This window comes from Gorilla gorilla, chromosome 5 (genome assembly GCF_029281585.2).
Source record: "Gorilla gorilla gorilla isolate KB3781 chromosome 5, NHGRI_mGorGor1-v2.1_pri, whole genome shotgun sequence".
NCBI classification, from domain to species: Eukaryota; Metazoa; Chordata; class Mammalia; order Primates; family Hominidae; genus Gorilla; species Gorilla gorilla.
In genome coordinates, this window is record NC_073229.2 from 65,226,140 (window position 1) to 65,455,966 (window position 229,827).

A 229,827-nucleotide genomic window follows, 5' to 3' on the forward strand; every position below is an offset into this window, starting at 1 on the left:
AGGAGTGGATCCCTTTCAAAGGCTAACAACCCTCCTGTGTTCCAAATTCCATTTCCTTCTTGCAGTCAAAATATCCTCCCCCAAATCTCCTGTTCTCCAGTGGAATATATTTTCCTATGTTTCCAAGAAATTTATCCTTGTGTAATCATTTCTACAAACATGTAGTTCATCTTAAAATGGGTGAAATACGGGGACATGTTTTTATTCCTCATCTGTAGTTACTTATTTGTTAAATCACTTTAGCTGCCTCTTTCAGAATAATTTTTTTAATTTTTTCTAAATATATTTATTTTCTATTCTTTTATTATTGTTATTGCTTTGCTCAGAAACTTCTAATTAATATGTAGAAATTCTATTTGGTATAACATGCTGTCAAGAGTGTTTCTGTCTACTTAACCCAACCTATGGGACTCTCGTGACACTTAAGGTGTATAGAACAGGACACTGATGAGGATAAAACCAACACTAGAGGATGGAATGCCCTTGAAGATCTTCATATTAAAAGGAGTTTCCTGGTTGGGCGCAGTGGCTCACACCTGTAATTCCAGCACTTTGAGAGGCTGAGGTGAGCAGATCACTTGAGGTCAGGAATTTGAGACCAGCCTGGCCAACACTGTGCAATCCCTTCTCTACCAAAAAATACAAAAACTAGCCAGGTGCAGTGGCACACACCTGTCGTCCCAGCTACATGGGAGGCTGAGGTGGGAGCATCACTTGAACCCGGGAAGCGGGGGTTGCAGCGAGCCGAGATTGCACCACTGCACTACAGCCTGGGCAGCAGAGTGAGACCCTGTCTCAAATTCAAAACAAGACAAAAAAACAAAAAGGAGTTTTCCTGTATGACCATGGGCACTTAAAGTACAGGGTCCAGGAGAAGTCAGTTAACACCAGATCATAACTGTAGCATTTGTTTTGTTTCTGAAAAACTCTTAGAGGTTGTGACTTTGCATGATAAGAGGAAGCTGCAAGAAGAAGTCTTGCGCTGGGGAAATAGACCACAAGAAATGCTCACTGTCTCAATTAGCGTCAGCTGTCCCAACGCTGACCTAAAAGGAGCCCAATACTAGTCTATTAGGAGACAGGCATGGGGCCGGCCCTCTCTGGCCAAGAATGGATACTATGAAATAAATGTCTGGAACCATTGCACTTCTCTTCTCCCAGACGTCACACCCGCTTCTTGGCAGTCAGGGCTTTGAGCTCATCACATTCGGGTCTGGTCTCATGTGGAAGATATAATAATACCTACGAAGGACTTTAGGCAAAACATTCTATTTTCAGAATAATAGAAAAGTTCTGATTTGAATGCTGTATGCTAGTTTCTAAATTAGGCATTTTGCACAAAGATATCTAAAAGTCAGCACTAGTCAATTGTGAGAGAGTAGGCTTCTGGAAAAATAGAGAAGCAACTTCACTTCTGAGTTGAAAACTTAATTTTTTTTTGCTCTCCCTCTCCCTCTCCCTCTCCCTCTCCCTCTCCCTCTCCCTCTCCCCCTCCCCTTTCCACGGGCTCCCTCTCCCTCTCCCCTTTCCACGGTCTCCCTCTCATGCCGAGCCAAAGCTGGACTGTGCTGCTGCCATCTCGGCTCACTGCAACCTCCCTGCCTGATTCTCCTGCCTCAGCCTGCCGAGTGCCTGCGATTGCAGGCGCACGCCGCCACGCCTGACTGGTTTTCGAATGTTTTTGGTGGAGATGGGGTTTCGCTGTGTTGGCCGGGCTGGTCTCCAGCTCCTAACCGCGAGTGATCCGCCAGCCTCGGCCTCCCAAGGTGCCGGGATTGCAGACGGAGTCTCGTTAACTCAGTGCTCAATGGCGCCCAGGCTGGAGTGCAGTGCAGTGCCCTGATCTCAGCTCGCTACAACCTCCACCTCCCAGCCGCCTGCCTTGGCCCCCCAAAGTGCGGAGATTGCAGCCTCTGCCCAGCTGCCACCCCGTCTGGGAAGTGAGGAGCGTCTCTGCCTGGCCGCCCATCGTCTGGGATGTGAGGAGCCCCTCTGCCCAGCCGCCCAGTCTGGAAAGTGAGGAGCGTCTCTGCCCTGCTGCCATCCCACCTGGGAAGTGAGGAGTGCCTCTTCCCGGCGGCCATCCCATCTAGGAAGCGAGGAGCGTCTCTGCCCCGCCGCCCATCGTCTGAGATGTGGGGAGCACCTCTGCCCGGCCGCCCCGTCTGAGAAGTGAGGAGCCCCTCCGCCTGGCAACCGCCCTGTCTGAGAAGTGAGGAGCCTCTCCGCCCGGCTGCCACCCCGTCTGGGAAGTGAAGAGCGTCTCTGCCCGGCAGCCACCCAGTCTGGGAGGCTGGTGGGGGTCAGCCACCGCCAGGCCAGCCGCCCCATCCGGGAGGGAGGTGGGGGGGTCAGCCCCCTGCCCGGCCAGCCTCCCCGTCCGGGAGGTGAGGGGCACCTCTGCCCGGCTGCCCCTACTGGGAAGTGAGGAGCCCCTCTGCCCGGCCAGCCGCCCCGTCCGGGAGGGAGGTGGGGGGTCAGCCCCCCGCCCGGCCAGCTGCCCCGTCCGGGAGGGAGGTGGGGGGGTCAGCCCCCTGCCTGGCCAGCCGCCCCATCCGGGAGGTGAGGGGCGCCTCTGCCCGGCCGCCCCCACTGGGAAGTGAGGAGCCCCTCTGCCCGGCCACCACCCCGTCTAGGAGGTGTACCCAACAGCTCATTGAGAACGGGCCATGATGACAATGGCGGTTTTGCGGAATAGAAAAGGGGGCAAGGTGGGGAAAAGATTGAGAAATCGGAAGGTTGCTGTGTCTGTGTAGAAAGAAGTAGATATGGGAGACTTTTCATTTTGTTCTGTACTAAGAAAAATTCTTCTGCCTTGGGATCCTGTTGATCTATGACCTTACCCCCAACCCTGTGCTCTCTGAAACATGTGCTGTGTCCACTCAGGGTTAAATGGATTAAGGGCGGTGCAAGATGTGCTTTGTTAAACAGATGCTTGAAGGCAGCATGCTCGTTAAGAGTCATCACCACTCCCTAATCTCAAGTACCCAGGGACACAAACACTCTGCCTAGGAAAACCAGAGACCTTTGTTCACTTGTTTGTCTGCTGACCTTCCCTCCACTACTGTCCTATGACCCTGCCAAATCCCCCTCTGCGAGAAACACCCAAGAATGATCAATAAAAAAAATAAAATAAAATAAAATAAAATAAAAAAAGAAAAATACATACATATTTATACAACAACTTTACCAATAAAGAGATTTCATTAGTTAAAAAAAAAAAATGAAAACTTAATTTTTTATATATAGGTATTCCTGCCCTACATGCCTAGTTTCCTTAAAAAGAAACACATTTCCACTTCATAGCTTCCTTTACCCAACTCTCTGCTTTTCCCTTCTTTAAAATAATGACAACACTATGTGAAATGTGATTTGTTGTCAAAAAGGTGGATGAACAGTTGATTCCTCAAAATATTCATTATACCCTTTACTATGCCCTAACTCTGTGCGGGACATTGACAAACACTGGGACTGCAATCTACAAGGATTCTGTAGGCCCTGCCCTTCTGAAGTTTAGTTCCCAGAATATTGTTTCTCTACTATTTTTTCATTATTGCCCCCTAAGAAACATTTTTAGACACTCCTTTCCTAACTGCTCCACCATGGAATTTTGATACCACAGATATCGTGTATATATTTGTGTACTGTGTCTATATCCATGCATTATACACAGAAATATCAATGGCTTTTTGCTCCCAAGAATCAACTTTCACTCCCTCAGGGGTAATGTTATCCCTGTTAAAAGTGTATATTCTATGGCAGGGCATGGTGGCTCATGCCTGTGACCCCAGCACTTTGGGAGGCCGAGGCGGGCAGATCACCTGAGGTCAGGAGTTCGAGACCAGCCTGGCCAACATGGTGAAAACCCGGCTCTACTAAAAGTACAAAAATTAGCCGGGCGTGTTGGTGCATGCCAGTAGTCCCAGCTACTCTGGAGGCTGAGGCACAAGAATTGCTTGAACCTGGGATGTGGAGGTTGCAGTGAACCGAGATCGCACCACTGCACTCCAGCCTGGGCAACAGAGTGAGACTCTGTCTCAAAAAAAAAAAAAAGAAAAGAAAAGAAAAGAAAAAAAAAGTGTATGTTCTAGGAGAAAGAAAGAGAATAGGCAAACACATAAGAAAAGTAACTGTGATGAATAAAATGTAGGAAATAAAAAGGGCTGAAAATTAGGGTATGGTTACTTTGGATAGGGATGTACAACTATACACCTGTAGGTAAGCTCCGGGAAGGATGCCCGTAGCTTCCTGGTCTCATTTTCCCTGGAGCCCAGTTAAAGTCCCCCACCTGAAATTTGAAAGGAAAAAAAAGACTAAATATAATTCACTAGAATACAAATAACTTCTGTCTTCCTGTTATTCAAACAAAGTCACATTAAGCCATGTTCCTCCTTTATACAAGCTCTACACCCTAAACAGCAGAGTTGCCAAAAGCTGGACACTCGAGGAATACAATTTTATTGGTCACGTGTTTCTGTGCAACTCTGAATGGGTCATTGTTTCTTAATAAGGATGTGAGGCTATCAAAGTTAAATTTAGCTCACCATGGTTGTGGTGGAACAAAGCCAATATATTCGCATAATGCTCTCCTACATAGGTGTGTTCCAGCAAAATAGTGAAGGCAGCATAATTGAATGCTGAAAGACTATAAAATGTTCTGGCTAAGAGCACTGGAGTCCAGACCACTGTCCACAAACAGGCAGGTCATTTAACTACTCTTTAAGGCTTAGTTTATCCATATGTAAAATGAGAATATAATACTATTATATTGTTTTTTCTTTTGTTTTTTGTTCTTTGTTTTGAGATGGAGTCTCCCTCTGTCATCCCGGCTGGAGTGCAGTGGCGCAATCTCAGCTCACTGCAACCTCCGCCTCTCAGGTTCCAGTGATTCTCCTGCCTCAGCCTCCCCAGTAGCTGAGATTACAGGCACATGCCACCATGCCCGGCTAATTTTTCATATTTTTAGTAGAGACAGGGTTTCACCATGTTGGCCAGGCTGGTCTCAAACTCCTGACCTCAGGTGATCTGCCCTCCTCGGGCCCCCAAAGTGCTGGGATTACAGGCGTGAACCACCGCACCCAGCCTATATTGGGTTGGGTTTTTGTTTTGGTAATACTTTCTAGTTGTGCTATTTTTTTTAGGGTAAAAAAGGTTAAAATTTGGTTAAATCAAAGCAGGATCTCTGGTATTTAATCATGAGTAATATTTTGCCTAATATGCCTTTTAATTACACCTGGCTTTCAATTACATTTGTTGATTTTTTTCTAAATTGATCTGTTATTTTATTTAACCCCTTTTGACTGCTAAGTTACATTTTATAAGTGTAGTTTGTACTACCCTTCATCCAGCACTATGAAATGGTGATTTTTTTTTTTTTTAGAATTAGTGAATTAATACTAATAGTTCTGCTAACTTTGGTCCTTCCAAAGACTTATACAATTTGAATCCCATAATGTTTCAGATCAAGCTCTCTGTCTCCCCAATTCCTCCCTGAATCTGTATCAGCTTTGAGACGCCTATCTTGGTTATTGGCATTGCCATCCTGATAATTTTTTTTTTTTTGAGACCAAGTCTCACTCTGTCGCCCAGGCTAGAGTGCAGTGGCGTGATCTCAGCTCACTGCAACCTCCGCCTCCCGGGTTCATGTGATTCCCATGCCTCAGCCTCCCGAGTAGTTGGGATTACAAGCACCTGCCACCATGCCCAGCTAATTTTTGTATTTTTAGTAGAGACGGGTGGGCAGGTGGGGCGCGGGTTTCACCATGTTGGCCAGACTGGCCTTGAACTCCTGACCTCATGGTCCACGGGCTTCAGCCTCCCAAAGTGCTGGGATTACAAGTGTAAGCCACTGTGCCCAGTCTTTTTTTTTTTTTTCTGAGATGGAGTCTTACTGTGTTGCCCAGGCTGGAGTACAATGGCATGATCTTGACTCACTGCAACCTCTGCCTCCTGGGTTCAAGTGATCCTCCTGCCTCAGCCTCTCAAGTAGCTGGGATTACAAACATGGACCACCAGGCCTACTAATTTTTGTATTTTTAGTAGAGATGGGGTTTCACCATCTTGGCCAGGCTGGTCTCAAACTCCTAGCCTCAAGAGATCCCCCGCCTTGGCCTCTCAAAGTGCCGAGATTATAGTCATGAGCCACCGCACCCAGCACCATCCTGATAATAATCTATGCTAACCCTCAGGGTCATCGTGTCTCATGCACAATCCAATTTCTCACCATGTGTACGCAATATTTCTGTCATGTGTTCCTGCCTCTCCATTCCCTTTCCAAAATCTTTCCAAGTATATTTTCTCAAGAGAGGTACTATTCCTAAATACCAAACATACACTCAAGCACAGTGTAAGGGATATTTGTCATGTCTGAGGCCACCTAGCATGTTTAAACACCCTTCCTATGTTTGGAGAATTCCGCATATGATGAGCCCTTTCTCAAGGCAGAAGCTAGGACTGGCTCTCTTACCCTATCTTAGTTAGGATATAGCGATCCAGCCAGGGGCAGATTCCAGTTTTGTAGGGGTTTGATCCTAATACAATTTTGGGGCCTTCTGTTTACAAAGCAACAAAATTACAAATTTAAAATTAGGTTTAAAAATTAACTTCTCAGTTTGAATGAGAAAAAAAAAAATCAAAACTACAAATTTTAGGAGATAACCAGTATCATGAACACCACAAATCCAGAGAAACAATGTAATTTTTAAATGAATAATTTGCCTAATGTACCTCTTTAATATTTTTCTTCATTATTTTAACTACATTATTTTAACTCTTTGATTACCAGTTCACATGACAATGATTTCATAATTTTTCATATTAAAATATTTTTGTAGAGAAGGGATCTCACTAGATTGCTCAGGCCAGTCTTGAACTGCTGGCCACAAGTGATCCTCACACTTTGGCCTCCTGACGTGTTCAGATTACAGGCATGAGCCACCACATCCAGCTCTGTGATTTTTTTTTATAAAAAGAAAAAAAAGTACTTTAGTCTCCTTTGTCCTATCTGGTCAATTGATTTTTTAATTGACAGTTTAGAAAAGTGTCTTTAAGCTTCACAACTGATGATTGATAATATTGTGTAAATTTAATGAGGGTGACAGAAGTCAGAATTGCAGGTACAATATTTCTTCTGCAAATTTTACAAAAACATAGGACAGACATTTATTCCTAGGGCTCTCCCAGGGCCTTGGAAAGGGTCTGCATAAGTACAGGGCCCTGAGGCTTAAGATTCATTAGCTTTGTGATACATCCATGTATTAGTCCATTTTCATGCTGCTTATAAAGACATACCTGAGACTGGGTAATTTATAAAGAAAAAAGGTGTAATTGACTCACAGTTCCACATGGCTGGGGAGGCCTCACAATCATGGCGGAAGAGCAAGGGACCATCTTACATGGCGGCAGGCAAGAAAAGAGCTTGTGCAGGGAAACTCGCCCTTATAAAACCATCAGATCTCATGAGACTTACTCACTATCATGAGAACAGCATGGGAAAGACGTACCCCCATGATTCAATTACTTCCCATTGGGTTCCTCCCATGACACATGGGAATTGTTGGAGCAACAATTCAGAGTGAGATTTGGGTGGGGACACAGCCAAACCATATCAATTCATCTCTGCATCCTCTTAGGCTTTGCCGATCAGACATGATCGTAAAGTTTTCACTTCAGAACTGAACAACCCTAGGAAGCAGGAGCCCTTGTCATCTACCATTTCATAAGAATGACAAGAGAAGCACCAGCTCTGCCAGGCACCGGTGGTGAAATTTCTGGTGTTGGGTCTCCAGAGTTATTGGTGGAGGCTGTGGTGTCTGTACCATGCAGCAGCTGTAGCACCCTTTCGCCTTGAGCAGCCCTCACAGTGTGACATGGGCATGGATCCTGGCAGCAGAGGCTCTGGACCTTACTCTCCAGCCCCCTTGCAGATTCAATGAGGTACCAAATATCCTTATTAAATTCACCTTATTTTTCTGCTTAAATTAGTTATTATAGAATAGTTTCTGCTTGCAACCATGAATCCTGACTGCTACATGTGGAAGTGTGTTCTACAGGACTAAGGCAGAGGCTGAGGCATCATCAGCCTACCTGAGATGATGGAATAATTCAAGGATCGGAAAGTGAATCGAAGCAGAATGCATGGGAGAAAACAGGTGACCAAATAGCAGAAAAGTAAGGATGAAAGTCAGATACATGGGCCCATTTAAAGGCAGAAGCCAGAGAGACAAGAATCTTGATTATTGAATGCAGATGAAGGCAGAGGAGGTTCAGAAAAGGCAAAGTGGTGTAGGTAAGACCCCATTTGGTAGGCCAGCAGTTGGGTGGTGTATATGAGGATTGAGTGGCCTTAAAAAGGAATAGAAGGCCAGGTGCAGGGGCCTCACACATGTAATCACTACACTTTGGGAGGCTGGGGCAGGAGGATCACATAAGCCCAGATATTTGAGACCAGTCTGGGCAACAAAGGGAGACCCCCATCTCTACAAAAAATTTAAACGTTAGCCAGGTGTTTTGATGCACGCTTGTAGTCCCATCTACTTGGGAGGCTGAGGTGGGAGGATCACTTGAGCCTATGAGGTGGAGGCTGCAGTAAGCCATGATCACACCACTGCACTTCAGCCTGGGTAACAGAGAGAAACCCTGTCTCTAAAAAACAATTAATTTAAATTTTAAAAAAGAGGAATAGAAGAAGGCTGGACAGTACTATAACCCAGACTGTCGTTAGCTCTCTCTTGGAACCATAAAAGTCTTCAACATTCTCCCACCTTATTCTCTGCCCTACAGTATGTTCTTTACACACAAAAAAAGCTATTTGGGGCCATGATCATTGCCCTACTTTTGAGATATCAATTGTGACTCCCCATTGCCTAGAGAACATCACAGAATTCATTAGCCTGGCATTTCTGACCCTCCCTCATCTAGGTCAATCCATTTATCCAACATATTCCTCATTAGCTTTCTCATACTGCATGCTAGAGCTGCACTAAGCTATTTGGTATTTCCTAGACATGCATTTCATTTTCCCACAAGCATGCTATTCTTTCTGCCTGGGATGCTCTCCCTGTCACATTTCAGCACATCCAAATCACTCTATTTTCCAAAGCCCAGCTTAAATGTCACATTTCTTCTTCAGCAGCAGTATTTCCTCCCAGAAGCACATTAATTCTCATGTTAATTTTGCTTTCCATATTGCATTACAGTTATTCAGGCACATATTTTTATTTCCTCTAAGAACCCAGAAACTCACTTTGAACAGAATCTTGGCACAGTGTCTTGTATATTATACCTGCCCAAAATAGCGTTGAACAAAGGGTTGAATGAAACAATTCTTGACACATAATTTCCTGTAGAACCTAAAGCAGGTGACAGTGACCTATGGTGTGGTAGGAAAAGTACAGGCTTTGATCTCAGACACGTGGGAGTTGGAGTCACAACTTGTGCTGGCTGATGAATCTTCTGACACGTTGCTTAATCACAAAGAGGCATTGGTAGTAAGAGATAATAATCCTTATAGCATATGATTATTTTGAGAATTAAGTAAGGTTCTAGAAGGTAACTTACAATTCCTGATACAAAAGAGATGTTAACTGAATGATTTTTTCTCCCTTAGTCTTCTCCTAGCCTTAATATCTCTAATTCCATCTATTGTTTCTTAGAGGACAGTTTTTTAGTCTGCTCATCAACATCATTTTATCCGCATTGTTCTTAAAAATCTGAATATTAAGACAACCCAAGTGTGACCTGACCAGTTCACAGAACACTGAGAATATTACTTGGTACAATCTCATCACAATACTTCTATTTTGCAATACAAGATAGCCATATTATACTTTGCTTATATTGTTTGTAACTATCTAAAATCTCCAAGTTTTTTAGAGCAATCTACTTCCAGATAACATGTCTATTTTATACATAAACCTAAATGCACATAATTCTTCTGATCTCTGTTAAGTTTCAACTAATTTATTTAAGCCCATAATTTTATCTTACCCAAATCCCTTTCAGTATTGATTTTAATAATCTTTAAAGAGGTGTAAGGGGGAGGATGATGGGAGGGACACTAAGTAATAACTTGAGACATTTGCCTTACTCTTACTTAATTGCAAAATAAACAGCTCCCATGGTGATCTGTAGTGCAGGCCAGCATTTGTGTCTATGTGGAGGAAAAAGGATGACTTTTGCACTTTGCCTCTGCCAATAATAGCCACATGAGTAATTAAACTTCAACAAACTTAGTAATTAAATAATAGAAATTTTTTTTAGAGATCACCTTGGGGAAAAGAAAATGAGAAAAATGATGTTTCTTTAATGTCTCAAAACAGAAACAATTATCTTATTTTTTAATCGAATATTGTACTATTCCACCAAAAACTCTGATTAGCAACCCTTGCTCTACTGCAAAAATCTAGTTTAAGTTTCTCAGATTGTATGCAGATAGAATTATATTTTTCTTAATAAACACGTGAAATAAGCAAAGCAATCTAAATTTAAAAATGTTCTGAGGGTCTTCTCAATAACTTTTCCATATGGTAGCCATGAGAGATGTTTTTCTTGTTAGAAATTTATGGGAAATATTCTTGGGAGCCTATTTTTCCTTATGAAATGGGCTGAATGTTTGTGTTCTCCCCAAATTTATATACTGAAACAGAGATCCTGATGTGCTTGAGGTGGGGCCTTTGAGAGGTAATTAGATCATAAAGGTAGAGTCCTTATAAATGGCATTAGTGCCCTTATAAGAAGAAACCAGAAAGTTAGTTACCTCTCTGTCTGCCATGTGAAGGCATAGCAAGAAGATGACCCTCTGTAAACCAGGAAAAGGGCCCTCACCAAGAACTCAACCACAATAGCACCCTGAACTCAGCCTCTACAACTGTGAGAAATTATTGTTTAAGCCACCCAATGTATGGTAATCTGTAGCAGTCTAAACTGACTAAGAAATATCAATGTAAAGCCTACAAATATCAAATATAAGTTTATTTTATTTATTTATTTATTTTTAATAAACTGTTTATAGAGACAGGGTCTCACTATGTTGCCCAGGCTAGTCTTGAACACCTGGCCTCAAGCAATCCTCCTGCCTCAGCCTCCCAAAGTGTTGGGATTACAGACATGAGCCACCATGCCCAGCCAAAATATAACTTTAAAGGGAGAGAGATGAAGTAATAAAGAGAAACTTTTGAAACACAAAATTTCTGTTAAAGTAAAATAATTGCTGGGCATGGTGGCTCACGACTGTAATCCCAACACTTTAGGAGGCTGAGGAGGGCGGATCACCTGAGGTTGGGAGTTCGAGACCAGTCTGACCAACATGGAGAAACCCTATCTCTGCTAAAAATACAAAATTAGCCAGGCATGGTGGCACATGCCTGTAATCCCAGCTATTCGGGAGGCTGAGGCAGGAGAATCGCTTGAACCCGGGAGGCGGAGGTTGCGGTGAGCCGAGATCGCACCATTGCACTCCAGCCTAGGCAACAAGAGTGAAACTCCATCTCAAAATAATAATAATAATTTTAGTAGAGTAAAGAAGAAAATTCTAATAAAAGGGTCTAATAAAAAATTGTGTTTCAGGCCCAGTACAGTGGCTTACACCTGTAATGCCAGTACTTTGGGAGGCCAAAGTGGGCAGATCGCTTGAGGTCAGGAGTTTGGGACCGGCCTGGCCAACATGGTGAAACCTCATCTCTACTAAAAATACAAAAATTAGCTGAGCATGGCAGCGCATGCTTGCAGTCCCAGCCACCCGGGAGGCTGGGGCAGGAGAATCACTTGAACCCTGGGGGCTGCAGTGAGCCAAGATTGTGCCACTGCACTCCAGCCTGGGTGACAGAGAGGGACTCCATCTCAAAAAAAAAAAAAAAAAAAAAAAAAAAATATATATATATATATATATATATATATATATATATATATATATATATATAAAATCTCTTCACATACTTGGGGGAAAGAACATGAGACTAAAGGCTAAATCAAATATAATATAATAAGAATATTATGGGATTCTTCTAGTCTGGTGCCAATTTTTCTTTTCCATTAAGGCCTATATAAGACTTTTAATTTATACCTAAAAATATTTTTTAAAAATTCTAACTTTAGGTCCAAACAAAACAAATGACCCATCAAATCAGTCTTGAGATTTCAGTGCCTATGCAGTTAGAAGCTAGAGAAGGTAGAGAGAGTGAAATTGGGAGACAAGTCATTTATCTACTATTCATGTAAAACTCAGAAAATCATATTTTCCCATCTATAGTTGGAAATTCAGTTACTTTCTACAAATAGGAAAGATGTTTAAGATAATTAAAACTAACAAATGTCACAATTTTTATTAGTTTGCTGAATGCTTTTATATTTATTATATATAGTCCTCAGACATAGACAACAGATCATGTAAAATATAATTAAGCTTTTTCTAAATCAGCCAAGACTGTCATTGTCATAATTTGGTATTGTATCATAAATAAACTCTATTGTAGCCATCAGGCTGAAACGGAATTTGAGTTCTGAGATATTTCCTTTTATAAACCTTTTATCTTTGCTGCTTTATTTTAGAATACATATCTTTAAAGCTTACTAAGAAGGGTCTTTACCAGGGTAAACCATGAATTTGCCAATATTTAATCATTTTAACCTATAAAATATGAATTCCTCCTGGTTTAACCTAACACAATCAAAGATTGAGTCAAAAGCTGAAGAACTTTTCCATCAACTGTCTTTGCCAATACCCTTTGACATTTACAGAACCCTTACTGTATTCGATGGTATGAAATGTAGGACATGCTGAACCATGTTTCTCCCTCCCTACATTCAGCCAAATGATTCCTTCTTTCCTTAATCCATACTTGCCTGGAGCTCATGCTCTTGTTTTCCACTACCACTATAAAGAGATAATGGAGCTATGCCTCTCATAGAATGTCATCCTTCTCCGCTGGCTTCTCTGGCAATATAACTTGTAAAATCCCCTATCTCTGATTTACTGTCATCAAAATTCCACCTGTTGCTTTGTTTTGAGTTAACATTTAGTACACTGTGAGAAAAAATAGTTGGAATTTTGAATCATTGCATTTTAGAGCTAGAAGTAATCTTAGCAATCGCTTAGGCCAGCCCTCCTATGGTGGTTGTTGCCAGCTGCTGATTCCCTCTGCCAGTCTCATTTTCACCCAGTCCTCCCTGATGCTGCCAATGTACTTTGGGGATGGACCTGACTTAGCAGTGGAGGTTATCTCATTGACTCAGAAACCCAAGTCTAAGTTAATTAGCACAGCCAGGTCTGTGTCATGAGGGTGGCTGTTATAGGCTGAATTGGGTCCTCCCAAAATTCATTTGTTAATGTCCTAACCCCTAGAATCTCAGAATGTGACCATATTTGGGGAGAGGGTCTTTAAATAGGTTTTTAGGTTAAAATGAGGTCATCTGGGTGGGTCCTATTCAAATATCACTGGTGTCCTTATGAGAAAAAGAGATTAGGACTCAGATAAACTCTGAGGGAAGACCATGTGAGGGCACAGGGAGGAGAAGACGGCAAGATGGCCGTTTACAAGTCAAGGAGAGAGGCCTCAGAAGAAACCGACCCTGTTCACACTTTGATATCCATCTTTTACCTTACAGCACTGTGGGAAAACAACCTTGTGTTGTTTAAGTCACCAATCTGTGGTACTTTATTATGACGGCAGCACTAGCAAACTAATACGATGGGACTGGGCATTGGAATAAGACCCATTTGGGCCATTATGTGATCCAATGAGTCTTCTGAGTTATTTAGGCCAGTTAGGGCCAAGTTTTCTGTTACTTACAGTCTCTGTTGTATGTGATGTTACCAACCTCTTCCTTTTACACAGAGAAGCTGAGGCTTCTTCAAATTTAAACATAGATTACAGAATTTGAAATAATTATCTTTCCTCAAAGATTGAGGGTATATGCATAATTGGTAGAAATAGTACAGTCATCTGTTGGTATCTGTGGGAGACTGGTTCTAGAACTCACCCTTCCACCGCACCCCACCCCAGAGGACACCAAAACTCAAGTCCTTTGTATTAAATGATGGAGTAATTACATACATCTATGCACATCCTCCTGTATAAATCATCTCTATTAAGTGTATTACCTAATACAATGCCTACACATCACTTCATTTATGTGGAGTCAACAGAGTCCTCAGAGCATGGCAAATTCAAGCTTTGCTTTTTGGAACTTTGCAGAATTATTTTTCCCTAATATTTTCTTTTCTTTTTTTTTTTTTGTTTTTCAGATGGAGTTTCGCTCTTGTTGCCCAGGCTTGAGTGCAATGGCGCAGTCTTGGCTCACTGCAATCTCTGCCTCCCAGGTTCAAGTGACTCTTCTGCCTCAGCCTCCTAAGTAGCTGGGATTACAGGCTCCTGCCACCATGTCCAGCTAATTTTTGTGTTTTTAGTAGAGGAAGGGTTTCACCATGTTGTCTAGGCTTGTCTCAAACTCCCGACCTCAGGTGATACACCCGCCTTGGCCTCCCAAAGTGCTGGGATTATAAGCGTGAGCCACGGTGCCCAGCCTTCCCTAATATTTTCAATTCACAGTTGGTTGAATCCACAGATGCAGAAGCCGCAGATACAGAGGACTGACCATCCAGGTAAACAGTTTCATGACTAGAATGAAGAAAACATTCACTCTTATCTCTGATCAATTCAGAGAGGCTAAAGTGAGGAGAATTCGAAGTATTGGGAAAGAGAAAAAATCTGAAAATTAGCTCCTTGTGTCAGTAAGTCAATACTAGTATCCCCTTTTCCAGTTTTATCTTTAGCCTCCTTAGCAGAGGCTTGCCCTATCCAGTATTTAGCCCTGCTATTTCTTTCATTACCTACTGCTTACAGGTCTCAAGACTTCTGTGCTGTTTCATACATTCTTGCACCTGGGAGTAGCCCATGTGCACTTCTGTCCAGATTTGAATGCCTCAGTTTTTATATTCATACTCTTCCATCACCAGTAATAGATAATTACACTTTCAAAGCAGCTTCCACATTTTAAGTGCTTAAGACATGTTTTTTGAGAACATAGACTGTGCTGCTCCTCTATATAGAAAATTCATATTCATCATTTGGTGAAGTGGGAATTTTACCATGGTTAGCCACTTTAAACTTCTTGACAGCTTCAAACCACTGTATCTCATCTATATTAACATTTTGTTCTAGAAAGTGGAAAAAGTTACATTGAGATATTCTCATTTCATACATTTTGAAGCATGCTTCGTGAATGAATTCTTTCTTCGAAATCTTGTCAAGCTAAATTATGAGTAGAGATTGTCAAATTTAAGTGTTGTTTTTAAAAAACATGCTATGAGAATAATGAGAGCAGAGAAATCTTCCCAGAGCCTCAAACAGTGCCTGGCATGTAATACATGACAAATAAATACTCACTGAGTAAATATTTATTGAATGAATGACTGAGATAGAATTTGTGATATATTTATGCATTGCAAGTTGCTGAATAATTTTATCTTAAAAGTTACCTCTTAGGCCCATTTAATGTTGAACCTTCAAAATTTCAAATTAATATATATGATAGCAAATGATAAGCTGTGCTGTCAAAGTTGGTGGTTTGTGTATGGGATGTTATCATTTGACTTACCAGTTAGTGACAGAGTTGGACAGATAGTAAGACTGCCCTCATTCTGGATATTATGCCATGGTGTTTTGGGATACCATGATGCAAGGAACCTATAGAAAGTATCATTTTCTTCCTGAGGGTGGGAGGAGCAATTAGTGCTACAGTTTATCTAAATTGCTACAGAAGTCTTCTTTCACATGGACACATCACTTTCTGGACACCCTTCCATATGTTGTGACTCAAATCAATAAAATCAATAGCAGTTTTACAGCTGGCTTGTAAAATGTCAAACCTGTGACTTCTGAAGTTTTCCAAGTTTTCTGTGGAGCCACACTGTTGAGTACTCTTTTTTTTTTTTTTGAGACAGGGTCTCGCTCTGTGGCCCAGGCTGGAGTACAGTGGCAGCATTACAGCTTGCTGCAGCCTTGACCTCCCAGGTCCAAGTGATCCTCCCACTTCAGCCTCCTGAGTAGCTGGGACTACAGAAGTGTGCTACCACACCCAGCTAATGCTTGTATTTTTTTCTAGAGATATGGTTTCACTATGTTGCCCAGGCTGGTCTTGAACTTCCGGGTTCAAGTAATCCCCCTGCCTCGGCCTCCCAAAGTGTTGGGATTACAGGCATGAGCCACTGCACCTAGCTGAATACATATTTAAGTGAAAGTGAAAAATCTGTATACTTCTGTGTTAGAAAAACCTTTAGAAGCTTTGAGGTGTTTTGTTTTTTTTTAATAAATTAAGCATAGTCAAAATCCTGGTACTATTTTTGTTTGGATTGCTTTTATTCTTCTCATGATTTAGGTTTGGTTTTATTGTTTGTTTGTTTGTTTGTTTGTTTGAGATAGGGTCTCACTCTATCGCCCAGGTTGGAGTGCAGTAGTACAATCTCGGCTCACTGCAACCTCCGCCTCCTGGGTTCAAGCTATTCTCCTGCCTCAGCCTCCCAAGTAGCAGGGATTACAGGCATAGGCCACCACACCCTCTGATTTTTGTATTTTTAGTAGAGATGGGGTTTTATTATGTCAGCCAGGCTGGTCTTGAACTCCTGGCCTCAATCGATCCACCTGCCTCGGACTCCCAAAGTGCTGGGATTACAGGCATGAGCCACCGAGTCCGGCCATGAGTTAGTTCTTTGTTGTCGTTGCTTGAATGGCTTTAAAACTTGAATCATTTCGGTGTTTAATTTGCTTACTACCTTAAAGATACAATTGGCATTACATCTAAATATATGGCCATTCCTTCATTATGGTCAAGACCTTGAAATCAGAAAATTATCATTTTATTTGCGTCAATTTACTTGATCATTCATACTTTTCTAGAAACCATAGTCTGTAACTGGATATGAATATTCTAGACACTGCAGTTCTGAATTTCTGAATTATGGGCTTAAAATTCTAAAAATTCAGCACCCCAACCTTCAAAGTTAGCCAAGAGTAGTCACTGGTGTATGGGTTGATTTTATATTTTAATAGTACTCAATGTCTTTTTATGCTAGAAACAAAAGAATTCTTTTGAAAAGGATTGACACCTTGATCAAAAACTGAAAATGAAAATGCATTCAAGTTTCATTCAACAACATCCGTGCTTCTTTGCCCCAGCCCAGTTTTCTTGACCTACTTGTGTGTATCCAGTGCCACTTTCGCACAAAGATTTAAAGACTGATTAAAAAGAACTCGTCCTCTTTTTAAAGTGTAACTAGCAAGGATTCAACAGTATGTCACAGATGGGCACAGTGGTTCATTCCTGTAATCCCAGTACTTTTGGAGGCTGTGTTGGGAGAATCACTTGAGGCCAGGAGTTCAAGATAAGTGTGGGCAACATAGCGAAAGAAAATATTCTTTCTACAAAAGAATATTTTTTAAAAAACTAGCCTGTTGTGGTGGTGCTCACCTATAGTCCTGAAGTGTATCATGTGGCAGCTGACCCATATTTTTCTCCTGCACCTCAGTGTTCACATAACAAAGTGAATTTATTCTCACAGCCAAGTTTTACTAACTGCAACTGTGAAAGGAAAGGTTCCTTTTTGATTTTCATGTTTTAAGAACTATAGTCATTGAACCATTTCCATATTAAATTGCGTGGGAAGCAAGGCATCTTCAGTCTTAGACCATGAAGAAGACGCTGACAAATTACTATGTATTTCCATTGTTTCCCTGGGGCAACAGTTTCTGATCCAACCACTACTGTCACTTGGGATCTCTGAGCTCTAAAAAGTTAAATGAGACTAGAACAGTGTCAGTGGGATTTTGATACAAACAAAAAGCCATCACATATTTCGGAAAGTGCACATAAACTTTCCCATAGATTCTGGGAAAGTTCCCTCCAGGATCATTAAAAAAAATTCATCTCCAAGATTTTTTAAAAATCTCTTCATTTGTTGTCTCCCTATCACTTACAGATTTGGGATTTAGTTGACATGCCAGAGGCAGCCTGCTAAATCTTGTGACTCAGACACATGACCCTTCTGCTGGGAGTACAGACAGGTGGATACAGACCTGACCTATTTGCTAACTTTGTTCTGGGATTTCAACTATAGCACCCATCTAGCTGTTGGAAAATGATGCCATTTGCATCTTTTACACAAATGTTTGTGGATTCAAGGTACCTTTGAAAAAGGAAAGAGAACAAACCTCAAATCAAATAAGCTGTGTGATGGCCAGTTGAAACTGAAAAATTTGCTTTAGGGGTGATCTGAGTCAGTGTTCTCCCCGCACTGTGCCTCAGAACCACCTGGAGGGCTCCTACAACATACAGGTACAGGAGCCCCATTCCTAAAGATTCTGAATCATGGACCCAAACATTTCCTTTCTAGGAGGGCAGCATAAGATATTTTACATTTCATCTGATGACTTTTTTATATATTGTTTTAATTGTTCATGTTTGTAAATTATCTTTTTTATAATTTGAAAAGCATTTGTCCTCAATGTGGTCTTTCCTAACCACACCATACTTGCCAGTAGTTACAGTTTTATTATGGATACCCAAAATGCCTGCCCACACCAAAACAAATCAATGTAGAGTTTTAAATATATTGAACTGGTATGATAAACTTGATAAAAATGAATTTGAAAGCCTTGCGCTGCTGTTGTAAAAATTTAGGCAAGTTCTGTAACCTCTCTGAGCCTCAGATTCAATTGTGAAATGGGGACTTTAAGAATGTACTTACTTTTTGAGATTGGGTGAAAATTAAATTATACGATCCATGTCAGTTTTATATAGTGGGTATTCAAAAATGGTTTTTTAGTCATCACCTACCCTAATCCCTCTTCCTGGACTAACAATGTGAGGTCATTTACAACATGTTGAATTCATTTACTTACATCATTTTCACGTAAATATGTGGGTTTCTTCATTACAAATGTAAAAAATATATGTACACTTTTTGAAGAGAGTATAGCAGTGTGAACCCTAAGGCAAATAGGAATTATATTACACAGGATTTTTTCTAGTTAACAAATGTTCTCTGATTTTTTTTCTGCTAGCTTTTCCTTATCACCTGCTGTTTCTATACCCATCTTTATTCACTGGTGTTTATTTACATATAACCACAGCTTTCACAGCTTCACAAAACTCAAATAACGTTTCAGTGGGTGGTGTGTTTAGAAAGGAGACAGATGGATTTGGGATAATCATGAGTCTTTGTTGTTGTTAATGATACCATTTCAGGCCTGCTAGAAACATATACAGTCCAGCGACAGAAACGAAACAAGGAAACAGATGTTAGACTAATAAAATATGTGCCATGGTTTTGGTACTTTATAATTTTCCTGTATACTGTGCCTCATTAAAAAAAGTTAACATTGTTACTTAGCATTCTCCCGACCATGCATGGTAGCTCATAGCTGTAATCCCAGCACTCTGAGAGGCCAAGGCAGGAGGATCACTTGAGACCAGGAGTTTGAGACCAGCCTCAGCAACATAGTGAGACCTTGTCTCTAGGAAAAAAAAAAAAAAAAAGTACATTTAGTACAATAAAATAAAAATTTTTAAAAAGCATTCTCCTGCCAGCTCTGGAGAGAGTCTTGGAGTTCCTTGGGGGTTGACCAGCAGCATCCAGCATCACCTGGAAACTTAGAGATCCAGAATCTCAGCTGCCTTCTCCCCAGCTGCCAAATCAAAATTTGCATTTAAAGAACATGCCTGGCCTAGCACCAAGGCTCACACCTGTAATCCTAGCACTTCCTTTAGGAGGCCAGGGTTGGACAGTCACTTGACACCAAGAGTTCGAGACCAGCCTGGGCAACACAGTGAGACCCCGTCTCTAAAATGTGTGTGTGTGTGTGTGTGTGTGTGTGTGTGTGTGTGTAAAATATTAACAGGTGGTTTGGATGAACTACACAGTTTGAGAAGCTCTGACCTAGGGAACAGTTAAGTCTTTGACTTACCATGTACAAAAGATGACTGACTCTCTTGAGATGTCTTTTAATTTAATTGTGGCTGTATTCAACCACAACACTTAGAATAAGTTTATACGACATCTTCTTGATGGTGTACAATGCTAGCTGCCTTTTTGTTGCCTTTGGAAACACTGCAATGCATTCATTGGAATGACAGTAGGCAGAAGTATTTTCTCTTTACCACACTTGTTTCAAGAAATTGAGGCTTTATTGCTCTGAAAACTTCTAAATTCTATGCAAAACTGTGAAATGTTTCTGAACCAGTAATACAGGAGAACAGATTGTTAAAGGATCTACTTCCATTTCTATTTATTTAAAAGTTAATAGGATTGTGGTTAATGGAACTCAGATGAGTTTATTCGTTACTCTGTCACTTGGTTTATCACTCAGCTAAGACCTACTAGCTGCTATAAGTTTTTGATCAATATACAGCTTTAGATCATTTTTAGTCATATATTGTTAAATTTATACTCATCATGGGTTGTTTGTTAAAAACCTAGAAACTAGAGAAACACTAATGGCAAAGAACAAGATATCAGTGAGAACCATTAATATGATACTTCTCTAAGCTGATTTCAGACTGATCCTCTCTATATCCATAAGATGCAGTTACCAAACCGAATTCTTAAAAAACAGATCCAAAGGTATTGATTGATTCAAAAATCAAAGTTAAACATAGAACTATCATGAGGATTATGGCCACCATGGCTATTCATACATTAGACACCTCTACTTACACAATGTGTCATTTGCAGGGAGGTGCTTACAACTTCTGCGATCACATCATTAATAAACAAAACACAAATTAAAACAGAACAGTTGATTTTCCCTTAGTGGAAAATGTAAAATTCCAAAAACCAATTTATGAAATCATTTATTAATTTTTTATTCTATAACAGTTAAATTTTATCTACATTTTCTCCTTAAATGCTTCTGAAAAATAAGCATGATATAGCTTCTAAAATTTGTTGATAAGCTTTCTTTCATAAATAAAGTAATCTAATAACGTATCTCTCATTAAATGAGAAAAGAGCAAAAATGTATTTATATGTGATGACCACAGTTAAGGTATACATAAGAGTTTTCTAATACAATATTAAATACTATGCCAACTTAAAATAAAACATTTTAACTTAAAACATCTTCTTTAGTATTTCATTTTTATTTTATCTACAGAGCTGTGGTTAACGGGTCTCAGATGTACCTCTTTATTATTCTGTCACTGGTTTACTTTGTCTCTGTCACTCAGCCGAGACCATCTTTTATCACATTGTGTCTGAGTAAAGCAAAAAACTACATGCTAGTGTCAGAGAAATGATAACTTCTGTGTAACTGCCTTAGTGTGTATAACATTTAAGGCAAAGACACCTATAGGTTTTATGAACCCTGATTCAAAAAGGGTTACTTCGCATACTTACAGGTACTTACTATGTGTCAGACATTGTCCTAAGACTTAAAAAAAATCAATATATTTGAATCTCAAAAGAATCCTATAAGATATGAGGTCATGTTATAAATGAGGAAACCAAGGCACAGAGAGGTCAAGTAACTTGACCAAGGTCACAGAGGCAATAAATGACATAAGTGCCACAGAAAGTGGCAATAAGTCACTCCTCATGATTACAGTATTCTACTGTATAGCTCTGCTAACCAAATCCAGTGCTCAAACCCCCTCCCAAGACATTTTAATATGTCTCCCTATGTCACCAGTGTCTCATGCTTCAAAAATAATTTTATTTTCCCTCTATTTCATTAACATTCTTTAGTGCATTTATTTCAGCCAGTTATTAGGGAAAAAAAGAAATCTAATTTAAACTAATTCATACCAAGAGGCATTAAATTGTGGATAGATTCTGGCTTGACGTAGTCATTGCACAGGTTTTCAACTTGAAAGGACAACAATTGCTATTTTAAAGGAATGAATCTCAATTGTAGTGGTTTTCAAAATTCAAGAGAGTCAACTTTCAGAGTCCAGCAGGAGGCTTCTAGATCCCCAAAATCCAGCCTCAAATACACAAAGTTCTGCTTTTCTATGTGATGGTTGTGCATAAAATTTCATTTGGGAAAATAAAAGGGACTCTGCTGCCTCAAATAACAGTAAATTGAACCACTCCTCTAATCCACTAGTCCAGTGAACTTTCTGGCTCTTCTTTCCCTCACCTCCATCAGACACATTTCATGCGCTCCCCCCACCCCCACCCTTGATAAAGAAGCACTTAGAGGCTCACAGAACACAGCAGAATATCTCTGGGTTCAAAGAACTTCAGGAGGGATCCAGAAAGTACTTTTGAGTAGATGCATTGAGCCTCTCAGTAATGTGAAAGCAGGCTGCAGAGATCACCATCCCAGCAACAGGATTATTCTGTTTGATATCTGTTGCCAACAGCCACATTTCGCAGCACCTTGGACGCAAAAGGGGGTTTACTGACAAAGCAAAGCTTTTACATTGGGCCTTACAGGCACGGGAAAATCACCAGCTACCTCAATGCACAGTCCCACGGTAGCATTCCTCCGGTCACTCTTAGAAAAGGCCCAAGTCATCTGGGGGCCTGGACTCACCCGCCCCAAGCAGGTGGCCCTTCTCCTGGTTCCCCTAGTTCTTCCTGGTAAATGGCGGAAATTGTGTCTGACACAATGTGCGCAACTTTGTCCTTTGCTGGATTCAGGTTTCTGGTCATGGGTCAGATCACTCAGTGCCTGAAGCAATTTCTTCCTCCACACCCAATGAATGCTTCAGGGAATCATGCAGGGATAGGTAGATTTCTTTAGGTACATATTTGTATTAATGAGAGCAGCTGGGAGCTGTCTTCCTGGTTCTAGTCAATGATTAACTTTTGAAGGCAGCCTCTTTGTGTGTGTGTGGTGTGTGTGTGTGAGAGAAAGGACTTGTTTTAAGTGTTCCCACACAGTTATACATCTGTTTTTCTAATCAATGAATGACCTAACTACAAAGAGTTGAAGCTACCATTGAGCCAATAGTAAAGAATAAAATCCTACCGGCTGGGCGCAGTGGCTCACGCCTGTAATCCCAGCACTTTGGGAGGCCGAGGCAGGTGGATCATCTGAGGTCAGGAGTTCAAGACCAGCCTGACCAACATGGTGAAACCCCCATCTCTACTAAAAATACAAAATTAGCCGGGCATGGTGATGCACACCTATAGTCCCAGCTACTGGGGAGGCTGAGGCAGGGGAATCCCTTGAACCCAGGAGGCAGAGTTTGCAGTGAGCTGAGATTGTGCCACTGCACTCCAGCCTGGGCATCAAGAGCGAAACTGTGTCTCAAACAAACAAACAAACAAACAAACAAAAAGAAAAAAATCCTACCCTCCCAGAAATCTCTTATTGCCATAGAAATCACCAGATGTTTACCAGGATGCTGCACTGTGGTCACCTAGGGGCTGAATACACTGTTTTCTACCTATTCCTTCAGCCTCTGGGAATCCACAGGCCAATTCAATGACATATGCTCAGAGGGGTCAATGATACAATTGCAGTTAGAGCCGTATTCACAATACATTTCTCAGAGAGAAAGCCTTAGTTCATTTCTACTCATTTCTTACTGAGAATTTTCACTTTATATTTCCATGAGAGAGACATTAGTATACATGTTGGCCTGTGGTAAGGCATATTTAGCTGTATATTTAATAAAGGTTCCAAATGTGTTTGGTGATTATTAAACACATGTGCTCAGCAGCATTGCTGCTCTCTTAAATTTCAGTTCCTCATTTCATCTGACTGCTCAGACTCTGCTATTTGAGAGACAATCTCCAACTTTTTTTTTTTTTTTTTTTTTTTTTATGATGGAGTCTCACTCTGTCACCCAGGCTGGAGTGCAGTGGCGCGATCTCAGTTCACCGAAAGCTCTGACTCCTGGGTTCACACCATTCTCCCGCCTCAGCCTCCCGAGTAGCTGGGACTTACAGGCACTTGCCACCACACCTGGCTGATTTTGTTTTTGTATTTTTAGTAGAGACAGGGTTTCACTGTGTTAGCCAGGATGGTCTCGATCTCCTGACCTTGTGATCCGCCCGCCTCAGCCTCCCAAAGTGCTGGGATTACAGGCGTGAGCCACCATGTCTAGCCAACTATTAACCCAAACTCTGCATAAATCAATTCAGTGTCTTCCCCAGACAAAACAGTACTTTCTCTGGATTCCCCATTTCTGTCCACATTTCTTTAAATAAATCCTTTTTCTAGGCTCTCAGAATTGCATTATATTTCATTTACTTCTAAAATATTTTCAGTGTAACAGGTTTGATTTTACAAGACTATCCTAGACAACTGTTCCCCTTTCGGCATCATGCCTGCATCCTTGCAAGTGTCAATGGTGGAACTGGGCTTCCTGGCTTCAGGAGTTCAGTCCAAGTGATTAGCCTTATATAAGTGATGGGTAATTGAACCTAAGAATTTATTGCAAAAGTCAGCCTTGTGTGTATCTATTAGTTAATTAGTCACACTAAACTATGAGTGAAAAAGTAGCAAATCAGGGCAAAATGCAGATAAAGAAAAAAATCCAAGTAACAATAGAGATTATTTTTTAACTGATAAATGATAACAATAAAATAAAACTGAATTTCAGTAATTATCAATTACTGATTCACCTAACTATGATCTTCCTCAAGTGGACCAAATAGAAAACACAGTTACTTCAACATGTAGCAATTGATGAGGTTACTAAACCCTGGTCTGTGGACCACCTGTATCAGAATCATTGGCGATCTTTCTATTTTAGTTTACTTGATTTTGTTTTGCCCTATATTATTTAAAAAATTACTCAGTTATGAATAACCAAAACATGTGCAAGTTACTGAAGAATGATCAGAGATTCAAAGTTGCTGGCTTTAAGGATAGAGAAAGGGATCGTGAGCCAAAACTCAGTGAACTATATTGAGAGTAAAAATTGAAAAAGAGTTTGGGAAGAATATTGTATCTTTTTTATGCCAATAAATGTTCATAAAGTTTCAAGTAATATGAGGATGAAAAATTGAGATTATATTCTCTGTAACTTGACTTTTTTGTAGAAGTACTAGAAATACTGACATCTGTTGCACTAAAGAAAGTAATGTTTATCAACTATATTTAAATTTTAGTTATCTCTTTCTAATTAAACAATTAATCTTTCTTTCTCTTTTTTTTTTTGAGACGGAGTTTCACTCTTGTTGCCCAGGCAGGAGTGCAGTGGTGCGATCTCAGCTCACTGCAAACTCCGCCTCCTGGGTTCAAGTGATTCTCATGCCTTAGCCTCCCAAGTAGCTGGGATTACAGGCATGTGCCACCATGCCTGGCTCATTTTTGTATTTTTATTGGGGATGGGGTTTCACAATGTTGGTCAGGCTGGTTTCAAACTCCTGACCTCAGGTGATCCACCCGCCTCAGCCTCTCAAAGTGCTGGGATTAAGGGCGTGAGCCACCGCGCCTGGCCAACAATTAGTCTTTCAAGAAAAAAATCATATTTGGGAATTATTTCTATTGTGTGATGATGTTAAAGGAGAGATGCCAATTCTACCATTTCTACATTTCTTGGGGGAAGAAATAGTTCAAAATCATTATAATAATATCCATGTGAAATTATCTTCATTAAGCCACAGTAAATAAATAAATAAATAATAGAAAATGAAAAAATAAGAAACGAGTGAGAAACACAATATTCTCTTTAATCGAACAACAAAAGACTTTAAAAGAATGCTCTGAGGAGACAATTCCATATATTTTTAAATCTGTGGAGACATTGCCCTAGTCGATTTCCTTTGGAAAAGGAGGGAAGCTTAAAAACTTCAATATTACAGGAAAAGATCAATATTACATCAGCACCCTATCCTGACAAGGCCAGTCTAAAAAAGTATCTTGCTAATTCTCTAACTTCTGTCACCACGTGCATATATTTAGCATTGCAAAATATGCATAAAATGACCAAGAAGCAGGCAAGAGTGCTAAGAAATTATTTTTTTCTGCTCTACAATGTCAAACTTAAAAATTCAAATTCTAAAATTTTATTTTATTTTATTTATTTTTCTGAGAAGTGGTCACACTCTGTCACTCAGGCTGGACTACAATGGCGAGATCATGGCTCACTGCAGCCTCAACTTCCCAGGCTCAAGTGATCTTCCCATCTCAGCCTCTGGAGTAGCTAAGACTACAGGTGCACACCACCATGCCCAGCTAATTTTCATACTTTTTGTAGGACAGGATCTTGCCATGTTGCCCAGGCTGATCTCAAACTCCTGGGCTCAAGCAATCCACCTGCCTTGGCCTCCCACAGTGCTGGAATTACAGGCATTAGCCACTGTGTCCAGTCCTAAAATTTTAAATAACTAAATTGAAACAATTTTTAATGAAAAATTCAGATTTATTCTTGTATGCCAGAATTTCAATCTATGACTATCCAGGTCTGACCATGAGTTCTGATGAATATTGGTTGTAATACTCTACCTGTTGGAATTTAGCCAAAATGTGTGTTTGATATGCTTTTAATGCTTAGCCAGGCTTGGGAACCACTCATTTACTGAATATTTACATGTGCCAAATCCTGGGTAGTCTGGCAATAGAAAGACAAACATCTGCACAAAGTTACCCAAGATAATTTATTAACTCCATTACCTGGCCTAGAGCTTGTTTTTGATATTGACTCACCCTTTCTTGCAAGGGCAAGGCCTTTTTGTAATTGTAAACATTTAAACCAGTTTATTTTTTGAAGATGAGTAATAAGGATGAGGAGGATGTTTAGCACAATTGCATATTAAAATATTAGGAAACAGTGAAATACAAACACAGGAATAGATAGATCAGAGTCCAGAAATTGATCAATTATATGAATTAAATGTATGATAAAGGCAGAATTTCAAATCCATAGGAGTAATATGGATTACTATTCTCAAACATTATGAATAGCTAGTCATTGAAGGGAAAACAAAAACAAACCTGAATTCCAATCTTACTCCATGCACACTCAAATAAAATCCATACATGTTACAACTTTAAATGTAAAAAATAAAATTACAATATGACTAGAAGTTTTACAGTTAGTGAAAATTCAGCAAGCTATACACTTAAGACTTATACTTGTGTGATTATACATTATCAGTAAAAAGTTTTAATTTTGATAAAATAATAGGTTATTTTTTAATTTTGGAGGAGAAAAGTCTTTTCAACTTTAATGAAAACTCAAAAAAAAACACAGAAAAATTGGTAAGTTTAAATTACATGCACGTTTAAACTTTCTAAATGACGTAAAAACACCATAAAACATAAAAAAAAACATCAAATTGGGAAAACATACTAGCAAAACTTTTGACAGACTATATCAGGCAGGGTCTAACCAGGAAATGAGAGATCACTCTAAACACCTGAAACAAAGATAATCTAATAAAGGAATTGTTCTCAGAGGTGATGGAAGAGAAAAGAAGCAAAAAAGGGGTTGATAAGCCCTTTAGAAGTTATCAACAGCAGGTAGCCTCTTTGCCCCTAAACTGGAAGGAAAAAAGGAGGATGTAGTGTTCCCAGTGCCCAGAGCCCTGCTGGAGCCAAAACCAGACAGCCCTCTCTGATGGCAGCAGAAGCCATAGGGAATATGCAGTGGATGTTAGAGATGCTGCTTGAAGTGGAGGATGGGGTGGAGTGCAAACGTCCCAGCTCTTTCCTCCCTCTTCACTTCTGTATTAGTTTCCTAATTGCTGCTATAACAAATTACTACATACTAGCTGACTTGGAGCAACACAAATTTATTTTTTTACAGTTCTAGAGATCAGAAATCTGAAATGCCTCTCACTGGGATAAAAACAAGATGTCAGAACTGCATTTCTTTCCAAGGCTTTAGGGAAGAATCTATTTTCCTTGGCTTTTCCAGTTTCTTGAGGCTACCTTTCCTAGCTCCTCTTTCCTCTATTTTCAAAGGCAGCTATGGCCAGTCAAATCCTTCTCATGCTATCACCTTTTAAGGTACCTTGTGATTATATCAGTACTACCTGGAAAACCTAGGGTAATCTCATTTTAAGGTCAGCTGATTTGCAAACATAATTCCATCTGTAACTCAATTCTCCTTTGCTATGTAATACGATGTGTTCACAGGTTTCGGGGATTGGGAAGTAGGCATCTTTGAGGGAGCTCTCCTTGTGCCTTCCATACCCTCCAGTCTCTCACCAGTGCCTCTCTTTGTCCAGATTCAACTGGAAGCCAACTGACTGGGAAAGGAGTCTGCAAGGGCCAGTGCTCCACACCCCAACTCTCGTCCCACACAAACCTAGGGGAAAGACAGGAATGGATCTAAGAGCAGATGGGTACCCGGAAAAATAACTAATATCCCTAGAATAAAGGGTTCTTAGAAATCACCGAGAAAATTATAACAAAAAAGACAAATGAGCCAAGGATATGTGCTGGTAGGCTGGCAATTTTTAGGCAAACATATGAAAATAGTATACATATGTAAAGGTTCTCAACCTCCTTAATCTAAATTGAAACAACGAGCTATAATTTTTTTGTATCCTATGGGCTAAACTCAAAAGATTGTTAATATCCAGTTTTGATGACAGTATAGACTATTGAAAACAGTAACTGGTGAAACATTTTTGGAAGGCAATTTGGCAAAATATAATCAAAATGTAAATGTTTTTGGCTTTTGATTTAGTAATTCCACTTTTTTTTTTTTTTTTTTTTTTTTTTTTAAAGATATGGAGCAAGGCTCTGTCACCCAGGCTGGAGTGCTGTGGCACTATCCTAGTTCATTGCGGATTTGAATTCCTGGGCTCAAGCAATCCTCCCACCTCAGCCTCCCAAGTAGATGGAATTACAAGCCACAGGTCACTGATTCTGGCCTGACTTAGAAATTCCACTTTTATGAAAAAAATCTCACACCCACAAGTGAGAAAAAGTTTATATAAAGATGTTCTTCGAGACAGTGTTTACGATACCAAAAAATAAAACAATCTGGATGTAATTCACATGTCCATTAATATAGGATTGGTTATGGTTCAGTGAAACAATAAAATGCACCTTTTGAAGGAATGACCTGATACGGAAATAGAATGCACTGCATGGAAATATGTCTATTGTTAGGTGGAAAAAATAAGTTGCAAGGCAGAATGCATAGAATAATTATAAACCATTTACATGTTAGGACATGAATAAAAGTTACGCTGAATATAAATCAACCTGTTAGTAATGGTTGAATAGTAAACAGACTTGATAGCAATAACTTAAGCATACTCTTAAAATGACGCCGCATGGCAGACACACCTGAATGTGTGTTCTGATCTGGGGAATCCAGGAGGGGCAAGCTGAGAGATTCATTCAGTGTATATAAGGAACATCTGAACCCCAGCTCATCCCGTAGAACATGGGCCATACAGGGGATCAAGGCCCCGAGTTTTGGATTGAGTGAAGATTCCCAGGTGGAGGTTGTTAGGGGAAAGTGCTAAGTAGCAATGCTATATAAACTGCATACTTTTTGCAAGCAATTGCAGTTCTTCTGCCCAGCCCACTGCCACTGGACTGTAGATAAAGTGGTTCTCCTTTCCAGTCTGCTACCACTGGACTCTCTTCCCTGTGTTTAAGACCCCAGTAAGACCCCACGTCTCATTTACCAGTTCTGCGTCTCTTCTTCAGCTTCTTCAACCTGGTGCCATCCCCATTGCAGTTGACAGGGGATTAGCACAAAAATGGTCATTCTGAGATGTGGGATTCGTGGGACTTTGACTTTTTATTTTACATATTTTTGTATTGTTTGAATTTTGCAAAACAAGCAATTTTTACATAAAATTTTATATCAGAAGAAGAGTATAAAATCGTGGACTGTGATTAATATATTTGTTTAAGAATTGGTCAAGCTTTTATTTACACTGGGTAAATTTGGTTTAAATTTATCTCTACATAAAAAAATTAACTCTGAGTCGTGGGTAAAACATTCTCCCCCTCAAGATGAATAAATGAATGAATGAATGAATTAGTAAATAAGAGATTTTTTTCTCTCAGGCCTCTTGTTGACTGATGAATTTCTCTCTCTTACTAAATGTGCTTAAATTAGAGAGTTCCTCTTTTTCAGGATTCTCTGCCAAAAATGAAACTTTGTCCCTTTGTACTTTCAATTCGTGTCTCTGCTAAGTATCCTGAAGTTCCTTTTCATTTTGGTTTACATAATATCCAAATAGATCCATTAACTAACACTTTCATTTGGGGAAGAGAGATCGGTAGGTAAAATGAATTTATATTAGAGATAGAAATTCCTCTACGGCTGTTTCTCTTGGATAACATCATTTCCCTGAGACTTGGAAAACTTCCAGTCTTTTTTTTTTTTTTTTGAGACAGAGTCTCGCTCTGTCGCCCAGGCTGGAGTGCAGTGGTGCGATCTTGGCTCACTGCCGTCTCTGCCTCCCAGCTTCATGCCATACTCCTGCCTCAGCCTCCCGAGTAGCTGGGACTACAGGCACCCGCCACCACGCCTGGCTAATTTTTTGTATTTTTAGTAGAGACGGGGTTTCACCGTGTTCGCCAGAATGGTCTGGATCTCCTGACCTCGTGATCCACCCGCCTTGGCCTCCCAAAGTGCTGGGATTACAGGAGTGAGCCACCGCACCGGGCCAACTTCCAGTCTTTTAACACCACTCCAATGCATAGTGATCACAATATCTTTACATTCTGTAAAAGTTTTTTTGTTATTTTGTTTTGTTTTTTTGAGACAGAGTCTTGCTTTGTCTCTCAGGCTGGAACACAGTAGCACAATCATGGTTCACTGCAGCTTCAACCTCCCAGGATCAAGCAATCCTCCCACCTGAGCCTCCTGAGTAGCTGGGACTACAGGTACATACCAACATACTTGTCTAATTTTTTTTTTTTTTTTTTTTGTAGAGACAGGGTCTTACTCTCTTGCTCAGGCTGGTCTTGAACACATGGACTCAAGCAGTCCTCCTGCCTCAGCCTCCCAAAGTGTTGGGATTACAGGCCTGACCCACCACACCAGCCTAAAGGTTTTAATTGTTTATTCAGGTTCTGAAACATTCAACGCATCTCTGAATCCTGGGTTATTGTTTCTTACATGATTTAAAGCACACGGATAGTGACTAGATTTATAACCAGCAGGTCATGACACCTTAATATGTTTTGAGCAACACCTCGTAGCATTGTTAACAGCCTGGCTTTCTTTACTCTTTGTTTCCTTTTTTAGGGGTGAGAGGTAAGATTATAAGAATAAGGTGATGATTTCATAGTGAAAAGAGATCATGCATATGAGTATAAGCACAGATATGTGTCTATGTGCAGAGAGGCCAGGCTGATGAAGCCCAGATTTCACTTGTCAGAAATGGCTGCTCAGATGTAGACTACTGGGTAGATAAGACTGTTCCGGCATTTCCTTCACACTATTGGCATTTATTTCACTACACCTTTCCACTCAACAATTCTTAGAAAAAAATGTGAACTTGTAATAGATAGCATATATTTATGTTGAATATACTTCCTCACGTTGTTTTTTGAGATGATATTTCTAAGAATAGTCAGATACATAAAAATTGTCAAGCTTATTACCTAATTGTGTAACAAGGGCTGTCTTCACTAAAAATGATAATGGGACACTAAGTTAAGCATACATTGTAATGTTATCTCGGCCAATTATCTCCAGCAAAAGTTTGTCACAGAGTGGAGTATCACTTATTTATAAGGCAGAAGAAAATTTTAATCTAATCACCATAGTAAGAATTCCTTGACTTGAAATCTTGAGGACACAGGGAAGCAATTTTGCTTTTTTTCTACTGTTGAATATAGCATATAATTATTGAAAGCCTCTTATATGCTAGTAGCTAGTATGAATGTAAAGATAAGTAGGATAGAGTCCCAGTGTCTTAGTCTATTTAGGGTTGCTAAAAAGAAATACCTGAGGCTGGGTAATTTATAATGAAAAGAGGTTTATTTGGCTGACAGTGCTGCAGGTGGTGTAAGAAGCATGGTGCCAGCATCTGCTTCCAGTGAGGGCTTCAGGCTGTTTCCACTCATGGCGGAAGGTGTAGGGGAGCCAGGATGTTCAGAGATCACATGGTGGGAGAGGAAGAAAGGGCAGCGGGTGCTCTTTTTAACAACCAGTTCACTCATTACCTCGAAGATGACACCAAGCCATCTTTGCCCCCGTGACACACACACCTCCCATTAGGCCCCTACCTCCCTCACTGGGATCAAATTTCAACATGAGCTTTGAGGGACAAACATGCAAATTATAGCACCCTGTTACATGTCACCCATGTAACAGGAAATGAAAGCTGCATGAAAGTAGCTATATTATAAAAGAAAATACTAGGAAGGGTATAAGAACGTGTTTTAAGAGGAAGGGCAGAACACATTCAAGAGAGCAGTCATGTAGGAGTGGGTATGTGAGAAGTAAAATAGATGATTAATGTTGTGTTCTCATGAAATTTGGCTTTCTCTCTTAGACCATAAGCTCCACGAGGATAAGAATCATGTCTCTTTTATCACCTCTCTCCAGCCATCTACACAAGTACCTAGCACAATACCTGGCACAATTAATGTGGTCATCAATGAATGAAGCAGGGAAAATACATTAGCATCAAGTGTCTAGTCTGTGCCAGGCCCTTTCCTGGTTGATCCATATACAAACCACTGAAGAAGGATTCCTTCAGCTCCTCCACTGACCTCTTTCTCTCTCTCCTCCTCCTCCTCCTTCCTTTTAAACAAAGGAAGAAATCACAGCTCAAGGAGTGAATTGACCTAAGATAGGCTGGAGCATCAGCTATGGAATTAGCCCTGAATTCTCACAGGCTCTGCCTCTTAATGGTTATGTGACCTTAGGCAAGTTAATTAACTAGTCTCAGCTTCCTGCTCTTTAAATAGGGTGATAATACTACCACTCGTAGCATTGTAATGAAGGTCATGTCAGATGAGGTGTATGAAGTGTCTAGGTCCATGCTTGAGACTTAAAATGGTCAGATGGTGTTAGCTGTTATTGACATTGTTGACATTGCTAACATTGTCAAACTAGAAATAGTATTACCTCCTTCACTAATTTGTCTTAAGGAGTACACTGAGATTGTGTACTGTGAGAAAGCTTTGTCACCTTACCATGGTCTCAGTAAGGCCCAACATTATTCTGTGAAAATACATTTGGCAGTGAGGGAGGTAATCAAAGAGGTTACCTTTGTAGCGTTTACAAAACCAGTTAAACTGGATTGACAATCTAAGGATGGTGTTAAAGAGTAAGGAAAGACATAGTGTAAGATAGAGAAAAAGGATAAGAAAGGACAAAGTGAAAAAAGGATGAAGATTACAGCCTAGGAAATGGAAAGGGAAAAATGTAGCCCAAGTGTAACATTGTTAAGTCCAAATCAGAGATATAACTATTGAGGGGGAAAAAGAGGGCATGGACCATTTCAAAGAAGCAATTCCACACAGAAGAAGGTTGGCAGAGTGTGCAGGGGACTATTTAGGATGCCTCAGTTCCCTGGTTATGAAGTGGAAGTATTGGTATAGGCCTCGGGGGTAAGGAGGTTCAAGTGCACTCTAATTTACTTGATATTTAAATAAATGTGAGACAAGGCAGATGATGGCTGGGGAAGTATGGGGAGACAGGGAGGTTGAGACTTGCTTATGAACCGCATATAGAATGTGATGCAGGTGGCCGGGCGCGGTGGCTCACCCCTGTAATCCCAGCACTTTGGGAGGCCGAGGCGCACGGATCACGAGGTCAGGAGATCCAGACCATCTTGGCTAACACGGTGAAACCCCGTCTCTACTAAAAATACAAAAAATTAGCCGGGCGCGGTGGCGGGCGCCTGTAATCCCAGCTACTCGGGAGGCTGAGGCAGGAGAATGGCATGAACCCGGGAGGCGGAGCTTGCAGTGAGCCGAGATAGCGCCACTGCAGTCCAGAGAATGCGATGCAGTTGTGGGAGTGTTGAGACCTGGCCTGGAAACCTAAGAACAAAATGTGAATAAGGAATAAGCAGAGAGAAACATCTCGGTGTATGAGACTCTTTTGCTTTGGCAGGCATTTAATTTTGGGCACCAAGATAATGTCAGAACACGTAGCTTAAAAGCTCCAGTACCAGATGGGATATAGCCCTTATTGTAATCTGTGCAGTTTAGGAAGTTAGACTGGGATATGAAATAAAATTTCCATTTATTGTTTTGGAAATAATGTATGGCTAGGGCCAGGAATAAGTCCTTACTTATCAATAATAACATTGAATGTAAATGGACTAAACTCTCTAATCAAAAGACATAGATAGTGGCTAAATGGATATAAAAAAACAAGACCCAGTGAACTATATCTACAAGAAACATAATTCATGTATAAAGACACACATAGACTGAAAATAAAGGGATGGAAAAAGATATTCCATCCCAAGGGAGCCAAAAAAGAGCAGGAAAGGCTATACTTATACTAGACAAAATAGATTTCAAGACAAAATCCACAAAAAGAGAAAAAAGATGGTCATGATATAATGATAAAAAAGGTGAATTCAGCAAGAGGATATAACAATTGTATATATATATGCACTCAACACTGCAGCATGCAGATATAGAAAGCAAATAATATTAGAGCTAAAGAGAGATAGACCCCAATACAATAATAGCTGGAGATTTCAACACCCAACTTTCAGCATTGGTGAGATCATCCAGACAGAAAATCAACAAAGAAACATTGAACTTAATCTGGACTATAGGCCAAATGAATCTAATAGATAGTTACAGAATATTTTATCCAACAGCTGAAGAATACACATTCTTCTCTTTAGCACATGGCTTATTCTCAAAAACAGACCATATGTTAAGCCACAAAACAAGTCTTAAAAAATTCAAAAAATTGAAATCATATCAAGTATCTTTTCTGACCACAGTGGAGCAAAACTAGAAATCAATAACAAAAGGAACTTTGGAAACTATACAATCACGTGGAAATTAAACAATATGCTCCTAAATAACCAGTGGGTCAATAAAAACTCTAAGAAGCAAATTAAAAACTGTCTTAAAACAAATGAAAATGGAAACAAGACATATCAAAATCTATGGGATACAGCAAAAGCAGTACTAAAAGGAACATTTTTACCAATAAGCGCCTACATCAAAAAAGTAGAAAAAATCAAATAAACGATCTAACAATGCATTTTTATAAACTAGAAAAGCAAGAGCAAACCAAACCCAAAATTAGTGAAGAAAAGAAACAATGAAGATCAGAGCGGAGATAAATGAAATTAAAATTTAAAAAAAATGAAAAAAGTTGTTTTCTAAAAAGATAAATTGAGAAACTCTTAGCCAGACTAAGAAAAAAGAGACAAGACCCTGATAAATAAATTCAGAGATGAAAAAGGATACATTACAACTGTTACTGCAGAAATTCAAAGGATCATTAGGGGCTACCATGGGCAACTATATGCCAATAAATTGGAAAACCTAGAAGACTTGGGCAAATTTCTAGACACCTACAACCTACTAAGATTGAAGCTTATGAAATTCAAAACCTGAGTAGGGCAATAACAAGTAACAAGATTGAAGCCATAATAAAGAATCTCCCAGCCAAGAAAGTCCAAGATCCAATGTCCTCACTGGTGAATTGCACCAAATATTTAAAGAAGAACTAATACCAATGCTTCTCAAACTATTCCAAAAAATAGAGAAGGAGGGAATACTTCCAAACTTATTCTATGAAACCAATACTATCCTGATACCAAAACCAGACAAGGACACATCAAGAAAAGAAAACTACAGGTCAATATTTCTGATGAATATTCAAGTGAAAATCCTCAATAAAATACTAGCAAACAGAATCCAACAACACATTAAAAACAGCATTCATCATGACCATGTGGGATTTATCCCAGATATGCAAAGATGGTTCAACATAAGTAAATAAATCAATGTGATTCATCATATAAGCAGAATGAAGGACAAAAACTATATGATAATTTTAACTGATGCCTAAAAACCATTTGATAAAATTCAACATTATGATAAAAACCCCCCAAAAAACTGGGTATAGAAGGAACATACCTCAACACCATAAAAGCCATGTATGACAGACTCACAGCTAGTATCATACTGAATGGGGAAAAACTGATGAGAGGAAAAAATGGCCTTTCCTGTAAGATCTGGAACAAGAAAAAGATGTCCACATTCACAACTGTTGTTCAACATGGTGCTGGAAGTTCTATCTACAGCAATCAGGCAAGAGAAGGGAATAAAGGGCACCCGAATTGGAAAGGAAGAAGTCAAATTATCTTTGCATGCAGAAGATATAATTTTATATTTGGAAAAACCTAAAGACGCCACCAAAAAACTATTAGAACTGATAATCAAATTCAGTAAAGTTGCAGGATACAAAATCAACATACAAAAATCAGTAGCATTTCTATATGCCAACAGCAAACAATCTAAAAAAGAAATCAAGAAAGTAATCCCATTTATAATAACTACATATAAAATAATATATTTGGGAATTAACCAAAGAAGTGGAAGTTCTCTACAATCAAAACCATAAAATACTGATGAAAGAAATTGAAGAAGACACACACATACACACACAAGCACACACACACACACACAAATAGAAAGATATTCCATGTTCATGGATTGGAAGAATCAATATTGTTAAAATGTCCACACCACCCAAAGTAATGTACAAATGTAATGCAATTCCTATCAAAACACCAATGACATTCTTCACAGAAATGGAGAAAACAATCATAAAATTAATATGGAACCACAAAAGACCCAGAATATCCAAAGCTATCCTGAGCAAAAAAGAACGAAACTGGAGGCATTACCTTATGCAACTTCAAATTATACTACAGAGCTGTGCTAACCAAAACAGCAGGGTACTGGCATAAAAGCAGACACATAGACCAGTGGAACAGAATAGAGAACATAGAAATTAATCCATACATCTACAGTGAACTCATTTTCAACAAAGGTGCCAAGAACATACTTTGGGGAAAGAATGGTTTCTTCAATAAATGGTGCTGGGAAAACTGGATACCCATATGTAGAAGAATGAAACTAGATCCCATCTGTTGTGATACACAAAAATCAAATCAAAATGGAGTAAAGATTTAAATTTCTAAGACCTGAACCTGTGAAACTACTAAAAGAAAATATTGGGGGAAACTCTTTAGGACATTGGACTGGGCAAAGATTTCTTGATTAGTACCCTCACAAGCACAGGAAACCAAAGCAAAAGTGGCAAATGGGATTACATCATGTTAAAGAGTGTCTGCACAGCAAAGGAAACAATCAACAAAGTGAAGAGGCAACCTACAGAATGGGAGAAAATATTTGCAAACTATCTGCCTGATAAGGGATAAATAACTACAGTATATAAAGAGCTTAAATAACTCTACAGGAGAAATTTAATAATTTGATTAAAAATGGGCAAAAGATCTGAATAGACATTTCTCAAAAGGAGATATAAAAATGGCAAACGGGAGGCCAGGTGCAGTGGCTCATGCCTGCAACCCCAGCACTTTGGGAGGCCAAGGCAGGCGGATCACCTGAGGTTGGGATTTCGAGACCAGCCTGACCAATGTGAAGAAACCCTGTTTCTACTAAAAATACAAAAACTAGCTGGGCATGGTGGCGCATGCCAGTAATCCCAGCTACTTGGGAGGATGAGGCAGGAAAATTGGTTGAACCTGGGAGGCGGAGGTTGTGGTGAGCCAAGATTATGCCATTGCACTCCAGCCTGGGCAACAAGAGCAAAACCTCGTCTCAAAAAAAAAAAAAATGGCAAACAGGTATATGAAAATATGCTCAACATCATTGATCATCAGAGAAATACAAATGAAAACTACAGTGAGATATCATCTCTCCCCAGTTAAAATGGCTTTTATCTAAAAGACGAGTAATAACAAATGCTGGTGAGAATATGGAGAAAAGAGAACCTTTGTACACTGTTGGTGGGAATGTAAATTAGTATAGCCACTACGGAGAACAGTTTTGGAGGTTCCTCATAAAACTAAAAATAGAACCACCATAATATGATCCAGCAATTCTACTGCTAAACGTATACCCAAAAGAAAGGAAATCTTATATCAAAGAGATATCTGTCCTCTCATGTTTATTGCAGCACTACTCACAATAGTCAATATTTGGAATCAACCTAAGTGTCCATCAACAGATGAATGGATAAAGAAAATGTGGTACATATACACAATGGAGTACTATTCATTCATAGAAAAGAATGGAATCCTGTCATCTGCAAAAACATGAATGGAACTGGAAGTCATCATGTTAAGTGAATTAAGCCAGGAACAGAAAGACAAACTTTGCATGTTCTCACTTATTTGTGGGAGGTAAAAAATTTAAAACAATTGAACTCACAGAGTGTAGAATGATGGTTAGAGGAGGCTGGGCAGGGGTGGGGGAGAATGGGAATGGTTAATGGGTGCAAAAATATAGTTAGATAGAATGAGTATGATTAAATAGAATAACAGGGAGAGCACAGTCAACAATAATTTATTACACATCTTAAGATAGCTAAAATAATATAATTGAATTGTTTGCAACACAAAGAATGGATAAATGCTTGAGGTGATGGATATCCCATTTACTCTGATGTGATTATTATGCATTGTATGGCTGTATAAAAATATCTCATGTACCCCATAAATCTATACACCTACTATGTACCCACAAAAATTAAAAATTAAAAATTTCTATAGCATAAAATTTTGCAGAGATTCAAATAAGAATACTACAAATTAATTATTAAATTGAAAATTTCCCCAGTTTATTTGTCTGTGCCATGTTGATTCTAAATGCAGGTTCTCCTCAATAAGGTACATTTTATTTAAATAAGTGCAAGTTAAAATAGTTAGGTATATCTCCGCCTTCTTAGCTGGAAATCACATTCCTTGAAGGCAGAGTTTGTGTTTGCTGCAATGAATCTTTCACAGTGTCCAGCATATGAAATCCCTTGTATCTTATATTAGTTTAAACATTTATTGTATTAGTAAAAAAACATATTTACTAATTATTTGAGGGTAGTGGGTGCTTAATCAATGCTTATTTAACCAAATTTTTTGTACCTAATTTTTTGTGACTTGTGTGCATTTTTTTTATGACCGTGGATGTAGCTGGAAAAGCAAATCAGTTGCCTACTTAAAATACTTCATTAATTGCCTCTTACTTCTAGGACAAGACGTCAAATTACTTCCCTGGCACACAGTGCTCTCCATATTTGAGTGTGGTCTCAGAGCCTGGCCCCTCAAAGACATCCTAGCCCTTTTTTTTTTTTTTTTTTTTTGAGATGGAGTCTTACTCTGCCACCCAGGCTGGAGTGCAGTGGCACGATCTTGGCTCACTGCAACCTCTGCTTCCCGGGTTCAAGTGATTCTCCTGCCTCAGCCTCCCAAGTAGCTGGGATTACAGGCACCCACCACCACGCCTGGCTAATTTTTGTATTTTTAGTAGAGATAGGGTTTCGCCATGTTGGCCAGGCTGGTCTTGAACTCCTGACCTCAGGTGATCTGCCTGCCTTGGCCTCCCAAAGTATTGGGATTACAGGCGTGAACTACCACACCCATCCTGGGCTTTGGATTGTATACCTGCCTATTGTCCTGGCTACCTGACTACCCTTCCTTGTCCTTACTGAGAATTCCAATGTACCCTCAACAGACTCCCCAATCCTTTCTCTTTTAAGGGCAAGGACTTTATTTCTATCTCTATATTTATCATCCAGAAGCTGCTCATTTGTAATGGGTGACCAGAAAAACATCTGTTGAGTTGAATAAATGTGTACTCATGACTGGAAATTATTTACATAATACCATGTGTATAATTTAACTGCCTGATATTTGAAAATGCAAATGTATTTGTTATTTGAGATTACTTAAAATATGTGACCCTTCAAAAGGAGCTAGCTTTAATATTTGGGAGGAGTAATGCTTCTTGAAAGAGATTCCCTTTAAAGGCCTATGAGTCTCCTATGACTTGCCTATCAAATGCCAGCTTTATGACACTAGCATCTGAATAAAGTGCAAATAACACCATTGAAAAGGTCCTTGCAGTTGGCAAGTGGTGATTCATTTAGATGGGTCATCATGTTTTTAATTAACTCTTTCTTAGTATGCAATAATGAAAAGTGCTTAGAGTGGTCATAGGCCTGAGGACATCCCCCAAGTTGCTAGCCGAGGAACAGTATTTTGTTGCAAGCTGAATGGGCCACCAGTTTGAGCAGGGGGATTTTTCAGCTTCAATGATCTCACAGTATAGGCATTCTGATTGAGGTTATTATTTCCTACAATTGTTTTCTAAAGAATGATTTTTAAAATGCAGATTATACATTGATGTAATTTGGGCTTAAGTTTACAGTAAATTAGCCAGGCCAAAACAAGGTAGCAGTAAGAAAACTTCCCCAGAAACCTAGTACTTTTGAATGAGAATAAAGAAACAAAAAATAATTAGTCACAAGATTTTAGCTAAATGAGTGCTTTAAAAATAATATAATTTAGTTAACACTTATTTTTCTTTAGCATAATCTTCTTGGTTATAATAGTTTTTACCAAAAGGAAAGAAGGCAGATGCTTTTTTAAAATATAGATATCTTCAGATAAATTCCTAAGAAAACTTCAGGAAGAAATCATGGCAGTTTAGCATGAATTACGTTGGTCTGAAATTGTGTCATTCACACAGAACTGTCATGCTCTCCTTGATGTCAGATCAACATGTTTAGTACTTGGCAGAAAAAAAGAAAGTGAATGATTAGAGTGGTGTTAGTCCATTTGTACTGGAATACAAAGAAGAGTAAGGACAGACGGACAGAAACAAACCTAATCCAGTATAAAGGTAACAATAAAATAAAGGGAAAAGTAAAAGATAATTTGTTTTTAGATTAAGGGAATTTAAATTTAATATATGTGGTAAGTAGAAATTATCTTCTCACCATATTTTCTCTCATTCAACTAATAATTATTGCCAGGGAACGCAATGTTTTGAGCTGCAGACGGTGGTAGCCATATAAAAACGTATAAAACATACTGCCATACCTTGAAGGCCTCTTATAGCTGAGAAGGTAAGATTTAAAGGATGAAAAGAGCTTAAAGGAATAATTAATAACTAATATTTGCATAGCATTCAAAAGTTTAGAAGGTATTTTTACATACCATTTTGTAAGTTTAAAAGTAAATTGCTAGATTTCATTCTTCTGTTAGAATTTCCTTTGGCTTTGTCTTTGGAAAACAACATTAAATTTGGGATTGTGATTACTTCTTAGATTTACTTCAGTTTTCTCAACCATTCTTAGGGGTTCTATTCCCTGATCCTTCCAATTTCTATGATTCGTCATCTCATCATTACCTCAATGGATAATGCCTCTGAATTTGCAAAGTGAATTTAACTTTTAAACTTGTAAAATACGTACGTTAATTATGGCAATAACTGATGCTAGAATTTTTTTTTTTTTTTTTTTTGAGACAGGGTCTCACTCTGTCATCCAGGCTGGGTGGAGTGCAGTGGCAGGATCACAGTTCGCTGCAGCCTCGACGGCCCTGGACTCAGGTGATCCTCTCACTTCCGCCTCCCAAGTAGTTGAGACCGCAGGCCTGTGCCACTATACCTGGGCTAATTTTTGTATTTTTTTTTTTTTTTTTGTAGAGATGGAGTCTTGCTATGTTGCCCAGGCTGGTCTCAAACTCCTGGGTTCAAGTGCTCCTCCTCCCTTGGCCTCCCAAATTGCTGGGATTACAAGTGTGAAGATCCTGGAATTTCTAGGACAGAAATGATTGTAAATGTTTTATCTTGTTGTCAGATCATGTGACCTGACTTCTCAGAAAATATCTACCTTATCTGTGGCCTCCACTTCCTTATCATTCAATTGATGAAACCTTTAATCTGAATTTTCTATTATATATATATATTCTGAATATGTAGTTATATATTATATATTCTATTATATATATTCTGAAATTATATTTTCAAAGATGCCCTTATTATCAAATCTGATAGTCTTTATTCCCCCTTCTGTTTTACTTAACTTCTTTTCCATTCTATTCATTGGCCTTTCTTCTTTAAATATTAAGGATTCTAGAGACCTAGAAATTTAGTCTCTAGAAACTTAAGGGCTCTGGGCCTTGAATTTACTACCTATGTATATGCTTCCAATAGCTTATATTTTTGTCTCCTTTCATGAATCCTTCTTAGCCCATCACCAGCCTCATTCTTCCAAATCGTAAATGGCCTTCCTTATGGGCTGCTTGAGCCACACACATTTCTTAAAGGCTCAGAAATACTCTGTTTGCATATCTATTTCCATTCCTCAGTTCTAGGACTCCTCCAGACTGAATTATTGCCTTCCCCAAGCTTTCGTTCAACTCATACCTTCTCTTTACAGCTTGCTTTGCCCACAGTAATTTATTTTCCTTTAAATTCTCAAGCATTTGACCCTCACTACCTCATACTGTTAATTAACTTTGTGTTCGTATCTCACCCGCCTAGAAGAATGCAAAATCTCTGAGGATTAGCGCTGTACTTTAGCTTTTTATTTTTTTGCTTGGTAGGGGACAACGAACATAATGCTGAACACATATTTGTTACCTAAAAAAGGCACATGTTCCATGATGTCAATGTAATCTTGTTTAGGTGAGTATATTCAACTTTTTTCTTTTATCCTTTTTGGCTGCTGTTTGTGAGTTTGATCATTCTTGTTATAAAATTACCACATGTAACCTTTTGAGAAGCATTAGAAGAATTAAAAGATGGCAAAAGCAGGCCTATAGGAAATAGTGGTAATGGATACGTCCAAGGTTACTACTATGGGCCACTGTGCTCTGCATTGCAAGATTTGTTTGAACATACTCAAGAAATTGAAGTTCAGACAGGTTAATTTATCCAAGGTCCCACAAAAAGTAAATGGCTGTGCTGAGTTTCAAGGACCCATGTCTGCCTGGATCCAAAGGGCAAGTCAGTTTCAGTGCTGGATGACTGAGAATTACAAAATTTCTTGAAAAAGCACTAGGCACAATAGTTGGCGTTCAACAAACGCTCACACACACATCTGCCCTGGAATTGGGTCTACTTAAACAGAAGGGGGAAAAAAAGCTTGCTGAAATAATTATACTTCTTCGTAACTACCAAGCTCATGTTTGACTGACTATAGTAATCCTATGCCCTCCTTCACATTGACGCTAGAAAAAATGCCTGGCAGTATTTCAAATCATGATGCCTATTTTTCTCTCGATCAAGTAACAACTCAAATTATACTTTAAAAAGAAAAAAAGCAAATTAGAAAGTTGCATTCAGCTGACAAGAGACTAAAGGAATCTGTGAAACAGAATTTATTTGATGCCTAGGTTTCTCCCCCACCCGACGAAGACCAAATGCTGCTGATCCGTAAGTAACTTCGCAAGGTAAACTGAGGGGCCTGGCAGCATCTGGGCCTCCCTTAAAGGTCGAAATCAAGTGCGCTCGCCCTCTTTCTGTCCGCCTTTTCCCTTTAAGGTCCTCGAGGCTGCTTCGCTGCAGAAAGTAACTCCGCGTCGCCGCCGCGGAAAGTGGGGCAACTTTGCCTATCAGCAGAAACCTTTTGATCCATCTGAGGCGACAAACCAGACCAAACGCCCGCCCAAGCTGTTCCGAGCCTCCGGGCGGAGAGCGAGCCCAAGCTTCTCTGCACCGCTTCCCCATCCGCTCGCTGCACCTGGACGCGGTCGGCAAGCAACCCCCGGCCGTGACGTCACCGCACCTGGCAGCAGCCGGGGGGTCCGGGAGAGAGCCCGAACGCGACGGGGCGGGGAGAACGAGGGCGTTCTCGCGAGATTTGCCTCCTCCCGGACCCAGCTCCCCGCACCTTCTCGGCCTCTGTCTGGGTCTCCACCTTAGTCTACGGTGTCGCCTTTACTAACTGCGAGTGCTAAGGAAGAGGCGAGGGGCGGGCTCCGAGGCTGGGCGGGCGCTCGGGGTTGGAGCCGAGGGTCTGGGCAAACGGGTGGGTCCCTCCCCACTGCGGGAGCGGCCAGGGTGGGAAAACCGCGGTCGGGCGGGCGGGCGGGGTAGGGCCCTCCCGCCGCCGTGGCTCCTGGGGAGGCCAGGGGTGAGGAGCTGTCGCCGCCTTTGCCTCTGCCTCGCGGGCCGCGCTGAAGAGACTGGTAGGAGAGCGCCGCGGGCGGATGGAGGCGACTCTTCGCCCCGCCTGAGCTCAGGAGGGGCTAGCGCGGAGCGCGGGTCCCGCCTCCAGCCGCGGGAGCGGCCGCGCGAGCCACCACAGGAGGAGGAGGAGGAGGAGCGGACGTCGGCTTCTCCCCGCGGGAGCCCCCAGCATGGGTAAGAGACTCGGGCGCTTCCCGCCGCCCGTCCGGACCTTCCAGACCCGGGGAGGCTGTGCCCTTTCTCGGCCTTCTGGGGAGGCGACGGCGGTCAGCCCCTGAGCGGCAGCACCCCACCCTCTCCATTCTCCCCACCGCCCCTTCTTGCCCTGCCTTCCACCTTGCTCTTCTCACGGAGAAACTGGTGGGAGAGCTCGCGGGTGCTTTCCCTCGCTCTCCCTTCTCCGCCTCTTTTCCTGTTCACCAGAAAGGTGCGGGATGGGGGGCGGGGGCGCCTGGCCACCTCTGCTAACCCCTTGCCCAGCTAAAATCAGGCCTGACCTTCCTTCCCTTCCTCATCCCCTTGCTTCCCTCCCCCCTCCTCGTGGGATGGGGGAGGGCGATCGAAAAACTTGATAAAGTAGCACTTTCAACTTCTTTATTTTCTGCGAGGCTTTGAATACGTTTAAGGAGAGAGATAAATTTGTTCAAAAACTTTTTTTTTTCCTGCTGAAACTCGCAAGGGGTGCCTCAAGGACAGGAAAGCTTGAGTATTTGTTTTACTCGGGTTCTACCTAGGCAAGTGTGTTGGCACCTAAGCATTCAGTGTGCTCCCGAGGACTGGGTTTGGACTTCAGTGTTGGATCCTTTGAGGAGCAGTTTCCTGTTTGGAGTTAGACTTCCTTGCCGAAGGAGAGAAAAATACAAGGCCTTATATGTTATTTACTATGTGCTTTATAGTTTTGTTTGAAGTTAGAGAAGGCAGAATGTGTGGCAGTCCGGGTTGAAAAGGAGTTTTGTTAAGTGGTGTAACAATTTCTTTTGATAACAAAGTTCGGTGTGGGCTAGGCATTAACTCCCTCAATCCTTTAAAAGCAACTTAAAAAAGAATAGCTTACAAAAAACAAAACACCCTGTGTCTCTATAAGGCAGAACGTGTTCTGTAAGAGTAAACCCAAGTTTGATTTTTGTAGAGCAAATCAGGAGGACCCTATCACTTTTTGCAGTTGAGAGTTGGTACTGCGTCATATCAACAAACGATCACCGAAATGAATAATTCATGTAATTAACAAATGATTTAGAAGCAGGACGAATACAGACTACTGCTGATGTGGCACCCTCTGTCCACACTTTGCTTTGTGGGGGATGTTTTGAGCATATTGTTTATAGACACTCGCCTAGCTATCCTCTGTTTTCTTAGACTTTTCTAATTTTATGTTCCCTCCTCCACCTCCCTCCTTTCAGGTAACTTTCATACTCAAAAGTGCTCTTGAGCTCAAAAACAGTGAAATAAAACATTTGCTATTTGGAATTTTCAAATGAATTATTTTATAATTGATTAGTTGAGCTTGCAGGGCAATTGTGGGCATATTCTTTTAAGTATGAAATTATAAAATCACTTTAACTGCTTTGGATTAAGATAATACTAAAGTTAAATACACAGTTCTTTTCTGTCTTAAATGGGATGCAGAATAAAATTAAACTTTTTTGGATGACCTGGGGTTGCAGTCTTGTTTTGCATATAGGGCTGTTGAGCTAAATTCTAAATAATATTTGTTCGCATTTTGAAATTATTTAAATACTTTTTTTTTTGCTTTGCTTTTGGATGTGCTTGTAACTGATTAGTGTCCCCCATCATCTTTCCTTTTCTAATTTTTTTTTAAAGTGTGGAAATCATATTCAGGTTTGTGATTCTGCATAGGGGAAAAATCAGTAGGCCGTTACTTAGTGTGTGAGGTCGTCACTGGAGAAAAGTAAATGTGTACCAATACTTGGACATTGGAATACCTATTTTGATTGTCCAGAGGCTTTTTCTTTGTGATTTATTTGTTGTGTTCTGTTTAGGTGAGTTTTCATATAGACTTGGATGTCAATGTTGGTATACTCTCGACTACTTAGAATGTGTTTTGAGGGTATGTTACTGAGGGCATTTGTGGTTAAGTTTTTGTAAAGTGTTTGTGAAACATTTCCATATCAATATATATATATATTCTTTAAGTTTATTGGTCATGTAATAATAAAATTCCCAAGTTCACTTAAAGGGAGTTTGCTCTTTAACATAAATCTCATTTATTTGGTTTTACCAGCCATCCTTTTTTCTTATGATTTTAGATGCAGCCTAAAATATTTACATGATATTTTATCTAATTTGTCACCAAATGAAAAAAATCTGAAATTTTTTTTGTGTGTAAGATAATTTGGATGCCTATTAAATGGTGGTTCTTAAGTTTAGGTGGTACAGCTAGAGAGTTAAAAGCATGGGCTCTGGACGGAGACTACTTGAGGTCAAATTCTCTTCTACCTACTGGCTGTGTGACTGAGCACATTACTTCTCTGTGCTTCAGTTTCTCAATCTATAAATGGAATAAAATATCAACCTCATAGGTTGTTAGGAGGATTGAATGAGTTACTACTTGTAAAGTGCTTAGAACACTGCCAGTGCTGGCGGTGGTGATTTTCATTTTCAAATGATTTCCCTAATTCTTGTACCAACTTGGAAAAAAAAAAAATCTCAATTTTTGACCTTTGTTAGAAGTAGGATATTTTCTTTAAATAAAGGACCAGTGGGATGAGATGATTTTGCACTAAGGCAGAAATTGAATTTTATGTGATATAACCTTACAGAAACCACATAGATACTTTTTTCAATGTTGGATGTACTGTGCGAAAGTCCATTATTGGTAAGAGCTTTAGTTGCTTAGGAAAAACTCTTAAGTGGGATGACTACTAGTAGACTTATTTGAATTTTATGTTTTTAGTGTCTACATTTGTTAAATGTGATAAAATGCCTATTGAGAAATTTGAGGTATTCTGTGTGAAAGAATTTGGGAAGAGCTCTAGGGAGACAGATAGGCAGTGCTTATTTTTCTTATTCCAAAAGTACAGATTGGCATTTTGGAGCAGAATTAGGCAGAAAGCAAATGGCACAAAGTGTCAGAGCGTTTCTAGAGCACAAAAAAGGAATATTTGTGAATTTTTATTTTTGGAAGAGTAAGCAGACTTCTAAGGGCAGAATTTCTCTTTAATAATTTTAGATAAGGCGGTGAACTTTTTGGTTTATTTTATAGGCTCTCGTATATAAAACATATCAGTCATGTGGTGGTGTTTTTTTGTTTGTTTGTTTGTTTTTTTGATGGAGTTTTGCTCTGTTGCCCAAGCTGGAGTGCTGTGGTGCGATCTCGGCTCACCGCAACCTCCACCTCCTGGGTTCAAGGGATTCTCCTGTCTCATCCTCCTCAGTAGCTGGGATTACAGGTGTGTGCCACCATGCCCAGCTAATTTTTGCATTTTTAGTAGAGACAGGGTTTCACCATGTTGGTCAGGCTGGTCTTGAACTCCTGACCTCATGTGATCTGCCTGCTTTGGCCTCCCAAAGTGCTGGGATTACAGGCGTGAGCCACCGCACCTGGCCTCGTGGTGGTTTTAATAGACAAATTTGTGGTTGGTTTAGATGATATATGCACTCCTATAATAGAGTGATTTCTTTATGTTACTTTGTTGTACTGTTTGGAGAAAATATTTTAAAAATTTTTATTTATATGTTATTTGTTTACTTATTTTTAGAGACAAGGTCTTGCTCTGTTACCCAGGTTGGAGTTCAGTGACATGATCATAGCTCACTGCAGCCTCAAACTCTTGCCTCTGCTTCCCAAGTAGCCAGGGCTGCAGGTGCGCACTACCACCTCTGGCCTAGTTTAAAATTTTTTTGTAGATACAGGCTCTCCCTATCTTGCCCAGGCTAGTCTCAAACTCTTGGCCTCAAGCAGTTCACCTGCTTTGGCCTCCCAAAGTGCTGGGATTACAGCTGCACCACTGTACCTGGCCTGGATAAAATCTTGATTCATACAGATAAGTAGTTGCAAATGGAAATTGCATGCTAATGGTTCACCTTTCTGTATCAGGATTTACTTCAATTAAACTACAGAGCATGAAAAAACAATATTAGGAAATTTTTGTTTCAAAGTTGAATCACTGGCAAAAGTAATAATTCTTTTCCTTATTTAAGTACTCATCAGATATTTTTTGAGGTTTCAAAATTTGAGTAGTTTAAGTTTTGTAAAATCACATTAAGGCTGAAAATTCACATTTATAATATTTTATAGTTTCCTGTAGAAATGAGCCGGAAGTTTGCTTTGTTTTTTTTTTTTTTTTTTTTTTTGAGATGGAGTCTTGCTCTGTCACCCAGGCTGGAGTGCAGTGGCGCGATCTCGGCTCACTGCAACCTCCGCCTCCCAGGTTCAAGCAAGTCTCCTGCCTCAGCTTCCCGAGTAGCTGGGACTGCAGGCACGTGCCACATGCCTGGCTAATTTTTTGTATTTTTAGTGGAGATGGGGTTTCACCGTGTTAGCCAGGATGGTCTTGATCTCCTGACCTTGTAATCTGCCCCCCTCAGCCTTCCAAAGTACTGGGATTATAGGCGTGAGCCACCTCGCCCAGCGTGTATCTTTCTAATTGAGGGATTTGCAAACTAAAATGACATCATATTAACTAAAATCTAATTTTTAAGACATTTAAAATAAATAGAAAACTCAAAGTGCTTTATTTTTATTTATTCATAATTCAGATCTGTCAGAGAATCCTGTCAGAGAATATCTTCCCCTGTTATTAAATATATTTTGAACGATAAAAATGCTTACTTTAATGTATATAAAAAATTGTCATTGTGTCAAGGGCTTGCAGATAGGTAGAGAAAGAAGTATAATGATTATTCATTTGGGTGAGAATTGGGTGGAGCTGCAGACCTGTTTCTTAGGGTAAACTGATGAAGCAAGTTATGAAAGATCTGAAAGTTTTCAGATTTTACGTTCAGAAAAGAAAGAGCAAATAAAAACTAGTAAGATGTGATTGAAATTTAGGTAAATTGGGTAATTATTATGATGGAGCTGTTACTGCTTAGTTGTAGCATTTGATATCTGACTGCTATTCAGATTTAACACAAGCAGGATTTGGGGACCAAATTATCTCAGCAGTCAGGCAGTCAGTCTTTCTAGATGGGGGAGGCGACAGAACAGCAGTTTTAAGAAATCTGGATGGAGGTCTATATGTGCCTACAGTCAGCTTGTCAGCATCAGGGATATGTTTGGCAAAGTGCAGTGTGTACATGTATGTGGAACAGGCCTTTGGGAGTGGTATGGTGGCTGGTAGCAGGCACTAGGTAGAGATTCAGACTGGCATCTTGGGGGAAAAGGGAGGAAACGGGGTCTGGCAGTAGGCCTTGAAAACCTTGCCGCAGGGAAACAAAATGAGACAGGGTCCAGATTTCTTATTGGAGAAATACAAGGTGGGTATTTGCAGGAACAAAAGTGAGCTTAGTTATTGGAATTATTTAGGATGAACCAAGAGGTAATAACAAGACACTGAGCCCCTAAGCTTATATATTTTCTGTCCTGGGACTACATTAGTAGTCTACATTAGTAGCTGAATCTGTAAGTGTGGTATGAGTAGTCCAGAATTACTGGGGTGAATGGGATCTTCTCTCTAAATGCTGCAGGATATTCCCTGGGTATAGATTGCCACCCCTTCTGTTTATTTGGTCCCAGGGATTTGATGTGCCTGTTTTTTTTTTTTTTTCTCCTGTCTCTTTTTCACCTAGGTTCCTTTTCCTTTCATACCCAGTGTGAAGCAGATTACAAAACCTCAGCATATCCTTCTGTTTCAGAAACAAGTACACAATCCTTCAGGGTGTTAAGCAGTTATAACTGCAAATATAATAAATGGCCAAGTAAGGCAGAAGAAACTTGAAAGTATTAGTAATTATCAGTCTCTTGGTTTCACTGAAGTGGTGGTTGGCTAGTTATTAGAAAGACTTTTTTTGTTGTTGCTTTTTAAATTTTTTTTGGTAGTGTGTACCTGTCTTTGGCAATACTCCCTCATACTCCTCCCAGCTTTTATTTATTTTGGCTTACGTTAGGTAGATCTTTAGACAGCAGCTCACAGTAGAGACATTTATTATGTCTCTTAAACAGATAAAATTTTATTAGGACTTCACTAACCTGAGACATGCTGTACTCATTTTTGAATCATAACCTTGGTTTTAACCACAAATGAAGTAGGCATTTTCCTTCTGGGCTCCTAAATGTTTTCTTTGGACTAAACTTGATATTACCTCTTTTTTTTTTTTATGTTTTGGTTTTTGTTTCTGAAGGTCTCAGCTTCCTAGATGTTCTACACTCTTCCTGACCATTTTCATTGAACCCTATTTGATTTACTGAAAGCATATTTACTAATTGTTTGCACTGGTGCTTTTATCCTAGAATAAACAATGCTTTTAAAACAATTCACTATTCTAAATTAATACTGGCTTAAGATGTTGTTCCAGTGTCAGGTATTGTTATCGATTTTTTCTTTCCTAGAACCTGTCCTTTCCAGTGGCTCCAGTAGACTTGTATTTTATAATCTTTCAAATATTATGTAGCTTGTTAAACTTCCCATCATGATCTTGTTCAGTTTCTCAACTCATTTGCAAAAGAGATGACTAGCATGGGAGCCTGGATTCCAGTATCTGTTTTAGTGCCTTATTAGTGCCTCTTAGCTTAGGTTCTTTTTGATGATTCAGCGTCCAGATAATTCCAAGGGAGTGACTGTAATCATTAGGGGTTTCTAGTAGAATGCAATCATGAGCCCCTTAGGAATGTTTTGGTCAATAATAAACCACACATAGGGTGGTGGTCCCCTAAGATTATAATGAAGCTGAAAAATTCCTCTTCCCTAGTGAGTTGTAGCCATCCCACTATAGTAGTGCAATGCGTTACTCACTGTGTTTGTGATGATGCTGGTGTCAACAAACCCGCACTACCAGTTGTATAAAAGTATAGCACGTCCATACATTTATATGTAGTACATATATTGATAATAAATGGCTGTGTTACTGGTTTATGTATTTACTATACTATGTTTTTTAATTGTTATTTTACAGAGTACATCTTCTACTTATTAAAAGAAGTTAGCTGTAAAACATCCTCAGGCAGGTCCTTCAGGGGGTATTCCAGAAAAAGGCATTGTTATCGTAGGTGATGACAGCCCTATGCACGTTTTTTACCAGTGGGATGAAATATGGAGATGGAAGACAGTGATATTGATGATCCTGATCTTTGCAGGCCTAGGCTAATGTGTGTTTGTGTCTTATAAGAAAAAGGATTAAAAAAGAAAGAATGTTTAAATGGAAAAAAGCTTATAGAATATGAATATAAAGAAAAAATATTTTTGTACAACTATACAATGTGTTGGTGTTGTAAACTAAATGTTATTACAAAAAAGTTAAAAAGTTTATAAAGCAAAAAAGTTACAGTAAGCTAAGGTTAATTTTGAAAGAAAATTAGAAAGAAAGAAATAAAAAAATGTAGTTAGCTTTAGTGTATGGTGTTTATAAAATCTGTAGTAGTGTATACTAATGTCCTAGGCCTTCACATTTGCTCACCATTCACTGACTCACCCAGTGCCATTTCCAATCCTGTAATCTCTATTCATGGTAGGTACACCCTATGTAGGTGTACCATTTTTATTACTTATACTGTATTTTTACTATACCTTTTTTATGTTTAAATATACAGATACTTAACCATTGTGTTACAATTGCTTACAGTATTGAGTACAATAGCATGCTGTACAGTTTTGTAGCCTAGGAGCAATAGGCTATACCCTATAGCTTAGGCATGTAGTGGGCTGTACCATCTAGGTTTAAGTACACTCTATGATGTTCACACATGGACCAAATTGCCTAATGACACATTTCCTAAGATGCATCCCCATTGTTAAGTGATGCATAACTGCACTTTTAAGTGTGGTGATAGTTACAGTTAACACCAATATTAAGAAAAAGGGCCTGTCACAAGGTCACATCATCAAGCAAAGAAGCTGCTGGTGAGAGTTTAATCAAGAAGTATTTTCCTTAATGTGAGGAATGTGATTAATGTCATGTTAAATGCTTGGAGGTTTAGGATAAATAAAAGTTTTGGTGCCTTGAGTAGTTTACAAGTGTTAAGGATTGGGCATATTATTAGAATCACATTTTTGTTTTAAACTTCTCACGACCCCTGGGTTCTGACATAAATGCTTCTGCCTCTCCCTCCCTCCAGTTTTTGATGAATGTCATGAATGTGTTGGGATGGCTTATGTGGTAGGAATAAGACAACATAATAACAATGAAAGTTAGTATGTGAATCCATTAGAAAAATAAACGAGAGAGAGAGTATAGGGTCAATGTCAGAAATGTTAAAATGTAATAGGAGAAGCATATGGAATATTGGAATATAGATTCCTGCACTGAAGGAAATGGGATTTATTCATTTCTCATTAGTTTGACCAGTGATGATATACTGAGTACTGGCAGTAGTTAAGGTATTTTTTCCTCCACTTCTGGCAGAGTCTTTAGAATGAAGTAAGCCTTCTCTTGAGCTGATCCTTTGAGATGTGTACTTTTACCTGAAATATTAAAACTGTCTTATCCTTCTTACTGTCCTATCAGTGTTCCAGTAATGAAGAGGCTGGAAATTTACCTAACATCTAGACTGACTTTAAAAATGTCATTCCTGGAGTATTTATCACAATTATTGTAATAATAAAGGGCCACAGTGTTTTGGATTGTAAATGTAGAAGCTCATATACTGTATTTGTAAAATTGAGACTACATAGTCTTGGTTAGAGTGTTTTTGGGGGACATTTAAAGTTGGTCTTTTAAATGTATATACTATTCTCTAGGGATTTTCTCATTCTTTGTGTTAGAAACAACTTTTGGTTTATTTAGAAGTATGTTCTCCTGAGATCCAAGTTTTGCATTTAACTTTAATTAAAAATTCCTGTTGTGCTGTAGCAGGTTGCAGTCTGATGAGTATTTTGCCTGACTGTTTTGGTGTATGTGTGGGCATTTGTGCACAGCCATTTAAGAGGAAGAATTCATTTTTACTTACCTACTAATTTGGCCATTCTTAACAAACATATTTTAGGAAGCAGATCAAAACAATTTTTTTAATGATGAAAATAAATTTGTTAAATTTTCAGAATGAGTGTCAAATGGAAATAAAAGGCTGTGTTTCAGATCTCAAGGTAGCCCTTTTTTCTCACAAAATTATTCTAAATTCCTATATGGATTTTATATTACAAAATGCAGTTGAACTTATGCTTACAACTTCATAGTTTAAAACTTAAATAAAAACTTCTTGGCCGGGGCGGTGGCTCACGCCTGTAATCCCAGCACTTTGGGAGGCCGAGGCGGACAGATCACAAGGTCAGGAGATCGAGACCATCCTGGCTAACACGGAGAAACCCCGTCTCTACTAAAAATACAAAAAATTAGCCAGGCATGGTGGCGGGCGCCTGTAGTCCCAGCTGCTCGGGAGGCTGAGGCAGGAGAATGGCATGAATCCGGGAGGTGGAGCTTGCAGTAAGCTGAGATCGCACCACTGCACTCCGGCCTGGGTGACAGAGCGAGACTCTGTCTCAAAACAAACAGACAAACAAAACAAAACTTCTTTGTTATTCTCTTAGTGTGTAAATGACCTTACTTGATCTGAGCTCATTGATGCCGGAGACCATATCACTTATTTTATTGTATTTACAAAATTTAACACCTGTATCGACTAGCAGAAAATTAGGAGCCTGCTATGTATCCACTAAGTCTGATTCAGTAATACTTTAATTTGGAGTAATTGGGTAGAGAGGGCCAACCTAACAATACAAAATTTAAATATATTGAAATATGTCCACCTAAAACAGACTAATAGGATGTTGCCTAATGAAATTACTGTTTCAAGATAATGGATGAGATCCTTTTTTTTTTTTTTAAAGAAATAAACTCTAATTCATTCTGTGTGGTTCATTGAAGCTCTTAAGTCCCTTTAATAGAGAATCAATAATCAGTGATGTTAAGCATCTTGTCAGGTGAATCTGCTGATTACCTACTCCGTGTGTATAAATAAAGGGAAAGTTTGGCAGAGAGAGACATTTCTGTATGAGTCTCCAATTTAACATGTTAAACACATTTAGGCATAAAGGCTTAATTTTTAGCTTAAAGAGTTTGTTCAAAATAACTTAATGTTTGAACTGTAAAATTATAAAATCTTTAAGGTAGGTGTTGTGAAGCAAGTATACATATATATTCTTTGAGACATACTGAGTTGTTACATATGTGTAATTTTAAATTTTCTAGTAGCTACATTTAAAAAGGAACATGTGAAATTAATTTTAATAATATTTTGAATGTATGTTGGTTTAAAGAAAGTACATTATTTCATAATGTATTCAGTATAAAAAGTTATTAATGAGACAGCTTACATTTTTTCTTATATATGAAAGAAATCTTGAAATCTGATGTATATTTTACATTTATATAACATTTCAGTTTGGACTAGCCACATTTCAAGTGCTCAATATTTTTTGATTATAAGAATTTACTGAGGCAGGAGGATTGCTTGAGACTAGTAGTTTGAGACCGGCATGGGCAACAAAGCAAGACTCCATCTCTACAAAAAAAAAAAAAAAAAAAAAAAAAGATAGCCAGGTGTGGTGGCATGCCCCTGTAGTCCCAGCTACTTGGGAGGCTGAGGTGAGAGCATTACTTGAGCCTGGAAGGTCGAGGCTACAGCGAGCCATGATTGTGCCATTGCACTCCAGCCTGTGCAACTGAGTCTTTCTTAAAAAAAAAAATTAATAATTTAGGTTTTTGTTTTTTGTACGTGTTTATTTTGGGTGGATGCTTAGAACCATGAAGAAACTCAAATGATTACTTCTGAATTTTTAATGATTCTTACTGCTGCTGTTCTTACAAGTTCTTGTAGTTGTCTGTATAACTTAATTATGTTTTAAAAATCTTTAGGTTGGTCCTCAGGTAGTGAGTTATCTCGATTGCTTAGTCAGTTACAGATTGAACTTTTTTCTACTCTTCCCTGCTTTTCATTACTGCACTCAACTAGTTTTCGTTTTCTTTTTTTTTTGAGAAGTCTCACTCTTGTCCCCCAGGCTGGAGTGCAATGGCATGATCTCGGCTCACTGCAACCTCCACCTCCTGGGTTCAAGCGATTCTCTTGCCTCAGCCTCCCGAGTAGCTGGGATTACTAGCTGGGATTACAGGCACCTGCTACCACGCCTGACTAATTTTTGTATTATTATTTTTTTAGTAGAGATGGGGGTTTCACCATGTTGGCCAGGCTGGTTTCGAACTCCTGACCTCAGGTGATCTGCCCGCCTCAGCCTCCCAAAGTGCTGGGATTACAGGCATGAGCCACCGTGCCCGGCTGCACTCGACTCGTTTTTTAAAAAATAAAGGTCTGTTTGGAAACTGAGGGAAGTTCTTACATAGCAACTTCCCATTTTTTGGTAATTTTAAAATTCATTATTAGTTGATAGTTACTAGCATTTAGGGAATTCTTACTATGCTAGGCTGAATGTACGGAGCATTCAGTTCCCCACAAGAATATGAGGTAAAACATTAGTCTTCCCATTCTTCAGGTTCAGGAAATGAAGTTAGAGGGATTGTTACTTGTCCAAGTCAGAGGTAAGATGTGGAGGAGACAGAATCAAACTTTCATTGGTCTCATTTTAAAGCTCGTCCTCTTAATTATATCTTAAAACATTTTGAGAAGGAAGATTGTTGAGTTAAACAGAGCAAGTAATATGACCTTCAGACTCTCCTAGTGTGGTTTAAAAAATAAAGAAATTTAAATATTTATCTTCTAAAAACTGGATTGGTATTCATTTGTTTGAGTAACTATTTTCTCTAAAGAGACTTTTTTTTTTTTTTTTTTTAAAGGAACAGGGTCTTGCTCTGTCGCCTAGGCTGGAGTATAGTGGTACTATCATAGTTCACTGCAACCTTGACCTCCTGGGGTCAAGTAATCCTTCCACCTTAGTCTCCTGAGTAGCTGGGACTAAGGCATGTGCCATCGCGCCTGGCTAATTTAAAAAAATAAACAAAAACTGTAGACATAGGGTCTTGCCATATTGCCCAGGCTGGTCTTGAACTCTTGGGCTTCAAGCAGTCCTCTTACCTGGGCCTCCCAAAGTGCTGGGTTTACAGGCATGAGCCGCTATGCCTGGCCTCTTAAGAGACTTTTAACAAATTTTAACTGTTACACATTGGTCTTTTACTTACATACCCAAAAGTTTTCCTAGGGTTGTTTTTTGGTGAGTTCTATAAAACTTTATGACGGCTATTCATATGGTATTTTTTTTGATCTGCTTGAAACATGCTTAAAAATAATTTCTAGTGTTTTCTTGAAGTTAATAGTGGGAATAAAGATGAAGAATGATAATATTTAATTGAATTTTCCAACTTGTTTGCTCTTTAGATTTTTGTATGTTTTTTGTTTTTAAGATTTATTATTTTAGGACAAGTCATTAATCACATGTACGTGGTAATTTCTTTGTTTTTAGAACTGTCTCAGGTAATCAGTCTTTGAGATAAAAATCTTTTTTGTTTTTTAAACTTTGATTAAGTTTTTTTTGTGGATATCTGTCACTTATTCTAATTTAGTAATAGTAGGCAGAATATAATACTGTGTAAAAATTTCCTTATGTCAAATTTCCTTCTCTTTTTCTCTTTGGATATGTGCTAAGAGTGTATTGTACTAAGCAAACCTTTGTATGCTATTTGAAGTACAAAGAGGAAGGGTGGGTTTTGTGTGCAGTTTGTTCACTATCTTAAGAATGACTAGATTTACTTATCTCTGTTGAAAAACATGTAAGAAATGCTGCTTATCATTCCATATTTAACAAGCTTGAGAAAATAAATGACGGAATTTCTAATATATAATTAAAAGGACTTTAGGATGATATTGTGCTTTTTATTAGTAGTATTTTGACTAATGGATCTGGTACCTAACTTTAGAGGACTTAAATAATGAAATGTTATTAGTTAATGACATTAAGCAATGCTAATCAGTTTTGCATTTCTCCATTTATGGTAAAGAATAAATATTTCGTTCTGGGAATAATTTATGGTAAAGCCTTTTTGTTTGTGGTAAGAAATACTTAGCCCTGGGAATAAAAAGTAAATACATATATTTCTTTCTTCCTGATATGTGTGTGTGTATGTGTGTGTGTGTGTGTGTGTGTGTGTAATATATATAAAATCAGGAAATAAGTGGAACCATTAAAGTATTTTCATCATATTCCTACTACTTTGAGAGTAAAGCTTGTAATTTTTTATCTTATACTGAAATATATTTTTGTTAATTTTTGTGTAATTTTTAATATTTTGTCATCTGCTATAATAAAGGTTAACACTCAATAGTATACTGTGATCAGTGATAGAGAAGGTTAATTTGACAGACTCAGTTAGATGCCATTGTGATATTTATCTGTATTGTGTTGACCGGAATTAAAAGTAAACATTCTGTAGTCAATGCCTATACAACTTATGCCTATTTGGAATTTGTGTAAATTGTTTATTTTTTTGAAGTGATTTTTTATTGTCAAAATAATGCATATTTATTAAAGCAGACTAGTAGAAAATCTTTTATAATATTTCCACCAATATTTTTGCATGTAATAATTTAAAAAATTATGGATTTTAAGATTTTTAAGCTTGATCTTCAGATATCCTTTTTGTTTAAATACTGATTTTTTTAAAAAAGTTATTAACAACTAGTAAACCCATTAAAAGAATACCTCACCAGCACCCCCAAACAGAACCAAGTTAAGCAAAACTTTTTTCTTTTTAGGTAAGGATTAAGTTCTTAGAGTTTGCTGTACTTCATTTTAAGTAATGTACTTTACTTTCTTTGACCTGTTTTCAGTCGAGATTTCCTTTTTTTGGTTCTTATAAATGCTTTTAATTCCTTGTGTTGTTTGTTGCAAGTATTTACTGTTTCCAGTTTAGTTACTTTGAAACTTTGACCATTTTACTTTAAGTTTAGAAATTTCTCCTCTCTACACAGTTTTGTTACTAATTTCCATCATAATCCCTTCAAGCTGCTATGACAAAATACCTTAGACTAGGTAATTTATGACCAACAGAAATTTATTGCTCACAGGCTGGAAAGTCCAGGATCTAGGCACTGGCAAATTTGGTGTCTAGTGAGTAAAGTTCAAAGATGGTGCCTTCTTGGTACATGGAAGGCTGGGTTTGGTGGCTCACACCTGTAATCTTTTTTTTTTTTTTTTTTTGAGACAGGGTCTTGCTCTGTTTCCCAGGCTGGAGTGCAAATGTGTGATTGTAGCTCACTGCAACCTCGAACTCCTGGGTTCAAGTGATCCTCCCCCGTTAGGCTCCCAAGTAGCTAGGACTATAGGTGCTGCCCCACACACCTATTGTTATTTTTTGTAGAGATAGCATCTTGCTATGTTGCCCAGGCTGGCCTTGAACTCCTGGCCTCAGGTTATCCTCCCGCCTGGGATTACAGGTGTGAGCTACTGTGCCTGGCCTCTGTGTGTACATTCTTGTTTATGCTTTTTCCTTATTATTGTTTTAATGAATGTAAGGTCTGTAGAGATACTCTGTCTTTTATTCCTGATATTAGTAATCTGGGCCTTCTGTTTTTCCCCTTGGTCATTCTTTCTGGAGGTTTATTGATTTTATTGATGTTTTCAAATAACAGTTTTTGGTTGCATTTTTTTTTTCCATTTTTCTGTTTTCTTTGAGAGTTTTATATGATTCCATTTTATGTCCTCTTTTAACATTCAATTATACTTAATTTTTATTTTTAGTGCTTGCCCTAGAGTTTGCAATATACATTTATAACTAATGTTAAATTCAGCTTTAAATAACACTGCAACACTTCATGTGTAGTGCTGGTACCATAGAGTATTCCTTATTCCTCTTGTCCCTTAAGACATTGATTAATTTCACCTATTCATATGCTATAATCATGCAATACATTGTTACTATTATGACTTTTAAGCAGTTATCTTTTAGATCAATTAAGAATAAAAAATGTATTTTGTTTTATCTTCATTTATTCCTTCTATGCTCCTTCTTCTTATTGATTTGAGTTTCTGACCTGTATAATTTTCATTTTCTCTGAAGAACTTCCTTTAACATGTCTTTTGTGTTGGGTCTGTTGGCAATGAATTCTTGTTTTTGTTTGAAAAAGTCTTTATTTCTCTTTCCCTTTGAAGGATAATTTTACTAGATACAGATTTCTAGGTTGGTGTTTTTTTTTTTTTTTTTCCAATGCTTTAAATATTTTATTCCATCGTTTCTTGCCTTCATGTTTTCTGATGAGAAGCCTGCTGTAATTCGTATCCTTGTTCCTCAATAGATAGGGTGATATTTTGTGATGGTTTCTTTAAAGATTTTCTCTGCCTTTGATTTTCTTCCATTAAATGTGATACGTCTAGGTGTAGTTTTTTTTGTTTGTATCCTAATTTTGTTCTCTTAGTTTTCCGGATGTGTGGTTTGGTGTACCTTATTATTTTTGGAAAATTCTTAGCCATTATTATTTCATATATTCTGCTCTGTTTCCCCATCTTCTTCTGGAATTCCAATTATGTGTGTTTATACCTCTTGAAGTTTTTCACAGTTCTTGGATGTTCTGTCCTGGGATATTTTTGTTTTTTATAATTCTTTTTCTCTTTGCATTTCAGTTTGGAAAATTTCTTTTGACCTCTCTTCAAGCTTACTGATTCTTTCCTTGGCTATGTATAGTCTACTGATGAATGCATCAGTGTTGTCGATTATTTGTTACAGTGTTTTTGATTTCCAGCTTTTCCTTCTGTTTCTTTTCTAGAGATTCTATGTGCTTACCCTATCCATTTTTTTCTTGCATGTTGTCTGCTTTTTATATTATCACCCTTAGCATATTAATCATAGTTATTTTAAATTTCCTGTCAGGTAACTAAAAAAAAATGTGTTGTATCTGAGTCGGGTTCAGATGCTTGCTTTGTCTCTTTAGACTTGCTTTTTCTTGCCTTCTTAGCATGACTTGAAATTTTTTGAAGGCTGGATGTCATATTAGGTAATAGGAACTGCGGTAGTTAAATCGTTAGTGTGAGGATTTATATTTATCTGCCTAGGAGTTGGATTGTGTTTAATATTTGATCTAGCTGTAGGTGCCAGGGGGTTCACATTCCTGTTGTGTGTTTGTTTTTGTCTTCCTTGCTTTCTTTGGGTTTCCCTAAGAACTCTTTCTCAGATAGAATCTGCATCTTGCAGCTTTTTCAGCTGTAAATACTGGAGCTTCATTGATGTGGTGGTAGCATGTGGGAAAGGGGAAATATACTATTATAATCTTAATTATTAAATCTCTGTTTTTTAGTGGATCGATGTCCTGGAGCTGTGGAGTGGACTTAAATCAGGGAAATTCCCATTCCTAGGTGGTATACAGCCCCTGACAGTCTTTCCCCTGGAGTGTAGGCCTTTGTTACAGAGAATACTCAGGTTGTATTTCGCAGTGGTTACTTTTCTTTTCCTCCTTGCCAGAACTATAAGGGGATTCTTCTTGGCTCTTTACTGTGAGAATCTGGCAGTACCATAAAACCCACAAAAGTGTGGGGACTCCCCCATAGGACAGCATTCTCCTAGGAGTTTCCCACTTTCATGCTATTCCACAGTCAGCCTCCAGCAAGTCATCAAAATTACCATTTAAGTGTTTGTACTGGATTGAATTTTTATCCCCCAAAAAGGTATGTCTGAGTCTTAGCCCTTCATATGTGTAAATGTTACATTATTTAGAAATAGTTGGCTGGGCATGGTGGCTCACGCCTGTTGTAATCTGAGTACTTTGGGAGGCCAAATTGGAGGATCACTTGAGCCAAGGAGTTCGAGACAAGTCTGGGCAGTATAATGAGACCATGTCTCTACAAAAAAATTTCAAAAAATTAGCCATGCATGGTGGTGCACCCCTATAGTCCCAGCTACTCAGGAGATTGAGGTGGGACGATCACTTGAACCTGGGAGGTGGAGGCTGCAGTGAGCCGAAATTACTCCATTGTACTCCAGCCTGGGTGACAGAGTAAGGCTTTGCGTCAAAAAGAGAGAGAAGAGAAATAGTCTTTTCAGGTGTGATTAAGGATTTCGAGATGAAGAAATTCTTAATGAATTGAATGATTGGTGTCCTTGGAAAAGAGTAAGGAGAGGGTGAGATTTGAGATGGAGACGTAACAGTGGAACAGTCATGTCAAGATGGAGGTAGAGGTTGGAGTTATGTAAGCAAAGGAACGCTAAAAATTGCTGGCAGCCACCAGAAGCCAGATAGGGCATGGAGTGATTCTTCAGTCTCCAGAAAGAACTAACCCTGCTGATACCTTGATTTTGCCCTCTCGCCTCCCGAAAGAGGAGAATAAATTTCTTTCAAGCTACCCACTTTGTGATGGTTTGTTACAACTGCTGTAGGAGACTACTAGTGTTCCTGCTAATTTATGGCTCCAGCAGCTTCTACTCTAGGTAATAAATAGATCTCGTCCGTGACTCTCTGGCTTTACCTGCCTCCTGTCTGTATCTTTAGGTGGTAGTTTGCTCTGTGTCCTCAATTTTCTAATGGGTCCAAGGAAATTAATTGATTTTCAGTTGGTTTAGCCTTTTTCTTGTAAGGGTGGGAGTGATGACTTTAAAGCTTTTTACTTGTTGGAGCTGAAACTGCCAGTTGAGTGTTTTAAAAATTTGTTTGTTCTTTCTCCCCACAATTTTTGGCATTTTTATGCTTTTTCTGTTATTTTAGTGATCACTACATGCATTCTCAACTCATAAAAACCTGGTGTTAATAACTTTACTCTCTTATACCATACAAGGATCTTGGAACAGTTTTAACTCCCAACTTTGTTACTGGTTCTGTTATTTTAATTTTTCTGTATTTTTAATTTCCTATATGATGTTACTGTTTTTATTCATTCGGTGTTTTTATACCGGTATACTTACCACTTCTTTTGTTTTTCCTTTCTTTTCTACATTGCTGATACTTCATATTTAATCTTTTTCCTTTCCTTTGCTCTTCTCAGAGAACATCCATCAGAGTTTTCTTTTTGTGTAGCAAAGTCCCACTTCTGGCTTGTCAGAAGTGTCTTTATTTTTTCTTCTTTTTTTAAGGATATTTTCTCGGGTATAGAGAGTTTAAGATTTGTAGGTATTTTCTTTCCACACATTTAAGATACTAATCTGCTGCCTTCTGGCTTCCATCGTTGTTGCTAAGTCACCCATTAGTCTAAATGTTGCTTCTTTGATAACCTTTGTTTTAAGATTTTCTTTCCTCTTTGTCTTTCACTTTTTGCAGTTTAATATTACAAACTTAATTATGAATAAGTTTAAAAGAGCAGGGAATTTAACCCTATTTACCATATGGCATTTTCTCTAAGGGAAATAAAATAGATTTTCTTTGACTCAATGAACTTCTTAATTATCACACATGTATGCAGTTATGTGGTGCTGTAAACATTTTTGCTGTAATATTGAACAAACCACTTTAATATTTACTGCTTAAAAATCTTGTCAAAGTAATTCCTGCACATGATATACAAATATAAAAAATATTAAATGACTTACAAACACTATTTCCTTGCCTCATTGTTCTCTGCTTCTATTCTCATTCTCCGTAGGGAAACCACTGTCTAAATCTATCTGTTTTAATGTTTTGGCTTTCATATTTCTAAATAATTAGTTTCTGTTGTTGATTTTGGTTTATTTTTAACTTGAAAATATTTAGCTTGCTTATTTATAATCTCACGTTTTCTCTTTATCTGAACATAGTAAGGGTTTATACTTTTATTTCTTTTTCTAGCAACTAATAGTGTATTTGTGGACTTAGCACTTTGTATGATAATGATATTCATCCCTTTACTCTTTCCTTTACCAACCTCCCTCTCTCAATTCTTTTTCGGAATTATTATCCTTTATAATATCAAGGCTGTTAACATTTCTATTTTGTTCTACAACCATAATTTAGTCCTTTTGTTTTGCTGTACAATAATTTGATTGTCAAAGTTAAAATAATTACTTTCACATTATTATGACCATGTCGTGTTTTTTTTTTTACTGTGAAGCCAAGTAGTACATATGATTATATTTTTCCTTTCCCCTTTTTGCTTTCCCCTTTTTCCTTTCCTTTCCTTTTCCTTTTTTTTTCCTTTCCTTCCCTTCCTTTTTTCCCCTTTCCTTTCCCTTTTCCTGTTCCCGTTCCCTTTTTCCTTTCCTTTCCTTTCCTTTCCCTTCCTTTCCCTTCTCCTTCCCTGTCGCCTTCCCTTTTTCCTTTCCTTTCTGTCCTTCCTGTCTTGATCTGTTGCCCACGCTGGAGTGCAGTGGTGCGATCTCTGCTCATTGCAGCCTCCACCTTCCGGACTCAAGCCATTCTCTCACTCAAGCCATCCTCTCACTTCAGCTTCCCCAGTAGCTGGGACTATAGGTGCGTTATCATTACTCCTGACTACATTTTTTTGGTGTTTTTGTAGAGATGGGGGTTGCCATGTTGCCCAGGCTGGTCTTGAACTCCTGGGCTCAAGAGATCCACCCACCTCAACCTCCCAAAGTGTTGGGATTACAGGTGTGAGCTGCAACTGCAGCCGGACAATTATATTTTGAGCATTGTACAGTTCTTTGCCTTTCCAAAAGTTTCTAATCATCTTTAGTTTTTTGTCCTTAACTGACTTTCTTGTGTCTGAGTTCCAGATTTGTAAGGATAGCATACAGTTTCACAGTTTGTACCCCATGCTGCTTTTCTCTCAGATACCTCCTAGAACTTTTTGTCTCCTGTTTAGTATAGACTGTTTGTTCCTTAAATTTGTTGTGCAGCTGCAAATTTAGTACTTATTTTATTCTGAGGTTGGTGCCACTATTTCTTGGATTTCATGTCTTCCTCTGTTTTGGTTCATATTTTAATTTTGCGCAGCTGCAAATTTAGTACTTATTTTATTCTGAGGTTGGTGCCACTATTTCTTGGATTTCATGTCTTCCTCTGTTTTGGTTCATATTTTAATTTTGCTGGATAACATTATGTAATTTCATATGTGAGAGTTGATTTTCTTTATTGTTGCATGTGTGAAAATGTTATATCCTATGCTTGCCTGCTGATTTGGCAGAGTATGCAATTAATTTTCCTTCAATACTTTAGTGACTTTTAATTTTTCTTTTTCTAGAATCCAGTATTGCCAATGAGAAGTGTTCCAAGATGATTCTCAATCTTTTGTAGATGAAATTTTTATTTCCTGTCAGAGAGCTTTCTAGGATCTTTTATTGTTATTATGAAATTGCACCGAATATGAATACGTTTTAAAATTTGTTCATTTCATTGGATTCTCACAGACCTGTTTCCATTTGAAGATTGTTTTAGGATTATTTTCTTGTATTATTTCATGGTTAATTCCCCATTTTTTTCTCCTTGAATTTCTGTTAATTGGATGTTGGATTGATTGGGCCTTTTCCTTATTTTCATCTTTTTCTTTGTGCCTTTGTTTTACCTGTTTTGGAACATTTTTCTTGGATTTATCTCTGCCTCTTCAAAAAACAGTAAGATACTTTGGAAGACATAAACTTTAAAAACTTTTTAATTTTCTCACTTCTTATTTTATAGCATTCTGTTCTTTTAGAAACTTTACATCTCTTGAGGATATACATTTGTGTGTGTATTTTAACTTTTTAATTTTGAAATAATCACGAAGTTGTGGAAATGTTAGATGTATAGTACAAATAATTTTTTTCCTGACTGATATCTTTCATCCAAGTATTTTAGTGTGTATTTTTAATAAACCAGGACCATATCACAATACAACCATAACATTTAAGAAATTAACATTGATTTGTATAATCTGTATGGACTCATGGCTTATTTTATTCAATGGGGTATATTCTTTTAATTTCATTATTTTGATGCTCAAAATGTCCTGATTTGGCCAGTAAGAACCCTTTTGATATCACTTCTGTGGGTCAGTTTGATACCATTTCATTTTTTTTGACAACTTCCTTACTTTCTGGCACAACAAAATGTTCCAGGCTAATCTTATACTTTTCCTGCTTAGCCTTGGAGTTGGCCATTTTCCTAAAGAGTCCTGATTCCTTTTAGTAGTAGGTGGTATTTATGAAGTCGTGGCATTTGGTTTGCTCATCACCATTGGAATGTTGCTGGTTTCAGGTCCATTAGTTGGACAGAGCTAGGGTGTATGTGCATATGTGTGTGTGTGTTGAATATATGTGTATCTGTGTATACATACATGTATACATATATTTATATCTGTTTATTTCTCCATGTTACGTATTGAAAACTGTTAAGTTCATGCTGATACTGCTTATTACAAATCAGTATCACAGGATTGAAAGTAGCTTTTTCTATATATGCTTGTAACTCCTTTCTCTGACATGGAGAAACTTGGCTTCCATTATCCTTCAAATATTTACAGTTTGATTAGTCTCCCTGCATGTAACCATTCTCCCATCTCTGTTATTACTCCCCACCCTTGCTTACCCTTTCTCCCGGTAGTTTTCCAGTTTATGATGGGTCTTTCATGATCAACTATTGTCTGCGCATTTTAAGAGTAAATAATAAATGAATAAAAAGCTAACTGGGAACTCTGTTTATGTGGGTAGGAGTTAAGAGTTTTGTTGCTGTTGTTGTTGTTTTTGAGACAGAGTCTTGCTCTGTCGCAGTGGCGCGACCTCGGCTCACTGCAACTTTCGCCTCCCGGGTTCAAGCCATTCTTCTGCCTCAGCCTCCTGAGTAGCTGGGACTACAGGCATATGCCACCACGCCCGGCTAATTTTTGTATTTAGTAGAGACTGGGTTTCACCATATTGGCCAGGCTGGTCTCGAACTCCTGACCTCAGGTGATCCACCCACCTCAGCCTCCCAAAGTGCTGGGATTACAGGCGTGAGCCACTGCCCCTGCAGGAGTTAAGAATTTTATTTTGGAATTAGCAAGTCAGGAACTGCCCATTGCTTTGGGGACCTCTACATTTCTCAGTATTCATTGCTCTGAGAAACCAGCATTCATCCATAATAGCTGTACTAGTTTTCCTAAGCTATTTTTTATTTTTTTGTAGATTAACCCTTCAGTTTTTTGCCTTGGAAGGAAAATGCCATACTATTTAGCATTTTATCTCATTGAATTACTGTGGTTGATAAAGAGATTGAGTAATTTCCCTGTTTTAGCCCTGCATGCATTTCATGTGAGCCTACGTTTTCTGAATTTCTGGTCTTTTTGAGGTCTACAGAGCAGTTTGGTATTTCATTTATAGCTCCCTTAAGTTCTCTAGGCTTCCTCTTCTTGGCTTTATCAGCTGTGCATCCCCTTTCAGACATTTGTTAAAATTGCTTGCCGGGTCCCTTATCATGTTGGGATGTTTTCAGCTGTAAATAGAAATCCTGTCTAAAATTTACTTAAAAGTTAAGAAACTACTTCATGTAACGAATCTGAAGGTATTAGAGTTAAAGGTGGTTAATCTAGCAGTTTGATGAATCCAGCAAAGATCCAGGTTATTTTCATCTTTTTTCTCCTCCACGTTAATTAAGTATCCGCTGTTTTTCTGGTCTCAAGTGGTTATAGCAATTGTAGGTATCAAATTCTCATTAAAAAACATCCAGAGTCTGCAGGAGGCCATTCCTTCCTTGTTTTTTTTTTTTTTTTTTTGAGACGGAGTCCTGCCCTGTCACCCAGGCTGGTGTGGAGTGGCACAATCTTGGCTCACCGCAACCTCCGCCTCCCGGATTCACGCCATTTCTCCTGCCTCAGCCTCCTGAGTAGCTGGGACTACAGGCGCCTGCCACCACGCCTGGCTAATTTTTTATATTTTTAGTAGAGATGGGGTTTCACCATGTTAGCCAGGATGGTCTTGATCTCCTGACCTTGTGATCCGCCTGCCTCCGCCTCCCAAAGTGCTGGGATTATGGGTGTGAGCCACTGAGCCTGGCCTGTGTTTTGTTTTTAAAGTCAAATAAAACCTTCCCAGTAGAAAGAATTCATTCATCTCAGCTGGGCATGGTGGCTCACGCCTGTAATCCTAGCACTTTGGGAGGGTGAGGTGGGAGGATCGCTTGAGCCCAGGAGTTTGAGAGCAGGCTGAGTAATATAGCCAGACCCCATCTCTATTAAAAAAATAAAAATAAAAAGAATTCCTTCATCTCATGCTTATTTGAAAACCATTCACTATGTATGTTTAATTGTATGTGATTAAGGTTGCTATACATAGACTATCTGTAGACCTTTGCCTCTTTGGCAGTTAGGTATCCTGGCACCTGCTCAACTGTAGTTGGGATTTAAACAAGGTTTTTCAGCTGACCTGATTGTACTTAGTGTCTGAGAAGTATATAGCTAGACTAGTGAATATGTAACTCCCTGGGGCTGAGAGAATCTTCGCCTGTAAAGTACAGGGTCTCAAAATACTGAACAGAATTAAGGTTCTATGAGAAAGGAAGGAGGGGAATGGGCAATGTGGGAATGGCATTTGGCTTAACAAACAGCAGTGTCTGGTCATACTCACTTTCTTTTTTTTTTTGGTGGTGGTGGTTGTGATTGTTGTTGTGGTTGTTGGTGTGTGTGTGTGTGTGTGTGTATTTTCTTTTTAGTCAGTCTTGGAGGAGGAAGAAAAGATGAATGGGGATATGGCTAGTCTGCCGTCTTGAGCACGAAAGCTGTTATTGCTTTTTAAAAATTGAACCTTGTAAAATATTAAAAATATGCTTATGTGATCCTGTAATCTAAAATCCTGTTATTAAAAGAGGTAAAATAAATACATATTAATCTTCATTTTAGAGTTTGTTTTCTGTTTTTACATACAATAGTAACACAAACTTAGTAGTTTAGAACTATATATATTTATTCGCTAATAGTTTCTGTGGTTTAAGAGTCTGGGCATGGCCAGCTGGATCCTCTTCAAGGTTGCGCTGAAGATGTTGGCCAGGGTTGGGTTCACATTTGGGGCTCTACTGGGGAAGGGTCTGCTTCCAAGCTCATGTGTTTGTTTGTATCATTCATTTACTTTTGGGTTGTTGGAGTAAGGGCCTCAGTTTCCTGATGTCAGTCAGAGACCTCCTTTAAGTTGCTTGCTTGTGGCCCTCTCTATAGGTTAGCTTACAGCATAGCAGCTTGTGTCTTCAAAGCGAGCAAGGGAAAAAGTCTCCTATTAAGATGGGCATTACAGCCTTAAGTAATTACATACAATTCATTGTCTTTTTCATTATCTTTTTTTTTTTATTTGAGTCTGTTGCCCAGGTAGGCTCACCAATGCCTTGACCTCCTGGGTCAAGCAATGCTCCCAAGTAGCCGGGACTACAGGTGCACACTACCATGTCTGGCTGGTTTTTGCGTTTTTGTAGAGACGGGGTTTTGTTGTGTTGCCCTGGCTGGCCTCGAACTCCTGAGTTTTTTTTTTTTTTTTTTTTTTGAGACGGAGTCTCTCTCTGTTGCCAGCCTGGAGTGCAGTGGCGCATTCTTGGCTCACTGCAACCTCTGCCTCCTGGGTTCAAGCTATTCTCCTACCTCAGCCTCCCGAGTAGCTGGGATTACAGGCGCCCACCACCACGCCGGGCTAATTTTTGTATTTTTAGTAGAGACGGGGTTTCACCAAGTTGGCCAGGGTGGTCTCTATCTCTTGACCTCGTGATCTGCCTGCCTCGGCCTCCCAAAGTGCTGAGATTACAGATGTGAGCCATTGCACCTGGCCTGAACTCCTGAGTTTAAGTGATCTGTCTGCCTCGGCCTCCCAAAGTGCTGGGATTATAGGAGTGAGACATTACACCCTGCCATCATATTCTGTTGGTTAGAAGTCAATCACAGGTCACATTGGCAGTCAAAGAGAGAGAATTACATAAGGACATGAATATGAGGAAGTGGGGATCGTGGAGACCACCTCAGAGTCTGTCTGCTACAAAGGATATGCATGTGATTGTTAAGAGTGTCTGATGGCATGAATTATGCATTATTTTTCTTTTGAGGCTCCCACTTAATAGCTGTATTGTACTCTATATTAAGATATTCAAGAAATTTGCTGATGTAGCCAAATATTTAAAGTAATTGAAATCAGCCTTGCTGATGTCTTTGTGGTATTAAATATTGTTGCTAAACAGATTCCTTAGTTTTAAGTTTATTAATATAGTTTACAGTATTTTGTGAATTAGATTTTAGACATTTCGTTTTTTCCCCCTTTTTTAGTTGACTATATTGTGGAGTATGACTATGATGCTGTACATGATGATGAATTAACTATTCGAGTTGGAGAAATCATCAGGAATGTGAAAAAGCTACAGGAGGAAGGATGGCTAGAAGGAGAACTAAATGGGAGAAGAGGAATGTTCCCTGACAATTTCGTTAAGGTAAGTATTTTCAGTTAAATTTCTAGCTCTTGCTTCATAGGATTTAATCTTTAAATGTTAAGAAATAGATATACTTTTAAAATTAAAATGTTTTAGATAAATGTTTTCTTTGTAACATTTAAGAAAATAGAGTCCAAGTACCTCTATAATGGATATCATTGTTGCTCTGTGTCCTGCTGGATAGTAATCCTCTATGTATGTGTTTGTCTATATATGCTTGTATATGTTTGTGTGTATCTACCTGATTACTGATTGTTTTAAAATAAATAATAGTTTTCATTTGGGTGGCATTTAGTAATTTATAAAGCAGGCTTGCTGTATATATTCTCATTTGAGTCTACAGTGTACTTGTGAAATAGTTATGACAGATAGTAGCCCCATTTTAAATATCTTGATATTTAGATTGAGAGGTTAAGTGATTTTTGTCCACTGTTGGTTAGCTAAGACAACAGACTTTGAACTGAAGCCTGGGACAGTTGCCTCGCTGGTCTTCTCATTATATTTTGTTGCTTTTCCAACAACAAAATGCATTTGGTCATACTTTTTGTGTTTCAGCATTATAGCAGTTATCTGCCAAACTGTCTTCTTGAACTACTACCAAACATTCCTTTTTTAGTAAGTATTCTAGTCGCTTCTGCCAGAAAACAATCTTTAGGGCTCTTATCAATTACAAACTTATACAGTTCTCAGTAGTTTAGAGAAGAAGAAAAAAAGTAAAGCGTATCTGTGTATTTACACATCAGTTATAATTGTCTTGTTTTCTATGTATTAGTTTTCTGACATCCAGCTTCATTCCCTGGCCTCATTAGATTATGAGCTCTTCTAGGAAGGTTAGAGTATGTATCTCATTTGCTTGTCCAGCTTGGACAGTAGTTGTTAGCAGAATACCTGCACAGAATGGATACATAGTTAATATTTATTTCTTGAATAAACTTGTGTTTATTTTAGTTGTGGTTTCACCTCCAAGTATGAAAACATACAGTTGTCTCAGTATCCAGGAAACACCGTGGATACCAAAATATGCAGATGCTCAGATCTGTTATATAAAATGGCATAGTATTTGCATATAACCTATGCACATTCTCCCATATACTTTAAATAGTCTCTAGGTTAACTTATAATACCTAATAAAGTGTAAATGTTATGTAAATAATTGTTATGCAGTATCACAATTGGTGAGTCCGCAGTTTTGGAGCCTGCGGATGTGGAGGGCCGACTGTATTTTATTCTGCTACAGGGGTACGTTGAAGATACTGCAGGTTCAGTTCCAGACCACCACAATAGAGCAAATGTCATAGTAGAGCAGATATTTCAATAAAGTGAGTCACATGAATGTTTTGATTTCTCAGTGATGTAAAAGTTATGTTTACATTATACTGCATTAAGAGTGCAATAGCATTATATTAAAAAAAGCAATGTGGATACATTAATTTTAAAATATTGGTAAAAATTGCTAACGATCATCTGAGCCTTCAGTGAGTCACCATCTTTTTGCTGGTGGAGGATTTTGCCTTGATGTTGATGACTGTTGACTTAGTGGTTGCTGAAGGCTGGGGTGGCTGTGGCAGTTTCTAAGACGAGACAACAATGAAGTTTGCTGCATCAATTTGCTCATTTAGTGAAAGATTTCCCTGTAGCATGTGAGCTGTTTGATAGCATTTTACTCACAGTAGATCTTTCAAAATTGTAGTCAGTCGTTTCAAACCCTCCTTCTGCTTTGTCAACTAAGTTTATGTAATATTTTGAATCCTTCATTGTCATTTCAACAATACTCACCGTGTCTTCACCAGGAGTAGATTCCAGCTCAAGAAGCCACTTTCTTTGCTCCTCCATAGGAAGCAACTCCTCATCTGTCCATATTTTATCACAAGGCTGCAATAATTCAGTCACATCTTTATGCTTCACTTCTAATTCTAGTTCTCTGTTTTCACCACATCTACCGTTAACTTCCCCCACTTAGTCTTGAACCCTTCAAAGTCATCCTTTAGGGTTGTGATCTGTTTCTTCCAGACTCCCATTAATGTTGATATTTTTAGCTCCTCTCATGAATCACAGATGTTATTAATGGCTTCTAGAATGGTGACTCTAGAAACCTTTCCGGAAGGTTTTCAATTTACTTTGCCCAGATTGAGCAGAAGAATCACTATCTATGGCAGCGATAGCCTTACGAAATGTGGGCTGGAATTTAGTGGGGCGATCTTGGCTCACTGCAACCTCTGCCTCCCAGGTTCAAGCGATTCTCCTCGCCTCCCCAGTTCAAGTGATTCTCCTTGCCTCCCCTTGGATTACAGGCTCCCACCACCACGCCCAGCTAATTGTTTGTATTTTCAGTAGAGATGGGCTTTCACTATGTTGGCCAGACTGGTCTCAAACTCCTGACCTCGTGATCTGCCCGCCTTGGCCTCAGAAAATGCAGGGATTACAGGTGTGAGCCACCGCGCCTGGCCAAAATGTATTTCTTAAATAAGAATACTTGAAAGTTGAAATACTCCTTGATCAATGGGCTGCAAAATGGATATTATGTTAGTAGGCATGAAAACAACGTTCATCTTCTTGTACATTTCCAACAGAGCTCTTGGGTGATCAGATGCATCATCAATATGCATTAGTATTTTCAAAAGAATCTTTCTGCAGTAGGTCTCAACAGTGGGCTTAAATTACTCAATAAACCATGCTGTAAATAGATGTGCTGTCATCTAGGCTTTGATTTTCCATTTATAGAGCATAGGCAGAATAGTTTTAGCATAATTCTTAAGGACCCTAGGATTCTCAGAATGGTGAATATGCAATGACTTCCACTTAAATTACCAGCTGCATTAGCCCCTAGCAAGAGAGTGAGCCTGTCCTTTGAAGCCTTGAAGCTAGGCTTTGACTTCTTTCTACTTATGAAAGTCCTAGGTGGTACCTTTTTCCAATAGAAGGTTTCATCTCCATTGAAAATCTGTTTAGCATAGCCATCTTCATCAGTGATCTTAGCTAGATCTTCTGGTTAACTGTTGCAGCTTCTCTGTCAGCACTAGCTGCTTCATCTTGCACTATTATGTTATAGAAATGGCTTCTTTCCTTGAACCTCATGAGCCAACCTCTGCTAGCTTCAAACTTTTCTTCTGCAACTTCCTGACCTCTCTGTATTCAGTGAGTTGAAGAGAATTAGGGGCTTGCTCTAGATGAGGCTTTAGCTTAAGGAAAAGTTGTGGCTGGTTTGATCTTCTAATGACTCAAACTTTCTTTCTTTTTTTTTTTTTTTGGGACGGAGTCTTGCTGTGTTGCCCAGGGTGGAGTGCAATGGCACAATTTTGGCTCACTGCAACCTCTGCCTCCCAGGTTCAAGTGATTCTCCTGCCCAGTCTCCTGAGTAGCTGGGATTACAGGGGCCCGCCACCACGCCCAGCTAATTTTTGTATTTGTAGTAGAGATAGGGTTTCACCATGTTGACCAAGCTGGTCTTGAACTGCTGACCTCAGGTGATCTTCTTGCCTCAGCCTCCCAAAGTGCTGGGATTACAGGTGTGAGCCTGGCCTCACACTTTCTTCATATCAGCAATAAGACTGTTTTACTTTCTTATCATTCGTGTGTTCACTGGAGTAGCACTTTTAATTTCCTTCAAGACCTTTGTCTTTGTATTTGCAACTTGGCTGTTGGTGTAAGGGCCTAGCTTTTGGCCTATCTCAGCTTTCAACATTACTTCCTCACTACACTTGGTCATTTCTAGCTTTTGATTTAAGTCAGAGATGTGTGATTCTTCCTTTCACTTGAATACTAGAGGCTCTTGTAGGGTTATTAATTAGTGTGATTTCAGTATCATTGTGTCTCAGGGAATAGGGAGCCCTGAGGAGTGCGAAAGGGTAGGAAATGACCAGTTGGTGGAACAGTTAGAAGACACACAATATTTATTAAATTTGGTGTCTGACAAGGGCACAGTTTGAGATACCTCAAAACAATTAAAATGGTAACATTAAAGATCACTAATCACAGATCACCATAACAGATATAATGAAGAAGTTTGAAATATTGCAAGAATGACAAAAATGTAATACAGAGACATAAAGGGAGCCCATGCTGTTGGAAAAATGGCATTGATGGGCTTGCTTGACACAGTGTTGCACAGACCTTCAATTTGTAAAAAAAAAAAAAAAAAAAATTCAATTATTTGTGATGTGCAGTGAAGCGAAGTGCAGTAAAACGAGGTAGGCCTGTAACTGTTTTCAGAGGTGAAGTAACTACACTTTATATTTTATCTCTTGAAACAACAGAGAGAGGCTATAGTAGGGAATTGAATATTTAGAGCAAGGTCACTTTATTTTTTGTTTTATGAATTTACTTCTTTTTTTGATCTGTAATAGATTGTCATACAGATACCATAGAAACTGAAGTCAGAATAACTGGATTTAAATGCAGTTAAGTTCCAGCTTTGCCCTTTGCTGGCAGTGTGGTATTAGACAAATCACACAATTTCCCTGTTTTCTCCACTTTAAAGTGGTATTTTGACGGACTACAGTAAGATGGGCTCTAATACATTTTTTTGTAAAGAAAAATGGCTTTTTAGAGAAAATTTATTGCAGTTATAGAACACCGATTTCAAAAATAAGTTAAAAGTTAAATACAAAGCATTTATATAGTTATCTTGAGTGTATGCTAATGTATATTTCTACTATTAGGAATGATTTATCATGGAACTCCATTTTGAAATACATTTTTCTTTCCTGTTTCAGTATAACTAATACTAGAAGTTAAATTTAATGAAATGCCTGCTAGCAGAGTATATAGTTTATGAGTATGGTAGGTAATAGAGAAAAGTTTAATCTGGGATTAAAAATTAACCACAGGTTACTAGATTATAGTCAGAGACAGCAGTATGAATTTATGTTTAGTTAAAACATGTACAGGTAGATACAGGAATGGTTTTGTGTATATATATGTGTGTGTGTTTATATATGTGGGTTAGTGTGCATACACAAATATATGTATTCCTCAGCTCCTATTGCTGAGAAGGCCTAGAAGCAGTGATACCTCAGTAGCCGTGAGTACATCCAGTGCCCAGATCTTGATTTCCAAATACCATTCTGTAATAAAAGGAAGGGCTCCTTGGAGAAATGACTGATTCTGGTGTTTGGGGTAATGAAGATACAAGATAAGCCAGGAGCGTGTTGTGGTGGCAGAAAATTAAGTGGTTAAAAAAACAAAAGGTGGGCCTGTGTCAAAGGGACTTAGAACCCAACCTGAAGGAGCTCCCAATATCTAGAGCTGGAACAGTTTGAGCAGCACAGTAATCTAGTATTTGATTTTTATGTAAAATACAGCATAAGTATACATGAGTCCATATTGATATAAATAAATGGTTGAATAAATAAACGGGAGAAAGGATAAATTGAAACAAAAATTCCAAGTGATAATTCTAAATACTTATTTCCTTTTCCGCACACCCCCTCTCTCCCTTCCAAAAGCTTTCCTCAGGTGTGGAATAGACGAAAGGATAGATGGGGCCGGGCGTGGTGGCTCATGCCTGTAATTCCAGCACTTTGGGAGGCCAAGGTGGTCAGATTACGAGGTCAAGAGATCGAGACCATCCTGGCCAACATGGTGAAACCCCATCTCTACTAAAAATACAAAAATTAGCTGGGCATGGTGGCGTGCACCTGTAGTCCCAGCTACTCAGGAAGCTGAGGTGGGAGAATTGCTTGAACCCGGGAAGTGGAGGTTGCAATAAGCTGAGATCGCGCCACTGCACCCCAGCCTGATGACAGAGTGAGACTCTGTGTCTCAAAAAAAAAAAAAAAAAAAAAAAAAAGAAAGGAATAGATGGACAGGGAAAAATAGTAGCTTAGTAACTTTTAATGGAGAAACTTTGCAAATACTGCCTTTACCAAGTGGTCCAGGTTAATGTCACCAGTGATAGTTATGTTGATACCATGTATTCCCTTCACCTTTGTGGTATTCTTCCCCAAAGTCCATGATCCTGGCTGGGGAAAACCTCAGACAAACTAAATTCAGAGACATTCTACAAAATACCTGGCCAGTACTCCTCAAAAATGTCAAGGTCATGAAAAACAAGGAAAGACTGAGAAACTGACATTGACCAGAAGAGGCAAAGGAGACATAATAACCAAATACATTTTGGTTTCCTGGATTGGATTCTGGAACAGAAAAAGGACATTAGTGGAAAAATTGATTAAATCCATATACAGTTAGTAGTTTAATAATAATGTACCAGTGTTAATTTCTCAGTTTTGAAGTGGAATGTGGTTATACACACTATTGACATTAGGCAAAACTGAATTAAGAGTGTGGGAACTTTCTACTTCCTTTGTAACTCTTCTGTAAATCTTTTTATTCCAAAGAAAAACTTTTATTAAAAAAAAATTACCCATAGGTAATCAACAGCAATGGATAATACACGAATTAATAAGGTAGTTGGCTTTATCACTTCAGATGTGTATGTTAAAATTCAGGGGAAAGCTGTAATTTAAAATTCACTGGCCATTTGAAAATAAGCTTCCTATTGGGACATTAAGGTGCACGTTCATCCTGGCTAACACAGTGAAACCTCAACTCTACTAAAATACAAAAAATTGGCGGGGGGCGGTGGCTCACACTTGTAATCCCAGCACTTTGGGAGGCCGAGGTGGGCGGATCACGAGGTCAGGAGATTGGGACCATCCTGGCTAACACGGAGAAACCCCGTCTCTACTAAAAATACAAAAAATTAGCTGGGCGTAGTGGCGGGCGCCTGTAGTCCCAGCTACTTGGGAGGCTGAGGCAGGAGAATGGTGTGAAGCCAGGAGGCGGAGCTTGCAGTGAGCCGAGATTGCGCCACTGCACTCCAGCCTGGGCAACAGAGCGAGACTCCGTCTGAAAAAAAATATATATATAAAATAAAATACAAAAAATTTGCCGGGAGTGGTGACATGCGCCTGTAGTCCCAGCCACCCAGGAGGCTGAGGCAGGAGAATCGCTTGAACGTGGGAGGCGGAGGTTGCAGTGAGCCGAGATCGCACCACTGCACTCCAGCCTGGGTTGCAGAACGAGACTCTGTCTCAAAAAAAAACAAACATAAAAAGGTGCATGTTATTTTGTAAATCTGTGAATATGGAGTGTGGATGGTGGAACTAGGCTTCTTGTAAAAAACTCATGTCCCTGTTACTAATTCAGATAGCTATACTGAAGAACAATGATAGTCAAATTGGGCTGGAAGATGAATAGAAATGCTGAATCGTTTTTGTGGCTTATTATGAAAAACTTTAGACACCGTAAGTTTGTTTTGTGACAAACTTATGCCCATTTCATTGTCTCTTTGCAGTGTGTTTGTCTTCCAGTTTTAAAAGTATTTTACAAAGGATATTGAACACAAGGATCTATGAATATGAACTTAATGTACAGAATATTATCATTTTGCCATCTTGCTTCAGTGTTACTTTTTAATAAAGAGAACATTACAGATGAGGTTGAGTTCTCATCACCTCCTTCTCATTTCTCTTCCTTTGCAGGACCACCTGTGTTCTTAAGTTGTATGTATCCTTTAGTCCATAGTTTTACACCTATTTGCCTGCGCATAAACAAATAGTATTTTGTGTGATTTAGACACTTACATAATTGTTTCACATTGCACCTTTTCTTTATATTTAATGTGAGATTTCAACATGGATACATAATGTAGTTGCATCTGTTACAAATGGGTTTTATAACACTAGTTAGCTTATAGGTAATTAGTAGAGAGAAATGATGTCAGGACAATGAGAAAGTGTGTTAGTTTATTTTCTAGGTAAGAAGAGCTGTAATAAAGATTGTAGGATTATGACTTCAGCAAGAAAATGGAAACAGCTTGGAGTTCTTTTGAATCTGAATACCTTTTTTTTTTTTTTTTTTTAAAGTAACCATCTGTGTCTCTAAGGGTATCTTCCTCAAAGTTTACAGTTCTGGCATTGAGGGCTCTTAAATCCTGGTGCTCACCTTCACTGTCTCAGCATCCATAAGCCAACCAACATTCCCACTTAATTGTTTTTTGTTTTACATTTTTAATAGCTACTGAAGAATTCTTCAGTCATGACTGCTTGGGCAGTCTAAGTTATTGCCTATCTATGTAGGTTCTAGTTATTATTTGTTTTCGTTTATAGTGTTGGGGTCCCAAACTGCATAGGTTTTTGCATAAATTGAGTGGTCTGCAAACTCTATTTTTTATATAGTCACTGGAATTTTTAGTGTTTGATTTTGAAGTTTTCACATAATAAGTGGTATTTTAGTGTTTTTTTTTTTCTCCCAGAATGCAAGGTGTTTAAGACTGCACATATAGTATTACAGGAGAGACACCTTTACTATTAGTTACTTTCTAATCTCTGCCTAGTATTCCATTGTCCGGCTAAGTATTACATATTTTTTGGATATTTAGGACTGTTTTTCAATTTTTAGCTATTAAGAAATTTTTAGCTATTAGAACTTCAGTAAACATCTTTTTTGGGGTATGTGTACAGCTGAAGATTTGCTGACTCCTAGGGTGTACACATGTTCAGCTATACTAGATGTTGTCTGATTTCTCTCTCAAGTAATTATACCAATTTAAAAACGTCTGATACCATCAGACTTAAAAAAAAATTTTTTTTTTGGGGGGGGGCTAACCTTACAGATGTACAGTAGTATCCACCATGTTGTGGTGTTTCATTTTCATGATTACTAGTGAAGCTAGGCATCTTTTCACATTTCAGTTCCTTGTGTACAGCTTGTTCAGGATATTTCTTCTATTTTTCCTTTGAGTTCTTGTTCATATTCTAGTTAATTTCTAGTAGTTCTTAATGTATTTTAACCACTAGACTTTTGTCTTCCTTCTGCTTACGTGTGTTTTATTCCTCGTAAATGCTTTTTGTGATTTGTCTAAGTATAAACAACTTTACTATTAGCTGTAAAATTTTCATTTTTAGTATGTCATCAATCTTTTTTTGTGTTTAGTATGATTAAGTGTTTTTCACTTGGAAAGATATGAATAGTCTACTTCATTGATTTTTTTAAGTCATTTCATTTTTATTTTGTAGTTACAAATCATAAACTATACCTCATTAATTTGTTATGTTTAAGAAGTAAGCTAAAACTGAGGAGAAACCAGGCTAACTTAGCAGATATTACTACATTCTTAACTTCAATGTTTTAGACTAAAGTAGAGAATAAAGATTTATTTGTGGGTGTAACTTTGATTCAGTATCAATGTCTTGGCTAGTTCATATTTGGCACTTGGTTGTTGGAGTTGCTACTTTGTAATTGAGATAAAACAAAATGAACACATTCCAGTAAACAAATGCTTAGTTGACTATGACATATTTTGGGGTGTGGTGAGAAGAATCTTTCCCACAATTTATTTTATTGGGGGAAATAACAGTGTAAAACAGGATAAATTGTAATGCCTTACATGACTGAATGGCAGACATGTGATAAGATGATAGGTGCTACAGAATCTTTGAAAAAATATCTTTCAGAAAGGGGATTAAAAGTAAAACTAGGCTGGGCGCAGTGGCTCACACCTGTAATCCCAGCCTTTTGGGAGGCCAAGGCAGGTGGATCACCTGAGGTCAGGAGTTGGTGACCAGCCTGGCCAACATGGTGCAACCCAGTCTCTACTAAAAATACAAAAATTAGCCAGGAGTGGTGGCACGCACCTGCAATCCCAGCTACTCGGGAGGCTGAGGCAGGAGAATTGCTTGAACCCAGGAGGTGGAGGTTGCAGTGAGCCAAGATCACACCACTGCACTCCAGCCTGGGTGACAGAGTGAGAGTCCGTCTTAAAAAAAAAAAAAAAAAAAAGTAACACTGAATTGGTTCTTAAGGTAGAAAGTTATAGGAGTACTGAGTGCATTGTAGGTCTGGCAAAGGTATTAGATAATTTATGGTAAAAAGATAATTAGGCAGACTACTTTGGCTGAATGAAAGTTTTATATGGGGGAGTAATGGGATTTAAGACTAAAAGCATGGGTTAAAGTAGGGGGTACAGTATATTTTGAAGATTGCTTAAATATATTTAAAACTATTTAATAAATTAATCTGAATGAGAAGGAAAGTTTTTCCAGAAGATAGAGTTGGGGCTATAAAGTATAATAGAGATCAGAGTGCTATATTGAGAGTGGAAATGAAGGGGATAGATAATAGGCTAATAACACTTTATATCTGTATGAATACTTTGCATAGTCACATACGTTATCTCACTTTATTCTCATGTCTTTGAAAATTAGGCATAGGGAATGTGTCATTCTTACCCAAAGTCTTGCTGGTAATATGGGCTAAAAACTTGATCATAGTTAACTCTATGACAGGCCAATGCCAGGGCTCTTTTTAGATGAAAAAATGCATCTATGGTATGTGCTAGTTATTAGAGAAATGTGATCATTCTGTAACGTCTTGTGCTTTTGAGGCTGTAAGGGCAAGTGATATAAATCCTAGTCATTGAAATTTTCCAGTAGCATCAGCATAGTTGAAAGATCTTAGCATTATAAAATTAAAAGTGCTTTTGATCACTTTCAGATTTGACCCTGGAAAAGGAAAAAAAAAAAATCAAACTGTTTCTCAAATTGCAATTTGATGGAGGTAAATTTTTTTTTTTTAAAACTAAACTCAAGAAATTTCAGAAGAAAGACACTTGACATAAAGGAAATTCAAAGACTAAAGATGGAATGCAAAATATGTGGGAAAAAAAGTAAAAACACAGGTAATTAGAAAATGAAGCTTGGCTTGAAATGCATAGGTTTCTAGATAACTTTGTAAAATGCATTTAATCATCGTGTTCTGCCTCCATCCCTGGAAATTTTGCTGAAAACCAAGATTTTATTATACAGTTTAAGGAAATTAGGAAGTTCATTTTGTAAGTCAGGATAGTTTACATTGTGGTACCAACATCAAAATCTCAGTGGTGGCATAGCACAAGGAAAGACTACATCCTTTCATGCAAAGTTTGTTTGGTCCAGCTAGCCAAGTCACTGTGCTGCTTTTCATGTGGCGGCACAACCTTCTGGGCTGCTTTAGTCTTGTGGCAAGTCCCTGTCAATTTGTGCTTTTGTAATTTTTGAGGACAGAGCAACAGAGCATAGAAAATCACGTTCCAGTTTTAAATGCTTCCCTCTGGAAGTGGTCCATATTACTTTTGCATTTCATTGGCCCATAGCAATGATGTGGTCATGTGTACCATCAAAGGGGCAGAAAAATATGATCTTGCTTTATATGCAAAAGAACAGTAGAACTAGAGCATTACTAATGCCTATCACACCCAGTGTGTGTGTTGACTGGTACTTATGAAGGTCTTTTCATGATGTGCAATGGATGCTTTGTTTACTTGATTTTATATCTTCTGGATTGAGAGAAGATCCTGAATTGGCTAGAATTGGGCAGTAATACTGGAACAGAAAGTTAGAGATGACACCAGATAAAATAAATGTTCCCGTTTATATACTTCCCATTTTTTTTTCAGTGTGAGTGACAAATGATGTTTTAGTTTGCTTATGAAAAGTTAGAAAACAGGACAGTGGAGGCTGAGATTTTTAGTTTCAGAGTAATTGAGATGTAAATAGGAAAGTCATGGACAATCAACTGTTATTCTTTATAAAGTTAGATCATAGCATATGATTTTATATTTAGTGCAGCACTTCAGTGTATATCAATTCTATAGTTTTTTATTTCTGCCAATATGAGTTAGTTGCTGATAGTTGTCCCCTCCAAATCTCATGTTGAAATGTGATTCCTAATATGGGAGGTGGGGCCTGGTGGGAGGTGATTGACCCATGGGGGCGGATCTGGCATGAATGATTTAGTGCCATGCCCTTGGTAATAAATGAATTCTCACCCAGTTCACTTGGGATCTGGTTATTTAAAAGAGTTTGGAACCTCCCTCCTCTTTCTCTTGTTCCTGCTCTCACTATGTGATACGCCTGCTCCCCTTTCTTCTTCTGCCATGATTGGAAGCTTCCTCAGGCCCTCACCAGGAAGAGATGCTGGAGCCATGCTTGTATAGCTTGCAGAACTGTGAGCCAATTAAACCTCTTTTTTTTTTTTTTGGAGGCGGTTTCTTACTCTGTCACCCAGGCGGGAGTGCAGTGGTGCGGTGCGATCACAGCTCACTGCAGCCTCGACTTTCTGGGCTCAAGCGATCCTCTCACCTCAGCCTGACAAATAGCTGCGACTACAGGTGTGTGCCACCATGCCTGGCTAATGTTTTTTCTATTTTTTGTGGAGGTGGGGTTTGCCATGTTGCCCAGGCTGGTCTTGAACTTCTGGGCTCAGGTGATATGCCTGCCTTGACCTCCCAAAGTGCTGGGATTGCAGGCGTAAGCCACCGCGCCTGGCCCTAAACCTCTTTTTAAAATAAATTACCCAGCCTCAGATACTTCTTTATAACAGCACAGGAACAGACTAATAACAGTTGCCAAGTCTTCATGATATTTCTTTATCATCTTTTAGATCTTTTGATGGATATAGACAATCTGGTATATAGTTTAGGTATTTAGACTTTGGAGCCTGGCAGACTTGTGTCTCCCTGGGTAAGTTATTTAGTATTTATGAGATTTTTACCATCACCTCTATCTGCTGAAAAAAGGGATATTAATAGTATTTATCTTACAGTGTTATGAGTATCCAATGAGATGATGTATTAAGCGTTTAATCTAGTAGACTTTGCTTACTAAATTTAATGTGTTGTGATCAGCATTTTACATAAATAAGATGGATAGGAGTGAAGTTGAATAGAAAATGTCAGTTTATCCCCCTACGTAGAATGGTTAAATACTGTTTTGTAAAACTTTTGTGTCAGGTGTTGTTGGGGGAGGTTCTGAGTGTGTGTCTTTAAGTGTGTTTATATGTGTATATAAACTGGGGTTGTTACAAAGGTTTTCCCCCTTTATTCTGAGGAAAATGGGAGACTTCAAAGAGAACAGTGAAAATGATCAGATTTGAATTTAAAAAATCAGAATACTGAGTTATGATTTACAGAATAAAATACACCCATTTTAAAGTGTACTTCTGTGAGTTTTGACGAATATACCTATGCAGCTATACCTATATACCTATGCAGCTAGCATAACATTAAGATATTAGAACATTCATTATCTGCAAAAGTTTGTGTTCTATTGCATTTGTGCCTTGCAGGCTAGTGGCAACCACTGATATGCTTTTTGTCACTCTAGATTAGTTTTGCTTTTATAATAATTTAGTATAATTAATAATGATTGGCTTTTTTGTGTCTGCTCTCCTTTGCTAAGAAGCATTCCATTTTATGTATACCACAGTGTTTATCCTCTTTTTACCTGTTAATGGATATTTAGATTGTTTTCAATTTCTGAATATCAGGGGTAAAGCTGTCATAAACATTGATATATGCCTCTTTCTGTGAACATATATTTTCATTTCTTTTGAGTAATACTTGGGAGTGGGATTGCTGGGGTATATAAGAAACTGAAAAACTGTATTCTGAAGTGATTGTCCCATTTCACATTTCACATTTCCATCAGCAATGTATGAATGTTCTAGTTGATGTACATCTTTTTAAAAATCAACCGCATGTCCCTTTTTGCAATAGTTGTGACAGGCTTTTCAGTTTTATTTAGATAGTGGGTCTCTTCAGTATTCCTGAAAAGAGTATGAATTCCCCAGGTAGCCTCTGTTGTGGTATTTTTTAGAAAGAGACACGGTAGTACTGTGGCATATCCCTCCCTACACTCCGCCTCTTGGTGTTCCAATTCAGTTGTTTTATCTATTTGCCACTCATTTATTTATTCAGATATTTACTGAGGTTCCTTGTGCTAGGACTTTTTATAGGTGGCAAGAACACAACTGTGAATAACACAGATAACTTCACTCTTTTTTAATGAGTTCATATTCTAATGGTGGGGCAGACAAATATGCAAAAGAATAAATGAATAAGAAAAGGTTAATTTTTGATAGCCATAAGCACTTTGAACAAAAATGCTTGGGGAGGTGGAAAATGACATTGATAAGTTGGGTGGTCTAGAATAACATCTCTGACAAGATTTGGCCAGTAAAACACAGGAGAATGCAGAGTAGATAAGGAATGAATTCCCTTTGAGAAGGATCCCTGAAATTAGACAAAGTAGGCTGCATGTGATGGTTTGGGTTTCTAGCTACTCTACTAGAGCTACTTCAGGAAGAAGATAGTTTGGCATTGTGACAGGAGTACGGCCTTTGGAATTAGGATGTGTAGACCTCTGTTTGACTATTTTTGATCACCGTGCCCTTGCCATTATATCCACACAGGTACCTGTTGTGTGTTCTTTCTGAAGATGCTTCACCCTAGAGCATGAGTTTCTTCCTGTGTCAAAGCAGGGAACTCACCTGTTAGGATTGTTTGGTAGCAATTAGATTTTGTGTGTCTATTCCTTGTATGTAGATATATAGTGGAATTTATTATTTCATCCTGTTATTTTCTTGCTCAAGAACTGCCCATTCATATCTGAAAGGAGAAATTGGAGAAGAAAATCACCTAAATTATAAAATTAGTCAACAAATTTTTTTGAATACCTATGATATGGCAGGCACTGTTAAGTATTAACAATAAAATAGGGAAAAAGGCAGAACTTTTCAAATTGCCCTTTTGAAAGAAGTTAGTAGTTTTCAAGGAAGGAGAAAAATAAAGAGGAAAACAGTTAAAATGAGAAAATGTGGAACTAGCAGTTAGCTTGATTAGTCTATTTGCTTAAACTAGATAGTAAAAAAGATTTTAGTGTGTTAGGATTTGAGTATAAGTTCTAACTTCTTAGGGCAAAACAAATTTTGTTAGGTCTTTTTTGTGGAACTAAAGTCTTGTGTTTAGAAAAATGACCTGTGGAAATGATCTTTTTTTGTTGAGTCCTTTGGAATGGAAAAAAGGTAGTTCATTTTAGGTAAGGGGCTAAATTGACTATGGAAAGTTGTTTCGGTTACTGAGACTGGGGATAAAGCAGACATCTCTGGGGCCTCGTTATTAAAAGCTGAAGATTTGTGTTCAAGTCCTGGTAGAAGTATCAGTGGTAAAAATATTTATAACAGTCAATATTGGTTGAGGACCTTGGATCTAAATATAAGCTTTATTTTCCTAAAGAGGAAATCTATGCTGAAAAAAGTGAAATGAATTGTGCCAAAGTCCAGTGCCTCACTTGGTCTCTGTTGACAGTTGTCGCGAGGGGCTCCCCGCTGTGTTTCCACTGATACCGGCCTTGGCTGGAGAGGCAGATGTACTTCATTAGTGCTGTCCATATGGCCTCCGCTGACAGCAGGGGGAAGGAAGGTGTGGTTTGTTTTCACCTAGTGTGGAGGGAAGTCCCGGCTGTATACTTGGCCTTTTCTGGTAACCATGCCGCTGGTGGGTGGTGGTTGGGGGCGAAAATGGGGTCTATGGTGGTGATTGAGGCGCCTTATTATAGCCTGATGAGGATGGAAGTCTAGGTTCCCTACTTGGTCATTGCTACCATGGGCAGGACTGGTGCTACAGTTTTTTTTTTTTTTGTCCCTGTGGTGTTTGACTGTGGCACAGTGGTTATTGTCTAAGAGCTCTCTGTCTTGCCAGTCTGCCTGTTTTCCTGGTCATTTGGCTAGGGCTAACACTAGTGGGCTTTTCTTGAGTTTTGTTTTCTTCTTCTCTGCTTGCATTGGCATTTCTATGTTGCAGACTTCTCCAGTACCTAGCCTGGGATATAGGCAAAAAGAATATTAGTGAACTCACTGCCATGTTGTTCCTCAGATTCTGAGGAACTTGCTCAGTTCCTGTCCCTGGCTGGTCTGCCTTCTTTTCAAAATTTAATTAATTATTTATTTTTTACATATGTAAGGTCCAGAGCTTTAAACTATGTTTAGCAGGAAGAATAGGGAAACACCTACTCCATCTTTCTGTAAGGGAAAATCTAGATGGTGATGCTTGTAATGCATATCCATAACAGTTGCTTATCTTGCTCATAAGTAAGGTTTTTACTCAGTCTAAATACTTATAAAAGTTCTTTTCTATTAGAAATGGCATAGTAGGTCAGGCGTGGTGGCTCACACCTGTAATCCCAGCATTTTGGGAGGTCGAGGCAGGCAGATCACCTCAGGTCAGGAGTTTGAGACCAGCTTTGCCAACATGGTGAAACCCTGTCTCTACTAAATATACAAAAATTAGCTGGGTGTGGTGGCGGGTGCCTGTAATTCCAGCTACTCGGGAGGCTGAGGCAGGAGAAGTGCTCGAACCCGGGAGGTGGAGGTTGCAGTGAGCCGAAATCGCACCACTGCACTCCAGCCTGTGTTGCAGAGTGAGACTCCGTCTCAAAAAAGAAATGGCATAGTAATAGCTGTTTTTAAGCTGTTGTTATTAAGCTAGTGTTTGGAAAAGTTTAAATATTAGTTGCCATTAAAAAAAAGAATAGATTTGCATTCAGCAAAAAGGTAATAAACGTAGTTGATACCCTTTAAGTTATGACTTGCTTCTGAAGGTTAAGATAACACATGAGATTTAAGATAACTCTCACGCCTGTAATCCCAGCACTTTGGGAGGCCGAGGCGAGCAGGTCACCTGAGTTCTGGAGTTCGAGACCAGCCTGACCAACATGGAGAAATCCCGTCTCTACTAAAAATACAAAATTAGCTGGGCTTGGTGGTGCATGCCTGTAATCCCAGCTACTTGGGAGGCTGAGGCAGGAGAATTGCTTGAACCTGGGAGGCGGAGGTTGCAGTGAGCCTAGATCACGCCATTGCACTCTAGCCTGGGCAACAAGAGCGAAACTCTGCCTCAAAAAAAAAAAAAAAAAAAAAAAAAAAAAAAAAAAAGAAAGAAAGATAACCTAACAGAGCAAGTGACTAATTGGAGATATTGAATAATTATTGGTGGACTCTGTTCACTGCTGAGTTTCATATAAAAGGGTGCAGAGTCTGATCACCTGAGGAGGCTGGGGAGGAGCAGGTGAGGAGGAATACTTAGAAGGTGCATTTGGTAGTGAATTTTACAAGCGCCAGAGCACAGAGAGTCATGGAAAAAGCAGAGAATTATCAGCAGAATGATATCAAAAGAGAAGGTTAACAAAGTATTTTTATTCGCTGTACTTAAAAGAGTGTTAGCAGGACAGTATTTGTTGATAAGGGGATTCAATCTGTGAACAGTGAAGCAGTTTGTTTTTGTGAGCTTTGTAGTGATCCTGGAGGTGGTACTACTTACTTTACAACCTGTTAATGTTATAATGTTTTTATTTTGCTGCTTTAAAAAATAAGTGGATATGTTAACAGAAGATGTCTCAGGTGCTGGTAAGTGAACTGCTGTTACTTACATTTTTAAATTTAAAATGAAATTTTGATCCCTTTTGAAGAGTTTCTTGACCTTGATATAAAGTGTTCTAGACTTTTTGATACAGTCAGGAAGAAGAAAACAAAAATTACCCAGTAAGTTTTTCAGGAAGCTGACAAATGAATAAAAATCACTCAGATGTTTTTTCTTGGTTTCAACCTAAATTTCTAGCAATTTTTTTCTCTTCGTTTAGAATACAGGTTTTTAAAAAATTAGTTTGAAAAATTATCTTTTATTTAAAAATGTTTATTTTCAGTTTATTTGCAGATTTCCACAGTAAATATAATGTAAATTGTATTTACATTAAATCTTTAAATATAATTAAAATCTTTTTTAAAGCTACTTGAAAAATTAGCAATATGAAGAATAAGAGATGTATGTATATAGCTACTTTGGAAAGTCTCATTGATTTAAAAAAAATTCTTTTTTTTTAGAAGGATGCTGATTTAGTTTTTGATTGTTGTTATTCCAGTTTTCATAAGAAGAAATATTTAAGTAAAGGAAATGACAATTTGGTGTTATATGGTGTTTAGTTTTAAAAATCTTTTGCTTTATGAAACTGTTAGATCTTTTGGATGGATGTCAGTGATGTTTTCCAATATTTATAGAAATGTATTGGCGACTTTAATAGAACAATTCAAGAGCTAGCTTTATAATAGTTCATATAGAGAACATTTTGATGTTTGATTTACTTTCATTAATTGGAGACAGATTAAGGGAGAAAACCTTGCAGATATTAGAATATTAAATGGAAGACAAGTTTACTGGCTAATTGGGAATTGTAATGAAAATGGTAGATGTTTATTAGCTTGACTGTAGTAATCATTTCACTATCTACACATATGTCAAAAGATGTTGTATACCTTAAGTATATGCAATTTTTATTTAGAGAAAAGAACAGATCTCCATTTCCACTTGTGTTGAATATGTTGCTTAAGCAAGAAATAAATCTTCATTGAAAATAAGTAAAAATAAAAATAAAAAACGGTTGAAAAAATGCCAAAGTTGTGTATAGTTATTGATGATACATCATAGTATGTTTTCTGTTACTGTTAAAGCATTAACTATTTTACACACATATTAAGAGTAATTCATTCTGTGACTTGAGTTATTTTAGATAATACTATTCTGAATTTCACATAGACTATATTCAGTGAGTTGGAGAAATACTTTATACAGGTAATACTAGAAAATATATATAAGGATTTACATTTGATAAAGTGTACTCGCATAGCATATGTGTCTTTTTCCAAATGCCCTATAACAATGACATAACACTGTTATTTGTAGGTACACCAAATCTTTTATTTTATTTTAAATCACAGACGTAGTATATGTCGAAACAAAAGTCAAAGCAATATAGAAGTATCCATTGTGAAAAGTACCTTTCTTTATAACCCTCCCTCAGCTTTCTTCCATGTTTAAAAATTTGGTAGATAGCTTTAAAGACTGTTTCCTATAAAACAAATCTTTTAAATGGAATTATTTGTACCATTTCCCCCTTTTACATACTATTCTTCATACTGTAAATAGAAATTCAAGAAATTCAAGACATTATATATAAACCATGTTAATGTTTGCCTTGGACTTAATCTGGAAAGTTACATTCTCATTTTTTCCCTTTAGGAGTTAATACATTTTGTTTCGGCTAAGGTATTTCAGATTGGTCACTACTGTAGAAATAAGGTAAACCAGGTGTCAGGAAAGTTGAGTGCCAGAGCTGGACTTCTGGGATATCTCCTGCTCTAGCTCCTTGGACCCAGCACGACTTGCCTGCTGTGTCACTCTCATCTGTGGCCTCAAGGAGTCTAGCATCCTTGAGAAAGAATTTCCCATGTAAGCCTCAAGTTTTTTCCGTTAGAAGAAATTGTAAACACATTAGCCCTCATTTTCTTGCAGTTCTTATTCTTAAACCCCTTCATCTAGGCCTGAAGGTGGAAATGACGTTTTTTAGATGAACAAAACTATTAGGAAAAATGTGACCATTATAAAATATTGGGTTATTTTCAGTTCATTTCAATCATTGTGGTATGTCTGAAAGAATGAGTAAAGAAAAGTTCTTGAGTGTTTTTTTCCACTGTACTTCACTTGGCTCTCATTTACATTCCTGGATAGAAAAAAGGAAAGGAGTAGGATGCCACTGACAGTGAATTTATATAACTTCCCCCACCCGATTTCTACTTTTGCCTTCTCTGAATACAGGAGGAATAGTTTAAATAGGAGGTTCCTTTGTCCAAAACGTGGAGAGCAATTGTGTAACAAAAAGCATAGTAGAGGAGAGAAGTTTAGAAACTTTCAAAGTAGTCCTGCTATATCTGTCATTTTTGTTTTCCTTGCCGATTTTGATCTATTGACACTTAGACGATACATATTGATTTCATATTAAGGACATTTTTTCTTGTTGGTCATTTTTCTTTGAACTTAAGCGCTTTAGTAAATATCCAATTTAATTTAATCACAATAAAAAAGAAAATCAAATGACTTTAAGTAGTTTTTCCTGGATATTCCTTATATATTATTACTTATATTAAAAAAAAACAAAAATACTTCAAGAGTATGGTAGGCCATTTTGTTAGGTTAAAATCTAAATCAATCATTTCTAGACTATTTTTTAAAATGTAAGCCTAAAATTAGTCAGAGCTAAAATAGTTGGCAGTATATACCAGATAAACATTTAATTCTTATTTTCCTTATTCTTTAGTAATACCACTTTTTCATATTGTCCGATTATGCTTCTGTGAAGTAGGAGATACTAATTTTATATACTTCTGGAAATCCTGAATGTTAAATTAAAAATAATTAAGTATATTCCTTAGATTTTAAATAGCTTAGGCAGAATTATTACTGTGTTTAGGAATTTGGTGACTAGGTAACCTGCCTGTTTCATTTGAGAAATGAAATGAAGTTCTTGACTTCTCACCTGGTTTTTGTTATTCTTTGCGACCTTTGAGTCTATGGAATACAAGTAAGTTGCTTTCTATTTTCAAATCATGATAATGGCCACAGCCATGATTAGATAGCCAGATTACTATATGGACATATTACAACATGAAGGAGTGGTTTGTGAATTTTGTTGATTATCTTTTTAGTTGTTTGTTTTGGTTAATACAATCAAAATTATGTATCTTTGATTACCTTAATAGATGAAGAGTAGATATACCCTTTTAGCTTCCCCCACCATTTGCATATGTATTTCAGTTTTTATCCTCTTGTTGTACTACCTACTCTTTATCTATGAAGCAAAACCAATCAGTATAGCACATTCTTATCTATATGGAGATTATCCATATTGTATTTTTTCTTGGCAAGTTTTGTATTGACATTACCTACTGTGCAGGTGGCTTCCCTCATTTGAAGTATGAAACTCAAGAGTTTTTCACAGTTTGCTTTGACTATACATGATTGCTTTCCAAGTGAGGACTCTTTTTTACTACATCTCCTGAAGTTATTTTCCAAGTCGGGAAAGGAAGTGATGTTGGTAGGAAATAAATACTGCAATGTTAATATGTATGCTATTTCCTGGCTCTTTTGGTAAAAGTGAATGAAGGGCAGAGGAAGGAATAAACACTGGAAGCCTTACTAATACCTTAGGTAGTAGGTAAATTTTGCTATGTTAGATAAAATTTGCTATTGAAATTGATAGCCAAAGAGTAGTCTGGTAGAGGCACTATGTTTCCAGAAACTAGGGAAAAGAGTAGATTGGTGAGAGTGTATGTGTGTGTTTCTAGTAGTAAGGGATTGTAGCTCGGAGGAGTTCCAGAGAAGGTGGTGGACCTCACAGCAAACTTTACCTTATTTGTAATTTTGCCTAGAGCCTTGAGGTCTAACCAAAATTGTACTTGTGGTAACATCTCAGTTGGCAGTATGTATTTGGAAGGCTGTAAACCTGGGTTTTTTCTATTCATTGTAGACTATAAGATTTTTTAAGTTGCTTTCCCCCTTTTATTTGTATCTTTTGTCTTCAGAAGATTTATTATATCTAGTATTCTTAGATATGATTATGTCCCAGAGAAAATAGAAGGTTCCTAAAATGGTTCTAGATTTTGAGCAATGAATTCATATATCATGTTAACATTGTTTTACAGCAAATGAACACAATGGAACCAGGATTTGTATACAGTTTGTCTGTCTCCTGAACCTGTCCTCTATCACATTTGGTCAGATTGGAGTTACTTTCAAGAGGAACAGGATTTGAATAGTAAGTCAAGTGCTTGGTCTCCTGTACTAGAAGCAACAGTAGCTCTCAGAAGTGTGAATTTTATTTTTTCAATGTAGGTAGCTTATGAGGCAGACAGGAGAATCCAAAATGAGCAAGTACTCTTTGGCATGTTGAGGTTGTAACTACTAGTCTTTTATGTAGATTTTGTTTTTATTAATATCAAAAATACTTAGTGCAGTCCGAAAACTGTGAGGTTGATGGGTGTTATTAATAGCAAATCAAAGTAATTTTCTTATGTGCATTACCAATAAAAACAGGGAAATATTTGTGTGTCTTTCATGTTTTGTACTTAGTAATTTTTCAAAATTCTCTACCCACTTAACTGTTTTTCCAAAATAACAGACTTCCCCCTCCCCCGATTGAAAAATATGTATTGTTCTTTTAAAAAAAGAAACAGTTTTTGAACTGTTACATGAAGAGGTCATGTTCATCAGAAATCCTACGTGTGGTAGGCATAAATGCCTAGAGAAGTCTGTGAAGGTGTGCTCCTACACTCAATGAAGAACTATACCTGTTCTTGCTCCTCTTGGTCTGTCTCCCTTCCCACCTCCCATGGATCAACTGAAAGTATAATGTTGAGACAGGTATACAAAGAACTAGGCTGTAAATTTCTTATATCCAAGAGACCAAAGTGATTCCAATAGGAGCAAAGAGGCATTACAAGGAGATCAAGAATTTGGTGAAAGAAAGGGAAGGGAGAATTATAATGTGGAGAGTAAAAGGGAGTGTGAAAACAAGGTACACTTCTCTTTCAGTCCTTTCCTGAAGGAGGTAAGTTTCGTATAAAGTAGATTCTTATTTCCTGTGGACACAGTGCACCATAATGAATGAATTGATATGCTAGCTTGAAGAGGCTGCCCAGTAGAAGAAAAAGATAGCATCTGGTATGTGGTGATTTGGTATGGGACATGGAAGTAACTATGTTGTCAGCTGTGCCAGGAAGCTGCTTGGAGTACGTTGAGTGATACCTGCAGATTAGTTGTTTGTCCCCAACCAGAGAAAGTACTAGATACTGCTTGTGCCAGTGGCCTTGCCCTGGATTTCATTATTTTTGAAAGTGACAAGGTTTAGTTTTCTACCCAGAGTTACATGGGAGTTCAGAGTCAAGAAAATTGGGTTCACTAGTAAAAAATCAAGTCGTCGTCTTTACCTACATTTGTTTTTTAGTTCATACCTGTAAATATATATTTGTGTCATATTGTTGGCTAAGAAGCTTCTGGGTAGCATGTATTTTTAATAGAAACATGTTTTATATATGTGGTGTTGTAAAATTGGTTTGTTTTATTCAATAGTGTGATTCAGATATCATTTCTAATATAGATATATCATTCTTTAATGACTACAGTATTTTATCAAATGCATGTACTGCAGTTTATTTAAATAGTTCACAACTAATGGCTGTTTGAGCTTCTAATTTACTACTTCTTTTGGGGGATGAGACAGAGTCTCTCTGTCACCCATGCTGGAGCGCAGTGGTGTGATCTTGGCTCACTGCAGCCTCCGCCTCCTGGGTTCAAGTGATTCTCATACCTCATCCTCCCAAGGAGCTGGGGTTACAGGTGTGTGCCACCACGCCTGGCTAATTTTTGTATTTTTAGTAGAGAGGTAGTTTTGCCATGTTCGCCAGGCTTGTCTTGAACTCCTGACCTCAAGTGATCTGCCAGCCTCAGCCTCCCAAAGTGCTGGGATTATAGGCATGAACCACTGCACCCAACCAGTTCATTTATTATATACGGAACTTATATATTTGGTTGGGTTTATTTCTGGATTAGAGTGTTATACAACTGTCTCATGCTTTGCTGTTTTTACCAGTTGTAAATAGTAGTTTATTAAGTATTTTAGTGCCTACTTGGTTCTACTGTTTTAGGCAGTGGAAATACAATAAAACATAATCCCTTCTGTCCTGGAACATAACATTTTAGTGATGTACCTACTGATTTTTTAGTCACAAAAAGGGTCACAAGTTTAGAGGTAAGTCTCTTGATGGCAGAGGCAAAGGATGTCTCCCCTATCTTTTTTTGTTCCGGAATAGGGAATCTAGGAGAGATCACAGAGATTTTTTTCGGATCTTTTGCCCATTTAAAAAATCAGGCTGTTTGCTTTTTTATTGTTGACTTTTAATATTTCTTTGTATATCTCAAATGACAGTCTTAGGCATCTTTTGCAAATATTTTATCCCATTATGTGGCTTATCTTCTCACTCTCTTGATATGTTTGCTTTCTTAGTGCATGGCAACATCTGAGCAGTTGCCCAAGTCAGGAACTTGGGCATCATCTTTGACTCTTTCTTCTTAGGTTGTATCTACTGAATTATCTAGATTCTGCCTCTTGAATATTTTCTGACTCTTTCAGTGTTTCTCCCCTTTGTCACGATTATAACTTAGGGCACATTCTGCTCTCACCTGGTATATTTAACTCTAGTACTGCCCCCCTCCCCCAACTTATTCCACTATGGCAGCATCTCATCTTCTATTAGGTCCTCACATGAATTCATTTTGTTCAGTGTCGTTTTGTTGTAATGTTGATGGAAAAAAATTGGTTCCTAGCTGGGGCCACTGTCTGTGGAGTTTGCATATTCTCATGTTTGCACGGGTTTTCTCTGGGTGCTCCAGTTTCCTCCCACATCCCCAAGATGCGTACTTGAGGTTCATTGGTGTATCTACATCATTTCCAGTCTGAGTGTGCCTTGCGATGGAATGGTGTCCTGTCCAAGGATGGTTCCTACCTGGCACCCTGAACTAGTGGGGATAGGCTCTGGCCACTGGAAACCCTGAACTGGAATAGGTGCATAAATAGTTATCTTACTTGTTTTTATTAATTTTACTAAATGTATGTATAGCTCACATTTATTTCAGTGTTTATTATTGGAAGTGTTTTGATCTTTATTTATAAGTTTGGTGATGTTTTTGTGACCCAGAGGTATGCCACAGGAATTTAACTCTTGTTTATGTCAACTAGCCTATGCTAAAATCGGTTTCCTTGTACATTGTTTTGCTTAAAGTCACAATTTCCAAGAAGTTATCAAAGACTTTAAGTGGGAATTTACTGTATTTCAGATTGCCTACCCAGACTCAGAGAGCTTTATATCAGCCGTCTGCTCGCCTTGCTATTCTTGAATTTTACCACCCTTATCATCTTTCCCTTCCTTCCATGCTCCAGGCAAATTTAGTGTTGTCTTCATTCCTCAGAAGCTCTGTGCTTCCCATTGCCTTCCGGCCTGCTCATATGCTATTCTTTCCTGTTAAGACACTCTTCCTATTGCCTTCTCTGTACCTTGCTAACTCATTTATTCTTTCTGTCTCAGTAGAGATGTCACTTTCTCTGAGAAGTCATCCTGATTTGCCTTAACACCACTGAATTTATGTTAGCTACACTTCCTGTGTTAGGCATTTGGTGTTTTCTATTTATAGCATTTATCATGAACATTTTTTAAAATGACCTTTATTGAAGTATAATTTATGTACAATAAATGGCATCCATTTAAAATGTAAAATTCAGTAAGTTTTTAAACAATTGTATACAACCATGAAACCTCTGGCACAATGAAGATGCAGAGGCTCTATGTGTTTATCAAGAACTCTTGTGCCACTTTACTGTCCGTCTCTCTTTCTGTGATCCTACCCCGACAAAACCATTTATCTGCTTTTTAATCTATACATTAGTTTGTATTTTCTAAGATTTTTAATGTACCATGTATATTTTGTGTTTGGCTTCTTTCAATCAGAATTAGAAATTGATGGATTTTTTTGTGTATCAATAACTTCTTCATTTTTATTGCTGAGTAGTATTCCATTGTTTATTCATTTACTTGATGGATGTTTGGATTGTTTTCAGTTTTTGGATATTTATTACACTGAATTTTAACTGCCTGGTTATTTTTTGTATTCTTTTGTAAAATGTACAGTACTGTGAGAACAAAAGACAGTCTCTCTTGTTAACATTTGTATGCCTAGCTGCTGCCTGGTACTAGCAGGTGCTCAATAAGTGTTTATGAAAATGCTAAAGAGCAGAAAGGTGGTACTATGTCAGGTAGTACAAATATAAATTTACTTTAGTGTTTGTTGAACCAGGATTTTCATTAAGGAATAGTATTCATTCAGTGTCTTATTTCGGTTGACACTTGTGGACATATATTGCCAGAACTTATTTACAAGGTAATAGCTTTTTTACCTTTTTAACATATAACTGAATGTTATTTTAAAATTTATGGGTTTTGGCTGGGCAAAACTAGTACCAGCACCCTGGGAGGCCAAGAAGGGAGGCTCACTTGAGCCCAGGAGTTGAAGACCAGCCTGGACAACATAGCAAGATGCTATCTCTACCCAAAAAAAAATGTGTTTTTTGATATCATACTAAGATAATCAGCTTTTAAGAGTAAAAAATTTATTTAAGAATTCTCATTTTCAATTGCTATGCCAGAGATTCCGAAACTTTCTTGGTTTACACAACACCATTATTGTCTCAGTCCTTATTTCATGATGCTCCTACACCAAAAGAAAGACCTAAGAGTTGTTCTTACTGTTGGATTCGAGTAACTTAATAAATGTTTATATTTTAACAATTTAGCCATTTAAAAAATAATACACAGAAACTGAAAGAAAAAAACATTTATTCTTAATCAGAATTATTACTAATGAAACGTGTACACCTTTTGGGCACTGCACTGTTGCGGGAAACCAAGGACTGGAGAGACGATATGAGGGGAAACATGAGGATTGTTTATTTAAGGTATGTACTGGCTCAGCTTTTTGGATATGAATCTACTGAGCCAGTGCATACCTTAAATAAACAATCCTCCTGTTCTCCATATTGGTCTCTCTGGTCCTCAGTTTCCTGCAACAGCACAACTCTCAAATTTTGGAAATGATAGGTTACCAGTACTCTTCTTTTCCTGTTCCACATTGATTTTTAAAAAAACCATAGCTAGTAATAATTATAGTACATAATAGTTATTTTGCACTGAGTTAAAAAACTAGCACATTATCAGTTCTCAAGTATTTGAAGTATGTTTTATAAGAATCCTTTTCGGCCGGGTGTGGTGGCTCACGCTTGTAATCCCAGCACTTTGGGAGGTCGAGGCAGGTGGATCACCTGAGGTCAGGGGTTTGTGACCAGCCTGGACAACATGGTGAAACTCCGTCTCTACTAAAAATACAAAAAATTAGCCAGGTGTGGTGGTGCATGCCTGTAGTCCCAGATACTCGGGAGGCTGAGGCAGGAGAATTGCTTGAACCCAGAAGGCGGAGGTTGCAGTGACCAGAGATCGCGCCCAGTGCACTCCAGCCTGGGCAACAGAGTGAGACTCCTCAAAAAAAAAAAAAAAAAAAAAAAATCCTTTTCACAAGATACTTTTAAAACAATCTGTAATACTTTTGTAATCATAAGAATTTATAAACTTGAAATAGAAATATTCTATTGTAAAGGTTAAGAAAAGTATACTTGGTTGGCCACCGAGGCTCACTACCATAATCCCAGTACTTTGGGAGGCAAGGTGGAAGGACTGCTCAAGCCCAGAAGGTGGAGGCTGCAGTGAGCCATGATTATGCCACTGCACTCCAACCTGGGTAACAGAGGGAGACCTTGTCTGAAGAAAAAAAAAAAAAGTATATATATATATATGTATACACACAGACACACACACACACACATATATAATACTTGCCATATCAAGTAAAAATTGTTAATTTTAATATGAAATGTGTGAGATGGGTATCCAGTTTCATTCCCTATTAAATATGGAACGTTTTTCATGCACAATGTATTTTAAGATTCCATCTTTCCTCATTTTTTTCTGTTTTAAATCAAGTTTGTCTGTTTATGGATTTCCTATTTTGTTTCATTTATCAGTATGTCTGTCTTTATGCCAGTAGCACATTGTCTAATTGTATCGTTATAGTTTTCCTTTTTATTTTCGTTAACAAAAACTCCCTCCGCTTTCTTTTCCTTGAAGTATTTTCACTGTTCTTAGCCTTTTGTTCTGTATAAATTTAGAAACAGCTTATTAAATTGCTGCTCCAAATTTTTTGTGTATTTGAATTGCATTGATATATTACATCAATTTTAAGGGAGAACTGATATATTTTTATGATACTGAGTTTTCAGTTACTGAATATGGCATAACTTTGTTTTTGTCTTCATGTCTTCCAGTAAAATTTTATACTTTTCCATGATGGTTCACATGTCTTATTTTATAGCCATGACTTAGATCAGGGGCTATCAAACTACCAGCCCACAGGACAAGTCTGAATACCACCTGTTTTTGTAAGACCCATGAGCTAAGAATGCTGAGAATTTTATAAATGGTTGGAAAAAATCAAAAGGATAATATGACATATAAAATTATTTGAAATTAGAATTTTAGTGTCTATAAATAAAGTTTTATTGGAACATAGTTATATTCATTCATTTAAATATCTGACTGCATTTATACCACACATAAGAGTGTTGATGGTTGCAACAGGAAGTGTATGGTCTGCAAATTGTAAAATATTTACTATCTGGCACTTTATAGAAAGTTTGTTTACCCCTGACTTTGAATTATTGTTTGTCTTTGTATCTCAGTGTTTCTTTGTAGTTGGGGTGAGTGGTGGGGGTGGGGTTTGAGCCTCTCTTTCCTTTATCTTCATCTCCAGTTCTGATAAAACTTAAACTCATGAGTCACTGTTACCAAAATGTGTTTTATTCTTCAGATATGTTTGAGCAGAGCAAAGGTTGGAAACTACTGATATTATGATTTATATAGTAATTACTGTAGCTATTTTTTGGTGTTTTACATTTGAGGATTTAATATAAAAAATATAACTTAACTTGCCTCTTTATTTATTTTCCCTTTTGTAGGAAATTAAAAGAGAGACGGAATTCAAGGATGACAGTTTGCCCATCAAACGGGAAAGGCATGGGAATGTAGCAAGTCTTGTACAACGAATAAGCACCTATGGACTTCCAGCTGGAGGAATTCAGCCACATCCACAAACCAAAAACATTAAGAAGAGTATGTAAATAATTCCTTTCCTGCATAATTACATCAAAATAGAAGGATATTTTATAACTGTGTCTAAATTAAGAAAAATTAGTTCAGTCTTTTGTAGACAACTACAGTAAATTCCTGCAAAGTCTCATGTTACTAGTTATTGCCCTGTGTAGTCAATCTTAATTTTTAGTCATGTACAATCAATAACAAATCAATATCATTATAAATTAAAGCATGAGGCTCTGTTTTCTTATTTATCTTTCAGACTCTGCTGAATGATTACCATTTTACCTTAACTGTATTTTAATACCATTTATTTAGTGGGATTCTGAAATATCTGCTGATTCTTAGCATAGATACAAGAATTTTGATAGTGCTTTTTCTTCAGTTGTTAAACATCTGAACATAAACATTTCCAAGGTGGTTGGCCTTGCAAATTACCTTGTAAGGATTTGGTACTGTGTAAATATGTTAGGGGAACAACTTGGCAAAGAAGGAGAGCATTACATTTGAAATCAGATAAGGGTTTGAGTCTGTCTTATGACCTCAGAAAGATCATTTAAACTCTTGAGTTTTATTTGCTGCTGGTGAGAAAATGGTTAAGAAAAAAAACAAAACAAAACAAAACAAAAAAAGGGAATATTGCTGTTCTCAAAGAGCTTACATTCTTGGAAAAGAAACTGTTATTTAAGGCCAGGTGCAGTGGCTCACGCCTGTAATCCCAGCACTTTGGGAGGCCTAGGTAGGTGGATCACCTGAGGTCAGGAGTTCGAGACCAGCCTGACCAACATAGTAAAACCCCATCTCTACTAAACATACAAATTAGCCGGGCGTGGAGGAACTTGCCTGTAATTCCAGCTACTTGGGAGACTGAGGCAGGAGAATCACTTGAACTCGGGAGGTGAGCCGAGATCTGCCATTGCACTCCAGTCTCTGCTCCAAAAAACAAAAGAAACTTATTTAAAAAGTGTAAAATATTAAACGTGTACAAAGAATTACGGTGTTATGGGAGCACATAGCAAATGTTTTAACACAGTAAAACCAGAAGACCCTTCAGAGATTGAATACTTTTTTTTTTTTTTTTTTGAGATAGACTCTCACTCTGTTGTCCTGGCTGCAGTGGTGCATTCACAGCTCACTGCGGCCTTGACCTCCCAGGCTCAAGCAGTTTTCCCACCTCAGGCTACTGAGTAGCTGTGACTACAGGTGTGTGCCACCACGTCTGCTAATTTTTGTATTTTTCTTTGTAGAGATGGGGTTTTGCCATGTTGCCTAAGCTGTTCTTGAACTCCCGGGCTCAAGTGATTTGCCCCCATTGGCTTCCCAAAGTGCTGGAATTACAGACGTGAGCCACCATGCTAGCCTAGAGATTGCATACTTATTACTATGGTCAATTTGATTTAACCCATCTATGCCTAGTGTCCCCATTATTGGAATGCTAAGAATGTAGGAGTTATTACCATCCTGCTGTTCAAGGTCATTGCCAAGGTCTGATTGCAAAAATTCAAAAAACTGCAACCTCTGGCATAAATGGGTTAATAGTTAATGAGTATTTAATCACATTTACTTTAATGTCTTTGAAATTATGGTGTATAAATCCCTGTAGTACAAAATATTCTACGATAAAGAAATTTTGTTTACGTACATTTCCCAAATTGTAATTGTAAGGCTATTAATAATTTTTATAGAGTCCCCTTATGTCTCAGTCTATTACTTTCATAAGCTGTTGTCTGTCAAGTTTGGAGAAACCTCTACTTTTGGATTACATCATCCTTTGATTATTTTCATAAAATAAAAACAGGTTGTCATAAAAATGAAACAGATTTTATGACACTTAGACCAATTCTAGGGTTCTATTTGTTCTTTGTTTCTCAAGGAAATACAATATCCAGGGAATATTTGCATATTATATATACTGCTTTCTAGCATTATTGCCTGAAGGTGGACGGTTTCAGCAGTTCTGATGATGATGAATTCTGAAACTGCTTGGAGACTGGGGGACAAATAACAGTTTTATATCATACAGCTGAACCTCTATATAGAATGTCTGTGCTGAGGGAGAATTTTTAGGCCCACGGGAGGTTTTTTCATGACCTCTGTCCATAGTAAAATCCATTTACAACTTTCTTTCACTCTAGGGAGCTATAAAGGGATAAGTTTCTTCTTAAGTAGAAGTTAGACAAAGAGGTTGAAGGTTCTGAATATTTTTTCACTTTATCTTCTAATAGGAAAGGATACAGTAAATTTTGCCTTTTGTAAGAACACTGGATGTAAATTCTTTTCTCTTGTAAGAAGGAAAAATCATTATGCAGTTGGTGCCAGGAAGCTTAGGCCTTTTTTTCCTAAGGATCTTCCATAACTTGTTTTTAAAGTACATGTGCTGCAAGGACTAAATTGGTTATTTAGTGTCAGCTAACATTTAAAACAGGATGCAAGTTGTTTTTGCTTTTCTGTTTTCTTGTCATTTATGTATTATTTTATGTTTATTAAACTTGATTTTTTTTTTGTTGCTGTTTGGATCATATCTCTAATTCCCAAAATAGATCACTTATTTAAAAGTGGCTCATTGTATTGTTACATAGTAGCAGGATACAACTAACCAGTACTATTAATATTAATTTAAAAAAACCCAAAACCACTGTATTAACATAAGGTTAATAGTGTAAACACTGCAGTATATATGTTCAGTTTAAATCCCTGTGTGCCAAGACAAAATGAATCTGTGTATGTGTTGAATTTTGTCTAAGCAACTACAAAGGAGAGGTTCAAATAAGTATAATGATGTTGAGTATCCAAAAACTGGATTGGACTAGTGAGCTATTCTTCTCTAGTCTCCAGTATATTGGCTTTTTTGGGGTAGTAATGAAGCCGTGAAAACTTTTGCTATGATCCATTGCTAAGCATGGTAGCTCATTTGGTAAAACAAGGAAGTATTAATTTTTTTTAGAGCAAACATGGAATAGTGTTTCTCAGGAAAAAGTTGATTACTGTTAAGTTGCTAAAGTCAGAGAAGAGAACAAATGTACATTTCTCAAAGCAAAAACAGGTTGCAAGTCACATTACTTCTGACACCCTTGTAAAATCAGCCACAAAGATAATGTTAAAATATTGTGTTTAGAGAGTAAATAAATTGACGTGTTTCAGCATCAGAATATTAGCAGTCAGCGTGGAATATTGGTAGATGTTTCACTTTACATTTGGAAGAAATTGATACCAGATGAAATCTCTTGGCACACGTGAGGGAATACATAGTGTTTGCTAATTGTATTTTCCTTAGTAGTGGAAACTCACGCTACAGCAGAAGTGATTTTTCATGTAGTTAATTATTTTGAGTGTAAAAGATACATTGAGATTGATACTGATAGATCACTAGTGTTTATACTGCAAGGGATGATGTTGCACGTGAAAAGTTAGTTGAAATAATGCCAGTCTACACATTACTTCACTCCCATAAAACCTTTGGGTAGCAAATAGTATGCTTTCTTATTTTGAGTCAGTGCTGAAGAAAATAGTAACATTCTGAATGCTGTCAAATTATGTCCACTGACTATGCATCTTTGCAGCATACCTTTTGAAAAAATGAGTGTGTTGGTTCATGGTGGCTCTTTGACATTGAAATATTCTGACTGATAAGGAGAAAAAGACTCACTCAAATGACTAGATCATCTTGGGGTTAGAACACCCTACCCTCTTGAACAGGGTAGGCTGTTCTAACTTTCTATTTTATTTGGAAAATTTTAAAATACCTAGAAAAGTTGAAGGAATAATTGTGCAGTGAACATAGTATACCCTTCACCTACATATGCTGTTAACATTTTCTCACATTGGCTCTATCTTAATATACATATACTTTTTTAATGGAATCAGTTGAAAGTATGCTACAGACATAATACTTTACCTCTGATCACATTATCTTTTTCTTCATGATAGTGATAATGAAGATTTTCTAAAATTTTGAGTGTCTTAAGTAGAACATCTCAGCAAAGTAGTCAGTATCTTGAACAGTTTGAGCCTTTCACTTAATGGCCTAAGCATTACGATTTTTTTTATTGCTAAGGATGAGAATTTTTTTTTTTTGGATACTGAGTCTCAGGCTGGACTTCATTGGCACAATCTCAGCTCACTGCAGCCTCAGCCTCCCCAGTAGCTGGAATTACAGGAACACGCCACTGCACCTGGCTAATTTTTTCTATTTTTAGTAGAGATGGGGTTTCACCATGTTGGCCAGGCTGGTCTCAAACTCCTGGCCTCAAGTGATCTGCCTGCCTCAGCCTCCCAAAATGCTGGGATTACAGACCCAAGCCACTGCTCTGGGCGAGAAAATTTTTTAAAAAGATACAACTGTATGAATGGCTGATTGATACATATGTCATGTATTCATGTAATGAATATTTCATTACATGAAAATGATGTATTCATTCATCATTCATGTAAAATGGCCGAATCAGTGTTTCTCATAACATTTGATTATTTGCTTATTGAAGAAATAAATTGATTTTTATTTTATTTTATTTATTTATTTTTTGAGACAGAGTTTTGCTCTTCTTACCCAGGACGGAGTACAGTGCCATGATCTCGGCTCACTGCACCCTTCGCCTTCCAGGTTCAAGCGATTCTCCTGCCCCAACGTCCCAAGTAGCTGGGATTACAGGCGTGCACCACCATGCCTGGCTACCTTTTGTATTTTTAGTAGAGACAGGGTTTCACCATGTTTGTTGGTCAGGCTGGTCTCGAGCTCCTGACCTCAGGTGATCCACCTGCCTCGGCCTCCCAAAGTGCTGGGATTACAGGCATAAGCCACTGCGCCTGGTGGAGAAAGAAATTTATTTTAAAAATTGACTAAATAAATTTTAATGCTTTAATAAAACCTGAAGATATTTTTTCCAGAGCCAACTGGAACCAAAAATTGGGTCAAAAATCCTTTTGCTGTTATTTCTGAAGTTTTAGCATTCAACCTCCCACTTCTTATTGGGGTATGCTCTTATTTTAGCATTTGATGGAAACATTAAAAACAGTCTTCAGTGAGAAATGGTTTCATAATTTAAGAGCTTTGTTTGATCTGAATATTTACATCTATTTTTCAGACATGAAATACCTAACTATTCTTGATGACTCACATTTAGAAATTAGAGATTTTCTGTTTTATTAGAAAAAGAACAAGGGCGGTAACCTTACTGAGTCTGAAATTTCACACAATTTGGTTTTGTTTTTTAAAAATACTAAACATGTAAAGTTTTCTGAAATTTTTGAACTCTTGTGTGTCAAATGCCTTTGTATCTGTGAGTAGTATGATCATGAGAAACAATATTGGTCTAGGCAATTAATTAAATCTGCCACATAAAGCTGGGTATGGAGGATGATTCAGAATTCACAGTCTAGCAGGGGTGAACATCAAGTTACTATAAAATAGAGATGATAGTCATAATTTTCTCGTAGGCTATAAGAGGCATTAACATGTTAAGTAATTGTAAGTGCTTGATAAATGTTTACAGTTATTCTGGTGTTTTATACTATTAACTCAGAACTGTATGAGAGACATATGTGTAGTGATAATTTAGATGAAAAGGTAATTTTGTACTGGGGTTGTCAAGCAGAGTATATTGAAGCTCTTCTTTAGGTAGGACATACAAGCACATGGAGATTGGGAGAATAGCATTCAAGGAAGAAATGCAGCCTTTGGCAGACCCACAGAAATAAGCAAGTATATGGTATTTTTGAGGAGTAAAAATCCAGTGTGACTGGACTGTATGAGCTATGTCAAAGTACTATGTAAATCTGTAAAGGAGACAGCATACTATAGTGGAAAGATAGAAGGCTTAGAAGTGGGCATAATATTCCGGAAGCGGATATAATTTTAGTTTTGCCTCATTTTAACTATGTAGTCTTTGATGGATTATTTAACTTTTTATTTCCTTTTTTTCTCATTGGTAAATGAGATAGTGAGTGTTAATGCTTTGTTGTGTGGGAGATGTGAAGAATTCAGAATAGTGCTGGTACATGAAAGAAATGCAGTATGTCCCCGCGTTTGCTGTACCTCCTTTATTCTCTTCCTTGTTAGTAGCTTTACTTATATAATGATTTTTAGAAGACAATTTTTGTACAATTAATTTTTTTGTAGAACTGGAAAGTATTAAAGGTTACTTATGATAAGAAAATACTAATAGCTGAGTGTGGTGGCTCACACCTGTAATCCCAGCACTTTGGGAGGCTGAGGTGGGTGGATCACTTGAGCCCAGGAGTTCAGGACCAGCCTGAGCAACATGGCAAACCCCATCTCTACAAAAAAAGTGCAAAAATTAGCCCAGTATGGTGGTGAGCGCCTGTAGTCCCAGCTACTTGAGAGGCTGAGGTGGGAGGATTGCTTGAGCCTGGGAGGCAGGGATTGCAGTGAACAGAGTTCTTACTACTGTCTGGGTGACAGAGTGAGGCCCTGTCTCAAAAAAAAAAAAAAAAAAAAAAAAAAAGAAAAGAAAATACTAGTTACAGTGTTTTTTAAAAAATGGACTTAATTTCATGTATCCTTTTATTGACACCTCTCTTCTTTTTTGTGCTTAGCATGGGTTCTGATACATTATAGAAATTAACATTTATTGACTTTGTACAGTTTGAAATGTGAAAAATCTCAAAGTGCCCCCTTAATTGTGCTGGCAGTTAAATTAATGGATGGATTCAATATAGGCAGTCACCTCAATTTATGAGTGAACCCTATTTAAATATGAAATAATGTGGAATTATTTTTTCTTTTTAAAATAAATGACTCATAGTTTGTGGTAATAATAGCTATTTAGATGTTTTTATCTAATGTGACTCCTTCCTTTGATTAAATGAATCTTTTTTTTTCATTTTTTGCAAATGATTCTGTTAATACAAACTACTTGGGAAAAATTATGTTTAGTGTGAGAGGAAGAAATAAAGCTCTTGGGTAAAATATAACTAGGCTGCTCAGACTTCATTGACTTGCCTGGGTGGGGGCTAATGAGTAGTCCATTTCACCTTGAGTCCAATTTTAAGAGATATTAAAATTCATGAAAAAGAAACCACATTTTAAAAAAGGTCTGAAATTATCAGAAAGAAAGGATTTTATTCTTGTAAGAGCACCTTGAACAAAATAGACATTTCTTTTCAATAATATGGATTGTTTGCCTCTTGTCTATGAAGTGCTAACTGCAAATAACACATTAATGAGCACAGTTTCTCAAGGTCACTGGAACAACTTGCAAAGGTATTTAGGGACACTGTATTTCAAGAGATGAGAAGTTTTCCTATAGCACGCAAAAAACTATTTAAATTACTTAAAAATTTACCGTGAGGTCTAGTGAAAGGTGAAATGTGAAAAATTTTACTGTGAACTCTAGGTTAGTTAAAAAATTATGGTTACTGTTCACTTTCTTTTTCCTTTTTTTTATTTTTTGAGACAGAGTCTTGCTCTGTTCCCCAGGCTGGAGTGCAGTGGCACGATCTCAGCTCACTGCAAGCTCCGCCTCCCAGGTTCATGCCATCCTCCTGCCTCAGCCTCCTGAGTAGCTGAGACTACAGGCACCCACCACCACGCCCGGCTAATTTTTTTGTATTTTTAGTAGAGATGGGGTTTCACCGTGTTAGCCAGGATGGTCTTGATCTCCTGACCTCGTGATCCTCCTGCCTCGGCCTCCCAAAGTGCTGGGATTACAGGCATGAGCCTCCACGTCCAGTCTGTTTGCTTTCTTTGGCTTCTTTTATTATAAAAACTACAATAAAAAATCAGATACAAATTATTAATTGCTTTAGGAAGGGGAAAAAAACTTACACAGATGTAACTTTCTTATTTGGAGACTCAATTATTTTATCTACTTGATGGTTTTATCTCTGTTTTGTACCTTTCCATGCTATTGGTTGCATGTAGTGTGCTTCTTTTGTTGTTTTGGGGGTGAAGTTAGATTACTTTTTGTCTTGATAAACAATTCCATAGATTCACAGAATGTCAGAGCTGAGGTAACTGTAGTGGTTTTCTAGTTCTGCATTGTAATTTTATGGCCCAGGAAATTGATTCCTAGAGAATTTCAGTGAAATAACTAGGTAATGACAACTGTACCAGAACATAAGTCTTCTGACTTCCAGTACAGCTGATATTTCTATTGTAGCATGACATCTTTCTTTACAAAGAGTTTATTTGGAGATCATGATTTGATGCAGTGAAATTCTTCCTGTCCAGATTACTTCTTAGGATTCTCCTTTGTTGTCCTCTCTCCTTAGAATCCTTGTATCACCAAATCCTACTTTGTTAGTAAAACTGTTTTCCTTGCTCTAGAATATCTGTCACGTCTGTCCCACCTTCTTGTATCTTACTCATATTTCATTGTATAACTCTTATTTCTTCTTTGAAGCCTTCCATATCTGCTCCAGTTCAAACCTGTCCTTTCTAATTTTTGAAATATTTGTAGTTTATATTAAATATTTTACTCATTATGTATTCAAGTTTTATCACTAATTTTTTTCTAGTGTGCATGTTTTCTTCTCAAGTTCTGTTCTTTAAATGTGCATTTAAATTATTAAGAAAAATCTTGTTAGGATTGTTGGTGATAGGCTACTGATGGAGTGTAGACACTCTTGTGATAATATTGGTTGACAATGATGCCATATAGTTAGACCTAGATATTTGTTTATTAATTCATTCAAAAATATGTAGCAGATACTGCTGTAGTTTGAATTATGGTTCTTTCCAAAATTCATGTTGAAATTTAATTTCCATTGTGGTGATATTAATAGGTAGGATCTTTTTGAGAAATGAATAAGTCATGAGGGCTGTGCTCTCATGAATGGGTTAGTGCCTTATGAAAGGGCAGGAGGGTATTAGCTTAGGCCCTTTTTTGCCCTTCTGACATGTGATGACATAGCAAGAGGGCCCTCACCAGATATAAAATCTGCTGGCACTTTGATCTTGGATTTCTCAGACTCCAGAAAAGTGAGAAGTAAATTTGTACTGTCTTCATTACCTAGTCTCAGGTATTTTGTTATAGCGGCACAAATAAACCATATCAGATACCTAGAATAAGCCAGGCCCTGTGCTAGGTGCTGGGTGGATTGCAGAAGCGAATAGGGGGTGGTAAGTACAGGGTGCTAGAGTAGCACAAAAGAAGAGTATTTAATTTAGAAAGCTATTTGTGGCTGGGCGTGGTAGCTCACGCCTGTAATCCTAGCACTTTGGGAGGTCCAGGCGGGTGGATCACCTGAGGTCAGGAGTTTGAGACCAGCCTGATTAACATGGTGAAACCCTGCCTCTGCTAAAAATACAAAAATTACCTGGGTGTGGTGGCGCTCACCTGTAATCCCAGCTACTCAGGAGGCTGAGGCAGGAGAATCGCTTGAACTCAGGAGGTGGAGGTTGCAGCGAGCTGAGATTGCGCCACCACACTCCAGCCTGGGCAACAGAGCAAGACTGTCTCAAAAAAAAAAAAAAGAAAAAGAAAAAAGAAAAAAAAGAAAAAGAAAGCTATTTGGGAGTGTCTTCTAAGCTGAGAAGTGAAGATGAGTTGAAGGTGGGCTTCGTGGATGAAAGTAAATTTCCTTGACAAAAGAAACAATACATTTAAGTGTGAGATGGAATAGGGTATTCCATTTTCAAGGAATTAAAGATCAGGGTGACTGAATTATTGGGTACAAGATTGAGAACCACCTAGGGATCTTGTTAAAGTGCACACTCTGATTCAAAATTCAGTCTGCTAGGGCTACCGTAACAAAATACCACAGACTTAGTAGCTTAAACATCAGATTTATCTTCTCACAGTTTTGGACGATTAGAAGTCCAAGATCAAGATGCTGTCAGGGTTGGTTTCTGGTGATGCCCCTCTTCTGGCTTGTAGAGGACCACTGTCTCCTTGTTTTCTCACTTGGTCTTTCCTTTGTGTTGGAGGGTTGGGGAGGGCAATGGTGGGCTGATGTCTCTTCCTCTTTTGTAAGGATACTAGTCCTATCTCATTAGGGTGTTACCCTTAGGACCTCATTTAACCCTATTTACCACCCCCACAAAGGCACTATTGCCAAACACATTGGGTGTTAGGGTTTCAATATATGAATTTCGAGGGAAGTTTTTATTCAGTTCCTAGTAAGTAGTTGTGGGGTGGAGCTTGAGATACTACATATCTCACAAGCTCCCAGGTTACACTGTTGCTGCTGGTCTAAGAAACACACTTTGAGTATCAAGAAGTAGTCAACTATTCCTGATCATCTACCCATAGCTGCTTAATGATTCACTTTTGAAGATGGGAGTGAGTCTGAGTTCTCAGTTCTTAGAGCTTGAAAAAGGTTGAGAACACAAGCGCGAATGGTTATAAATGATCATTTCTGAATAAATGAAGCTTGTTTGAAAAGCTAAAGTAAAATTATCTTCACATAAATGAGTTTCATTTTTACCTGTCTGAAAATAGTTATTAAAGAAGATAAAATAAATTTGAAATTTGTACATCTTACTGCTTCTTTCTATAGTCGTAAAAGTACTAATTTTAAGTAGTGTTCCCAGACTTGATTAGGAAGTCTGAAAATCACTAGCCTAGAGGACTTGTCTATGATGAATTTGTTGTCCCAAAAGTGTCTTTTATTGTCGGTTTTTTTAGTCTCAAAAATGGTAATGGGTATTTGGATATTTTGCTTTTATGTAAATGGTGGGATAAGATGTATAAAGAGATTTTATTGCCTGAAGCCTTAATATTTGTAGTGTGGGGCTTGGGGTAAAAAGCTAACCAGGGCTGATTGTGATTAGCTGTTTAGAATGCTCATATGTTCTGTTTTTATTTATTCATATAAGTCCTGTGACTATAAACATGGCATGTAAATATACTGTTTTTAAAAATGATAATTCTTAATCTAATCTCTTATGTTACTTTCTTTAGAGACCAAGAAGCGTCAGTGTAAAGTTCTTTTTGAGTACATTCCACAAAATGAGGATGAACTGGAGCTGAAAGTGGGAGATATTATTGATATTAATGAAGAGGTAAGGAAAAAATGTGTTACAGATAAAACAGTAATGGTAATTGATGCTATGGATTTTAGAAAAATTAATTGTAAGAATATTAGTCTTTTGTGAGAACTGTTGTCACTTTTTAAAAAAAATGGTATAGAGTTTCTTTACTCATCCTTGCTGTATTTATATATGTATTTGTATTTCCTGCCTTTAGGAATAAAAATGCCCCCTTAAAGCTAAAAATTAATGAAATCTAAGTAGTTAAGAATGTAAACAAGCCTTTTCTTTGATTCTGAATTTACCATAGGCAAAAAGCGGTAAAATAGAAAGAATTTTGCCTTAGAAGGAATACAGAGCAAAATCTTTTTAAAAGCTTTGCCTTGTTTGAATTATCACATTCAAATATTAATAAAAATACTTTCCTACATTTTGATATCTTAGAATGGGATTTTAAAATATTTTAAAAATAGATCATGGACAGGAGGCAGGACTAGATTGCAGCTCCCACTGGGATAGACAGAGCAGCATGTGGAGGCTCACATTGTGAACTTTTGCTTCAGAACGACTGCAGGAATGTGTTAGGAAAGCCGAGAGAACCCACAGACCCTCTGAAGGAAGCAAACTGCTCCTGTAGGACCTGGGAGACACCCCAAATGCTCAGTCGCAGCAAGATCCACCCAAGGAGAGTCTGAGATCAGAAATGCCTAGCCCCGCCCGCACCTAATGGTCCTTCCCTACCCACCCTAGTAACTGATGACAAAGGGCATATACTCTTGGGAGTTCTAAGGCCCCGCCTATCACCTGTTCCTCCCCATACTACATAGCTGATGCTCTCTTGAAAGTGCCACCTCCCAGCAGGAGACCAACCAGCACAAAAATAGTGCATTAAACAGCCAGAGCTAAGAACCTTCACAGAGTTCATTTCAATACCCCACCCGCCGGTCCCAACCACCACTTCCACCAGAGCAGGTGCTGGTATCCACGGCTAAGAGACCCACGGATGGTTCACATCACGGGACTCTGTGCAGACAACCCCCAGTACCAGCCCGGAGCCTGGTGGACTTGCTGTGTGGCAGAAGAGAGATAATCTCTACAGTTCGACTCTCAGGAAGCCACATCCCTAGGAAAAGAGGGAGAGTACTACGTAAAGGAGCACCCCATGGGACAAAAAGAATCTGAACAGCCTTGAGCCCTGCACTTCCCTCTGACAGAGCCTACCCCAATGAGAAGGAATCAGAAAACCAACTTTGGTAATATGACAAAACAAGGTTCTTTACCATCCCCCAAAAATCACACTAGCTCACCAGCAAGGTATCCAAACCAAGAAGAAATCCCTGATTTACCTGAAAAAGAATTCAGAAGGTAAGTTATTTAGCTAATCAGGGAGGCATCAGAGAAAGATGAAGCCCAGTTTAAGGAAATCAAAAAAATGATACAAGAAGTGAAGGGAGAAATATTCAATGAAATAGATACTATAAATAAAAAATAATCAAAACTTCAGGAAACGATGCACTTACAGAAATGCAAAATGCTGTGGGAAGTTTCAGCAATAGAATTGAACAAGCAGAAGAAATAACTTCAGAGCTTAAAGACAAGGTTTTTGAATTAACCCAATCCAACAAAGACAAAGAATAAGAAAATATGAACCAAGCCCCCAAGAAGTCTGGGATTATGTTAAACGACCAAACGTAAGAATAGTTGGCCTTCTTGAGGAAGAAGAGAAATCTAAAAGTTTAAAAAAAAAATTGGGGGAATAATCAGAAAAACTTTCCTAGCCTTGCTACAGACCTAGACATCCAAATATAAGAAGTTTAAGAACTTTAAGAACACTTGGGAAATTTATCACAAAAAGATTATTGCCTGGGCACATTGTCATCACGTTATAATTGGCTTTCCTGAGGAAGAAGAGAAATCTAAAAGTTTAAAAAACATATTTGGGGGAATAATCAGAAAAACTTCCCCGGCCTTGCCGGAGACCTAGACATCCAAATATAGGAAGTTCAAAGGACACCTGGGAAATTTATCACAAAAAGATTATCACCTGGGCACATTGTCATCAGGTTATCTAAAGTTAAGATGAAGGAAAGAATCTTAAGAGCTGTGAGGCAGAAGTACCAGGTAACCTATAAAGGACAGTCTATCAAATTAACAGCAGATTTCTCAGCAGAAACCATACAAGCTAGAAGGGATTGGGGTCCTATCTTGAGCCTCCTCAACAAAACAATTATCAGCCAAGAATTTTGTATCCAGCAAAACTTAGCTTCATAAATGAAGGAAACATACAGTCTTTTTCAGACAAACAAATGCTGAGAGAATTCACTACTACGAAGCCAGTAGTACAAGAACTGCTAAAAGGAGCTCTAAATCTTGAAGCAAATCCTAGAAACACATCAAAACAGAACCTCTTTGAAGCATAAATCTCACAGGACCTATAAAACAAAAATAGAAGTTAAAAAGCAAAAACAAAAAACAAAAAAACCCAGGTATATAGGCAACAAATACCACGATGAATGGAATGCTATCTCACATCTCATTACTAATGTTGAGTGTAAATGGCCTAAATGCTCCATTTGACAGATAGAGAATTGCAGAATGGACAGGAATTCACCAACCCTCTGCTGCCTTCAAGAGACTCACTTAACACATAAGGAATCATAAACTTAAAGATGTAGAAAAAGACATTTCATGCAAATGGACAGCAGGAGTAGCTATGCTTATATCAGACAAAACAAACTTTAAATCAACAGCAGTTTAAAAAGACAAAGAGGGACATTACATAATGTTAAAAGGCCTTGTCCAACAAGAAAGTATCACAATTCTATATATATATATGCACCTAACACTGGAGCTCTTTAATTTATAAGACAATTAGTAATAGGCCTAAGAAATGAGACAGTAAGACAATAATAGTGGGGGACTTCAATACTCCACTGACAGCATTGGACAGGTCATCAAGACAAAGTCAACAAAGAAACAGTGAATTTAAACTATACCCTGGAACAAATGGAGTTAACAAATACTTATACAACATTCTACAGAACAACTGCAGAATATACATTCTATTCAACAGTGCATGTTCTTTCTCCAAGATAGACCATATGATAGGCCACAAAATGAACCTCAGTAAATTTAAGAAAATTGAAATTATATCAAGCACTCTCTGACACCACAGTGAAATAAAACTGGAAATCAACTCCAAAAGGAGCCTTGAAAACCATGCAAATACGTGGAAATTAAATAACCTACTCCTGAATGATCATTGGGTCAGAAATGAAATCAAGATGGAAATTAAAAAATTATTCTTACTGAACGACAATAGTGACACACCTTTCAAAACCTCTGGGATAGCAAAGGCAGTGCTAAGAGGAAAGTTAATAACCTAACTTTTAACTTAAAAGTCAACTTGAAAGTTAAAAGTTGATGCCTACATCAAAGACTGTGAAAGAGCACAGACAATTTAAGGGCACCTCAAGAAACGAGAAAAAGAAGAACAAACCAAACCCAAACTCAGCAGAAGAAAGGAAATAACCAAGATCAGAGCAGAACTAAGTGAAATTGGAACAAACAGAAAATACAAAAGATAAATGAAACAAAAAACTGGTTCTTTGAAAAGATAAATAAGACTGATAGACCATTAACAAGGTTAACCAAGAAAAGAAGAGAGAAAATCCAAATAAGCTCAGTTAGAAACAAAGCAGGAGATATTACAGTTGACACCACAGAAATACAAAAGATCACTCAAGGCTACTATGAACTTTTTTCTGCACATAAACTAGAAAACCTAAGAGGAGATGGCTGAATTCCTGTAAAGATACAATCCTCCTTGATTAAATCAGGAAGAATTACATATGCTGAACAGAACAGTAACAGGCAGCGAGGTTGAAGTGGTAATTAAAAAATTACCAACAACAACAAAAAAGATCCAGGACCAGACGAATTCACACCAGAATTCTACCAGACATTCAAATAATTGGTACCAATCCTGTTGACACTGTTTCACAAGATAGAGAGAGGGAACCCTCCCTAAATCATTCTGTGAAGCTAGTATCATCCTAATACCAAGACCAGGAAAGGACATAACAAAAAAAGAAAACTACAGACCAATATTCCTGATGAATATAGATGCTAGAATCCTAAACAAAGTACTAGCTAACCGAATCCAACAACATATCAAAAAGATAATGCACCACGATCAAGTGGGTTTCATATCAGGGATGCAGGGATAGTTTAACATACGCAAGTCAGTAAATATGATATGTCACATAAACAGAATTAAAAACAAAAATCACATGATCATCTCAATAGATGCAGAAAAAGCATTAGACAAAATCCAGCATGACTTTATGATTAAAACTCTCAGCAAAATTGGCATATAAGGGACATACATCAGTGTAATAAAAGCCGTCTATGCAAAACCACAGCCAACATAATACTGAATGGGGAAAAATTGAAAGCATTCCCTCTGAGAACTGGAACAAGACAAGGATGCCTGCTCTCACCACTCCTCTTCAACATAGTACTGGAAGTCCTAGCCAGAGCAATTAGACAAGAGAAAGAAATCAAGGGCATCCAACTTGGTAAAGAGGAAGTCACACTGTCACTGTTTGCTGATGATATGATCGTTTACCTTGAAATCCCTAAAGACTCCTTCAGAAAGCTCCTAGAACTGAGAAAACAATTCAGCAAAGTTTCCGGGTACAAAATTAATGTACAGAAATCAGTAGCTCTTTTATATACCAACAGCAGTCATGCAGAGAATCAAATCAAGAACTCAACGCCTTTTACAATAGCTGCAAAAAAAAAAAATAAGATGCTTAGGAATATACCTAACCAAGGAGTCAAAAGACCGCAACAAGAAAAACTACAAAACCCTGCTGAAAGAAATAGACGACAAAAACAAATGGAAACACATCTCATGGTCACGGATGGGTAGAATCAGTATTGTGAAAATGACCATACTGCTAAAAGCAATCTACAGATTCAACAGAATTCCTATACATACCACCATCATTCTTCACAGAATTAGAAAAAACAATTCTAAAATTCATATGGAACCAAAAAGAGCCTGCATAGCCAAAGCAGGACTAAGCAAAAAGAACAAATCTGGAGACCTCACATTACCTGATTTCAAATTATACTATAAGGCCACAGTCACCAAAACAGCATGGTACTGGTATAAAAATAGGCATATTGACCAATGGAACAGAATAGAGAACCCAGAAATAAACCCAAATACTTGAAGCTAACTGATCTTCGACAAAGCAAACAAAGACAAAAAGTGGGGAAAGGATATCCTTTTCAACAAATGGTGCTGGAATAATTGGCTAGCCACATGCAGGAGAATGAAACTGGATCCTCATCTCTCACCTTATACAAAAATCAACTCAAGATGGATCAAGGACTTAAATCTAAGACCTGAAACTGTAACAATTCTTGAAGATAACATTGGAAAAACCCTTCTAGACATTGACTTTGGCAAGGATTTTGTGACCAAGAACCCAAAAGCAAATGCACTAAAAACAGAGATAAATAGCTATGACCTAATTAAACTAAAGAGCTTTTGTACGGCAAAAGAAACAGTCAGCAGAGTAAACAGACCACAGAGTGGGAGAAAATCTTCACAATCTATACATCTGACAGAGGACTACTATCCAGAATCTACAATGAACTCCAACAAATTAGCAAGAAAAAAACAATCCCATCAAAAAGTGGGCTAAAGACACGAATAGACAGTTCTCAAAAGAAGATATGCAATGACCAACAAACATATGAAGACATGTTCAACATCACCAATTATCAGGGAAATGCAAATCAAAACCACAATGTGATACCACCTTACTCCTGCAAGAATGACCATTAAAAAAAAAAAAAAGATGTTGGTGTGAATGTGGTGAACAGGGAACACTTCTATACTTCTGGTGGGAATGTAAACTAGTACAGCCACTATGGAAAACAGTGTGGAGATTCATTTGAGAACTAAAAGTAGAACTATCACTTGATCCAGCAATCCCACTACAATCCCAGAGGAAAAGAACTCATTATATGAAAAAGATAGTTGCACACACATGTTTATAGCAGCACAGTTCACAATTGCAAAAATGTGGAACCAACCTTAATGCCTATCAATCAATGAGTGGATAAAGAAACTGTGGTATGTATATATGTGCTGGAATACTACTCAGCCATAAAAAGGAATGATTTCATGGCATTCGCAGCGACCTGGATGAGATTGGAGACTATTATTTTAAGTGAAGTAACTCAGGAATGAAAAACCAAACATCATATGTTCTCACTTGTAAGTGGGAGCTAAGCTATGAGGATGCAAAGGCATAAGAATGACACAATGGACTTTGGGTCCTCGGGGGAAGAGGGTGGGAAGGGGATGAGGGATAAAAGACTACAAATTGGGTGCAGTGTATACTCCTCAGGTGATGGGTGCACCAGAATCTCACAAATCACCACTAAAGAACTTACTTATGTAACCTAACACCACCAGTTCCCCAATAACCTATGGAAATAAAAAAAAGAAAAAAAAATTTTTAAATAATTTTTTACATCTCTGCTTTTATCATTTGAAGGAGTATTAAAGTTTAATTTCACAGTTGAAGGTCATGTTTTCAACATGTATGTTTTGATACCATGTATTATAGCACAGATTGATTTTGTGTCAAAGCACCCTGTAATGTCATTTATCACTAGTGTTTTTATGTTTATACAAACTTAGATTGTGTTTATACAAAGGCTGTTCTATTTTATTTTCACTTGGTTGCAGTAATAATAGTTAACATTTCTTGAGCTTATGTTATGGTTGAAGCATTGTGCTGAGAGTTTCACATTTATTATATCCTTGAAAGTTTTAAAAAACCTAAGAAGATAGGTATTTTTATCCCCATTGTACATAGGAAGAGACTAAATCAAGGAAGGTAAGTGGTGGCTGTTTTAGTTACTGTTGTTGCATACCAAGCCATCCCAAACTTGGTGGCAAAGAATAATGGTTGTATTATGCCTGTGAGTCAAGAATTCAGATGGGGTATAGCCCAGTTGGCTTGTCTGGGGCCCTTAGCTGGAAAGATTCAATGGTGGGGTGTCCTGGAATAATAGGAAGTTTTTTTCACTCACATATCTGGTGCCTAGAAACCTTGAAGACTGTAACTGCCAATTGGAGAGCCATTATGTTAGCCTTTCCATTTGGGTTGACTCTCTTACAGTATAGGCATCTCAAGGTCGTCGGACTTACTATATGGCAGTTCACGGCTCTTAAGTGCAAGCATTTCAGCACATATTAGCTTTATTGCCCTTTACAAACTAGCATCTGTTGGTTACAAGTGAGTCATAAGCCATCAAGATTTAAGGGGTAGGGAACAGAGACCACCACTTCTTGGTGGGAGGAGTGTCAAGGTCACAATTGTAGGATGAGAGATCTTCTTGCAGCCTTCTAAGTCTGAATTTCAATCCTTGCAGTCTGTTTTTTTTAAATTTTTTAATTTTTTTATTTCAATAGGTTTTTGGGGAACAGGTGGTGTTTGGTTAGATGAATACATTCTTTAGTGGTGATTCCTGAGATTTTGGTGCACCCATCACCTGAGCAGTGCACACTGTACCCAGTGTGTAGTCTTTTATCCCTCGCCACCCCCATTCTTTCCCCCCAAGTCCCCAAAGTCCAATGTATCATTCTTAAGCCTTTGCTTCCTCATAGGTTAGCTCCCACATATGAGTGAGAACATACGATGATTGGTTTTCCATTCCTGAGTTACTTCACTTAGAATAATAGCCTCCAGTTCCATCCATGTTGCTGCGAATGCCATTATTTTGTTCCTTTTTATGGCTGAGTAGTATTCCATGATGTGTGTATATATACACACCACATATTTTTAAATTCACTTGTTGATTGATGGGCATTTGGGCTGGTTCTATATTTTTGCAATTGCAAATTGTCATGCAGTCTATTTTTGTGTATTTTTTTTACCACTGTACTACTCAGCCTCCTAAGAATTCTTTAACCCTAACTCCTCAGTTGTTGCCAGTTGGGGTTCCAGGTATAGATAATAGACAGCTGATGTTTCTCTTCCTTTGTTGTATTCTAGTTTGGTCTACATCTAGTTTGGATCACTTCTAGTTCTTTGGTGCTTCCTTAAGTCTGATAAAAATTCTGGTCACTTCATGCTTTACTGCCTTCGCTTTCTCCCCCAAACAGCTTGTATTCTAGCACCCATTTTGTATTTTAGCTATACCTTCCATGAATAAATCATTTATTTTTAAGTTACTATAGTTTTACTTTTATTCAGCCTTTAATATCACATTGTTTTTGTCATTTCCTTTTGGGGGGTAGCGTTTTTTTTTTTATTCTTTCAAGCCCTTTCTGTTTGCTCCTAACAGCATTTTGTTCATACGTTAGTTATAGTACCTCTTACATTGTATTGTAGCCATCTGCTTATTGTTTTTTTCTTTAAATGTTTTATTGAAGAACAGGGATTTCTCATATGCCAGTTTGAATCTTTCCCTAGTAGTTAACACCATGACTAACACATATTGGCTGTTAGATGACTAACTTAGTAAAAGGTTGCCTACCTTTTATGAGATGGAAAACAATTAAAAATATTTTAAACAAGAAATAGATCTTTTTCTAGCTATATTGTGTGTAGTGCTGCTAAGTAAAATTTGACAGTGAATAGTTTACTCTTTTTTTAATTTTGGTTTTTTTTTTTTTTTTTTTTTGACCTGGAGTCTCACTATGTTGCCCAGGATGGAGAGCAGTGGCGCCATCTCAGCTCACTGCAACCTCTGCTTCCCAGGTTCAACTGATTCTCCTGCCTCAGCTTCCCAGGTAGATGGGACTACAGGTGTGCACCACCACACCTAGTGAATTTGTTGTTTTTTTTTTTTTGTATTTTTAGTAGAGGTGGGATTTCACCATGTTAGCCAGGCTGGTCTCAAACTCCTGACCTCAGGTGATCTGCCTGCCTTGGCCTTCCAAAACGCTGGGATTATAGGCATGAGCCAGTGAACCTGGCCTAAAAAATTGTTTTTAACCTGTGAGCACTCCTTAATATCCATATCAGAAACTATACATTTTTAAAGTTATTGAATATTAAAAATTTCATAGAAATTGAGTAATCTTATTGGTAAGTGTAAATGTTTTTCTGAAGTGTTTGATTCATGAGGATATATCTGTTTGGAGGAAGGTGTTTAGTGGAGCTTGACATCTGGGTTTTTAAAAGTAGGAAATTATTATACTTAAGCTAAGAATCACTGCTCAAGTAATAGGTTTAGCAATTTTCTGTGCCATTTAGGAAGTTATGTTTATTTTCTTTTTTCTTTTTTTGAGACAGGGTCTCCTCTGTCACCTGGGCTGGAGTCCAGTGGCACAGTTGGGCTCAGCCTCCCCAGTAGCTGGGACTACAGGCGTGAACCACCATGCCCAGCTAACTTTCGTATTTTTTTTAGAGATGGGATTTCACCACGTTGCCCAGGCTGGTCTCAAACTCCTGGTCAAGCAGTCTGCCTACCTTGGGCTCTCAAAGTGCTGGGATTATAGACCTGAGCCACCGTGCCTGGCCAGGAAGTTACATTCTTAGAATCATCAAATTTTTTTCAAATAAAAAATTTCCAAATACTTTAAATAATATACAAATCAAGCCTAAGTAGTGTTTACAAGAGTGACATTCCAGAAGCTATGTACTTCTTGCTGTTAATACAGTATATATGGTTATCTGATACTTTCATGAAAAGTACTTCATAGATTGCGATTGATTACAAATTGTCATTGTAAATGTGCGAAGTACTGTTGATGTATGATTAATCCCATATATGAGTAATACACTAAAATTTAATCCACTTAAAATATATTTTCTTCATTGTGTTTTAAATTTTAAAGGGTTTATTTCATAGTGCTAATTTTGTGCCTGTTTGCTTTTGCAGCTTAATTTTCCCATAGGGTGACGATTTTCACTTAACAGAAGTTGTTTTTACTTTTGAATTGTGAACTTTTTCAGGTAGAAGAAGGCTGGTGGAGTGGAACCCTGAATAACAAGTTGGGACTGTTTCCTTCAAATTTTGTGAAAGAATTAGAGGTAACAGATGATGGTGAAACTCATGAAGCCCAGGATGATTCAGGTAGACTATTTTTTAAAATTTTTAATTGATTTAAATAAACTTTATATAGCATCTAGTGTTTTATTTTGTATTTTTTTGAAACTCTGTTCTTTCTTTTGAACTTTGAGTCAGCTTCAATTAGTCTACTTTAAAAAAGCAAATTATGATGGGGACCTAACTGAATTAAATATCTAGTCCAATAATTTAATATTTTTCTTTCTCTGATTTCTGCTTTAACCTTAGGTAAATCTTTAGTACCCTGAGTTTAAAATGATTCATCTTAGGTTATCTGATTTCTTCCTAGTAAAGATATATTTATATGCATTTTTGGTCTGCTGAGTTTGCATATGGCCTGTTTAATACTTCGGAAATTTTAGAAATAAGAAACAACCTTACTTTTGTTATTTTCTGTATTCACATAATAGATTTTGTTTATTCTGGGCAGCCAGATGTCATTTAGTTATTTTGTGATGTTAGTTATTTAGAGACTCACCCACAAATTCTTCTTAATTTGCTCACCATTTAAGAGTATGATTGACAAAATTTTACCCCAAAGCTAGATTTAAATTTTGTTACTTTTAAGAATTGCTGTTGGAATTAGGAGAGTTTTGTTTTGTTTTCCAAAAGAGGTCTTGAATTTACAAGTGGGAATGTAGGGATAAGAATATGTTTTTCTTGATGGAAATGTATATGTAGTGAGAATTTTCGGGGATTTGCATTAGCTAATATTATTTGGCAATTTTATGATTAGATGGATTTATAGGTATTAGGAGTAGATCATAACCTTAAGGTTGCCAGTATCATTGGTTTTTGTTTTTAGAACCGGCTTAATGCAAATATATGAAAACTAAATATTAAAAATAATGAGATGAAGTTGTAAGATTGCTCAGACTGCTTATGTACTGAATACTTGTCATTGTGTCCCAATGCTACACTTATATGTTTTAATCTATCTTTACATACAAGATCATACTAAGGTGTTAGTCTTCCATGATGGCAGAAACTGTGCCTTGGTTGTCTTTGCTTAACTGTAGTTTTTTTGTTTGCAAAACAGCTATAATTTTTTTTTTTTTAACGTGAAAGGGCTGTTTCGTGCATTGACAGGTAGTTTCTAAGCATAATGTTTGCAGCATCATAGGTTGTTGTGAGCTATTAGTTTTTTTTTTGCTTGCTTGCTTTTATCAGTACTTTCAGTGTCTTACATATGGAAGAGTAAAAATTTTGAAATTAAGTAGGAAAACATAAAGTTGGTATAGCAAATGGGTTTATAAACCTCCGTGCACTCAGTGGTAAAAGAATGCAATGTTTTTTTCCTTTTCTTTTTTTTTTTAATTATACTTTAAGTTCTGGGATACATGTACTGAACGTGCAGGTTTGTTACATAGGTATACATGTGCCATGGTGGTTTGCACCTATCAACCCGTCATCTACATTAGGTATTTCTCCTAATGCTATCCTTCCCCTTGCGCCCCCCTCAACCCCCTCCCCCCGACAGGTCCCGGTGTGTGATGTTCCCCTCCCTGTGCCCATATGTTTTTACTGTTCACCTCCCATTTATGAGTGAGAACATGTAGTGTTTGGTTTTCTGTTCGTGAGAATGATGGTTTCCAGCTTCATTCATGACCCTCCAAAGGACACGAACTCATTCTTTTTTTTTTAATTTTGTTTTTTGAGACAAATTTTACTCTTGGTGCCCAGGCTAGGGTGCAATGATGCAATCTTGGCTCACCACAACCTCCCCCTCCCAGGTTCAAGCGATTCTCCTGCCTCAGCCTCCCAAGCAGTTGGGATTACAGGCATGTGCCACCACGCCCAGCTAATTTTTTGTATTTTTAGTAGAGATGGGGTTTCTCCATGTTGGTCAAGCTGGTCTTGAACCCCCGACCTCAGGTGATCCACACGCCTCGGCCTCCCAAAGTGCTGAGATTACAGGCGGGAGCCACTGTGCCCAGCTGAACTCATTCTTTTTTGTGGCTGCATAGTATTCCATGGTGTATATGTGCCACATTTTCTTTATCCAATCTAACATCGATTGGCATTTGGGTGGGTTCCAAGTCTTTGCTGTTGTTAAATAGTGCTGCATTAAACATATGTGTGCGTGTGTCTTTATAGTAGAATTATTTATAATCCTTTGGGTGTATACCCAGTAATGGGATTCCTGGGTCAAATGGTATTTCTAGTTCTAGATCCTTGAGGAATTGCCACATTGTCTTCCACAATGGTTGAACTAATTTACACTCCCATGAACAGTGTACAAGCGTTCCCATTTCTCCACATCCTCTCCAGCATCTGTTGTTTCCTGACTTTTTAATGATCGCCATTCTAACTGACATGAGATGGTAGCTCATCGTGATTTTGATTTGCATTTCTCTGATGGCCAGTGATGGTGAGCTTTTTTTCATAGGTTTGTTGGCCGCATAAATGTCGTCTTTTGAAAAGTGTCTGTTCATAGCCTTTGCCCACCTTTTGATGGAGTTTTTTTTTTTCTTGTAAATATGTTTAAGTTCTTTGTAGATTCTGGATATTAGCTCTTTGTCAGATGGATAGATTGCAAAAATTTTCTCCCATTCTGTAGGTTGCCTGTTCACTCTGATGATAGTTTCTTTTGCTGTGCAGAAGCTCTTTAGTTTAATTAGATCCCATTTGTCAATTTTGGCTTTTGTTGCCATTGCTTTTGGTGTTTTAGTCATGAAGTCTTTGCCCACGCCTATGTCCTGAATGGTATTGCCTAGGTTTTCTTCTAGGGTTTTTATGGTTTTAGGTCTTACGTTTAAATCTGTAATCCATCTTGAGTTAATTTTTGTATAAGGTATAAGGAAGGGGTCCAGTTTCAGTTTTCTGTATACAGCTAGCCAGTTTTTCCAACAACATTTATTAAATAGGGAATCCTTTCCCCATTGCTGGTTTTTGTCAGGTTTGTCAAAGATCAGGTGGTTGTAGATGTGTGGTGTTATTTCTGAGGCCTCTGTTCTGTTCCATTGGTCTATATATCTTTTTTGGTACCAGACCATGCTGTTTTGGTTACTGTAGCCTTGTAGTATAGTTTGAAGTCAGGTAGCATGATGCCTCCAGCTTTGTTCTTTTTGCTTAGGATTGTCTTGGCAATGTGGGCTCTTTTTTGGTTCCATATGAAACATAAAGTAGTTTTTTTCTAATTCTGTGAAGAAAGTCAGTGGTAGCTTGATGGGAATAGCATCAAATCTATAAATTACTTTGGGCAGTATGGCCATTTTCATGATATTGATTATTCCTATCCGTTAGGATGGAATGTTTTTCCATTTGTTTGGGTCCTCTCTTATTTCCTTGAGCAGTGGTTTGTAGTTCTCCTTGAAGAGGTCTTTCACATCCCTTGTAAGTTGGATTCCTAGGTATTTTATTCCCTTTGTAGCCATTGTGAATGGGAGTTTGCTCATGATTTGGCCCTCTGTTTGTCTTTTATTGGTGTATAGGAGTGCTTGTGATTTTTGCTCATTGATTTTGTATCCTGAGACTTTGCTGAAGTTGCTTATCAGCTTAAGGAGATTTTGGGCTGAGGTGATGGTGTTTTCTAAATATACAATCATGTCATCTGCAAACAGAGATAATTTTACTTCCTCTCTTCCTAGTTGAATGCCCTTTCTTTCTCTTGCCTGATTGCCCTGGCCAGAACTTCCAATACTATGTTGAATAGGAGTGATGAGAGAGGACATTCTTGTCTTGTGCCGGTTTTCACAGGGAATGCTTCCAACTTTTGCCCATTCAGTATGATAATGGCTATGACTTTGTCATAAATAGCTCTTATTATATTGAGATATGTTCCATCAATACCTAGTTTGTTGAGTTTTTTAGCATGAAGCAGTGTTGAATTTTATCGAAGGCCTTTTCTGCATCTATTGAGATAATTATGCAGTTTTTGTCATTGATTCTGTTTATGTGATGGATTATGTTTATTGATTTGCATATGTTGAACCAGCATCCCAGGGATGAAGCCGACTTGATCGTGGTGGATAAGCTTTTTAATGTGCTGCTGGATTTGGTTTGCCAGTATTTTATTGAGGATTTTCGCATTGATGTTCATCAGGGATATTGGCCTGAAATTTTCTTTTTTTTGTTGTGTCCGTGCCAAGTTTTGGTATCAGGATGATGCTGGCATCATAAAATGAGTTACGGAGGAGTCCTTTTTTTGTTGTTGTTTGGAATAGTTTCAGAAGGAATGGTACCAGCTCCTCTTTGTACCTCTGGTAGAATTCGGCTATGAATCCATCTAGAGCTGAGCTTTTTTTTGGTTGGTAGGCTATTAATTACTGCCTCAATTTCAAAACTTGTTATTGGTCTATTCAGGGATTTGGCTTCTTCCTGTTTTAGTCTTGGGAAGGTTTATGTGTCCAGGAATTTATCCATTTCTTCTATATTTTCTAATTATTTGTGTAGAGGTGTTTATAGTATTCTCTGATGGTAGTTTGTGTTTCTGTGGGATCAATGGTGATCTCCCCTTTATCATTTTTTATCGTGTCTATTTGATTCTTCTCTCTTTTCTTTATTAGTCTGGCTAACAGTCTCTCTGTTTTGTGCAATTTTTTTTTTTTTTTTAACAGGCAGGGTTTCACTTTGTTGCCGAGCCTGGTGTGCAGTAGCATGATCATAGCTCACTACAGCTTAACCTCCTGAGCTCAAGTGATCCTTCTGCCTCAGCCTGCCAAGTAGCTGGGACTGTAGGTATGCATCATGATGCACAGCTAATTAAAAACTTTTTTTTTAAGAGATGGGGCCTCACTGCATTGACCAGGCAGGTTTTGGACTCTTGGCTTCAAGCAGTTCCCCCACCTCAGCCTCCCAAAGTGCTGGGATTACAGATGTGAGCCACCACATCTGGCCAAGAAAATTAATTTTAGAGAAAAAAGTCAGATAATATTTTAAAATTTAATAGATGATTCTATTAAACATAATTGATAAAATATTTCTAGAAATTATTAAGATTATTACTAAAGTTAATGTGCTGTGTTTCTCATTCCACCATTTTAGACTTTATTAAGCTCCTTGACACTTTTGTCTTCATCCATAATTATGGTTTGTTTGTACATGAATGATTCATGCAGCTTTTTCCCACCTAATTCTTGTATGGAGCCTGCAGAAGAGTCAGGCTTTTGCTGTGGTAGAAAAGAGCATGAAGCGATAGAGCAAGTTCATAAAAATCTAGATATAGAGCTAGAAAGTCCTAGTACAACCCCTTCATTTTATAGTAGAGAAACCTAAGTCATGATTTACATATTATTTTATATATTTATTTTTGTTAGAACCAGGACTTCTAAGAATTTGGGCTTTTGGATCCCATTCCTCTGTACATTTCCATACTATTATATTACTCATCTCTGGGTCCATCCTTCTAACTCCAATACAGTGATTTATTTTGAAACTTTTTTTTAACTTGGAGAAAAATTATAAAAATAAAACAAAGACCTCTCTTAGATCCTTTACCCTGATTTACGAATTTTTAACATTTTACCCCATTTGCTAACTTATCATTCACCTTCTATCTAGATATCTGCATTTTATCTTTATTCTTTAGTATTTCAATGTGTATTTCCCAAGAATAAAGTTAGTCTCTTATGTAACTACAGTACAGTTATCAAAATCAAGACATTTAATATTGATAATATTGTTTATTCTGTAATCTCCATACACCTTGTTTTATTATTCCAGCATGTTCTTTATAGCTGTTTTTTTCCTCCCAGTCCTGAAAAGGATTATACATGGAATTTATTTCCAGTGTTTCTTAAATCTGTAATAGTCTTCTAGCCTTTTTCTGTTTTTTGTTTTCTTGACGTTGACATTTTTGAAGAGTTTAGGCCGATTATTTTGTGGAATGGCCCTGTTTGTTTGTTTGTTTGTCTTTTTCCCCCGATTCCTCATGATTAGATTCAGATTATATTTTATTGGCAGGACTATGGAGAGACGATGTCTTATGTAATATTTGGAGGCAAATGGTGTCCATGTCTTTTTTTATTGGGGATGTTAAATTTGATTAAAATTTAATCATAAATTTAGTTACAGCTGTGCTGCCACTGTACTTTTACTGTTTTTCTTCTTACAATAAATGTTTCATGGAGAGATACTTTGAGACTATGTAAATATGCTATTCCTCATCAGACTTTCACTCAACAGTTTTAGCATCATGGATAAATTTTACTCAAATAGTTGTTACTATGATGGTTACCAAAAATGGTGATTTTCTAATACCATCATCCCTTCTATGTGTATTACTTAATATTTTACTCTAAAGACAAACTTTTGTCTTTCTCCGGTTTATGTATTTATCAGTGTGGACTCATCAGAGGGTTCTGTTTTATTCATCAGGTATCAGTCTATTATCAGTATTATTTATTTTGATAACTGTATGATTTGGCTAGTGAGAGTTCCTTCAAGGTAACTTCTGTGACTTTTTAAAAAAGTCGACTTTATTGGAGATACAATTTACATACAGTAGTTGTGTCCCTTTAAAATATACAATCTGATGAGTTTGACAGATGTATAAATCCATGAAAACATGTACAGAACATTTCCATCACCCCCAAAATATTGCTCATGCTTTTTGCAGTCCATTTCTTTTTCTGCCCTTAGTCCTAGGCAATCATAGATCTGGTTTGTCATTATGGATTAGTTTGCAGTATTATGTCATTTTGACATGTCTCCATCATTTTCTGTGAACTTCCTTACTCTGTGATATAAGATATTCCAAGCTCATTTTGAACCTTCCCTACCCTAGTCCTGGAATCAGCTACCTATCAAGGCAAATTTTTTTTTTTTAAGAGAGGAATAGTGTTTGGGCATCAAGATCCTGGGTAGAGGTGTGGTTATTGCTACTGGGGTAATGCTTCTGAGCCTGCTTAGTGGATTAAGCTGGAAAATGCTTACATGCACATACAATCCCATACCTCTACCCATATGTCTTGATCATTCATCTGTTTATCCATCTTTACTAGTACCTCTAATTCCAATTTAATACCAGAAGGTATATTTTCATCTCTAATGATTTTATTTCTAAGCCCATTGACCATAGAAATGTATGAAATGAGTAATTGAGTTTGCTTTACATTTATTTATTTATTTATTTATTTATGTATTTATCGAGACGGAGTCTCGCTCTGTCACACAGGCTGGAGTGCAGTGGCGCGATCTTGGCTCACTGCAACCTCCGCCTCCTGGGTTCACGTCATTCTCCTGCCTCAGCCTCCCAAGTAGGCGCCCGCCACCACACCCAGTTAATTTTTTGTATTTTTAGTAGATACAGGGTTTCACCGTGTTAGCCAAGATGGTCTCAATGACCTCGTGATCCGCCCACCTCGGCCTCTTAAAGTACTGGGATTACAGGCGTGAGCCACTGCGCCCGGCCGAGTTTGCTTTACTTCTAAGGAAATTTAATTTTTCTTCCAAGTTTTAGTTATCTAAACATCACAAGCTACAATTGTGTTGCCTTGTTCGTTTGCTTTTTAGTATAAAAGCCATCTAATATTAGGCTTGAAAGGATGAATGCTTAGAAAGCAATATTATAATTCATGGTTTATCAATAAATTATGAGTATAGAAAAACCAACATGAATTTAGTGTCTAAAAGATTGATGTAAAAGACACCTCTTGGAGTTTTAGAAAGTGACAGGAAAAAATGTTACTTTACATAGTCATAAAATACCAGTAATTGTTCTACAAAGTAGACAGTATATATCAGATCTAATAATGAGAGCTAGGAATAATGAGATTGTGAGGAAAAATTGCTGGTATAATACCAGACTTTCGGGTCAGAGTTTTCAGTTAATTATAGTAATAATTTTTAAGTTATAAAGTGAAGACATAAATTAGTTTGATGGCTCTTTGCCTTCCACCAACGAGTCTTGCATAAGCAAAGGCTTGGATGTGTTGAAGATTTGGCTTCACCTGAACCCACTGCTGTGGTAGAAGAGGGTATTGTTGCTGGAGATGTAATGGATGTTAATACTGCCACTGCTTTATGGGAGGTTCCGAAGACCACCCTCATCCGCAATAGCCTAGCAGTGAAATTTGTGAAGCTGGCCAAGCCTTAGACAAGTGGCAAGCTCATGTTTGTGTGCTTGCATCCAACTGTGATGAGCCTTTGTATGTCAAGTTGGTGGAGGCCCTTGGTGCTGAACACCAAATCAACCTAATGAAGGTTGATGACAACAAGCAACTGTAGGGGAATGGGTAGGCCTCTGTAAAATTGAGAGAGAGAGAAAACCCTATAAAGAAATTGGTTGTGGTTGGGTAGTAGTTAAGGACTATGGCAGAGAATCTTAGGCCCAGTATGTCATCGAAGAGTCCTTCAAATGCAAGAAATGAACAAATAAAACTTTGTATCACATTTAAAAATTTAGTTTGATGAATAGTTTGAACTCTGCTATAATTTTTAGAATAAACTTGACCAAAGGAAGAAGTGGAAGCTATTTTAACAAGTGAACGTTTCTTAACCCTTGTTCTGATTTTCAGTTCTGATTTTCTGAGCTTATGTAATCCCTCTGTAGTCCAGAGGTGCAAGTATCACATCTCTAGGGGGAAGACAAATGTGAAGTAAGTATGCTAATAGAATAAAATGACTTGCGTTACTTTAGGTAGGTATAGAAAATGTTGGAGGAAGATATTTCTAAATGTAATACTTTGTTTGCCACTACATTTTGCTTAATATGCAAATTTTCATCTCAGAAATGTCGCAGGAAACATTAGAAAATATAATCTGCAACTCTCTAATTCTTGAAGAGGCAGGGAAAAAGAAGGATGGCTTTTAAAGCTTCTGTCCAAAATTGACATGTCATTTCCACTAACATTGTATTTGGTGGTTATGGTCATGCATGCGTAAGTGCAGCAGGGTGGGGATATGTAATTTTCTTGCAAGGAGGGGCACCAAACATTTGTGTACAGTATTATGCTCTACCATATATTCATTGTGGATTACCTTTAAGAAAAAGCTCATTAGCCTTTCAAAGGAGTTCAAGTTTACTCTTACATTAGTTTTTAGCTCTCTGTAAGTGCTACATACTATACGTGCTACAAAGTAATGAAAAAAGCGTGAGCTCCCTGGCTATTTAATGTGACTTGGGATGCCCAGTTGCCTCTCATTTTTAAGTGTTCTTCCACTACTTCTTTTCTCTTTAACTTAGCAATAAACTTGTAAAAATTCTAAATTTTTCTAAGGCTCTTTAATGAATTAAACAAAAATATTAACAAAAATAGTTCCAGTTGTTTAATTTAGTTTCAATTGTTTTAATAGTTTCAGTTTTCTTTAATGGAGATGCTGATTGTATTGAAAGAAAAATCATTGAGGTAGGAATCAGTGGAGAAGGAATCATACCAACTAGATGTACTTTCACTATTTTATGTTACATTTATTTGAGAGTACTCAATAACAATTCTGAAGTCAGAACTTATGTTTAAGGGTGTGTAAAAACCATTAGAGAACATACATAAGTACCAAAAACACCTTGCTTAAATTTAATGGGGCATTCATCTCTTAGCAAACTGTCTCCTGAGTTACTTTTGATGCACATTAGTATTTCTTAGGGTTCACAGGTATTGGATCATTTGATACCTACTTTTAACATTAAAATTTGGTGTAAATTAAAGCATATGAGTGAAATGATCTTTGTGATGCCATATAAAACTGAGCCTTTAAAATATTTACAACTTAAAGTTTGTATGGGGCCACCAGCACAAGAGATCTAATTTATATTTGAATTTAGTTCATTACTTTTATAATTGTAAAATACTTTGCACATTTTCTTATGCTATTCAGCTTGATTTGGATTTTAGTAACTGCGCAGAATTTTATCTGTTAGAAATACCCTTCCTTCTTTGTTTAACCCTTTTACAATAACTGTTCATTCTAAATGTGGAGCTTTGTGATTATGGGGTGGAAAGTCAGTGGTTGAAGTACACTATAATTTTTTTTTCTTTCCCCAACTCTAAATTTTAGGCAAGTTTCTGCATATTGTTGTGAATGCCAGGAAGTGAGCATTATATAAGGAGTAACTACTTAAAATTTTCCTGTGTCCTAACAAAGTGTAACAGCCTCTGTCCGTAATTGGTGTTTTGACAATCTTTTCAGTCAGTAAAATAATTATGTTCCTCGTAGCTGTTAGAAAAATTATAGTAGAATATACATTATATAAGTGTTATTTTTTTTGCTTTCATTATTGGAATGTCATATCCACTATATTTGATTATATCATATAGTTTCTCCTCACAGTCTTTTAAATTTAATAGTGTTCTCCTCCTCCTCCCTCCCTTTCCCTTTTTCCTCCATCCTCTCTTATGTAGTAATGGGATTATGTTCTTGGTTTGACCTGTTAAACTCTATTGCTTGCTAAGTAGATAATTCTGACTCTTAATAATATATGGACAATATTGAGTCTTCACAGATAATTTATTTTCAGATCCTCAGTTTTCATTGAAGAACTGTAGGATAAAAGTTTTAAGAATGCCACCATTATGTTTTCTGTAGGAATGTGGTGAATTAATCATCTATTCTGTTACTGAGTGGTTTCTATATAAAAGTCCAAGATAAATTTCTTTTAGTATTCAGTCTCAGGGAAAGCATTGCTTCGTAGGAAAGTGTTATGTTTCGGTTTTGTAATGTCTCCTTTTTAATTTTGTCAAATATACTTAACCCTTCTTATTTAGAGGGTCTTTTTGTTAACATGCAGATTCCACTTATTTGCTAACTAGGAATGTGTTTTCAAGTTTTCCCCTTATTTTATGAAACCAGTGACTGTATATACTTGTCTTTTCCACCCTTTTCTAAAAGTCTTCCACATTAAACCTCTTTAAGAATCTCCATTTAGATGTCTAATAGGCACCTTAAACCTAAGATGCCCAAAATTGATCCTCTGCCTTTTTTTCCTGCTCCATGTAATCTTCCCCATCTGAGTTAAGGAGAAATTCATCCTTCTTTTACTCAGGCCAAAATTCTTAGATTTCTCTTGTACTCTTCTTTTTAACCTCGCACCCTACCATGATTAATTAACAGATTTTGTCAAAAAATGTTTGGAATCTATTTTCTTTTTACCACCTTCACTGCCACTATCCTGGTATAAGTTATCTTTTGCTGTATAATTACCATAGCCTATATGCCATTACCTACTTAATGAATAGTCTGGTAGCCAGTAGTGATCACCCTCCAGTAGCTTTGCATTTCACTTAGACTAAAAGCCAAAATCTTTTAAAATGGCTACAAATCCCTCTATGATCTGGCATACCCATATCCCTCCCTCCACCTTTCTTACCTCATCTCTTATTTAACTTTCCCCTTTGTTCACATTGGTCACCTTAGGTTTCTTAAGGATGTTAGGAACGTTCCTCTCTCACAGCCTTTGTGCTTGTTGTATATCTTTGTCTGGAATCCTCTTCTTCAAGATGTCCTGATGGCTACTTGTCTGATTCAGGATTCTCTCAGAAATCACCTTATCAGTGAGGCCCTTACTGACAGCTCTGTGTAAAACAGCAGAAAGTCCCCATTATCCACTTTTTAATTCTCTTCTCTTTTTTTTAACGTTTCAAAGAAGAATTTGTTGCTATTGCTTATTAAGCTTATTGTCTGTCTACCTGCTCATTAGAATATATATATATATGTATGTATGTATTTGTTTACTCATTGTCTAGAATGGTCTCTGATATGTTGATGCTCAGTGAAACAATGAATAGTTTTTTGTGGTATATGTAGAACTTTTCAAACACTTTTGTCAAGTGAAATCCTCTTGAGTTTTTGTTGTTGTTGTTGTTTTGTTTTTTGCTTTAAGTTCTGGGATACATATGCAGAACATGCAGGTTTGTTACATAAGTATAAGTGTGCCATGGTGGTTCCTGCACCTATCGACCCATCCTCTGAATTCTCCCTTCCCCCGCTCCTCACCCCTCAACAGGTCCTGGTATGTGTTTCCCTACCTGTGTCCATGTATTCTCATTGTTCAACTCCCACTTATGAGTGAGAACATGCAGTGTTTGGTTTTCTGTTCCTGTGTTAGTTTGCTGAGGATGATGGCTTCCAGCGTCATCCGTGTCCGTGCAGAGGATATGATCTCATTCCTTTTTATGGCTGCATAGTATTCCATAGTGTATATGCACCACATTTTCTTTATCCAGTCTATCATTGATGGGCATTTAGGTTGGTTCCATGACTGCGATATTGTAAATAGTGCTGCTATAAACATATGCATGCATGTGTCTTTATAGTAGAATAAATCCTCTTAGCTTTTAAGAAGATTAATGTCACTCCCATTTTAAAGGTCAGGAAATGGAAACTCCTGAGATTATTTAACTACTGAGTGGTAAAATCATTAGAGTTTTGTTTTTCTGATTTCCCAGTTTTTTTTTTTTTTTAACTTTACTATGCTATTTAACATATGGGGTATGGAAATTTGGTGGTTTTTCACTATTGTAGTCCATTTGTTTGCTGCTGTCTTCATCTAATTTTCTTTTAGGTATGCTTATAGAACTATCTTTTCATGTACGTTCAGCTGTTTGAGGGTTGTGAGTAGTAATATGTGCGTATACTAGCATTTCTCATGAAGGCAGGGTATTCCAAAATCTGAAATTTAAAAGTCAAAGCCGGCAAAGGGAAATTCTAGATATAAATACAATTGTTTAGTTAATTCAGCATTCATATATTTATTCATTCAATATATTGAGTGCCTTTTGTTAATATATTGTACAAAGTCCTGGGAATACAGTGATCAGCAACATAGGCATGATTTCCCCCCCTTGTTTGAAGCTTTTTTTTCCATTGGGAAAGAAAAGATGATTAAAAAAGTGATTGTAATTTAGCAGAAGAAATATTTGTTACAGGAAAGGGTGCAATAAATGTATATAAGAGGGCTAATCCAGACTTGGCAAGCTGTGAAGGAATGTGCCCTAGAAGAAGTCATAGATTGAGATCCCAAAATGGCTAGGAAATTTCTAAGGAAGTTTGTGGCAGAGGGTGAGGAAAAGCATAGCACTGCAAGATCCTGAAAGAGATTTAATTCAGAGGCATTATAGAGTATATAATTAGATGTGAATGTTGAGCCTGGAGAAATTATTGGGTCAGACATAAGAAAACATTACAAAAATGTTAATCAAATCACAGAGAAGCCATAGAGCAAAATGATGAGATTGTTTTTCAGATAAATTGGTGGCAGTATGGAGAGTGAATTGCAATGTGGGGAGTAGATTGGAGAAGAGACTGAGCTGCTAACGCCAGTTGAGAATGTTTTGATAATGAGGTAGAATTAGCCTAAACTAGAGGAGTGCTATGGGGATGGAGAGACACGTGTAGAATAGGATCTATATAAGTGATAGCACAAAGAACAGCACCTAGTGATAATGTTATTTGGGGGATGACCGAAAAAGAGGAGCCAACTGCTACCAGGTTTTTGGCTTTGTAAGATGGAGATGTCATTTGCAGAGATAGGATATTGGGAGATGATGATGTATCGTTAAAATAGATGCCTAGATATTGAAAACAGGCAGTACTAATTGGTAGGTTAATTATTTTTGGATCATTGAAAATTACCAACTTTTACTACCATGTTGGCTATTCACTTTTAGAGATATTAAATTTGAGGCTTGTAGGGATGTGAGAGCATCCAAATGAAGATATTTGGTAGTCAGTTGTCTATGGGTCTGAATCCTTAGAAAAATTCAGATGTCTGTGCAAAACTGGGGCTTGATAGTACTTTAGGTGGTATAAGAAACGATGGGTAGGCTGGGCACGGTGGCTTACGCCTGTAATCCCAGCCCTTTGGGAGGCTGAGGTGGGTGGATCACGAGGTCAGGAGTTCGAGACCAGCCTGGCCCACAAGTTGAAATCCCGTCTCTACTAAAAAATACAAAAAAAATTAGCTGGGCATGGTGGCGTGCACCTGTAATCGCAGCTACTTGGGAGGCTGAGGCAGGAGATTCGCTTGAACCTGGGAGGCGGAGGTTGCAGTGAGCCGAGATTGTGGCACTGCACTCCAGCCTGGGTGACAGAGTGAGGCTCCGTCTCAAATAAATAAATAAATAAATAAATAAATAAATAAATAAATAAAAAAGGAAACAATGGATTTAGATTAGAAGACCTAGGGAGAATATACAGAGTGAAGAAAAAAACTAAAGACCCTGGGATGGAATCCTGTGTAGTGACATTTAAGGAATGGACTGAGGAATATTAACTGAAAAGAAGACCAAGAAAGCACAGAAGGAGAGAGCCAGAAAGAAACCTATGAGAGTGTGGTAGTCAGTCAAGGGAGGAGAGTTATTCAGGGAGGCAGGGCAATAGTGTCAGATATTACTTGGGAGGTGAAGTAAAAGAGATCATTAAGGACCTAGACAAGAGCAGTTTTGAGGTGATTAGGGCAGAAGCCAAATTAAAGAAGAAAGGAGGTTAGGCAGTGGAGAGAGTAAGTATAAGGCAGTTGCAGCATTTGATGACAACATATATTCAAGATTGTTTTTGTTCTTTTTCTTAAAAAGGAAAAGTGTTGATCATCTTGACATGCTAATGGCTGACAAGTAGGAGAGCAGTTGAAGATGGAAACTCAGAAGAATGGTGGTTATCAGCACAATAGAATTTATCCAGAAGGTGGAGGAAATGCGTTTCACATTATGGCTATTATGATTAGTCTCAATTTATTGGAGATAGATCAGAGTTAGTAGGCTTAATGGTAGGAAGCTGAGGAAGATATTTCTGACTTTTGATGTCTTCTGTAGAAAAGGAGTAATGTTACGAATAAGTTGCAAAGTGGTGAGGTCAGAATTTTGAGGAGATGAAGAGGTTCCAGCAGGGATTCTTAAATGTTTGTGCCATTTATCCCTCTAGGCTTTACTGGGCAACTAGATGGATGCATCACACAAAACATTTAAGAAACCCTGATGGATTGTTCTTCAAGAGTTCTAGTCTCTTACAGGTAGAAAAAGTTCGTTTTCTTAGGAGGAGTCAGCTGAAGTTTTATTTGATTATTCAGGTTCTGGAATAGAAGAAAGTGCTCATTGCTAATGAGACACAGGATCCTGGGGAAATGGTTGTGTACCTCGTGTGCCAAAGATAGTAGATAGAAATTTGTTAGTCTGCAGGCTAGTCACCAGGAGTCAAGGTATTATACAGTTTACCTTGGGGTCTGTAATCATATATTAGTATTCACCTTATACTCCTCCTGGTGAGCAGCTTTGCAAGGAAACTTTTTCTGGAGTTTTGATACCCTTACTGGTAGTACGTTGTGGATCTTTCTAAGTTATTGTTAACAGCCAGACCTTCTTTCTATGTGTACTTTTTAGGAACTATGCAATATTGATTGATTTTAAGTCCAGTTAAAACACCCACACCCACACCTGCATGATCGACTTACAAAATCCTTGAGAATAATGGTGAAAGATGACTTTAATGGTGAACTTGGATTGATTCTATTAAATGCTTTTTATTTTCATCAGATTTCTTTTTTTTTTTTTTAAGCTTTCAGTGCAGTTCACATGTGGTTTCTTGTTTCTGTTTTTCTTCAAACAAGTAATTGCATTTTGCAGTTCTTTTAAGTCACTTTATATGAAGATACAAGCCATCAAGTAGCTTTTGCTATAGAGATTTAATGAAGAAGGAGGAGGGAGGGTTTAGGCTCAATAGACAGATTTGCTGTTTGTTTTATGACTGACAGCAACATACATAAAATGCAGATGTTTTTCTTCAAGCATAGCAATTCAAGGACAATCAGATGGGTAAAGTATATGGGTATTAAAATGTTAGAAGTACCATATAGATAAGGTTACTGTTTTGTCTCATTATGGCACCTCCTGCATGCCCTTTTTCCTCCTCCTTTTTCCTTTCTCCTTGCTCCTTATCCTCTTTCTTCTTTCCAGTGGCTGTTTTCCCTTTTATACTTTACTGCTTCTTTGTGATCAGTGCTCTCTCTTACTTATGGTTCTCAGTGATACATCTTCTAAACTTTTAAAAAAATAATAGACACTGAGCCAGGCACTGTTTAAAGCACTTTACAGGAATAAATTAGTTTACTTCTCATAGCAATCCTGTGAAGTTCCCCATTTTACAGGCAAAGAGATTGGGCAAATATAATGGAGGGGGCAAGATATGAATCAAGAAAATTCGACCCTGGAGTTCATATACTTTACCGCTATACCATGCTGCCTTGCAACCATTGATTTAATAGCAAACGTGGTAGTAAAATTTGGTATTTTTCATTTAGCCAAAAATAGCCTCTCCATTAGTACTGGATATTTTTGATATCTAGCCATCTATTTTAATGATATGTATTTTAATGACTCTAATAAAGGTTACAGTCACTAAATCCAAGCCCCCTTCCCTGCCTTTTTTTGTTTTATGGCCTTAATCAAATACTCAAACTGTGAAAATTGTACTTTAGAATAATCTCTTAAAGTTGTCTTTATCAATATGTGATTTATTAATACCATGGATAGTTTCATTTTAAAAATGCCTTTTAGATATGCACCTCATATACTAATCTGTATCAGAATATTGCTTTGTCCAACAGGCTGGTTATTGGAGGTATATATTAAAACTATATAGAATACACTTCTGGCAATGCAGGAGCAAGACGGTATGGAATTCACTTTTCCACCATACAAACTTGAGAACTGGAGAAAATATAGGAAGCAAATTTTTCCAAAAAGTAGACTTCACAGGACTGGTATTCATGAGAAAAGGGGAAAAAACAAGGGGAAAGGAGAGCTCTACCATTGTCCTAGGTTTCTGCCAGGAGCTAATTTCTGAACTGCATTATAAGGAAAGGGGACCTAACCACAGCAGAAGGCTATGGTTTTGTTGAGGATTGATCAAAATTCAGGGAAACAAAGGCAGTTAGAATTTTGTGTTGCTGAACACCTGAAGTGAGAACTATATGTAGAGAGCGCACCAGAACTGTTCTTGGGTGTTGTTTTGAGGGTTTAGCTGTGCACCAGTCTGTGAATGCATACAGTGAAACCCCAGAGACTGAACATGAGCAGCTTGTGAAGAAAGAGCAATTACTAGGGGTTAATATGAGCAATTTCTGGTATGCTTATACAAGGCCAAGAATTGAGTTCTTTCTCTCTAGATTTCAGAGATTTTATTGACTACATGGGCAATTCAGTAGAGAGGTGAAGTGGGGCTAAATTAGCCTTAGAATGGAGGTTGCTCTAATCCTACCCTAAAAAAGCTTCACACTAATGTGCAAATAACTTACCTGCTTGCCAGAAAAATAAAAATTTGCCAGCACTCGTTAAAGTAGAACTTCTCAACCTTGTCACTGAAGATGTTTTGGGCTGGATAATTGTTTGTTTTCAGGGGCTCTCTGGCACATACAGGATGTTAAGAAGCATTCCTGATTGCTACTCACTAGATGTCAGTAACACTCCCCCATTGTAGTAACCAAACATGTCTCCAGTTATTGCCTCATGTCTCTTGGAAGGCAGAATCCATCCTGACTGGAAATAACTGTTGTAAAGGATTACTGTAAAATTTAACATTCAACAACGTCAAAATTTTAAATAAGTACTAGGTGGTATATTAAGAAGCAGGGGCCAGGCGCAGTGACTCATGCCTGCACCCGGGTCGACTGCGATGGTGTACAAGTGCTGGGTGACGAATTGTTCTGTATCTTGTTGTATTTACACGGTGCGACATTTGTCAAACATTACTGAAATGCATATTTAAAACGGGTTCATTTTATTCATTGTAAACATTCTCTCAATGAAGTTGAATGTTAAAAATATATTACAAAACTGTCTTCTCCACTTCAGTCTTCTGTGTGACTTAGGATAATATTGAAAATGGTTAGGGTAGATCACTATACTTGTTAGCATTATATTTCTTAAGTTAATAACTTGTTTTGGCAAGCCACCTGTAAAATGGTCATTTCGATAGATGCAAAAAGATTCTCACATTTGATTGGGGACTTTTGTGGTCTGAGCTATTATATTAAATTGTTTAAGACTGTGGTTTTGGGGTCATCTAGAATTCACTTCAAAAATTGACTTTGTTACTGACTACCTGTAGGTCCCTGGGAAAGTCATTAATATCCCTTTGTCCAAGTTTATTTATTTGTAAAATGAGGAGTAATAGTGCTGAATGTTAAGAAGCTCATGTGGGCTTATAAAAATGAGATAATTCATATGCGGTGCTTAGCCAAATGCCTGGTACAGAATTAGCTCTGAATAAATGGTAACTACTATTTTTATTGTCCCTATTGTTCTTACTGTTATTTTTTAACAGACTACCTTAGTTCAGTGAACTGTTACCACATATTTTTCCTTACCCCGTACCCCCGGTCTTAAATGTTTCTGGATTTTTGCTCTAGAACTTTGTTTCTTACTTAGATTATAAGGCTCTTTGAGGATCTGATAAAAGCTGTACCTGTTTTATCCAGAAAAAAGTATATAAAAATAACCACACAGTTTTCCATAGGGTTGTTTGTGGACTCATTGAGCCTGTAAATAAGAATCCTTGTTACTGAGCAAGAATGTAAAAACGTTGTTACCCATATAATATTAAACTTAAAAATTTTTTATTATTATATAGTAATTGAGTTTCCATTGACTGCTTTGAAATTAGACCTGTTACCTAATCTCTGAGCTAAAATAACAGATTATGAACTATTGACCTTTTTAAAATAAACATTTTTGAACATTCCCAGTTTTTATATTGAAAAACTCATGCTAACTTTGATTGGATTGAATCATATAGCTTTAAAAAAGAATCTTATGTCTTTATTGTTTGTCTCACATTTTATCCTCTTTGGCCAAAAGCTATAAATTGACATGCTGTGTGTGTGTTTTTTTTTTTTTTTTGAGATGGAGTCTTGCCCTGTCGCCCAGGCCGGAGTGCAGTGGCGCGATCTTGGCTCACTGCAAGCTCCACCTCCCAGGTTCACGCCATTCTCCTGCCTCAGCCTCCCGAGTAGCTGGGACTACAGGCACCTGCCACCATGCCCGGCTAATTTTTTTATATTTTTAGTGGAGACGGGGTTTCACCGTGTTAGCCAGAATGGTCTCGATCTCCTGACCTTGTGATCTGCCAGTCTCAGCCTCCCAGAGTGCTGGGATTACAGACGTGAGCCACCACGACATGCTGTTTTTAAGGACCTCGTATGACATGATTTCCTAATTAGGATTTCTTAATTTTACTAATTAAATTTACCTAAAATTATTATCGTTTTGCACAATAAAAAAGTCTGTGTAAATTGCATAAATTGCATCTTGCTCTTCTGGATATTTCAGTACTGAATAGTTTAATTTTTTTTATTCTACTGTGTTTTATTAGAAGGCATATAGAATGTAGACATTATGACAGGATGTCAAGCGTTTTGTGATTCTAGGTGTCATTCTTCAAAAACAAATTATTGTTTCAGAAACTGTTTTGGCTGGGCCTACTTCACCTATACCTTCTCTGGGAAATGTGAGTGAAACTGCATCTGGATCAATTACACAGCCAAAGAAAATTCGAGGAATTGGATTTGGAGACATTTTTAAAGAAGGCTCTGTGAAACTTCGGACAAGAACATCCAGTAGTGAAACAGAAGAGAAAAAACCAGAAAAGGTGGTAATGATGGACTTGTTAGATTAACTCCACTCATTCTCTCATTAAGCATTTTTTAAAATGTAAAAGTCAGTTTGTAACTCTGTTAGATTTCTTTTTTTCAGATCACTAATAATTTGGTTATGAATGAGGAGGCTGTGAGAAATTTTGTCTCCAAATTTACAATGATTAATATTCATGTTTGAATCTAATAAAATTAGAATGCTTATTTCTTGGTAAATTTAACACACTTAGTAGAAGCTTTAGGGTTTTTAGTTATCACAGTGTAAATAAAAATTAGAGGGTTTTTTGCCTTTTAAAGCTAAAATTATATATAAATTTAGTTTTATATATAATTGATATAATAAATATATATTTAATTTGAATTAGACCTAAAATGGACTGTTTTAAAATGGATTTAGAAAATATTAAATTACTTGATATTTTGGCACTACTTAAATTTCCTCTAGATTGTCACCATTCATTAAATTTACTAAACTTCTTTGAATGTGTGGAGAATTTTATCTCATTAGCATTTTGCTGGCATTGTGAAATGAAACCAAGTAAGTGAGCCATAAATTATAAGAACTAAAAAGAGGCTTTAAAATAAAACCTTAAGCTGTTAATTTGGTGGTAAAATAGCTACAGTCTGTAGAACATTTTTTCACGGTTCCTTCTGTCAGTCCTATCTCTTTAACTCTGAATAAATTATAGTATTTCAGTATTTATTTGATTCGTGTAGCTACATCTCATTTAAAGACCGTGTTTTGGTTATTGAGATACTATTAAGTTTCCTCCTAAGATAGGTGGTTTCAACTTTTTTTATTCCTTTCCTAACTTGCTACGTATTTTCTTATGTAGCAGTGAAGAGTTGGGTTCAGGAAAGAGAACTTCCACTTTCTATCCTACATATTCCTAGCTCTGAGACTATCTGGCATTAGGATTGTGGGGTCAAATTGATTCTTGGTTTTAAAGGTAAAGTTTGGAATTCTCATGGTTTTTGGGGTGGTGCTCTATAGCCATGTAACAGCTAGGAATGTTGGACAAGCAATTCTTGGCATTGTGATAGAAATTAGACTAGATGATCTTGTGCCCCTTCTAACTCTAAAGCTTATGATTGTATTGAATAACTTTAGTTGATTAATGATTATATTATCTTTTAATCATCCTTGATAATGTCTACTACTCAAGAGTTGTTATTAGTGACTGTAGTCTCAGGGTTACCCTATATAATGGTCTGGTCAGGCTTGCTTTGATCACTGATCCAGGAATTGATAAAATAGGGAGCACATTTGCTGTGTTTGTAGGTGCACCAGATTGGAAAATATGGTGGTTAGAGTTGGGGAAAACTAAAGTAAATATTTTAGAAGATAACAGAAAACACAGTAGTAGGTAGGTAAGTTAGCAGTGTGTTCAGATTTTTAAATAATGACATCTAAGGTTAAATGTACTGTTGTTTCTTGGTAGAGAAATTAAGGAAACACTAGTATAAGATGGTAAAGGACTTAGTCCTTTACAGATTACAATGGAAAAATGTCTAGTAGACTGTAGCTATAAGGAACATAAGATTACCTGAATCATTTACATTCAGATAGCAATGAAGTATAAAGAATTTTTTTTTCTCCTCTTTCATTTTAAGGTTTAGTTCTGGGTTAAAATCTGGGCTTTGCTGCTAAATTCCTTTTACTATGGACAGATGACTTATACAAATTTGTATTATTGTATGAATAGTGCCCACTTAATGCAGATAGTTATGAGGCTACTAGTCCTATTTGCACTATTTATATAAAGTGTTTAGCCCAGGGATTTAAGTTCTCAAGTGCTGTTGTTTTTATTTATTGTATTTGTTTTATGGTAGTTTTTAGAGATAGGGTCTCACCATGTCATCCAGGCTGGAATGCAGTGGTACAATCATAGCTCACTTATAACCTTGAATTCCTGGTTTCATGCAGTTCTCCTGCCTTGGCCTCCCTAAGTGTTGGGATTCAGACATGAACCACCGGTTCCTAGCCTCTTATTTATTTTAGAGATTCTAAAATTAAATCTCATTAATATACTATGGGCATCAGAGAATATTATCTTTGAGACAAGGAATCTTTAAATTGGTAGCTCTGAGCTATGATTTAAGGAACTTTGGAGACCTTTACCTGTTTCATTGCTAAGTTTTCAGTCACATTACTATCCTAGCTATAAGTACCATTAGGGAAAGCTGGGTAACTGTAAATGGAAACTTTGTTTAACAGTATTATCTTTATTCTATCTTAAAATAGTTTATGCCATTTTTTTCTATTCTAGCCCTTAATCCTACAGTCACTGGGACCCAAAACTCAGAGTGTGGAGATAACAAAAACAGATACCGAAGGTAAAATTAAAGGTATGTTTTTGAATAAAGCTTTCATATTGGGAATAGTAGAAACATACTCAAATGTATTAAGAGACTTGTTGGAAGCATTTGTTACACTGTCTTATTAGAATAGCAAATTCTATTAGATGTAAGCACCATGAGGTCAAGGATTTTGATATACTTTGTTGGTTGATGGATGTATCTCCTTGTAGTTGAATCTGTGCCTGGAACATCACAAACAGTAAATATTTGAATGAATGGGTTAATGAAATTGTTACTTAACATACGTTATTGACTATAAGTATTTTAAAATTTAAAGATAATTAAGTTCATCTCTAATAACTTTTAGTATACTTTACACAAGATAGAGGCTAAATAAGTATTTGTTGAATGAATCCATTTGTGTGAGCCACATTATTTACATTCTTTATTTCAGCTAAAGAATATTGTAGAACATTATTTGCCTATGAAGGTACTAATGAAGATGAACTTACTTTTAAAGAGGGGGAGATAATCCATTTGATAAGTAAGGTAAGGTGTTTCTGTTTTTCAGTGAATTGCTTAATTTATTTATAGAAATATTTTTCAAAAGTTATACATTCACCCTAGAATGTTCTTATATTCACCCTGGAATCTAGAAGAGCTGGGACTTTGTCTTGTTTCTAAGTCCTGAAAACTTGGCATGTAATAAGTGCTCAGAACGTTCTCTTTTTGAGCTAACTTTTATTGACTATATTTGTTATAATTTATATATTGGGAATTATTGTTAACCATCATATTTGTTCTTTTTTAAGTACTTTTTTTTTTAAATTAACCTCAACTTCCCAGGTTTTTATTCTTACTTCTCTTCCACCTCATTCTATTTTTTCTCCTGTCTGTCGTTTGGAGTGTTGTTTGTAGTGTAAACAGAAGAAAAATAGGGAAACAAGCTAAACGTCCATGAGTATGGAAATGGTTCTGAAACTCTTTTTACTCTGGAAAATGATGTCACCATTTTAAAGAATGAAGTGATTTTATAACTTGGAATAAATCCTAATGCAAAATAAAGAGAAAACCCAGTAGTACTTGTGTGTGGGCAGAATCCTATAATAACTGTATTATGGGAAAATTACAAATATTTTGTTTTTGCTATAACCCTGTAGAATAATTTTTGAAATTCTGCCCCCCACCCCCAACCTCTTTTAAGTAGAGATGGAGTCTTGCTATGTTTTCCAGGTTGGTCTCAAACTCTTGAGCTCAAGCATTCCTCTCGCTTTGGCCTCCCAAAGTGCCGAGATTATAGGTGTGAGCTACCACACCTGGCCCCATTGTTTTACACTGACTTTGTTATAAGATGTCATAGTGTATATAATTTTTTTTAAAATAAGTTTTATTGTGTAAAGTATAATGATGTTATAGGATACGTAGTAATAAAAAGGTTATTATAGTGAAGCAAATTGACATCTGTCATCTCACATAGTTACCTTTTTTGTTTTAGTGGCAATAGCAGCTAAAATCATTTAGCAAGAATTTTATAAATGTATGTGAATTTTCATACTAATATAATTTGCACTGATTACACCTAATTTTTCATGCAAGGGTGGTGGGTATTTAGAAGAAACTTAGAAGGCCTTGTTAATTTAAAAAAAAAAAAAATTGAAGACAAGGTCTTGCTTTGTTGCCCAGGCTGGCGTGCAGTGGTGTGATCATAGCTCAATGCAGCCTTGAGCTCATGGGCACAAGTGATCCTCCTGCCTCAGCCTCCTAAGTAGCTGAGACTACTACAGTTGCATCCCATTGCGCCTGATTAATTCTTTTTTCAAAATTTTTTTGTAGAGACAGGGTCTTGCTGTGTTGCCCAGGCTGGTGCTGCAAACTCCTGGCGTCAAGCAATCTTCCCACATCAGCCTCTGAAGTTACTGGGATTACAAAGCATGAACTACTGTGCCTGGTCAAATCTTGTTAATTTTTAAAGCAGCTGAATAATGTGATAATTTTTAGTATATAAAGTGTTAAAAGTGTTAAGAAAGATACAGTTTAGAAATTCATATTCTCCCTCTCCACCTTCCTCTCTTTTCCATTTCCTTTCATTATATCTTTTTTTTTTTTTTGAGATGCAGTCTTGCTCTGTCACCCAGGCTGGAGTGCAGTGGTGGTGTGATCTCGGCTCACTGCAACCTCTGCCTCCCGAGTTCAAGCAATTCTCCTGTCTCAGCCTCCTGAGTAGCTGGGACTACAGGCGCCTGTCACGATGCCCGGCTAATGTTTGTATTTTTAGTAGAGACGGGGTTTCACCTTGTTGGTCAGGCTGGTCTCAAACTTCTGACCTCAGGTGTTCCACCCACCTCAGCCTCCTAAAATGCTGGGATTACAGGTGTGAGCCACCGTGCCCGGCCTCATTTTATCTTTCTCCTTTTTCCTCTGAGAACCTTTTAACGTTATAAATGGAATTTTAAAATTGATATAGTTTTTAGAACTAAACGCAATTTTGTAACTACTGCTAAAAGTAATACGTGGGAAATATTTTCTTTTAGAAGGACAGTGTGATCTGTTTAGTTCCAGCCAGGCACAGTGGCTCATGCCTGTAGTTCCTGCACTTTGGGAGACCAAATCAAGAGGATCATTTGAGCCCAGAAGTTTATGATTGCATTCCTGTGGTCCCAGCCACTTGGGAGGCTGAGTTGGGAGGATCACTTGAGCCCAGGAGGTTGAGGCTGCAGTGAGTCATGATCGCATCACTGCACTTCAGCCTGGCCAACAGAGCAACACTTTATCTTAAAAAAAAAAAAAAAGGTCTATTGTCTTAATTATTTTATTTTGCTTTTTAGGAGACTGGAGAAGCTGGCTGGTGGAAGGGCGAACTTAATGGTAAAGAAGGAGTATTTCCAGACAATTTTGCTGTCCAGATAAATGAACTTGATAAAGACTTTCCAGTAAGCTTTTGTTTTTCAATGATGATAATACTTGAAAGAACATTTTGCCACTATTCTTTTGCAAACAAGTTTTTTTGCATTGTTATTGAATAATTTTTATGAAGGAGTTTCAGATATAGCTATTCAGGTAGGGGTTATTTGAGTTATAGTAAAACAAAATAATGTTTCAGTTCCATACTTTATTCTTCCTTTGTTTCTTTCTCGACTGTACTGAAAAATAACCTTAGACTTCTTTATTTTATAATTTAAGAAGGGCTGTCTATCCTAATAACATAAATTAGTACTTTCCTGGAAGAAATTGTATTTCTATTTAATGTTGTTGAAAAGGTCTAGTTTATTTTAAGGTCTTGTGGATATTGCTGTTATGCTGTTGGTGCATTTTTTTGGGAGGGCAAGAGCACTCTGCCTCCTTACAGAATTTGTTATTTTTGTGGCACTTCTCAGAGAAAAAGTGAGGCTGAGTCATTCATCAGTGGTCTTTTGCCTTCCTACAACTTGGTCCCTTTTCCCCATGGATGAGGAATATAATAGAGTTTTTAGAATAGAGGGAAAGAGCATCAACACAAGCACACAACAGGATGGGCTACCATGTTAGGTTTAAGCCAATGCATAACTCTCCAACTCTATGGAAGCTTAGGCTGTCTGAGGCCTTTGTTTTGTTAGATTGCATTCAGTATTGATTCAGCCTTCATATGCTTTATTTTATAGTTTTACTAAAGAATACGTTTTTCTGCTTTTATTATGTTTGTACATTATGGCTTATCAATTATTCTTAATTTGTAAAAACCAAGTCCACCAACTTAGAAGTGTATATCAATATTTTAAGGTATTAAGTCTTAAAAATGAGCGAATGTTTATAAATTGAGAAAAAACACGTCTTTGCCTTTAACTGTTCCTTTGAGAGTTCCAAAGAGAGTGAAAACTTAGTCTATTTGTTGCTACTCTGTTTTTAAAAACCAAACCAAAACAAACAAACAAAAAAAGGTCTCTCCCTTGTTCTGCCAGTCTTCCTCTCCCCACAACCCCAGCTGCAAAAGAGGGGTAAAATGGTACTTAGGAATCTTAACCTAGGGGAGGCAGAGCAGAACATTTTTGCTCATTAAGATTTTTAAGGTTTATTCAATACACTGAAATATGGATTGAAATATTTGACTGAATTTTGACCAATGAGGCTATTTTTTCTAATGAAATAATTTGTTGTCATTGACTTTTTGGGTAGTTTTTACGATCTTAGCATTTTATATTTTGTCAAGGATTGAATGAAGAGGAGAGACATTTGTATAATTTAGATTATTACTAATTAGAGTTTAACTATATTTGATATGAAACTGGTCAGCCATTTCCACCATTATTATTTTAACAGAAACCAAAGAAACCACCACCTCCTGCTAAGGCTCCAGGTATGTAAGAAGCATATTATTCAGTTTGCTATTTTCCATTTTTTAAAATTCTAAAATGGTAAAATTGGATCTAATGCAAACTATTGATTTGTATCAAGTATGATGTCTGTAAACATTTTTAGAAATATATGAAAATTGAGTGTTCACATGCATTAGTATCTGTCATTTTTCTTAAAGTACAAATGGTATAAAATAGGGATCTTGAAAATGTAGATACTTTGAGTTAATAAAATTAATCAAATTTAAACTGTTTTAGAAAACTTAATGTATTGACCTGGCCAACTAGTTATTCTACCTTTTCAAATGAAATCTATTTGTTAATGTCTCAAATAATAATTTATGTACTCTTCTTTCAGGGAATATGCTGAAGGTTAAACAAAGTAGATGATTTTAAACAGATGAGTAAATTATGGTAGACCTAGAAGTGTCTTCAAGAGTTAGTTTTGTAATCTGGCTCTTTGCTTCCATAATTTTCAAATAATTGATCTTTACAAGTGTAATAAAAATTTCTATTTCCTAAAAGATTTGCTGTTTTTTAGAATAATTCAAGTCTTTTTCTCTCCCTTGGTTTTAGCTTTATATTTGCTGACCTAATCCTAGAGCAAAGAAAGCATAAGTTAAAAGTAATTTTTATAGAAGTTGGTGTTGAAAGCTTTTTATATAGCTTTACTCTTCAGTGTGGTAGCCACTAACCATGTGTGGCTTTTAAACTTAAGATTAAATAAAAATTAAAAATTCAGTTTCTCAGTCATAGGAGTGCCATTTCAAGTGCTCAGTAGTCACATGTTGGATACTGAAATAATAGAATGTTTTCATCACCACAACTCTTCCGTACTGCAGTACGGTAGAGGATATGATCTCTAACACCTAAATTTGACAAAGAAGGAACTGAGACCACAGAGTAGGGTAATAGTGGCAGGTCCAGGATTAGAAATTGAGCCTGGTAATTCTGGTACATTGTTCTTTCTATTAAACCATGGTTTCATCTGATGTTATTTTTCAACTCATCTTTACTTTTTAGAAGTGTAATTGTCTCTGTGCTTTAAAACTGTCTTCTTAAAAAAGTATTAATGTTTTTTCCCATAGCTCCAAAGCCTGAACTGATAGCTGCAGAGAAGAAATATTTTTCTTTAAAGCCTGAAGAAAAGGGTGAGGCTAATTTTCAACTTTCAAAAAAGCAATTATTTCTTTTATTGTCATTTTAAAGAGAATTATTTCTCCACACTGAGTCATTTACACTGATTTTTAACAGGTATTCAGTATGTATTTAACAATGCTTGGAGTTTTCTGGGAGGGAGTAGTTCATTTCTCAAACAGATAACAATTTACATTCATTAAAAAATTAAACTATTCAGTAGGATGTTGTCTTTATTCAGTTATTTCACAGACTGTATAAGAAAACTAAGCATTAAATAACTATGCTTTTATTATTTTTATAGTGTTTCAGTTTTTAAAAAATTCCTTACAATGTTGAAGACCCAGTTCCTACTTAAGCATGAAAATAATTAATTACATATTATTTAATCTCACTGCATGTGTTTGTCATAATGTAAACCTGGAAAGTTATTCCAGGGTACCACATGTATTTTGCTAAAAACCTTATTGGTTTGTTGTGAATTTGGAGAAAATAAGTCCTTCTCATTGCACATAAAGATATGCAATGATTGTCACTAGTAGATTAGTTTATATACATCAAGAAACTTGAATACTATTTTAGAATGCTTTTTGTTTCTTCTCCCAGTGTTGTAGTCTAATCCATCCTTGTTTCTTGCCTAAAGTATTGTATCCTCTTACTTGATTTCTCTCACTTTAGCTCCTTTTCTGGCTCATACTTCATGTTGTTGCCAGGATCATGTTTTTTTTGTTTTTTTTGTTTTGTTTTTTTTTTGTCTCGCTCTCTGGCCCAGGCTGGAGTGCAGTGGTGCAATATCGGCTCACTGCAAGCTCCGCCTCCCGGGTTCATGCCGTTCTCCTGCCTCAGCCTCCTGAGTAGCTGGGACTGCAGGCACCCACCACCACGCCCGGCTAATTTTTTGTATTTTTTAGTAGAGGCGGGGTTTCACCATGTTAGCCAGGATGGTCTCGATTTGCTGACCTCGTGATCCACCCACCTCTGCCTTCCAAAGTGCTGGGATTACAGGTGTGAGCCTCCATGCCTGGGCCAGTATCATTTTTTTAAGGAGACTGTTTTTTAGAGCAGTTTTTTCACAGCAAAATTGAGCCAAAAGTACAGAGTTCCTATATACTCCCTTACTTCACACAGGCACAATTTTTCCCACTGTTAACATTCTGTACCAGAGTGGTATATTTGTTAAAATCAGTGAGCCCTCCTACATTGACACTTCTTTATCACTCAAAGTCCATAGTTTCCTTTAGTGTTCACTCCTAGTGTTGTAACTATTATGGATTTTGACAAATGTATAATGTCCTGTATCCACCATTGTAGTATCATACAGAATAGCATTACTACTCTAAAAACCTTCTTTATTCTACCTATTCATCTGTCCTTCCCTTCAACGCTTGTCAACCATTAATTTTTTTAATGACTCCATAGTTTTGCCTTTTCCAGAGTGTCATATAGTTAGAATCATACAGCATGTAGCCTTTTCAAATTGGCGTCTTTCACTTAATTATATGCCTTTAAAATTTCTCCATATGTTTTCATGGCTTGGGAGGCATTTGTTGTTAGCATCAAATAATATTTCAATGTCTTTATATTCCACAGTTTATTAATCCACTCACTCACTGAGGGACATCTTGATTGCTTCTAAGTTTTGGCACTTATAAGGGGAGCTGCTATAAATGTGTGTAGGTCTTTGTGTGGACATATTTTCTATTCATTTGGGTAAATACCAAGGAGAGGGATTACCTGATAATATGGCAAGAGTATATTGAGTTTTGTAGGCACAACTGCCAAACTTCTTCCAATGTGGCTGAACCATTTTGTACTCCTCCTAGTAATCAGTGAGAATTTCTGTTCTACATTCTAGCCAGCATTTGGTATTTTCAGTGTTTTGGATTTTGGCCTTTCTAATAGGTGTGTAGTGGTATTTTACTTTTGTTTTCAGTTGCAATTCCGTAATGATATATGATGTTGAATATCTTCTCATATGCTTAATTGTCATTTGTATATCTTTGGTAAGGTGTTCTGGTCTTTTGTTCATTTTTTATTCAGGTTTTTTTTCCTTCAGTTTCTTTGTTTGTATATTTTGGATAGCAGTCCTTTAGTAGATGTCTTTTGCAAATATTTTCTCCCAGTCTGGCTTGTTTTCTTCACAGAGCAGAAGTTTTAATTTGATTGAAGCTTATCAATTACTTCTTTTATGGATCATGGCTTTGGTGTTGTATCTAAAAAGTCATTGCCATACCCAAGGTCATCTGGATTTTCTCCTGTGTAATCTTCTAGGAATTTTATAGTTTTGTGTTTTACATTTAGGTTTGTGATTCATTTTGAGTTAGTTTTTGTGAAAGTTGTAAGGGCATTGTCTAGATTCTTTTTTTTTTTTTGGCATGTGAATGTCTAGTTGATCCAACACCGTTTGTTGAAAAGACTTTCAGTTTTCAGATAAAAATCAAAAGTTCAAATTCAAGGCCCTCCAGTAACTGACCCTCAGATTACATTTTTGATATCATCTTCCACCCTTTTTGTTTACTAAATGTAGCACTCACTCTCTAGTCCCTAAATATGTCATGTACTTTCCTAGCTTTATCTTTCTTTTTACTTTCAAAATGGAAGTTTTTTAATATTCTTTTTTTATACTTAAGAATTTTAAAAATATGCTGCACAAACAATTTATGCTTAATAAAAATATTAGTCTCAGATTAATTCTTTGTGAACTAGTTAGGTAGGAGTCTTAGATCAGTTTTTAGTACTTGTTTATAATATCTGTCCTACCTGAAAAACTCAGCTTACCAAGATATGTAGAACCACATGTAAGAGGTATATTGCTGGCTTTATTATCTTTTTTTTTTTACTATTAAAAAAAATCATGTCACCAGTTAGGCAGCAGTTTTGTTAAAATTCAGATAGTGACTTCCCCTTTTCCCTAAAATCAGTTAGTTGTTCTTATAAATAAATTGGAGGCCGGGCGCGGTGTCTTACACCTGTAATCCCAGCACTTTGGGAGGCCGAGGTGGGTGGATCACGAGGTCAGGACATTGAGACCATCCTGGCTAACACGGTGAAACCCCGTCTCTACTAAAAATAAAATAAAAAAAAAACTAGCCGGTTGTAGCGGCGGGCACCTGTAGTCCCAGCTACTCAGGAGGCTGAGGCAGGAGAATGGCGTGAACTCAGGAGGCAGAGCTTGCAGTGAGCCGATATTGCGCCACTGCACTCCAGCGTGGGCGACAGAGCAAGACTCCGTCTCAAAAAAAAAAAAAAAAAAAAAAAAAAAGGAAGGTGATGCATTTTTATTACGTTTATCTATGCAAAATCCTGCCCATGGTGGAATGACAGGGACCGAATTTACACTCCTGAGTTAAACAACTAGAAAATTGGACAAAATGTATGAAACAGTGGCTTTCACATATTGGACATTAGACAGTATAAGTCACTGTGACACTGAAGTGAGACCTATAATTACCACAGCTTATTGTCTAGAAGCAGTTTACAGGCAGCAGAAAGGAGGAAGCCAAACAGACCTCGATGTCCTACAGAGTTGAGGATGCAGAGATAGGTATTTAGGAAGGCCCGGGCAGCTACAATTTGTGGGGCAGAGTGCCAGAGTGGTGGGAACTGCACAGAGAGTACTCAGATCTGTAGACAGCTTACTGTGAGGCTTTGCCTGAATATTGATCTACACATGCATGAAAAGAAATTTCCATAATGGAGCAATAACCATTGGAAAGCAATAGGTGAAGCACTCTTTGTAACTCACAAATAGTTCATTTTTCCATGAGCCACAGTAGAAAGATCTCATAATATATAGCACATTGGATAGAGTTCATAAAAGAGTGTATCACCTTAGACTAAAGGTTTCTCTGCCTCTATCTTGGAAATACGGCCAACAAATTCCAGAATAAAATTTGGTACAACTTAAAAGCATATAATGAAATTTTGTATTCAAGAGAGTAAAAATCACGGCGTCCATTGTCTGATTAAAGATTGCCAGGCATGGAAAGAGCAAGAAAATAGCAATACACAACCAGGGAAGAAAAATCAGTCAACAGAAAAGAGCAAGAAATGACAGAGATGGTGGAGATAGAAGGCAAGTACGTTAAAACAGCTATGATAAACATTTCCCATGTGTTTAAAAAGGTAGAAGAAAATGTGAACATTACAGTGCAAAAACTGGAAAATATAAGAAAGACCCAAATTGAACTTTTAGAAAAGAATAATACAGTATCTGAAATGAGAAACACTGAATGGAATGTCCAGTAGATTGGAAACTGCAGAAGAAAATGTTAGTGAACTTGAAGACATAGCAGTAGAACCATTAAAAATGTATAGAAAAAAAGTGAACAGAATATTGGTTACCTGAGTGACAATATCAAGTGGTTTTACTTACCTGTAATTGGGGTACCTAATGGAAAGGTGAGAGAATGGGGACATGAAAAAACTTAAAGAAATAATGGCTGAAAATTTTAATTTGATGCAAATTTGTGACAAAAAGCTTAAAGCCAGGAAGAAAATAACTGTCAACCTATAGTTTTCTACCTAACAAAAATACCTTTTGGGAATGGGGCAAAATTAAAACCTTTTGAGACAAAATCTCAGAGAACTTATTGCCAGTAGAACTGTATTACAGAAAATGTTAAAAAATTACTTTTGGTAGAAGGAAAACGGTACTAGATTGGCAGTTGGTATTACTCAAAGCAATGAAGAATGCCAGAAGTAGTAAATATGTGAATAAATATAGAAGACATTTTCCCTCCATTTAAAAATCTCACAAGAACTGTTCACTGTAATGACTTGAAAACTTAATATAAAGTGTTGGTTTTGGAGTTTTAGGGTAGATATGAGAATTTTTTTGTATATAGGTTAAACAAGAGAAGGCATAACAAAGGAAATGATTCTAAGTATTTTCAGAATGTTCTCATACACCTGATATGCCTTTAGTAGATCAGGTACCATGAATAAGAAAAATGTCAGTGTTTTGCCAGTGACCTTTGGACACATGCATTCAGAGAGGGCCAGTTGAATATTAAATATTGTTAAATTATTTTTTACTAAGTAACAGTAAACATAAATCAAAGTTCTACCCTTGTCCCCATAGTTGAGAGAGGGAGCATTTTCAAACCATGGCTAGGACCAATTTGAAGCGTCTTAAGCCTTCCACCAAGGAAATAAAGCATTTTTCATTTGTATTTGTGTTCATGGTTTTTATCTCATGATCTTAGGTTCCATGGAAGGTATCCTTCGAAAAGCTCTGTTCTGTCAGAGATGCGGGGCGCAGAAAAGAGCTACTTAGAAACCATGAAACTGATCACCCCTCTATTTCGGACTCTTAAGTGATTCCCCATTATTTCATGGGATATTTTCCCAAATGTTTAGATAGGTGATTAAACTCTCACTTTCTACTTTCTGTCCCAAGCCACCATGTGGATTTTCTCAAACCTGCTTAGCAGTTCTCTGCCCCTCTGTTGTTTTCATTTTCCCAGAAGTACCTAAAATCCTGGCAAGCTGTGTCCCAGAATGGTAATAATATTACCACTTTGAAGCACAAGTTATCCTGCTTTTTGAGATGTCCTTTTTTGTATTTATCTTTCAGTAAGATACTCATCATGTCATTGGTATGAAATTCATGATACAAAGGGAGGAACTCATAATTATTTTGGAATGCAGGTAGGGAGGCATGTAAATGCGTAGAAGAGAATGTAACAAAGGTGCTGTTTCTTATAAAATCACTTAAGTGGTAACTTTTATCTATATGTCCTCCTCACTTCCTCTACACACATACACAGTCATACCCACAGAAAGAGCATAAAATGGTGCTGAAGGCCAGTCTGGTTCTATACTTTCACTGGTAGAAGCAGCGAATCTGCTCACTTTTGCTTTAGGAGCATTTCCTTCTGAATTCTATTATTGTAGGCTCATGGCTTCAGCCACCATTTGTATACTTCTGATTCCCAGTCAGTGGATGGATTTATTTACATTTATTGCTTTCCATGTGTTTGCAGTTCCATCTGTTTGCATTTCATACTTTCTGTCTAAAATACATACTTTTTTAGGGGACATCCTCCTTTCTCTGGAATGGTACTTCTCTCAGAATCTTTCATGGCCAGGTTTTTCTCATCTTTTAGATTCAGCTTAAAATTTTGCTTCCTTGACAGTATTTTCCTTACCTACACTATTTAAAAGTAGGTATTTCTCATTATTGTCTGTTACATATTAGTTTAGATGTTTGTTTTGGGATATTCTTTACCCTGCACTTGGTTAAACTCCATGAGGGAAAAGGTGTGTGTATAGATATCTGTACCTTACTTGCCATTGGTTCTCTAACGCGTTACACAATAGGTATATAATACATAGGGAATACTTAATGCAGTACTTATTAAATAATATGAAGGATTCTTTAAAATCTGAAGGATTCCAGATTATGACATGTTTACATTTGTTTTTCTGAAACTTCCTTCTAGTGGTATTTAGCTAGATAATGGTGGTGTGGATAGTGGAAGGTGGTATGGGTAAAAGGAAGCTGAAGTGTTTCAAGAGCAAAGAACAGAAAATCCTTATTGAAACTGACTTAAACAATAGGGAAAAAAATCTCACATAATTGAAAGTCTAGAAGTAGGAGTCATATGACCTGCCACTCAGTGATTCTGTTATGGACCTGAATTATATCTTTCCATTCTGCCATCCTCAGTGTACACTTTATCTTCAGACTGTCTCCTCTTGTGATCACAAGAATGCTGAGAGTGGCAATCAGGGCGACATGATTTCTTGCCCATTTGACAGAAAAGAGAGGAAAACCTCTCCCCAACCATAGAATGTAAGTCCTTTCAGTTTCTTGGACCACTTTTGGGCACATTTACCTCTAGACCAATGAAACTTGTAAGAAGAATACTATTTACTGATTGTCTCAGTGTAATCATATGAAAGTAGGATTGATTTGGGAGGACTCAACTGCATTGTCTGCTGAAGACTTTGAGATATATTTAGGATCTATCATAAGGAATGCAATTTAGGTTCTACTTTGACATCTTGTTGACTAATGAGATACTAATGATTATGACAATGGGGAAATGAGATAGGAAGTATGGAATAGAGACAGTTTCTGGAGGAAACCATGTGAATTCAGCTTTTGACATGGGATTTGATACGAAATATTGGCTGAACTTTTGCTAAGAGTTTGTATTAAGTGTTTAGTTGGAAGGTGCTATTCTGGAAGTTAGGTATTAAATTTACGGGTATGGGTAAGATTGTCCAAGAAGATTGCTTAGCGTAAGAATGCGAAGAGAGCTTTCTCAGAATATATACATTTAAGAAGTTGTTTGATGACCAGGAACTCTTGAATATATATATACACACACACACACACACACACACACACACAAATATATACACACACATATATATACACAAATATACACACATATATACACACACAAATATATATACACACAGAAATATATGTATACATATATATACACATATGTATGTACACATATATATATACACACACACTCAAATATATATATATATATTTGTCAGAGTCATCTGCTAGAAGTAGGAGAGCTACAAATAAGATGAAGAATCAAAAGATCAAGATAGACGGGAAGAGGAGAGCCCAGTAAAGTCTGGCATTGGGGCTCATATTTCCTGTTGGAGCATTTGCCAATCTTGAAAGTGGTAGCTTAGCCTATGAAAAGAACTTTCGATAGACTTTTGGGTTCAAGGAGACAAAAATTAGAGTTCAAAGCTCATGAAAGAGGAGGTATCCTAGTGAACTAGGTTTTGATTTAGTTCCTAAAGGGATTTACTGTAGGAGGAAGTATGAAATGGAAATAGACCTAACTCTGAGGAACACTGAAGTTCAACTTCTAATAATCTCAATTCTTGATGGGAGGAAGGTGACCTGGGATTTTTACTATCCCTACCTTAGCTTACTGAAAGAATGAAAGTAAACCTTCATTCTCTAGAGAAGAAGACATCATCTAGAGTTTTAAATTATCTCTATGTTTTCCTGTAAATCTTTTGTGTCTTGTACTCATTCAGAGATAATTAGGCATACTGATAGATATGACACATGGCTAGAAACCAAGAACAACAGACAATGGAACCTGGCCTTTAGGGGATCTAGATATTAGAGATACTAGATATAAGCTTTAAAGTAACTGTGCTTAATAAATGTTAGAAGTAATAAAAGATGGGGTTGATAATTTTGACAGAACTAGAACCTTGTAAGTATATATGAATATGAGTCAGTCTAAGCTTAAATGAATTTGTTTACATATATAAGTATATATAAATATATACACACAAATGTTAATATATGTGTGTATATTTTTAAAAGAAAATATCTGAACTGAAACATAAGGAGACAAAAAAGATAGAAAATATGGAAAAGACGTTAAGAGACATAAAGAATATGGTTGACTCTTGAACAACATGAGTTTGAACTATATGGGGTCCATGTATACACAGATTTTTTTCAGCCTAATGGGGAATAAAAATACAGTATTTGTGAGAATACAAAACCGCATATGAGGAGAGCCAACTTTTGTGCAGGCACGTTCCACAGTGCTCACCATCGGGTTTGAGTATGTGTGCTTTTGGTATACGTGAGGATCTTAGCACCAATCCTCTGTATATACAGAGGGATGACTGTACAGTGGGAAGGTCTTATGTACATGTAATTGGAGGACCAGATAGGAGGGAGAAAAAAATGGAGCAGAAACTGTATTTGAAGATACAATGTTTTTCAATTTTCTAAAAGTGATTAAAAGCATCAGGCCACAAAACCAAGAATACTATGGAATCCAACCTGGATATATGCAAAGAAAACATTGAGGCAAGGAATTGAAGAAGACACACAAAAAAATGGAAAAATATTCCATGTTTAAGGATTGGAAGAATCAATATTGTTAAAACTTCCATACTACCCAAAGCAATCTGCACATTTAGTGCAATTTATAACAAAGTTTATAAATTTATAACAAAGTTGCCATTGGAAACAGCACAAATGTTCATCAGCAAAAGAATGGGTAAAAGAGTTGAGGTATATTCATATACCATGTTACCACGTAGCAACAAATAAATGAACGAGAGCTACACACAGCAAAATGAATCTTAGGATTTCATTGACATAAAGTTAAAAATATTCATAAATAATCTGTGGTGTTAGAAGACAGCTTGGGTGGGAGCAGGTGGGGTAGTGATTGGGAAGAAGGATAAGGGTAACTTCAGAGATGTGGATCATGTTCAGTTCTTGGCCTATGTGGTGGTTACTCTGGTATGTTCATGTGGTAATAGTTTCTCAAACTTTATACTTACCGTTTCTGAAAATGTTATGCTGCTGTTTAAACTTCAGTGAGATAAATACGAATAAATATATTTTGTCCTAACATTTTCTAAAATGTTAGGAAAATAGGTTCAATTAAGAATAGACTGACTACTTTTTAGGTAGTACGTTTTTTCTCTAAGGCATCTCCAAGTGACCACAAAGAATAGAATATTTGATTTTTTAAATTAGAATTTATGCACTTGGAATCACTCCTGCTTTGGTGCCCATATTATCACTTATTTTTCCATTTCAATTAATGCAGTAGGACATTGACCCTCATCTGAATTATTAAATGGGTTAACTTATTACGTACAGTGTTGGTAATGTATTGCTATATTCTGAAGCAAATAAAAGGACATATTTTGGTTATTTTGTTGTATTTTGTTAGCGTACATTTTAGACATTTTTGTTAAAAAAATTATATACTTGAGATAACTCTTTTCTGTATTTCATTTTCTTTCTTGGAGACAGGGTCTCACTCTGTTGCCCAGGCTGGAGTGCAGTGATGTCATAGCCCACTGCAACCTCAAACTCCTAGGCTCAGGTGATTCTCTCACCTCGGCCTCCAGAGTAGCTGGGACTAAAGGTACATGTCACCATAACTGGCTGATTTTTTAATTTATTTTTTTCTTTTATAGATATGGGGGTATTGATTTGTTGCCCAGGCTTGTCATGAACTCCTGGCTTCAAGCGATGCCCCCATCTCAGCCTCCCAAAGTGTTTGGGTTAAAGGCATGAGCCACTGCACCCAGCCTGTGTCTTAAATTATCATAATATCTGTACCTTATGTAATTCTTCCTTGGTCATTCAGGCAGCTAACATAGAACTTTTTTTTTTTCTCCTTAAATCTACATTTTCTCTTGGATTTGGCAAATTTTTAGCTGAACTAACATTCTAGTACTCACAGCTGGATGTTCTCAAAAGAATGAAGTTGGAGCCCTACCCCACACTGTAAGCAAAAAGTAACTGAAAATGGATCATTGACCTTAAATATAAGAGTTAAAACTCTTAGATGAAAACAAGAGTAAATCTTCATGGCCTTGGATTTGGCAATAGGTTTTTAGATACGTGTGATATTGTGATATAATAAGGAATGTGTATTTAATATTTGTCCCTGGTTCCTGGCACCATAGCTCCTAAAACCCTTGAAATTTCCTGAGTGATAAAGGTGAGAGGAACATCTTTTGTTATTTATGACAAGCATCTTTCAACCACGTCTGAGTTTGTATTAATGAGGAGGCTTTTGTAAAGTCCCTAAGGATGGGGAGGGGCCTTGTTGCCAGGGGAACCAACCAAATGTTTAGCTTTCATTAAAAACCCTAAACAACAGAGTTTAGAGAGCTCGTGGGTTGGTGAACACATTGAGGGGATAGGAAGGTAGTACACCTGGAGAAGTTAAGGAAACTCTGCATCTCTTCCTGCATACCTTGCCTTTTGCATGTGTTCCATTTGGCTGTTCTGAGCTGTATCCTTTATAATAAACTGTTAACAGTGAGTAAAGTGCCTTCCTGAGTTCTGTGAGCTCTTCTAACAAGTTATCAAACCCAAGGAGTGATCATGGGAATCCCCAATTTGTAGCCAATTGATCAGAAGTACTAGAGGACAGGACTTGAGATTGGAATCTGGAGTGGGAGCAGTCTTGTGGGTCTGAGCCTTTAACTTGTGGGATCTGATGCTAACCCCAGAAAGACAGTGTCAGAATTGAATTAAATTATAGGACACTCAGCTGGTGCCAGATAATTGGTCGTTGTGGGAATAAATCCCCACACATTTGGTGTCTCAGAGTGTTATGAATCTAGAGAAAAGTATTTTGTTCTTTTTAGACTATGTCACAAAAAGCATATTTAACCAAAGAAAAAATAATTGTACTTTATCAAAATTAAAAACTTATATGCATTAAAGGACGTTAAGAAAGTGAAAAGACAACTTAACAAAATGGGAGAAATCTTACGAGATTTGCAAGTATCTGGAATATGTAAAGGACTGTTATAACTTAACAAAAAGACAAACCTGTTTAAAACTGCAGCACAGGCTGAAATAGGTATTTATCTAAAGGAGATATATAAGTTTTGTTTTTTATAACAAGCATGTTTATAAGCATGCTTGTTATATAAGCAGTTGAAAAGATGTTTAACATCATTAATCATGTCAGTAAGCACTTGACAAGATGTTTAATATCATTAGTCTTTAGGGAAATGCAAATCAAAACCACAGCGAGCACCACTTCACACCCACTGAGATGGTTAAAAATTTTTTTAAGAAAGGAAAATAAGTAATAAATGTTTGCAAGGATGTGGAGAAATTGGACTTTTATACATTACTGGTGCAAATAGAAAATGTTTTAGCTACTATGAAAAGCAGTTAGGTGGTTCTTCAGAAAGTTAAACGTGGAATTACCATATGACCCAGCAGTTCCAAACGTCCAAGAGAATTGAAAACAGACTGTCGTGTATTGTACGTAAATATTCATAGCAGCACTGTTTACAGTAGGCAAAAGGTAGAAGGAATCCAGATATACCTCAATGGGTAAACAGATTGTGTTTTATATATGTGTGGTGTATATGTATAATGGAATATTATTCAGTCACAAAAAGGAATGAAATACTGCTATATGTTATGAAGAGGATAAACTGCTAAAACATTGGGCTAAGCGAAAGAAGCCAGACACAAAGATAATTGCATGATTCCATGTGTATGAAGTATCCAAAATGGGTAAATCCATAGAAGATAGAAGGCAGGTTGCTGTTTGCCAGGGGTTAACTAATTAATGAGGAAAGGGTTATCTTTTGGGGTATTGGAAGTGTTTTAGAAGTAGATAAAGGTGGTGGTTGCATAACATGGTGAATGTACTAAATGGCACTGAATTGTTCATTTTAGAATTTTTAATTTTATGTTATGTAAATGTCACCTCAACTAAATAATAAAATCTAGTACATAAATATGTTGCCATCTTATAGTAGTTATATAATAAGTCAGTACCTTATAGTTGATTTGGTTATGGACATAACCAGGAATGATGAGTCGTATTTTTGTTACCTTTTGATTTCCATGTATTCTTTTTTTTAGACTAAGACTACAGAATTTCAAGCTGTTATTTGTGTATCTGTTAAAAGAAATATATTCAATCAGTGAACTTCTCTTTAATTTATATCCTTTGACCATTTTTCATGGTATTTTATATAAAACATCTCTTAATTTCTAGAAATTTAAGTATGGCTGGTTGTTACAACTACAAATAGCTTTATTTCATTATTGATTTCAATTGGAGAGTTTGGTTTTTTAAAAATTCCTGGTGGTATAATTATATATAGTACATTGTTATATCTTGAGGCCATATAAAAATAGATTTTTGTACCAAATGATGACCAGAATTTTATAGACTAAGCTATATTTTCATATGATTCAAAGTATTAAATAAGTGGTAAAAGTGAGAAAATAGTATTTTGTATTCATTGTGAAATAAGACTTGTAATTTTTAAAAGGAAGAGGTTTAGCTATGTGCTACGATGTTCAGGTTTTATAATCACCAGTTTCTGGTTGATATGAAATCTTACAGAATTATTTGTGGTCTTGTGATAGACATTTTTTTCAAAGACCAAATAAATTTTGAAAATTATTCAGTATGGTGCTTAGGAGCGTCTTATTTTTGTATATATGTCTTAAGACACATTTTAGCTGACTGCTGTATTATGACTATCTCATGTATGCATGTATCAATTTTAATACCTATTTATGAGCACCTGAAAGATCAGGAAGCAGGTATGTCGTGTATAATAAAAGAGTACTTGTTGCCTTTTTGGTGATAAAATTGTCTTTATTGACATAGTATAAAATTGTCAAAATTGTTTTTTTCCAGCTTATTTTCTTCTACTTCAAATGGAAATACCCATTTCATTGCATTATTAAATGAAATGGTATTAATAAAATTCTTAGTACAGTAGTAAGAATTACAAATATAAGCCTATAATTCTCTCGTCTGTGGCTAAGCAGTCTTGCCCTAGTTTCTCTTAACATTTGATTTTTTTTTTTCCTTCACCATCATGCTTTTTAAATTTGAATGTTATATAGGACTTGAGTTTCTACTTGTTTTCAGTTCTCTGTATTTCAGTTTCAGAAAATAGTCTGAATTTAAGTCTAGATAATTTTCTGGTTAGAGTAAAATCATATGTGGTTGTATTTGAGATAGACTACTACACTTAAAAGCAAAGCTTCCTGGGAACATAATAAAAAGCAGGCATTATCTACTAATCGGAAGCTTATTAGTGGTTTTCCTCTCTACCATAATAAACATTTTTTAAAGTTATTTGGGATTATTAAATTAAAATATAACTGTAAAATAAGTAAAGCAGTGCACCCATATACAAATACAGAGAACGAAAGTTCATGTCTGCCTCTGTCACACTTTTCCAGCCTGATACAAACTTTTGGAAATAGAAAAACCTAAATAATTTTGATTGTTAATAACTTGTGAAATATTTTTAATCTTAGATGAAAAATCAACACTGGAACAGAAACCTTCTAAACCAGCAGCTCCACAAGTCCCACCCAAGAAACCTACTCCACCTACCAAAGCCAGTAATTTATTGAGATCTTCTGGAATAGTGTACCCAAAGCGACCTGAAAAACCAGTTCCTCCACCACCTCCTATAGCCAAGTAAGTTTTACCTAATTTTAAATTAGCTTATTGATTTACTCACCTTTGACCTTAATGGCTCTATTGCCTTTCTAAATCTCCAGGTATTTTTTTTCTTATTTTTCAATTATATTTATTTTTAAAATTGACATATACAATTGTGTGTATTTATTGTATACAACATGATGTTTTAAAGCATATATATAATTCATTGTGGAATGGCTTCGGTAACTGTGATAACCTCACATAGTTAACATTTTTATGATGAGAACACTTAACATTCACTCTTAGCATTTTTAAAGAATGCAGTACATCACATTAACTGCAGTCACTAAAATTTACAATGGATTTCTTAAAACTTATTCCCTCTATCTAACTGTATGTATTCCTTGACCACATCTTCTCACTCCCCTCCAACTCACAACCACTTCAGGCTCTGGTAATCACCGTTCTACTCTCTATTTCTATGGGATCAACTTTTTTAGACTTCGCATTTGAGTGGAGAACACGTAGTATTTGTCTTTCTGTGCCTGGCTTATTTGACTTAACATCCTCTAGATTCGTTGATGACGTTGCAAATGGCAGGCTTGCTTTCTTTTTTTATGGCCGAATGGTATTCTTTGTGTATATATGCCACATTTTCTTTATTCATTCATCCATTGATACTTTAGGTTGCTTTCATATTTTGGCTGTTGTGAATAGTGCTGTAGTAAACATGGGAATGCATATATTTCTTTGACATATTGATTTTATTTCTTTTGGATATGGACCCAGTAATGGAATTGCTAGATCATATGATAATTATCTTTTTAATTTCTCAAGGGACCTTTGTACTGTTTTCCATAATGGCTGTAGGAATTTACATTCCTACCAGCAGTGTGCAAGGGTTCCCTTTCCTTAAGATGCTCACCAACACTTATTATCTTTTATCTTTTTGAAAAGTTAAAGTTTATTTTAATGTTGTAAATAACATCCAAGAAGAATATAAACATGTTGAAAGCTGGATATGTAAACAAAGATCACAGGCAGGTTCTGGGAATTTTATTGGAGCTTTGGTTATTAAAATGCATCAGTAAATTCCCAGGGTGCTAAGCACTATTCTGTTGGCTGTGCCAACAGTCCTCATGCATGCTTAAAACACTTGGGGGAATTATAGTACAAATCCAGTCAGGGTTGGAACCATGGCAAACCAAGGGCTCTTAGAGATGGACCTGTTCGTGCTGCTAGGCATCATGGAGAAAGCAGCAGACGAAGAGGTGAAGGAGTTTTATAGGTAGAAGGCCCTCTCCTGCCACCCAGACAAGTTGGATAATCACAGAGCAGCTGAACTCCTCCACTAGCTTTCTCAGGCCTTGCTGCAGCCAGGGCTGCATATGATGATGTTAAAAAAGCCAAGAAGCAGACAGCATAGAGGACCCAGAGGCTTGATGAGAGAATAAAAAAAGCTAATCATGACCTGAGGCCCAGGCCCAGGCGAGTGAGAAGGTGGAGGAAAGCTAGAGCACCAGGACACTTGAGCAGGAGATTGAACATCTTAGTGAATAGTGTTCATGGCAGCTGGAGGAACAGCAGATGATGATCCAGGAGCAGATGTGCCAGGAACTTGACTTGAGATTGGAAGTCAGAAAATACTGAAGACAAAGGAACCCAAAACTGAAACTGAAATGGAAGTACAGGAAGGATGAGTCAGAAGGCAGTTACTCCAAAGGTGTCCTCTTGTGGCTTTTGCAAAAGTATGGTGGAATTCTCAACCTGGTGCTTTTGAGTAAGAAGGCAGGTACTGGTGTCGTGGAGTTTGGGACTGTCGAGGCTGCAGAGATGGCTGTCTGGAATAAAGTTGGCTTGGGTGATAATCCTCGAAAGATTTCCTCTTTCAAAGGAGGACTCCAGGGTGCAGTGGGCCCCAGCCACCCAGGACAGTGAAGGGACCCAGTGGTGTCTCTTCTTACCACATGCAGCAGTAGTCAAGGAATGGCAGCCCATTTAGTCTCCTGCCACAGCCTTCCTAAGTCACAGCCCTTTTTAAAACATCACCAATAAACTTTAAAAGCAAGAAAGAAACAATCCCATCAGAAACTGGACTAAGTACATGAATAGACAATTCTCAAAAGAAGGTATACAAATGGCCAACAAGCATATGGAAAAATGCTCAAAGTCACTAGTTACCAGGGAATACAAATCAAAACCGCAATGTGATACCACCTCACTTCTGCAAGAATGGCCATAATCAAAAAATCAAAAAATAATAGATGTTAGCATGGATGCAGTGAAAAGGGAACACTTGTACACTGCTGGTGGGAATGTAAACTAGTAGAACCACTATGGAAAGCAGTGTGGAGATTCCTTAAAGAACTAAAAGCAGATCTACCATTTGATCCAGCAATCCCACTACTGGGTATCTACCCAGAGGAAAATAAGTCATTATATGAAAAAGATAACTTGCACATGCATGTTTATAGCAGCACAATTCCAAATTGCAAAGTATGGAACCAGCCCAGATGCCCATGAATCAATGAGTGAATAAAGAAATTGTGGTATATATATATACCATGGAATACTACTCAGCCTTAAAAAAGATGGAAAAAATGACATTCACAGCAACCTGGATGGAATTGGAGACTCTTATTCAAGTGAAGTAACTTAGGAATGGAAAATCAAACATTGTACGTTCTCCCTAATATGTGGGAGCTAAGCTGTGAGGACACAAAAGCATAAGAATGATACAGTGGACTTTGGAGACTTGAGGGGAAAGGGTGGGAGGGGAGTGAAAGATAAAAGACTGCACATTGGGTACAGTGTGCACTGCTCGGGTGGTGGGTGCACCAGAATCTTAGAAATCACCACTGAAGAGCTTATTCATGTAACCAAATGCCACCTGTTTCTCAAAAACCTGTTGAAATAAAAAATAATCTAAAATAATAAAAAAAATTAAAAAAAATACAGGAGCATTCTGTACATTTTGATTTAGCTCTCACTGTTGCTTACCTTCTAGAGTTGTCCTATTGTTGCAGTTTAATTTTTAAGTATTATTTTTAATATTTTCTGTATACTAATATCTGTTGAATGTTAATTTTATGTTTATAATAATTTTCTACACTTACTAAACTGTTCTCATATTTTTTATTTTATTGTGATCAGCCTTAGGAGAGAGTTTTGCGTTTATGGAAATGGTTTTACAGAACAGAAAGTAATCGGTATTAGGCCATACAATCTTTAATGTCATTAAATCACAATTAAAAAAAAAGTCATGTTTCATACTAGTGATTTTTGCGTGTTTTTTTCTTATTTCAGGATTAATGGGGAAGTTTCTAGCATTTCATCAAAATTTGAAACTGAGCCAGTATCAAAACCAAAGCTAGATTCTGAACAGTTGCCCCTTAGACCAAAATCAGTAGACTTTGATTCACTTACAGTAAGGACCTCCAAAGAAACAGGTAAGTCAGCATGGACAGCGGTGGTGCATTTAAAAAAAAAAAATTGTCAAAGAAACTCTTTAAGAGATATATTTATGCAATTTGTGTGTGGATAAAGTTGGATAAAGTTGAAATTACACAGTTGAAATTTGTTTAAAATTTAGCAGCCAAAGTAGAAATAATAAAAGAAGATAAGTAAAATTTTTATGGTCCTTACTGATCAGACTTTATGGTTTCTTACTGATCAGAGGACTGAAATAGATATTAAAAGATGACCTATCTATTACTCCCTCTTTATAATGGAATGACTGTACTACCCAACGGAGATATGAATACACTTTAGTTTTAAAAGTTTAAAAATGAGATGACATAGACTTTCAGTGCCAGCATTAGATTATATTTCATAGGACTTTAAATTTCTCCTCTTAATCTAGAGATACTTTTATTTCCAGTGTAGGAAAATATGCTTTTTCTAACCCTTTTGCTAATTTTTTTTTAAGCTTTAGGATTGGTTTTTCAGCTTACTAATATCTTTGTCTAATCTGTACTTCCTGTTTTTTTTAATACCTATTATTATTTGTAAAATGTAAAACTTGAAACAGAGAACTCTTGATAGTTTTCATTATTAAAGGCATTGTGCCTTCATTACTTTCTGGTAATTGTTAATATTTTGTATAGTGCTTTGCATTTGTGTTTAGTTTTTTTGACTTTTTCAAAGCACTTTCTCATGTATGTTCTTAGTTTAACTCTAGGAAGCAGATGCTTTTTTTTCCTATTTGGTGTCTAAACAAAGTAAGCTACAGACACATTAAGTAAGCACTATCACATAAATCAAAGGAGAACTCTAAATTTTCATTTTTACTGTGATAGTCTTTTAAGAAATCTTAATATTTTAATTTTTCTAGCTTCATTGTTAACATTTCATATTTACATTTAAAGTTCAAGGGCAGTTACACTTAGATGTTTTTTATTACCTTATTATAAAATATGCTATTACATTTCAGGGTTTTTCAGGTGACCTTATTCTTCCCTCTTTCAGTTTGCGAATGCAAAGTTTCTGCCTTAAAGTGTGGCCTCCTTTCAGTCTTTTTATTTGAACATCTTATAGATCCTTTTGTCATACAGTTGGATTCCCCTTGTTATGGATGAAGCTATATTTACTACTAATTTCTGGGAATTGAAATGTTGGTTGTATTTTAGAGAAATTCATTGAAATTTATTCGGTATGTTTTATATGGTGAAAATTATCCTTATTAATTGTTTGATAAACAGAAAAAGAATCCTCATGTTTTAAAAAATCATTCTTTTTTATTGAGCTTATCAGTAAATAGAATTTGATCAGTTCATGTTGTTTTCTGTTTGATTTAAAATATAGCTAGAAATGTGTTTCATAGGTTATAGTTGAAGAAAAGCAGATTATTTGCCCAATTTTAACTCTGGAAATAAAAAAGTTATTGCAACTATATTTTAAATTTTCACAAATTTGGGGGATCTTTATCACATAAGTCTTTAAATGTTGATGGAGTCCCTTTGGGAATTGAAGGAGTAAAATCTGGAATCCACATCTTGCTTTGTATTCATCTTGAATGTTTTACTTAGTTTATGTCAAAGTAATGGAATTTTTTTTTTAAATTTAGGTAAATTACAACATTTTCTTTTTTCGAAACTTTTTCTATATAGTGTCACAACACACTGCCATATTTCTAGTAAAAATAATATATGTAATAATTTCAAACTATTGATGATTGGAAAGTTCTGTTTTTACTTGGTTTGGGGGACCCTATTTCTATCTTTTATACATAGCTGTTATTTACTCCCTATATAGTAAACAGAGACTTTGTGGAACAGGGCGTGAAAACATCTTATTTCTGATTTGTTCTTTTCTTTAAATAAATAAGGAAATAATCTAGAGATGCTGAGACTTAGCCAAGTCAGAAAACTAACAGCTACTTTCAGGCTGCTGTTCTTTATTCCTTCCACTTAATTATACTACCTTTGGTGTACTATACTTAGGCCCTGTAAAGTTCAGAAAATACAAATGTTGGGAATTTGGTTCATGTTAACTGTCAGATTATTCACTGAGCAGGTTTTATATCCTCAGTCGTGTTTTAGGCACAGTTGCATGCTAAGATAAAAGGCATAATTGATGGAAGTCAGTAGTGTATGTCCTAAACATTAATTCAGAGATTCCTGCTACCTTTTTAAATTAGACGATCATATGTTCCTAGTATTAGTAATATAAAAGTGTTCTACCTCTTCTGTGATGTTAATACTTTAAAAAAAGTATTTTGGCTCAAATACAGCCTCAAATATAATGTGTGAAACTAGCCTTTTTAATATGTTTTAGAAAGTTGAAAACATACATGAAAAACTTATTGAAAATTTCATTATTAGGCATCGTAATAATTTGAGGTTAAATAATAGAAAGTACACTGACTTTGCTGTTAATGAAAGGGGTTTTATTTACTAGTTGATTGCTGATAGCAAGTTTCTTAATGTTTTTTCCCTTAACTAACAATGGAATGATTTAGTACATGTATATGTCTGCTGGAATACCTGACATGGAAGTTATTACAAATGTTATTTTTCCTTCTTTCCTCCCTCCTCCATTGTTTTAAACCCATCCCATTTTGTTTTTGTTCTAATCTATAAAGGATATAAATCCCTGACTCTATTCTCAGATATGATTTTCTTATTTATAAAGTCATATGTAAACATTTATGTGTATATATAAACTATGTATATAAATACAGACTGACTTTTGTACATGTAAGAAAGACATATACAGAACACTCAGATTTTCTTTTTTTAATGACATGACATAACTTTTTAGCTTCTTCATATATATTCTCATATATAATGTAGTTTTATAAATATCAGAGCTGTTAAGAATCATGCTTACGATTTTTTTTCTCTATTACAAACACTTCCTCAAAAATTGGTTTAAGGAAAATCTCAGTGCCACTACTAATTAATAATAAAGCTTGTGTGGTCCACATATTTCTAAAATCATACATTATCTGAAAAGTAAAATAATCTTTAACTTAGTTTTAAAATGTAAGATAGAAAATTTTATAGTAACAAAGCTGTTATATTAAGAAAGCCCAACTGATGAAGTTTCCTTACAGTGTAGTATTGTTTTTCTGTGATAAGATTTTCTGTGATTAAAAGGCAATTTCATGCCTGTGATCACAGCACTTTAGGAGGCCAAAGCAGGAAGATTGCTTGCATCCAGGAGTTAGAGACTAGCCTGGACAACATAGTGAGACTAGCCTGGGTAACATAGTGAGACCGTGTCTCTACAGAAAAAAAAAAAAAAATGCTGGGCATGATGGTGTGTACCTGTAGTCCCATGGTGTAGCTACTAGGGAGGTAGGCTGAGGTGAGAGGATTGCTTAAAGCTGAGAGTTGGAGGTTGTAGTGAGCCTTGATCATGCCATTGCTCTCCAGCCTGGGTGATAAAGTGAGACCCTGTCTCAAAAACAAACAAACAAAAAAGCAATTTTAAAGAAACACATTATTCGATGGAAACATTCATTGTTGAATAAGGAAACACATTTGTTTTTCTTCAAGTTTATTTGATATTTGATAGTTGATCTATTTTTAAAAAATTACTTTTCCAATATTTCTCATTTCTTCCAGAAATAATTTATGGTGGAATTTTTCTAATAGGTACCTGTTGAGTAGCATATACTATAAAAAGTGAGCCTATATCTAAACTAGAATTTAAAAAAATTTAGTTTCTAATAGTTTCCTTGATCATACCATATTAAAGACTTGTAAGTACCATATAAGGCATTAGTGAATTTTTATTTATGTATGAAATATTTTAAAGATAGTATTGAGTCATATTTTTATAGTGAGATATTTTAAAGTAATATTTAACATATTTTTCTTCTTTGATACCACAGAATTGAAATTGCTTTTCATCGTTGTAATTTCTATCATGAGCTAAAGACTAAAACTTGACTAAAAGTTGATTTAGTTATAACTACATTATGAGATGTCAACATGCTGATTTATTACTCTGGCCTCTTAAAGCACCAAGCCATCCTTTTGGAAACTGTCTTGGTGTTCAGTGAGTAATAAAACAGGACTTTCTAGCTTAATGCATATTGAAATTAATACTAATATTAATTTTTCCCTTTGAAAGACAAAGGAATAAACCTAAAACCTAATATACATCTTGTGTAAGTTAGGTAACCTGCAAATAGTTATATGCCAAACATTGAAATGGTTTTATTCATTCTACAGCTGTTCTTTTTTCCTGTTTTGTAAAATAATTATTTTGGTTTAGTCTTTTTTCTAGACATTCCTATCCTTGACTTTTCTTTCCAGATTTTGTTTCCTAGCCTGTTTGCCATGTTTCCCTTCTTACGTGTCAGGAAATTATTCTACCCTTCTCCATTTTGGTAAGATGAAAGTTTATAAAGCAATCAAAATAGTATTTTCAATATAAATAGGTGGTGCACATTGATTTTTCTTTGTAATTTTACTGAAAGTGTACATGTCTGTCTGTCTATTTATTCTAACCCTTTTGGTTTTCCATTTTTAGATACAATGAAATTCATTTTGGAAAAGTTTCCTGATTCGTTTAAAATATTCTTTTGATAATATTTTTTAAGAAAATTGGCAACCATAAAAATCAGTTTATTTTCTCTCCAAATTGGATATTTCATTTTGCTTTTTAAAAATTTTATGTGTTCCTAGCAACGTGCAGATTGTAAGTGGCTGGCAGAGTGACAATGTGATTGCAAAAGCTAAATGATTGTCGTGCCTGTTATGCCACGTATACAGTGTAAATCCATTGTTATCCCTCTTAGGTAAATTTAAAAGCATTTAGATATGTCATGAGTCCAAAATGTGCACTGTTCCATTTTACTAACCTAATGGCTTAAATGGAGAACCTGAGAGAGTTTTAGAATAGTAAAGTTACTTGTCTTGGTGTCATAGTTCAAAACTGGACATACAGAAGACATTTTACATGAGCATGGTGTATAATTTTGTAAATCTATGTTTTATTTACCCTTTCAGTTTCATTTTTCTTTGTCTTTTCCTGTGTTTTTCTGTTTGTTTCTTTTTCTTTCTGCGAGTTGCTTAAATATGCATTTGAAAATAATCTCTACAGGCTAAAATGATTGGATTGTACTTGTTAAGGTTTTTTCTTTGTGGGTTGTTAATGCACACATCAGTGTAAAAGCAATTTTCACCCTTCAAACTACGACATATTTTAACATCTTTTAAAAATACTGATTGCTTTATGATATTTACAAATAACATGACATTTAAACATATATTTAAATTCAACCGCCTTCAGATTATATAATGCATTTTTCATTGTCATTTATTATTATGGTTTGTTATATTTCATGATTATTTACAATTATCAAAAGACTCAAAACAAAAATCAAGCATATTAGAGTATCTGTTTTAATGAATCAGCTTAGTTGATACAAGTGAGAACACACAAAGAAATTGATAGAAAAAATTATCAGCAAATTATTCTAGTTGTTATAAAATGCATATTACCGAACAGTGATGCCTCTTTTTCTGCCTTACCTTTGTGTCCTCCATCCCTTAAAAGCATTTTCTAAATAAGTTGATGAATAAGTTTTGTGGGCAGTGATGATGAGTATCTTTGGATCTTTTTAAAGAAACAAATAACTGAGTTAGAACATATAAATATCTGACAGAAAGTATTATAAATATCTAGGCAGATGGTAATGTGAAGAATTAATACAGATCTGGACGATTAGACCAAAGGAATCTGCTATTAGTTAGAACATTTTGGCTGTGGTTAATATCCTGAGTTTGGAATCTGGGGTAAAGGACGGTTATATTAAAAATGGAAGTATCTGTAGTAGTTTACCTTTTGGGTTCTTGATTCATATATAGATATCTGGGCTTTAGAGTTAAAGAAATTTCCTTTAGCAAGACTTTCTGAATCATCTAGGAAAAGGCAAAGTATTATATATCATTGTTTTAGAGTAGATTTGTCCTTAAACCCAAGTTACCGGGTCAAAGGTCAGCCAGCCTTTGATGATGAGGAAGTAAGTTGGTAATCCATGTAGCTTTTTCTTTTTTTTTTTTTGGTATCTGATTTGCCTTAGATTTGTAGCTGTCTTATGATTACTAAACACGATAATGTCTAAACAAAGGTGCAGTGAACTGTAAACAGTTTGAGTCCCACCTAATACTGTGCACATACATATACACATAAAGGTACATTAAATCATGCTTTTGCTTTATATTGAGAAACACAAATCAAAAGTGGCAGGGTGCCAGATAAAGTTTAATTCTTAACATTTGAATATTCTACTTCTTGAAGTTCAAAACAAATTTTACATGCTGATTTTCCGAGATCTTTTAATTTATTATGAGTTTAAGAAGTAGATCTTTGTTAGGAACTTAAGATGAGTTTTTTATGCTACTACAGTTTGTGATACAGATTTATTTTTCACCAAGTACTTTTTGTTGAGATCTAGGTCTGTATTGGAAACAACCTTTATAGTGTTAATAAAGTCTTATACTAATATAAATGTATCAGGTAAAGAGGATTTTTTTTTTCTTTTAAGGGCGAGTGTTGTTTTCCAAATGCATATGAAAAGCACAGGTCAATTTGTGAGTTCTTCAAAGTAGTGGTACTCTTTTTAATTTATAGTTTGTCCAAAAACTGAAACATTATTTTTTACCTTTAAAAAGGTACAGTTCTCTTAGTAAATAATGTTTATTTTTATTTTCTAGATGTTGTAAATTTTGATGACATAGCTTCCTCAGAAAACTTGCTTCATCTCACTGCAAATAGACCAAAGATGCCTGGAAGAAGGTTGCCGGGCCGTTTCAATGGTGGACATTCTGTGAGTTCATCTAATTGTCGTAAACTACAGTAGATTTAGCAAATGCAGAGTCCATTGGAAGATAGAGGACTTATAGCTCTACCTAAGTTTGAAAATCAGGAAGATAGCTCTTATACTCAAGTGGCAAATGCTGGTATTTAAGGAGATAGAGGGAGAGAGGTGTGTTCATTCCAACAGGGTCTGGAATGAAAGGTTACAGAATCAGAAGGAAATTATCATGAGGCTATAGCCACAGAGCACAGGGTCAAAGGGTGACAAAGAAAGAACCTGTTTAATTTATCTTTCAACAACAGTTATTAAAATTGAGCAGCAGATACTCACTTTAGGAAAGATTGAGAAAATTTTTTCCCCTGAAATATTCAGTGTTTTTTTTCTTTTCTTTTTTCTAAATTTTTAAAATTAACTTCAGCAGGTACATAATAGATTTGTATATTTATGGGTTATGTGAGATATTTTGATACAGGCATGAAATGCATAATAATTGTATCAGGGTAAATGCGGTATCCATCACGTCATGAATTTATCTTTTCTGTTACAAACCATCTAAATTGTACTCTTAGTTATTTTTAAGTGTACAATTAAATTATTTTTGACTAGTAGTTACCCTGATGCTACCAAATACTAGGTCTTACTCATTCTTTCTACTTTTTGTACTCATTAACCATCCCCCCATCCCTACCGCCACCACACTAACACCCTTCCCAGCCTCTGGTAACCATCTTTCTGTTCTCTATCTCCATTAGTTCAGTTGTTTTAATTTTTATAGTGAGAATATGCAATGTTTGTTCTTCTGTGCCAGGTTTAGTTCACTTAACTTAATGAACTCTAGTTCTATCCATGTTGCAAATGACAGGATCTCATTCTTTTTTATGACTGAATAGTAGTCCATTGTCTATAGTTACCACATTTTCTTTATCCATTTGTCTGTTGATGGACACTTAGGTTGATTCCAATTCTTGGCTATATTCTTGTGAATAGTGCTACAGTAATCATGGGAGTGCAGATATCCCTTTGATATACAGATTTCCTTTTTTTGGTGTATACCTAGCAGTGCTGGATCAGATGGTAGCTCTATATTTAGTTTTTTGAGGAACTTCCAAATTTTTCTCCATAGTGATTGTACTCATTTACATTCCCCCCAACAGTGTACGAGGGTTCCCTATCTCCATATCCTTGCCAACATTTGCTATTACCTATCTTTTGGATAAAAAACCATTTTAATTGGGGTGAGGTAATAACTCATTGTAGTTTTGATTTGTATTTCTCTGATGATTGTTGTGAAATATTCATTGTTTTTGTAGTACTTGTCCTCATGTCTAAATGTATTAACTTCTTTGTATGCTTTTTCTACATTGCCTGGAGTACTGGTGGTACTGTAATGTTAATATATTAGCTCTTAAACACTATGGTACTTTTAAAATTACCTAAATGGAGAAAATCCTTGCTGCTAAGAGGCAAGCTGTTTTTGCCCTCAAGATATGCAAATGTGTTATTCAGCTTGAAAGTATATAGCATCCTATTAATAATAATGGGATATCAGCAACAGTAGCAGCTGAAAATCCATAAAAGTTATTTGCTTTATTATCCAAAGACTTACTACCTTTTCTTTTCTTTGGTCTATTATGTCTCTTGACTTCTAAAAAATCATTTAGCCAACTCACAGCCCCGAAAAAATCTTGAAGTTACCAAAAGAAGAAGACAGTGCCAACCTGAAGCCATCTGAATTAAAAAAAGATACATGCTACTCTCCAAAGGTGAGGTGCATTGTGGTCTAAGGTTTGTTGACTTTCTGGGATTCTTTGTGGACATCAAACATAGGGAATTTAAGGTGTTCTTTAGGACGAATTATTTTTTCTGCCAAGAAATGAAATAATTGCTGCTAAAAAATTGAGTTGTTTAGCTTCATCAGACTATTTTCTGCAAATGTTTTTGAAAGAGCTTACATTTTAATTGAATAAAATAAATATTACATATTTCATATTTTTTAAGGCATAGATCTCTGCATCTATTTCGTTTCTCCATTAAACATATATTCTTAAGGTCAGGAATAAACACTTGTATAGTACTTACCTAGCTTGGTGCTTAGTACAATAATTAAGCATTCAGTATATACTGGAATGAATGGCAGAATACTGTATGTCCATGGATCCTTTCATCTGTTACATGTGTTAGGTGTCTTGTCAAAATTTTTACCATTTTTATTTAACATAGTTTCACCACAACTGAGACATACATTTAAGAAGGTCATTTAGGTTTCCTCCCAAATTATTTCTTGATTTCATTTCAGGGCATTTTTGTCAGCGTTTCCAATTTATTAAATACACTTAATCTGATTCTCTTAGCTGTCAGCAGTCTATTGAAATTTTATTAAAGTGACTTTCTATTTTTTTAGTGAAATAGTTAAGGGGTGTCAGGCTATGGACTCATTTTAGTGACTCTTCCTGGACCTATTAAATTGTTCACAATTACTTTTAAGTGAAGCTCTTTGGACATTCCAAACAATAAGTATTGAATATGGAAGATCAAAGTAATACCTTTATAATGCTGTTACATTCTTGCTCCTGTTTCACTAGGCAAACCATCCATAATATACATTTGATGGATTTTTCTTTCTTCCTTTTTTCTTCTATTGATAAAATTGTCATTTTCTACAAAAACCACTAATGATTACAAATTTATTCTTTAGTTGTCTGGTGATTTTTCCAGTTGTGAACATCAAATTGCTTTTGAATTTCCAAATTTGCCATTTATCTTGAAGTACTTAATTGTTTTTCTTCTTGCTGTTAAAATCTTTCGAACGTAAATATAATATTAAAAAAAATCAGAATTTTTTTTTTTAATGTTTTCAGCCATCTGTGTACCTTTCAACACCTTCCAGTGCTTCTAAAGCAAATACACCTGCTTTCCTGACTCCATTAGAAATCAAAGCTAAAGTGGAAACAGATGATGTGAAAAAAAATTCCCTGGATGAACTTAGAGCCCAGATTATTGAATTGTTGTGCATTGTAGAAGCACTGAAAAAGGATCACGGGTAAGTAGCCCTTCTTTTCTCCTATGAGTACTACTTAACCCATGCATAAAGAATTTTTTTCAAACCGTATTAAGTAAAAATCTAATCTGTGGCTGGGTGTGGTAGTTCGCGCTTGTAATCCCAGCACTTTGGGAGACCAAGTTTGGAGGATTGCTTGAGTCCAGGAGTTTGAGACCAGCCTGGACGACATGGCAAAACCCCATCTTTGCAAAAAAAAAAAAAGAAAAGAAAAGAAAAAGCCAGGCTTGGTGACACATCCCTGTAGTCCCAGCTACTCAAGAGGCTGAGGTGGGAGGATCTCTTGAGCCTGGGAAGTCAAGGCTGCAGTGAGCCGTGAACATGACAGTGCACTCCAGCCTGGGCAACAAAACCAAGACCCTGTCTCAAAAAAAAGTCTCTGGTATGAGCAAGTATATTTTCAAAGAAATTTTCATTAACAGTCCTTTTCTCTTTTTAGCAAAAAAGTTAAATTGGTGAAGTTATTCTAGTAGCTGGATTGTGGAAAACGTCATACATAACCATAATTTTAGGCTAGAAATCTTCTGGTCTGATATGATTAGTTTTTAAACTACTAGGAAAAATATTGTATTTTGGATCTGGTTGTGTATCTATACATATAGTTAACTTAGTTTTCAGAGGATTTGATCACTGTTTCTGTGAGGTTGAGTTGGACATTTATAAAATGAATGTGTTGGGATAGGTGATCTCTAAAACTCTTCCCTTAACTCTGAAAATTTTTTGATATGGTATATGTTGAGAGATACCCTAGTTGAAAGGTAGGGACTTTTTAGAGCTAAAACAAATTTACAAGATCACCTATTATAGGTGAGCTCCCCCTCTGGCTTTTTAAATGAAGAAATTGACAGAGCTAGAACTCAAACCCATATTATCTGTTGGTTTAGAGATGTTTTCTATAACCACTAGTATTTGAATTTTAAAACTTGTTCACATTTTAAGCACAATTCTACAAAAGCCCAGTAGGTAAAATAGATTTTAAAAAAGGCAGTTAATCTAATTGAAATGAGAGTGAGGGTGCTCATGCCTTGTCTTCGAATTCCCTTCTAAAAAGATTTCTTGGAATATGGTATAAAAGTTATGGCCAAATAAAAAGTATAAAAGAACAAAAAATAAAAATAAAACATAAATGTTATGGCCAGAGGCCATGTTCCCTCTGAGCCTGATTTTATTATTTCTTTTCCAATTTTAAGTTGGCCTAAGAATCTTACTAAAAATAATATTGAGATTAACAGTATAAGGTATTTGGAGTTTGCAGAACACTTTCACAGGTATTTCTTAGAAACAAAAAATGTATCTTGAATGACTACTTAAAAATATATGTTTTATATATTATGTATATAGAGGAGTTTATAATTTAATACATGATGGTATTTCTTGGAATCCTTCAGTTTATCTGTTTTGAAAGATTCTTTTAGTAGATTCTGCAACATGCACATTATAAGCTGTAAGTTTACTTGTCCAGTAAATATTTATTAATCACCACCCATGTACCAGTTAGAGAATTCTCCTGATTCGATTTTGTTGTTTTACATTTTTTATACTATGTCCTGATTTTCATATACATATTGCCTGTAGGTGCTCTTAAATTAGCTCTAGAACGGATAAAATATTTCTGATTTATATATATATATATAAATATATATATGTATATATATATTATATATTAAAATATATATATATGTATATATATATTTTAAAATATAAAACATTTTAGAAGTCTTTCCAAAGGGTATTTTCAATATCTTGAGTTTCTCTGGAAAAGTGAAACTGAATGGCAGGTTTTTTTTTTTTTTTAATATCTAAAAAACTTGCATCAGCAGGAGAAGGGATAAATACTATTATTAATAGAGAGATACTACACAGCATACAACAATAAAAGTAAGTTTCAACATCAATAAGAATTAATCTAAACATTGAGAGGAGGGAGCAGGTCAGAAGCATACACGCAATCAGTGTATTTCATTTGTATAAAGTTGAAAAGCATACCAAACCAGAAAATATATTATTTTAAGAATGTATTTGCGTGTGGCAAAATTAGAACAACAAATAAATAATAATAAATACTATAAAACTTTTTCTATGGAAGAGAGGGGGGAAATAGGATTAAGGAAAGAGGGTCACTTTTTGGGATATCCAAGGTACTGGTAATATTTTATTTCTTTACTTGGAGTTCAGAGGTTTTCGCTTTACTCTTATAATAGTAGATCTTTATAGCTTAGATATCACTAAGAAATTATTGCTAAGAAGTTATTTTGAAACATTATATAAATAATTTTAAAATTCCTTCCTTATGTATTTTTTCTTCATTAATTTTTTCTTTTTTACTTTTTAAAGCTGTTATTTCTACAGTATTCTCAAGAATTTTTCAAGTATTTGTTGAGACTGAAAATGTCCATACTTTTGATTTAGAAATTTGATATACTAACATATTCCTCCCATTCCTTCTGTCTCATTCCTCGATTCCTCCCACTCCTTCTGTCCCCAGAATAATGAATCAGCCAAACAAAAAACCTTGATATTTGAATACCAAATCACAATTATAAATATGAAAATTTTAGCAGCATGAAAATGGTTTAAAATTTGTGAAAAGACATAATATTGAATATTCACTTAAAGCTATAGAAAAAAGGACAACTATACAGAAAGATTAGAAGGGAACACGGGAAGGTGAAAAGATGAGTTAAGGAGGAGAGACTATTGGCTAGAGTTTTTAATTTGTTTGGTTTTTGGATTTTAATGTGGTATTTAATTTTTAAAAATAGAGAAAGAAATTCAAAGTCTAGGTTATGTTATCAGATAAACTGTTAACTTGCCTTGTATTGTGATGTGTTGATATTCATTTTACCAAATTGCTTGGGCTTTCAGTTTTCCAACCTGGAAAATGTATGATAGCCGAATATAGAAAATTTCTTCTAAAGGTTAGATATTATTTCTGTCTTCATGAGCTGCTCTGAATTTGCTTGATTTCTTGATCTCAGATTTGTCTTGGTTTTGCTGAATTTTTAACTGTTATATTGAACCATTCTAACTAGAGAATCTTACATTTTTCTTAATTAACATTGCTATTGCCCTTAAAAAGTTTTTCCCATGAACTGGTAGGTTAGGTAACAAAAAGCCTGTAAACATTAGTCAAATAAATTATTTAATCGAAAGACTTAACAGTAATAAGTACTTTGTTTTTAGGAAAGAACTGGAAAAACTGCGAAAAGATTTGGAAGAAGAGAAGGCAATGAGAAGTAATCTAGAGGTAATTCATTTCTTCCAGCATTGAGAGTTTAGTGAGCATAAACTGGACATGTTTTTCCCAACCCAACTGGGTAATTGGTTCCTGTACAAATTATGCTATACTACTTCAGTTGGACATACACACAATGGACTACTATTCAGTCACAAAAAAAGAATGAGATCCTGTCATTTGCAACAACATGGATGGAACTGGAGGTCATTATGTTAAGCCAGGCACAGAAAGAGAAACTGCATGTTCCCACTTATTTGTGGGAGCTAAAAAAAATTGAAACGATTGAACTCATAGAGATAGAGAACAGAAGGATGGATACCAGAGGGTGGGATGGATATTAGTGGAATTAATTAGTGGCAAGGGTATTCTTTTGAAATTGGAGTCAGTCCTCTTAAACCCTGCCTCTGCTTTATCAACTAAGTTTACATTTTGTAAATCCTTTGTTATTTCCAAAATATTCATAGGATCTTCACCAACAGTAGATTCCACCTCACAAAGCTACTTTCTTTGCTGATCCAAAAGGAGCAACTCCTCATCTGTTCAAGTTCGATCCACTTTTAATTATCATTGTCTTGCTGTTTTTACCACGTCTTCAGTTCTTTTCTCCACTGAAGTCTTCAATCCTCAAAGTCATCCCTGGGAGTTGGAATCATCTTCCAAAATATTGACATTTTGACTTTCTCTTATGAATCGTGAATGTTCCTCATGGCATCTAAACTGATGAATTTTTTCCAAATGGTTTTCAGTTTATTTGCCTACATTTATCAGAGGAATCGCTATCTATGGCAGCTATAAGCCTTCCAAAATGTGTATCTTAAATAATAAGAATTGAAAGTCTAAATGTCTCCTTGATTCATGGGCTACAGAATGGATGTTGTGTTAGCAGACATGAAAGTAACATTAATCTCCTTGTTGATTTCCATCAGAGTTCTTGGGTGACTAAGGGCATTGTCAGTGAGCGTTCATATTTTAAAAATAATCCTTTTTTTTTTTTTCCTGAGCAGTAGGTCTCCACTGTGGGCTTAAAATATTCAGTAAATCATGCTGTAAACAGATGTGCTGTTATCCAGGCTTTGTTGTTCCATTTGTAGAGCATAGGCAGAGTAGATTTAGCATAATTCTTAAGGGCCAAGGATTTTCAGAATGATAAATAAGTGATGGTTTCCATTAAAGCCACCAGCTGCATTCACCTAACAAAAGTCAGCCTGTCCTTTGAAGCTTTGAAGCCAGGCATTGACTTCTCTCTAGTTATGGAAGTCCTAGATGGTATCTTCTTTCAATAGAAGGCTGTTTTACCTCCTTTGAAAATTTGTTTCCTGTAGCCAACTCCCATCTTAGCTAGATCTTCTGGATAACCTGCTGCAGCTTCTACATTAGCACTTGCTTTACCTTCCACTTTTATGTCATGGAGATGGCTTCTTAAACCACATGAACCAGCCTCTGCTACCTTCATACTTTTCCTCTGCTGCTTCCTCACCTCTGTTGGGCCTTCAAAGAATTGAAGAGAGTTAGGGCCTCACTCTGGATTAGGCTTTGGCTTAAGGAAATATTACAGTTGGTTAGATCTGCTATCTAGACCACTCAAACTTTCCTTCATATCAACAATAAGGCTGTTAAGCTTTCTTATTATTCATATGTTCACTGCAGTAGCACTTTTAATTTTCTTCAAGAACTTTTCCTTTGCAGTCAAAACTTGGCTGTTTGGGGCAAAAGGCCAATCTCTTGACCTGCTGTGGCTTTCAACATTGCCTTCCTCTCTGAGCTTAGTCATTTGTAACTTTTTATTTAATGTGAGAGGGATGTGATTATTTCTTTCACTTGAACACTTAGAGACCATTTTCGGGTTATTAGTTGGCTTAATTTTATTATTAGGCGTGTTCTGTCTCAGATAATAAGGGAGGGCAAGTAGAGGGGGAGAGAGTCAGAAGAAAGGCTGATCAGTGTAGCAGTTAGAACACACATGACATTTGTCAATTAAGTTTGCTGTTTTATATGGGTGCCAGAACAATTACAATATTAACATCAAAGATCACTGGTCACAAATCACCATTAACATATATAATTACAGTGAAAACATTTGAAATATTGTGAAAATTGTCAAAATGTGACACAATGATACAAAGTGATCACATATTGTTGGAAAAATGGCATCAATAGAGTTGCTCAGCACAGGATTACCACAAGCCTTTGATTGTAGACAATGCAGTATCTGTGAAGCACAGCAAAACGAAGTACAATAAAAAGAGGTATCCCTGTAGTTCTCTCTTCTGTGCAGTTAAGCTATTTTCATTCTTTCTTTGCTCAGGGACAGGACTGGTAGTGGTGACATATGGCTGTAGATTTACTGCCTCCCATTTAAACTTAAGAGTTTATCTTAATTCTCCACTGGTGATTGGCAATTTCGACTATTTCCTTTATCTTTCTTAGCTTTCTTTTTCTCCTTCACTAATGTTTATCTTCATTTGCATTATTCTTTCTGCATATCTCAGAGAAAGTTGTATCCTACCTTTTTTTAGAGACTCTTCCCATTGTTTAAGTATTTCATACTCCCTTCTGTTTTTTAGTCTGCCTGATTACTTACCCTATTTCTTTTGTCAGCAGTTTGTAGAACAAGAGAGAATTGGGGACTTGCAGTTGGAAAACCTTGGCACTTATCCTGAGAATCAACTAACTTTTTTGTTTTAAACTGTGTATTAGTTAGGCTTAGCATTTTTTGCACATTATCTCATTAGACACACATAACAACATGTAAGGATTATTGTTCCTATTATAAGATTGAAAAAAGTAGGGTTTGGAATGATAGTATTAGGCTACTCTTGCATTGCTATAAAGAAATACCTGAGACTGGATAATTTATAAAGAAAAATTTAATTGGCTCACGGTTCTACAGGTTGTATAGGAAGAAGCATGGTTCCTGCATCTGCTCAGCTTCTGGGGAGGCCTCAGGGAGCTTTTACTCATGGTGAAAGGTGAAGTAGGAGCACACAGTTCATGTGGCGAGAGAGGGAGTAAGAGAGAGAGTGGGAGGGGCCACGCACTTTTAAACAACCAGATCTTGTGTGAACTTACTCATCATGAAGGGGATGTTCCAAACATGGATCATCCAAACATCCCATGATCCAGATACCTCTCACCTGGCCCCACCTCCAACACTGGGGATTACTTTTAATCTGAGATTTGGTGGGGACACAGATGCAAATCGTATCAATGATTAAGTAACAGCAATGGAGCTGAAATTTAATTTTGATTTTTATTTATTTTTATTTATTTATTTATTTATTTATTTATTTATTTATTTATTTATTTATTTATTTATTTTAGCAGTGGTACGAACTCGGCTGACTGCAAGCTCCACCTCCTGAGTTCACTCCGTTCTCCCACCTCGGTCTCCAGAGTAGCTAGGACTACAGGCGCCTGCCACCACACCCGGCTAGTTTTATTTTTGTATTTTTAGTAGAGACGGGGTTTCACTGTGTTAGCCAGGGTGGTCTTGATCTCCTGACCTCGTGATTCGCCCGCCTCAGCCTCCCAAAGTGCTGGAATTGCAGGCATGAGCCACTGTGCCTGGCCTTTTTTTTTTTTTTTTTTTTTTTTTTTTTTTGAGATGAAGTCTTGCTCTGTTACCCAGGCTGGAGTGCAATGGTGCGATCTTGGCTCACTGTAACCACCACCTTCCAGGTTCAGGCAGTTCTTCTGCCTCAGCCTCCTGGGTAGCTAGGACTGTAGGCACGTGCCACCATACCCAGCTAATTTTTTTGTATTTTTAATAGAGATGGGGTTTTGCCATGTTGGCCAGGCTGGTCTCAAACTCCTGACCTCAGGTGATCCACCTGCCATGACCCTCCAAAGTACTGGGATTACAGGCATGAGCCACTGCACCTGGCCTTAAAGATGTTTTTAACAGAAGCAACCAATCTTCAGAACCTTTGCACTTCGGGATTAAATTATACTGTGTGAACTTAGGCAAGTCACTTAACCTCCTTTAGCTTTAGTTGAGATAATTTATGTGAAAGTACTTTGTAAATTATCAGACTTTATTTTATCCTTATTTCCAACATTATCCTCTATTGGCAACTTCACTACTTTGCATGAAAATACTTGACTTTTTCCATTATTCAGAATCAAAGAATAGCCCCCACTTAGGTCTAGCTGCCTTCTTGATGTACTTCAGTTACTTTCTCTTTTCACTTGAGGTTCATTTGTGAAATATGAAAACAACTGCCATCCTCTTAAAAAAAGTCTACTTTTGTGGTCTCTGATTTTTCACCTTCAATTCAGTCTGTAACCCCTTGCATCTTAGGTTAGGTTTACTGATGCCAAATTCAAGGTCTCTTCTTCAGTGCCTGCAACAGATCACATTTTTTACCATTGCCACCCTGTCAAAGGTTTGTCTTGGTTTAGATGATACTACATCCTATTGTCTCTAACTTCTCCATCTCCTCTTCCTTCTTTTTTTACTTTTTTAATTTTGTTTTTAGAGACAGGGAGTCACTCTGTCACCCAGGCTAGAGTACAGTGACACAATCATAGCTCACTGCAACCTCAAACTCCTGGGATCAAGTGATCCTCCCGCCTCAGCCTCCCAAGTAGCTGAGACTACAGGCATGCACTTTCATGCCTGGTTAATTTTTCAGTTTTTTGTAGGGACTGGTTCTCACCATGTTGCCCAGGTTGATCTTGAACTCCTGGCCTCAAGTGATCCTCCCACTTTGGCCTCCCAAAGTGGTAGGATTAAAGGTATGAGCCACCATGCCTGGCCTTCCTCTTCCTTCCTTGTAACCTAAATGTAAATATTCCTTCACTGGTATCCTTGGCTTTTCTGTTTGAGCATTCACATTTTGAATTCATCTATACTCATGAATCTAATGATTAGCTCTAGTGCCTCTCCCCTCTAAATCAAATTCGTATTTTCCCAGCTTGTATCCTGTGTTTCTGGCTATTAGTCCCCCTTGGATGTTTCATCATGAGCTTAGATTTAGCATGTCCCCAGTTAAATTTATCATCTTCCTTTCCTGTTCTTTTGATTTCCTGTTTCTGTTGATAATTTCTGTTGCCCATATAGTCATATAGACATGGTACTTTGTACATAGTTCTCTTCTAGTTCCATTCACTTTTAGTCCTATTAGCTTTACCTCCTAATCTTTATGTCTTTATCCCCACTGTATCTGTCTTGTTCTGATGCTTATTATCTTCTGCTTAGCTTTCTTGAGTACTCTAATTCTTATCTCAGATTAACCTTTCCTTCATGGAGTACTTTCAAGAGCTTTCCATTACATGCTGAATAAAGTTCCAACAACTTACTCTATGAGGTGTTTTTATATTTTGGTCCTAGCTATCTTTCTTTACTTGCTGATTCTCCATTGTCCCTCTTACAATTGATAAGTCCGAATTTTTATTCTTACTGTGTTTTCTTGGATTGTCCTTTTGCATCATCTTCTAATGCCTACGTTCTACAGATTCTCAAGGCCCTGCTCAAACAATTACCTTCATTAAATTGATATTAGTCTGTCTCTGATTAAAAGTAATTTAGTGGCCGGGCACGGTGGCTCACACCTGTAATCCCAGCACTTTGGAAGGTCAAGGTGGGTAGATCACCTGAGGTCAGGAGTTCAAGACCAGCCTGGCCAACATGGCAAAACCTTGTCTCTACTAAAAAATATAAAAATTAGCTGGGCATGGTGGTACACACCTGTAATCCCAGCTACTAGAGAGGCTGAGGCATGAGAATCACTTGAACCCAGGAGGCAGAGGTTGCTGTGAGCCGAGATCATGCCACTGCACTCCAGCCTGGGTGACAGAATGAGACTGTCTCAAAAAAAAAAGAGTAGTCTTCCAAATTTGCAAGACTTGTAGTTTTATAAGAGATGTACATATAATAACTTCCTATATTTTCACTGTTAGGGTATGTACTTATTCTACCTGTCTTTGAGACTGTAAGGTTGTTTGGGTAGGATCCATGTTTTTTTTTTATCTTTGCTCATAGCTCCTAACACAATGCTATATACATATTAGATATCTAATAAATTATTGACAAATTAATGAAAGTGTACATGTTAAAAATATATCTTAAATTCGCAGCATGTAACGTGGTAGAAATTGAGAAATTTTTAAGCGTTTTTTGACTTTTTTCTTACATTTTATATATACATGTTTATATTCATACGTGAAAATAAGATAATGAGACAAATAAGAGGAACTTAATAGTGTTAAATTTGTATATCTGACTTAATTTGCCATAAAAATTATGACAAGAGTCAAATTGTTTCTCTTTTGGATAATTCAGTATGATTTTATTTTTCTAGCAAAGTCAGCTGTTGGCCTCTCACTGACTTGTATTACAAATATATTTTTTCTTTTGTTGTGGGCACAGTTTTACCCTGTATTGGTAAAAGCACACCTAAGGCACTAAAGTTTTAGAATAATTTATTTAAAGGAGAAAGATGTTTCTCCAAAGATTAAAAGTAGTACTTTACTATAATGTTAACATTATACAGTATTATAATGTTCACTAAAAATGAACAATGAACATATAAGTGCTAAAAGAGAAACTCTAGCAATGTATTTGCCTGATAACTAATTTTTTTCCATACATTACTGGGGTACAGGTGGTATTTGGTTACATGAGTAAGTTCTTTAGTGGTGATTTGTGAGATTTTGGTGCACCCATCACCTGAGCAGTATATACTGCACCACGTTCGTAGTCTTTTATCCCTCGCCCCCTTCCCATTCTTCAACTCAAGTCCCCAAAGTCTGTTCTATCATTCTTATGCCTTTGCTTCCTCATAGCTTAGCTCCCACATGTCCATGAGAACATACAATGTTTGATTTTCCATTCCTGAGTTAACTTTATTAGAATAATAGTCTCCAATTTCATGCAGGTCACTGCAGATGCTGTTAATTCATTCCTTTTTATGGCTAAGTAGTATTCCATCATATACATCACAGTTTCTTTATCCATTTGTTGATTGATGGGCACTTGGGTTGGTTCCATGATTTTGCTATTGTGAGTCTTGCTGCTGTAAACATGTGTGTGCAAGTATCTTTTTCGAATAATGACTTCTTTTCCTCTGGGTAGATACCCAGTAGTGGGATTGCTGGATCAAATGGTGGTTCTACTTTTAGTTCTTAAAGGAATGTCTGCACTGTTTTCTGTAGTGGCTGTACTAGTTTACGTTCCTACCAGCAGTGTAGAAGTGTTCCCTGATCACCTCATCCATGCCAACATCTACTGTTTTTTGATTTTTTGATTATGGCCATTCTTGCAGGAGTAAGGTGGTATTGGATTGTGGTTTTGATTTACATTTCCCCGATCATTAGTGATGTTGAGCATTTCTTCATATGTTTCTTGGCCATTTGCACATCTTCCTTTGAGGATTGTCTATTCATGAACTTAGCCCACTTTTTGATGCGATTGTTTTTTCTTACTGATTTGTTAGGGTTTGTTGTAGATTCTGGATATTAGTCCTTTGTCAGATGTATAGATTGTGAAGATTTTTTCCCACTCTGTGGGTTGTCTGTTTACTCTGTTGACTGTTCCATTTGCCATGCAAAAGCTCTTTAATTAGGTCTCAGCTATTTATCTTTGTTTTTATTGCCTTTGCTTTTGGGTTTTTGGTCATGAAATCCTTGCCTGTGCCAATAACTAGAAGGGTTTTTCTGTTGTTATCTTCAATAATTTTTATAGTTTCAGGTCTTAGGTTTAAGTCCTTAATCCATCTTGAGTTGATTTTGGTATAAGGTGAAAGACGAGGATCCAGTTTCATTCTCCTACATGCGGCTAGCCAGTTATGCCAGCACCATTTGTTGAAAGGGGTGTCCTTTATGTTTTTGTTTGCTTTGTTGAAGATCAGTTGGCTGTAAGTATTTGGGTTTATTTCTGAGTTCTCTGTTCCATTGATCTATGTGCCTATATTTATACCAGTACCATGCTGTTTTGGTGACTGTGGCCTTAGAGTATAGTTTGAAATCAGGTAGTGTGAGTCCTCCAGATTTGTTCTTTTTCCTTAGTCTTGCTTTGGCTATGCGGGCTCTTTTTTTGATTCCTAATGAATTTTAGAATTGTTTTTTCCAATTCTGTGAAGAATGATGGTGGTATTTTGATGGGAATTGCCTTGAATTTGTACATGGCTTTTGACAGTATGGTCATTTTCACAATATTGATTCTACCCATCCACGAGCATGGGATGTGTTTTCATTTGTGCTGTCTGTGATTTCTTTCAGCAGTGTTTTGTAGTTTTCCTTGTAGAGGTCTTTTGACTCCTTGGTTAGGCGTATTCCTAAGTATTTTATTTTATTTTTTTGCAGATACTGTAAAAGGGGTTGAGTTCTTGATTTGATTCTCTGGTTGTTGTTGGTGTACAGAAGAGCTACTGATTTGTGTAGCTCTTATACCCGAAACTTTGCTGAATTGTTTTATCAGTTCTAGGAGCTTTCTGAAGGAGTCTTGAGGGTTTTCAAGGTAAATGATTGTATCGTCAGCAAACAGTGACAGTTTGACTTCCTCTTTATTGATTTGGATGCCCTTTATTTATTTCTCTGCTCTAATTGCTCTGGCTAGGACTTCCAGTACTATGTTGAAGAGGAGTGGTGAGAGCAGACATCCTTGTCCTGTTTCAGTTCTCAGAGAGAATGCTTTCAACTTTTCCCCATTCTGTATTATGTTGGCTGTGGGTTTGTCATAGATAGCTTTTATTACATTGAGGTATATCCCTTGTATGCTAGTTTTGCTGAGAGTTTTAATCATAAAGGGATGCTGGATTTTGTCGAATGTTTTTTCTGCATCTATTGAGATGATATGTGATTTTTGTTTTTAATTCTGTTTATGTGGTATATCACATTTATTGACTTGTGTATGTTAAACCATCCCTGCATCCCTGGTATGAAACCCACTTGATCATGGTGGATTATCTTTTTGATATGTTGTCAGATTTGGTTAGCTAGTATTTTGTTAAGGATTTTAACATCTATGTTCATCAAAGATACTGGTCTGTAGTTTTCGTTTTTGGTTACGATCTTTTCCGGTTTTGGTGTTAGGGTGATGCTGGCTTCATAGAATGAATTAGGGAGGGTTCCTTCTTTCTCTATCTTGTGGAATAGTGTCGAAAGGATTGGTATCCATTCTTCTTTGAATGTCTGGTAGAATTCTGCTGTGAATCCATCTGGTCCTAGGCTTTTTTTTTTTGTTGGTAATTTTTTAATTACCATTTCAAATTTGCTGCTTCTTATTGGCCTGTTCAGGATCTCTAATTCTTCCTGATTTAATCTAGGAGGGTTGTATTTTTCCAGAAATTCATCCATCTCTTCTAGGTTTTCTAGTTTATGTGCATAATGATGTTCACAGTACCCTTGAATGATCTTTTGTGTCATTCAAGGGACCAGCAGTGGGCGGGGCCGTAGAACTCCCAAGATTATATGCCCTTGGTCTTCCACTACTAGGGTGGGTAGGGAAGGGCCATCAGGTTGGGGCAGGGCTAGGCATGTCTGAGCTCACGCTCTTCTTGGGCGGGTCTTGCTGTGGCTGCTGTTGGGGATGAAGGTGAGATTGCCAGGTCACTGGAGTTGTGTAGCTAGGAGGAATATGGCTGCCTATGCTGAATCATGCCGGTTGTCAGGGAAGTAGGGGAAAGCTGGCAGTCACAGGCCTCACCCAGCTCCCACGCAAACTGAAGGACCAGTCTCAATCCCACCGTGCCTCCCCCAACAGCCCTGTTTCCAGACAGTGGGCGAGATGGGCTTGAAAACTTGCCCCAGGCTACCTGCCTTCTAGCTGCGAAAGAAAAGGGCTTGGTTCTTCCCTCGCCTGTGGAGTCTGCAAACCAGATTTGCCGCCCTACCCAGAGTTGTGGCCTGGAGGTCTCTCGCCCCGTTCAAATTGTTACAAAGTTTAGCTAGAGATTTCCTTCTCCCTGTGGAGTTTTACCCCCTGCTCCTCTGGCCGCCCTCCCTATGGATCCCTGTGGTGCCGGGCAGGAATGGCCTGCTTGGGGACTCAGCAAGCTCCCAGGACCTTTCAGCTGCTTCCTCTACCCCCCCTGTATTTTGCTTGGCTCTCTAAATTGAGTCAGATCCAGCTGAAGTTGGAAACTTCTGCAAACAGACCTTCAGTTTCTCCAGTGGGGGGTGTGTGTTCCGGAGAGGAGGGTCTCCCTTTCTCACTTCCGCAGTTGGGACACACACAGTATTTGGGGTGTTTCGCAGGTCCTGCAAGAGCGGTCCGCTTTCTTCAGAGGGTCTGTGGGTCCTCTCGGGATTGCTGGTTTGTTCTTGCAGTCGATCTGGAGCTAAAATTCACAATGCGAGTCTCCGCATGCTGTTCTGTCTGGAGCCACAATCTAGTCTTGCCTCCTGTCCGCCATGATGATCCCTGTCCAGTGATAACTAAATGTATGTCACAAATAGCAGTTTACAAGAAGTATTGCTGATTATGCGTGCAGTAGTAGCCTTCACACTCCCTACTCCCTCTTCTACCAATTTGTTTTTCTTACCGCTTTCTGTATCTTTGGAATAAAGACTTTAATAACAGATCGGGCTGACAATGAAAGCTATCGTCTCAATCCAAATTGAAGACAGGCTTGTTGTAGTCCAGTGCTGCTAAAACATTGAGCTAATCATCATAATATATACAGAATCATATCAAGGAAGACCCTGAAATTAATAAACGGTTCTTGAGTAGTTATAATCCTTTAGGAGATTGTGAACATATAAAAATTATACTTTTTGACTATGGCAAAGTCCTAATCATTTAATAATGTGCTGTTTGTCGAAGCTAGCCAAAGCATGTATTGTTTATGTGCACTCTTGAGGAAGGTGATGCCATCAGGATAAGGCAAGGCCTATATATTTCCTCATGCAGTGAAAGGTTAAAGATGATCAAAATGTTATAGAATTGAGAAGAGAAATCAGTATAAAAACCGTGGGCTTTAAAGCCCTAAATCTTACCATGACAAGTCCTGTGTCACTTGTTAGTGTGGAACATTGGCATCCTGTTTAATGTCTTTGAGCCTCAACTTAGCCATTTGAATATGGCAGTATTGAATAACTGTGTAGTTATTGTACAAACTTAATGAAATGATTTCCTTCTTCATAAATTCCTTAAGTTATGAATTTCCGTTAAGTGAAGAATGCCTTCTGCCTAAAGGTGGAACTATATCAAGCACCTTGACTGAATCTTAGATATATTCCTGGGCTTTAAGATATTTAATGTAGTATATACTGGTTACAGATAAGTAAATTGAAACCAAGTCAAGTGATTTAACAATAATTATAATTATAATTAAGTATAATTAGTGAAAAACATGGAACTAAACAGGTCTCTATTCTTTTTACTGTTGTTTAATGTATCCTTTGTTTAATTATAGATACATGTACATTTCTTAATTTGGTTTCAAGGATTCTTTTGTTCTTTGTAGGACTGACTGATTTTTTTTTACAGCTTTAATTTTAAATGCCCACATGACTTAACATTGTTCTGGCTGAAAGGGCTATAATTGCTTTTTTCTTATTGTAACTGCCATTTAGGAACTTGCATTGTACTGTTGAAACTTTATTCAACCAAATTATAGCATGGGAAACTGAATTTTAGGTCTGGAAAAAAAATCTGAAGGCTTGAAAGTATGATCACGTCTTAATGACATAGAGTAAAATAAACTACTAAACTAAGGATATTTTGTGTTTGCTCAATTTATGTTTTTTGTTTTAGATGGAAATAGAGAAGCTGAAAAAAGCTGTCCTGTCTTCTTGAGTGGTGTGGACCTGGTGTTCATAATGTTCCAGGGATTCAGAAGCAACGCTATGAACTTCAGCTGACTTGTTACTTAAAAATTGTGAATTCTGTTGTTGTGATAAATATGAGCAAATGAAGTGTAATATCTATAGAAAAGTAGAGTGAGGGTGAATTTATATATATATATATATATTTTGTTTTGCCAATATGAAGAAAAAGAGGCCTTATTTCTTAACTGTGCTGGGATTGCAAACACTTTTTAAAAAATTGTTTGCTTGAAAATACTACTGAATATAAATAAGAATGTGCACAGTAGTTTTTTTATTGAAACTTGTATTATTTTTAAAGAGATCTATACTATAAATATGGTGATATATTTACAAGTAATCTGTAAGATATACTATTTGAGAGGGACAGATTAGCCTTTTAGTAACTATAGTCACTACTTTTTCCATAATGCATAAGGGATATAAACTGTGTTTGTGTGTGTGTGTGTGTGTGTGTATATATATATATATTTACTTTTATCCTCTTACCGAAGGTTACACTGTTGTGCCTGTTTGTCTGCAATGCTGTTTATATTTTGGGTGATGAAATAGGAGTTTCCTAGCTATATAACCAGATTACTCACCCATGCATATAGTAAGAACTAATGAATAATCAAAATAATTTCATCAACTTTTAGAATATTTTATGTTGCTTGCACTATAGGAGTCATAAAAGGAACTTAGTTAAAATATGTTGGATTGTTAAACATTTGGGGAAATATGAACTGTATTTTAAATTTGTTAGGTCTGAAGAATCTAAAACTGTTAATTTAACCCTTAACTTGTGCCTAGAAACTACAGCACATATAAAATATGTAAACACCAGCCTGTTGCTGTACTTTTCTGCTTATTTTACAGCCTCAAATATTTCTCATTATCTTGTCACTTAGTTCTTCATGCTTCTCCTTCTGACTTTTAATAATGGTAGTAGGAAAACAAAACCCAAAGCTTTTCAGAACTTCAGTGTGAGGTTTCCTATTTTGACAAGTTAACTTGTAAATACTCAGGTTTTACGATGTATAATTTACCTAATAGACCAAACTAACTCATGGAGATATTTTGAACTATTATTTAGGTACAAACTTTATAAAGAATGTTAGTATGTGATAAAATATAACATTACAGCTTATTTAAAACCAAATATAGTTGAACATATTTAAAATACATTTTCACAGAATGGATGAATTAGTTGTTTCTTCAGAGTTACTTATGAACAGTTGAATGCTTTAAAATGTTCTATCTGTAGGTAACATCTAAAACACAAGTGGGTTTATTTAAATTTTTAAAATTTGAAATTTTTTATTTGCAAAAAATTGTTTTATGCTTTATTATATCGCAAATGAGTGTCAGATTTTTGAGTACCAGTGATCATGCTTCCATTTTTTTTAGTTTTAAACCACCAAACCAATATTTTTCCTTTAAATTTTAATCTTATAGAAATCTTACGTAAATGAAATTTTGTCATGTTTCAAATAAAGAGAACTGAAGTAGAAAATAGAAATGCCAGTAAACAACATAATGTTTAATTTACAACTTACATTAGGGGTTTGGGGGAATGCTAATTATATATTGAGAATATACATTAGAACTCTTCAAAATGGGCCCTTCTAATGAGGTCACTACTGAACAAAATTGTTCCCTCTTCTGTTAAATAGAATAGGTTTAAATGACTAGTCAAATGAATTATTTTCTTCTTGTTAAATAAATTAAATCTTACTTTCTTTTAATGACCAACCTTAGGTAAAACAAAAATATTGTAATCCTAGAAATTATCCTCCAGCTTTCTCACCTGAAAATCTATTGAAGTGATCCCTGGGCACCCTAATAATGGGATGAGGGAAGTTTCCAGCAGATTTCAGGCTGTTCTTAAAGTTTTTATTGGTCATTTTCTCAATAGTACATGAAATCAAGATGCTTATGAGCATGGAAATGTATTTAAAGTTTTTGCTTGTGTCCTCCTCAGTCAGAATAGAAAAGTAACTGAAATACTCTTACCTTTCTGTCCTTGATAAAATAGTAAAGAAAACCAAACAAACCCAGGCCTGATGGGAAAAATGATTCCTTTATTCTAGCAATTTACTCCTTTCTGTTGGTATGGGAAATGTTATTTCTATTACTGAAGTTCATATCACAAAATTATATTTAATAATAACCTTGGGGTAAATCATGAATTTTTTTTCTACGTGTGAGTATAAAAGACAAAAGTTGAACAGCATGGAATCTCATTGCCAAATTATTAGTGAATGTATAGTTCAGGTATTCTTTGAGACACACAGTATCATTAATTTCCGAATTGTATTTCAGTGTTATTTTTTGTTTGTGACCACTAAGCTTCTGTCTTAATACAAAGCTGTTACCTTCTACAGAATTTAAGTCTGAAGATGTAAAGAGAGAACAGGCCTTGTGTAACAGAAGATACTCTTTTTTATGCTCCTTACTGTGATCACAGAAAAATTAAAAATCCAAGTGCTTTCTAGATTTGTTGATAAACATTTTATGCTTGCATTTAAACTTGAAATGTATGAGCAGAATGAGACAATCAGTTAAATCAGAAATGAGAAGTATTATAATGTAAAGGCCTTGTTTTGCTGTAGCAATAAAATGACCAAGTGCAATGACTTGATTTAATAAAATCATATTTTAAAAGTTGCTGCTATGAATATTTTTGGCTATAAAATTTTACCCTGACTTGCTTTCAATAACTATTATGTAATGCAGTTGATGTTGTAACCTAACATTCCAAAAAAAATTGAAAGGGGGAATCTCAAAATAGTATATACTTCACTAACTTGTTTACAGGTGCTGTATTTAAAAGCATGCTTCTCTCTCAAAAAGAAAAATTAAAGGATTTTATTGCCAGTCGTGTCAGTCTTTATTGGTTATTTTTTGTTAACTTTAGCATTTGTGTATTTCAGAGTATGATGAAAATTATATTACTTCAATTTCCAAATACAAGAATAAATAGTAAACCAAAAACATTAAAAATTCTAGACCCGTATGACTTTTACTGAACTTTTCTGAGTCTGGTTTTTCATCTGAAACTGAGACAATAATTTCTACTTTACAGGATTATGGGGAGAATTTGAAATAGTTTATCTAAATGGCTTTGTAGAGTGCTTGGCATAGAGTAGGTTTTTTTTTTTTTAAAAAAATGGAGGCTGCTGTTTTACCTTTTTTAAAAGCATTTTACAGTGTTGGATGTGATAAAAATTAGATGGATAAGGTTAAGAAAAAGGAGGCATTGTATATCCTTTCCCCCTGAATACGGTATAGTATCCTTTTCTTTGGGGAGATGCTCCTTTCATTTGTATTATGTTGTTCAAAGGGGAGCTGCTACCATCTTACAGATTCTACCTCCTTGACCACCCAGGAATTATCCCTTGAGAGAGTACTTGGCTCAAACTGAGTTATTGAGTTAATCAAAGAATGAAATTTTTAAAATTGGAAACAAAAAGAGCTAATCTCAGCATGGGAGCTCTCCACAGTTCTGTTTTTCTGTCATCTGGAAAAAGCTGACTTGAAAAACAAAATTTAGTAGAGCATAGATAGATGGAAACAGAATCTGGAAGGACTTTGAAACTGATTGTAGCTGTTGCTGAGTCTCAGCTGTCTATTGCTTGGTTCTATAAGCACAGACTTGCTCATAAGCTTGTTGGGTTTCTGAACTCACAACCGAAAAAGTCCTGATAAATACAGAAAACAAGATGAAATCAGGAGAACATTAAGGTCCACATACTTTTGCTGAACATAGATCATGTATAGCTTTAGAGATTCTAGTAGTGTGCTGGAAGATTTGAAACAGAAGGAATAGGACACCACTATAAAGCAATGTGGAAAATTAGTGTGTCATAAGATTTTTAAAATCTTATTTAAAAAATTTCTAGTTCTTATTGGCTTTTAGAAGCACTAGACAAAAAACTTTGGAGGCATATAATGGTAAAAGTTTTGGACTATAGAATTTGTGTTTGAAGAGTGCAGATGGTTTTGTCTGAAAATACAATTTGCAAATTTAGCCCAGTTCTAGGAAATAAAAGCAGGTAGCAGTTTAACTCACCTGGATTTATTAGGCTGTATTCTCAAGATGCAAGAGAGACTGGGTCTGGGTGTTAAAAATTTTTTTTCTGAATCCTGTTGCATTTATTTTACCACTAACACCATTTTTGTGAATCTGCTCTTCCATGTAAGGAAAATAAATTCACAAATAGATATCAGTATTTTTTGTATAGAGTCAATAGTTTTTTTCTGTCATGAAAGGTGTGGCTATTTTGCAACTATTGGATGGTATTATTTCCTATCAGGTTCCAAGTGTTTCTTACTGACTACATTTCAGTTCCCTTTAAAAGTGTGTGAATAAAGTTATTGAAAGTAGAACTACATTTTAAGTGCATTGAGAAACTTTTTTTTTTTTTTTCCCCAGTCAGGGTCCTTCTCTTATTACCCTGGCTAGAGTGCCGTGGTGCGACCTCAGCTCACTACAACCTCTGCCTCGTGGGCTCCAGCAATCCTCCTGCATCAGCCTCTTGAGTAGTTGGGACTACAGGTGCATGCCACCACACCCACCTAATTTTTTTTTTTTTGATACTGGGTTTCACCATGTTGCCCAGGCTGGTCTTGAACTCCTGAGTTAAAGCAATCCGCGCTGCTCCCCTCGGCCTCCCAGAGTGCTTGGATTACAGGCATTAGCTACCATGCCCAATGAGTAACAATTCTTTAATAAAATCACATGTTAACGTTTCAGGGTAGAGTGGATTTTTAAGAGATATTCCTAAACATTAACTGAACAGAATGCAAACGATGTGACGTAGCGATGACATTTTTACTGTCTTTTCCTCCCTTGAGACTCATTAAAAACAGTAAATACAATGAAAAAGATTTGATATTAATAGATTAAAAAGCAGATTTAAGATAAAAAACATTGCTTTTCAGATGAAATAAGGAAGCTACAATTTATAATAGTAAAAATACCTTCCAAATGTTTTGGAGGGAGCAACCTGAAATCTGATATAAACTTTCCCAGACTTTGTGCCAGATGCAGATTTCTCTGAAAGGCCCATCTGATCATTGTAGGCTCAAATCCTCTACAGAAGAATAGCTGGGAAATGTGGAGCTGAAAGAGAAGCCTCACTAACTGTAAGCCCTAATAATTGGAAGACTGAAAACCAAGGAGAAGGAGACATGCTCTTAGGGAAGACAGATGTAATGAGAGAATATTTTGGATAACAATTTATAGCTCTTCTTCCTTCCTGTGCTATTCATCAAATAACTGACACCATGGAAACGTGAGTAATCAGACACAAGTATCTTTATGGATACCTGTGTTTTATATAACAAAAAGTCCAGAAGAAAACCTTGATTAAAATCCTTTATGTCCCAGGAGGAAAAAAATGGCATGATATTTAACACCAAGACATCTGTTAAGTTATGGAACTTTAAAGAATGAATATTGACTCAAAAAAGAAGTTGAAATTTTTAATTGACTAAACACACCGTAAGTGAATTTGAAACGTATTTAAGGCTCTACAACTGAGAAAGGCAGCAAGGCCAGATGATGGCTGTGTTTTAATTGGTCTTTAAGCTACTCAAACTGTAGAAAAAGATGGAAAGCCACCCAATTTATTTTATGAATCCAGCATAACTTTAAACCTGATCATCATAAACCAATCTCACAGGGAGAGATTTCATATCAGGAAATTTATCAATCTCAATGCATGATATGAAATTATAAGAGAAAAATAAAATGTTCATTTTGATAAAAGGAAGGGGTTTCCTGTACTGGGTATGGTGGTGAAGAACACAGTAACAAAATGGTACCACTGTCTTGCTGCGTGCCTAGCAGTTCTAGTCACCACTGCGTTTACACTAGCAGTGCAAATCTCAACACAATGAGAAAAGCAACTAGCATCTTCGTATTATCATGAAAGTTGTTTTGACCTTGTGGACCACACTTAGAGAACCACTGACCTAAAATGACCTAGTATGGTCTTTAGCATGTAGTAGACAATCAGTAAATGTTTAGTGGATGAATAAGTGACAAAAGGGAGGTATTCTTTCTATCCCTTGTCTTTACCATCTCCTACCTTTTCTTCCTTCCTCAAATATTCAAGTATAGTATCTCCTCAAGACTAACCACTATCATGCCGATTGCTATAAAACAGACATTCTTCCAGGGACTGCATTAGGCTCTTAAAATGTATTTAACAAATTTTATATACTGGACTTTAGATGGTCAGTTTACCCTACATTTTATAGTAAACTTACCTTTAAAAGTAGGCATCGCGTCAAACACTCATAGCTAATGTTTATATTGTGCTTACCACATACCAAGTGCTATTACAAGTAATTGCTATCTAATTTACCTGTCTATCCTATCTAATCATCTCAACAATCCTATGTGCTAGGAGGTATTATACTCCACACATGGGAAAGAGGCTAAGGAAGGTTAAGCAACTTGGCCAAGGCCACTGAGCTAATAAGGGCTGGAGCTGAACTCAGCCCAAGAAACCGAATTTTGAAGCCTGTGCTTTTGCTCATAAGCTTTATTGCCTCTCTGCATAGATAATATATAGAAAAGAAGGAGCCTGCCTGGGGAATATGAATTTCTTCTAGTCTAGTCTTACTTCTTTCACTCTTTGTGATCCTTTATATTAAGTCTGTCAACATTTTTCCACCAGTAAGAGACTAAATGTAAAGTCTATTTTCAGTGATCTCATAGTTTTTAGATTTCTCTGTGATGTGGTCACACAAGATTTTGGGAAACATTCTTCATTTCTTAGTGTACATCTTTGCAAACTTAAATGGTTTTCATGGCTTTTCAGCAAAAACACAAGAAACAACCTTACGTAGCTTCCATAAAGAAATTAAATGGGCCAGGCACGGTGGCTCATGCCTGAAATCTCAGTACTTTGGGAGGCTGAGGTGGGAGGATTGCTTGAGCTTAGAGACCAGTCTGGGCAATATAAGGAGACCTTGTTTCTACTAAAAACAAAACAAAAACAAAAACTAACTGGGTGTGTTGGTGTGCATCTATAGTCTCAGCTACTTGGGAGGCTGAGGCGGGGGAATCGCTTGAGCCCAGGAGGTTGAGGCTGCAGATCGCGCCACTGCACTCCAGCCTGGGCAAGAAAATGAGGCCCTGTCTTTCAAAAAAAAGAAAAAAGGAAAAAAAGAAAATTAAATGACCACTAGATGGCAGTCAAATAAAGCTCAGCTTATATGTGTATTGAGGAAACCATAAACAGGTAGCAGCTGCAAATAAAATCAGAGAGGGCTCCAACCTTCACCCAGAACTGGGACACAACCAACCCTACTTCCCTAGCCTGATTACTTCCCCAAGCTAAGTGCCACATGATAGGGTAAAAAGAGTTCGGGCCTTGGAATCGAACTGATCTCGCTCTGAAAACTGGCTCTAAAAATGAGTAGCTGTGTGAACTTGGCAAATCACTCAAGTCTTATCCCTTTCCTTATCTAAAGAGACATAAAAATTCTGTTTTGCCAGAATTTAAACCCTTTCCTTCTTACCATTTACTCAGGGAAGAGGGAGAAAGGAGGCCCTGAGTTCTGGGAGAACAAGTCAGACAGCAGCAACAAAACCATCTTGCTCTTGTTTGTCATTTCTGTTGGATGTTGATGCCTTGAGGGCTCCTTTGACCCCAGGTTGCTGCAGTGAGTCCTGAACCCTTTCTCACATGTGTTATTTGCCACTTCCTGTCCTTGATTCTCTGGTGGCACCTCCCGTTCCTCCATTTTGTCCTGCAATGTGCTCCTACCACAACCAGGCCAAAGAGAAAGCAAATCCCATTTATGGTTGCTTATGTAACAAGCTCATATAATAGTTTTGTAGTGAGCTTTGTGCTCCAGGCTTCTTAAGGAGTTTCTGGTAGGGCATCTCTTGTTTTGCCACTTCTGTCTTTTTCCTATGTGAAGTCTAGTATAATTCATATAGAGTTGGAGTCTGCCAGTACAGTCCAGAGCCAGTGGTCAGTGGAGAGTCTATGGTGCCACGACCATGCCTGAAAAAGTGAATCCATTTTCTGCCCAAATTCTAAGCAGGAAATGACTTTTCTCTCCAAAATGGGGTTAAAATGTCCATATTGTGGTGATGATGTGACTGTAGGGTCACAGAAGCAGAGAATAGTCCTACCCCAGAAGGAACGTGGTCACCTGAAAGACTTCAGAAGTGAAACATGCTATATAGGAGGACAGAGCAAGACAACATCACACAGATCTTTCCACTGACAAAATAGCCAGCCATCTGCAGTATGCTTTAGGGAAAAGCAAGATCTTTCATGGATATCAGTAAGTCTTGACCCAGGGCTTAGACAGTATTTTGAACAAGTGACAAAACTAGTGATTATGATTCTTAATAGTGATAAAAATCCTGGAGTATGAGAAAAACAACATAGTGTACATAAAAGTATTCAGGGACCATTTCCTTAGTCTCACCAAGATTATCACCAGTTCCATGGAGGGAGAGGGAGAAGTAGAGAATGAAATAAAATAATGTATATTCTTTTTAGTCTATTGAATTTGTGAATGTATGTGTAATGCGAAAATGCCTTTATGTTTGTTTGTCTTGATCTGAACCTGTGTTCTTACTGAGGCAAGAAAAAATTGTCATTCAAAGGCTACATTCTCATCTGGCTTATTAATTAATTGATTACTTTTTTGTGTGTGTATGAGATGGAGTCTCACTCTGTTGCCCAGGCTGGAGTGCAGTGGCATGATCTCAGCTCACTACAACGTCTGCCTCCCGGCTCAAGCGATTCTCGTGCCTCAGCCTCCCAAGTAGCTAGACTATAGGCATGTGCCACCATGCCCTGCTAATTTTTGTATTTTTAGTAGAGACATGGTTTCGCAATGTTGGCCAGACTGGTCTCAAAAACTCCTGACCTCAAGTGGTCTGCCCGCATTGGCCTCCCAAAGTGCTGGGATTACAGGCATGAGCCACCATGCCCAGCTGTCATCTGGTTTAAATTATAAATCACTGCATATACAAAATAAGTAGCAATCAACATAAAATTCCCTTGGGCTGTTTCTCCTCACTCAGGGATCTGCCTTTGTTCTTAGTGTGGTGTCTGTGTGTGCAAGAAGTGGATACATCCTCTAGGGAGCAGGAGGAGACAGGACTCCGTGTTTCTGAGCCTCTTGCTCTCCTCTGCCCCTTTCCTCCCTAGTTGAGTATTGATGTGAGAAGACATCTCACCTCTTGCCTGGCCCTTGCTCTTGCTCTCTGTGTCAGAACTTCTCTTGTTCAGAACCAGAAAGGCTCTGGATTAGCTTTCTATTGCCACTGTAATTACCACACAAATTTAGTGGTGCAAAAACAATAGACATGTATTATTTTATATGCTGGAGGTCAGAAGTCTGACATGAATCTCACTGGGCTAAAATTAAGGCTTCCAAAGGAAGCTCTAGGGGGAAAATTCCTTTCCTTGCCTTTTCCAGCTTCTTTAGGCTGCTGGCAATTCTTAGCTCATGGCCCCCTTTCCCCATTTTCAAAGCCATCTGCAGAGGGTTGAGCCCTTCTTAAACTGCGGTCCTCCATCCTTCATGCATAATCACCTCTCCCTGATTCTGTCTCCCTCTCCGCTCTTAAAAACCCTTGTGATTACATTTGGCCCACCTGTCTGAAGGCTCTTAATCACATTAGCAAAATCCCTTTTGCCGTGTAAGGTAACGTATTCACAGATTCCTGGGACTAGAATGTGTGTATATATCTAGGCGGCAGTGGTGGTGGTGGGGATTATTCTGCCAGCCACCGGCTCTCTGCTTCCTGTCAGATTGAAATGTTCCTATATTCTAGCCTTCTTTTCCCTATGCTGTGGTATTCACCCTTCCCTTCTTTATGGCAGTAAAGGAAGGCTTCAGACAAAGGATTCAGCTTACCAGTGAGTGAAAGTACTTTTTGGGGGGGGGGGGGTGTTTTAAAAAATCATCCCCAGAATAAATAGTGACTTGCCCAGGGAGTTTTGAGGGGCATTGATGAATACAGTGAAAAGGAAACATTTTACCCTGGGAATAATTCACCATTCCAACAACTAGACTCTTAAAATTAGCTAGACAACTAATTTCATGGTAGATAATGACACTGGAAAGAGGAAGATAATAAGATCCCCTGCTGATCAAATCTGAGCCTGAAGCCTATTTAGTGACTAAGATAAGAAATGAGCTTATCGACTACTTAAACAACAACGCTGGGGAAAAGTGGGTGGTGGACAAAGAAGAGAAAATATAAATTAAAAATTTGAGGGTGAATCTTAGAACTTTAGAAATAAGTTTTCCTGATGGCTGAGAATTCAAACCAACATACTTTCCTGTCCTTGTGATAAACAATACTGGAACTGGACATTCTTTCCTGTCCCAAGTGAAATACCAAAAACAAACAAAAATAGATTAGGTACTTGCTCTCCAGGAAATATTTGCTCTTGGAAGATAAAATTCTGAATAAAACAAAATAGCTTATTAAGGGAGAAGACTACCCCTCATATTGTCTTATGCCCAATTTCTGCCTCCAAAGAAAGAAGAAGTAAAAACTAAAAGACAGAAATGAAATCCACAGGCAGACAGCCCAGCGCCGCACCCTGGGCCTGGTTAAAGATTGACCTCTGACCTAACCGGTTATGTTGTCTATAGATTCCAGACATTGTATGGAAAAGCACTGTGAAAATCCCTGTCCTGTTCTGTTCCATTCCGATTACCAGTGCATGCAGCCCCCAGTCACGTACCCCCTGTTTGCTCAATCACGACCCTCTCACGCGAACCCCCTTAGAGTTGTAAGCCCTTAAAAGGGACAGGAATTGCTCACTCGGGCAGCTCCGTTTTTAGAGACGTGAGTCTTGCCGAAGCTCCTGGCCTAATAAAGCCCTTGCTTCTTTAACTTGGTGTCTGAGGGGTTTTGTCTGTGGCTTGTCCTGCTACATTTCTTGGTTCCCTGACCGGGAAGCGAGGTGATTAACAGACTTCGAGGCAGCCCCTTAGGAGGCTTAGGTCTGCCCTGTGGAACATCCCTGTGGGGGCCTCCAGCCAGCTTGAGCAACACGGATCCTGAGAGCGCTCCCGGGTAGGCAATTGCCCTAGTGGAACAGCTCACCAGAGCAGTGCCTGGCAGGCCCCCGTGGAGGATCAACGCAGTGGCTGAACACCGGGAAGGAACTGGCACTAGGAGTCTGGACATCTGAAACTTGGTAAGACTGGTCTTCGGAACTCGCCCACTCCATTTGAGTGGAAGCTTGGCCTGATCACCCATGGCAGCCTGTACCTGCGCTTTGGGTTTTGTTTTTGACTTGACTTGGATTGCTTGATACTTGGGTTTTGGTTTTGACCTGGCTTGGATTTCTTTTTTTATTTTATTTTATTTTATTTATTATACTTTAAGTTCTACGGTACATGTACACAACGTGCAGGTTTGTTACATATGTATACATGTGCCATGTTGGTGTGCTGCACCCATTAACTCATCATTTACATTAGGTGTATCTCCCAATGCTATCCCCTCCCCCCACCCTATGACAGGCCCGGTGTGTGGTGTTCCCTACCCTGTGTCCAAGTGTTCTCATTGTTCAATTCCCACCTATGAGTGACAACGTATGGTGTTTGGTTTTCTGTCCTTGTGATAGTTTGCTCAGAATGATGGTTTCCAGCTTCATCCATGTCCCTACAAAGGACATGAACTCATCCTTTTTATGGCTGCATAGTATTCCATGGTGTATATGTGCCACATTTTCTTAATCCAGTCTATCATTGATGGACATTTGGCTTGGTTCCAAGTCTTTGCTATTGTGAATAGTGCCACAATAAACATAAGTGTGCATGTATCTTTATAGCAGCATGATTTATAATCCTTTGTATATATACCCAGTAATGGGATGGCTGGGTCAAATGGTATTTCTAGTTCTAGATCTTTGAGGAATCACCACACTGTCTTCCACAATGGTTGAACTAGTTTACAATCCCACCAACAGTGCAAAAGTGTTCCTATTTCTCCACATCCTCTCCAGCACCCGTTGTTTCCTGACTTTTTAATGATCTCCATTCTAACTGGTGTGAGGTGGTATCTCATTGTGGTTTTGATTTGCGTTTCTCTGATGGCCAATGATGATGAGCATTTTTTCATGTGTCTGTTGGCTGCATAGATGTCTTCTTTTGAGAAGTGTCTGTTCATATACTTTGCCCACTTTTTGATGGGGTTGTTTGATTTTTTCTTGTAAATTTGTTTAAGTTCTTTGTAGATTCTGGATATTAGCCCTTTGTCAGATGGGTAGATTGTAAAAATTTTCTCCCATTCTGTAGGTTGCCTGTTCACTCTGATGGTAGTTGCTTTTGCTGTGCAGAAGCTCTTTAGTTTAATTAGATCCCATTTGTCAATTTTGGCTTTTGTTGCATTGCTTTTGCTGTTTTAGACAAGAAGTCCTTGCCCATGCCTATGTCCTGAATGGTATTGCCTAGGTTTTCTTCTAGGGTTTTTATGGTTTTAGGTCTGACATTTAAGTCTTTAATCCATCTTTAATTAATTTTTGTATAAGGTGTAAGGAAAGGATCCAGTTTCAGCTTTCTATATATGGCTAGCCAGTTTTCCCAACACCATTTATTAAATAGGGAATCCTTTCCCCATTTCTTGTTTTTGTCAGGTTTGTCGAAGATCAGATGGTTGTAGATGTGTGGTATTGTTTCTGAGGGCTCTGTTCTGTTCCATTGGTCTATGTATCTGTTTTGATACCAGTACCATGCTGTTTTGATTACTGTAGCCTTGTAGTATAGTTTGAAGGCAGGTAGTGTGATGCCTCCAGCTTTGTTCTTTTTGCTTAGGATTGTCTTGGCAAAGTGGGCTCTTTTTTAGCTCCATATGAACTTTAAAGTAGTTTTTTCCAATTCTGTGCAGAAAGTCCTTGGTAGCTTGATGGGGATGGCATCGAATCCATAAATTACCTTGGGCAGTGTGGCCATTTTCACGATATTGATTCTTCCTGTCCATGAGCATGGCATGTTCTTCCTTGTTTGTGTCCTCTTTTATTTCCTTGAGCAGTGGTTTGTAGTTCTCCTTGAAGAGGTCCTACATGTCCCTTGTAAGTTGGATTCCTAGGTATTTTATTCTCTTTGAAGCAATTGTGAATGGCAGTTCACTCATGATTTGGCTGTCTGTCTGTTATTGGTGTATAGGAATGCTTGTGATTTTTACACATTGATTTTGTATCCTGAGATTTTGCTGAAGTTGCTTATCAGCTTAAGGAGATTTTGGGCTGAGATGATGGGGTTTTCTAAACATACAATCATGTCATCTGCAAACAGGGACAATTTGACTTCCTCTTTTCCTAATTGAATACCCTTTATTTCTTTCTTCTGCCTGATTGCCCTGGCCAGAACTTCCAACACTATGTTGAATAGGAGTGGTGAGAGAGGGCATCCTTGTCTCGTACCAGTTTTCAAAGGGAATGCTTCCAGTTTTTGCCCATTCAGCATGATATTGGCTGTGGGTTTGTCATAAATAGCTCTTATTATTTTGAGATATGTCCCATCAATACCTAATTTATTGAGAGTTTTTAGCATGGAGGGCTGTTGAATTTGTCAAAGGCCTTTTCTGCATCTATTGAGATAATCATGTGGTTTTTGTCTTTGGTTCTGTTTATACTCTGGATTACATTTATTGATTTGTGTGTGTTGAACCAGCCTTGCATCCCCAGGATGAAGCCCACTTGATCATGGTGGATAAACTTTTTTATGTGCTGCAGGATTTGGTTTGCCAGTATTTTATTGAGGATTTTTGCATCGATGTTCATCAGGGATATTGGTCTAAAATTCTCTTTTTTTGTTGTGTCTCTGCCAGGTTTTGGTATCAGGATACTGCTGGCCTCATAAAATGAGTTAGGGAGGATTCTCTCTTTTTGTATTGATTGGAATAGTTTCAGAAGGAATGGTGCCAACTCCTCTTTGTACCTCTAGTAGAATTCGGATGTGAATCTGTCTGGTCCTGGACTTTTTTTGGTTGGTAGGCTATTAATTATTGCCTCAATTTCAGAGCCTGTTATAGATCTATTCAGGGATTCAGCTTCTTCCTGGTTTAGTCTTGGGAGGGTGTATGTGTCCAGGAATTCATCCATTTCTTCTAGAATTTCTAGTTTATTTGCATAGAGGTCTTTATCGTATTCTCTGATGGTAGTTTGTATTTCTGTGGGATTGGTGGTGATATCCCTTTTATCATTTTTTATTGTGTCTATTCGATTCTTCTCTCTTTTCTTCTTTATTAGTCTTGCCAGCAGTCTATCGATTTTGTTGATCTTTTCAAAAAACCAACTCCTGGATTCATTGATTTTTTGAAGGGTTTTTTGTGTCTCTATGTCCTTCAGTTCTGCTCGGATCTTAGTTATTCCTTGCCTTCTGCTAGCTTTTGAATGTGTTTGCTCTTGCTTCTCTAGTTCTTTTAATTGTGATGTTAGGGTGTCAATTTTAGATCTTTCCTGCTTTCTCTTGTGGGCATTTAGTGCTATAAATTTCCCTCTACTCCCTGCTTTAAATGTGTCCCAGAGATTCTGGTATGTTGTGTCTTTGTTCTCGTTGGTTTCAAAGAACATCTTTATTTCTGCCTTCATTTCGTTATGGACCCAGTAGACATTCAGGAGCAGGTTGTTCAGTTTCCGTGTAGTTGAGCAGTTCTGAGTGAGTTTCTTAATCCTGAGTTCTAATGTGATTGCACCGTGGTCTGAGGGAAAGTTTGTTATAATTTCTGTTCTTTTACATTTGTGAGGAGTGCTTTACTTCCAACTATGTGGTCAATTTTGGAATAGTGCAATGTGGTGCTGAGAAGAATGTACATTCTGTTGATTTGGGGTGGAGAGTTCTGTAGATGTCTATTAGGTCTGCTTGGTGCAGAGCTGAGTTCAATTCCTGGATATCCTTGTTAACTTTCTGTCTCATTGATCTGTCTAATGTTGAAAGTGGGGTGTTAAAGTCTCCCATTATTATTGTGTGGGAGTCTAAGTCTCCTTGTAGGTCTCTAAGGACTTGCTTTATGAATCTGGGTGCTCCTGTATTGGGTGCATATATATTTAGGATAGTTAGCTCTTCTTGTTGAATTGATCCCTTTACCATTATGTAATGGCCTTCTTTGTCTCTTCTGATCTTTGTTGGTTTAAAGTCTGTTTTATCAGAGACTAGCATTGCAACCCCTGCTTTTTTTTGTTTTCCATTTGCTTGGTAGATCTTCCTCCATCCCTTTATTTTGAGCCTATGTGTGTCTCTGCACGTGAGATGGGTCTCCTGAATACAGCACACTGATCGGTCTTGACTCTTTATCCAGTTTGCCAGTCTGTGTCTTTTAATTGGAGCATTTAGCACATTTACATTTAAGGTTAATATTGTTATGTGTGAATTTGATCCTGTCATTATGATGTTAGCTGGTTATTTTGTTCATTAGTTGATGCAGTTTCTTCCTAGTCTCAACGGTCTTTACAATTTGGCATGATTTTGCAGTGGCTGGTACTGGTTGTTCCTTTCCATGTTTAGTGCTTCCTTCAGGAGCTCTTGTAAGGCAGGCCTGGTGGTGACAAAATCTCTCAGCATTTGCTTGTCTGTAAAGGATTTTATTTCTCCTTCACTTATGAAGCTTAGTTTGGCTGGATGTGAAATTCTGGGTTGAAAATTCTTTTCTTTAAGAATGTTGAAAATTGGCCCTCACTCTCTTCTGGCTTGTAGAGTTTCTGCTGAGAGATCTGCTGTTAGTCTAATGGGCTTCCCTTTGTGGGTAACCCGACCTTTCTCTCTGGTTGTCCTTAACATTTTTTCCTTCATTTCAACTTTGGTGAATCTGACAATTATGTGTCTTGGAGTTGCTCTTCTTGAGGAGTATCTTTGTGGTGTTCTCCGTATTTCCTGAATTTGAATGTTGGCCTGCCTTACTAGGTTGGGGAAGTTCTCCTGGATTATATCCTGAAGAGTGTTTTCCAACTTGGTTTCATTCTCCCCATCACTTTCAGGTACACCAATCAGATGTAGACTTGGTCTTTTCACATAGTCCCATATTTCTTGGAGGCTTTATTCATTTCTTTTTACTCTTTTTTCTCTAAACTTCTCTTCTCGCTTCATTTCATTAATTTGATCTTCAATCACTGATACCCTCTCTTCCACTTGATCGAATTGGCTACTGAAGCTTGTGCATGCATCACGTAGTTCTCATGCCATGGTTTTCAGCTCCATCAGATCATTCAAGTTCTTCTCTATGCTGTTTATTCTAGTTAGCCATTCATCCAGTCTTTTTTCAAGGTTTTTAGCTTCTTTGCAATTGGTTCAAGCATCCTCCTTTAGCTCAGACAAGTTCGTTATTACCGATCTTCTGAAGCCTTCTTATCTCAACTTGTCAAAGTCATTCTCCATCCAGCTTTGTTCCATTGCTGGTAAGGAGCTGTGTTCCTTTGGAGGAGAAGAGGTGCTCTGATTTTTAGGATTTTCAGCTTTTCTGCTCTGGTTTCTCCCCATCTTTCTGGTTTTATCTACCTTTGGTCTTTGTTGATGGTGACGTAGAGATGGGGTTGTGTTGTGGATGTCCTTTCTGTTTGTTAGTTTTCCTTCTAACAGTCAGGACCCTCAGCTGCAGGTCTGTTGGAGTTTGCTGGAGGTCCACTCCAGACCCTGTTTGCCTGGGTATCACCAGAGGAGGCTGCAGAACTGCAAATATTGCAGAAGGGCAAATGTTGCTGCCTGATCGTTCCTCTGGAAGCTTTGTCTCAGAGTGGCTCCCGGCTGTGTGAGGTGTCAGTCGGCCCCTACTGGGAGATACCTCCCAGTTAGGCTACTCAGGGGTCAGGGACTCACTTGAGGAGGCAGTCTGTCCGTTCTCAGATCTCAAACTCCGTGCTGGGAGAACCACTATTCTCTTCAAAGCTCAGTTGGAAATGCAGAAATCACCCGTCTTCTGTGTCGCTCACGCTGAGAGCTGTAGACTGGAGCTGCTCCTATTCGGCCATCTTGGAACCTCCCAGATTTCTTGATACTCTGATTTTGGTTTTGATTCTGGTTTGGTGTAAACTGTAAAAGTGTGTGTGTGCCCGTTTTACCCGTTTTTTCTTTTGTAGTGTGCTTGTGGTGTGAGCATGGTGTTTTGTCTTGAGGAAGCATGGGTCAGACACAAAGTAAGCCCACCCCACGAGGAACTATGATGAAAAATTTCAAGAAAGGATTTAAGGGAGATTACAGTGTTACTATGACACCAGGAAAACTTAGAACTTTGTGTGAAATAGACTGGCCAGCGTTAGACATGGGTTGGCCATCAGAAGGAAGCCAGTACAGGTCCCTTGTTTCAAAGGTATGGCACAGGTAACCTGTAAGCCAGGGCACCCAGATCAGTTCCCATACATAGACACTTGGTTACAGCTGGTTTTAGATGCCCCCCACAGTGGTTGAGAGAACAGCAGCATAAGTGGCTGGCAGAGGCAAGGAAAGACCAGCAGAGAGAGAGAGAGAGAGAGAATAGAGATAGAGAAGAAAAGAGGCAAAGAGAGAGAGGAAGAGACAGACAAAGCAGAGTCAAGGAGAGAGAGAGAGAGGCAGAGAGAGAGGAAGAGACAGAGGCAAAAGGAAAAGAGAGAGACAAAGTCAAAGAGAGAAAGAAAGAAAAAAAGAAATATACAAGTAGTTGAGAAAAAAAAAAAAAAAACAAACCAGTGTACCCGATTCCTTTAAAAGCCAGGGTAAATTAAAACTGTAATTGATAATTGACCCTACAACACTCCAATACCACCTTGTTGTAGGTGTAAACAAGGGCGTAGCCTGAAAGCACTGAGGCCGCTGGCAACCTGTAGCCTTCCAATAAAAAATCCTTAACCCAGTAACCCGTGGATGGCCCAAATGCATTCAATCTGTAGTGGCAACTGCTTTGCTAACAGAAGAAAGTAGAAAAATAACTTTTAGAGGAAACGTCATTATGAGCACACCTCACTAGTTCAGAAGTATCCTTAGTTAAAAAAGAAAAAAGAAAAAAAGATGATTTAACATTAACCACTGAAAATTCCCTTAACCCTGCAGGTTTCCTAACAGGGGACCTAAATCTTAATTACCATGCAAAGGTCTGACCAGACCTAGGACGAACTCCCTTCAGGACAGGACAATAGATGGTTTCTCCCGGGTAATTGAAGGAAAAAAAAAAAAGGCATCTATACCAATTCTAAGTTAATTTAGACTAAACAAGGTCTTATTAATAGCAAAAGGTGATTGAAATCCCAAACTTACAAGGTTTTCAATAAAAGTAAAGTTTGCTAAAAGTTAACAGTGTAACATGCATTACAGTAACTTCTAATCTTGTGGCCTTAGACAGACACAAAGAAAGTTTGCTTTGGAAAAAAATGGTTATCATCTTCAAAAAAAAAAAAGGGGGGGGAAAAATGGGGGGGTCAGAATTTATGTAAAAAGAATGTTATATGGTAAATTCTTGTCCTGAAATAAATTAACTGGTTGTTTAAAGAAAGAAATGTTTGTAATAAGTCAGAAAATTGAGGCATGTTGAAGAATTGTCTGTGAAGTCGTGAAGGAGAAAAAAAATTGTTATAAAAAAAGAATTTATGCAAGAAATGTTGTATAATTTAAAATAATTTGGCCTCCTGAATGTAAAACTATTGAGGAAACAGTTTATGTGCAGGGTGTATAAGGAAAGTAAAATATACCTTTAGTAAAAGGATTATAAGAAGGCATAAGAATATAAATTTTTACCTATATTAAAAGGTTAAAAAAATTTGTTTTGAAGGTTTAAGCAAGTTTTAAAATGTTAATTGTAAAGAAAATTCTGTGTGTAAACATATTAGCTGAAGTTAAAGGGGTATCATCCAGTTTTTCTGTGAACTGGACATTAAAGTAAAAACACAATGGGTTTTTCTTAAAGCACTGACCTGCTCTTTAACAAAGATTATAAAAGGTTAAAAAGAGTCTATAAAAATCTCACCTTATGGTCTGACATTAAAAATTGAATAAATATGTCCACAAAGTTTTATTAAAATTAAGTTTAACATTAATAACACACTAATACAAAGGTGAAATTTAGCTTATCTGGTATAAAAATCATACAGGAAGCATTATTAAATATAAAATGATGTTTGGCTTTCTTTGGTCTAAAAACTAATAAAAATAGGTGCTAAAGGAAATTTATCAGCAAGAAGGCACCAAGGACTATAAAGTCCACTGCTGATGTCCCCACATTTAAAACAAAAGGTCAATTTCTTAGAAATTATATACTTGGTTTATCTTCCACTTTCCTTTCCCTCAAAACTAAAAGTCTTTTAGCACAGTTACCACCAATAGAATTTCCAGTAAACCAGCCTGAAGATTACCTTCTCATCAAAGGGTGGAAAAAAGGAAAACTCAAGCCAGCCTGGGAAGGACCCTACCTTGTGCTGCTAACCACTGAGACTGCTGTTCGTACAGTGAACAAGTGATGGATTCATCACACCCGAGTCAAAGCACCACCCCCTCCAGAGTCGTAGGCCACAGTCCTAGGGGAAAACCCTACCAAACTAAAGCTAAGAAAAGTTTAACTCCTTCATCTATTCTATTAGTCTTTCTTCTTTCCTCGCTCTATTGCTGACTAGTTATTAACATAACCAAGTCAATTTCACCTCAAACTATTGCATTTAATGCTTGCCTTGTTATACCCTGTGGGGACTTGCCAAGTCAAAGACAGCTCTCTACTTCAGAAAAGTACCTCTGTCCCTCCTGACTCTCCTCAGACTGGGCATTAGTAAACTGGGACCATTTAATCCAGGGAGATTTCAATAAAGACCCCAGTGACAATGAGGAGTCTTGCCCCCCAATGTAGAGCTTTTATGCTATAGTTGGTCCAACGTTCTGTGGACCACTAAAGAGCAAGGATGGACTTTCTCAACCAGTTTTTGTAATTTCCTAAAATCATACCTTCATTTTACTAGAGGATCATAGAAATTAAAGACTTAAAACAAACTTTGGTAATTAAGACAGGATACCAAGATACAAATGCCTGGTTGGAATGGATCAAATATTCTGTCCACATGTTAAACAAAAGCAATTGTTATGCTTGTGCACATGGCAGGCCAGAGACGCAGATTTTCCCCTTTCCACTAAGGTGGTCCTCCCGTTGGCCAGGTGTGGGCTGCATGTTAGTTCTTTTCCAGGATTCTACAGCCTGGAGTAATAAGTCATGCCAAACTCTCTCTGCTATATCCCGAAGTCTGGCATCCTGCAGGTCAGTCCCCAAGGGCCATCCAGCTTCTGTCTCCCAACACTAAGTTTGCTTTGTGTCTCTCACGACAGGGATGAAACTTAGCATTCCTTGGAGTCCTGAAAGGATGCAGTGAGCTTGAGAATTTTCAAGAGCTTATCAATCAGTCAGCCCTTGTTCATCCCCTAGTGGATGTGTGGTGGTATTGTGGTGAACCTTTACTGGGCACTCTGCTGAATAACTGGAGTGTCACTTGTGCTTTAGTCCAATTGGCTGTCCCTTTCACCCTGGCATTTCATCAACCAGAGGGAGAGAAAATAAGACATCATAAAGCGAGAGAAGCCCCTTATGGGTCTTTCGACTCTCATATCTATTTAGATGCAATTGGAGTCCCATGGGGAATACCAGATCAATTTAAAGCTTGAAATCAAATAGCTGCAGGATTTGAGTCAATATTTTGGTGGGTGACAGTTAATAAAAATGTAGACTGGATAAACTACATCTATTACAACCAATAGCAATGAGCTTTTCATGAGTTAAAAGAAAAACTAATGTCGGCCCCAGCCCTGGGGCTACCTGACCTGACAAAACCCTTTACACTCTATGTGTGAAATGGCAGTTGGAGTTTTAACCCAGACTGTGGGGCCCTGGCCAAGGCCGGTGGCCTATCTCTCAAAACAACCAGACGGGGTTTCCAAAGGCTGGCTCCCATGTCTAAGGCTGGCAGCAACAGCCCTGTTAGCACAAGAAGCAGATAAACTAACCCTTGGGCAAAACCTGAATATAAAGGCCCCCCAAGCTGTGGTAACTTTGATGAATACCAAAGGACATCACTGGCTAACAAATGCTAGATTAACCAAGTACCAAAGCTTGCTATGTGAAAATCCCCACATAACCACTGAAGTTTGCAACACCCTAAACCCTGCCACCTTGCTGCTGGTATCAGAGATCCCAGTTAAACATAACTGTGTAGAGGTATTGGACTCAGTTTATTCTAGTGGGTCCAACCTCTGAGACCATCCTTGAACATCAGTAGACTGTGAGCTGTAGGTGGACGGGAGCAGCTTCGCCAACCCCTGCAAAATGACTCTGAAGAAGACGACAAGCCCTGCTCCAGTCATACCCAGAAGCTGACTGGTCCACGCATGACCAAAGCATGAGAAAACTCATCGTGGGGCTCATTTTCCTTAAAATTTGGACTTGTACAGTAAGGACTTCAACTGACCTTCCTCAGACTGAGGACTATTCCCAGTGTATACATCAAGTCACTGAGGTAGGACAAAAAGTTGCTACAGTCCTATTATTTTATGGTTATTATAAGTGTACCAGGAGTCTAAAAAGAACTTGTTTGTATAATGCTATTGTATACAAGGTATGTAGCCCAGGAAATGACCAACCTGATGTGTGTTATGACCCATCTGAGCCTCCCATGACCACAGTTTTTGAAATAAGATTAAGGACTGAGGACTGGTGGGGGCTCATAAATGATACGAGTAAAGTGTTAGCCAAAACAGAAGGAAAAGGGGTGCCCAGACAAGTCACCTTGAAATTTGATGCCTGTACTGTCATTAATAATAATAAGTTAGGAATAGGATATGGTTCTCTTAATAAGGAAAGAGGCTATATGGCAGAAAATGAGTACATTTGTCCTGAATTAGGACTGTGTGAAAATGAATGTGTACTGGTCTTGTGTCATTTAGGCTACTTGGATAAAAAATGAAAAGGATCCTGTTCACCTTCAAAAAGGGAAAAGTGGCCCTTCCTGTATCAGTGGTCAGTGTAACCCCTTAGAACTAGTAATAACCAACCCCCTTGATCCTCGCTAGAAAAAGGGGGAGCGTGTAACCCTAGGAATCGATGGGGCTGGACTGGATCCTCGAGTAAATATCATGGTTTGAGGAGAAGTTTATAAACGCGCTCCTGAACCGGTATTTCAAACCTTCTATGATGAACTGAATGTGCCAGTACCAGAAATTCCAGGAAAAACAAGAAATTTGTTTTTGCAATTAGCCAAGCATGTAGCCCAGTCTCTCAATGTGACTTTATGTTATGTATGTGGAGGAACTGTAATGGGAGATCAAAGACCATGGGAAGCCCAAGAATTATTACCTACAGACCCAGTTCCTGATGAATTCCCGGCTCAAAAAGCCTAAATCATAGACAATACCGTATAGCATGAGTGGGGAAGGACTTCACCCTTCCTGTAGGAAGACTCAGCTGCCTTGGGCAAAAACCGTATAATAGCACTACAAAAACAGCCACCTGGTGGAGTTCAAACCACACTGAGAAAAATCCTTTAGTAAATTTCCAAAGTTGCAAACCATGTGGACCCACCTGGAGTCCCATCGGGACTAGACAGCCCCCACTGGATTATACCGGATATGTGAGCATAGAGCCTATGCCAAGTTACTTGACCAATAGGCAGGTAGTTGTATTATTGGCACCATTAAACCATCCTTTTTCCTACTGCCCATAAAAACAGGTGAGCTCCTAGGCTTCCCTGTCTATGCTTCCTGAGAAAAGAGAAGCATAGTTGTAGGTGACTGGAAAGATGACGAGTGGCCCCCTGAAAGAATCACACAGTACTATGGGTCTACCACTTGAGCACAAGATGGTTCAAAAGGATATTGAACCCCCATTTATATGCTCAACCGAATCATACAGTTACAAGCTGTCTTAGAAATAATCACTAATAAAACTGGCAGAGCTTTAACTGTTTTAGCCTGGCAAGAAACTCAGATGAGAAATGCTATCTATAAAAATAGACTAGCCCTAGACTACTTGCTAACAGCTGAAAGAGAGGTCTATGGAAAGTTAAACCTGACCAATTGCTGTCTGCACATACATGACCAAGGGCAAGTAGTTAAAGATGTAGTTAAACATATAACAAAGCTGGCACATGTGCCCATGCAGGAGTGGCATAGGTTTAATCCTAGGTCCATGTTTGGAAAATGGTTTCCAGCAGTAGGAGGATTTAAAACTCCTATAATAAAAATTATAATAGTAATAGGAACCTGCTTGTTGCTTCTCTGTGTGCTGCCTTTACTCCTTCAAGTAATAAAAAGTTTTGTTACTACCTTAGTCCATCAAAATACTTCAGCACAAGTGTACTACATGAATCACTATCGATCTGTCTTGTAAGAAGACATGGGTAGTGAGGATGAAAGTGAGAACTCCCACTAATGAGTGAGGTTCTCAAAGTGGGGGGAATAATGGAGACTACCCCTCATATTGTCTTATGCCCAATTTCTGCCTCCAAAGAAAGAAGAAGTAAAAACTAAAAGGCAGAAATGAAATCCACAGGCTGACAGCCCGGCGCCACACCCTGGGCCTGGTTAAAAATTGGCCCCTGACCTAACCGGTTATGTTATCTATAGATTCTAGACATTGTATGGAAAAGCATTGTAGAAATCCTGTCTTGTTCTGTTCTGTTCTGATTACCAGTGCATGCAGCCCCCAGTCACATACCCTCTGCTTGCTCAATTGATCACGACGCTCGCATGTGGACCCCCTTAGAGTTGTAAGCCGTTAAAAGGGACAGGAATTGCTCACTCAGGCAGCTCGGTTTTTGGAGATGTGAGTCTTGCCAAAGCTCCCGGCTGAATAAAGCCCTTCCTTCTTTAACTCGGTGTTTGAGGGGTTTTGTCTGCAGCTTGCCCTGCTACATTATGATCAAGAGTAACAGCTTGCTTATCACAACTTGCTCAAGCTTTTGTCCATGCAGTGCACACTGATCCAAGCCATTATGTCATGAACTCTGCCCAACCCCAACTAGTTTCCTAGTTTTTAAGACTTGAAAACCCTGTGAATATCCTCCCTCAACTTCCTACTTCTGAAACTTACTGAGACTGCCCGGGTAGTGGCATCTCTTACTATGTACAATACATCTAACAGCCTTAACTTTGCTTGATCAATAGATTTTTCTGGTGGTCTTCTGGGCAGTTGACATGTTAAAAGTGAAATGTTTTTCTTATGTATGAAGAGCAACATTATGTATGTCATATCAAATTACCTTTGCATCTTGAATATTGGATTAAATGTTAAAATTTCTCTGGATCCTTTCAAGAATCTTGGGTCTAGTAGACCTTGCATTATCCTTTACCCTTGGAAATTAAAGAAACCCACAGAAGTCTTATTTTCCATATGAGTCCTGTGGTAACCCTTTTCCTTCCTCCCTTTTCCCCTCCTCCATTCAGAAGGCAGAAGAAGATGAACAGAAGATTGATGAGAGTTTGAAGCCATGTTCACTCATGGATGGATGGATGGTTAAAGTAATTGTAACCATTAAATTCATTCAAAACCAAACAAACACTATTGTGTGTGTACAGCTCTTATTTTCCTGGGAGAGGGAGGCTAAAGAGACAATCCCAAAATATTGAGTCATGAAAAACACAAGTGTGAACTGTGCAGGCCCATTTATACTTGGGTTTTCTTCTGCCTCTGCCACCCCTGAGATAGGAAGGCCAACCCCTCCTCTTCCTCCTCCTCAGCCTACTCAGTGTGAGGATAACAAAGATGAAGACCTTTATGATGATCCACTTCCACTTAGTGAATAGAAATATATTTTCTCTTCCTTTTAATTTTCTTAATAACATTTTCTTTTTTCTAGCTTACTTTATTGTAATAATACAGTATATAATATATATATACAGCATAGAAAATATGTGTTAATTGACTGTTACATTGTTGGTAAGGCTTCTGGTCTAAAGCAGGCTATACGTAGTTAAGTTTTGGAGAGAGTCAAAAGTTATATACAAATTTTTGACTGCATGTGGGGGCTGGCACCCCTAACCCCCATGTTGTTCAAGAGTCAACTGTGTAAATAATTATAAATAGAGATACATGAACTAAGGGAATCAAACAGGGCACAGTAATTTAGGATTATGGAGTTGGTGGGTTGGAAGGATGGGGAGACCTCTTAGAGAGAATGGGGAGTGAAGGCCTCCACGGGAGGTACTGAAGCTAAGACCCGAGAGAGAAGCAAGGCTGGATTAGGGTGAGGCAGGTGGGGCCTATCACACAGCATTGAAGGAAGCCCTCAGTCTCAGGGTCACACGAGGCAAGATCCACACTTTCCTAAGCCTCTCTTTCCTCATGTTAGTTTTTATTGCACCCTGGAGAGGAGAAATAGCCAGTCGCACAAAGAATGTGGGGTGTGTGTGTGGAAGAAAGCAGTAAGGTGAGGGGCTGGGGAGAAGGAGATATTCACAGTGATCCCAGGCAGAATAAACAGGCTATACACAGGCCCTGAGGTAGAAAGGCATTTGGTAAGTTTCAGGAGCTGAATGGAAGCCCTTATACTTGGTTGAGCATGGACAGAGGTAGAAAAGGCCCAAGAGGAGGGTGAAGAGGCAGGCAGGTCCTGCATCAGACGGGCCTTGCAGGCCACATGAGGCACACAGATCTTATCCTAAGTGTAATGAGAATAGTTTTTAATCTGGGACGCCATGTGACTGAATATATATTTACAAGATTTCTGAAAAACAGATTGAAAGGGGGTAAGGGTGAAAGCAGAGAGAACAATTAGAAAGTGTTTGTGTTAGTACAGGCCAGAGAGGAAGATGGTTGGGACTGGATGGAGTTGTAGTTATGTGTCACTTAACAATGAGGATACTTTCTGAGAAATGTGTCATTGGAGATTTTGTCATCATGCAAACATCACAGAGTATACTTACACAAACCTGGATGGTATGCCTACTACACACTCAGGTTGTATGATATAGCCTATGCTCCTAGGCTACAAACCTGTACGACATGTTACTGTACTGAATACTGTAGGCAACTGTAACACAATGATAACTATTTGTATATCTAAACAAATCCAAACGAAGAAAACGTACAGTAAAAATAAGGTGTTATAATCTTATGGGACCACCAGTATATATGTAGTCCATTGACTGAAACATCGTTTTGTGGCTCATGACTGTATAAAGAAATGGACAGATGTGAGATATATTTTGAGGTAGAAACCACAGGACTTGCTGACATGTGAATGTGGAGTTTAGAAGAGAAGTGTGGCCTGGATGTCTAGGCTGTGGAAGTGGGTGAGCTCCTCTAGGGAAAGGGAGAGAGGAGAGAAGGGAGGAATGGGGTACGGAGGGGAGGAGGGATGAGGAGAAGGTCTAGGAAGCTCCAGCACTTAGAATTCTGGTAGAGAAGAGATCATACAGGAAATAGTAAAATGAGGTACATACAAATTTAAGAAGAGTGGTGTTTCCTCAACCCAAATGTCTGTGGACGGATAAGTAGATAAGGAAAGGGTGACAGATATATAAATGGAATGTTATTCAGCCATAAAAAGAAGGGAACCCTGTCATATATCACAATATGAATTAGTATTGAGGACATTATGCTAAGTGAAATGAGCCAGTCACAAAAGGATAAATACTGTATGATTCCACAAATATGAGTTATTTAAAGTAGTCAAATTCACAGAAACAGAAAGTAGAAAGGTGGTTGCCAGAGGCTGGGAGGAGGAGGTAGTGGGGAGTTGCTCAGTATTGCCTGAAAAAGTTCTAGAGACCTGTTACAAAACAATGTGAATATACTTAATGCTGCTGAACTGTGCACTTAATTAACAGGGTAAATTTTGCATTATTTTTAAACCACAATTTAAAAAATAAAAATTAAAGGAGGAAGTATTTCAAAAAAGAGAGAAATGGTTAACTGAATTGAGTGCTGCCGAGATGTCAAGCAAAATGAGGGCAGAGTTAATTATAGAATTGTTAAGATGGAGAACATTGGTGACCTTTATACAATTGGTTTCAATGGCATGAAGAGCATGAAAACAACAAGGATAGAAGTGGAGACAGCTTGTGCAGACAGTTTTCAGAAGGTTTAGCCAGGAAGAGAGACTTGAGGCAGAGTCAGTGAGAGGACAAAAAAACGAAGGAGACTTTTGTTTTGCTTTGTTTTGTCTGAGGAAGGAAGATACTTGAGCATATTTGAACATCAATAGCATTATCCATAGTAGAGGGAGAGATTGATGGTGCAGGAAACAGGAAGGAAATCTAAAGAAATGCAGCCCTTAAGAATGTCTGAGGAGATGGGGACAGAGCTCCTCTGAAGGGACTAATTTTGACAGGACGACAGAGACTCCCTCTCACATGACAGGAAAGAAGGAGGAGAAGGCTGGAGCACATGCAGATGGAACGTGGGTTTAGGGGTGAGAAGAAGATAAAATCCTCATCTGGTGGCTTTGATTTTCTCTGTAAAATATTAGGTGAGGCTGGGGAAGAGTTGCATCAATCGTTTGAGGAGAGCCAATGGATGTAATTAGTCATCCAGGATCATGGAAAAACGAGCCGGCCAGTGAATCATATCAGGGTTGACCAGCTGTGTGGAATTTTGTATTTATTATTTTAAAGTGAAACTACCATATTATATTTTATCAATTCTAAGATGCACATGTTTCAACCTCAGAATTTGGGATGCATTCTAGCACTGTTCCATAGTTTCCTAGTATTGTTGGTTTCCTCGCATTGTTTCATAGTTTAATTGCCACCATTGTTTTCTTTATGGTTCATAAAACAATGGGCATATCATAATCAATGGCACCTTATGGTGAATGAGGCATGGTAGATGGCTTTGTTCTGTAATTTTATACCTGCCAAATTCAACTGCTTGTGGACGGACATGGAGAGGGCATTTGTTTCAGGTTTGGGTTTTAAAGATGAATAAACTTGAGAGAGAACTGTAAAGTTGACGATAGCTGTCAATAACAAACAGGCATATTTTGGCCTACTTAGGGAAAAATACAATTGCAATGTGACTAGAAAAATTGCCTCCTGTGGAGATCAGCTATTCATTACTGGAAGAGCTTAATCTGCAATTTTGGTCCACATAGCTATTCTAAGATGTTTTGCCAGGTTAAGATCATATCATAAATTTCTCTTGTAAGCTAAATACTCATGAAACAACAGTTCAGAATTCCTTTATCAATCACCTTTTCCAATAGATGTCCAATACTGAATGATCACGAGTCATATCCTGGGTGACTATTGAAGAAAAGATAGGGAACACGTGTATTCATTCATAGAACATTTAATAATTACCAGCTATATGCCAAGCAGTCTACTGGGTTTTGAGGAAATAAAAATACAATATGAACTCTTTGACCTTGAAGAGCCCACAGTCTGATTTAAAAAACAAAGAAAGAATTGACCACAGATGTATTCTTTCATCCAATCACTTATGTAACATATATTTATTGGACTCCTACTGAGTGCCAGGCATTGTTCTAGGTGACAGAAATACAGCAGTGACAAAATTACAAAGTCCCTACCTCCGTGGTCCTTACCTTCTAGTGAGATACGTCAGTTGACCAATAGCACACCACTAAGCATGATACTTTTGACTAGTGATAGATTGAGGAAAACAGTGAAATGTTATAGAGAATGACGGGTGTTACCTTAGATTGAATGTTAAGAATATAAATTAAGCTATATTTTTTTTTCTTTGGCACGGAGTTTCGCTCTTGTTGCCCAGGCTGGAGTGTAGTGGTGCAATCTCAAGTGATTCTCATGCCTCAGCCTCCTGAGCATCTGGGATTACAGGAGTGCACCGTCAAGCCCAGCTAATTTTTGTATTTTTTGTAGAGATGGGGTTTTGCCATGTCAGATCTCCTGACATCAGGTGATCCACATGCCTCAGCCTCCCAAAGTGCTGTGATTACAGGCGTGTGCCACTACGCCTGGCCAAATTAAACTATTTTGGCCACAGTAACAGAAAGCCTAACAGTGGCTTAAGCCCTCGAGCTATTAATTATATATTTTAAGAGCGCAGAGGTTATTGATCCCAGTGTGGATTTAGTAATTCAGTCATGTCATCAAAGATCAAGAGTTTTTCCATCTCTCCCCATTTGCAACACATTGATGTTTTCCTCATGGCTGCAGAATGACTGCCATAGCTGCAGATAATACACCCTCTCAATTTCCAAAGCCAGAAGAGAAAAAGGGGTGGGAGAATGGGGACAAGATAACATTTTTTCTTCCTAGTGTAGCTGTTTTAATTATCAGGGAAAGGGTCTTTCTAGAAGCTTTCACACCCCCTAGCAGACTTCCCCCTAAAATTCATCGAACAGAAATGGTGGCCTGCCTACATGTAGTTTAGTGACCAGTGAAGAAGATCTATATTACCACAATTCATTCAAAATAATCATGGGTCATCAAATCTGAGTTTTGGGCAAGGAAGAAGGCAGTGTGGACTGGGGTAGGTAAATAATGATTGCCACTTCAGAGAATGCTTCCCCGAGGAGATGACATTTAAACTAAAACCTAGATGATGAGATGGTGCCGGTCTTGTGCACCACGTCCCATGGTGGCACAAAGGGAGAAGCTAGGCCAGAGTAGATGGCCAGGAAGGGCTGACAGGTGAAGAGGCACTTGAGGACGAGAATGAGTCAGCCAGGTGAAGCTATGGGTGGAGAGGGGCGGAGGCTTTCAGGCTATAGCAAAGGCCAGTGGAGAGGAAAAGAAATGTGAGCCAGTTTGTATGGCTGGAGCAAGATGAGCAGGACAAGGCAGGCCACAGCCTTCGTGGAGATGATTGCAGAGGGGACGATTTGGATTCTAGCATTACAAAATCAGCAATAAGGCAGTTGTATGCAAAAGGACGGGTACTCAGTTTCACGTAGGGCTGTGGAGGAGACTTAAGACAGTTAGGTTGAATCTGACTGAGTACAAGGAGTCAGCCAGGGAACAGAGGTGGCAAGGATGTCCCTTAGGCACAGGGCACACGCGGCAGGCATGAAGGCTTGGAGGCTTGAAACAATGTGATGAAAGCATCAGTACAGCATCACCAGAGGATGATGTGTGAGTCAGAGAGTGACCGGGGATGAGGCTGGAGCCATGGCTGGGAGCCCTGCTTCATTTGGTTTAGGCCAGTACAAGCACCTGCCTTTTCAAAAATTGGGAGTCCCAGCTCTGGAAATAATAGCTGGGTTGGCTTCCTCATTTGTGCTGTGCGGGGCTGGGCTTGGATGATCTTCAAGAGCACTTCCATTTTTTACATTCCTGATCTCTGGTAGATGCTCAATAAACGTTTACTGAACAAGTGAACCATTAACCATTAATCAGTCTCTCCTGCTACCAAAACGTTGCTCATCAGTGTAAATCAGACCTGTCCTTCAAGACCTGGTCTGTCCCTGTATTCTCCATGAAGTGACTCCTGACCAGGCCAGCCTCCATCAGCTCCTCCCTTGTTGGGAGTGACTGTGTCAGCTATTAGTAGACAAGATCTTGTATGTTTTTCATATTTATGTGTTTTCTTCTTCCAACTAGAAGTGTGAACTCTGGGAGGTTAGGGGTCATATTTTATATAAATTGATATATCCACAGATGCATGGTACACTGGGCATTTTGTGTATAAATAATGACAATGCGACTGATTAGGACATGTTAGTGTAGACTCACCAGTTGTGACAAATGCATCACCTACCACGAGATGTTGATAGTGGGGGAGGTTGTGTGTATGGGGGGGCAGGGATATTTGTGAAATCTCTGTACTTTTGCCTCAATTTTGCTGTAAACCTAAAACTACTCTAAAAAATAAAGCATATATATATGTATATATATGTGTGTGTGTGTATATATATATATGTGTGTGTGTGTGTGTCTATATATATATATATATATATATATATATATAAATTTTTTTGAGACAGGGTCTTACTCTGTCACCCTGGCTGGAGTCCAGTGGCACAATCTCCACTCACTGTAGCCTCAATCTCCTGGGCTCAGGTGATCCTCCCATGTCAGCCTCCTGAGTGGCCGGGGCTACAGGTGTGCACCACCATGCCCAGCTAATTTTTTTTGTTTGTTTGTTTAAAGTAGAGACAAGGTCTCATTATGTTGCTCAGGCTAGTCTCGAACTCCTGGCCTCAAGCATTCCTGCCTCAGCCTCCCAAAGTACTGAGATTACAGGTGTGAGGCACTGTGGCCAACCTATATTTTTTAAAAGATAGAATTTTCCCATCTGAGGAGCAGACTTGAGTGGATTTTAAGAGGGGAGTATTCAGCCCTCAAGGGGATTCACAAACCTAGAATTAGAGAAAAATAGCAGCACAGTACTCACAGCAGCTGGGAACTTTCCCATCCTTCCCTGGCCACTTCCTAGAAGATCAAGACTAGCTAAGGAAACAAAATGAGGAAGGGGGAATGCTGAGATTAAAATTAAGGGGTGCCTTTCAGTATATTAGGAGAACTTCATGAAGATTTTGAAAAATGCCACACTCTAGATAAATATAGATATAGCTTTTCAAACATGGGATTGGGGAAGCTAAGAAGTTCATAAATACAAAAAAAAGAGTTTTTGAGTGTTTCAAATTTAAAAAAAGATATGTCACTGACCATGTTGCTTTTTGAGAGTCTTTGTCCTTGTATAGGGTAGGTTATGCTGAGGTGACAAATAGCTCCCAAATCTCAGGGACTAAGAATAGTAAGAAGTAATCCTTTCTTATGGTTGTCATGTGTTAGCAGGGACCTCTTCTTATCACGGTCACTCAGGGACCCAGTCTCCTGGAGTAACTACTATTCTGAATTGCTGGCACCATGCAGAATTACTTAAATGCCCCACTGACCACAAGGAGGTGAGGAATCACAATGCTACCTTGTGTTTGCAACTGGAGACCGATAGGAATGATTAGGGAACCATACCACCATAATCCTAGTAACCAGAAAGCCAGCCAGCTAGTACCAGAGCCCCAAGCAGAGGCACTTGTGGTTTCCAAATTTCATCTTTAGGCTCAGGCTGATTTGTAAGAACAAATAAGCTACAGCCATGCATCACACATCCTGTGCTGCCACCACAGTCTTAAATCCCTTGCCCAAGACAGGAGCCTTTGCTTTTTGTGAGAGTCCGCGTCTGTCACCTAGTGTGACTCATCCATTCTCCAGTGCATTGCCCCTCCCACTGCAGGAGCTACTCCCATGCAGGACTTGTCTGTCAGGCTGCAGCACTCCTGCACATGGGGCTGACTGCCTGTGGGAACCGCAGGGCCCAGCCTGGGGAGCTGCCATTCGGGGCTAACTTGACTCTCATATGTACAAGAGCCCAGCCTGTGATTTGTAGCAAGGTATGACAGAAGAGAGCCAGTAATGCCCATATCTCCAGCTGCCAGGGAGTGGGGCAAATTTGCCGGTGAGTTTGTCTTTGGCCAGCCACAGTGAGTAGTCCCAGGTCCTCCTTCTCCTTCCGGTGACTTCCTTTGGAGAGGAATTTCAGAGATGAGCAGCCACTCATGGTTTTGTGTTTGTGAGGCTTTGGCAATTTGAGGTTTAATTAATAACATATGTAGTGAATAAGTGAATTTATACAGTGAATAAGGGAACATGTACAGTGAATAAGAAGGAATTTATTAACTTTAAGGCACTTTACATAATAAGAGCACAAGTGTGTATAAAAATATTTTTGTTTTCATTTATTCTTCTCTGTTCTTCTGTGCTCCACTAATTTTATCCAAAGATCAGAATACAGGAAACGGGAACCTATAAATAACTTTTTTTTTCTGATAATCTCCAAGGTACTAGGTGTAAATGCAGAAGTTAATGAACATTTTTATGATTATTTTCCCTCATCAGACCTTGTCATGTTTTATCTACAATTTTGGCTTATTATGAAGGCATCACTAGCCTCAAACCCTTCTTGAAACTGAGTAATATTTTTGTACTTTCTCAAAAAATCCTGCACCAACGACTAACCTATGGCAATGAAAACTCTTGGCCTTACACATTCTTCTTCTCAGATGATACTTTCTCAAGAGGAAGGCAGACTTTGGGGAGATTTCTCTGGGTTCTTAAGCTTGTCTCCGTTGTGTCATTTGTATTGTGGGGATGTAACTACAGTTCCATTGTTTTTTATGCTATTCTTTAAAATAGTGTAATTGATGCTTCATTCCTTTCTTTTTTCTGATTCTTTGTCAGTATTTGTTGAATATGAATTTTTAAAGTTTAGTTTTGCTTAAAATTGTTTATCCTTTGAAATTTGACAAAATGTGTTTTTCCCTCTTAAAGTGAACTTACAGATAAAAGTGATGCTTGAATTTTTCCCACATTACTTTTGGTTTATTACATTTCCTCTTTCAAAATTCATTCATAGTCCTATAGTTTCAAAAAATCCACTTATTGGTAGCTCAAATGCATAATTTCAAATATATTTCTGGGCAAGTGGTTAGCTTTAAAAGACTGCAAAACTCGTACTTTATGTCCTTAGAGATGGTATCCTAAAATAATATAGCCACGATTCTGTTCTAATAATATTTGCATAATATAGAGTTACAACATCATTGTCTTTTTTGAAAAATGAATAGAAACTTGTGAACAGAAATCAGACCTCTTATTCACAGATAATGAGATCGGGGATTCAGTTACCAGGCCTGGTAACCGGTTGCTCTTTCTAAAATTGGACATGGGAGGAGAGCACAGGGGTTGTCAGTGGAAGTCATCTACCCTGGGTTCAGGCATTAACGGGGTGCAGTTCCTATAGAGAATAATATTTCTAAATATGTCTAAAAGATAATAGAACCAACTGAAAATCAGTTTTCTTTATCATCGGCATGTTCTGGTAATTCTAACCCATGTCAGTGACATGGGTTGGTGATATGGGCAGACCAGGCCCACAGCCACCTTCCCCTCCTTGGTACTGCTGTTGTGTGTGTGAGATTTGATTTAATTCACTAGTGGGAAACAATCTACCTCAGGAGACAGTGGCTACTTCCAAAAAACCACAGTTTAGCAATGATCTATCAGTCCCATTATCTTGGGAATTGATGGCTTCCGGGTTTGTTATTTTTATATATTTCTTTTAACATAACAGCCATCTCTCAGGCTAGTAAAACCCCTGATTTTATTTTTATTTAGGGACGAGGCTATAGAACCTACTGCTTCTGCCTATTATTCCTGAATCTTTTGACTGCAATGAACAACTCCTGAGTCTTTTGACTGCAATGAACAACTCCTTAGCTAAAGCCCCAAAAGTGATTTTATTTTAGTAATACTCGGAGATCTCATAGAACACAGGGCATGAGACACAGGGGTCTGAATGGCCTCAGGACTCTCTTTATGATCTTTGCCCCTCTTGGTGCATCTGCTTCCTTTTGCTCTGTCCTTCTTTCTACAGTTAGGTTGTTCTCAATCACATATGAATATCACCTAGGGTTTTTTCTCAGTTCTGTATATGAATATCATCTGTGGAATTTAAAAGACCATTTATCCTAAATGTTAACAGCACAGTCTAGGTGAAGGGATATTAAGTGTTCACTGTTCTATTCTTTCCATTTTTCAGTCGTAATTAAATTATTCAAGATAAAAAGTTTGGGGCAATGTATTAGTGTCTGAGCCTCAGCTCAGAAATTCTGATTTAAATGGTTCTGAAGTGGGGCCCAGGCACTAGCATATCTTAAAAGCTCCTCTGGGAATCCCGATGTATGATTGAAGCTGGAAATCACTGCTATGGATTGCTGGGTTTTTCAGCTTCTCTTGACAAAGAGAGTGAGTCCCATCTCTTTCTTCTTGTCCAAATTTCAAAATTCCTGGGGTGAGGATGGATGGGTTCAGTTGGATCAACTGCCATCCCCTAATGCAGTCAGCTCTGGCCAAGTACACTGTTCAGCAGGCTGCACACACAGGAAATGTGGATGGGTAAGCAGTTTCCAGACAGGGATGGGTGGGCTGAGGGGCTGGTTAGGAAAATAAATGTAATAATGATAATAGGAGTCCAGTGTATTCCTCTAACAGAAATGCAAAGTGAGTCCTGAACTGCTGAATTTGAGAACATCCAGCTGTTGATAAGACAAAGCAATTGCTTATTATGACCGCTGTTTTTTCAAATTATATCTATTTCAAAAGAATGGAATAACAGAGAATTGGTCTTTGTTAATCTGAAAGTTTTGGATCGCAAAATACAAATTAACATGTTTGATAACAAAAACAAAAGTCTTATCCATATTGGAGTAGGAAGTTGTAAAAGTTGCTCTGCATTAGGTGATGCATATTAGCAAATACTATGAAGGTCACTGCTTGGCATAATGTTCTATTTGTAGCAGGTATACATTTTATCTCATAACACATCTGGCTTTTAAAATATCACATTTCCTCAAAGATTCTAAATCAGTTATAAATCAGTTAATAGAACGAGTCCTCCCTACTGCCCTTTGATTTCCTACAAATATTTTTGAGGAAATTCCATCTTGGCATTGTGTTTGGAGAGGCTGTCTTCTGCCAAGGATCTAGGAAGAATTTGGAGAGTCTAAAGCAGTCTCAAGTCATCATTGCAGCTGGAAGAGAGTGGCACTATCCCTTCTGTGCAAGCTTGGGCACGGAGACGTTTTATGATGGTCTTTAATGCCTTGGGCCTCAAAGGCATTTGAGTTCCATATATATTCAGTTCTCTTCACACGCTGAGTCACCCATGAATATCTTCTCACTTCTACAGGCATTCCGTGGTACGGGAGCTGATACCTAGGGAGTTTATATAACCTCTTCCCTTTCTCAAACCAGGAGGAAAACTCTTCTTCCTTGCCCGAAATACCTATCTTTTTTCTAGTAATTGGAACACCTCTTAAGCCAGGTGTTTGTACAAGAACAAAAGCCTGGGTGGGAATTTAGTTCTGGGTACTTAGCAATTTCTTTGGTTGTGTATCACAAAAACCTGTGATAACCCTTTGAGGTAGAGAGCTCAGAACTTTAAAAAATGTTCAGAAAAGATATCTCTTCACTGGCCCATTCTTCTATAGCAATGACACACACACACACACACACACACACACACACACACACACACACACACACACACACACATACACACAATTTTAAGAGATTATCCAGATACTGGTATCTGTGCCCAGGGCCATTTCCTGAGGACTGTGAATCATGTGCTTTGGTGGGGTGGAATTGCTAAGGGAAGACAGGAGAAACATAATGCTGATGCCAAATGCCTAAGTCGTGACATGTTTTCAGCCGGTTCCGAAAAGAGGACTGGGCTTCCTGTAGCAAGAACTGGGCTTTGGGAGATGAAAATGTTCTGTGAGTTCTGAAGCAATCAGAGCAAAGAGAGAGAGAAGGAAGAGCACAGAATGAGGGACGGGCAGTTTCTCATATCCCTGAGAAGTGGTGGAGACCAGACCTGACCCAGGCAGATAGTCTTTGGCCACTGAGAAAACAAAGAATCCATGTGATCTATGTGGAGCTGGCTACCAGAGAGGAGAGTGGGACACGGCTGTTTCAGTGTGGGCGAAGCAGGGCTGAGTACTGATGCCCAAAAGCCAGCAATGATTGTATATCTTGTCAGAAGCTACCACTGTGGAGGCTTCATCCTTGGATGTCTTTCTCATGATACCAGAATATTATCCCAGGAGAAAAAGGAAGAGGAAAAGAAGGAGGAAATTCTGAATTGATCAGAAGAGATCTAGCTTAAACTGAAAGTCAATGTGTTACCTTGCATGGGTTATAATGCAAAAAAAAAAAAAAAAAAGAATAAATAAAACAAAAACAAAAACATTTGCATTCATGTTTCGCTAGTTTCATGGCCGCTAGACGCAGTCACAATCTGTGTGTACTTGTCGTAAGTTTAGACTTTAAGTAAGGATTCTTAGTTGGTTTATTCAGATGGCCATGACTTCCTCCAAAATGCTGGCTGTGCTTCTGAAATGCTCTCTTTTTCCTGAGCCTCTGTGTCTCAGTTCTCCTTCATTGCTGTCTTTCTGGGATCTCATGATGGAAAAACCATTTCAAAACTTCTTTGGTGCAAAACTTTCTTCCTGCTCAAGAAACAAATTGTAAACAAGTCACCCTTTGAATAGAAACACTGATACCTTGACCATTTATTCATTTGTTTAGCTATCCAGAATGAGAGTAAAATACGGTATTTTCAGACATACCAAGATTAAGAGAATTCTCAACCACAGATGTTCATTTAAAAAGTTTGAAAAGATATATTCTAGCAAGAAGTAAAGCAAATACAGAGAAAACAGATGTAATACTAGAAAGAATGTGAAAAGTAAGGAAACAAAGTAGGAAATGTGGCTCCAATATGGAGAACTGGTGGTTTTAGGGGTTAGATAGCCCCTTGTTTTCATATTGCTTTTTACTTTTGAACATCCATTTGGGGACACTTTTACCTCTTCATTTATGAAGTAATTAATCACAAATAATTATTCATAGTGCTTCTATATCTACTGAAAGAGAGAGAGAGAGAGCAACCCAAACATGGGCTGGAGCTAAAGTTCACAAATAATCTGAAATTCCAAATTGTAAAATAATTTTAAAAGATGACTGGTTGGGTGAGTATGCATATTTTAGTGTAATTATTTAAGCCATTGAGGCAAGAGGTCCACATATTTAATGCCTCTACAGCCATGTGATCAGAGTAGAGATGCTACCTAAAATTTCTCACTTCAATATCCTGATTTTGTCAAAAAGAAAATAGTTATTACTCGTCAGTGAGCACAGTTAAGATAGTTTATACTATGTAAACATTCAAATGTAAAGTTTCTAGAGCCATCGATAGGTCAGGAATCATTCTTTTGAGATGAACTGTTATAAGCTCTCCATAACAACTATTATACATACAACTGTTATACATACCAATATATACAAATATATATTTGCAAGTATTTTTAGAACTATTACGTATTTATGTTGGGCTTTCTCATTTCTGAGTCCTCACTCATGTGAGTGACGTAGGGCTGGGTGTTTTTGCAGAAGTAGGAGGCATCATGGAGTAACGTGTCCTACAGTTGCAATAGCAACATGGCTTTTATAGAAAAAACAAGATGAAGGCTACTGAAATCTGAACAATAGTAGAAGTGCTTCAGGAAAATATTTGCATAATGAAAATACATAAATCTAAAAACAAATATTTCAGGCTAAATGCTACCTAAATATCAGCTTAACTCCCTTATTTCTCTTTGTTTCCAGACTTGCTCCTCCTTCTCTATTTCATCTTCTCATTAACGGCCTCAAAACAGTTTACTCTAAAAACATCAATGTCATCTCTTTTTGCTACCCTTTTCATATATGCGTTTCCCCTCAAAATTACTGTCTTTTTCTCCAAAGTTAATAACAGCCTCTGCTCTTCACTCCTCTCTCTTTCTCATTCGGGCATCGGATTCCATCATTTTTCTTCTTTGAATCCATCTCCCTGATATTGCCTCGGTTTGGGTCCTTGTTACTGTTCATCTGGACTAAGGAATGGCTTCTTCGCTGACGTCCCGGTTCTGGCCTCTGCCTTCTAACTTACCCACTGCACTGTTGGCAAAATAATCTTTCTAAAATGAAATCTGATTCTGTCATTAAAATATTTCTGCTGGATTACCTCAAATATTCACTTTATATTGATACTTTGCTTCTATTTGACGTGTCTTTCTTCAAACTCCTAATTACTTATGAATTTCATGATAGTATTTTGATTTTTCAAGAGTTATCTTGATCTGTTATTTTATCTTTTCTTCTTTGAACTCATGTAATAAAAAAAATGCTCATATTATCTTGTTCTGTATCTTAAACTAACTGTGAAGAATTTCCCTGCAAATGTGTATGCGTATGTGCATGTGTGTGATATTAACTTTTATGGTGGGTTCTTTGACATAAGCTCTGCTTCTTTGTTTTTCTCCAAAACACTTCTCTATAATGTGTTAGCATTGTTGGGATGCATCTCCTTTTATATTGTTCGTGCTTAAATTACTCTGATACACAGAAGGTGACTTCTTTTCTTTTTTTTTTTTTTTTTTTTTGAGACGGAGTCTCGCTCTGTCGCCCAGGCTGGAGTGCAGTGGTGCGATCTAGGCTCACTGCAAACTCCGCCTCCAAGGTTCAAGCAATTCTTCTGCCTCAGCCTCCTGAATAGCTGGGACTACAGGCGCCCGCCATTACGCCCGGCTAATTTTTTTGTATTTTTTTTTTTAGTAGAGACGGGGTTTCACCGTGTTAGCCAGGATGGTCTCGATCTCCTGACCTCGTGATCTGCCCGCCTCGGCCTCCCAAAGTGCTGGGATTACAGGCGTGAGCCATCGCGCCCGGCCCAGAAGATGACTTCTTGACTCCTCTCTCTCCGTATCTGACACTACTTCATTCTTTACCAGGGTAAGGTTTGAGGTCTGGGTATTTTGTGCTCTATCTCCTTTTCTGCAGTGTAAGGGGAGAGCAGGAGGAAGAGGCTCTCTGCAGCAGCACTGACACCTGGTATATTGGGCAAGCTCCCAGGAACAAATAGCGTTCTCCATAGGGTTTTCCTGAAGAAGATTTAGCTGAAAATAAGAAACTGAAGAGAATTTAATGAAGAGTTTTTTGTTTTTTTTTTTTACAGAGGAATTTTTTTTTTTTTTTTTCAGGAAGGGCTAAAGGACTCAACAAGGCAAGCAACAGGGAGCCGCAGGAGTGGAAAGCCATCATGATTCGTAGGCCTGAGGAGGCGGGAGGTCAGAGGAGGGAATTACTAGAGCCAGGTGCCAACCGAGGCTTAAGAGAGAATGCCTAACAGGAACTGCAGTCAGCGAAAAGCAGCCGCTGCCAGGAATGTGACCGTGCAGGGAGAGAAAATGAATACATCTCCTCATCTCTCTATCCTCCCACCGTCTCATCTCCTGCCAATGACTCCCATTGGAATAAGCCAATCGGAAGCCAGAGTCAAGACAATCTGCAGAGGCTAGCTTCCTGGGGCAGAGAGTAGGATGTGGAAGAACAGAGAATAACTCCAATGGGTGATGGGGGACAAATGGAGGGCAACCCACCCACCTAGGCTTAGCTCTCTGACACTGCGATTTTGTTAAATGCATGGTATCAGGACTTACTCCATTTTCGTGGGTTATATATGCCAGTGGCAGATGCCTTAAGGTTCTGAGTTGTTTCTTTGACTCTAGGTATAGCCCAGGAGTCTTCATTTCTACCAGAAAGAGGCAGTTTCACTGTTTCCTCTCCCCATTTCACAATGTATCCCTAACATCCAATTTTAAAATCCTCAGCTAGATGAGGAAAAACAAAATAATTGCTGTATTTTGCCTCTTTCTAGATTTCTTGGTATTAGTGACATTTCTACAGATTTTATCTACTCTATAGTTTGGTTAAAGGGAACAGAAGAGGAGAATAAACTTTAGGATCTGTGCTCTGCTACTACACTCTACTCCATTTCAGGATTTCTGATTTCTTTTCTTTAATAGTTTTGGATTGCCCCTTTTCTCATTTTGTTACAAATAAGTAATTTCAATATCTTGTTAGATGCTGAAAGTGTTCTTTAATTCATTACCAGGGAGGTGAGAAATCCCACCAGTGTTTTTCTGTGGACGAGCATCTGATAGACTGCTTTTCTTATTAATATTACAAAATAATATTATATAATATAGTAAAATAATGTATAACATAATACTACTATCTCATACTAATATTATCAAAGCACTTCATAATGGTTTTTAATGTTTGCATAATATTCCTTTATATAGATTTATAAGTTTATTATCTACTTCATTATTGTTTGACATCTATACTTTCCATATTCTTTTTTTTGCTACTCTGTATACAACTGCCGTGAGCAGCCTTGTACTCTTTGCTTTTTTCTGTGCTTCCAGTTATTTCTGTATGACACAGTTCTAGTAGTGCTGCAAGTGCCGTAAAAGTTTGGCTTTACCTGGTTATTTAGGGTTCCTCACCCAGTTTTGTATATTTTCCTAGTTTCTTTATCCTGGCAGCTTCTGACAGTCAGATGAAATTCTCTCTTTGGCTTTTTGGTGAGTCACAACGTGGATGAGTCTCAGGCACACCTTCACCAGGTGCCTGACACAGCTGCCATCTGCACATGCTCATCCCTATTTACTGTTTACATTTCAGATGTGAGTCATCATCTATTACCTGGCATCAATTGAAACCTGCATGCATAAAGGGGAAAGTGTCCGATGCAGAAGCTTTAGAGAAACTGGCCAATCCTCAGAGGAACCAATGAACATGATAAAGTTTTTTAATTTTTTAATTTTTTATTTTTATTATTATTATTATTTTTCATACAGGGTCTCACTCTGTCTCCCAGGCTGGAGTGTAGTGGCACAATCTTGGCTCACTGAAACTTCCGCTTCCTGAGCTCAACTGATCCTCCAGCCTCAGCCACCTGAATAGCTGGGATTGCAGGCATGAACCACCATGCCTGGCTATTTTTTGTATTTTTCATAGAGACAGGGTTTTGCCATGTTGTCCAGGCTAATCTCGATGTTGTCCAGGCTGATCTCGAACTCCTGAGCTCAAAGTGATCTACCCACCCCCACCTTCCAAAGT

The 229,827-nt window shown here is 37.5% G+C and overlaps 2 protein-coding genes and 2 pseudogenes across 4 annotated transcripts; 3 read left to right on the forward strand and 1 right to left on the reverse strand.

Moving 5' to 3' along the window:
• Window positions 1-43,081: 43,081 nt before the first annotated feature.
• LOC134758739 (uncharacterized) lies at window positions 43,082-43,577 on the reverse strand. The gene has a single exon (XM_063707650.1). It carries the CDS (start codon window positions 43,575-43,577, stop codon window positions 43,176-43,178), a length of 402 nt encoding a protein of 133 aa, XP_063563720.1. The 3' UTR covers window positions 43,082-43,175.
• A 336-nt stretch (window positions 43,578-43,913) lies between these two features.
• On the forward strand, window positions 43,914-191,268 carry CD2AP (CD2 associated protein). Of its 3 annotated transcripts, none has more exons than XM_004044151.5 (18): window positions 43,914-44,213; window positions 69,194-69,354; window positions 97,674-97,827; window positions 108,672-108,772; window positions 118,735-118,855; window positions 138,180-138,367; window positions 140,642-140,720; window positions 141,127-141,221; window positions 143,498-143,602; window positions 144,966-145,002; window positions 146,089-146,151; window positions 159,939-160,104; window positions 163,375-163,517; window positions 170,241-170,353; window positions 172,006-172,107; window positions 173,203-173,384; window positions 176,586-176,649; window positions 188,339-191,268. In XM_004044151.5, the coding sequence occupies exons 1-18, from the start codon at window positions 44,210-44,212 to the stop codon at window positions 188,378-188,380; spliced, it is 1,920 nt and encodes a 639-aa protein (XP_004044199.1). In that variant the 5' UTR covers window positions 43,914-44,209; the 3' UTR covers window positions 188,381-191,268. The 3 variants fall into 3 exon arrangements, with proteins under 3 accessions (XP_004044199.1, XP_055247906.1, XP_055247907.1); XM_055391931.2 differs by having other exon boundaries at window positions 44,075-44,213; window positions 140,642-140,708; XM_055391932.2 differs by lacking the exon at window positions 176,586-176,649 and having other exon boundaries at window positions 44,075-44,213.
• On the forward strand, window positions 126,672-127,950 carry LOC129534533 (small ribosomal subunit protein eS12-like; annotated as a pseudogene).
• Window positions 160,338-162,815, forward strand: LOC129534532 (dnaJ homolog subfamily C member 17-like; annotated as a pseudogene).
• Window positions 191,269-229,827: the final 38,559 nt, after the last annotated feature.

Bases quoted from the DNA above. Each gene is read 5' to 3' on its own strand.
- CD2AP (XM_004044151.5), top strand. The intron at 146,152-159,938 runs GTGAGGCTAATT...TTTTAATCTTAG, and splicing joins TTTAAAGCCTGAAGAAAAGG to ATGAAAAATCAACACTGGAA. The intron at 160,105-163,374 runs GTAAGTTTTACC...TTCTTATTTCAG, and splicing joins CCACCACCTCCTATAGCCAA to GATTAATGGGGAAGTTTCTA.
- LOC134758739 (XM_063707650.1), bottom strand. From the start codon at position 43,577: ATGGGGAAGCGGTGCAGAGAAGCTTGGGCTCGCTCTCCGCCCGGAGGC.